General features: G+C 35.5%; 5 protein-coding genes and 1 long non-coding RNA gene across 8 annotated transcripts; 2 read left to right on the top strand and 4 right to left on the bottom strand.

The window, feature by feature from the left end:
- Positions 1-9,041: 9,041 nt before the first annotated feature.
- On the bottom strand, positions 9,042-9,611 carry LOC149925350 (uncharacterized). The gene is made up of 3 exons (XR_016476825.1): positions 9,536-9,611; positions 9,343-9,471; positions 9,042-9,272 (listed from the first exon to the last, which is right to left on the bottom strand). It is a non-coding gene; the product is annotated as an uncharacterized LOC149925350 (long non-coding RNA).
- Positions 9,612-12,689: 3,078 nt separating this feature from the next.
- On the top strand, positions 12,690-53,602 carry Wdr33 (WD repeat domain 33). Its single transcript, XM_090159645.1, has 15 exons — positions 12,690-12,834; positions 15,872-16,122; positions 17,437-17,505; positions 24,278-24,382; positions 24,839-24,934; positions 40,177-40,328; positions 41,816-41,913; positions 41,995-42,276; positions 42,678-42,756; positions 43,594-43,704; positions 44,772-44,866; positions 45,169-45,240; positions 50,159-50,605; positions 51,412-51,672; positions 52,501-53,602. Exons 2-15 carry the CDS (start codon positions 15,889-15,891, stop codon positions 53,571-53,573), a joined length of 3,174 nt encoding a protein of 1,057 aa, XP_090015771.1. The 5' UTR covers positions 12,690-12,834; positions 15,872-15,888; the 3' UTR covers positions 53,574-53,602.
- A 5,142-nt stretch (positions 53,603-58,744) lies between these two features.
- LOC149925348 (sorting nexin-13-like) lies at positions 58,745-84,370 on the bottom strand. 2 transcript variants are annotated; one of them, XM_090159906.1, is made up of 20 exons: positions 84,021-84,370; positions 82,945-83,054; positions 81,369-81,588; positions 80,340-80,580; positions 80,116-80,247; positions 78,770-78,858; positions 78,333-78,416; positions 77,751-77,892; positions 77,553-77,668; positions 77,374-77,473; positions 75,922-75,977; positions 75,492-75,668; positions 75,205-75,430; positions 70,042-70,076; positions 69,416-69,593; positions 69,209-69,354; positions 68,911-69,132; positions 60,697-60,912; positions 59,837-60,164; positions 58,745-59,444 (listed from the first exon to the last, which is right to left on the bottom strand). In XM_090159906.1, the coding sequence occupies exons 2-20, from the start codon at positions 83,052-83,054 to the stop codon at positions 59,110-59,112; spliced, it is 3,153 nt and encodes a 1,050-aa protein (XP_090016032.1). In that variant the 5' UTR covers positions 84,021-84,370; the 3' UTR covers positions 58,745-59,109. The 2 variants fall into 2 exon arrangements, with proteins under 2 accessions (XP_090016032.1, XP_090016031.1); XM_090159905.1 differs by having other exon boundaries at positions 84,085-84,370.
- A 72,158-nt stretch (positions 84,371-156,528) lies between these two features.
- Epac (Exchange protein directly activated by cAMP) lies at positions 156,529-270,006 on the top strand. Its single transcript, XM_090159646.1, has 25 exons — positions 156,529-156,695; positions 163,036-163,178; positions 171,352-171,560; positions 228,862-229,008; positions 241,601-241,724; positions 242,882-243,156; positions 243,686-243,944; positions 246,849-247,095; positions 248,053-248,198; positions 252,271-252,347; positions 255,391-255,458; positions 259,066-259,144; positions 259,217-259,362; positions 260,123-260,208; positions 261,755-261,833; positions 261,922-262,066; positions 262,564-262,813; positions 263,735-263,881; positions 264,093-264,190; positions 264,254-264,379; positions 265,098-265,276; positions 265,857-266,009; positions 268,041-268,182; positions 268,249-268,303; positions 268,377-270,006. Exons 1-25 carry the CDS (start codon positions 156,652-156,654, stop codon positions 268,508-268,510), a joined length of 3,558 nt encoding a protein of 1,185 aa, XP_090015772.1. The 5' UTR covers positions 156,529-156,651; the 3' UTR covers positions 268,511-270,006.
- On the bottom strand, positions 213,993-218,639 carry LOC149925347 (P-selectin-like). Of its 2 annotated transcripts, XM_090159647.1 has the most exons (8): positions 218,505-218,635; positions 218,381-218,425; positions 217,857-218,042; positions 217,421-217,618; positions 216,948-217,136; positions 216,477-216,674; positions 214,858-215,049; positions 213,993-214,299 (listed from the first exon to the last, which is right to left on the bottom strand). In XM_090159647.1, exons 1-8 carry the CDS (start codon positions 218,551-218,553, stop codon positions 214,097-214,099), a joined length of 1,260 nt encoding a protein of 419 aa, XP_090015773.1. In that variant the 5' UTR covers positions 218,554-218,635; the 3' UTR covers positions 213,993-214,096. The 2 variants fall into 2 exon arrangements, with proteins under 2 accessions (XP_090015773.1, XP_090015774.1); XM_090159648.1 differs by lacking the exon at positions 214,858-215,049 and having other exon boundaries at positions 218,505-218,639.
- A 1,269-nt stretch (positions 270,007-271,275) lies between the features above and the next one.
- On the bottom strand, positions 271,276-272,892 carry LOC149925345 (uncharacterized). Its single transcript, XM_090161732.1, has 2 exons — positions 272,791-272,892; positions 271,276-271,593 (listed from the first exon to the last, which is right to left on the bottom strand). Exons 1-2 carry the CDS (start codon positions 272,890-272,892, stop codon positions 271,276-271,278), a joined length of 420 nt encoding a protein of 139 aa, XP_090017858.1.
- Between the last annotated feature and the right edge of the window lie 15,466 nt (positions 272,893-288,358).

Genomic DNA, 288,358 nt, shown 5'->3' with positions numbered 1-288,358 from the left:
TTTGTTTTGTTTATCGGTTTGAATATATTATATTTAATAAATAATTATAGATATTTAAATTTATAAGTAAAAACGTTGATTTGTCGATTTTATAAAATATATGTTTAGTTTCGACTTTCGGTTTGAATATTTTATATTTCGTTCTGTTGGAGTCCAGCGATATCCAGATAAAAAGCAGAAAACGTCTTTTACTGCTTTCCCCCTTTTTTTTCTGGCAGATTGACGGTGGTAAAAAATTCATATCTTTCTAAATAAAAAATTTCGGTTAAAACTTTTTGCATTATTGTAATCCTTAACCAATAATATACCAAAAACTATAAACAAAAGCAAATAAAACAAAAGGACCTATTGTTAAAAATATCGCAAATGGCAAGCAATTGGGTAATATAAGGGGAAAAATTGATTAGTTAAATATAAATAATTTTGAAATCTCAATCCAGCCGACGAATCCAGCACACTTCCAACTGAGCTAGCGAATGAATGTTTTATCTCTGCCGATCCACGGCCCCCTGCACGCGCTCACGCTGCTCGCGACGATAGCGGCCCCGGCGATCGACTGAAAATTGCGAAAGTGAAATTAGTTAACTTTTTTCCTACATCGACCTTTGGCGCTGACGTAACAACTAAGAAATGGCTGGAGTATATGGCGAAAACGTTCCAATTTTTAGAGTTTCATTAATTATTACTAATTGTGTAATTTTAGGGTTATAATTTATTTCCGTAATCTTTAAATTACTTATTAATAAATAAGTAAAATACGTTTGGATATTTTTTAAATCAAAATACGCGCCGAGAAAACCAGACAAAGAAGACGCTGTCGACGTTAATAATGTAAACAAAAGAACTAGTCATGTGTCCGCTTATCAGCTGTTGTTTTTCGATTTTATTCTTACAGTTCTTTGATAGTAAGTTGTTTTAATATTTACAAAGTTAACTTCAATTTAAGTAAATAAGTAGTAAATGTAATGCAGATTATAAAACTAGAATATTATTTTTACAGTTAACAAAGTCAGACAATGTTGAAGATTGCTGAAAATCTATGTATGAGACATGTAAGCATTCTAAATCACAGACTCACTAGTCTCACTCACAGTTCACAATATGGTTTAGGTCTAAATGTAGAGATTCCCATTTTTTTTACCATAATTTAAGTTAAAATTGGTTTTTGTTAATTGCTTTTAAGAATCTCGATAACTTAGTAGTCCCACGCTCACATTAAAGTAATCAGCTTTTTTCAAGTAAAATTCATCAAGATTCAATTAAAATTACTGGATGATGTAGGAACATGCTGGATGATGTAGGAACATGCTGGATGATGTAGGAACATGCTGGATGATGTAGGAACATGCTGGATGATGTAGGAACATGCTGGATGATGTAGGAACATGCTGGATGATGTAGGAACATGCTGGATGATGTAGGAACATGCTGGATGATGTAGGAACATGCTGGATGATGTAGGAACATGCTGGATGATGTAGGAACATGCTGGATGATGTAGGAATATGCTGGATGAGGTTGAAATATGCTGGATGATGTGGATAAACATTCTTTTCGTTTCTGATGGTAGTTATATTCGAATTTGAGACCTAATCGTATATTGGCTCATATGTAATGCCACCAATTAAGTAATAGGTAGTGACGTACATCTGGTTCCAAATCCTACGATTACGCATTAGCCTCACAACAGACTATCATTAACTGAAGTTCCTTAAAATGCAAACCACAAACCAATCTTCCATGTGAAGTGTATGCTTCGTTGACTACAAAATCATTCCTAGAGATGCTCTTAATCCACAGTTTGCATAAATTTTCATCAGCGGGTAACTGATGAAATGACACTTTGGTCTTCTTAAAAGTAGATGAACACAATGGAACAGAACAATGCTGGTATTTTTTAAATGGGTAATTTGGAGGGGCAGGTCACTTCCTTGATTAACGACGCACCTCTCAAAAGATTAAATCGTTATTATTTTGATTAAATTCAATTTAATCACGATTATGTTGATTAAATCATGTTTAATTAATTAATATAATCTTTAAATCTATTTAATCATGATTAAATGATTAAATCTGATATAAATGATTGAATCTGATATAAATGATTGAATCTGATATAAATGATTAAATCTGATATAAATTATTAAATCTGATATAAATGATTAAATCTGATTGAAACAATTAAATCTGATTGAAACGATTAAATCGTGATTAGTATGATTAAATCGCGATTAGAAATTAGAACGAGAATCAGAATGATTATATTGGTGATTGGAATGATTATAATTGTGCGTGATTTTATCGAGCTTATTAGAATAATTTACTAAGTGATTAGAATTATTATTTCGTATTTACCGCGCTCGATAAAATCTCGATTCGACCGATTATATTGATTAAATCGTGATTAAAATGTTTAAATCATGATTAAGTTTAAATCGTGATTAAAATGTTTAAATCATGATTAAGTTTAAATCGTGATTAAAATGATTAAATCTAATTAAAATGTTTAAATCTGATTAAAATGATTAAATCCTGATTAAAAAGATTAGATCCTGATTAGAATGATTAAATCTCGTTTAAAGCGTGGTTAGATTTTCTAATCTTGATTAATTTTTGTTGAAGAAATAAAAAACAATGAAGATATTTTGTAACAAAGTCATTCAACAGTACTAGTCCGTTCTTACTAGTCAGTTTTCTGTTGTACTACCATCGTTTCATTAATTGCTATGTATATATATATTTTAACCAAGTCGAAAATAAACCGTTCATTACTTGTAGCTGATGTCACTGGATTTATTTCGGTATCTGCGCTCTGCTCCGTGTTGCTGTTGAAAACTTCAACAATTTTTTTAATTTTAATTACGCTGATTTAATCACGATTACCTTGATTTAATAATTTTACTATGATTAAGACGCACCCAAAATGGAAGTGACCTGCCCCTCCCGGTAATTTTCACTTATTAAAAAAACAGGATGTAACGCAGCCAGGGTAATGGCATTTGAGCAAATATTAATGTTTTATCTTATGCAAATTATAAAGAACAAAGTTTGGTGAATATGACAAAAATTATGAGCAGTTATCATAATTATAGTCTTAAATAACTACAAAATACAGTTTTTAATAACTTGAAAACTCATTGCCAATACAAAACTTAAACCATTTATGGTTAGGCTTAGCAATAAAATGTTACCACTCAAAATATTGAAATATTTATTAAAAAAATTTTTTTGAAATGAAAACTTACATACTTAAAAAGTGTAATTACTAATTGTTTGTTACAAACTTCTCCAAATTCAATAAAACAGTTGGAAAAAAACTTCACTAATGCAAATTCATCGCCATTGAAACGTATGTTAAACTTCCCGCCTCTTTGATAGATTCCGGTTGTTACACCAGCGTTCCAAGCGACGGAAAATCGCTGTCGCGAAAATACATGGGGAGGAAATTCTTTGCCGGGGCCGCTATCGTCGCGAGCAGCGTGAGCGCGTGCAGGGGGCCGTGGCCGATCACACCGGCGCTAAGCCCACGGCGCAGATGCGTGACCAATTATATATAATTTTCAATTAACTATATCTCCTTAAGTATTTATTTCCGACAAATAATTTTAACGGCAATAGACTCCTTGCGAAAAATAAAATATTATAGCACAATCAAAACAAATATATAGGAGAGGGACCTATTCTTCAAAATAGCCCAAATGGCGAGTGTAACTACGCCGCCATTTTAACCATATACGATCAGAGACTACTCAATAATCGGTCAGAGCCCTCTGAACCTATTAGGCCCGCACAAAAACTCCATTGTCCCCCGATGAGCTTCCCCCTTTTCACCGCTTGGCGTAAATAGGAATATGGTCGAATGAAGAAAAAGCTTTCTCCCGGCTGATAGATGGCGCCGACGTTAACGAAAAAAAGGGGGCAGCAGCGTTCGTCCTGGGGGCCTATTCTGTAAATATTCAAAATCCAATTTTCGATCGAAAACTACATTTCGAACTTCGAGATCTCGACGAATGGTATTCGGTAAAGATTTCGAATAAGCATAAATCAATGCAAATTGTCGAAGTAGATCTCGACACGGTAAACATTCGAACGGGAATTCAATTTCGATACCCTATACCATGTCGAGATCGACTTCGACAATTTGCATTGATTTATGCTTATTCGAAGTCTTTACCGAATACCATTCGTCGAGATCTCGAAGTTCGAAATCTAGTTTTTGATCGAAAATTGGATTTCGAATATTTACAGAATAGGCCCCATGGAATCGAGATCGAATTCCCATTCGAATTTTTACAGAATCGCCCCCCTGACCAGGAGTATGTCTCGGCTTCTTTCTGGCTAGCCCACCTACCAGTTACAATGCTCCTTTCTTCGAAGAAGAACTCTATGGCGTTCTCTCCGGTCTACACAACACTTCCCCAGGGGTGGACAATGTATCTAATTTGATCATAAAAAACTCTACTCCGGCCTATCGCGTGGCACTCTTGGCCCTCTACAACCGCCTCTGGGCTGAAGGGGTGATGCCTTCGAGGTGGAAACATGCTATCTTACACCAGATCTTGAAGCCGGGGAAATCCGCTACGGACGCTACCTCTTACAGGGACATTGCTCTTCTCCCAAATCTGGGGAAAATCTACGAGAAACTGGTACTTGGTCGGTTAGTCTGGTATCTAGAGCTCAACAAGGTGCTCCCTCCGGAACAATCGGGTTTCCGAAAAGGTCGTCGTGCCACTGACAATGCGATTCGTCTCGCTTCTGCGACCAGCTGCGCTCTGGCCTCCAATAAGGATTGAATAGCGGTGTTCCTGGATCTCAAAGACGCATCCGGAACGTCCACCATCGCGCGCTCCTCTTCAAATTCCAAAGTTTTGGCCTGGTGGGCAACCTGCTGCGGTAGGGGGCTGTTCACAAATTACGTAACGTGGTAGGGGGGAGGGTTTTTTTTGCGAGCGTTACGAATTTTTACGTGGGGGGAGGGAGGGTTCACTAAAATGTTACGTAACACATCTTATTTTTAATATCGTAAAATAAAATTTTCATCACTTTCAGAAACAGCCGCAATTATTAAAAACATTAGCATTTTCATTGGTTTACTCACGTTTAAAAGAATTTCATACCCATGGGTATGAAGTGTTGCATAAAAATACAGTTGTAATTTCAAATGTAAATTACAAACAATAAAATTTAGCACCTGATCTTATTGTACTTTATTATAATCATATTAGCTGTTACGTACTATAATAATTTAAGGGGGGGTTCGATATTTGTTACGTAATTTAAGAAGAGGGGTCTTTCCATTTGTTACTCTTTGTTACGAGGGGGAGGGGGGTGTCCAAAAAGTGGTTTTTCTGCGTTACGTAATTTGTGAACAGCCCCTAGGTTGAAAACTTCTTGGCGGGTCGCACTTCTCAAGTTCGCGTCAACGTTGAATTTTCGGCCACTTTCCCGGTTCAGAGAGGACTTCTTCAGGGCAGCGCCATTAGCCCTATCCTGTTCAGTGTCATGCTGGATGGGATTCCTCCGCTCTGCCCCAAGGCGGTCGATCACGGGGAGCACGCGGATGAAATCGCCGTCTGGATCAGCGGCTTTGACGGGGGGAATCTTTTCAGGACTATGCAAGTCGCTCTTGACAGGATCACCGACTACGGCGCAAACTGGGGACTAAACTTTCAACCTCTCAAGTGCAATTTTATGACCTTCTCTCGCGACACCGACTTTCCGGCGGCCCTCACTCTCACACTGGGCCATCAGCCGCTCACTAAGGTATCCACCTACAGGTACCTAGGTGGTCTTTTCGATGACCGTCTCTCTTGGATTCCCCATATCGAGGACCTTTCCTCCTCTTCGATGAAGAGACTAAACCTCCTGCGAGTGGTTTCGGGTACCCAGTGGGGTGTAGGTCGTAAGGTTTTGCGGCTTCTGTATACACACCTGATATGCTCCAGACTGGATTACTCTAGTCCCCTTTACGCGTCGGCGCCCGCTCGTGCCCTCAAGAAACTAGATAAAATTCAAAATGCGGCCCTTCGAGTCATCCTCGGGACTCCACCGTCTTCTCCTATCAGTTTAATGGAGGCCGAAGCGGCAATTCCGCCCTTAAGCAACAGGAGAGACGATATCGATCTAATCACCCTTGCTCCATGTGGGGCGGTGGACACTCTGGACTTCTACCGTACTCTCCTGCGCCGGGACCTTGCTTCCTTGGCGATTTTGGAGCATCGCTTCCCAAAGAACAGGCTGCCTTTTCTACTTAGAGCTTGGCGCCTGGCTCAGGCCTGCAATCTTGATTGGCTTTTCCACGTTACTAGTCGACACCTCGTCACTGCGGCGACCCCACCATGGACCCCTCCGTCGGCGACCATCATCTCGCGTTGGCTCACCAGTCCTAAGGATGACAATACCTCTGAGCAGTTACGGGAACTGTTTTTCGCAACTCTTGAACCTCACGCGAAGGACGCGATGGTTATCTACACGGACGATTCGGCTTCCCCGATTCAGGGGTCGCGGGTGCTGCCTTCGCAATTCCCTCCCTCAACGTTGGTGCGGTTAATTTAGTGGAATCCAGTCATCCTATTAATCGGGTTGAGCTATTTGCCATCCAGATGGCTCTCTCCTACGCGTCCACACATCTGCGTTCACTGGTAGTTGTCTGTTCCAACTCTAAAAGCGCACTCACCCAACTGCTAAGTCGGTCTATGGATCCGGTGGCCATCTGTATCCAGGAGCTTTGCGATAAGTACCCGTATCTGGTTTCTCTAATCTGGTGTCCAGCACACGTGGGAGTTCCCGGAATTCTCGCCTCGGTCACTGGGCTCCAGCGCCCTTCTAGAGTGGACTTCCTCCTCCCGTCTACTCTTGTAGAAATAAAGAGTGCGTGTTGTCGGGCTCTCTCAGCTGAGTGGAGTAGGGACTGGCAGACCAGTAATGTAGTGCGGCCTCTTCGTGAGGCTAAACCCTTTCCCGGCTCTAGTGCTATACTTAACTTGAAACTCTCGCGCAAGGACGATACCCTTCTCTCGCGATTAGGTTGTGGTCGCCTTCCCACAAACGCGACCCTACACCGGTTCAACCTCAGTGTGATGGCCGCTTGCACTCACTGCGGAGCTATCGATGATGCGTACCACATCTTATTCACCTGCCCCTATCACACTCGGCGTCACCCAGCGCTGGTTTCGCACTTTGCATACATAGTCACACAAATGCCAGCTCACTTGTGTTGCCCTTTAAATGGCCGACTCTTTAAAGCGACTTATGTTTAATTAAAGTTGAAGAATGGCTCAAAATTGCGTAATTAAATCATGTAAGAGTAAATACACAAAAGAAAACATCTTTTCACAGGTTAGTGTTAGAAATAGTTTTCTTTTTACCATAATTTCCAATCGCTAAGAACGCACTAGAAAACGCGTTTCTTTCAAATCATAAAAAGCTAGTTTTTTTAAATAAAAAATGAAGAATGGTTAATTAAATATTTTAGGAGTAATTACTCAAACAAAACATATCTTTTCACAGGTTACTGTTAGAAATAGTTGTTTTACCCGCAATGATTATGAGGGAAACCGGTGCACAGTAATTGTTTATCGCGAATATCTACGTTAGTAACATACGAGCAATCGTTGTGTCGTATTCGCGGTTTTAACGTTGTACCCGAAACGCGTCTTACAATTTGGCGCCTTCTTCATGTAACCGCGTTTAAAATTTACCACCCAGCTAACTCTTCTTATTTAAGCAATAAATCTCTTGAAAATGAAGCTATTGTGAAGATTGTGTGAGATAAAATGATGGGAAAGTCGGAATAATGGGTCACTTCAATTTAAGTTCATATTTACTGCCGTAAGGATTAGATTCACAAGATCAGTATCAATGCTTTGAAAAGAAACCACGACACTGATAAGACTGTTCGACATGTAGAACGCGAGCGAATCAAGCGTATAATAAATTATATTTAATATTTAAATTAGTATATACATTGTGTATTATTTCAACGCTAAATTTAGACCTCAGAGCCAGCAAGAATAAACTTGGTTAATACCTTATATAATCCTTTAGCAAAGACAGTTTCTCTAAACAAAAGTACATCTAATTTTAACAGAAGCCAACTGAAAACCTACTATAAACTAAGTGTTATAAATAGTTAGGCCTATGCGACCAAGGTAAAATTCCCAAACAAACAGAGAAGAAAAATATGAGCTAGCTAGGTAACATATAATTGCGTAACATTAGCCACGGCAGTCCATTAGCTTACAAGAGTGACCGAATTAGATAGCAAAGGCTAAGCCTTACTAGCCCTAAATACCGTATACTATTTTTTTAATAATAAAGATAAGTTACAACAATTATTCAAAAGATCATCTATCATCTCGTAAAATAACAAAGAAATGCTGTATTTACCTTTCGAAAAATATGAATCCGAAAACCACATCTTGCTTTGTACTTACAGCTAAAACCGTTAAAGAAAGTGGAAAAGACGTACCACTTATGAATCAACAACACCTGTAAAAGGTTATTTGCACCAGTGCCTACGTTATTCACATAGTAGACCTGATCACTAGTTAAAATAAGATTCGTGCGCGGTGTAGATGGTGTTACCAGAGAGTGTAAAGATTATGAGAGGCGTCTCTCTTTCAAAAAAGCGTACTAACTTTTTTTTCCCAAAAATGTCCACTACTACCGTAAGAGCGATGGCGCCACCAGTGGCGCCGTTCTCACAGCGCGTGCGTTTCGATGTTAGGTTTAAAAGAGATGCAAAAACTTTCCAGATTTTTAATGCTAGTTTTACAAGGTTTTTAAATAATTTAGTGGGTCTGGGGTATATTCTTTTGTTTTAAGTTGTAAAATATTGAAAACAAGAAATCCTTGTTCATCTTTTTTTAAGTTTCCAAAGGAAAAAGACTGGTAAATTCGCATTTTCATTAGATAGGCTTATTGGCATATTAACTTAATATAAAGTTTAGTTTTTTTTTGTGGCTGAAAAATGTATATAATGATGGGCTTACAAATAAAACTACGGAATATTTACACGTTAACCATATAATTTGCGCAAATAATTTCATTGATGCCAGTTTCATGAATATTAGAACTAAAAATAGGCTCACACCATCCGCTGTGCCAACAATTTTCAGTCTTAATGACTCTACACCATTGGAAATTTCAGAAAATGGTAATTTCAATTCAAGCCTTGCTACTCCTCTGGGAAGATCTAAAGGATAAAACCAAAATTAAGTTTTTATTAACGGACAGGATTAGCCAAGATTTTGTAGATAATTTTCTTGGATCTATAACACAGAAAGGAGGCAACCGCAAGTCCGTGATCATCCCAATCCAAAACAATTTCGAGCTGCATACAGGGCGGCCTCTGTGAATAATCTCTTGAAACCACCGGATTCTAATTTTGAAAATCTTGTAGTCTCGCAAAGCCAGGGGCAATGTTCCGATGAAGACTTAGAATTTTGTAATTCTATTGGAAGTCCAAACCTGATAAAACAAAATGTTCTTAGTTTACATTTCAGGATATCTAATTCACCGCTGCTACTCAAACCTTCAATGCTCTTCTTGCATAAGTCAACTCAAAAAAGACAATCCAATTGTTGACCCAACAAATCTGCTCTTTTACTTTAAAGCTCTCAAAACAGCAAAGAATTCTTCTATCAGCTGCTCAGCAGCCTCATCGTACCAACTGATAGTTTCTTCAAATTTGTAACGGAGACAAATGAATTAAGTATTTGACACCAGTTTTAAGCTTTTATCGCACATGACAAATATTAAAGGACGTTTGGAGAGATTCATCATTCAATGAATTGACAAGAAATATTTTAAAGCTAATGAAGATTCTCCATGTGCAACTGCATACCAAAACATGATATCTTTTTTCATAGAATTCTGCATACATAGTTCCCTTAAAAAACAAGATCTCAACCATGAATACACGAAAACCCAGAAAAGATTAGATAGGAAACTGTTAAAAATACAACATTAATCTCATTTTACCAACTTCAATGTTTCCTTGTATTTTTTAATTTATAACGCTCGGTTCTCGTTAAGCCTCGGCCATTTCATAAAATTTCTAATGAATTTCCTTGGTTAATCAAACAAATAATTCTTTTAGTATCAAAATATTATAAATAGTCCGCTTTCTTGTACTTACGTTTCTTTATTTTTCATGGAATTGAATTTTATTAATTTTAAATTAGCATAATTCAACTATGTTTAACAGCCATGACTGATGAAAAACTTTCCGGATGTTTACAAAATTTAAAAATTTTCCAGTAGCGACATCGTGTGTCGGATAGTATCGTAACCTCTTCTATGGGCGCGCGCTCTCAAAATCTTGTACGAAATTTTAACGTTACGGGAATAGGAAGAGACGCCTCTCATAATCTTTACACTCTCTGGTGTTACTGTCGTTTTAGCCAAGAATCTAATCGGTGGTCTGTCAGCCATTCGATTAAGCGTTCTAGTTTGTTATCCGATTTCTATGGGTAATTCCACCCCTAGTTACTGGTGCACTACTCGAGTTACTTTGATTTATAAAGGGAAAGGTAAAGATATCACTGATTTGGCCTCTTATCGTCCCATCACCGTATAACTTGTACGCTATGATTCTCAAGGATAGGTTAGGTGGGTATCTTGAATCTCACGGGCTTCTCAGCGAAGCTCAATGTGGTTTTAGGACTGACCGTAGAATTGCCGACAATCCCTTTGTGCTCACTACTTTAATTGTACTGTCTCGAAAGACTGGGCGTGGTCTTTATCTCGCATTTATGGACTCTAAAAGCGCTTACGATAGTGTCAATCGAGACAAACTATGGGTTAATCTTTGGGGTAAAGGTGTACCAGAGCCCTTTATAGGTCAACTTTCCGCTTTATACTGTAACTGCCGACTGCCGGTACCAATTTAACCTCGCTGGTTTCACTACTCTCCCCGTTCCGAGCAAGGTGGGCCTCCGTCACGGTTGTCCGCTGTCGGCATTGCTGTTCGTTGTCTATATCGATTAATTGGCAAATAATATTGAAGCTTTAACTTCGGGGCATCTCTTCCAAGTCGGTCTGGACCATAGAAATCTCATAAGTAACTAGAATGCTGCCGTGTAACTGTCAAATGGACCAAACGCCGTGGCAAACGATAGCCAGATCTCAGCCAATCAGAGCTCAAAGAGTGGTTCTGCCAAGAATTAAAAGTCACCAGAGAGAATGACGTCACCTACGGCCTCTCATTGGCTGAAGGTCCAAAACGAACTGGCGACAAGCTCGCGTGGGTGGCAGCATTCTAGTTACCTATGAGATTTCTATGGTCTGGACCGCCTAGAATCTTACGGATTTCATGTCTGTTCTATGCCGATGACGTTGTCCTTCTGGTTAACATTGCAACTTATTTACAACGCCTTTTGGATGTTTGCGCTACTTTCGCTGCAAGGCAGGGGTTGACTTATTGCTTAGAGAAATCTAATAGAATGATTTTTGAAAGTTCACAGTCTAGTACTTACGCCGGCGACTCGTTTGCTCTGGGAGGTAAACCCATGTCGGTCGTCAAAAACTATACTTATCTCGGTATTTTTATTTCAAATCAGGCGGATTACCTTCATGGTATTTAAAACTTATGAAGACTAAGGCAAATAAACTGAGGTGGGCAGTCACCAATATGGCATCACACTCCTATAGCCAATATGCCGTCGGCCGTACGTTGTGGAAAGCTGTGGCGGTTCCCGCCTTCACTTATGGGAACGTGGTGGTCTGCTACTCTAAGTCTACAGCTGACTGTCTTGATCGCAATCAACGTGATGTTGGGAAAGCGCTGCTTCACACTGGAACTTTTGCGGACACCCCAGCGAACATCCGAGCTGTAAAGCTGCCATTTTGAAAATACTGCGATTCCCAGCTGAAAATGACGTCATAACTACAACAAAACGCGTTTCGACCTTTTATGGTGTTTATTAAACAATTACAATAGCTTATAGCTATTACAATAGCTTATTAAACGATTACAATAGCTTATTAAACGATTACAATAGCTTATTGAACAGTTACAATACCTTTTAAAAATAATCTTTTTACATTAATTTACTTTTGTCTAATAAATCACTGTAACTTCGAGACGCGTTTAGTTCGATAAGCCTAATTCTCCGTTTAAAATTTTGCATCAATTTCGCGCGAAACAACGTCGCCTGAAAGTAAGATCCACGTAACTTAATACACAAATCAGAATGATATACGTGAATTTTGCTTTCAGGCTTTAATGATTCCCACAGCTAGAGATAGATGGCAACATCGTCGAGTGATAAAGTTTCAGATTTGAAGCTAAATTTTTGTCCCACGACTACCAGATTTCCCTTGTACCAGAGAGCGTATGCTCTCTGCTTGTTCCTCTATTTATTCCCAACACAATGAATCCGCCTCCCACCCTATCCTTTTTTCCCGCAAAACGCTTTGAAAAATAGTCTATTCGGGCGGGAAAATCGTTCATCTGGCAACTCTGACCGCAGAGCACATATAATGGTAAAGGAGTTAAAGGACGGAGTAATATATAAAAATTGGCCTAGTGTTTAAAAAACCTTAGCATATTTCTAGCCCAATAAGAAAATAAAGTTGGCTTATTTCTAGCCTACAAGCCATGAAATTGTCGTCTGGTAAAAAATGTGTTGTGAAAATAGGCAGTGGTACAGTGAAACAGTGTTAAACCTATTTCACTTTTTTGGCCTTAAATCTAAATTTGAGCTATTAGTATTTCAAATTGTGTAGGTCTTTGTGAAGTCTATCATAAAGCTTTTAACGTTTGAATATGTTTAGTTAAAGTTGGCCTTCAAATTTAATATAATAGTTACTGTCAAATCACATAATAAGGTACATACATAATATTTTTTGCAACATCACTCTGTTACTTCATTACCTACAAACGAAAACCACGTATATTTTCGAGATAAATTTTCCTTAAATTTCAGTAATTGGTACCTTTTGTGGAATTGAATGTTAATTATCCTTACATGAGATGAAATTAATATTTAACAATGTTAATAAAAATGTAAGACTTGGTTTTTACGAAATCTGTTACATTTACATTTTTTTTTGTCTATTCTAACGAAATTAAATTGCGTCTGATTACAAATTTCACCACTTGTACAAATTGCGTAGTTTTGGTTTGTGGATGACAACTTACCAAATGAAGAAGTAATTATTTGTAAGAAATTATCCAAATTCATGTACGTTTCCACTGGGATTTGCTGAAGGGACCAAGTTGCGCTTGAGATTACAATACTAGAAAAAATACTTTTTAACAGTAGTTTTCTTGAGAGTTTTCTAGAATATCACCCCTCCTAGCTGTTGTAATGCTTGGCATGGTGTAGTAGATCAGGTCCAACAGAGTTAGTAAAGTTTGAAAATTGAATGTTTTTATAATGGTATTGAGGTTTAAATACCCCAGGAACTTTTGGGCCCTTGCAGCTAAAATATAAACTTTAGTTGGACAGTCCTGTGCATGAATTATTTTAAAGTAAAACTGAAACACCACATTGACAGTCTGTGCGTCAAAACAGCCATTGCATTATAAATAAAACTGATTTTCAGAGTACAATTTTATTTTAAAGAAAAAGTATTTTAAGAAAAGAGCACTGTAACATATTGTTCTTCAGAAAATTAGCTAAAAGTACTTTCCAAAAATGACTTCTAGTGCTTGTCAAAGTGATATTCATCTGAGTCTTACCCACCCCGATTATACTGGATTTAAATGGATAGTTTTATTTAAAACAGCATCTTGGTGTAACTGGCGCCAGTTACGTTATGAACAAGTGAAATTTTGTGTTAGTTTGCCACAACTGATTTGCTTAAAATATGATTTCATAACCTATAACCCACTGTAACTGTTAAAGATTCTGTGTTAGGCCTTGGGTGGTCTGTATTGTTTTGTTGAAATCTGATGCCTTCTTATAAAATGGCCCGTATGATAAGCAGTTTTTATTTGAGTTTGTTTATATCTGACGTATTCAAGTATAGCAATCAGAATTTCCTTTTTGTAAAAATTTAAGTAAAATTCAAGCATCAGACATTTATATAGACCCAACAACTGAACTACCTCCTAACATAAAAGTCTGGACTAAAAAAAACCATTGGCTGTGAATTTGTAGAATTTTGTTCATGTTGACCAATGTTTCCGCTATGGTTACTGTTTCCTGACTTGAAATAGTCTGTTATAAATTTTGTTCATTATTTACATTTAATTTCAGTTATGTTTAATTTGAAAATATGCCGATATTGTCATAACCATAACTAAATTTATTAATAAGCAGTATTTATTGTTAGTGCTTTAGCCCATATAACTTAATAATGGTTAATTCTGCCGTGATCTCTATGGTTTACTTTTGAGGAGTCCGAATGTTAATAAATTCCATACACTATCGAGAAAAATTATTTTAGGAATCAGTAAATAAACTTGAATATCAAAAAATCTGGAGCATATGAGTTTCAAAATCTCGAAGTCAGCCTAAAAACTCAGTAACAACATAAAAATTGTACTCTAGAAGCTCTGATTTGTGAATTAACTTTGAGATTCCAAATCCTGCAAAATTTTGTTACTTTTTTCCCCTTACAGAAAAAAACCTTGTTTTTCCGAAGTGTACACTATTTTTACTGTTGAAAATATCAGAAATTTCAATAAGTGTTTATTGATCCTTCAAATATACTGACACTGACAATCTCCCAGCTATCATTACCTAGCACTCGTTGAGAGTTCTTAGTTCTTAGCTGTGTAATGATTTATATGGTCATTGGTGAAACAGACTCTCATGTTTAAAAAATAATGTCAGAAAGTGTTATACTTTGTTTATTATGTTACCTATGGTTTATTTATTTTCTAATGTTAATTAAATGGAAATTATAAATAGCTTTCAAAGTGGAAACTTTGGAAGCTATCAAAATAAACAGTTTTTTGAGGGGGTGCTGAGAGATCTCTGAATAACGGTTGCACTGTTTGCACCACCCTAGGGGGGCCGCTGAATACATATTGAAAAATCCTTAAAAATAATTGCATTTCTACAATAAATTTAAAAAAATGAAAAGTTCTTTGCTCCTAAATCTTTTTAAAAGGAGTATTAATTATTTTAAAAGTGAGAGTAATAATTTTGTTTCCAATTGCTATTTCTCGTTCGTGATGCTTTCTTTGGGCTGCTACGAAACTGCTCTTAACTTTAGCTCAGCTCATGTAAATTTGATTTATTGTACAAAATCCCCTCTTAAATATGACCCCAATGTAGCTTAGTTTTTCGTTTTCAGTAGGTATACTGGGACTAGTTTCAATGTCAGTAGGTATGCTTGCACTTGTTACGATGCGAGTAGGTGGGTCTTTTATATACTTTTAGGATGATATTATGGGGTTTGGGGGGCGACCCCAGCACAAGAGCAAAACGAATGTGCGTAGCCCTTAGGAGCCAACATTTAATTAAATTTGGGATGATTTTGTTCCTTACTTGAGGTGGTTGGATTTAGTCTTAGGAGTGCACAGTACTGGGATTATGCCCTAGATCCAAACTATGCACCCCATTTCTAACCTAAAAGGCACTTACGTTTTGCACTTGAAAGCAATGTTAAATTATGCACCTCCAACCTAAATCCATTTCAGTGGGTGCAAGTGTGCATGCCCCCCTAAATATGCCCTTGAATCAGTGTAAATTGGAAAGAAACACATTTAATTAACCTGAAGCGACTGAGCACTATGTAAATCATCCGCTTCAAAGTTTTTTAGCTAATGCAACAAAGTAACTCATTCACAATTTTGCATCAGAGCATTTAGTATTTAATTAGAGTACACTGACAAAATTCAATTCCCTGAATAAGAAATAATTTATTCCTATTGCAAAAACCAATAAAATTTTTATTTTTATTTAATTAGGTGGCAATTAAGTCATCATGCAAACAGTAGTTACCGTTCCAACTGTTCCTTCTCCTCAACGACCATTCTTCCAAAACAAATTTTCACCAGGTGGATTCCAAAAAACACCAGGGTTTTTCCAGAACAATCAACAGTTCAACAGGCAACAAGCAAATGCTGCGCAAGCCATTGAGTTTGACGGAAAAAGGTTAAGAAAAGCAGTAGCTAGGAAAACTGTTGATTATAATGCATCAATCGTCAAATATCTTGAAGTAAATTTTATCTTTTATCAAAAAAAATACCAAACTACAATCATAATTTTGGGTAGATTATTTGCTTGAAAGAATAAAACTTGCCCCCAAAAACAGCTACTTAAAGGGAATAGAACCTCCAACCCGTTCTTTATGGAAGACCCCATCAATTTCCTTTAATCCCTTCACAATCAGCGATTATCAGTGCCGCATGTATGAAAAGCCACGGGAGGCAGCGGACAATATTGGAACCCTCGGAGGGCGACAGAAATACCAGAGGTTATATTCCCTTTAAGAACATGGAAACTGCTGAGTCGCAATTGTAGATGGGAAAAAGTATTTCCCATTACTGATTGCACAGTTACTTTTCCTCATAACTAAAATGGGTAATATTTGTGGTCTCATCTCTGAATTGTGTATGTCAGACTGGGCACACATAGCTCTTCCGAACCGTTTTTATGGCAAATTTGGAACTTCCAACTCTCTCAATTATCCCCCTTTATACATCATTTTAATTTTTGACAACATAATTTTAGATGATTTTGTCAGACTCTAACCCTTTTGACAAAATTTGATCAGCAGTCCCAATAAAAGCTTGCGAGGTTAATGGTAAGTGTAGGGAGCTTTTGGCTCGTGTGGCTTGAAGGGCTTTTCACCACCATCCAGAGGCGTACCGATAGGGGGCAGAGGTTTAGGTTGAACCAGGCGCCACTCTAGAGGTCTTCTGGAGTGGCGGCAAAAGGCACAAAATTATTCCAGCTATATACGTTGTTTATATTCAAATGTTCCTTAGATGCCTTTGACGTTTCGAATTAATGTGAGTGTAGAATTTAGTTCTTAACGTGCTTAATGACAGAACGCTGTTGAAGGACGAACTCATCTGGATTTTGTTGGGAATCTAATCAGTATATAACTCTCAGTAGAACAGAACCAACGACGTAATGTGTAAGGGATAAATGAATATTTATTCAATATTTATGTTATTAATGACATACATCTGGGAAGCCATATCAAAATCTTGATCCAGGCGCCACAGCCTCTCAGTATGCCACTGCCACCATCCTACACAATTTAACCCGGCTACCAGTAATTGGCTTCAAATGTCACTATTTGACTTAGGGCTGTGTGGTTCCTTGGTATTACTTAGCTTAGCTGATTATTGTTGTTATTATTATTATTATAATGTTTCTAATTGGCTTATGTTTCCTTGTCAGGATCCCAAAATAAGTTTGTATAATAAAGTTGCACCCTCAATTTTTTAAATTTTTAATACCATTAATGTACACAAAATAAATAAATTTATTATATTTATAGTTATATGTTTGAAATTTTTAGACAAGAACGTGGCAGAGGGACTACAGAGACAGAAGAGCTCTACAACCAGATGTTGGTTACTCTTCTGAAGTAAGTTGTAATTTTCTTAATTTAGAAGTGTAAGTAGTAGAAGATCATCCCTTTCAGTGTTCCAAGATTGGAAAAAACCCTTTTGACTAATGGTATGGAAAATAGTGGATTTTTCTAGCCTGGCCAATGTGGCAAATAGTGAACAATATATTTTTTAATGAAAATATCTATAAAAATTGTATATCAGCAAGAATGTATTTATTTATACTCAGTGAGAATTGAGCATTCTTAAAACCAACTTAATTCATACCACAACACTCTACCATATCATGTATTTTTAATTTATTTGAAAATATTTTGCATAATCTATCCAAAAACAAAATTGTAGGACTAACTTTCATAGCGTTTGACTGTGTTAATCATGATTTACTAATTAGAGAACTAAGAGATTGTGGCATGTCAAACCTAGCAATTAAGTGGTTCGAGTCGTATTCCCTTACCAAAAAATAAGTGGTCTAAGAACTATTTAAGTTGGTTTTAAGTTTGTATTTGAGACAAATACCAACTAAAAACCTACTTAAAAACAACTTTAACCCAACTAAAAACTTACTTAAAATGTTACTTAATAAAGACCACTTAAAGCCAACTTAAAACTTACTTAAAATGTTACTTAATAAAGACCACTTAAAACCAACTTAAAAAATAATATGTAATTTTCTGACCACTAAATACCAACTTAAAGAAAAAGGCATTTTCCCACCAACTTAAAACCAACTTATTACCAACTTAACTAGTTTACTGAAATATGCTGACCACTTAAAACCAACTTAATATCAACTTAAATGTGAATACCAACTAAAAACCAACTAATTTTTTGGTAAGGGACACAATAGAACTCAAATCGTAAGCTTACATAATGTAAATTCTGAACGCTTACCAAAACAAAGATGGATTTTAGTTGGTATACACATTTTAGTTGACGTTAAGTTGGTTTTAAGTAGGCTCAAGTGGTCAGAATATTTCAATAAACTAGTGAAGGGGTAATAAGTTGTTATTAAGTTGATGGGAAAATCCTTTTTTCTTTAAGTTGGTATTTAGTTGGTTTTTAGTGGTCAGAAAATTACATATTTGTAAGTTGGTTTTAAGTAGTTTTTAAGTTGGTATTTAGTTGGTTTTAAGTTGGTATTGGTTCCAAATACCAACTTAAAGTATTTCCTAGACCGCTTATTTTTTGGTAAGGGTGTGGACGATGATGTCTTATTGTCTGCATCCAACAACATTGACCCCCTTACCGAAAAACATATCCTAAAAATCGAAAAAAGTTGTTTGAACGTGCATCCATAAATCTTTAAAAAATTGCCTTCAAAAGTTGTTAATATACAACCTAAATTTGCGCAACAGTTGCGTGACGGTTTCCCAATTGGCGCCCAACAGTTGAGTGAATTTAGGTTGTGTAAAAATTGTTTTCAAAAGTGCAGATATAAACAAAATAAAATTGCTCACAATTGCCCAAAAGTTGCCCAACCATTGTGCCTATAAATTGACAAAATGTATCCCAACCACTAGTTGCTTTTAAATTGGCCGCTAGTAACTCAACCAATAGTCGCTTTTAAATTGTCGTAAAATAGTTAAAAGATGAACCATAGTAAATAACTTATTGATTTAAGAACTAACCCTTACCAAAAAATAAGTTGGATTTTAGTTGGTATTTAGTTGGTATTCACATTTAAGTTGATATTAAGTTGGTTTTAAGTGGTCAGCATATTTCAGTTAACTAGTTAAGTTGGTAATAAGTTGGTTTTAAGTTGGTGGGAAAATGCCTTTTTCTTTAAGTTGGTATTTAGTTGGTTTTTAGTGGTCAGAAAATTACATATTATTTTTTAAGTTGGCTTTAAATGGTCTTTATTAAGTAACATTTTAAGTAAGTTTTAAGTTGGCTTTAAATGGTCTTTATTAAGTAACATTTTAAGTAAGTTTTTAGTTGGTTTTTAGTTGGTGTTAAGTTGTTTTTAAGTAGGTTTTTAGTTGGTATTTAGTTGGTATTTGTCTCAAATACAAACTTAAAACCAACTTAAATAGTTCTTAGACCATTTATTTTTTGGTAAGGGTACCACTGGTTACCCTATGTGAACTAGGAAATTAAGCATCAAATTTAAGATTCCAAAATATCTTTAGTGGTGTTGAATGGCGGTTAAATCAAACACAGTTGAAATTACCCTTACCAAAAAATAAGTTGGTTTTTAGTTGGTATTTAGTAGGTTTTCACATTTAAGTTGGTTTTAAGTAGGTTCAAGTTGCCAGCATATTTTAATAAACTATTTAAAGAGGTAATAAGTTGTTTTTAAGTTGTTTTTAAGTTGGCTGGAAAATACTCATTTTTTGAAGTTGGTTTTTAGTGGTCAGATAATTACTTATAATTTTTAAGTAGGTTATAAGGTGGCTTTATTAAGAGGTCTTTTTAAGTAAGTTTTAAGTTGGTTTTAAGTGGTCTTTATTAAGAAAGCTTTTAGTTGGTTTTAAGTTGGTGTAAAGTGGTTTTTAAGTAGGTTTTTAGTTGGTATTTAGTTGGCATTTGTTCCAAATACCAACTTAAAACCAACTTAAAAAGTTACAAGACCACTTATTTTTTGGTAAGGGTAGTTACCCTTACCAAAAAATAAGTTGGTTTTTAGTTGGTATTTAGTTGGTATTCACATTTAAGTTGATATTAAGTTGGTTTTAAGTGGTCAGCATATTTCAGTAAACTAGTTAATTTGGTAATAAGTTGGTTTTAAGTTGGTGGGAAAATGCCTTTTTCTTTAAGTTGGTATTTAGTTGGTTTTTAGTGGTCAGAAAATTGCATATTATTTTTTAAGTTGGTTTTAAGTTGGCTTTAAGTGGACTTTATTAAGTAACATTTAAGTAAGTTTTAAGTTGGCTTTAAGTGGTCTTTATTAAGTAACATTTTAAGTAAGTTTTTAGTTGGTTTTAAGTAGGTTTTTAGTTGGTATTTAGTTGGTATTTGTCTCAAATACAAACTTAAAACCAACTTAAATATTTCTTAGACCACTTATTTTTTGGTAAGGGAAAATAAATATAATAACACCACACTTATTTTTCTGAAAAAAATGATTCCTTAAATAGAAATATTTTCGCTTTTAAAATTTTATTTTTGGAGTAGTACTTGATTTAACAGCAATGTCATATTTAGAATGCAGTGGAATGAACTTTCAACTTTGCTTTTAATGAATATGCTTGTAGTAGCAGTTGAATTTGCACTGAAGCCTGATGTTTAGTAATAGAATTTTTTTAGAAAATCTGTGCCACTATCTTTAGCTGTTTGGTCCAAATTTCTACTGGCAATGTTTATAGTTTTAGCTTTATCGCACTTCTTTCGGCTAAAATTAACAACATCATGGTTATTGAAGACGTTTTATGTGTATATAGATTTATAAAAGGGTTAACTTACTTCGAAATTGTCGAGTTCATTATCACAATACCAAGGATAATAAAACATTGTCAGCACACAGCTCCAGTACTCTTGTAGACTAAGATTAATACTATAAACTGCATTTGTTTTGACCTAGGCTTAGCCAACAAGGTCAAAATATGGGCATTAATTGATCTTCATCGTACTATAAGAGAGGGATTTCTACAAAAATTATATTAATTATTATGTAATAATAGAAAAGTAAAATAATCGACTGACTTACTTTTAATTATATTTGGTAATCAGATAAGACGTGAAGCTCTCTAACTCGAACATTGCCATAGGTTTTTAAAAAAAATATCCCTAACTCCCCAAGTAAATGACGTTTTCGTGATGTGCCGGGACCCATCTCTAACAAGTTGGGCAACCATAAAAAATTTATAGAAAGAACTAGGCTCTGTTAAGTTAGCCCCCCCTGCAACCCGAAATTTTATCAGAGACCTATATTCTATTTGCACCCACCTTGCACCCACCTTGCACCACCTTGCACCACCTTGCACCACCAAAATAAAAGCAACTCCAACGACATGTCAGTAACGACTGTCTTGTGCGGAATCCCACCTTATATCAGCCACACATTTAGCCAGTAAGATATGACGTCAGAGTTGTGTGATTCTGATAGCATTTGTACCACTGGGTACTGTTTATTTGTACGTGTATCTCTGACCACTCCCTGATACAAAATTGCCGACGATTCTACATCTTAATTGCACATCGAAGTCAATTACTGGCTCATTTTGTATTTCTCCATAAAAATTCGACTTGCAAATTGTGCAATGCCCAAATATTATACCATATATTTCAGCTGACCGGCTTAATTTCGCTCGTTTAAAGGAGATTAAACATGGCAATTTTGTATCATTAGTAAAATGTCGATGAATGACATGGGTCCAACTACCTTTCTTAAAAACTAAGTAAGGCCTACTTGGTTGTTTCGTAATTTTCGGCTCGTTTTTCTTATAGGTAACATCTGTTGGTGACATTTTTTTGTATTCTTCTGAAGTAATCGTCAAGTTAAATTCCATTCTTTCTTCATTTGATTTAGAACTTTGCGAGCCGCTTAAGGTATTAAATGAATCCGAATGATTTGCAGATTCTTCATCAGCGCATTTAATATCGCTACTCTTGTGTGATTCAGTGTCATCTGTCTTCTCGGTTTCAGCTTTCTTGTCATCAATTCCCAAGTTCTCCAAAATGTTATTGTAGTTTTTTCGGACGTACGTATAAAGAGCATTGGCGCTCATAGACCCTTCTAACGCCATTGACATATCCTTCCATACAGACCGCGATTTTCCAGGAAACTTATCACTACTGAGAACTTCATCTGCATGTGCAATTATTACTCTCGTTATATTCTTGGTCTCCTCTTTACTCTTTTTCTTAAACACCATTTTACCGACTGGCCTTAACCCATCTCTAACAAGTTGGGCAAGCATAAAAAATTTATAGAAAGAACTATTGTCTTGGGCAACTTTTAGGTAATTTGGGGGCCATTTTCAAAACTCGTTTTGTGTCACCCAGAGTAGTCCTTTTGCGTAGTTCCAAATACCAACTTAAAGTATTTCCTAGATCACTTATTTTTTGGTAAGGGACACGCTCATGTCAATATAACCTCATAACCTTGTACTAAATCATAAGGAATCCAGTATTATGGATAAAAGTTTAAAATTTCGTGGCAATCGCCTATGGAACTCTTAACCAAGCATAATTAAACAAATTAATTATCTGCCGCAGTTCAAAAAGGCAATAAAGTATCACATTCAAAATTTAACTTAGAACTATAATGTCATAATACGACGGAATTTTTTTACTTTAGTTTTAATTTTAATTTTATATCATTTAATGCCGAACTCCAGTATAAACCAGATCTTTATAAGATCTGTTTATGATCTGAACTGGAATATCCAATAAAAGCTTTTTATTATTATCATTATTATTATTATTATTAAATTAGAAAGTAATGAATTCTACAACCATTCGTTCCCTGTTCCGTAGCACTGGAAACCATTAAAGTACTTTCTCTAGTGTCTTCTTTCTATGGGTGCTTGCCCCCCCCCCCTGGCCAGGGAGAACATAGACCCAACCCTTACCAAAAAATAAGTTGTCTAAAAACTACTTAAACTTGGTTTTAGGTTGGTATTTAGTTGGTATTTGATACAAATACCAACTAAATACTAACTTAAAACCTACTTAAAAACCATTTAATACCAACTAGAAGTAGACTTAAAACCAACTCTGATTTTGCTTAATGGGGCAACTTAAAGCCAACTTAGAGGCAACTTGAAACCAACTTAAAAGTAATATGTTATTTTCTGACTAAAAACCAACTAATTACCAACTTAAAAAAATAAATATTTTCCAGCCAACTTAAAACCAACTTATTACCCCTTTAAATAGTTTCTTGAAATATGCTGGCAACTTGAACCTACTTGAAACCAACTTAGTATCAACTAAAATGTGTAAACCAACTTAATATCAACTAAAAACCAACTTATTTTTGGTAAGGGATTTCTTCTTAATCATCCCCGGAATAAATGAAATCGCAATATTGGTATCACTTTTCCACATTTATTTCTCGCCGTTGCTTAACCTACTGCACTCCAAAAGGCAAAGAGTGTTTTTTGGAAAGTATATATGTCAACAATTTCTCATTTCCACCAAATAATTGAGCCACAAATGGGTTCCTTGGGAACCAGTGATAAAAAGAATACAAAAACAAGATGTACATAGCTGTTAACACTTAACCCCAAATATTTAGTGATGGGCTAAAATGATATCCTAATTAATCGGCTTGTGCCTAGATTACTAATTTTACCCGATGTCCAATATTTTTAAACGAATTTCCTCATAAACAAGGCAGATAGCACCGCTAACCTTGATTGACCTTTAGCTCTGCTAATTTGGCTACCACAGGTCAGAAATTATTTCATATGCTTACCCCATGCGTCCCTTAAGCTATGTTATTGTGTAGGTTTGATATTGATATCAGTAATAATCAGTCAAATAATCATCTCCACCTTCAGTTAAATTACAATATCAACCAACACTACATATTTTAAAATAATGTGTACAATATAGTTTTTCAAAATTAATCCTTTAGTTTTGTAAAGGGAGTATGAATTTCCATATTTGTGGTGGATCTACGAATTTATCATTTTTTCCACCAGGTTTATTAGAAGCTAGTGGTGATTGGTGCTTATTACGTTAAAAAAAAGGTAGTGTGGGATTTAGCAAATGAATTTACTATTTAGTTTCTACTTCCTTCAAGAAAAAAATATTTAAAATTTTTGTCATTTGTTATCAAAAGTTTTAATTTTTTTGTAACCAAAAGATAAGGAATAAAAAATCAACATCTACTTTTAGTTGATGCCACCTATGAGCTACCTCGAAAACCCGGTTAATGCTATAACAACCAAGTTTGTACGTACATCAACAAACAAGATGAGGTGTCCAATATTTTGTGTTGTGGTAAGTTGGTTTTTAGTCAATTAACTTGTTAATAGTTACTTTTGCAACTCCATATCTTAAAAAATATCCCTGAAAGTTGAATTAGAACTTCACTTTGTTGGCTTAACATTTTTCTGCAGACTTTTTGGCTTAGGGCTGAACTAATAGTAATGTGCATCTTTTGTTCTTATAACTTTTCGAAATCAGAAGTTCATGGGTTAGCATCCTGGTTCTGGACAATCCTATTATAACAAAAACCCAATTATAATTAGGGAAACCGAAAACTAACACTTTTATACACATTTAATTTACGGATATATAATTATAATATAATCATGTGTTAGTCAAAAATATAAAGGTAATTTAACTTTTATAAAGAAAATATGACCAAGCAGGATGGATTGTAAGGTTTAGAAATCGATTGCCGCACCAAGTTTCCTATATTTTGAAAATCATAGACTATAAACTACTTTTTAGTGGACACCAGAAGGCCGGCGGCTAATAACTGGTGCTTCAAGTGGGGAATTTACCCTCTGGAATGGCCTCACATTCAACTTTGAAACCATACTTCAAGTAAGTGCCTATTTAATAGAAAGCTTTCACCTTTTAAAATAGATTTGGGTTTTTGTGAATGAATAATCTTAAAATAGAAGAAACTTTTCTTGATTTTTTATGCTACGATTCGTTCAACAATGACATAATGTAACCCGTCATAACCATGGGGTCCTGACTGTTATTAGGATTTATTATGTAACCGATCTAAGGCCAGCAAACCTAGGTTCAAAATAGGAAAAATAAAAGAGCTCAAAACACATCTTATCATCGAACATCCACTTTCAAACGCAAAATAACAACAAAATATAACATGAAGTTTCAAGAGATGAGGATTTCTTAATAATATTTATGATATTTATTTAAGTTCATTAAAAGTGTAAGGAAATCTATCTCACCAAAGAATGAAGGGCCATGTTGACTAGACAAAAACCCAGGAGTATAACTCTGTGGTCAATGAGGACTAAAATGACGGACTGGTCAGAAATGAACTGAATTAGAGTGTTGCCTAGAAGTAAGGACAAGGTTTTTAGTCGAGTGGGACCTAGCTACTCCCGGCTGGTCTACCTTGATGTTCTGCTTCCTTCTCCCTTTCTACTCTGTATATATATCAGCCCTAGTGACCCGAACGCCCTCTATTTAAAAGTGATGACGTAATGTCAACGGCCAATCATGCTTTGGTGAGATAGATAAGATAGAAATCGTAGGATGTAGGAGTAGGAGTGTCTAGTTGTCAGTGGGTAAATCTCTTTACCCTCTATGCCTAAAAATTAATAAACGAGGGAATCCCCTCCGTTACAATTATCCTGATTGATAAAATAATTGAACACCCACATACAGAGTTCATATACAAATAAATTTAATTAAACACTTACAGCGATATGATTCTGATCCATTAGAAACAAAAGATAATTCGATGTCTCTCTAAGTCATTTTCAACAAAAATAAGAGAAAGGACCTTACAATTTTAAAGTTTTACATTCACCCACACGACCACAGTTGTTCCTTTTCTACCCGAAAAATTCGCGTGTTCTCTTTTATCCTGAGTACCGAACAAAAAACCCAAAACTTATGGACGATGGTCTGACGGTTTTTTGAATGGGAAGTGACGTCAGCAGCAAAAGCTCCCGATTGGGACCTATTGGGTGACCAGTGGGGGCTTTCACGGATGTCCCTTACCCTATTGCCTAAGTCTGCAACACGAATCTTCTGTCCGTCGCAATAGCTCGTATGATTCCAGCCTGATGTGAAGTATCTGTCTCGTCAACACCCAGTTCACCTTGTAATATTAGGAGCACTGCATTTTAACATCTTCTATCTACAGTGCTGACACCCAAATGTTCTATTTATCAATATGTGGATGACAGCTACATATAGCTTGCGATTTGATCTGTGAATGACCGTTCGACCTTGCAAAAGAGATTTGAAGTGTTCATCTTACGTTACTTACTATGGCAATCAAGCTTGTTGACTTTGTGGCCTCATTCGAAGAACTAGATTTAAGTGCTCATCCAGCACGCTTTTTCGTTTGATGTGCCTGCCAGCTCTTGACTTTGATTCTCCTGTTTGGAATCACCTACCTCAAGAAGGATACTGCATCGTTGGATCTCATACTGCTTATCTTTTCTCGATTCTTCCTTAAATCTCCTCGGCCCAATTCACCTGGTCACATTCCTTATGAAAAGCGCCTTGAAACACCCCATCTCTGGCCGCTAGGTGTTGGAATAGGTGTTTATGACATGATAAAGCTCTTAAAATTAGTCAAGTCTACGACTTTTTATCTTGGTGTGCTTATGACCTTGAATTCCAGGTGGACCATCCCTACTTACCATGAGAAATTTGCTAGATGCTTGGCTCTGGATAACAAACACAGCACCCCACACAAGGAGAACGTAACCTGTCAAAAGTCTTGCATTTCCTTGTGTACAGTTTTCATTGGTTAGACGCTTTTGCGCCTGCTGCCATTGGAAGGGGAAAATTCTGAAATTGTCTCCCCCCCCGCCCGTAAAACGTTCAGCTTAAAGGTATGTCCAATGAAATTTGTACACAACACTGGGTTAGCATGTTTAAAGGCTAGCTGCGTTCTCGTTGGGTTTGTTGCTCCTAGCTGGAACAGTTTTCCCGATGACATCCGTGAAAATGCCACTCAGCTATCATTTCCTCAATTTCATTTGCTGGTTATGGAATTGTTATTTGCTCGTTGGATCAGTCAAAATTCTTAGTTTAGTTAATTTATATTTTTTTTTTAAATTTTATTTGATGTTTACTTAATTTTAACTTATTTGTTTATCACTGTTTATGTATCGATTATGTATCGTCTTGGTAACCACCCTGTAAAATGCGTTGCCTCCATGGTTGCCTGCAATGTTTTTTGCAAAATAAGTATTAATATTGTCGCTGTAAGGTTTCTGTATACAGGGTCTTTTTTTTTGCTCGGAAAAGTGTTTTTTTTTCAAAAACTATTTATAGTACCGATTTCAAATTTGGAAGGTCAATTCTCTATACCGGGGGACATCAGTTTGAGAAATTTGAGCGTTTTCGGTAATGTTTTTCAAAAATTTTGAAAAATTATTTTTCGACCACTAGGTGCGAGATAAAAAATTTCTATTATAAAGTTGTAGACCGTCATCGAAAACCCTTAAAAATTGTTCACTCGACGAAAAACAACTTATTTATCAGTGAAAATTCGAGCTTGAAAAATTTACAAGTTGGTGAAGCCAAATTACGATTGTTTGAAACGATAATTGAAAAGGGAACAAGTCTAATACAAACGTAGTAGAGTTTTCACACTTGAAAAAATGTACACGTTTGGTTTTTAAATGCAGATATTTTATTCACATAAATTTTTACAAAACATTTTCAATAATATCACCATTGGCTGCAACACAGGTTTGTGCGCGGACAATTAAGTTCTCAAACGCTTTCTCTACCATTTCTGGTGTGACGTCTCGGCAAGCACTGATTATTCGTCTAATGAGTTCCTCCCTAGTTTCAATGGGCGTGGCGTATACCTTTGCTTTAACGAATCCCCAGAGAAAATAATCCAGCGGTGTTAGGTCAGGTGACCTTGCTGCCCAATGCACTGGACCATTTCTCCCTATCCACCTTTCAGGAAACTCGTTGTTGAGGTGCTCAGTTACTTGCCGGGAAAAATGCGGAGGGGCGCCATCTTGCTGAAACCACAACTGACGTCTTTCAGCCAATGGAAGGTCGTCGATTGCGTCACTCAGTTCGTTCTGTAGAAAATGTAAATACCTTTGGCCGTTGAGGTTCGTCGGCAGGAAAAAGGGACCAATCAAACGGTTTCCAACAAGTCCAACCCAAACATTGACCCGTTCAAATTGAACCTGGTGATGATATTCAAAACCCCAATGTGGGTTGATGTCAGACCAAAGATGGCTGTTTTGATGATTAAAGGGCCCATCTCTAGAAAATGACGCTTCGTCGGAGAACAAAACATGGCGCAAAAATTGTCTATCTTCTTGGACAGCATTTAGTAACCAGTTGCTAAATTCATAACGTCTTTGATGGTCTCCGTCAATTAGTCCTTGGTGGAGCGTAGCTCTGTATGGGTGATAGCGATTCTTACGCGCAACTGTGACGAGGATATGCCACAAAGTACGCGAGTACATTGTTCTCGAAGTCTAAATCCGGTTGCTCAATCCGCGAAACCTAGGTTGCAAGTTACCAAATTGATACAAATCGTGAATTGCTCGTCTTACTGTATTTACAGATGGTGCTCCATTTGGATGTCTTTCTGCGAAGATTTCAGTCACTCTTCAAAAGTTTTGCGCTGCTTCTCCATAGTAAATGGCAACTATCTCGGTACGCTCAGCTACTGAATAACGAGGCATTGTTCGAAATATTATCAAACACTGATAATAATCTCCCAAAGTTTTCCTTTAAATACCCAATGCATGTTTAGGATTGACCTATAGCCTCGTGTTTTTTAAATCCGGTCGTTTTTTTAACCAAAGTTTCAACTGGATTAGGTAATTCGGTTTCAATTATCGTTTCAAACAATCGTAATTTGGCTTCACCAACTTGTAAATTTTTCAAGCTCGAATTTTCACTGATAAATAAATTGTTTTTCGTCGAGTGAACAATTTTTAAGGGTTTTCGATGACGGCCTACAACTTTATAATAGAAATTTTTTATCTCGCACCTAGTGGTCGAAAAATAATTTTTCAAAATTGGTGAAAAACATTACCGAAAACGCTCAAATTTCTCAAACTGATGTCCCCCGGTATAGAGAATTGACCTTCCAAATTTGAAATCGGTACTATAAATAGTTTTTGAAAAAAAACTTTTCCGAGCAAAAAAAAAGACCCTGTATACAGGGTGTTAACTAAAAAACGATACAGAGCCAATTACTCAAAATGTGTTCTATGTTAGAATTTTAAATTTGCAGGTTACATAGAGGGTGCAGGGGCCAAATCTCAATGAAATTTTCAATGACCTTGAACCAGGTCTTCAAGGTAATTTAAATTTTATCTCGAGAACCATTAGAATTAGAAGAATGTTTCCAATTTGAAATGTGTTCTACGTTTAAATTTAAGTCTAAATAACTTTGACCTGATCTAATATGACCATTGGGAAGCCGAGCAATGTTAGACCAAAAACCATAAGGTTGTGTGGTATTCTAATAAAGACACGACATTTAAGGGCTTATAAATGGAAAACTTCCAGATCTAATGGATCAAAATTGTTGTGACACTCTAAACGAGTTCGTAATTTGTAACTTATGATGACCTTGAAACATTAGTTCAAGGTCATTCAATTTATTTCAATTACTTCTTTAGTTTTTGTGTTTAACACATTTAAACTAAAAAAAAATTAATAAAAATACTTGGTACATCTTAAATCAATTAATTAACGTTTATTTGGGAGTTTTATTGGTTTATTTACCTCGGGTAAAAGGTAATTTGACTTAAAAAACCTTGCGGGGAATTTCTCTTTTTGTACGGTAGATGTAGATTTGCCATAAATGAAGTCCTAAAAAATATATGTTCTTTGGTGTGACGTCATAAAGAACGTCGTCTGTTAAATCATGTTTCGGAAAGTTAACAACTCACTCTCTATTTTGGCACGGTTCAGTTGAGATACTAAATTGTTATGTAGTTTTATTTTAGTTATGTTGAGTATATGTTCTTTATTGAGAGGTGGTATTATAACATTTCTTATTGGAACCATTCTCCTAATCCTAATGGTTATCGAGATAAATTTTGAATGACCTTGAACTAATGTTTCAAGGTCATCATTAGTTACCAATTTCAAACTCCCCACTCAGTTTAGAGTGTCACGATCTGGTAGTTTTCGATTTATAAGCCCTTAAATGTCGTGTCTTGATTAGATACCACACACGACCTTATGGTTTTTGGTCTAACATTTCTCGGCTTCCCATTGGTCAAATTAGATTGGGTCAAAGCTGATTAGACTTAAAATTAAACGTAGAACACATATCTAATTGGAACTATTCTTCTAATCCTAACGGTTCTTGAGATAAAATTTGAATGACCTTGAAGACCTGGTTCAAGGTCATTGAAATTTTCATTGTCATTTGTCCCCCTGCACCCTCGATGTAACCTGCAAATTTCAAATTCTTACATAAAACACATTTTGAGTAATTGGCTCTGTATCCTTTTTTAGTTAACACCCTGTATATATTATTTCATAAGCTACCCAAGGCAGACTAATCCACTCGTTCTATTATCTACAGTAGTAGCAGGAAACATGGCCTTATTAGTGGTGGTAAGTTTTTGTTTGTTCCCAGCAAGCTCAGTAACTTAGATCAGTTACAATATTACCACCTTTTTCTTCCCACTAGTATTTTAAATAGTGACAGTCAGGGTTGGTTTTTGTTTTACAATTTAAAGGGTCATCAAAGAGGTCTCGCACATCTTAAACACCTTTGTGTTTTTCAACTTACAACATCCTAAGAAAAATAATAAAATGGAGAGAAACGTGTGGTTTTAAAATTATTACTTTATTGGTGTGTTAAGAACCTACAATAAATACAACACCCTCATAGTGCAAGCCTTCTGTTTGTATTGCCTGTGAATTTTTATATCCTATAAATACACAATCCTTTTGACAGAATGGATACAAATTCATATTCTTAATCTTTAACACAAACATTTGGTTGTGCTTTGAACGAGCAGCACCTATATAAAAAGTATATCTTATATTTGAGTTAGAAGACTGCAGTTTTCGTAATATTTCTTTCCTCAAAGCAAAATCAAAGCAAATCCTGTTACGTGGAGTTTTCTTTCTGCCAACGATGTCTTATAAAATATTAAGACATTTTCACAACTCTATGTTAACAATTAAGTCAATTATGAACGCAAAGAAAGTATATTTACAAAATCATGTCTGTCTCGCGGAACGCGGCGGAAGCTTGACCGAGAAGGCCAAAGTCAAGATGTCTAGATTATTTACTAATTGCCATTAAATCCCCCACAATTGGTAGCAGAGCGTGGTTAGATCATTTAGAGAAAGTAATTAGAATGTATAGTTTGAATTGGCAATTAATGTAGTGACCTAGGCTTAGCTGAGTGTATAATAGAACCAGACAATAGAACTAGATTGAAGAAAGAATTAGTTACAAAAGATGGATAAACGGAATATAACTATAGGAACATCTTTTTCATTTAATAAGTTAAATGATGAAAATTATGTGAACTGGAAGTTCAACATGAAAATGGCCTTGTTAGATTTTTAAACAGATGTAGACCTTGGGGAAGAGGCTGATGCTAAAGTTAAAGAAAGATATGAAACTAGAAAACAGAGCATTGTCAAAATTGTCATTGGGTGTTGATAACCAACACAAGAACTTAGTGTGGCTGTGGAGGTTTGGACCGCACTTCAAGAGCTATATGAGCCAAAGTCAAGGGCTCAGATAGCATCCTTACGTAATGCATTTCTAAGTTTGAAATATAATCCACCTGAGAGTATGTCTGGATTTTTAGGGAGAGTTAGTGCTGCGGCTGAACAATTAGAATTAGCTGGTCAAACATTAGCCCCAGATGAGATAGCATACCAGATGATTTGTAGACTACCAGAACAATATGAGAACACCATTCAAAGAGCATATCAACTAGAAGATGTAGAATTTACTCCAGACAAAGTTTAAGCTCTACTTGTAGCTGAATACAAAAGTCAGAAACTAGTACAAAAGGATGAAGAGAAGACAGATAAACAGGGCGGATTTGCATCTTTACAATACAGACAGACTGGTCAACAGAGAAATAGATTTACACAGCAAAGACGTGGGACTTCCAGTGAGCGGCGAGGAAGTAAACATGCAAGTACACATCAAATTTTTGAATGTTATAAATGTGAAAAAACTGGACATATAGCAAAACATTGTCAAGAAAATATTTAAATAGACGCTAGACAAAGAGATAAAAGAGGAAATAGACAGGATCGCAATCAGAACAAACCAGCGGGGAAAGGTTACTCTAGGGGTTGGGACAATAACAGTTTTTATGGGAATGATATCAACATCAGATAGAGATTCCTGGATTTTTGATTGTGGTGCTACTCACCATTTCTGTCATAAAAGAGAATGGTTCGTTGAATATCGAGAAATAGACGTACCGATTGATATTGCTCAAGGAGAAGCAAAGGCTCTTGGAACCAGAGTTGCTAATATGATAGTCAATACACCATATGAAGAAGAATTAATACATTTGACAGATGTATTCTACGTTCCAAATTACAACAGGAATTTATTATCAGCAAGAAGATTCGATAATAATGGTTGTAAGATCATAATAGTTAATTGATGAAGTTTCATCATTTAGCAGCAAGTGCGATTGATGGCCAAAGACAATATGGTACTGGTAAAAAACTGGTTTATTTAAAACAACATATTTAACTTAGAATACATTATGCACACAACATGATTAGAGCGTAGTGTTAGAGTGGTAGAGTGGTGATTAATTGAATCAGAGCGAGCTATATATACATGGTTTAAAAAACATGCGTTATCAGTTAATAAAGGTTTCGTTAAAAACGCATAGGAAAAACCAGGCGAGAAACATTAAAAAGTCTACAATAGTTTTTTCCAACATTAATGGATCTGTTAAAGTGTATGGAGTTGATCAGAAATTAGTTTTATCATCAACATTGGCTGGAAATAATTTATGTTGTTGATGCATATATTCCAAGTACTGATAGACACACAGAGAACCTAGATTAAAGCCTAGATGTAACACAAGTTTAACTATTGATACTGCTAGATGGCATCAAAGATTGGGGCACCCTTCAGTGAAACAAATGAAAGGATTACAGAGTAAAGAGATGGTTTATGGCTTACCAGAATTTAAAGGCGACATAGATCATTGTTTACCATGTAAAGTGGCAAAATCAACTAAGACCGCTTCAAAAGCTATACCAGATATATCCACAAAACAACCTCTAGAGCTTGTTCACAGTGACATTTGGGTTCCCGCACCCGTTACATCTTTAGGAGGTTCAAAGTATTTTATCAGTTTCATAGATGACTACACTTGGAAAACTACAGTTTACGTCATGAAGAATAAAAGTGTAGCTTATGAGAGGTATTAAGATTATAAAGTCATGGCTGAAAGGCAAACTGGATTGAAACTGAAGAAACTTTGCACCAACAATGGTTTGGAATATTGTGCCAAATATTTTGAGGAAGGTTGTAGAAAGGATGGAGTGACATTGCAAAGAACTAACACATAATGCCCACAGAAGAATGGAATTGCTGAGAGATTCAACCGGACAGCATTATAAGGAATTAGAGCATTAATGGTAGATGCCAGATTACCACATTACATGTGGGGAGAAGTATTACACACACTGGTATATCTATCTATCTATCAAACAGATTACCTCATTCAAAATTACCAGATGTGACACCAGAGGGACGATGGAGAAAAACTACGCCATCTTAAATGTTAAGGATGTGTGGCTTTTGCTTTTGTACCACAACCACCTAGTAACAAATTTGAAAGAAGAGCGAAGATGGGCATCATGGTGGGCTATGCTGTAGCAACGAAAGGGTATCGCATATGGTTTCCCGTGGAAAGAAAAGTTGTGGAAACTAAACATGTTTCTTTCAATGAGAGCAAATTAGGTTATTAAGAGAAACAAGAGAAGAGATTTATGAACCAGTAAAAGAAATATGGTCAGAAGAAATTGAAGATGATTTGTTGTCGCAAGAAAGTAATTCAGGAGAATCAGAAACCTCATCACAAGAGGAGAGTAGTAGCGATGATGATGTTAGAGAAGAATTATCACCACCACTAACACCGCCTCAACCTGTTGTTCCACGTTGGAGACTGGAAGGAAAAGCTAGCAAGACAGGCACAGAATTGATGTTTAGGGTAATTCCACGTCAAATCGCCCGATTTTGGAAAACGTTCCCCACGGCACCATAACCAATTTTGATTAAAATTTACAGGTTATTAACATATATAATTTTAGTGGGAAAACTAAATTTTTAGCTCTTAATTCCTTGTAGTTTTTAAAATATGATTTTTTAAAAAAAGCATGTGCAAGGAACGACAATTTTCTTTAATCGAAAAAGCCATATTTAGGTCTAAATAACTCGAGAACAAATAAAGACAGTCCCGTGAAGTTAAACACGGGTAAAACATATGTGATCGAGAGTCCTCGTGTGAAGTTTGAGCCAAAACAAATAAACAGGTAATTAATTATAAAATTTTGAAAATGGAGATTTTCGCTCAATTTTAGTTTCGCGAGGTAAATTCCACGGTATGCGTTTCCAAAACTATTGATTAGACATAAGATATTGGATTATTTATGGGGTAAAACATACCCAATTAACACGAAAATACCAATAAAAAATATCTTAAAAGTGTAGTTTCTGGGTTATAGTTGCGTGAATCGACCCGTTTTTGTGAAAAATTAGAATACATGGTACTGTTTCAAGCGAAATTACGGTATGGCGCCAAATGATACTCATGTGAAACGTAATATAATTTAAAAGCTAATATTCCAAGCTACAATACGGATAAATAAAAAAGTTGAGTATGGAAGAGCGCCAACTTTAAAATTAAGATTGAATTTTACGAAACTTTGGCGCTTTCTTTTCGACAATTGTGTAAGTGAGGTTTACTATACCTACCTGTTGATGACGCCACGAGTCAAAACTTCAGTTTCATTGTTCAAGACGCTTTACAAGGTCACCACTGAACCAATACACAGGCAACCCTACATCCATTCGTCGTGTATTATAAACCCTTATTATCAGAAGAGACGCTTGAACATTATAGCTAATTAATTTCGGATTGTCTCGCACACAACTCCAATACAGTGCATTCATTTTTGACCAAAATGATTGCTGATATCATGCGAAAACTTCCCACCACCATTGACAAACTAATTTACTTCAGTGATGGAGCCGGCAGTCGGTACAAAAATTTTAAAAATCTCGCCAATTTATGCTCCCACGAAAATGATTTTAAGATTAAAGCGGAATGGCACTTTTTCGCCAACTCACATGGCAAAAGTCCCCGCGATGGACTTGATGGCACTGTGAAAAGACTTGTGGCCAAAGCGAGTTTGCAGGCTGCCAAGACTTCCCTAATACAAAAACCAGAAGAGATGTATACGTGGTGTATACAAAATATTAAAAACATAGATTTTTGGATACATCGCTAAAAGAGACGTTGAAATCACGTCGAAAAATATTCGCTAAACGAGAGATATGTCGGGATAAAAACAATCGCTGGAACTCGATCACACCACGCTTACATTCCTGAAAATGAAAACGAACTTAATTGAAAGAGAGTATCAGATGATCAATTCTCGACGAAAGTGATTTTATTCCAACCAAATAATATGGAAGGTTTAGTTTGGGAAGAGCGCATGCCAGGTACATTTATTACGTGTACATACGATGAAGAATGGTACGTAGGAAATATTGTAGAACGACGCGAAGAGGAGAAAGACGTCTCCGTTAGCTTTCTTCGTAGACAACATTTAAAGCTCTATTGGCCCAGGAGAGAAGACCTATGTTGGGTACCTTTGCGGAATATTATTTCCGATGGAAAAACATACTCAGCACTTTAGATTGGAAAACAATTACATTTTTGTCAAAAATTAATAAGTATTTGTTTTGTTTGAGCAATTAAATGAACAGTTAAATGCCTTAAGATCAATTTTCATTTTAGAGATAATTATTTTTCTAGCCTAATTCCCACTTAACGACTTTTCGATATTTTCGCGACGAATTTAGTTTTCGCCGTATAGCTTGGCTCTATAGTAAATTTTATTCGCGACCTTCAATTCGTCTCACGAAAATCAAATTTCGCGCTAAGTGGGAATCAGTCTTAATACTCACTTTTTTAATTTACCATATTGTAGATTATAATATATAATATATAAGCTTTCAAAATATAATATGTATAATTTAATTATCATTTGGCGCTGTAATAAATTTCGCTGGAAACTAGCGTACATTGATGTTTTTCAGCCCAGGAAATAAGCCCCCGCGTATAAGTAACTTTGTGGTTCATAAGTTGCCTTAACCCAAGAGAAGCGAGAGATATTCTACTCGTCGGCTATCACAGCAGAGGTACACCAAGAAAAGGAGTGGCGTCTTCAACAGGTAGGTATAGTAAACCTCACTTACACGATTGTCGAAGAGAAAGCGTCAAAGTTTCGTAAAATTCAATCTTAATTTTAAAGTTGGCGCTCTTCCATACTCAACTTTTTTATTTATCCGTATTGTAGCTTGGAATATTAGCTTTTAAATTATATTACGTTTCACATGAGTATCATTTGGCGCCATACCGTAATTTCGCTTGAAACAGTACCATGTATTCTAATTTTTCACAAAAACGGGTCGATTCACGCAACTATAACCCAGAAACTACACTTTTAAGATATTTTTTATTGGTATTTTCGTGTTAATTGGGTATGTTTTACCCCATAAATAATCCAATATCTTATGTCTAATCAATAGTTTTGGAAACGCATACCGTGGAATTTACCTCGCGAAACTAAAATTGAGCGAAAATCTCCATTTTCAAAATTTTATAATTAATTACCTGTTTATTTGTTTTGGCTCAAACTTCACACGAGGACTCTCGATCACATATGTTTTACCCGTGTTTAACTTCACGGGACTGTCTTTATTTGTTCTCGAGTTATTTAGACCTAAATATGGCTTTTTCGATTAAAGAAAATTGTCGTTCCTTGCACATGCTTTTTTTAAAAAATCATATTTTAAAAACTACAAGGAATTAAGAGCTAAAAATTTAGTTTTCCCACTAAAATTATATATGTTAATAACCTGTAAATTTTAATCAAAATTGGTTATGGTGCCGTGGGGAACGTTTTCCAAAATCGGGCGATTTGACGTGGAATTACCCTAAACATCAATTCTGTGCCTGTCTTGCTAGCTTTTCCTTCCAGTCTCCAACGTGGAACAACAGGTTGAGGCGGTGTTAGTGGTGGTGATAATTCTTCTCTAACATCATCATCGCTACTACTCTCCTCTTGTGATGAGGTTTCTGATTCTCCTGAATTACTTTCTTGCGACAACAAATCATCTTCAATTTCTTCTGACCATATTTCTTTTACTGGTTCATAAATCTCTTCTCTTGTTTCTCTTAATAACCTAATTTGCTCTCATTGAAAGAAACATGTTTAGTTTCCACAACTTTTCTTTCCACGGGAAACCATATGCGATACCCTTTCGTTGCTACAGCATAGCCCACCATGATGCCCATCTTCGCTCTTCTTTCAAAAAATCATATTTTAAAAACTACAAGGAATTAAGAGCTAAAAATTTAGTTTTCCCACTAAAATTATATATGTTAATAACCTGTAAATTTTAATCAAAATTGGTTATGGTGCCGTGGGGAACTTTTTCCAAAATCGGGCGATTTGACGTGGAATTACCCTTTATCATTATGACACCATTACGAATCAGAAAATAAGATCTGAACCTGAAATGTAGCGCTATTTAACCGATAGAGGTGAACAGTATAACCCAAGTGATTTCAATTTCAATGCAACTAGCCAACTAGCTACTAAAGGACACCAGAAGAATGGAACAGGGAATATTGAAGCCAGATGTGTAGAAATACCTTCAACATATGAAGAAGCTATTGAAAGTCTAGATACTGAGAAATGGCGAGATGCTATGAAAACTGAGATAAAAACCATTCAAGATGAAGAAGTTTACGAGGTTATTCCAAATCCAACTAAAAAGAAACTTATTGGAACTAAATGGGTTTACGATGTGAAAAAGAATGCTAATGGAGAAATCAGTAGATTTAAAGCAAGATTAGTTGCTCAAGGATTTTCTCAAATTCCTGGAAGAGACTTTAACCAGATCTATGCACCTGTAGGTAATTTTACACTGATTCGAGTTTGCATATTGCTATTAGTGACTTGTTTCGGATGGCATAATTGTCACATGGATGTAAAAGGTTTTGTCCAAGCAGGAAAGGACCAAGAAGGGGAATATGTTTGGAAATTAAAGAAAGCTCTTTACGGATTGAAACAGAGCGGAAAACAGTGGTTTTCTGAACTAACACTTGGATATAAAAGAATTTTAGGATGCAATTGTATCTATAGATATGGAATAACAGGATTGTTGATTGTATAGGTTGACGATATTATAATCTTTGCGTTAACCAAAAAGGTTTTAGAAAAACCGAAAAACCAATTACAAAAGAAATTTGAAATGACCGATTTAGGAAGGTTAAGCTATTTCTTGGGAAATTGAATTTGAATTTCCTGAAAAAGGAAAAGCTACGTAAAGAAACTTCAAGAGCAATACATAATTACCAAAGAGACGAAGAAAGATACCCCATAACCTGTTGGTAAAGCGTTATCAAATAGAGATTGCACACCAGAGCAGAATAACGATTATCCGTATAGACAACTAATTGGAAGTTTATTGTACCTGTCACAGCGTACAAGACCAGACATAGCGTTTGTTGTGACAAGTTTAGCTAGTTATTCTTCGCATCCTGGGCCAAAACATCGGAATTATTTACTGCAAGTTCTACAATGTGTGCCAAACTTTTGATTATGGTCTACATTATAATGGACTGAATGGGATTAATCTAAATGTGTTTTCTGATGCCTCTTGGGGATCAGATTTGGATGATCGCAAATCAACAACTGGATTTGTGATTAATTTAGGTGACAATCCTATATGCTGGAGATCAGTGAAACAGAAGAACATTGCACTATGATCAATGGAATCCGAATACATTGCATTAGCTGAAACATCGGACCAACGTTGTTGAAGAACTATTGGAATTTGTGAAATTAGATGAGAAATTTAAATTACCGATTATTTACTGTGATAACCAGGCGGCAATACAATTTTCTTTGAATAACATAGAAAATAATAGATCAAAGCATGCTCTGATTAAATATCATTTTGTTAGAGAGTGTATCGACAACAGTATTTTTGAAATTAGACATGTGAATACGAATAACAATATTGCTGACATTTTTACTAAGATTCTGCCTAAAAGAAAATTTCAAGAATTTTGTGCTATGTTAAAATTGACATATCAACTAGAGTAAATTAGGGATCGGGAATTTACATAAATAATTTTTGTATATTGGCTTCACCTATGTCAAAGTAAGGGGGAGTTTAGGTTATTATAAATGTCATCTGCTAAACATAACAGACAATATAGCAGACGAATTTCGTCTACAAACCAAAACTAAATTCTATTTTGGTCTTCATTAAACTTAATTATATTTCATTTCAAGATGTCTAGATTATTTACTAATTGCCATTAAATCCCCCACACTCCTTCCCGGAGCGAGGAAAGTTTTTGGCGACACCATACGCTCGAGGTATCATTATAAGTTCAGGGAGTATAAAAAATGTTAGTCTGGCGCGATTTTATCTCTTAGATATATTATCCTGTAGACATACGTTCTAAAACGCCTCACTCGGCGGCGTGGAAGTGGAGGAAATTTAAAATTATTATTACGTATTTTCAACCCCCTCTCCCACTCCCTCTTTTTACTTCGTGACAAGCTCTCATTAAACAATATACCGTACTGATTCACTTTTGGGTCTTATGTCGCTTTTGGTATGCACAGGTTGGAAACGAGAGATTTTTCCAACTTCTTGGCGAAGCAGATTTTGCGCTTTGTTTCTGAGACAGGGCTTTTTCAGGTCTAAAAGGCTGCATAATGAGCCTCTGGTTAAAGTCGCTACGATACTTAATAAAACAATTTTTGATTTGATTTGAATATATTGACATTAATATTTTTATTCGCAGGCTCACGATTCACCTGTTCGATGTATGGTTTGGAGCCACAATGATATTTGGATGGTAACAGGCGATCATTCTGGTTATGTCAAATATTGGCAAAGCAACATGAATAACGTAAAAATGTTCCAAGCCCACAAGGAACCTTTAAGGGGTTTAAGGTAAGTACTAAACTCTCCAATGGGGTATAAATTTTACGTAAGCCAATTTATTTTAGATTTCATATGAACTCTGAACCACTCCTTCTGCGTAGAGTTTGCCAGTTCTCTCCCCGCTGGTTAAAGGGGTTTAATTTCCCCTTCCCATAAATAGTTAAGGTAGGGAGCTGTTCACTTGCGTGGCATGAATGGCTTGCCACCACTCTCCTTAGCATTCTAAACCAGCCACCTGTTTTTGGCATTAAAAGTCGCTAGATGGTGCCTTATTGGGTATTAGCCTAGCTGATTATTATATTTGGTGTTTGAAAATTGGTTAAATTATGGCCGGGTTTTTCTTATTTTACAGGCCATCCAAGGATAATGTATGGCTGGGTTTTTCTTATTTTCCAGGCCATCCAAGGATAATGAGATTGGACATTTCTAATGTTTTTATTGGCTAATATATGGGGACTTTGCTAGTATTGGAATTTTCAAGATAAAAAACCGGACCAAATACGTCCAATTATTTTTAATTTGAAATACAATTTGGTATTTGATCAGTTAACTGGCCTGGTTTTTTTCATTCAAAAATATTCAACGAAACTAATCTATTTGATAGTTGTGGCTACAAAACATTTGATATTTGATTTGATCTGCAAAAATTGATATTTTCGTAATATTTAAAGAACAAAATCAGGAAATGTTAAGTGCAATAAATTAATTTAATTTTAAGAGGTTTATTTAGAAATAAAATTAATTATTTTGTGACAAGAGTTAGTCCCAGAAAAAATATATATCTACCTACAACATAGCACCAACTCTTAAAAATCTTTAAATATGAAAGTTTTCCTCGAAGAGCAAATACTAATAGCATTTTATTCTGAATCAATTGTTTTTGTTTGTGAGAACCCAAAATTATAATCATGATACTGGTTTTTATTGGATTTTTTAAATTTCAGTGTATAATATTAAATTACAGATTTGAAGTGGAATAACTTGATTACGGAATACTCATAAGTTTTAAAACACATTTAATATTTAGTAATAAAATTAAAAATTAAACCAAAGAGCCGTGATGTTAAAACAAAACATCTATAGCGGCAACGACATCACGGCTCTTTTGTTTAATTTTTAATTTTATTATTAAACATTAAATGTGTTTTAAAACTCATGAGTATTCCGTAATCAAGTTATTCCACTTCAAATTATACTACCATGACAAAAATCAGCCTCTCTATTAAATTACAGAGTCTGAAACAAATCTGTAGACTAGTGTGGTTTTGAAACATGTAGTTACTTTACTTAGAGGTCATGCCACAAGAAATGATAAATAAATAAAATAAATAAATAGCTTTAATCATTACTTTAATATCTAAGATTCTTTTGCTGTTGATGTAGTTATAACATTATTTGGTAGTTAGAAAAGATGCCGCCATTATAATGCTATACACCCTTGAAAAGCAAAATTCTATAATTGCCATAGCTGTATGAATGAATATATTTATTTACAGTTTCTGTCCCACTGATACAAAATTTGTCACTTGCTCTGATGATGGCACAGTAAGAATTTGGGATTTCTTAAGATGCCACGAAGAAAAAATATTAAGAGGTACAAATCATAAATTTGTGATTCAGATTGATTAAAACTTTGTTGTTAGGTTTCTCATCTTTAATTGTTTTAATAATTTAGGTCATGGTGCAGATGTAAAATGTGTTTCATGGCATCCACAGAAGGCACTCATTGTCTCGGGTAGCAAAGACAGTCAGCAACCAATTAAATTATGGGACCCCAAATCAGGCCAAAGTTTAGCCACATTGCATGCCCATAAAAGTACAGTTATGGAAGTCAAGTGGAATCAAAATGGTACATGGATGCTTACTGCATCGAGAGATCATCTCTTGAAACTCTTTGACATTCGTAATATGAGCCAAGAAGTTCAAACATTTAGGGGTCACAAGAAAGAAGCTTGCAGTAAGTTTCAAGCATACAAATGTTCATGTAATGATATTTTCCCACAATATTTGTTGTCCTTGCCTGATATAGCCCAAAGCAATGTGATTCATCACGTATTATCATAAATGTTTTGAAAATTTGCTAAAAAGATTCATAAATAGTTAAGATGTAAAGCCAAGAAAACATTGTTTTTAACCTAATTCAGTTTGTCGAGAGTTTATGGGTAATAAAGACAGCTATGCTTTTTTTTAAGTGAAGCTCTCATCTCTAAGGTCATTTCACTGTCACACTGAAAGAGAGGGTCCTCTCTTCTATTCATTTAACCAATCTAATGTTAAATTATCATCCATCTCATTGTTTTTGGTTTTTTAAAGCATGATCAGATTGATCACATTACTGTACTTGTTTTTCATTTACAGGTATTTCTTGGCATCCTATCCATGAGTCCATGTTCGTAAGCGGAGGTTCTGATGGCTCTGTCATGTTTTGGGTTGTAGGGTAAATTTTTGAATTTTGCTACATTTCTCAAATTCTTAAATCTTACTGGGCGTTGAATAGTATGAAACTCTATTTTTCGGGGTATAATAGTTATTTGGATATACCCAATTGAATATTTGGTTTCTCAAATTAAATTGAAGTTAGATTATTGGAAAATATTTGTTTTCCCCAAAAAATATCCACTGATTGTTGAGTTTCAAGCCATCAAATGTGATAGATATATAGTGACGTATGGTGTGATACTGATCACTCAGCGTATCAGATCTCTGATTGGCTAAATTATTGAACCTCAGTATATTTTTTAATTACCTAAATCTGCACACTAAAACTAAATTAAAACTGTAAAGCCAAATATGCCAGGTATTTGTAATATTATTTGGTATTTTATCAGTTAACTGACCCTGCATTTTCATAAAAAAGTATTTGACATTTTAAATATTTGATTTGGTATTTGGCATATAGAAAACAAATATTTGATATCCGATTCGATTCCTAAAAAATAGTGTTAGCACATATACCTCAATTTTTTTTTAATCTTAATGGCCTTTCCAATTAGGATTGAAATACCTTGCCCTGGGTATCAGCCTGTGTTTTATTTATTATAATCATTAGAACCAGCCTGATTTTATTATTTTGAGCCCTAGAATCGAATAGCCATCAAATAATGTTGATTAGATTAGAGGCTTTGAAAACATTTAATCAGGTGTTTCCCAAGGCCCCTAGTATAGTACTTGTTATCAATGGTATAAAATGAAGTATAATAATTCAGGCAGATTTTGAAAATTAAATTTTTTTTTAGTTTATATACTTACACTGTCTTTTACATCTTCCATATAGGGCTGATAAGGAAGTTGGCAGCATGGACCAAGCTCATGAGTCTTGCGTTTGGTCTCTTGGATGGCATCCACTTGGTCACATTTTATGCACAGGTTCAAATGATCATACCAGGTAAGTGAATTTTAAATTAATTAAATTTTATTGTTAATTTTTACTAGGGGTAAGCTGGCCGATTAACATTGCAAAATTTCATAAGAATTAGTTAAGCTTAGGTTAATTAGTAATTAGAACCTTAAGTAAAATTATTTGAAACCAAATTATATTTGAACACTTAAAAAGATTTTTTTCCTCTGCTGATCAGTGGTAGCAAAAGTGTATCTATGGTTTGCTTCAAAGCTATTTTCCACTAAAATTGAATTTTAATAACTAACATTGATATTGAAGCTCATGTGTTGATTAGACAGTCTTTTTAATGAAAACGTTAATACCACTTCAATTACTTAAACCTTACTTATTTTTTGAAAAAATTGTTGGTAAGTTTCTCAATTATTGTCAAGAAAAAGAACAATTTAAAACAAGACCCCGATTGATGGTGGTCATAGACAGTTTAAGACTCACTGAAATGTGTAAATGAGAACAATTTTTGACACCTGGTTCTAAGATCAATGAGAGAGTACAGGTCTGAATCTGTCTATTGTTTCAATTTAAACTTCAGTCAGACCTAGGTATTACCATAAGTTAATAATATACTAGCTCCCTATAAGTAAGAATCCTACATAGGCTGTGCGTTAACAGCCATTTCTCGCAAGATGTAAAAGCTTGTTAAGCCTAATACAACCTGTTGTGAAGAGAAGCTTTAAACTACGAATATTTTACAACAAAACCTGTTCATATTGAAATGAATAAAATATTCTTCTAAAATGTTTCGTTTAAAATTAAAACAAGCCTCTATGTGCTAACTTCGCGCTTTTGTTCGTCTCGTATGCATAGAGATAGCTGTTTCCTTTATCGACCGAAGTTGAAGAAACTAAAGAGATAGGGCCAAAAGTCGCCGTAGGGAGTCACGTATACCGATTCTGATTTTTTATGGGAAAAATTGTTTTTAAAGTTAGATCTATGGCAGATTCTAACTTTTAAGGAGATAGAATACTATAAACTTATGGTAATACGGCTTGCTTCTGTAAAATTGATACTTCCTTAAATCTTTTTTCATTTAGAATTATGGTTTTTCATTACAGTAAATTCTGGACGAGAAATAGACCAGGTGATCGAATGCGTGACAAATACAATCTTAACACTCTTCCTAGGGGACAGGATGAAACAGCGGAATATGGTAATACTTAATATCTTACATCAAAATGTAATTTGGCTCTTCTAAATGCGAAATATTTCAGTAGTCACCCAATTACTAGAGAATATTGGACAATATATTTTTATTGAAAAAATATATAATTATTATATTTCATTAATCTATTTAAAAAATTGTTCATCTCTGGACTTCCAAAAGTATTTAAGTTTACTTTATTTCGTAAATTTGCGAAACAAAGATAAGTCTTCTAAAATCTTTGGCTGTTCCCAGATATATCAGAAAAAAAAAGATGTTACTACATATAGGTGTAATGTGGTTTATTTTAGATGAGCCTACTACTGGTGGTACAATTCCTGGAATGGGATTAGATGTGTTTGGAGATGGTGGTGAAAATGGAGGTATGTACACGTACTAATTTAATGATTTTAAGTACTAGGTGTAATATCCTTTATAAGCTTATTAACCGATTACTATTTGAATTTTAAACTTCGAAATTCACATTGACGTGTTTGAAACAATAAAATATTAACACGCCCTTAAGGCGAGAGGAGTTTTCTTAAAACGGAAAATTAATTTTAGAACCGTTATCGAGACCAGACACAATAAAAGTTTTCTGTTATTCATTTTATTTTCTTTCCAACCTACTACTATTTGAAGACTTAACAATGGCAACGGAGATGGGATTACTTATTAATAGTCCAGTATTAAATTCAAATTCAAAGTATTTTATTTTTATTACTCTAAAGCTCGCTGAAAATTCATATTTCTACAATCATTCAATAAGGTATGATGACTTCATTACCGACTTTTCCTCCATTTCTGATTTCGGAATCTCGCGAAAACATCGGACCCTGGTGGGAAAAGTGGATTCGCAAATTTGAAATCTTGCTAGATGCTCTCAACGTTACTGATCCTCCTCGTAAACGATCTTTACTCTTGCACTATGGCAGTGATGAAATTCAGGATTTACACGCCACATTGCCCCTTTCCGCTCCTCAGCCTGCTGCCCAGGGAGTCGCTGCGCCCGACGAATATCACACGCTTCTACAAACTCTCAACAATCAACTCCTTCCGCGTTGAAATCCAAATTTCGAGGTAATAAACTTTCACGATGCAACTCAATATGAAGCCGAAACCATCGATGAATATCAAACTCGCCTACGAGAACTCTCTTTAACCTGCGATTTTGTAAAGCCAGACCAAGAGATATTACGACATTTAATACACACGTGTCTTTCTAAAGCACTACGCCGTAAAGGTCTTCGCAATTACGCTAGACGAATTTTTAACATTGGCCAAGTCCTATGAAGAATCAGAGAAGCAGGTAAGTTTAATTGATATGAAAATGAAACAATCTTCTGTCATGGATCTCAATGCTGTCACTAACCACTCGAATTCGGCAACAGCAACCTCTACTGCACACGCGATATTACCAGCCACTAACCCTCCACCTGTTCAGCAAACATACACCGGCCAAACCTACCAAATCAATCCACGATTCCCATCCTTTCAACGGACACAAAATCATACTTTCAATCCAATGCCCCTAGGTATGCAAACCCACAAATGTATCAACGCTATCCAACTAACTCACGAATACACGTGCCGAATCAACCACTTTCCTGTTTTAACTGCGGTGGCCCGTTTCCTCATTCAATGGGTCGTGCTCAATGTCCAGCGAGGGAAGCTGTGTGTACTTATTGTGGAAAACTAGGACATTTTCGACAAGTTTGTAATTCGTTGCCACGACGACAAACCTCAGCTAAAACAGCAAAGTGCGTCCTCGTGTGGCGACACTCGTCCCCATGGCAAACATCGACCAATACAATTACGACTCCAATGACCCTTACATTGTTGAAGAGCTGCCCGTTGACGAACCTTCATTCATCGGTGTATTATTAGACAAGTTTACGAAATCACCCTACTTGCAACTAACAAAGCCCTTTTCCATCAATGGGGTACCATTTACCGCTCTCCTCGACTCCGGAGCGTGCGTCAATATACTGGATTACACTACATATTCTACACTACAACCTCAGCCTGAATTACAACCATCGACCATACAGGTGTATCCGTTTGCTTCGACAACTCCTTTATCGTTTCTTGGAAAATTTCAATGTCAGCTATCTCACAACGATATCAACATCACCGCAACATTTCACGTATTGATCGCTTTTAACATTGTCGGTGCCCCTACTCTTCACCATCTTGGACTATTGAAAGGCATCGCCACAGTATTCTCAACTACAAAACCCACAAATGACACGAGCAACTACCAGCTTATTTTAAAGAATTTTCCAGCCATCTTCAACGGCATCGGAAAATTGAAAGATGTTCAAATTCACCTTTACACTGATCATTCGATGCCTCCTGTAGCAATCAAACACCATCGTATTCCTTTTCATCTTCGTGAAAAAGTGAAAATGGAGTTGAATCACCTAATTGAAATCGATATTATTGAGCCCGCACTCGGACCAACTTTGTGGCTTTCCCCTCCCGTCATTATCCCTAAACCAAATGATCAAGTACGCATTTGCGTTGACATGCGTGAACCCAACAAAGCCATCAAACGGGTATGCCACCCTGGTCCAACAACCCCTGATATTATTAACGCCATGAGCGGTATGACTGTATTTACTAAACTCGACCTAAATCGGGAATACCACCAACTCGAAATCGATGACGAATCGAGGGATATCACCACCTTCAGCACCCATCTAGGGCTTTACCGCTACAAACGATTAATCTTCGGAGTTAATTCCGCATCGGAAGTATTTCAAAAAGCTATTGAAAACGTCCTTTCAAACGTACAAAACACTGTCAACACCTCTTAATAGGCGGAAAAGACAACCAAGATCACGATCGCAATCTATAGGTCATCTTACAAAGAATTTCAGATTCTGGCTTGACACTCAACGAAACTAAATGTGAATTTGCTAAGTCCGAGATTACATTTTTTGGATTAGTTTTCTCAAAAGATGGTATAAGACCCGATCCCAAGAAAGTCGAAGCTATCGCCATGCTACCACCACCGAAAAACATTCAAGAGCTCCGAAACTTCCTGGGTTTAACAAACTACTGCGCCCGTTTCATTCCCAATTACGGGACGATCACGGAACCTCTACGTAATTGTAGACGCTTCTCCGGTTGGATTAGCCGCCATGATTATTCAAACTGATAAAAATGGTAATGACACCGTAATTGAATTCGCCAGTCGAGCTCTCACCCCAACAGACCAGCGCTACTCTCAAATTGAGAGAGAAGCACTAGGTATTACCTTTGGGTGCGAAAAATTTCATATTTACCTTGCTGGATCAAATTTCAAGGTCATAACTGAGCACAAACCACTCGTCCCTATCTTCAACAATCCTCGTTCTCCCGCATTAAGCTTTAAAGGTGGATTTTACGCCTCCAACAATACACGTTCTCTGTAATATATCACCCGGGAAAAACTAATCCCATGGATTACATGTCTCGTCATCCAATTGAAAACTGTCGATTCTATCTCATCGCTCGGTGCTAAAACCCTATTCGAAGTCCAAACGGAAACAACCAGAGATCAATTATTTCGTGTCATTTCTGAAGCTCTAACTAACAACACCCTGTGGGATACATACACACCCGACGAATCTGACTTACGACAATGGAACGTCTACAAACTCCAAAGAAATTCAATTTCTGAAGAAGACCACATAATTTTCCGAGAAAACCAAATTATCCTACCAGAATCTCTCGTGGATCGTGCCATTGCCATAGCGCATGAAGGACATCCCGGTATAGTCCGTACAAAACAAACGCTGAGAGACAAGGTGTGGTTTCCTCACCTTAACGAAAGAGTCAAGTCAGTAATCGATACTTGCATCCCGTGTTCAGCGAACACTCCCAACAAACAGTATCAACCACTCTCCATGTCCCCTCTACCAAAACATCCATGGCATTCGGTTTCAATAGACTTCTTCGGACCCACACCTACAGGAGTACACGTACTTGTAATCGCAGACTCATATAGCCGCTACCCAATAACATACAATCAAAAATCCACTGCAGCCACCCCAACAATTCAAACTTTGAAACACATTTTTTCCATGTTTGGAGTTCCTCTAACAATCAAAAGTGACCACGTTCCTGCTTTCAACAGCAGAGACTTTTCACAGTTCGCCAAAGAATTTGGTTTCGAACATCAAAAGATCACTCCCCGATGGCCACAAGACAATGGGCTCATAGAGCGCCAGATGCCCATTCTTGGTAAAGTAATTCGGACTGCGATCGTTGACCAACAATCGTCGACTACAGTTCTATCAAATAATCTACAAAACTACCGCGCAACAACTCATCCCACTACTGGTCATTCACCAGCGACCTTATTTTTCAATCGACCAATAAACACTCGGTTGCCGGCAATCATTCCCATTTCCCCATTCGATTCGACAACGAGAGAAAGAGGCACTCAACAGAAAGCAACGATGAAAGAACACGCTTACAATATACACCATTCACACCACCACACTCTCAAACCTGGAGGCACTATTCTCCCTAAAATTATCGGAAAAACAAAGTTTCAATCATACTATGACATCAACCCTTGGACTGTTACAAAGGCCAATGGTTCAAACATAACTATTCAAAGTGCTCAAGGGAACCAATTAAACCGAAACAGCTCGATGCTAAAACCAGTTAAAGCATATTTATCGCGTTATTCTTTCGGCTACAAAGACATTTACCAAAACATGTACGACCGAGATTTTGTACAGAAACCTACACTGATCCCTCAAACAACTACTAATCTCGCAACGCCACAATCCAGCACCAACCATACGGAACAAAATAAAGTTAACCAACCAAGACCAGAGAATGTGACCACATCACACCCTCACCAACGATATCACTACCCCAAAAACAAATAACAACCTATAACAGCAAATCGTCGTGGAAGATCACCAAAACGATCTCAACCTGTACGAAGAACCCGTAACAACTCAACTTCATCAAAAATGGTTGCCAATTCTACACAAATGCAGCGGCAATCCACACGCAAAGTACAACCACCAAAAAAATATACTCCATACTAGTTTATAATGTTTTCATAATTTAAAAAGAAAATTCTTAAAGGGGGGAGATGTAATAACCTTTATAAGCTTATTAACCGAATACTATTTGAATTTTAAACTTCAAAATTCATGTTCACGTGTTTGAAACAATAAAATATTAAGACGTGCTTAAGACGGGAGGAGTTTTCTTAAAACGTAAAATTAATACTACTATTTGAAGACTTTACACTAGGCATATACAATTTAAGATTTAATTGTTTTCTTTCAGATGACATAGACTTTGCTCCAGCAATACCAGGTTTAGATTTTGGATCAGAGGAAGCAATTAAAAATGGAACTGCAAATGTGAATGTAAACACCACAACAACACATCAGAGCCGAAAAGTTCCATTTTCCAAACCAATTCCACGTCAGTTTCAACAACAGTGGATGGAAAATAAGCAGCCCCTACTACTTGCGCCACCACCAAACTCTGCAAATGATGCAAATCAATCGCAAAATCAAGGAGGAAACCAGCCGATGCTTCAAGCACCTTCCATGGGTGCCCTTCTTCCTGGTGGACCTGTGCAAGTACCACCAGTTGCAACGCAAATGGGAACTATGGTACCACCAAATGTACCAATGGCTCCTAGTATGTCAGTGCCTATGATTTCTAACATACAAGGACCAATGCTACCCAACATGCAATCGAATCCAGATAATCAAATGATGATGGGTATGTTTTTATTCTATAAATCACATAACATTGTGATGAAACAATTTTTTTAACATTTTTGTGTATCCTCCAAACTGAAATCATAGTTAAGGCACTGCCTCTTGATTTTATTTTAAGGCAAGTTGAGTACTCACTCATGACAAATTTTCTAACTAATTTTTCGTTTAAAGTCGATAGAAAGTAAAATGATTAATCATTTCAACATCCATTAATTTTTTCCATGTAATATAAATTTAAAAAAATGTAGGTGATATATAAGTTAAAAATCTTTTACTAAAATTGATTTATTTTTAATCAGGGGGGTTGAAGGGGTTTTTCTTTTAAGTGAGATTTTAAGGTGGGTGGTGGAGTGGGTAAAATTTTTGCTTCACAGCAAGAAGAACCTGGTTTGATGCCGGCTTGTGGCACTAGTTGAGAATTCAGAACCACTCCTGCGTTGAGTAAAAGGGTTTTCCTCAAGTGCTTCGATTTATCCTTTCCATAATAACTTTAAGAGGTTAACAGTAATAGAAAATGTAGGGAGCTGTTCACTTGTGTGGAATGAAAGGCTTTCCACCACCCTCCTACACATTGTAACGCAACAATGGTTCCACCTGAATTAAAGGCATTAAAATTTTCTAGATGACTTGCATGGGCCTAGCTTATTAATATTATTTTTGATATTGTTAGCTTAGCCTAGAATTCTCAGCTCTTAACTACAAAGTGAGAGCGTCTATCTTTTAAATTGAAAAAATAATATAAATTGCACCATTTGCCTATAACTTTTAACATTTTGAAGGATTTTTTCTGAAAAAGGGTTTTTGCAGGTGACATGGTAAACAGAGGCGGGGTTCTACAAACTCATTCCATGGGAGATTTTCAAGCAAACAATCAACTAAATACAAATTTCCCAATGAATCCAATGCTTCAACAAAATGTACAGATGCAAGGTGGTGGTCAATTTGGTCCAGTCCCTAATATGTTTATGCAAGGAAGGCCACAACTCGATCTACAGTCGAACAACGAAGTTTTTGGCCCTAGAGGAGGTCAAATGCTTCAAAGGCCTCCACTATTAGGATCTAGGCCAAGTATGTTTCTCCAGATTTCTTTCTTAGTTGTAAATCCCAAAAAAGTTTGGTCGGCAATTCCTGTTGGTGAAGATGATGCCCTATACGCTACAAAAAATTGAGTTATGTAAAACCATTAAAAAAGTTGTTACTTAGCAGAAACAAATTTACAGAAATTGTCTATTACCTTAGTTAACTTTTATGATAGAAATAAATTAGTTATGTTCAAATTAAATTGAAAAACCATTGAATCAAAAACTAACTTCAGAACCCCTTTAGAAAGATTCAATGCCATGTTTAAAATAACAAACATCAGAGTTTCTCCATACTTTATAGAATAGCAGCTCTTAAGGTAGGGTTTGCAACGAACACAGTTGTTATAAAAGCAATGCAAGAATTTTTACTAAGTATAAAACAGTGGCGTAGATAGACCTTTTCCCACTTGAGGGGTACCAGTTTTCCACCATTTCAATATACACCAGATTTCAGTTTCTCTCTCTCCTCTACCTATTTCTAGGAATAGCTCATATGAAAATTGCCCCCCCCCCCTGCTGCTATGTCTGATTTAAAATGATAAATTTTAAGCCTGGTGTGATTTGGAATTTGAACCTACGACCTCTTAATTAGTGTGTAAAAAAGCATTACCACAGTTATTTAGTTTCACAGTAGAACTTTATTGTTAATTGATTTGACTAAGCTTTCATACCCCATTCCTAATGTGTTATTATAACTTCTGCCAGGAAGGACATGGAGATAATGAAATTTGGTCTCAATTTAATATGTTAATATTACACTAGACTTCTGATCAAATGCATTTTCTTGACATAACCCTATTTTAATCTAATTTAGGTCAAATGCCTGGAGATTCGGAAAATGCTTCACTGATTGAACGCAGTAGTGGAAATATGTCAACCAATAATGCTTCTCTCAGTGAAAATAGGAGTAACAGTGGACAGATGGTTGCAAAACCAACTGACGATCGTGATTGGAAAAAGTTCCCTGATTTTGATGATAGAAGTTTAAGCGGGAAAGAAACGGACTTTAGAAACAGCTCTAAAGATATGACGCAAACGACATCTGCTTCTAACATTCCTCCTTTTAACTTTGTTCCTCATCAAAATCAAGCTTTTCATCAACAGCCTCACCAAAACATGTTACAAAATGACCAAAGATTTGGTGGTAGAGATGATTTAGAAGATAGGTTAAGTAACCAATCAAATTTTAATCGAAATATGAACATGCAAGGTAGAGGTGGACTTTCAAACACATTACATTCTCAAAATGCACAAAATTTTCATCAATCTCAGAACAATCAATTTGGCGCGAACTCATTCCAAGATAATGATTCGAGATTTATGGGTGCTCGTATGGGTGGCCCTGATAATTCACGAATGGGGCTGTTTGATAATTCCCGAATGGGCGGGCCAGACAATTCCCGAATAGGTGGAGCTGATAATTCGAGAATGGGTGGACCCGACAATTCGAGGATGGGAGGCCCTGATAACTCGCGAATGGGTAGTTCTGATTTTAATCGTATGGGGGGGCCTGGTATTAATCACATGGGTCAGGATATGTCTAGAATGGGTGGTCAAGATATGTCCCGTATGGCTGGTCCTGATAACATGCATGGTTCTGGAAATGATTATGACGGTCATTCAGATAATATGAGGAAAAGACAGTGGGATGATGGACCTGGTGACATCGGTGGTCAAATGGGAAATATGTCCCAAGGTGGTCCGCATTGGAATCAGCAACAAGGTTTCCAAAATCGAGGTGGTGGCTTAAGAGGAGGCCCCCAAAGAGGCTTTATGAGAGGTGGTCGTGGTATGGGTAACCAAAGGGGTGGTCAAGGAAATCGTCCCTTCAGAGGAAATTTTAGAGGAAATAGAGGTGGTAACATGAGAAATAATTCGAACTTTTGATTTGTATTCATTAAATTATTATGCAAACATTTGTTTTTCTTTTATGCTTATATTTACTGTAGTTTTCATCTGAAATAGTATGTGTAGTATCAAAATTTGATAAGACTTCATAAAGAGGTCTAATGTTCCACAGTCTCGTAAGGGAGTGAAATGAGAAAATACCAAAACTTACATGTTGGAACCACCTTGTTTTATAAAAAAAAATTTAATTTATCACTTTTAAAACTTTTTTTGTATGTAACAAAATAGTTAAACATTTTATAATAACCAAAAAATATGTTTTATAAAACTTGATAAAAAAATTACCAATCTGAGCTCAAACCAGGGCAAGAATGGTATTCGGATTAAAATTAAGTGTAAGCTTCCACTAACGTACTATGAAGATAGTACGCTGAAGCTCTAATTTTTCACATCTGGTTTCTAGTACACACACAAACTATAGGAGGCTACTTTGGTGTCAAATTTTAAGTATACAAAATCATAACCTTTCACTGTTTTCTATTTATATTAAGTCTTTAAGATTGATAAAGATTTACTTTTATAATAAATGCAAAATATGAAGAATCTTTTATAGTGCCTAACTACTACTTCTTTAGGTGAAATTTCACTTAATTTCAGTACCCCTTTACAGTATTTTGCCTACGCCCTGAAATAATAAAGCAGTAAAAATCCCACTTCCCAGTGCCAGTTCAGGACTTTTTCTATGAAGTCTTATCAGCATTTGTGCAGTGCACCCTTGTAAATCACTGGTGTGTTTCAAACATTAGCACATACTAAAATTGCATTTATTGACCTATAATGTGTGTTGATTATAGTAGAGAACTTATCTGTCTCCAACTACTCCTGAGGTTAAGAGAGACAGTAATATTACTTTGGCAGAGAAAAGGATTATGCATTGATTTACATTTAGGTTTACAAAATAGGTTAGTTTAAAATGCATTTAGCAGTGGAATTAGTAAACAGGAAGATTTCAGGTTTTAAAATTAAACCTATATTCATTAAGTTTTTTTTGGATTCCAACATTTCAAGAGCATTGCCTCAATAGTACTTCTTAAGACAAATGCCAACTGAAAAGCAGATTTTCTGCCTGGAAGTCTGTTCTAGAAGCTTAGGTTTTACTAAAACTTACCAGTTTGTCTGTAAGCTAGCCCAAACGCCAAACTGAGTTTTTAAACTAACAGTGAAACAGAAATATGATTAGGAAGTTTAATGTGCATTTTTATTCTGCCTAATTGTTTATCAACAAGGTTACGTTATGTAGCACTTTTTATAAGAGGGATTAATTAATTAAGCTAGATTGGTTCGTTAGTTTAGGGTTACTTAATTATAATGGTAAAAGTGCTGACATTACTTAGTCATAAAAGATTAAGACGGATATTATGAATCTAATGCATTTTAATTAATAAGGTATTAGTGAAATAGAACTTAAAGGTTACAAAACAAAGTTTGAGATGGCGAACTAGGCCGTACTTTTACTGTCCTTGAAATACTGCGTAAACATAAGGCACGAGGGGGTGAACTCGTTGCTGGCAACCGAGAGCATCTCAAAACTTGCCTTCCTTCAGTAAGAGAGAGAAGACTCCTCCTTTCGGGACACGTGTTCCCTTTTATAACCGGTGGTCAACTAGGACCTATGGGGTAAAGTTTGTCATCCCATGTTTGGAAAGTTCTCGCCGGATATTGGCATTAGTTCATGTGTACGTGCAATAGGAAATGAGACCAGAGCAGTATTTCGTGTGAGCAAGAGCCATGGCGAATATAATAAAAGCCTTAAAAGAGGGCATTCATAAATGGTAGTAATAATAATAATAATCAGCAAGGCTAATACCCAAGGCACCACCAATGGCTTAATTCATCAAGCGACTTTTAAAGCCATTACTTCAGGAGGCTGGGTGACAATGCGTAGGAGGGTGGTGGCTAGCCCTTCACGCCACGCGAGCCAACAGCTCCCTACACTAACTATTACCGTTAACCTCAATAAGTTTTTATGGAAGGGGAAACCGAAGAGCTTGGGGGAAAACCCCTTAAACCAGTGGGGAGAGAACTTGCAAACTCAACGCAGAAGGAGTTGTTCTGAGTTTTTACCCAGTGCCACAAGCGGGGATTGAACCCGGCTCCTCTTGCGAAAGTGCTAACCGCTCTGCCACCCCACCTGGTATAGTTTGTAATGTTAATAAACGTTACTCAGAATTAATAGATGTCTGGGCCACTAACTTACAAAAATAAACGACAATTATGACCATCAAGAGCAAGTTTGTTCCACATCTCAAGGAAGACAAAATTGAATACATAGAAAAAGCTAAGTGAAAGAAATTTCGTCAAGCTTTTTTGGTCCAGGATAATAAAGAAAGCACAAGAAATGGAGAAAGATTACACCATGAAGGTAAAGGATATTGAAGAAGGTGATGAGGTACTTTCATTCATAACTTTTGTTTTCTTTGGCAATTGAACACCACCTAGAACCAACATAGAAACAAAATTTGGAGCCAAGTTGGGGAGCAAGTTTAGTTTTAAAATAATTCCTTTACACAAAAAATTGAGGACCGTGGCTAAGAAAAGGAGGTTTCTGTTAAGCCCCAAAAATTGGGCATAGCTTTAATAGTATTAAATTTGCTATTTTATCTGATACTCCACTTTGAGAATTTATTCTGACCCCTTATACAAATTTTGGCTGTGCTACCCCTTACCAAAAAATAAGTTGGTTTTTAGTTGGTATTCACATTTAAGTTGGTTTTAAGTGGTCAGCATATTTCAGTAAACTAGTTAAGTTGGTAATAAGTTGGTTTTAAGTTGGTGGGAAAATGCCTTTTTCTTTAAGTTGGTATTTAGTTGGTTTTTAGTGGTCAGAAAATTACATATTATTTTTTAAGTTGGCTTTAAGTGGTCTTTATTAAGTAACATTTTAAGTAAGTTTTTAGTTGGTGTTAAGTTGTTTTTAAGTAGGTTTTTAGTTGGTATTTGTCTCAAATACAAACTTAAAACCAACTTAAATAGTTCTTAGACCACTTATTTTTTGGTAAGGGACTGGAGAAAGAAATTATGTTAAATAAATGTTTGAGGTCATCCTTTATACAGAAGTTAACCAGTTGGCATTCTCAGTACCCTTACCAAAAAATAAGTGGTCTTGTAACTTTTTAAGTTGGTATTTGGAACAAATGCCAACTATAAACCTACTTAAAACTTTACACCAACTTAAAACCAACTAAAAGCTTTCTTAATAAAGACCACTTAAAACCAACTTAAAACTTACTTAAAAAGACCTCTTAATAAAGACCACTAAAAGCCAACTTATAACCTACTTAAAAATTATAAGTAATTATCTGACCACTAAAAACCAACTTGAAAAATGAGTATTTTCCAGCCAACTTAAAAACAACTTAAAAACAACTTATTACCTCTTTAAATAGTTTATTAAAATATGCTGGCAACTTGAACCTACTTAAAACCAACTTAAATGTGAAAACCAACTTAAAACCAACTTATTTTTTGGTAAGGGTAGTGCACACCATGATAATGTTTTGGCACCACTTCTCTTTCTTATATTCATTTGTGACATATAGTGTTGTCGTCTGAAACCCTGCGACGTCACCATTGTAATTTTCCTATTGATAAAAAATGGTAACTGTCATGGTGGCCACTATTAACACTACAGCTGTGACGTTACAAGTTTTCAAAATCCTATCAGACGACAACACTATAGAATGAGCAAAGTAAGACCCTTTTAAGTCTTATCTCTTTGATATCTTACACCATCAGAAAAGTATTTAGTTTGAAAGATGGAATTTGGTTTCCAGTGGTGTATTGGTAAAACCTTAGATGTTTGAATTCTTAATGGGTTTTCACAGGCGTCTGGGATAACAAGGTGCCAGCTCAATTAAAAAAAAACAACTTTTCGTCCTTCTAATAACAATAAAATTTTATTTATTTTGAAATAAGAGTAAGCTGCCTAACTATAGTGAGTTGCAGGCTAAGAAAGACAAAATATATAGTACAATCGGAGCAAAGATGCCTCAGACCGTTTCCGGTCATTCCACGGCGCGAAATTTGAATTTGGCCATTTTACGGTCAAATTCGAATTTTGCTCTTTTTGTCGTCTTTTGGCGCCATCTAGAGACCGAAATTGGAATCTTTATTTTTTAATTTCATAATTGTGGTGGCGAGCAAATTTAAAAGATAAGGCATTCCTATCATTCTTAAATTTAAAATAGTATGTTTAATTATTTAATTTTGTAAGTTTATTTCTACGTCTCGGCAGTTTCTTTTAAAATAGTTACCACGCTTTCTTGGGGGTAACGTTGTCTTAATGAGCTATAGACGTTTAAAATTATATTTTTCTCTTTACTTGTTAACAATAAACCTTTATCATGCTTTTTATAGTAACCTCTTGGGCTATTTAAAATATTTGGAGCTTCAATTATCGAATTTTCTTTTGCTGCATTCAGTAATTAAACTTATGACAACATGAAATTAAAAAATAGATTCCAATTTCGGTTCCTAGATGGCGCCAAAAAAATTATGAAACTCACGAAATTTGAAATTGACCGTAAAGTGGTCAAATTTAAATTACGCGCGGTTGACTGGCCGGAACTGGTCTGAGGTATCCTTGCGCCGAATGTACTATATATTTTGTCTTTCTTAGCCTGCAACTGATTATAGTATAGCAAATCAGGATCTTGCTGGCTGGCTGCAATAGGTTCCGATTGCTTTTCCTAGCAATCCTGCCACATAGGTACTTACTCATTTGCTATATTAGACAAAATTTCCACGTCACTTTTTTGGCTTTTATTGTAATAGAGCGAAATATTGCTAAGTAAGGAATACTCTTCATTCAGTGATTGTTGTATGTAACTCAGTCTAAATTCAAATCTGGACCTTATTTCTAATGTGCTTGGAAACAGTGGGAAGGTGTAAAGTAATTAATAAAAGAATGTAATACCTTTAAGCTAATTTGATTTCCAGTTATAACCGATGAAATCTGGTTTAAGCAGTTTTATATTCATGGTAAAAATGAATAAATTTGTCTCTATACATGCATAACCATAGTATAGGAACTGTGATGGTTATCACTGTGCTCCTTCAAATGAAGGCTTTGTGAAGTAGTCAGTCTGAAATGATTGCTTATTTCAACAAAGTGTAAAAGTAAATTTATTTACCTTACATTGAAAGCTAATTTATGGATAAATTATGTAACTGCCAATAATATAGAAATGTTTGTATTCAGACAATACAGCTTTGGCTACATATACTGGTACATTTATAATTGAAACAGTTTTGAACAATATATTATTTAGTTGGAAATTCTAATAGGACATTTGTTAATCCTACTAAAATTTTAAAATACTATACATTAAATATGAAGATTCTTTTTATGTACATTTGTTTTAAATCAAGGTGTCTATAAAATAATTACAGTACCATTTTACAAAACTGGTATAATTTTTAAAAGGTCATGGTTTTCTACGCAACTTTTCTCGTTTTGAAACGAAGTTTGGCCACTTTACAAATGAAAAGTTATATAATAATTAATACATTGCTATCATCTTCGATATGCCTTTGAGGTGCTATCAGTCCCTGGTTGAGTGGCATCGCCTTGACTGGAAACACTTTTATTACTACTGCCAGGCCTACTATCACTAGAGTTAGAACTGCCACTCCTAGGTTTCAAAACTGTATCAGAAGATGTATGAGGAGATACTGAATGAAGTCGTCGGAAAAGCTCTGGTAAATAGTTCTCTGGAAACAACATTTCCAATATTCCTTCCATTAGAACCAAAATGAGACGCTTATTTAAATCACGTTGCTGGAACATTTCAAAAATAGAAAGAACTCCTTTCCTTGTTGTTTCACTTCCAATCACATGTTTTAATTCGTCTGAAAAAAATTAAAATAAATCTTCCCCAACTTTGTTGTGTGGCATTTATGAACATTGGTAAAATTATTAGTTATTGCTTGATAAATAAAAATCTGACAGAAGTCCTAAAAAAAATTAGGCAGAGCTCAATTCAATTAACTAGAAATATTACAATTTATCTTTCTTAATTGATAATATCCTAAAACATAAAATCGGAGATTACAAGTGGCAGGGCATTGAGAGGTGTGAAATGCTGTTCATGGACAAAAATTGCTCGGAGGGGAGTAATAGCCAAAGCCATAGTGGCATAGTGTGTGAACAAATTGAAATAATTTACTATATTTGAGATGGGGAATATTTGTCAAACCATCCTGTGCCTGGCCACTCACCCTTTAATTAATAAGACTCATACCAGGTATTGATGAGAGTAAAATTATTTTGGCAGCCACTCGAGTCCTCATTCTAGTGTGATTGTCTCTCTCGGGTGGTGGAAGTGCTAATGAACCATTAGGCCAAAAACTTTGACGAAATGATTTCACGTATTCTGAAAACTGTTCAGCAGACGTCAGCCAGCCAACGTAGTCCAAAATTTTTCTATTAATTGTGTCACCATATGTTGCTTTTATGATTTGTCTTAAAAGAACAACAATTCTCCGTCTGAACCATTGGTCTTTGCTCTTCAGATCAAAAACTTCGTCCATCAATAATAATACAATACGCAATGGAATATTATCATCACCCTGCATAAAAATTATAATCATTATTTAAAAAAAGTCAAAAACAATTAAAATTTTAAGCTCAAATTAGAATATGGAAATGAACTTTGTTACTTTATAAAAATATAGTATAAAATTTATTGCTGTGATCATGGACACTGACATCAAAGACTCGTTAGATTTGAAATGTTGTGATGCACTGCTCAGTATACATCATCAAAGTAGCAAATTCATTTATATAAATATTCATAAACCAAACCTTTTATTCCATATTCGTCTACCATGACAAAAATTAGTTCCAACTATTCATATGGAAACTAGCTTTTTCAGTTTATATAGAGCCATGTAGTGGCCAACGTGAAAAGTTCATATATTGCAGAATTTTAATCTGCTTAGCAAGCGATAAGGCATCTGCTTAGCAGATGTGGTTCTATATAAACTGAAAAAGCTAATTAGAGGATTTATAAAATGTCTGAGGAAACAAGACATTAAATGTACATCAAATGGTGTTGAAATTTGTGGGACACAAAATTAAAAAGATAGCTATCAAACTTACTTCAATATCTAAACCAGCAGCTACTTTTTCACTTCCTATCGAAAAACCAGCAGGGTTGAGCCCTCCGGGCAAAATTTTGGAAACTGTGGGTCCCCCTCCACCTAATACCTTGAATAAGCCATCTTTGATTCCATCGAAGAAAACATCAGGCATAGTTTTCACTCGTTCACCAACTGACTTCATGGAATGTTTCAATGGACTAACTAATGTCCCCATCTATAAATAAAAAAATTTCTTGTCAGATTAACAATGGAACAGAATTTCAGGCAATTGCTTAAAGCAAGTGGCGGCTTGAATTGAAGTAACTCTTTTTTCACTAGATGTTGCTAATGTCGCAATCAAAAAGGCAGTACTTATAGGTATCCCTCACGTTGGTTGATTAGATTGGTTGTAAATTTGTCAATAACAGCAATTATAAACTATTTTTACATGGGTTATAAACAGGGTGTTACGGATAAGAGTACCGAAACTTTCTATATGCATTGTATGGGTCTCTATGAGTAAAAAATGTCTAATAAACATGGGTCCTAAAGTGCTTCGTTTTAGAAATATGGGCTCCCAAAAAACTACCCCAAAAACCCGGACACAGCCTTAAATCTGGCAGACAATATTCTTCCTTGAACCAAATTGTTTTCATTAAACTATCAATTGTTTTTTATCCGTGAGGCGAGAAACTTTAATAACAAGTGGCAAAAGTTCATTATTGAGTTTGAAGACAAAGCCATTTTAATTTAGTGATGCGATTTTAAGCAGCGGCCTCATGTAATTTTGCTTTTTTTTGGTGGAGAATGTAGCACTTGACGCGTAGATTACGAAAATTTTTATTGGCAGCAAATGATTATTTTTTAATTAACTTAATTTTAAAAAAGTTATTTTAGGGGATTACCGTTTTTTTGGCGGAGAATGTAGCACTTGACGCGTAGATTACGAAAATTTTTATTGGCAGCAAATGATTATTTTTTAATTAACTTAATTTTAAAAAAGTTATTTTAGGGGATTACCGTTTTTTTGGCGGAGAATGTACCGCTTGACGCGTAGATTACGAAGTTATTTTTTTGGGCCACAAATGATAATTTTTTTTATTAACTTAATTTTAAAAAAGTAGTCATTTAAGTTGATTAGTAACGTTTTTCAAAAAAATAGTTCCGTCGTGTATCCGCCGACACCACTTTTTAGGCGCGCACCAGCCTCATTCTGAGCATTGACGGTGGGCCTTCTGTAATCGTACCTAGTGGTATCGTAATTAGTGAAATCATATCAACTTAAATAGTAACAAAAATGAGAACAGGTTTGCTTCCAAAACACGTAAAAGATGTTACTAAATTCCCCGTATTGGCGCCTGACGGCACCGTGCACTCGCTTCGCTCAAACGCTGGGGGCGCGCAGCGCCTCCCCAACCCCATACTAAAAAAAGCGATGGGCCATCTATAACGCGACCTAGAGGACAGTACCAAGCCTTACGCATAAAGTATATACTTTTAATATCAACCAGAAAAAAGCATTGGTGGCCCAAAAATACAAAACACCTAGAAAATGAACAAAACCTGTAATTGATTTTATTAAGTACGGGAATATCACGTGGACATTATTAGGACACCGAAACTGTGGTGTCGGCGAACACACGATGGAAATAAGTACAACGAAACACGTGAAAATGGCCAAAAATGAGAAATTTTTAAAATTACATTAAAAAATTAAATAATCATTTGCGGCCAAAATAAAAAATACCCTCGGCATCTACGTGACAAGGTCTATCAGGCGCAACCAAAATTAATATAAAATAATCATTTGCGGCCAAAATAAAAAATACCCTCGGCATCTACGTGACAAGGTCTATCAGGCGCAACCAAAATTAATATAAAATTCAATGAAAATGATAAATTTTTAAAATTAAAAAATTAAATAATCATTTGCGGCCAAAATAAAAAATACCCTCAGCATCTACGTGACAAGGTCTATCAGGCGCAACCAAAATTAATATAAAATTCAATGAGGCCGCAGTAGTTCACTTCACCCGAATTTTTAACTAAAAAATCTTAAATGGTCAACATACAACGGTATCATGTCGGTACGCCGCTGGTTTTATGACGACGGCTTTTGCGCCGATGCGTTTACGCCAATGGGTCTTGGCTGTTGGTTGGTACGTCGTTGACATTGCATTGTAAGGAACTAATTTTTCAGCATCAACGGTTATTTAAGGCGACTGGTGCTTACTTTAAATCAGGTGGCTGTGTTACAATAGGTTGTTTGTTTTGGCCTGTTCTGGGTTTTTGAGCAGGTTCAAAAGTGTAGCCCTATGACGTCATTTTACTCCAATTCTATCTTTACGAAAAAAACGAGTTGGAGTAAGAAGGGAGTAGTTAGAGGTTAAAGGTTATATATTTGTTTTGTTTTTAAGATGGCAGCCGGTGGTGAGATCATCAATATAGGACTCATTTTTCTTATTTATTTAATAATAATAATAATCAGCTATGCTAATACCCAAGACACCACCTTAGGTCTAAGTCATCAACCAACTTAACGTAACTTTGTGAGTAAATATTAATAAATAGGTTGATTATGAAGTATTTTGGTTTTCCTTGCCTACGTAAAAATTAGTTCCTTACAAGATCAACAAGACATTCAATATGCTTACACATACCTTATTTTGTCTTGAAAAAATAATTTTTGGCCTAAAAAGTTGAAACGCAAAATAACGCCTAGTATTTGAGTTTGAATTTTCGCCGCCATCTTAAGGTGTATCGCCGGCGTCCGCAGCACTTTAGTAAGCGATTTGCGAACTATCCTAACTTTTAAAATCGTGCAATTTAGGGTTAGGTCTCGTAAAACTGGAACCGCGTACGTGCAAAACAAATCTTTCGCGTCTTCAGCAGCGCGCGCTTTTATTTGGTTTTTCTGTCTCACCAATTTCTCCCCTTGTGTCGCGCTTTTATTTTATTAAAAATTAACCACTTAATATTTTTTATGCGGTTTTCGTCATAAATATTAGTTTTTGTTGAAAATAGTAATTTCTTAATTGATTAATCATTCCTTGCTATGACCTCACAATCATTAACCCTAGGGTGGCGCCATCTAGTGGCGACATTATCACATTAAAGATGACTAATGTTTTTTATTACTAATGAGTTAGTTGTCAAGGAGAACTTGAGCTGACAGGGTGTGATGAATTAGCTTCCCCAAATACATTAACTAGAACATAGGCCTTTGTGGTCTTGTAAATATGTATAGTAATTTTAACTTTAACCTTAACGAAATACAATAATAAATCAGGTTTGATTTATTCACCTACTTTCCAACATGGTAGCAGAGCGTGGTTAAAAGGCAAAGAAGATTAAAGGAAAGTAGATGGAATATTTTTGTTTTTGGAATTTTGCCACTAAGGCCAAGGCTTAAAAATAGACGAAAAATCCAATATGGCGGAGGGCAGACATGAGTCATCTTTGGCAACTAGTTTCACTTTTGACAAGCTTAATGATGAGAATTATAGTCAGTGGAAGGCTGATATGAAGATGGTGTTATGGGGAATTATAGATGGATCAGACATTGAACCAACTGGTGAAGGTGTTAAACCAGAAGAGAAGGCAAGATACATAGATAGGAAACAGAGAGCCCTTTCTAGAATTTATTTAGCTGTTGATAATCAACATAAGAAAATTATTGGCAATTGTGACACTGCCAAAGAAGCTTGGGATATCTTATCTGATACCCACAAACCCAAGTCAAGGGCACGCATTGCGGCGTTGTGGTCAGAATTTCTTAGTTTGAAATATAGCCCTCCAGAATCAATGTCTGCCTACATAGCCAGAGTCATTAGTACTGCCGACCAACTGGAAAAGGCTGGAAAGAAATTAGGCAATGATGAAATTGCATATCAACTAATTCACAGGTTACCACCCCAGTACGAAAATACTGTAGTACGAGCATATGCATTGGACGATAAAGAATTCACACCAACTACTATTAATCTCAGAATATGAGAGACAGAAACAGGTCGCTTTGGAAGAGCCTGTTGAGTTACATAATCATTCTAGTTTCTCATCAAGAGCAAGATCTAATAGAAGAAATTTTAAAAGAGGTCCATCCCAACAGAGGGGACCTGAATGTTTTACTTGTCGTAGAATGGGTCATATTTCTCGTGAATGCCCAGTTAACCGTGAGGGAATAACTTGCTCAAATTGTAACGGACGGGGACATAAGGCACAAGATTGCCGATTTGATCAAAGAAGTAATGCTAACCGTAGAGTTTATACCCAACAGACACGAGGTTGTGATACCCGGAATAGAAGAATAGTAGCCCAATCTTTTTATGCATCTGCAACATGTATGGTGGCAATCAGCGAGAGAGACACCTTTGCATATGATTCCGCAGCAACGCACAATTTCTGCAACAGGAAAGAATGGTTCTATAACTATACGGAAATGGATTCACCAATTGACATTGCGCAGGGAACTGCAAAAGCTGTCGGAACAGGAGATATTGCAATAATGGTGAAATGTCACGGCACTGAGAATTTAGTTTACCTAAGGAATGTTATATATGTACCAAAGTATACCAGAAATCTACTGTCTGCAAGGAAAGTAGATGAGTCGGGTTTTTCAGCAGTCATTGAGAAAAAGCGTATAACCGTATATGATAAACAAGATAAAGAATATATGACAGCACACTTATCAGATAGTAACCTGTATATCCTGGATGGCTACGTGGTAACTGACCTGGAAGAAATCCCACCACTGGAAGAAAAGAGAAGTTTTATAAGTAATGCAGGTGAGACAGAGTTGTGGCATCAGCGCCTTGGACATCCGAACATCCAAAGAATTAGATTATCAAAAGCTACCAAAGCAACATCAAAAGAAGTAGCGGAGATAACAACTAGCCAAACCTTACAGCTTGTACATAGCGATGTGTGGGGACCAGCTCCTGTAGAATCTCAAAGGGGTGCACGCTATTATGTAAGCTTTGTTGATGACTATTCCCGGAAAGTTAAAGTTTATACGATGTATAACAAGAATGAAGTTTTCAAAAAGTTCAAGATATATCAAGCGTGGGCGGAAAGACAAACCGGCAATAAGTTGAAAAGGCTTCGAACCGACAATGGGATGGAGTTTTGTGCTCATGTTTTTGAAAGCCATTGCGTAGCTGATGGAATCCAGCTTGAAAGAACCAATACGTACACTCCATCAATGAATGGTGTAGCCGAGCGGATGAACAGAACCCTAATAGAAGGAGTAAGAACCCTACTCAAAGATGCAAAATTACCACAGAACCTATGGGGAGAAGCAGTAGTATGCCAAGCATACCTAACAAATAGACTGCCGCATTCAAAGATAGATAGAATAGTTCCCGAAGAACGCTGGTCACATAGGAAACCATCAGTTCGCCATTTAAAGAGGTATGGATGTTTGTCATTTGCATACATTCCGAAACCACATAGAAGTGAAGTGGAAAGATGGGTGTTATGGTTGGATATGCGTTACGTACAAAAGGTTTTCGCATTTGGTATCCGAATGAACGCAGAGTTATTGAACTGAAACATGTTCGCTTTGATGAATCGAAGCTGGGACTTGAAACTATAACAGAGACTGAAGATCAAGTATTCCAAGTCAATGAGAGCTGGCCAGAAATATATGTCAAAAATGGAAATAAATTAACCCACTCCGAAGTAGAGATAAATAAGCAAGAGAACACTAACGGACACCAAACAATCCCAAGCATGAAAGAGTCAAACATCTCTGACTCGGGCAGTAATGTTAGTGAAGACGAAGAGGAGAGTGGACAAGTGACATTTGAATTACCAAAACCTTCTAAAAGGGTGAACATGCAAGACTGGACACGAACTGAAAAAACAAGGACAACGGGAGATCGCACGGATGTTTATTATAAAAAAGGAAATATCACCCTTCGATCCCGCAATGATGTTGTCAAACACTATGAGGGTAGTGACGAAATATACGACCCAACTCTATTCGATTTCAGACCAACAAACAGGAAGACAACTGACAAGATGGAGTGTCATTGTCTAGAAATACCAAATTCGTATGAAGAGGCCATGAAAAGTACAGAGAGTCACAAATGGGAAGAAGCGATGCAAATGGAATATGACATGATAAAGGAAAGAGAAGTTTGGAATCTAGTACAAAAACCCAAGGATAGAAAAATCATAGGAAGTAAATGGATATATGCCATTAAATGCAAAGCAGATGGTACTATTGCACGTTTCAAAGCCCGATTGGTAGCCCAAGGGTTCACTCAATAATTTGGTCAAGATTTCACCCACACCTATGCACCAGTAGTAAATTTCACGCTAATTCGATTACTCCTACTTTTATTTGCCGTCACATTGGGCTGGAGCCATAGACATCTAGATGTAAAAGGGGCCTATCTCTATGGTACCCTAGAAGAGGACATATTTATTGCACAACCGAAGGGATTTGAAGTTCCAGGGAAAAACAACTATGTCTGGCATTTACGCAAGGCAATATATGGACTGAAACAGAGTGGGAGGCGATGGTTTACGGAGCTCGATTCTACATTACTCAAACTGGGACTACAGAGACTCAAATGGTGTAATTGTATATACACTCTTGGCGTAAATGGCATCGTGATAGTCTATGTTGATGACATTATTATCTTGGCCAGAAATTTAACCACAATGGAGGAAATAATACAGATGTTAAGTACCAATTTTGAAATAACCGATTTAGGAGAACTAAGGTATTTCCTTGGTATGGAAAAATGAAAATACACCAAGGAGCATACATTAAGAAAATTGCCAAAGAATACAACATAGAATCAGATCTGAGTATGAAAATTCCATTATCACCAGGTGTATCATTGACGAAAAGAGACTGTACACCAGGCGGAAATCTTGAAACTCCTTATCGAAAGATTATTGGCATATTGTCGTACATATCTCAACGTACACAACCAGATATTGCATTCATTGTTGGAACTTTAGCCAGGTTTTCATCAGCACCTGGACAGAAGCACTATAGCTACGCCATGCGCGTATTGCAGTATGTCTGCTCCACCATGGATTATGGACTTAATTATCACGCCGTAAATAACGATTGCTGTCGACTTGAAGCTCACTCTGATGCTTCATTCGCATCTGATGAAGATGACCGGAAATCCACCAGCGGCCTACTAATTCATATACTGGGTAATCCAGTGTGCTGGAGGTCAGCAAAACAAGAGACTGTTGCGTTGGCCAGCATGGAATCTGAATATATTGCACTTGCGGAAACCGCAAAGGAACTTATATGGTTACAGAACATTTTGAGTGAAATTAACCCACTGTTTAATCATACTAAAGACTTTCAGAACCCATTGTTAGTGCGATAATCAATCTGCGATATGTTTCTCTGAAAATCGCATTGAAAATAATAGAACTAAACACATTGATATTAAACACCATTTTGTAAGAGATAGTTTAGAAAAGAATTTATTTAATTTAGAGTTTGTACCCACTAACGATAACCTTGCCGATATGTTTACGAAATTACTACCCCAAAGAAAGGTCATTGATATTTGTATGAAAATTAGATTAATTTAAACCTGTATTGAATTAACAAATTACGGGGGAGTGTTGAAAATAGTAATTTCTTAATTGATTAATCATTCCTTGCTATGACCTCACAATCATTAACCCTAGGGTGGCGCCATCTAGTGGCGACATTATCACATTAAAGATGACTAATGTTTTTTATTACTAATGAGTTAGTTGTCAAGGAGAACTTGAGCTGACAGGGTGTGATGAATTAGCTTCCCCAAATACATTAACTAGAACATAGGCCTTTGTGGTCTTGTAAATATGTATAGTAATTTTAACTTTAACCTTAACGAAATACAAAAATAAATCAGTTTATGTAAATCAGGTTTGATTTATTCACCTACTTTCCAACAGTTTTTAACGGGCTATAGGGCTATCTAACTGGTTAAAGCTTGACCGTTCCCCTTTAGTCTCGCACTGCCATCGGCGGAGGTGCGTCAGCGTAAATGTTGGTAGGCGTAGTTGCGCATCGGCCTAAAATCCTTCAGTGTCAGCACACTTCGACGTAAACATTCGTCAGCGTATTGACCGTAGCCCTAGGTGCAGTGATGTAAATGGTGTCGGCGTAAAGACGTTGAACCATATACAACGCTCCTATTTCTTACACCGATTGCCCTTTTTCTCTTAGGTTTTGAGGTTCAATAAAATGGGAAATAGATCTTACTGCTTTAGAAAACTGTCGCCTCTGCCTTGTATCATACATTCCTGGTTCCAAGAAATGGAAAATGGTAGCTTGTAGTCCTTTATGACTGGACAACGTGTGATGAGACAACAGGGTTTGCAGGTACGTATTAAGAAGATGAGTTCTCTTTTCAAGAAATTGTCGACTTAAATTGTTGAAAGTTTTTTTGCCAGGAAATTGTAATATAGTTGAAAGACTAGGAAACTAATTGCGAACAATTTAAACAAAATCAGTCAGTTTGAAAGCAATACAGTTAATAATCCACTGCTTAAAAACCTACTTTTTCCATTAGTGAAAGATGGAATGAATGGAAGTCTGAGTATCTCCTAACAATACACCATTTTTCAGAACCCCCAGTGGAAATTCTTTGAATTACTACTGATATTGCGTACACAGCATACTGACTACCACTATTGTGCAAAATTCCTGTATAAAAATAAAAATTATGCTTAAAGGGTAGATAAATGATTTATTACTAAATGCATACCTGTATTATAAATATTGGCTGTAATAATAAAATCCTCATGGTTTAGTTCTTCAATGGCTTGAGCAGTTTCAATGTCAGACAACTTTTCACCACTACCAATAGATCCACCATCGTCATCTGGTTCAGAGGAACTTAAACTCAAGTTATCAAACTGACTTAACGATCCATCATCAGAAGGCTATAGAGGCGAGATATTTCAAACAATATATAGCATAATTACTGGTATATTTGACTTTTAGCTAGTTACACAATTTGTTGTCTGCCAACCAAAACCATATAATTTGAGATATGCACTTTGGTACAAAAGGTCATATTCATAATCAACACCTCAAATTAAATATAAACTTTTTAAAAATTAATCAGTTGCAACATTTCAATGTTAATGTAATTATATGCCACGGGTTTCGCAACAAACATACCTTCAATTTTTATTATTTATAAATATTAACCTACTCCCATGTAAGGGAAAATAACACTCAACTTCAAAAGAGTTTCAAATTACGGAACTGTCAATTTTTGCAAAATGGGTTCTTGGTTTTATTTTGCAGGCAACAAATTATGGTTCAGATAGCGTAAAATGACTGGCAGATTGTTTTAATTTTTATTATAAACTTCAGGCAACTTACATTTTTTACACCAGATTTTGATCCAAAAGACAATTCTAAATAAAAAAGCAGTAGAGTAATTCCAGGTCCAAACCACTCAAGTCCAAACCACTCAAGTTTTCAATTTTGATGAAATTTGGCAAAGGGGTGTGGTTAAGTATAAATTGAACCCCTGTAAAGGGAAAATGGCCAAAAAGAAAATTTGGGGTAGTTATGAGACAAACAAAAATTTGGCTACTTTTCCGAAATCTGTTGCACTTAATCCAATAAATGGCTATAACTTTGGTTCTATTAATGATAGAGACGTGTTCTTTGAGTCATTTTAAAGGGAAAGACCACAGTATCGCGTTTCAAATCAATTTTGAAAACAAAGTGTTTTGAAATTTTTTTTAGAAATTTCAAATTTTAAAATCGGTCGCTCGTTGATACCCAAAATACCTTATTTTTAAAAAATTATTTTTTTATTTAAATTGACTTACCTGGTGCTGATACATACTGTGTATAATTATTTTCTTGTATATTTGACCTTTGATGAAGTTACGCGCAATTTACTAAACCCCCACCACTACCAATTTTGACCATTTTGAAATGCTGAGATTTTCGTGAAAATTGTCCGAATTAATTTTCTTTTTTAATTTTTATAGACTTTTCTCTTGGTAATTTATGATGTATAAAAATGTTGATTTTATTATTTAGTTAGATTTGTCCATTTACATAATATGACATATATTAATTTAGTTTCGCCACACCAGGTGTCACCACATACTGAAGCCAACTACATGTGCATCGTCTGTTTACAAGTCTGCTGCCAAGAGTTTTCTGATTAGAGGTAGAAATCGTTTAAGCCACAATGACTACTACAAAATGCTATTGTGGTGAATTGAATAGTGAAAACGGTTTTAAAGAAACAGAATTGCATGAAGTGAAATATTACGCACCCAAAGATTTTACACTAGAAGAAGTTTTCCTGATTAACATCAGAAGTGGAGAAAAAACTTGGCCAAATATTTGCCAACTTCATGTAAATTCGTATTTGCACTATTACGTACAAAGGCAAGTTTTATGTTGCAATCCACAGAAGAAACACAAAAGAAAAATTAAGGAGAATTTGAGATTGGTAACGTTGGATCTTTACTTCAAATCAAAACATCTTCAACTGGAAAAAACCTTCTGCCTGGGTTGAAACTATCCACAAACTGCATGACATTGATTTCTAATATGACACTGGAAGCTGGCACAGAATTTACAGATTCTGTAACTTCAAGTTCGACTGCGGATTCTCAAGAAATACTTTCTACTCAGGATGACATTGTAATAGAAGAAGGCGATTGTGAATCAATTTTCAGTTCACCGCAAACTCCAACAATCCTTTCCAAAGTTAATGAGTCGTTAAGTTTAATTGGAGAATCTCCCGTAAAGAGGCAAAACCTTTTAAAACAGACGACCTACCCTTCGAAGAAACTGAAATCTATTGAAGCTGTGTACAAAAAGGCGTTCAATGAGGCAAGAAAAAGCGTTTCAGGTGAAAACGTAGATGAATATCAAAAAGACCCGACACAAAACGACTTTCAGGAAATGATTCAGCAACTAAAATACAAATTTCAGTTATCGGAAAAACAAAGTGACAAGATGCAAGTACTCTCAGTTTTACCAAAATCGCGTAGTGCCAATAATATTCAACAAGAATTCGGAGCCAGTAATTATATGATACGGCGTTGCAAGAAGATGGTAGAAGAAAAGGGCGTCTTAAGTTCACCAAATCCTAAACCAGGAAAAAGCCTCCCTCCTGATGTAGCAGCTATTGTCCAAACATTTTATGAAAATGAAGAATGCAGTGGTAGAACTTTACCAGGAATTAAAGATTTCAAAAGTGTAAAAGAATTTGGCCAAAACGTTCACAAACAGAAAAGGTTGATTTTATGTAATTTAAGAGAGCTTTTTCAGATGTTTAAATTTGCTGAGCTTCGGCCAAAGAACTGCATATTGGCTGGTTCGTCAGGTACCCACTCAACCTGCGTTTGCAGGTATCATGAGAATGTAAAGCTGATGATAGAAGGTTTCAAGTTTGCCAGTTAAAAACTTACAAAGACTGCCTTGAAAACATTGTTTGTGTCGAACCAACGGAAGAGTGCTTTATGAAAGAATGCGAAGAGTGCCCTGGTTTCACTGACCTCAGAGAGATTATAGAAAAAGTTATAGAAGAACGTAACATTGATACTGTTACCTATAGGCAGTGGGTGAACGTTGATAGAAGTACCCTTGAAGTAATCCAAAAAAATTCGTCCGACTTTGTGGATGAGTTCTTCGAAAATTTCTTCCATTGGGTATCAGACCAAGCCACTCTTCACCCCTCTGTCGTCTATCACAAAGTTCACCCTGAAAGCCCGTTAATGCACGTAAACTACGTAGTAATCTCCGATTGCCTGAAACACAATGCCTCAACGGTGCACCTGTTCCTAATGAAGTTAATTTCGTTTTTGAAACAAGTTGTTCCAGGTTTACAGAGTGTGGTTTATTTTTCAGACGGTGCTCCTTCTCAATACAAAATTTTTAAAAACATTAACAATTTATGCCACCACGAAGATGACACAGGCGGAATATCTGCCGAATGGCATTTCTTTGCTACTTCTCACGGCTTGGGAGGCTGTGTAAAGAGATCAGCAACTATAGACAGCTTAAACAAGGCCATAATTTTAAGTCCAAAACAACTATTCTCGTGGGCCAAAGCTAAGTGGGCAACAAAAGATGAACCACCGAGTTGCCGTAAAGCGAGAAAACAAATGGTGGTTTTCTGCATCCTCATGGGCCAGCTAGATGTTTTCGTTATCCAAGTAAAGAAGATACAGGACGGCTCTCTTGTAGTGATGTTTTGGCAATAGTGAATCCTACATCCAGAACTGGTATATTATGGAAGTTAACAGAGGAGGATTCGAAGCGTGTCTCAGAAATGTTTAAATGAATATTTAAACGAGTAATTGACTACCTTAAAGGGCGCCTACATAAAACTTCGGTTTACTCTGTCTTTCACTGAAAGTAGGCTGACTGCATGGCACACGTCAGCCAAATTCCAGTGAAAGACAGAGTAAACCAAAGCTTTATGTAGTCGGCCTTTAACAAGTTGTAGTTTTGAAAAGTTTTTTGAAACTTAAGCTATTGCTGTTCTATTGTATTAAATATACATGTACCTATTTTCTATTAAAGTTAACTATCTCGACATTTTTTATAATAAAGGTAAGTAAAATTACCAAGATAAAAGTATAAAAATTACAAAAAACTATAAAGCAATTTTGATTAAGACAAATAACAATCTGAAATTAAAAAAAATAGTTAAAATGGTCAAAATAGGTAGTGGTGGGGGTTTAGTAAATTGCGCGTAACTTCGTCAAAGGTCCAATATACTATAAAATAATTATACACAGTATGTATCAGCACCAGGTAAGTCAATTTAAATAAAAAAATAATTTTTTAAAAATAAGGTATTTTGGGTATCAACGAGCGACCGATTTTAAAATTTGAAATTTCTAAAAAAAAATTCGAAACACTTTGTTTTCAAAATTGATTGGAAACGCGATACTGTGGTCTTTCCCTTTAAAATGACTCAAAGAACACGTCTCTATCATTAATAGAACCAAAGTTATAGCCATTTATTGGATTAAGTGCAACAGATTTCGGAAAAGTAGCCAAATTTTTGTTTGTCTCATAACTACCCCAAATTTTCTTTTTGGCCAATTTCCCTTTACAGGGGTTCAATTTATACTTAACCACACCCCTTTGCCAAATTTCATCAAAATTGGAAACTTAACTGGTTTGGACCTGGTTGATTTGACCTGGAATTACTCATTACCGAATGTTCATTTTATGCACAAAAAGACAATGAAAAAAGCCGTACCAGGAAACTATGCATGTACACACTTAGAATAGTCACTCCAAGAATGTATTTATTTATACTTAAGGAGAATGACTATGTTGAAACAATCCATGGGCATCATGGTCTAGTTTTTACCCTGCATGAATATGGGGAAGGGAAAACATCACCGGCATGTACTTTAATCAAGTCAGAAGATGAAAGTTTTAGAGGACAAATGATATAGCAGGCTTATTTAATATTTGTAAGAGGAAGGAGCTCACTTTTTGAGCATGAAGAGGATTGACGGCAATGCTAAGTTTTAATAAATATATTCTGGGACATTCCAAATGTATGAATACGTTACTGGTAATACTGGTAAGATGGTGTGGGGATTCTTACATATTAAAGCAAATATTTTGGCAAAATTGAACTACAGCGGCCTCGTGTATTTTTTGTTTTTTTTTGGGCGGAGAATGTAGCACTTGACGCGTAGATTACGAAGAAATTTTTTTAATTAACTTAATTTTAAAAAAGTTGTAATTTTAGGGGATTAGTAACGTTTTTCTAAAAAATAGTTCCGTCGTGTATCCGCCGACACCACTTTTTAGGCGCGCACCAGCCCCATTCTGAGCATTGACGGTGGGCCTTCTGTAATCGTACCTAGTGCCATCGTAATTAGTGAAATCGTATCAACTTAAATAGTAACAAAAATGAGAACAGGTTTGAAGCATACTTTAAAATTCCACGTATTACGCCTGACGGAGTCGCGCAATCCCTTCGCTCAAGCGCTGGGGGCGTGCGGCGTCTCCCCAAGCACTTACTAAAAAAAGCGATGGGCCATCTATAACGCGACCTAGAGGACAGTACCAAGCCTTACGCATCAAGTATTTAATTTTAAATTATCAACAACAACCAAAAACGTGAAAAGGCCCAAAAAAGTGCAAGCTTTCCAATTAAATTAAAACCTGAAATAAGCGTTTGTGGCCCAAAAATACAAAACATCTAGAAAATGAAAGAAAAATTTTAATTGATTTTATAAACTACCGGAATATCACGTGGAAATTATTAGGACACCGAAACTGTGGTGTCAGCGAACACACGACGAAAATAAGTAGAACGAACCACTTGAAAATGACCAAAAATGTGAAATTTTTTAAATTAAATTAAAAAATTAAATAATCATTTGCGGCCAATATAAAAAAAATCCTCTGCATCTACGTGACAAGGTCTATCAGGCGCAACAAAAATGAATATAAAATTCAATGACGCCGCTGTAGTTCACTTCACCCAATATGGCTATTAGGAATAAATTAAAAATGACAAAAAATTAACAATACCATCTTCATCAGATTTCCCTCCTGGATCTTTGAGCAACTCTAATTCTGCGAGAAGTTTCACATATCCTGGACTTCGACGGAATGCACCCAAGTATTGGTCCTCCTGCATCATTTCATAAACTCTTGCTTGTGCTTCTTCAAACCAAGTTTCATTTGGTTTTTCATTCTTCAGTCTTTGCATCAATTTCTTTAGAAGGGTATCATCAAGTTTCACTCGTAAGGATGCCTAAATTATTTTGATTTTCAATCATTCTCATTTCATACTTCTATGTTTTCAGTTAAAATACTTTATCCGAAAGGAAAAGTTCAAATATGTGCTGAGCAGCATCCCTTAGGCCCTCTAAATCCACTGATGGGCATATGTATGGAGTTGAAGAGGTAGATGAGCTCTGGTTTTCAGTTGATTTGGTTATTCTTGCCAAATGGGCTGATGATAGCTGTTGCTCAGCTGAAACTTTATAACCCTACCAATATGATTAAAAAAACATGAACCAGCCGCTCTATGGGTAAAATATTATAATATGAAACGAATCCAAAACCAGAGTATAATCTATTCAGTTTCAAATAATCTATGTTAGGTATCGCAACAATACACTTTCAATTGTATAAAATATACATACATTTAAGTATTACGAATGGTGGTTTCAAAACACTGATATTTGTTAGGGTAATTACCACTGGTTTTACGTCACATTTTATGCTTCAAAAAAACATTACCTCTATTGCATGGTAAAAGAAAACCAACCCTTGAGCATTTTTACTGGTCATGAATTCTGTAATACACAAATATGGTTTTTTATGTATTTTAATGCATTAATTTACATTGGTGACTATTTACTGATGTATACTGAAATTCAGGGAAGATGAGTGGTTACTAGGCATGTGCGAGTACTCAATTTCGTTCGAGTACTCGATCGAGCTTCGAGCCGACTTTCGAGTACTCGAAACTATTAGGCACTGCTCACGACCTTTTAAAAATGGCGGGAAATGCTACTAAAAAATTCCCTTTGGTCCCGCCTTAAGATCTCGTATTGGGTGAGGTAAAAGTTCTGGTGGTTTCTGATTGGTCACTGATTTTAAATGTAAAGTCGTAGTGGTTTCTGATTGGTCACTGATTTTAAATGTAGAAAACGAAACCAAAACTATAACTTATATAACAAAGGGTGCCCTAGCTGTTTATTGTTAGTTGTTTGCCGATTCATCATTCCTTTTTTTTCTTGTTATAATCCCTTGTATGGCCAGTTCTTAATTTAGACTTTACAAATATGGCTTCAAATAAACGTATAAGCTCTGGCGGTAAATATTATTTTAATGAAGAAATAGTAGATCCTAGTGATAAAGCTAACCCTAATTATTCGAGTACTCGAAACCCCTTTTTAAGCTAAGCCTAATTATTCGAGTACTCGAAACCACTTTTTAAGCTAAGCCTAATTATTCGAGTACTCGAAACCACTTTTTAAGTGAAATTTTTCATACTCGACTCGAAACCCAAAAATTAAGGCTCGCACATGCCTAGTGGTTACCCAAGGATGTTAAAAATGTTAGTGCATCACTAAAAGCTTTCAAACCAGTGGGCATTTCTGAACAAAAAATATTTATTACCAGCTTCAAAGGGAAAAAATATTTTGATCAGTTTACATTTACACTATTTAACGATATAGCAATTTTATCGTTTCGTGTCTAAATTACTGATTTTACCCGAAACCAATATTTCCCGGTATTTTAAAACCAATATTATCAAAAACCAGGCAGATGGCGCCCCTAACCTTGACCTTTGTCTTTGCTAATTTATTGGAAAAAAATTGGTAAAAATTGGTTAGATATCGGTATTGGTAAATTCTCTAAATCAGCCAACACTAGTTTACATGAGTCTAGTCATGGATGTATTAACAAGCAGGCAAACAAGACCTATACTTCCTGTTAGTGACCAAGAACCAAGAGAGAAGCAATCCTCCTAATCCTAGGACAATTGTGTTGCAACACTTAATAAAATACTTTTAACCCAGGTCTAAGTACAGCCGAGATTAGGTCAGTTAGTAAATATATAATACTATCCTTACAAATGATAATTTTGTTTATAACACTAAAAATTGCCAAGTGTAATATACCTTACATTATTATTATTAGAAAAATAACGAAAACTGTTTTTGTAATTGAATACATACAAACCTATGAAATAATGTAGAGCAATATTGTTTGTTAATACAACATCAAATGGAAGCATAAATAGTCTTGTCCCAGGCTCAGTCAATTTCTTCCAATCTATTTCCTAGAAAACAAACCAAAGCTATATGAGATACACAAATGTTACAATAAAATTTTACATGACAATAAGAAATTTTTCTTACGGAAGGTATTCCAATGGAATCAGTGTCTAGATTGCCTTCTTGCAGTCTCCTCAGCCGAGCGTCTACAGCTTTTTTAACGTATATCAAACTGCTAAGTTGTTGCTTAATTTCTGCATCTAGTTGTTTAGGAATTATACGCTTTTTACATTGAGATTTATATTTATGATATAGTTATAGTACTTTCAAAAAAATGCTTACCAAAGTCACCACCTGTATCTTTGGACCTCAGCACTGCTATTTCATGGCATACTTTTTCTTTAACAGCCTGAAGTTCATCCAAAGAATCAGTAGTTCTCAAAACCAATAAAAAAGCTTCGGGTGTTGGTAAACTGTCCTTGCACTATAAGTGGGGGTGTCAAAATTAGTCGAATCTTGATGAAAAGAAACCAAATGGAGGGAGTGATCTATGGAGAGCCCTAATTTTTGGAACATTTTGAAATAGTTGTCAAAGGGACAGGTGATTAAAAGAAGTAAAAAGTTCACGGAGGATGGTGGAGTATTTCGGAAAGTGAATAAAATAATATATTTTTATAATTAAAATATATTAAAAATATAAAACCATTTTTTGGAAAGGAACCTTAATTTTGTTGGTAGGACTTATAGCTTTGGATTGATCAAATTACAATGTTCAAGTGCAGAGAGGATATCAGATCATTGTTAAAAGTATTTTCAGCTTACTTTTTGAGCATGAAGGGGTACAATTCAATGTTTTTTATTAGTTAGTTATTACCAACATTATTACTTCAAGATGTTCTAAACATTACAAAATGTAATACATACCAGCCACACAATTATTTGGTTTATGTAATCAGGATCCGTGAACATAGTTATCATTGGCAACAATACACAATTGACTAGAATTTCCTTAAAAAGAAATTGGATATTAATTATCATAAACAAAGGTTTTTATATAATTTTTTTTTAACTTTGCTCATATAGTAAAATACATTTTATATAAAGCTGAGGAAAAAATATAATTTATAACACCAAAACACACAGCATGCCTCCTCCAAATGACCTATTGCAGCAAAATTAATTGAAAAAACTAATTTGGAAACCTAATTATTTTGTATTATCTAAAATGCACTCAAAATTTTGCAAATCTATCAAGTCTTAAAATACTTCACTTACCTATTACCCTTGTTTTGTTTTAAATATTCATGTACCCAATTTCTAAATACTTCCTTTAAAAATATATGTATAAAGAGATAACTTACTCTGATAAAAAAACGTAATGCTTTATTATTAAAATCTTCAGGTGGAAGCACCAAGTAGAGGAGAACTTGGGTCAAATCTTGAAGATATGCTACAAAATGTTTTGACATTAAAAAACTATAGTTTTTAGGATATCTTCTAAAACTACAACTATAATCCCTACACATTAAAAAGCAATGCAAGTGGTTGGATACAATGAGATGTGAAATATTAATGGTGGAAGTAATTTTCCAAAACCACCAAAATATCCCCACTTCATAATTGTGCCAGGGGAGGGGGGGATAAATGGGCAAAGCTGCCTGTAACTGGATTCGCTTCAGCAACCATTTTTTCCACCGCCCTGTTCCTGACCACTTGTCTAGCTCTTAAAACATGATTGAACGTGGAAGAGTTAGGATAACCAAAAAAATTACCATATCTCTGTGAAATGTTTCTAAAATCTTAAAAATTCCTTAACACAGGATCGAAAATAGTGCTTTCAATCTGTTAGGGAGTATCTGTTTTTAATCCTCATACTCTAGTTTTATACAATTAACTATTTTCTTATCTGATCATATAAAATCTGAGCTAAAAAATAATAACACCACTGTTACACAATAAGACGTTTATTTAAAACGCTACAGCTGTAGCGTTTTAAATAAGCGTCTAATTGTGTAACAGTGGTGTGATAATTTTTTTAATTTAGTACTATGCACAAGTTAGCCAGTAAATAGTTTAATATAGATAAAATCTGTCTTATCTGATTTTCTTAACTGATCTGCTTTATAAAGAACTATATGTTGCTTTATTTGTAAATAATAAAATTATTTAGATAAAGGTTTTTCTATTTTAGGAAAAAGCGACTTTTTAAAAAGCCTTTTAAAATGTTTACTTTGATATCTCATATAAGAAACATTATGAATTTGGCTTAAGAAAGAGGATGAATGTTTTTTATCTGTTAATTAAGAGTACTGTAAACCATCTAACAGTTATCGTCAGATGGTGTAAGAAATAGGATAATAGAATTTTGGTGCAGTTGAAAAAATCTCGGTGATATCAGATAGAAAAACAAATAACCTCACGCAGCAGGAAGCACTAGTCCAAGTCTTCACACAAGGGATTTATACGAAAGGTATAAAAGGTTAACTTGCATAGGACCTATTTATGCAATAAGTATTGTTATTGGAGTACGGCAGCGTCCAGTTTGAATAAACCATTTCAGAAATCTTATTTAATTTAGTTACACTGACAGTTAATTAGTACATTTGACGTCTACAATAGCTCAAATATATAGACCAATATAATAAACTAAACTTCATATGCTTACTAAAAATGCAGCCACATATGCAAATGCTTAGTATGTTCTTACTATTAAAATGAGTTGATGATGTACACACAAGATCTCTGCAAAGATTACGCTCCATAGCTGTTTCCAATTGAAAAAAATTGCTTATTAAAGTTGACTTAGGAACCGGACTATTGCTTTCATCAGTTGCTGGCACTAAAAAAAGATGATTAAATTAGCTAGCATAAAAGAAAGAACATACGTCGTCCCATGTGGAATTTAATGAGCAGTATAAGTGAAATACGAACCTGAACACAGTTTTTCCTCTTTCAGTTTGGATTGAGCTTTACGAAACAGCCTTAAATGTGAGGCAAAGTCATCGACTAACCGAGTAGTTGCATAATGCACCCACTCTACTTCTTTGGAACGATTAGAGCACGTTATAATAACTTGTTGCACTGTTTCTCTGATGTAAAAAGGGAAGTCTTCATTTCCCGAAAGTTGATGATACCACATATATATATAATCACGAAATGCGTAAAATAAAACCTATAAGAAACACATTCATCATTAAAATATGAAATTAAATTAATGATGAGCTTTATAATAGCCCTATTCAAGAATATCGAAAGACATTGTTTAAGGGTGTAGTCACAGTAGGCCAAAAAACAATCTTTTAGCAGATTTTTATTATGAAAAGTATATAAAAATATTTCTTATCTTTAAGTTTGGTAATTTATTAAAGTTTAATTTCAAAAATGTTAGAAAATGAATTATTTTAATACAAAAATTGCAAAAAATCTGTAGCAAATGGTGATCTAGTACCTTAATTTTTTTAGATCAAATTATCTACAAGAAAGCTGCTCACTATCTAATTTTTTTTTAATAATGTAGATTCAAAGTTTAATAAAAGAAAGCTTGCAAAACTACAGAATTATGATACAGCAGTAAGGTACATTAGCTTTAAAATAAGTATTTCCAAATAACAAATTGATAATAAATTTTGTTATTAACTATGCAAGAGTTCGGTGAAATTTCCCAATTTTCATACATCCTATAACTCTCTAAAGCATTGTTTAAATACACTTGCTTTACACAAGCTAATTTTGGGACAGGCACAGATAAATTAAACAACGAATACGGGGCAAGCGGCTCTGCAAATGACAAATCAAGTCTGGTACTGCCTCTATGTAGGTTTTATATTCATGTATATGAATACATTCATGGTCCTAAAATAACTTATTTTAGCAACCAAAAAGTTATATGAAGTGCAAAAAAAAACTAGAACACTATCAAGCAAAAGAAAATTAATATACCATAATACTGTTTTTACTAACCTCTTGCAATGGCTCATCAATTATGATAGCACCAGTTAACCTCTTGTCATGTTTGTGCATTTTCATGACTGCATTTAATGGAATATTGGCATACGAAAATCTAGATCGAGATGTTGGTTGTGATCTAGGAAAGACTAGATCGCACATAGAGGAAGACAGGTAAGATTGCATGTTTGCATTTATGTACTTTTTCCTGCGACAGTACATAGATATTAGAACCCTGGAAAATATAGGATTGAAAATATATTACTTCATAAAATAATTGTTAAATCTAGCTATTCCCGAATAGGAAATGTCTATCCATGCAGAACAAAAGAAGCTTTTTACTTACAACTATCACAAGAAAAAAGGAATTTTATTAGGAACTCAAATAAATCCAAACCCAACTATCAAGTAAGTAAATTATTTCAGGGCACAAACAGGTCAAAAGGTACTTTTCCAACATAAGGTATTTAGAGCTAGCCTACAAATTGCACACAGATAAATGCTAATTATACTAAAAGGAATATACCAAAAGGAAAAAAGTCCACTTTGTGTATATAATACATTTATTTATAATTAAAATTTAATTAAAAATATGACGACTAGTTTCGCCAACCCTAATTAGACTGATCAAGAATTTATTTATACTTAAGCTGGGTTTTCATGGAAGCTAATAGCGTGAAAACAATTTGTCAAAATACACACTAACACTGTAGCCAACATGGTCAGTGGTAGTCATTTTGTTCAGTAGGCCAAATAGCCAGGCCCTTATCTTAGTAGACCTAACTCCCAAGGGCACCAGTGGTGGCGACAGTGTGGGGCTCATATAAAATGAGAGGTCATAGAGGGATTGCGGGTAGAACAGCAGTGGTTAGTACTCAGCCATTGGGAGACTGGTTGTAAAAAATTTGTAATTTGTAAACAAATAAAGAAAATGTAACACAAGAAAAACGAAATCGAAGAGATTCATAAGAGAGAAGCCAATTATTTGGAATCGTCAATTGAAAGAGCATCGCAACTTTATATGTTTAAATTTTTATGCAAACACGGTAAAATGTAGAGGTCACTGGGAACGCAACAAGCTACAAATCCATGACTATGAAAACAGAAAACGAGTTGGTGGCGGCTTCAGCGCGAAAATTTAAAAACGAAATAAGACTTTGTTTAAAAGCTACAAGCTACCATGAAAAACTGGCTTTAGGAAGAATGCTATATTATAACGATCTGCGTCTGAAGACATCAGATTTAAGGAACCAATGAGATACCAGACTTTTAAATTTTTTAGGGGAACTAAGCTTACTTTTGGAACATGAACGGGATTCAGAGCAACGCTAAGAATCATCTCAACATAATCATTCTCCCTAAGTATAAATAAACACATTCTTGGTCTAATACAAGTTATTACAATATCTATCATAAGAGTATACTGGATTTAGAGAAAATTAAGAATTTTTCATTTGCAGTAATTAGTAAAATTACTTTTTCTAAATTTTTATCAAAATCTGTAATTTATGTAGTTTGGATTTACGACAATTGATTTAACATGATAACTGTTTAAAATTGTGGTTGCTTTGTTCAAGTTGAACAATCTTACCCAGAAACACATGCCAAAATTGACAAGATAGACACCACACAAGCTTTCAATCCAAACGTCAGGATGAAAAGAAATATGGCAATAAATAGCCACCTCCAAATATAAATCATCTGAAACATAAGATATAGTTGACTATAAAAGACTCTGGACAAATAAGATTTATATCATAGTGTTTAAAATTTTAGTACTAGTATTTGCAACTCTCATTAAAATAAAAAACAAGTCTAAATGTTTTCCTACAGCTAATAACTAACTCTCAAAAAAATCTAGTTCTGGTCTATTTTGGATTCTTAGTAGCCAGGCTTTTACACCTCCCAAGAATTCTGAAATAGCGCATTGTTAGTTATTTTTTAGTTCCCACAATGACGTTGACAGAGTTTATCCGCCTAGTTTAAGATTTTGTAAATTACTTCTAATAGTCAACTTTAAAACAAAAATCTTAAATTAATCATTTAAAATTTGAATTTTTGTTCAATTTATTATTTAGAAAAATAGGTTAGAAACAGACTTGTTTGGATATTTTGTACTACGACAGGACTCAAAATCAGTTTTAAGGACTTTAGGATTTGAACAAGTCTATTTTTCTAGGACTCAAGACGAAGTTCAACTTTCAAATACTAGAGATTTAGAGAAAAATAGTGACTCAGACAACCCTGATTGTTAAGTGTACTTACTTAGAAGTGTATTTCTTATCTGAGTATGGTCATAAACGCTTGGTAGTCAATATTCAAGCTGTCATTATGTATTACATTTGGGCCAGAGACAAGTGTACCTCTGCCTCAGCTGAAGTTATGAGTGGGGAATTTATCCATACCAACTTGGGTTTTTTGTGACATTTTTTAAGAATTGTACCTGATAATCTTGCATTATTTTGCCACTGATCTCTACACGAATCTGCACTGCACTGTCTCAGACTTAATTTTAGTTTACAAGGGTTGAAGTGTAGAGGTTTTTGATGAGAGTAAGAAGTAACCAGATGGGAGAAAAAGTATAGTACTCCCTCTTCTCTTTATTAAATTTGGGAGAGTACAAATGATAATTCTTACACAAAAAAGGAACATATAAAAAGTGCAAACTTAAGTAGAAGTCCCAACTGCAAAAGGGGTGAAGGAGGACTCATGATCAAGGTTTATTGCTTACCATTAAACGTAGTTATGATAGCTGCAACCAGTTAACGTTGGACAAATCAAACTATAAAGGTATTATCATATATCCGTGCATATAATAAAGATCAAAGTTAGGCCTAAGCCCGTCTTTTGCACGAACAATCTCATAACAGTCGGTTTTATTAAATAAAGTGGGTATTTGCTTATTCAGTGATATAATATCTGAAAAAATACTTTAACCAAAAGCTGTCAGTTTCCCTTTTTTACTTTTATGTTTCTACATTATATTTCATTTGGGTTCCCATTACCCGAGATGTCCACAACACTTAATAATCTCCAAAATCGTCTGCTTACAGTGAGTGCCATAGAGATAGAAAATAAGTAGAGGCCGAGACAGGGGAAAAAAGAGCTGCTTTCTGTTATGTAAATTTCACCCCCCCCCCCCCGTGGCATGCGTTATAGGGAAGAAGCACGTAGCACGTAAATAAGTACAGTATTGTTATTACTAGCGTAAATGTTTTAGTTTAATAGTATCATATGTAACATAGTTATTCATAAGTGTGCCTCTATTTAACATCTCTGTATTAAAAATTTAAATGAGACCTTGTTTCAAAGCCACCAAAGAAAATACAAAACTAACGTCGCGTAAATCTTGTTTTAACTTCCTTCCCTCGCCGCCAGAAATACTTTTGATGACGATAAAACCGCCATCGACTGGGAAGTGACGACAATTACGTCATATCTTTGCAACAAGGTCTCATTGTGAAAAAGTTCTTTCTGGCACACTTATGATTAAATAAGTTACATATGATAGTATGTAACCAAAGTTACCTCTTTCTTGTTTTGGAAACAAGTGGTTCCTATTTTAATAAAATACATTCTATTAAACATGTATTTTTTTAAATGTGTTTAACAGTTTAAGTTCTAGCGGTCTATTAAAAGGCTGGCGCTATTTCTGAGGGGGGGGCAATTTTTCCCCTTAGGCGCCGCCGCCGCCGATTATTTTCTGCAAATCGGCGCGCCACGCCGCCGCCGAACTAATTATCGTTCCCGCCGCCGCCGTTGAAAATTGGTTCAGCGCTATGCTCTACACGTAACTATATACACAAGTCTTAAGACGTTACGTGGATTTTGCAATGACATCGTAGATCCCAGCTGGTTGCCACAAAGGGAGTTTAGTTTCTTAGATGGCCGTTTTTGGCGCCACGTATTTCTTCCCTATAACGCATAGCTCGTGAAGGGGGATAGCAGCGCGGAACAAACGCTCAGATTTCATTGGGCCTCTACTTATTTTCTATCTCTATGGTGAGTGCAGCCCGGTGTGCAGCCATCAAATTATCAATCCAGTTCAAGGATTGCCGTGCTATAAATAAGTAATAAGATTTTTCCCCCATAACAAAAGTATGTTTATTTAACAATTATTGATTAAAGTGGTTTTTATACATATTTATACTGACCACAATACACATATATGTTTGTGAAAACAAGTAGTCTTCTAACGAAGCACTCGATCCCGATTCTCAGCACTAACTTGTAAGTATTCTACAGAACGAGGCTCGTCGGAAACTTCGTGAAGTAGACGACCTATCGCAGGCACCAGAGACAAACGATCGCCATTACAGGTGTGTGGTACACAGATGCGAGCGCCCCACCGAAAACCGACTGCGATACGAAAAGGGTCATCGTTTAGGAGAGTGCCTATTGAAGGTAGAGCATTCACCAAACAGATTCTTTAGACGACACTGCCAAAAGTCGCACTTTTTCCCGATCAGTAGTAGCGAGGTCACTCAAGAAAGTAACGGTTTTTATCGGTGAGAGGACTTTCCTAAACGCGCTGGTGATACTGCTGATCAAGTGGAGGTAACGGTGAGTCGGCGAGTCGTTCCCAGTGATGAAGGCCTCGAGAAAATAGTAGTCATGCGAGAGATACATAAAGTCAGGAAGAATATCGACACTCAAGACTGAAGGCGGGAAGAGCGATGAGCGATCCTGGAAGCGTGACGTACTCCAAGGCCACCCTTAGCAAGGGGAAGCGCTTCATCTATCAACAAGTTGGTTACCGCCTGTAAGGATGTACGAAGAGTTGGACCGAAACTCACTGGATGTTCTCCGACATAGTTTTTAAAGCTTAAATTTTGACGGCTAATAACGCCGAGATGGCTTCTTCGGGCTTGGAGAGCGGCGCACCTGATTGGACGAAATTGGAGCGGTTGTAAATTCTAATACCAGGAGCGGCGGAGTCAAACATATATTGAAAAAAGCCGTCGTCAAAATCACCTGGATTCAAGATGAGTTGCTCGCATATAGATGGGTTTAATTCGAGACCTATGCATAAGTAGGATTAAATTATAATATAATTTTAGTTATATGAATATTAATTCTTATTTAAAATCTTTATATAACTATAGGTTTCCCTTATCTAAACCTACAATCAATGGATAATTGTAGTAAATCTCGAAAACTGGACACTTTCAAATAGAGCATAGCGCCGAACCAATTTTCAACGGCGGCGGCGGGAACGATAATTAGTTCGGCGGCGGCGTGGCGCGCCGATTTGCAGAAAATAATCGGCGGCGTTGAAAAAAATTGGCGGCGGCGGCGCCTAAGGGGAAAAAATTCCCCCCCCTCAGAAATAGCGCCAGCCTTTTAATAGACCGCTAGAACTAAAACTGTTAAACACATTTAAAAAAATACATGTTTAATAGAATGTATTTTATTAAAATAGGAACCACTTGTTTCCAAAACAAGAAAGAGGTAACTTTGGTTACATACTATCATATGTAACTTATTTAATCATAAGTGTGCCAGAAAGAACTTTTTCACAATGAGACCTTGTTGCAAAGATATGACGTCATCAAAAGTATTTCTGGCGGCGAGGGAAGGAAGTTAAAACAAGATTTACGCGACGTTAGTTTTGTATTTTCTTTGGTGGCTTTGAAACAAGGTCTCATTTAAATTTTTAATACAGAGATGTTAAATAGAGGCACACTTATGAATAACTATGTTACATATGATACTATTAAACTAAAACATTTACGCTAGTAATAACAATACTGTACTTATTTACTACCATTTCACTAGTATTATTATCTATACACTCTTTTAGAAACGTTTACTGGGCGCCGCCATTATCGTACAGACAATCAACGAGCCAGCCCTTTACCGCCGAAATTTCATCCCCCCAAAACCGGTTTTTTCATCACCCTCCCCGTAGACTGTATGGTAATGGCGGTCGATTGGGAAGGCGCGTTTAAGTCTATTATCACAAATTATTTTATCTTTGTATCAAAGGAATTTTAAAAATATAATAGAACAGTTATTGCTGAATGCAGCTGATTCCTTTCTGTACTTATTACAAAATACGAGTCAAGGCAACTCCAAAGCCGTTTTCGTTTCTCTCTCTCCAGATCTTTTGGAAATTATTAATTATTTCCAATTTTATAACGCGAGTACGGTGCACCCAACAGCCTATAAATCGTAGCACTACCAATAGAAAAATCTATGTAGTTCGAATTTTGATCTCAAAACGCAATTATTATACTTTAATAATGGAAATTAATTCGGCGGCGAAATAAACATGTTTCGGGGGCGGCGGCGGCGGCGCTGCCGAAATTAAATTTATCAGCGGCGGCGTTTCGGCGTTATCTAAATAATCGGCGGCGGCGCCGTTCGATCGGCGGCGCTATCCTCTACTTCCTGGCCCCGCCAAGAGGAGATTCACGAGGGTGAGGGACTTCTTTTCCGAGGGAACCGTCTCAAAATTCCACCAGTCATCCGCCACGAAGTTATTTGACAGCTTCATGCAGGCTTAGCTAAGGCGAAATTACATGACTACTGGCCGCAAATGTCAGAAGACATAGCGAACTTCATCAGGGCTTGCCATCACCCTCTCTTTCATGGGAGACTGTAGCGGCAGACCTGTTTCATGTAAACAATAAGAAACTTATTTTATTGGTGGACTATTTTTCTAAGTTTATAGAGGCGCAAGAGCTACGTTCCATGACTGCTGAAACAGTCATAGACTTTCTTAACCTCCATTTTTGCCGGTATGGCACTCCGCAGAGACTAATATCTGACAATAGGTCTTATAAATTTAAAGATTTCTTACAGAAATGGGGCATCCATCATGTGACTAGGTAGTCCCTACTACCCACAGTATAATGGCATGGTAGAACACTCTGTCGGGCGATAAAGAACTTTTTGATCAAAGAGAAAAAGGAGGGTCGAGATCTTCATTATGTTTTAATCGAATATAGAACGACACCAGTTGGGAACCTGCCGACGCCAACACAGATGTTGATGGGACGTTATATATGGACACAAATATGACAACGACGGCGACATTTCAACCCCAGTATCCAATTCGCCACATTCATGATGCCCTTCGTGGAAGGCAGAAAGCTATGGTCCAAGCCCAGCAGACTGCGCGGCATCCTTTACTAGCTACGTTTAAACCGGGAGATCCAGGCGATTTTCAAAATGTACACAGACTGGTTGCCAGCGATTGTCTCTCATAGCGTAGCACCCCATTCATATGTTATATAGACTCCCGGTGGCCATCTTCTTCGCAGAACCAGCTTTCACCTACGTCCGCGGGTGACCAAACCCAAACATACTCCCAGTGCCCATACGGAAAATCATGTCTTACAGGCACCACCAATCTTCTCTAATAACTCTTCATACCAGATCTTAGATCGGGTAGAATCTCCTTTGCCCTACGTCGGCGGATGGTACGATACAATCTGGAACCTGTTCACCCCCTTGACCTACCAGCCATATTCCACGAACATCAGTCACGGACTCCCCAACGATCCCTTCAGCAAACACAGCCTTCCAACACAGACTCATCTTAATTAACTGGACATTCGCATCGCAACCCAATCCGCTGAATGTAGCCGTACCAAATCAGGATACCAACAAAGTATACCACCATCTCCTTTTCCTGCAACACGACCTCCGTTCCCACCACAACTAAAATAACCCGTCCTTACCACCCGCTCTGGACCAACCATTAAGAGGCCGATCAAATTTAACATTTAAACAAAAAGTTGTAGTATTATGTAAATATCCCTTAAAAAAATTATATATGTTGAGTTCATAACTCATTATTATCGGTCCTTGGACTGATAAGAAATGACCTTATGTCAGCTGATAAGAGATAAGAAGTTGTATATAAATCCTCGCTCTATAACAAAGCGGCCGGGTGTCAGAACCATGTGAATACGTATAATAAACGGATGCTGTTTCTTAACAAAGTCTTTGCGTACTAATTAATACATCATTACCCATCATAAATACTGCTTTTCAATTGAAATGCGCCTACGAATTTTTTAATTTAAAAGAAATCCGATTATCCGAGCCAGATTTACAGTAAACCAGGGTACACGAAATTAAATATGCGTTTTAGTATTGGCTGAACTCGTTTTTCTTACGTCGTGAACCCGGGTTTTCTGTATATTTCTAAAATGTGTTAAAATTCTATTGGGACCGTATTCTTCTTTCTTTAAAGGGGAACGGCCAAGCTTTTTCAAATGGGGCCTTATTTCCGTATCAAAATATTAACAAGACGTTCAATATACTGACACGTACCTTTTTTTGTCTTGAAAAATATCTTTTGGATAGCTTTTGTCCCAAAAGTTGAAACGAAAAATAACGTCAAGTGTTTGGGTTTGAATTTTTGCCGCCATCTTAGGGGCTGCCGCCAGCGCCCCTAACCCCGTATGAGCGATTTGCGAACTAGCGTAACTTTTGAAATCGCTCAGTTTAGGCTTAGGTATCTCGGAAAGCGCCGCGCGCGTGCAAATTAAAAAAAAACTAAAATCTACAGCAGCGCGAGCTTTTTTTTATCAATTTTAATCGAGCCGGGAGTATCTCACCGGTTTCTCACCAGGTGTCGCGGCGGACGCGCGCTTTTCGATTTCCCGAAATTTCTTTATTTTATTAAAAATTAACCACTCAATATTTTTGATGCGGTTTTCGCCATAAATTTTAGTTTTTAATGGGATATAGGGCTATTTAACTGGTTAAAGCTTGACCGTTCCCCTTTAACTATTAGGTGTTTACAGGGAATTAGCAAACAACAGTGTAATGTTTTAAAATATAAATATCATAAAATAAACGTAAAGCAACAAGAAAGCTTTGCCTTTATGGTTTGTTTGTAGCAGCAGGGAGTTAGTTCCATGCGGAAAGTGATCTGTAGGAAAATTAATGTTTCTTGTGAATGTGTTATATCGAGGGATAAAAAGTTTTTTAGGATGCCCATGGGTGGTCTGAAGAGTGGGGAGTGATTTCGACAATGTTGTAGATTTCCTCAAGATCATTGTGAGTATGTCTCTGTTTTACCATGGCCAACTTTGATCACATGCTGCTCGCGCTATAGGGGACAAATCATTTTGATAAGCTGCCGTGTAAACTAGAGTGACAAAGAACTCCCGCTAGGGGCGCTCAACTCATACAAATTAATAAATTTTCCATTTATATGCAACTACTATACAGTAAATTGTAAATATTATTAAATTAACATATTTTACTGAAATTGCAATGCAAAAGTTAATTGTCGTATATTTTCAATAACGGCAGAAGGACGCGTTTAGAGGACGAAAGGCTTTTATGACTCTTTATACCTCTAATGAACATATTTCGAAAGACTGCCTCGAAATTTTAGACGCCCTTTTAGTTTACCCAGAAAACCAACGCTCTACTAGCTAGTGTGCCATGCGGTAGTTCTCCTCTTCTTGATTTAATCAAGTGTTGTGAAGACTTGAATAAGAAAAATGGTTATGAGAAATTCCCAAGTTTTATTGTATTGCACTGAGTTTATACATTAGTTTATAATCGTCAGGAAACTATAGAGGTATACACTTGGAATGTCTAAGGTTACATTGGGACGGTGATACGAAAGCGCGGGGATTAACTACGTCAAGTGTAAGACGTAACACGACATTTCAAATTCATTGGCGCGAGGTTTGTCGTCATGGTAACAAATAGGCAATCTTCCGCGCAAAAAAGGCTTATAAAACAATGGATTTAAAAACCTCAAATTGTTATCATACTTAATATTTTGAAGTAATTATAACGTTCTTCGCGAAAGAAGTGTAGTGATACCTAATTTCAGGTATTTGTATAGTTATAAAAGAGATAATCAGGTAAGCTAATAATATAATAACCATGACTAGGCTTAATGACGAGTTTCCGTCGAATTAGGGTAGCGAGGCGCGAGAGTTTTTCTCGTGAGATTTCCCGCTTTAAGACACGCCCGTTTCTACGAGCTTCATCACGGCCGTAAAAATCTTCCTTAGACATTCCAAGTGTATACCTGTATAGTTTCCTGATATCGTCCAAATGGACCGTAAGATCAGATAAACATGAGATAAGATAACTAATTTACAAATTTACATTTACTTAATTAACGCCATCTACATATACTACAGCATCTTTTCTTTTTTTAAACATTAATTTTTTATGGTTTCTTAATAATATGCCCTGAACGTGTTGTGGTAGTAGAGCTTCGCGATGTCGTTGAAAACGGTGGTCAGGAAATTATGAAGGAGGAATTTGCTGGAGCAGAGGTGAGATCGTGTCTTTGCCATTCGATTGTTAATTGTTGGATATGGATTTTCACGGTTGTAGTATTAGTGCTATGTGAACTCCTATTGTGATGCGGTTGGATGGGCAAATGACTTTGTGCAACAGTATGAAGATCATGCTGGAAGGGTGTTGGTGCCAAAGTCAGAGGAAAGTACAGCACAGTTATGACGTTATATCTCGGGGAAAACTGAGAATATTGCAGTAGTAAAGTCATATTAGTTGGATTGTGGTAATTAGCTTGAACTTGAGGTTGAGGCATAGGCTGGGTTTCTGTTTGGCGGTGCTGTTTACTTGCAGTGAACCCTATCGTACCTTCGGGACAATCTTCGTAAGAACTCGTGGTAGGACAATAAGTATTAAATGTCAGTATACCAATATCTTGTGATTCTGTGTAGAAAGTTCAGGTAGACGGGGACGTAATTGAAATCTCATCCTACGCTAAAGCTGGACATTCGTAGTTTGCACTTGATATGAATGTGTCTCGGTTGCGGTAGAGATAATGATCTCCGGTCGCCAGTCCCTGTGGCTATGAAAGTAGTAGACTAGATCTCCTAGGCTGAATGTAGGTTAAGAAGGGTGACGCTTCCCTCGTTGTGTAATGACCATGGCTCGTAGAGTATCTCTAATTTTCTGAAATGGGTATTGCCGCTGTAGTTAAGATGTTTTTGTGGTATTATGGGTACGCAACTGGCGTCCCATTAACATTGGAGCCGGTGTAGGTAGATTTCCAAAAAGAGTGTTCCTGTGCTCCATTAGTACATATTGCAGGTCGTGCCCTTACTTGCGTCCTTTAGTCAACAGGTTTTTTATAGTCTACAGTGTCCTTTCGGCCATAACATTAGAAGGAGGATAATATGGGCTGTTTGTAATGTGGTAAACTCCCCAAGTCCGCAGGAACTAATTAAAGTGGTATGAGGTAAAAGGTGGTCCGTTGTCCGAAATCAGTCGTTGATGAGCACCGTATCGTGCAAAGTGTGGTTTAAGAAAATTTATTACAGGTGCCGCCGTGGTATTACGTCTCTCTTGTACTTCAACCAATTTTGAGAAGTAATTTCAGGGCACAAAAAATGTCTCAAGAAATCTTAAGAAATGTTTTTACGGTAATCTTTGGAATTTCTTAAGAAATAGCCTTGGGAAATATGGGAAATATTGACCCCCTTTTCCCAAGAAAGTTCTTAATAATCTTAGATAAAAATTAATGATACTAAATAATGATTATAATTTTGAATTTGTTTTTGCGGGAGTGGTAAAATATTTTACAATCTAGTTCGATTTGATGGAACCTTATTAAATATTTAAACCTAATAAAATGTTTTATTATTTATGGAACAAGATCTGGTTACATTAATTTGCGAAGGTCATTTTTTCCTATGTCTCAAAAAGTTTAATATTGTGCCCTTGTCTTTCGTAAACTAGTGATATAATTAAAATTAAATTCTTCCAAAACTTTCCTTTATTTATGCCAAGAGTTCTAAAGACTACTATTCCAAGTAAAACCAAATTTTTCTCTAAAATTCCCTTAATTTTTCTTACTTTTTCCTCAGACCATTTTTCCCAATATTTCCCTAAAAGTTGTCTCTCAAAATTTCCATTTGATTTTCTTCTGAAATCTTGAGCAATATTTTCCCAATACATTCCAAAGCAATTTCTCTCAAAACTTCCCTTTAACTTTCCAAAGAGATCTTGAGTTAATATTTAAAAACGTTCAAACCCCCAAAGACTACTTAGAGCTCCCTAGGATTTAATTTTTTTGTAAGGCTCGGTCGAGGGTCACTGCCACTCTCTGGTTCACTTTAAAAAATTCCTCATTTCCCACCCTGTAAAGGGGTTCACTACAGTAGCGCCACCAGGAGGTTTTCGCCAGTAGGCACGTCATAATTTGGAGGCCCCATCTAACTTAATTTTTTCCTTGCAATCACATATCATTATACGATACTAAGTACTTCTGGTTTTAAGTGTTATGATATATATGGAAATAAAATATTGCGTCACATAAGTACCACCCGCCCCCCCCCCCTCATTTTTACCTCCTTTCAAAATATAATGTCTTCATTCTTTATACTCTTATTGGCAAGAGTAAAATAACATTTTTTAGATTATAATTTTCTTAATCAAAAAACGATATTCTACGGTTAGATGTTTTTCCACACTCGTCGACCACTAACAGGGTTTTCTTTTATGCAGTTAGATAGGTCGCGATTAAACGAAAGTATGGCCAGATTTGAAAGTCTGTCCTCGCCCATTGTTGTCCGTAGACGCGTTTCAATTCTGTTGAGAGTACTAAAACTTCTTTCTGAAATTGTATTTGCCACGGGAATGCACAGAACAGTTTTATAGTACTTGAATAAATCGGGAAAGCCATCTTCCAACGTTATTAAATACAGAAAGCAGTCGGTAATGTAATTGGATGTAATCAAATTTCTGGCTATTCCGATCTGCCCTTTTAAAGAATTATATCAAAATTGAACAGCTTGTATGTTTTACAATGAGATATAACGTCATTTTCGTCAAGGAAGGTTTGCGACTGAGGATCAGACGCGATTATTCCTTTGAAAAGGCTAGTGTTTTCAAAAAAATCTAGATTTCATTTCTGAGATAAAAATATCAATTAACTCGTAGTAGGTAGATATCATCTTATCGATTAAGGTTTTGGCCTCATTTCTCGACTCCCGGTCGGGCACGTAATGACACTATGATTTAACCACTTGTTAGGAATTATTTTCCGTTTTCGTAAACTTTAAGGTTTGCTGTTGCGATCAGGCACGGCGATAAGGGCGTATTCTGCCATCTTTGAAGCTTCTTCACAAATAGCAACCGCTTCCGTGAAAATGACTTTTGGACTTTGCAAATTTTCCGAAAGCGAATTGGTAGCACCTAATACTTCATCTAGAGCCACAATCAAAATCAAGTTGCTTAAGTTTTGTTGTTGAGAAATATACCCACAACTTTCAGCAGCCTACTCAGATTTCCCGTTTTCAACCAAACTCTAATTCTATTTCTAAAATAATGGAGGCCCTTTTTTTTGCTCCACCACCTTGTGTTGTAGCTTTGTGGCATTTTAAGAACGACGTCATAATCCAGATCTTTCTGGGAGTTCTCAAAATAATACACATCTAATAATTGAATTGCTTTGAAAGTTGTAGATGGCTTGAACTAAACCTATAGTAGCAATTCCCGAACTGGCAATATGTTGGAGCAACAGTCAACCAAAACTAAATTTAAACGGTGAGCTAAGACTATTTTACTCTTTATTCAGTAAAATCAGAAATACATGAACCGAAATTATCAGCGAACAAAATTTTCTCGGGCGGCATTTTCCCCGTGTGACAGGGGAGGGTTAAATAGGGAGGCCTTGTTAATTTTCCGCCTCCCGCGACTACAGAAAAAATTTCGAATGCACCACGGGTAACTAGACCGCCATCTAGTGAGGCTAAGATAAATTATTTCATCGAAGAAAATCGTGAGCAACGTGGTCTGCAAACCTAGGCTTAGCCGTGTTTTGTTTTTGATAGAGGTCAGTGGAACTGTGGAACGCGGTAGCTGCAGCTAAAAGTAAATAAATTTAAACCTTTTTAATAATACAAATATTTATTGTTTATAATTCTTAACGTAGTCAAGTTAGTCTAGTTTTTATTAGTCGTTAACTGGGCTTCATTAATGAATAACAATTAAATGATTACGATGAGATTTGTTTGAGCTATTCTTTCCTTGGACGTTTCTTCTAATAGTGACAGCCTTTCTTCCACTGACACGTGATGCAGCATATTTCATTTATTTGTTTTTCGAGAAAGTTTCGCTCGGCCGTCGCCAGGTAGCGTATTCAAACCTTCGCCGCGGAGGTGGGGAGATTCTCTTTTCGAGGAGGGGAAGGTAGCACGCGGCCACTGAGGTGGGGGAAAACGGGGAACTTGCCTCCCGTGTTAGAGGAATAGGACGCTGATAATTTCGGTTCATGTATTTCTGGTAAAATTTGCTTATAATTTATCGGATTGATTTGTTTTGTCGATATAAAATTTAAAACGTTAAAACCACTGACCAGATAAACCAAGATTAGATCTCAATGAAGATTTTCGTGAATTGAGACTATTAGCCTTTAAAAAGGCTGTTTTTTTTGTGATTTTCACTAAATACAAACTGAAACTTTTTACTTTACTATTTAGCTATTTGTTATTTGTTTATATTTTAAGCAAGCTCATTAAGGCCTGTTTAAACCTCGAGGAGGTAATATGAGCTTGACTATTGACATATAGCGGCCAATTTTTGAGATTCTTATCTCAAACAGTCAAAAATACAATCCCGCCTACTCAGCCTCCCCCCTAAAATTGCAGGTGTCAAACTACCACGTTCATTATATTTGTATTTGTTCAGCTAAATGGGGAAATCGGGCAATTTGGCACCAAACCAGTTCTAGTCTCTTCTTGGAATATAATTTTGAGAAATATTTTATACAATGGAAAAGTATACTAGAGTTCGAGATGACCTTTAGCATGTTTAGAAAAACACTCTAAACACACAGTAAACCTTCCTTTTCTTAAAAAAAAACACGTTATTTTCCAAAAAAAAATAAGACCCAGGCTTTAAATAGGCACATTATTAACAAATTTTGAAGGCCCTATTGGAAAGTTTTTTGAAATTTTGTGCCTATTGCTGGTGACGCTACTGGTTCACTATACAGGGTATTTCAAAAGGTTATGCAAATAGTTTAAGGAGTTGTAGGGGTGAATTGAGAAGTTTGCCTGTTTTTTCCCCAATTTTCCTGCAATGAGTTAAAAGAGCGCCAGAGAGCTTCAAAGTGTGGCCTACTAGCCCCTGGAAGTAGGCTGCAACAAGCGCAAAACCAAGCAGCAGGGAAATGCGAACATTAAGGTTTGGGTTCGTATGATAGGTAAGAAAGGACTTTGTAAACAAATCGAGGTAACCAGCGTAAAAAGGTAACTTAAACATTATTTAAAGTTCCTGCCCGAGAATACGCCGAGCTAATTCGCTCGGTAATACGAATACGATTTAACTTTAGCCTCGTTCAAAAAGTTTTCGAAGATCTTCAAATCGTGTGAGCCTAGTTAAATCGCTTCAAACCGTTTCAAACACTATAAAACCGTTTTAGGGCTGTAAGTGTGACCGAGGTTTATGACTGTGACTCCTTAAATCAATTTAAGATTCCGTGATTCGCACGAGATTCCGTGATTCATCGATTCGAGTAGGATTCCAAGATTTCGATTATTCGTATATTTCATGTTAGATTCTCGAGATTCTCAAGATTCCTGATTAGATTCTTGAGATACGGAATTAAGGCTCGTACGAGATTCCTGGAAGTGACGGACCCTATCATTAATCAGAGCGCTCTGAAGTACATGATCAATCTACGGTTTTCATTTCGCGGTTATACTTCTGAGCCGGAACATTTTAGAGCTTATGCCTTGACCGGAGTGCCACTTTCACATTTGGATTCCCCAATACTCGACCTTGGTGTCTGGGTCGATCCCTCCTTGACCTTTGGGAACCACACTACCAGAATCGTTAAACGAATCAACTCCATTAAGGGCCTAACACGACGAAACTTCTTCTTTCGCTCGCCACGCCTTATTCGTACTCTATAAAATGCCCTAGTGTTCCCACATATTAACTACGCCTCTGGGATTTGGAGTTCACCTTCCTTCTGTGACCAAGCCAACCTTTCGAAGGCCGACAAACGTTATACAAAACTTACCAGAGGTATTGACAACCTAACCCCTGACGACCGCAACAACCACCTCAAGCTTGAACCGCCCCTTCTCCGCCATGCCGTGAACGATCCTGTCCAAGTTTGGAACATATGGTCAGGCAAATCAGCCATCAGCCCCTCAACCATATTTCAGTTTGACTCTCATTGTGCTAAAATTATCAAACCTCGCGTCAAAACGAAACTTCGACAGTACCACTTTTCCTTCTGCTGGATCTCTAACTGGAATTATCTCCCTAGAAAAACATTTGATTGTACTACGCGCCAGACATTTTGACAACACGCTCGGCAACATCTCCTATCAACCCTTCACTAATTCTTAATTGTTATTCTTATGTTTTTGCCCTACTCTGATGTTTTTTCTACCCTGTATGACTGTCTACAAGTTTATTTAGCTTAGTAGTCTTTCCTTGTAAATAAATACATAAAGAGCGTTTTAGTATTGTTCCTATATTTCCAATTGTTTCCTATATTTTAACGTCCTTCCTTTTTTTCTCCTATAATTTCCTATAGTACCCTATATTTTAACTCAAAAGTTTCAAAAAATTAAAATAGTTGATATTTTCTTTTTGGTGGTTCTTACTTTTTTTTTCGGTTATTTTGAAGGTTATACCCCTTTAAACAATTTTGACAACCGTTTTCTCTTTTTGTATTATTAATTTACTGTTATTTTTTATCCCATTTTTCTGCCTATATTTCACTGATTAATTTTCTATAATTCCTTTAAAGGATTATAAAATATTCTGTGGTCACCCTGCAAAAGCTGCAATCGCCAAAATTGAAAGTTAATGAAAAGGTAATGTCGACCTCTGCATGCGTGTAAATAAATTATTTTCCAAAATTACAAATCTATAACTATTTGTCTTAAAGTTTGTCTTTTTATTTATTTATTTATTTAATTGTTTGTCATGTTCCTAAAAACTCGAGAACGGTTAGCTCTAGAGCTTTGAAATTTTAACTCAATGTTCAGGGCCTGATTTCCAACTAAACGTGCCTAATTCCAAATACCTGACATGGTTATTAATCTAATTCAATTTTATTTTCTCGACTTTCGAGCATGAGGGGGGGGGGGCGGTGTTCGAGGTGGAGAGGGAGGGAGGGGGCGGGGATGGCGATTGTGGCTCCTCCTATCTCCCGCGCCGACCCTTTGCTTCCCTTATCTCCTTTTAAGTATACGGCTGCAAGCCGTCCCTAGTGTTGATTAGTTCCACGGTGTGAAATTCGTAGAAGGGGAGTTAATGTGAAAAAAGGGACTTCGTAGAAGGGGAGGTTTAGTTGGGATTTTTAAGTAGTTCAGAACTTTTTGCTACACGTGTCACGTTTTTGCTACGCGTGTTGCGTTTTTGCTACAGCGTTTACCTTTCTTAGGTACAAAATAGATTTAATTCATTAAAACTAAGACCCCGGGCGAAGTCGGGTATTTAAAGCTAGTACAATATAAATTATGAAACTTCATTTTAATCAGAAAAATGTCAGTATCTAAAATGACCCTTTACTAAATAAAATAGCATTATCCCATTTTATTCAATAGATAATATGGCTGTTTTTATCGTCGGTTAAATAATTATTAAGTTAATTAGATGGAATCTTTGGTAAAATGGAACAATAGCCCCCGCCACCCCCTTTGCCCCCCTTTCTCGACCCCCCTTAAAGTACTTTTTAAGGAGATTCCAATGGTGCGAAAATTATTACCCGCAAAGCATTATTTAAAAAGTTAATTAAAAAATACCCAAAGACTATAGCTTGGCGGCTGACGGCGCCGCGCACTCGTGTTGGATGAGGTAGGACTGATGACGTGGACGATTCTTTAAATTCCTAGATTTTAATACTTTTTGGATAACGTAGGACTGATGACGAAAAAGAAGAAGACTGAAATGCATAACAGTACTAACTTTTAAGGGTTGGGATTGTTCCCCGTATTTCAACGCATTTAAGGCTTTTTTAATCATACTATGTCATATTATATGTCTTCTGTGTGATGGTGACTTATACAACGTCGAATGTATTCTAAGTATTGGCGCCTGACGGCGCCGCGCACTCACTTCGCTCGAGCGCTGGGGGCGCGCGGCGCCTCCCCAACCCCATACTAAAAAAAGCTATGGGCCATCTATTACGCAACCTAGAGTACAGCACCAAGCCTTACGCATCAAGTATCGTCGACCCGATATTAATACAACTAACCTAATAATATAAATAACCTAACCTATTTTCCCCACCAAAACCCCTAAAATTGGTTGAAATACCGCGAAAATACCGAAAATAGTAAGTTAGTAATGTTTTGCATGTCCACATTTTTCTTTTTCGTCATCAGCCCCACGTTATCCAAAACGCATTAAAATCTAGGAATTTAAAGAATCGTCCTAGGGAAAATTCACTGCAAAAGGCCAATGTAAATACTTCATTATTATACGTATATTGCGTTAAATAACGCTTTAAATCACTCTCCTCGTCGTCAGAATTAACATAATTAGAATATTCCGAACTTGCGGAACTACGCGAAGAGCAAGGTTGGTAAAAATACTGTGTATTATAAGGTTAGCGTATAACGCGGGGTCGGGAATAGAGATATCTGCTGAGAAGAAAACGGGGGGAAAACACGGTTTTTTCCCGGTGTGTGACGTGGCTGGATCCCAGCGAACGATCTACAACGAAAATAAACAGGCGTCGCGAAACCAGAGAGAATTCATATAGGGAGTGGCAGGTGGGGAGGCAAATGTAGCTCCAAAAATCACGTGATCAAAAATTCGGGCCAGGTCGGTTTCCGGTATAATTCCCTCCCTCATGGGCGTGTCAAAATCGTGAGCCGTTGGCGAAAAATTTAAACTTGGAAATGGCTACTCCCTTGAAAGGTAAATTTCTTAATTTTCAAATTTATTAACAATTTACTGTTAATATTGTTTTCACTTATATTATCAATTATTTAGCTGTTGTAAACCATTGTTTAATTCTGACTTTCAAGAAGCTGGGTAGCAAGAAATTTGAATTCAGGTTAGATAAAGATGCTGTTGAGCCTGTTGTAACATTTTTAACAAGCTTGAATGATGGAGATAAAGAAGCTCTTCTGTCTTATCTTCTGAGTAAAGTGCAATATTTAAAATTAAAAGACACCACAAGGGATGCGTTTTTAAAAGAAACGCATCAAATAATCAAAAATGAAAGGAAAAATCTAGGTTTTCTACATCTGTTACAACGAATATACCCAATCTTTAAAAACATTTTGGAGACAATTCAAAAAAAAATTATTAGTCATATCCTAGATTTGCTTTTCCATGAATTAATGGTTAAATTAGAAATAGGGGTTGACAGTTCTCTTCAAAGAGAAAACTCCAAAACTGAAAGAGTTCAAAAGAAATTAGAGCTTCTTGGAAGAGTCAGTCATAGACCACTGTCAGTTATAACCAACACTAGCGCTCAGGAAAACCTGCCAGTCACTAAATATGTAGCTGGCTTCACAGCTTTTTCGTTAGTTAAAAGACAATGCCCACCTGAACTCGGAAAAGCCATCGTTAAAGGGAAGATGCCAAGTGATCAGAACTTCCAAGAGATTGTTGCCAATGACCCAGCAGATGGTTGGACTGCCAAAATATCAAGAGGTGGTCTAGTTTCTGTTACAGACCAATTTTTTGGAATCGTCAAAATGGTAAAATCTATTGCAGATTTAATTTATGTGACTGATATAAAAAAAATACGACACACAAACTTAAAAATTAAGACCATTAAACATGTGGTCCAAAATGACAATATAATGAAAAGATGGACCACTATGTATGGAAAAGCAGATAGTAAAAGGTGGCTGTTAAAACTTCTGGATGTTTTTTTAAATGTCAGGGGGAAATGCCTAGTCAGAGATATATTGGAGCAGTTCCAGTATGAAACTAAAGAAGCCCTCAAAGCTAAAAAAGCCTTACGAAAGAGTCTAAAGGAAAAAGTCCAAGAAAATGAGAAACGAATCTCGCCAAATAAAAAAAGCCCTGGGAAAACTCGAAAATCTTCTCCAAAAAAAGAAAACAAAAATAAATCTACAGGTAAAAGCTGTTTTAGCCAATTTTTACCTTTAAGAAGTATTTCACAATCCCAGGGCCCCAAGAAATTTCCTCCTACAATTCATCTACCTGAAGATATGTCACGCCAGAGTACATTGCACAGCGAAAATCATTCCGACTACAACTTCTTAAATAAGGACCCTGATCGAGACCTTTTTGAGCAATTTATACCTCCAGGAAATTTAAACTGTCAAATGGTAATCCCTCCAACAATTCATGTTTCTAAAGATGAAACAGTAATCTCATGCCCAAGTCTGTTCCACCTAGAAGAAAATTCTGATTATAAGTTCCTAAAAGGGGATCCCGATCTCCAACTTTTTTGTCAATTTCTTCCTACGGAAGTTGCGGATGGGGCCCCAATTAATGTATTAAAGAGTATTTAGTTCCTAACTTGTTAAATATATTAAGAGTAGCTATAATGTGAAATATTACACTACCATGGAATAATGGTTGTGATAAACTATACCATTAGTGCAAAAAAATGTTTTTTATTCCACATAAACAAATTTTGTTGGGAAATGCATTTGTTTAAAAGTAAATTAACATTATTAATACATTTTCAATTTTAAAACTGTGATAATTTGAATTTAATAAATCAAAAATAAATCAACTTATTTTCTTGCCAGAAATTGTAGTGTTGCCATTTAATGCTTCTGTAACAAGTCCAGATAACGCTTTTAGTTTATCCATATTAGCTTCAAAAAGGGTAACTGAAGGATTACAGTTTCGTCCACCCGCACATCGCTGCCTACCAAAATACTGTTCGAGGGGGTCTTGATTCAGGTGATTAGTCAACACATATTTTGCTCCTTTTCTGAGAAGGAATTTAACAATATTGACTGTTGATAAAGCTGTAATTACGGAACAAATTAATAACTAATTTCAGAGCTAAGAAGGAAAATTGCTAGATCCAATAATAGTGCGAAGTATTTCTTGTACTCGGGAAGTTTATCAATGTTTGTTATACGAACCATTTCACTAAATGCGTCTTCATTAAAGCCAGATTTATTTTTTGTGGTATGGTCATGATATAAGGTTCTGGTTGAGGGAAGTTGAATGATTCCTGACTTTCTTAATGCGTCGTAAGAGGATTTGGACTTATTTTTAATATAAGAACACCATTTGAGAAAAAAACCGTCCCACCTCATTCCAAATTTTGATGTTTCCAATGATTTCAATTGTTGTTTGATGAATATGCACATAAAAGATCCTGGTTTTTCTTTTTTAATTTTTTCCTTAAATAGCAACTTTAATCTGGAAACTTCTTTCTTTGAATTCGATGATGTGACCAACTTGGTTTTCATTTTTTTCTTGGTTCTTTGGGATGTATTTACACCCTGTGCTTTCAGCTTAGCCACAGCTTTACTACGCAAACGCAAGGTTCTTAAGCTAGACCGATAGTTCTGGCACGCAACACATCGTGTTTTGTATTTGTCAATTAAACATTCACATCTGTTACTGTATACTGTTTTTAAATTATCACAGTAGTTACTATTAGTTTTATGTTTGTTTGGACATCTCTTTTTATAAAGAGTAACCAGATCTTTGTCATCATTGCCGGGGCATATTTTAAAACTATTTAGCCTTGTTAAAAAGTTAAATACGTCGGTATTGCTTTCAATTTTCAATTCTTTTTCAATTATTGAGTGCAGTATATTTTTACCTAATGCGTTGATAGTAACACAAACACGCTTCCTAACTATTTCATTACGAGTTGGTTCGTTGTCATACAATTCACCAAAAATAGTTACAATGTTATTCAATTCAGTTGGAATGGGTTCACTTAAAAGGAATTCACATGATAAAACGATATGTCTATTTTTATGTTTAGTAAAGGCAACTCCTCTCTCCAAATTTTGCATTGACCAACCATTTGGCGGTGATAATCCTTTAAAATCTAATTTGTTGTCAAATGAATTACCACCAGGTACCTACAAATGAATTATTAATAGTTTAGTTTTAAGTTGGTTGTGAAGTTAATTGCTTTTACATTTCTTTGATCATCCTTTTCTGGCTGGTCTGTCATATGTGTTGATTTTACATTTCTCTGATCATCCTTTTCCAGCTGATCTGTCATATGCGTTGTTTCTTTCTGCTAAGATATATAAATTTTATGTATGCGAAAAGATTTTGGAGCCCATAGATTTTCTTACCTCATTTATTAAATTTTGAAAAGAAAAATTAGGGTCCAAGAAACTAGATAGTGGAATGGGATCTGGATGGGTCTCAGTTGGTCCGCTTAAATCCAAAAAATGTCTCGAACAAATGTACGTGCCACGAGAAACATTAGACATAGTGAAATCCTTTCGTCCACAGGCATTAACCCACCGTTGACATTTATCAGTTTCTTTCTTTGATGAGGGAAACTTGATGAAATGTACTCCCGGAGCTCCATTTACTTGCCTGTTTGTTGAATTTTGTTTGGAAATGCAAGACCCATATTTGCAGGCTATTATTTGTGGCATGATAGCTTTGGCAGCCTGAGGCTCAAACCTAAGCCTTGGACTTGGTACATAAAAACAAAAATTTATTAAAATTACTAAACCATCTAAACTATTATTATTATTAGTATATTTTAGTACAATATTGTTTCAATATTTACCTTTGGTTTTTTAACTTTGTATCTCGTTACTAGAATGGTTTGATTCGATTATTAAATAACAGAAAAAATTACAGCAGTCGTGAAAAGTCTAAACTAGAAAGAAGCGGCAACCAATAGGACTGATAGGACTCGACCAGAGATAATTCCGCTGCAACCAATAGGATTCGACCAGAAATTTTGTTTTTAAATAATTGTCACGTGACCGGAAACCAGAGTGGCCAGAATTCGAGTTTAACCCCTCTTCGACCCCTTTTTTGAGCGACATCCTTTATTGCACTACAGAAGGCAGTACTTTCCACTCCCTATATGAATTCGCTCTGGCGAAACTCAGAAACTCCGCGGTGGGAAGACAGCCGAGCGGGAGAGCTGACTGTAAACATTCCTCTTCGGCCGGCAGCCCGCGTCCGCCTTTTTAAAAAATTCCTTTGTGGATTAAAATTCAGGTAAGCATTAATCGTTTACCCATAAATTAGATCCATTATAGTATTACATTTTTACTAGTGTTAAATGGTATAGTTATATAATAATAGTATTTTTGACTATTTTAAACCATGAATTTTATAGCCGAGGCTTAACTTTTAATATTTTAAAGGCGGTTATTTTGAATTTTGTTAATAAAGGCTTGTCAAGTTGTCATGAACTCAACATAATACAGTAATGCACGGATTAAAATGCTCGGTTCTCGGGTGCAATAATTCCTTAATTGTCACCCGGAAGAAGAATTTGTCATACCATCTATTCCCATCTCAAATAACTATAAGGCAAAAATGGATAACCGCTTGCGGACGTTCCCAAGACAAAATAAATGTGAAATATGCAAGGATTTGCTCAGAACATTTCTATGAAGAAGATTATCCAAGAGATCTGAGAGTAGACTAAACTAAGATGGCGGACAATGCGTCTCGCTCTATTTACGGTGGCGTATTTCTTATATATATTTATATAATTTTCGGTATTTTTTCGATAATTTTCCGACAATTAGTGTTCGGTTATTGTAGGTTGGTAAGGATTTCGCTATTACCAGCTTCTTTCGGTGTTTCGCGATTGCTTGCTTTAGTTAAGTTTCTTTTGTTCGCGCTAAGCCTAGGCGCGTCGTCTATTGTCCCGCGCATTTCACAACTTTCCTGTACACAATATGTCCGACGCCCGATCCGGCCTCCATTTGGACTCTGCTTGCCAGTCTTCCCCGCTTGATGTGGACCCTTGCTCAGCAACATCTCCCAACAACATTGACAATGATTCGTTTACTATTGATATTGATGATGTCCATTACAATAATTCGTACATAATTGGTGTTGATGATTGTGACTCTTTCTCCGTTTCTTTACCACCTTTCGCTACTCAAGCCTCCACAAGTACTGTCTTTGCTTCACTGCCGCTACCAGATTTAAACTCATCTCCCAGTCTCAAGTCTACCGTTCCTTTGAGTCAGCCAGTCCCCGTGATTACTATTACAAAACGTACCTCTTCAAGATTAACAGGGCTTCGATCTCGCCCCTGTCTCTCCAAAGCTACTCCTGTGAGTAAAAGGAAAGTGACGTTCAAACCTAAAGCGAAAACTCACAAATCTCCTAACCACATAAAACATTCTACCTCAATTTGCTCGGTTTGCTCACAAGGTGTCTCAAATACCCACAAGGCCCTTCTTTGCGAGATTTGTGACTCATGGTGTCATACAAACTGTGTTAATGTCTCTGACTCTTTGTACCAAGTACATGTGAACTCTTCGTCCGAAAACTTTATTTTTCTTTGCACGGTTTGTCAACAAACTGGTTCATCAATCATCGCTACAATCTCAAAACTTAATGACAGTTTTACAACCTTGGCTATGAAGCTTTCCACTCTCTCTTCAAAAGTGGATAAATTGACTGATCCATCTTCCTCCTCTGCCATACATTCGACCTTATCAGATCTCTCGTCGCAATCCATCTCTACATTAAATGAACTAAATTGTTTAAAGATTGGACTACATTCTCTTTCTACTAAAGTGGATGCGTTTCCACCAGGCATATCCGACCTGCCTGCAAATATTCAAATTATCAACACGAAGTTTTAATTCCATGATGAGACTTTATCACACCTGCCACCATTTTCTGCCCTGTCCACAGATATTGACACGTTAAAACATGATACTGTTAACCTTAATGCCAGACTGGTGGCTCAAGAATCGAAATCTAATGGAGACTGCTCTCAGATTTTAGACTCAGCCCACAAGCTCTCGGACTTTAGTGAATCTTCAAAGATCTCACGCATTTTTGATGAACATTTACAGATTAACGATCGTAAATTTAATGCGATCATTTTCAATGCCTATGATGATAATAATTTGCAGGAAGATAGGAAATGGATTTTTGGCCTTCTCCAGCCTATGGGTTTTTCTTATTCTGATTGTTCTAGATTACAAATTGACCGCCTGGGTCGCTTCCTCCCAGATGGCTCGAAGCGCAGACCTCTCCGTATCAAGTTTACCAAAGTTACTCATCGTCAGCTATTTGTGAAGAGGGCCTCTGAACTTTGACGGGACCCTACTGTGGGTTTCAGTTCATTCGTTGCTCCGGATCGCACTGAGCAGCAACGTCATTCTCGCCGCAGCTTAATATCTGAGCTTCGAAGCCGCCGCGGAGCGGGTGAACAAAACATTTATATTAAACAGCGTACTATCATGGTTCGTCCGACTCCTGAAGAAACTTCTACCCATACCCACTCTGCTCCTGATGACGCAATATCCCCTGCTAAATCTCCTCATCAATCTTCAGCTACTCCTGAATCTCAATCTAGTGCCTCTCATCTTCAATCGTTTGCTACATCTCATCTGCAACCATTGGATCATTCCCTGACTAACTTATCTTCAGTTCATCCATTACCTAAGGCATTCGCTATCCCACCGGCATTTCCCCCGCCAAAAAACTTTTCAAAAAACTTTTAAAGAACACCTTCCCATCCCCCTGTCGCAATCGCTTCATTTCTACCAACTCGGAACCTACTAACAGTGTTACCCTGCCAAACTGTGATAATCAACTCATTTCTCCGTCAATTAACTGTGATACGGAATTTAATTCATTACCTCTGAACTGTGATATTCGGCTGACTTCTACTGGTACCTGTGTATCTCAAGGTTGTTCCTCGTTAGCTAATTTAAATATAATATTTTTCAATGCCCAATCTCTCTTGGGAAAACTTTCGGAAATGAGGTTATTAGCTCCCTCCTGGGATGCAGACTGTATTTGTGTTGTCGAATCCTGGGCTAATAGTGCGTGTGAAGATGCCCTCCTATCTATTGACGGGTATTCTCTCTGCCGGAAGGACAGACTAAACAAAAACGGTGGTGGTGTTCTTATTTATATCAAGTCTAATATTATTTTTCATGAACTTTCGCTCTCTGACCAATACTCTGAATCAATCTGGGTTACCTTAAAGGGAATATAACCTGCAAAGCAATCTTTACGGAAGACCCCTTCAATTTTTCAAATGTCCCTGTACAGTGGCGCCAAACATTTTTAAAGCCAAAGGCAAGAGCGGCCAGAGCTGCAAGCGTTGGTGTTCCACACCAAATACCTGAGGTTATATTCCCTTTAAAACATTTTAACTCTACTTCCTGGGTCACCCTTGGTTGTTTTTATCGTCCCCCTACTGCTACTTACGAGGACTCAGTCACTTTATTTCAAAATATGGCTAGTCAGTCCTATAATAACCCTGACACTGTGATTGTTGGTGATTTTAATCTCCCTCATATTAAGTGGCCTGATATGACCCTCCTTAAAAAGGCCACAAGGGAGCACAGGCTCCTTTTGGACTGTCTAAACCAAAACTTTTTAACTCAACATGTTACTCGTCCTACCAGGCACAGTCAAGCTAAACTTCGTCGCTCCAAGTCAAATATCTTGGATCTCGTTATAACATCTTCCCTTGTCACCCCAGATGTCTCTCAATTCGCTACTATTGGGGGCAGCGATCATCATTCAATCAGAATTACCTACCCTCTTTTTTCTAATGATGCCTCTGCCCACGGTTTTGTAAAAGACTATGATTATTCCAAAGGTGATTATATCAAGTTAAACTCTCTAATTGCTCAAACAGACTGGACTCGGTTAGAAACATTACCTATTGAGGATGCTTGGAGTTTATTTAAATCAACTTTATTTGACTTAATACACAAATCTATACCTCTCTTCTCTCCGGAGCCGAAGCCTCGTCGTCTCAAGCTTCCTAGAGCAATTAAGAGAGAATTGCGCAAGAAGAGTTCTCTCTGGAGTAAATTGCGCCATTTGTCTCTTGCGGATAACCTCCAAGCTTATAACTCCCTCTTGCCTACCTACAAGGATCAAGTCAAATTGGTTAAAGTTCTCGTTGCTCAAGCACGTTCCCAACATACTCGTAAAAAGTTTGGTCAAATTAAAAAGAATCCAAGGGCTTTTTACCGTTTCGTCAAAAAGGAAATTCGTGTTCCAAAATCCAGGCTGAACATCCAGGTTGATGACAACCAGCTGACTGACTCCGATTACCGCATGGCAAATTGTTTTAATGAAACATTCGCGAAAAACTTTAATTCTTCTGCCCTTGATAATTCTGATCTTCTCGTCAATCCCGATACCTCTATGGAGGACTTCTTCCCCAGTTTTCAAGATATTCGGTCAACCCTAAAAAAACTTGATGTCAAATCATCCTCTGGACCTGATGCAATTCCAAACCGTCTTCTGAGGAATTGCTCTTCAACTATATTTCGTCCCCTTCGGGCTCTGTTTTGTCTCTCGCTTCGCAGTGGCACCCTGCCTGAAGATTGGCGTCTTGGACACATAACCCCTATTTATAAAAACTCCGGTAAAAAGTCAAATGCATCAAACTATAGACCTATTAGTCTTACTTCAACTGTATGCAAGGTCCCACTGTCCCTATCTAGTGGTGTGATGGGGTCACTGGAGCCTGTGGGGGGCTCCATACCCGGCTCTCAAGGTCATGTGATCGGGGCGCTGGGTCACTGGAACCTCATGGGTGTTCAACACTCGTCATTCTGTGACCTACTAAGGAGGGTAGTTTGCAGTGGAAGAGGAAGCCACTCTAGTCCTCAGCTGTGCGAGGGTGGGTCTCGGGCAGCCCATGGTGTCACCTTTTGTTGGGCCGTGATGAGGGCGTTTGTTTGCTATATGTGAGGCGGTCAAAATGGCTGTCTCACTGGCCGAACGTTGTTTCGCAAAGCGCACTTTTGTCCAGGGCTGGTTGTTTAAGGTGGCCGCTGTAGTGCTTAAGGCGGAGCAGCGGGGTACAAATACATATACTTATGTATGCAAGGTCCGGCCCAAAATGGGTGCAATAACTGGTGGCTTTACCGGGGAGTCGGGGTCCGGCTCTTGTAACCCATAAGGGCGGTGGCGCACTGGGAGATGTTAGCTCTGATCAAATGGTCCTATCTCCACCTCCGACTTCGGTCAGGTTTGGGCTGGATACTGAACTTCGGTTCAGGCTAACGGAGAGGGTCCAGGCAAACTGGCCGCCTCGGCGGATTGGGTAGCCTGCTGTGGGTCGGCGAGCCTCCATATGCGGGCACGGCGGTCCTGTTTCCCGGCCTTTTGGGGCCCACCGGGATCTCCGGTGCCAGCTGTGCCGGGTTACTTGGGCTGCTGTGTGCTCGTCGTTCCCCTTTAGGAGCTCTTTCCAAAGGGTTTGGCTCCTTACCTTCATAGGTAGGGTGTCGGCTGGAGTTGCTATAGCATCCATTCTAAATCCCACTGCTGTGTGCGAAGTGGGGATTGGTCCACCCATTGCTGCACCTTCTGCTGGGTTGAGTGGCTTGCGTCAAAGGTGAGACCATCAGTAGTGGGGTTCTGCTACCCATGCTGGATTTGTCACCTGTCCGGGCTTGGGGACGCTGGCGTAGGGCACTATGATGATAGGCCTCCGGTGGTATGGTCTTTGTTACTAGTTACACCGGGCTATAAATTCTGACACACTGTATGCAAGGTCCTTGAAAAATGTATTCGATTGGCCTTAATTAACCACCTTAATCCTTTTCTATCTTCATATCAACATGGATTTTTAAACAACAAATCGACCGTTTCTAACATGCTATCTTGCTTACATTTGTGGCTTGACTCTCTGGAAAGAGGTAAACGGGTGGATGTTATTTACCTTGATGTGGCAAAGGCATTTGATTCAGTCCCACATACTCGCCTGCTGACTAAACTTCAGATGTATGGAGTCCATAACAATTTACTTCCTTGGACTTGTGATTTCCTTGCCAATCGTACTCAAAGAGTGAGAGTGGAAAATTCACTTAGTGGTCCTCTTCCCGTCCTCAGCGGTGTTCCTCAGGGAAGTGTGCTGGGTCCTCTGTTGTTTCTAGTCTATATTAATGACATACCTAATGTAATCCTGTCTCCGCTTCGGCTGTATGCAGATGATCTCAAAATCTTCCGCTCTATCACCTCCTTTGAAGATGTGGAAGCCCTTCAAACTGATCTCAAGAACCTTGAAGAATGGTCTCGTCGTAATGGTTTAAAATTTAACGAAAACAAAACTGTCTTACTTAGTATTGATCGTTCTGCCGTGGATTTAAATAAGCCCTCCCCTTATTACTTGTTTGGTAAAAATGTTGCAAGAGTGGCTAACCATAGAGATCTTGGTATTATCATTACTTCTAATCTTAATTTTCATCAACATATCTCTACCTTATGTTCTCGTGCCAATAGTCTCCTTGCTGTAATTAAGTACAAACTTACAGGTCTCTCTCTAAACAATATTACCTTTTTGTATAATACCTTTGTGCGACCTCTTCTCGAGTCTGCTTCCTGTTTATGGAATCCCTATCATGCCCAGGACATATGGCAACTTGAAAATGTACAAGCTCGAGCTTCCAAAATACCCTTTGCTCTTAATAACTTCAATTGCGTGGACAGGCTTTCGGCTCTTAACTGGCCCCCATTAAAACTTCGCCGTCTCTATCTGGACTTAGTGACCTTATATAAACTGCTCAGCAACCCTCTTACGTGGCTTCTACTATCTCAACGAGGGGGAACACCCGCAAACTCTGTCTACCACATTCCCGCCGTGATTCGTCCAAATTCTCTTTTTTCCGACGTGTCATTATTCCTTGGAATTATCTTCCTGATGAAATTGTGTGTTCGGGCTCTGTTGAATTATTTAAAAAAAAACTTAAAACTTTCATGACTGACAATATCCCCTCGAATTATTGACTATTAATGTTAACCGAATGGTCCCCGTGGGCTGTATGGCTTTTCGCCCTAGCCCTTCCCAAACTCTAGAGAAATAAAAAATGAACCGAATACAAAGAGGCTCTGAATACCCACTGCCATTCCTTCAAAAAAGAACAAGAAATGAAATATAGTATAAAGAAAGTGATAAAGTATTAGTAGCGTGTTATTTAAAGTTTAAATATGTACAAATTTAAAATTGACTAAAGTAACAGGAATGTATAGATTTCTGTTAATGTTAAAATTTTAAATTTAAGGTGTTATATTATAAAATTGGTAATTAAAGTTCTAGTTGATTGTTAATGTAAATTTTGAATATGTATAATTAATATACTTTAAAATACTTAAAAGTAAAAATCTATAATTTTATATAATAAAGGTATCACATTACGTTATATAGTTACTGAATATACAGGGTCTTTTTTTTTGCTCGGAAAAGTGTTTTTTTTCAACAACTATTAATAGTACCGATTTCAAATTTGGAAGGTCAATTCTCTATACCGGGGGACACAGTTTGAGAAATTTGAGCGTTTTCGGTAATGTTTTTCACCAATTTTGAAAAATTATTTTTCGACCACTAGGTGCGAGATAAAAAATTTCTATTATAAAGTTGTAGGCCGTCATCGAAAACCCTTAAAAATTGTTCACTCGACGAAAAACAACTTATTTATCAGTGAAAATTCGAGCTTGAAAAATTTACAAGTTGGTGAAGCCAAATTACGATTGTTTGAAACGATAATTGAAAAGGGAACAAGTCTAATACAAACGTAGTAGAGTTTTCACACTTGAAAAAATGTACACGTTTGGTTTTTAAATGCAGATATTTTATTCACATAAATTTTTACAAAACATTTTCAATAATATCACCATTGGCTGCAACACAGGTTTGTGCGCGGACAATTAAGTTCTCAAACGCTTTCTCTACCATTTCTGGTGTGACCGTCTCGGCAAGCACTGATTATTCGTCTAATGAGTTCCTCCCTAGTTTCAATGGGCGTGGCGTATACCTTTGCTTTAACGAATCCCCAGAGAAAATAATCCAGCGGTGTTAGGTCAGGTGACCTTGCTGGCCAATGCACTGGACCATTTCTCCCTATCCACCTTTCAGGAAACTCGTTGTTGAGGTGCTCAGTTACTTGCCGGGAAAAATGCGGAGGGGCGCCATCTTGCTGAAACCACAACTGACGTCTTTCAGCCAATGGAAAGTCGTCGATTGCGTCACTCAGTTCGTTCTGTAGAAAATGTAAATACCTTTGGCCGTTGAGGTTCGTCGGCAGGAAAAAGGAACCAATCAAACGGTTTCCAACAAGTCCAACCCAAACATTGACCCGTTCAAATTGAACCTGGTGATGATATTCAAAACCCCAATGTGGGTTGATGTCAGACCAAAGATGGCTGTTTTGATGATTAAAGGGCCCATCTCTAGAAAATGACGCTTCGTCGGAGAACAAAACATGGCGCAAAAATTGTCTATCTTCTTGGACAGCATTTAGTAACCAGTTGCTAAATTCATAACGTCTTTGATGGTCTCCGTCAATTAGTCCTTGGTGGAGCGTAGCTCTGTATGGGTGATAGCGATTCTTACGAAGAATTTTCCACACACGATTTGCAGAACAACCCAAATCAGCAGCGGCGTTAGCGCAACTGTGACGAAGATATGCCACAAAGTACGCGAGTACATTGTTCTCGAAGTCTAAATCCGGTTGACCCAATCCGCGAAACCTAGGTTGCAAGTTACCAAATTGATTGAAATCGTGAATTGCTCGTCTTACTGTATTTACAGATGGTGCTCCATTTGGATGTCTTTCTGCGAAGATTTCAGTCACTCTTCTAAGGTTTTGCGCTGCTTCTCCATAGTAAATGGCAACTATCTCGGTACGCTCAGCTACTGAATAACGAGGCATTGTTTGAAATATTATCAAACACTGATAATAATCTCCCAAAGTTTTCCTTTAAATACCCAATGCATGTTTAGGATTGACCTATAGCCTCGTGTTTTTTAAATCCGGTTGTTTTTTTAACCAAAGTTTCAACTGGATTAGGTAATTCGGTTTCAATTATCGTTTCAAACAATCGTAATTTGGCTTCACCAACTTGTAAATTTTTCAAGCTCGAATTTTCACTGATAAATAAATTGTTTTTCGTCGAGTGAACAATTTTTAAGGGTTTTCGATGACGGCCTACAACTTTATAATAGAAATTTTTTATCTCGCACCTAGTGGTCGAAAAATAATTTTTCAAAATTGGTGAAAAACATTACCGAAAACGCTCAAATTTCTCAAACTGATGTCCCCCGGTATAGAGAATTGACCTTCCAAATTTGAAATCGGTACTATAAATAGTTTTTGAAAAAAAACACTTTTCCGAGCAAAAAAAAAGACCCTGTATAAAATATTAAAAGCGTTAATATATTGAAAGGTGTCACTTAACTAGTATTAATAATTTAATTGAAAGGTGTTTTATCATTTTACATGCCTGTGTGATAAATATTTCTGTACTTGAGAACTATTTTTGGATTTAGTCTATATTAAAGTGTTTTTATGAAAATATAAACTTTGGATTATTTAGATGTAAATAAATAAGAGTTCCTATGGCACGCTGTTCAGGACAAAACTCAATAAAAAATAGAGTTTTATTTGTAAATATGGGGGTATTTTTTTAAATATAAAGCTGTTTTTAAAATATAAAGTCATTTTTAAAATATAAAGTCGTTTTTAAAATATAAAGGTGTTTTTTAAAATATAGGGTCTCTGGTTTTGTCCTTTTTCCATTGGTATGCTTAGGAGAAATGATTTAGGGTGTACTCCATTTTTCCTGCATTGTAGGAGAAAGTTGGTTTATTTGCTGTCTCATAATACATAGTTGCAGGAAATAAACATAAAAAACTACCCTTGTAGGCTGTAAGCAGTGGCGTAGTCAGAAATTCGTCAAAGGGGGTCGAGGAGGGGTGACAATTTAGTACAGTCAAACGTAGGCCTAATGGGGGCGGTGACACGGAAACCCCCTTGTCTACGCCACTGCCTGTGAGGTATGTGTTACTATAGTGCGTTTGTACCTTCCAGTGTTACTATAGTGCGTTTGTACCTTCCAGTGTTACTATAGTGCGTTTGTACCTTCCAGTGTTACTATAGTGCGTTTGTACCTTCCAGTGTTACTATAGTGCGTTTGTACCTTCCAGTGTTACTTTAGTGCGTTTGTACCTTCCAGTGTTACTATAGTGCGTTTGTACCTTCCAGTGTTACTATAGTGCGTTTGTACCTTCCAGTGTTACTATAGTGCGTTTGTACCTTCCAGTGTTACTATAGTGCGTTTGTACCTTCCAGTGTTACTATAGTGCGTTTGTACCTTCCAGGTAGGTAGTACATTTCTTAAACTGGCCTCGAATGTCTTAGACGAATTCGCTTTATATTTTGAAAAGTAATTTATATTTCAAAAACGCCTTTATATTTTAAAAACACCTTTATATTTACAAAAAATATATAAATATTTTTGGTTGAATTTAGTCCTGAACGGTGTGCCATAAGTTCCCTTATAGTCCTAAATTCTTATAAAAACGATTGAAGTTTTTAAAATGACAGACATAGTTTATACATGGTTTTGAGATTGTAAGACGCCTCATTATTGTGTCTAGATCGTAGGCGCTTCGAAGAAGGGATCCAACTACGTCACACGCGACTGCGACTAGAGAGCTCTCGATTTTCTGACGGAGAGAGAAACCGAAACGAGGAATAATCACCCCTTGCGCGAAGAGCTATGGGCCATCTATTACGCAACCTAGAGTACAGCACTAAGCCTGACGCATCAAGTATCGTCAACCCGATATTAATACAACTAACCTAATAATATAAATAACCTAACCTATTTTCCCCACCAAAACCCCTAAAATTCGTTGAAATACCGCGAAAATACCGAAAATAGTAAGTTAGTAATGTTTTGCATGTCCACATTTTTCTTTTTCGTCATCAGCCCCACGTTATCCAAAACGCATTAAAATCTAGGAATTTAAAGAATCGTCCTAGGGAAAATTCACTGCAAAAGGCCAATGTAAATACTTCATTATTATCAGTGCCGGATTAAGTATCTTGGGGGCCTCTAGGCACTAGGCTATCGGGGGCCCCTTTAATACAAGTAGAGGACTCAGGGATGGAGTAAGAGGGTAGCTAAGCAAACCAACTTTTTCTAGAGTTGACACAATGACCATTTTGAAAATGGGAAATGGTTTTTTTCCATGGGCGCCCGCAGAGGTGGGCAAACGGGGAAATTGCTCCACCACCCCTTTCTTTAGAGTGATCCAGTTACTTGAAATGTGTGTTACATCAATTTCGGGAAACTTATATCCCTATTCCTACTAAGCTTTAGCTATAGCTCGTTCATTTATCGGATCGTTGTATGTGTAAAGGTTGTATATTTCATCGGGCGAGTTCGCTATATGACTTGAAATAATTTCTGCCGGCGTCCATGCTCTCAGTAGCGTAGGGGGTGGACTTGCCCCTTGGTCCACCCATCTGGCTATGCCACTGCATGCTCCTCTCTATTTGAACTTTGTTTCAACCCAAAAACCAACCTTTTTCTATTTGACTACGCAAAACCCTAACTTTTCGGCCAACCCCTCTAAGACGAAGCACTTAATTACATACGTTCCTGAATTCCATAAGTGACAATTCACAACGTAACTTAAACCAAAAAATAAATAAAAATGCCATAGCACCATGAATATATCTAGCTAGATATATTCATGATAGCACCCACTTAGTGCTCGGCATTTTCGACCGTTATCCGTTTAATTTGCGGATATTTGTAGTTAATCGCCAAATATTTTAGTTTTAATCGTATTTTTATCGTAATGCTAATGGAATGGTTATTTTTTTTTAAATAATTTCATTACAATTTGATTACAAAAGATAATCGTTAAAGATATTATTCGGTTTTTTTTTATTGAAATATTAACCGTTTCGTTTGGAGAATAGATAATTATTTTAGAAACTAATTTCATTAGAATTTAATTGAAAAAAAAATAATTGTTAAAGATATTACTCGGTTTTTATCCCAATATTTACCGTTTGTTTAAAGAACAAATGATTGTTTAAAAAAAAAATTCAATACAATTAATTTTGGAAAAATAATCGTTAAGCATATAATGTGTTTTTTTTTAATCGCAAAAATTTACCACTTCGCTTATCGAACAGATAATGGTTTTTATAAATAATTTAATTACTGTTTGTTTGAAAAATTAAATTTATAAACAAATATTACGGTATTTTATCTTTAGGTTTATGGATTAGATAATTGGCTTTATAAATAATTTTATTCCTATTTGATTTTGGAAAAAAATGTAAAATTAGTACTGTCAAAATAGCATTTGTCTCGGACATAATTTGCGATAAGTAACTTTCAGAGTAAGTGTGTAGCCAATTAAGTCCTAATTTTGAGGGAATAGGTTTTCCGCGATAGGATGAGATTATAATGTCTAAAAATGGCCGCTATTTTGTCTGTTTTCGTGTTTCTCAGAATTTATCTTCAGCGGTTGGTGATATAATTTTTATGATTAAAATCAGAGTTGTACATCAAGCCATTTCCTATCGAATGGTATAGCGTGTTATAGTGCAACAGCGCCATCTATTGAAAAACATTTTAAAACTACTGCGCAATTAATAAAACCGCCTATTATTCGACTATTGCTCCACAATGGCTCGGTAAAGCTCTTTTTTTAATTGGTTTATGTTATAAACCTTTCAATTTCAAATCGAATGGTATATAGAATGTTATAGCAAAACAGCGCCATCTAGCGGCGAAATAATTATAATCCAACCAAATTTGAGATAAAATTTTTCAGAAGCAAATGGCATACACATGTAACAATATTTAATTTGTTCATGAAACATTTATATATATAGTTTAATAATATTTGTTACCATGAGTCCCTAAATTTGCGGTTTACCATACAGTTCAACATAAAACATTCACCCTGTATAAAAATTCGCACCAGAAAGTGTAAAAAAATCACAGCGCGACATTAAACATTCATCTTGTATAAAAATTCGTACCAAAAAGTCTCGAACATAATAAAGCATTCACCCTGTACCTAAATTTGCGGTAGGAAGTACTCATTATAGAATACAGTCTGACATTAAACATTCACCCTGTATAAAATATCACATTAGAGAGTCCCCAACAGAGTTATAATCACAAACAAATAAAACATTCACCCTGTGCAAAAAATCATGGTCTTATCGGACCGTTCAATTGCAAGAAAAAATTCATTCCAATGCCGTGCTGAATCACCCTGGACATTTGGGTAATGTAACAAAATGTAAGAAACAAGTTCGCCAAGAAGGTGATAATATTATTTCATTTCCCGGCTCTCAATCAAGCATAGATCAGCTTTCTAATATACAAAAGAGAGCGACCGCGCTCGCAAGCCCCAGCCTTACCTACGGCATTGGCGATCTTTGAAGCCCAGAGCCCCCCCCCCCGACCTATGATATCAAGTTTAACAGTGTTAAATTGGTTTCTTTTAAATTTAATTTCACAACACTCTAATATAGTACCAACGTTTTGCTTTTACTATAAAATGTTTTTAAATTAATGACCGCGACCTTCTGAATGCCAGAAGCCCACGCTGTGTAATCCCCACGCCCAAGCCGCGAAGAAAAATTTCGTATGCATGTATATATTTTTTCTATTTAATATATTTTTTGTATTTAATGTAACCTAAGTATATATTTTTATATTTAACACTATTTAATTTAACCTATTTACGTATTTTTTCTTCATTAAATTAACTTGAGCTTCAATGTTAATGCATTTTATTATTAGAAATTTGGCTTATCATTACCGGCTGGCCAGTGGCCACGGGTGACTTGTAAAGATTTACTAATAATATTATATGGTTATTAAATTTTCGCGGTCAGTTGATAATATTATATGGTATTTAAATTTTCGCGGTCATATCAATACCAAAAATATTATATGGTTTTTAAATTTTCGCCGTCAAGATAGTATTAGATTTTCCGAGCTAGACGATGGCGTAGATAGTAAAGGCGAGACTTTTTAAAGCTGTTAAGCGGATGGTTGTGAGTTCGAATCTCGGTGAAGACGGTTTTTTAAAAATGGGCTTTTCTGGTTTAATCAGGTAGGGGACCCTCCCTTGTGGTACCCCCTTTCCCTTCCTGCCCCAAATCGATCCTACTGGGAGCGGTGGTGGCGTGACCCTATCCAATATTTCTTTGCCACATATGTGAGGCAATGAAATAAAATTTTCCTTAGCCTAATGGGAGCGCTTTTACAACCAGCGTGTATATCAAAACAAAAATTTAAATACACGTGAGTAAAAGAATTAGCGAAAACATGTTAAAAAAATAAGTCAATTATCACCTATTTGAAACCTCTTAAAGCTATCTGGTTTCGCTTCTGGGATGCGGGAAATTTGAATTGCGTCCCATTAAAATGTACAAATGACCAACTTCTTCTTCATCGATTTTAAACTTTTTAACGATAGACGCTAGAGTTTGATATACCCGATAGATTGACGTTTCGTTAGATTTTGTATCGCAAACGACCCGAGAGTAATAAAGCGCAAAGAAATGGAGGGGGGGGGGGGGGGTTCCCACTAAAATTGGTAAATGACCAATTTCTTGGCGCTCGATTTCAAAATAATTAACAATGGCGACGAGGGTTTTCTATACCCAATCGATTGACGTATCGTTTGAATTTGTATCGCAATATCGCAAACGATTCACGAGCAATCGAACGAACGGCGGCGGTAGCGGCGGCCTACACTGTACGTGAAACTAATACACTACAATCTCTATATACATAGGGATTGTGTGTAAAAACCATGAACCTTGAATAAATTAGGAGGGAGCTCAATTTTGGTAGGGTGGTAATATATGACTAGTTAAGCAAAACCAGAAAAGTCCCCATGATTCCGAACGCCACTTCCCCTTTCACGCCCCCCCCCCTCAAGTAAGGAAATCGCTAGAACTGATACTGTTGTATATCTCGGAGTAGCGTTTAGCTCCAACTCAGATCATCTCGTTCGACAATAAGATGAAGTGCGTAAGAAGGCGTTCAAATTGACGGGTGCGATTAAACATCAAGTAGTACAACCGCTACGAAGTTACCGCACATTAGGGAAAGCGGTAGCTGTCCCGGGTCTTAGATATGCAAATGAAGTACTTTGCTTTTCGGCGGAATTGAATCTAGGACTTGAAAAGTCCCAGTTTTCGTTTTGAAAATTAGCCGTTGGAGGAAACTTTTTGTTGTCGCGTGTGTCCATTAAGGGAGAGCTTGGTTGGTCCTTGTTTGTTGAACGTAAAGCAACCAGTAAACTCCTCTTCCTTGGTCGACTGAACTTCATGTCGGGTGATCGTGTCTGTTAAAAGGTGTACGAATACCGACGAATCATGGGCTTCAGACTAACTTTCTTCTCTCTAATGGGTAGTAGTAAAGTAGGAAACGTGAAGACTAATTTGTAAATTGATAAAAGGTGCTAAAAATTAATATGGTTAATAAATGAACTAGTACGAAATTGAAGAAAGAACGCCCTGGAGATTTGTAAAAAAGAGGTAGAGTGCGCCCTGTCTAAACGGAAAAACCTTTTAAAAAAGCACCGGGGTGGCGCCTTGGACCGCCCTGGCCCGACTACAACAATAAGAAAACATTTTCTATGATACCTTGTTGCACGAAAGTGACGTAAATGACGTCACTTTTTCCAGTGACGAAATTTACGTAATGTGTTCGCGAAGCGGGGCGGCGCAGCGTCTGCGGCGGAAGCATTACACAGGCTAAAAAGGGTAGTAGAACGGAATTCGCGAGTCCTACGTTTCTGTGGTCTATTTAGAACAAGCTCTTATCGATGATTTTCTATGGAAAAGGCTCCTATTGGCAAACTTAGGGTAATTATGCCACTTATGGTCGAACTAAAATGAAATGATCTTAGAAATCGCGGTTCTAAAACGTAACTTTCTCAATCGATTTCTTGTTCTAAGTAAATAGTGTTGTCAGAGTCAGTGGCCCCGAAACGAATGGTTGTATGTCCATTTTTTTTTCATTGTGTGCCTACGCTACTGGTCAGAGTTCTACTTTATAAATCTAGCGACTCATTGTGAACGTTTACCCTAATTTTAAATTATAACAATAACGGTTTTGAGTTCCATATATAATTTTTATTTCATTCTAGATTATCTTCACAGTGTTATTTTTTCCAAATACCCTTTTTAAATGAAATTTCATACACAGTGTTTAATTTTTACCGTCATCTTTCCACCAAAGTTTCAAACACATCATTGCAGAGATGGTTTCTGGTTGCAGGCTTGCCCTTTTTGATGTTACGAGATCCGATCCAGCAGAAAATATTCTTTCTGCAGGAACCGACGTCGCTGGTATAGCGAGGTAATCCCTCGCCATTTGGCAACGGATGGATAATTTACTTCATTTACCTGAAATATATGTAGGATAAATTTAAATATGTGTCATATCAAATTTTGGTTTTACGAGTAGGTCAAAGGGCAATAAAGTAAAACGGAATAAACCTTAAAATCGCGCGTAATCACGCATACACTTAAAGTTCAAAAGGTCAATGGCTCTCGTGAGCATAGTTCTACAAACTTATCTCTAATCCGAGTCTAAGACGATTGCCATTTCGGGTGAAAACTTTTTCCATTTATCTAAAGGCATAACCATGGGTGACTCGCCCTGACCTCACAGTAAATTGGAGCGAATCATAGAAGTTGAAATAAAGTTAATCGTATTTATAATTGGATACAGTTTGGTCGTGGGCAAGTAGAGTAAATAAGATTCGGAGATATTCATTTCGTAATTGTGAATCGACCACATTGGCGCAGTAACGTTTAATGAAAAAGGTGTAAAAATTCCTTCTACCGTTTCTTCTGGAGCAAAATCTATTGTATAATGCAATTTTTCTTAAAATAACAATCATTCTACCCCTTTTTGTTCCCAAGTACAAAATGATGTGAATTTAGTGAAATAAACCCAATTACCGATGACTTTTCGAACCGAGTTATGAACTACGCGGAAGATAAAGGTCAATTAATCGAGCACAGGCGCCAATAAAATCATCGCGAAATACCTATGCTACGCAATTGACTGCATTGACTTAATTCCCCTTTGAAATTACGGTTTAGTTGTATACTGACTTTCCACCATTCTAATACATTAGTTTTCGGTGGCTGTAGATCATCTTTGAAATATTTCAGGAGCTCGGAACCTCGGGCCAACTTAGTCGGTCGTTTAGGATAGAAAGCGAATATTCCCTAAAGGTCTTCGACAGTAGAATTTTGAGTCGCAGAGGACGAATTACTTTCATACAATGTGTTGAACACGTTCAAAATTATCGACTTAATAGATTTAACCATAGGTTTCCCATAGTGTTTTTGAACGAAGTTGGGTCAAGAGCTATATAAATAATATTTTAGAGATTTTATTTAGACTTTACGCTTAGGGAATATTTTAACTATAGTCCGTGAGCCAGGTGAAACCTCGATCACCCAACTTCGGACGAAACAAAAAAAATTTTGTACATAGTGAATCAGGAACCAGGAACCGTTTTCTGGCGCCCTCTAACGCCCAGCTATTAAAAATGGTGCCTCATTAAAGCAAATCTTGAAACTGTCGTTTCTCGGCCGCCTGTTATCGCAGAGCAGCCCACCGTGCCTTAAATAATACATTTGCGGGTAAGAGAAACCGAAGATATCGAGGAAAAACTTTTAAAATCCCTATTGAAAGATAGTAAGCAACGTATCATAAATGTTATTTGAAATTTAGTATAAGAACCATATAGCTAATGTAAAATATGGATAAATATAGGTAGAGAAAAAAACGATTTGACATATATGATGATTTAGGTTAATGAAAATACACTAAAATATACGTACCAATCGCGATCCAAAAAGCTTCAATATTTGAAGTTTCTTGATAGTTCTTCAACTTTTCACTCGCACTAGTGCAGGCATCGTCGAAAACAGTGTCATGAGGACCTTTACTAAACTTATCGATAAGCCAGTAATAAGCCGGCATTACCATGGAAATGGTAGGATATTTTGCAGAGGATATTAAATTTGTTGCAAGATGAAACTCCTATAAAAAGGTAATGTACGTTAAAGAAATATTATAGACTTTTGGTAGATAGCATGCTAAATACCTTCAAAACAGACGTTAGTCCGTTCAATGTTTGCCATTCAGCTTCTATCAACACAAACTTTTTTAATTCCTTGTCAGTTTGCGTGATTGAGTCTAAAGACTAAACACTTAAGCTATTAGTTAATCTCAACAGTGGTATAGTGGGCTAATAGACTAATTTGGTGGCCACAAATCTACACCCTATCTACCTATTACATAAGCATTTAGCTTTATTTTGGTGAGAGGTTTTCAAAAATATACATTTGGAGCCGATAGTGCCACCTGGTGGCCACTTCATCTATAAGTCTGTTACTTGATATATCATTAACCTACTATAATTCTATTTTAAAACGGTAGGTTGGAAACATAAAATATTCGGTTATTCAACCAGCTTTAACCCTTAAAGGGAACGGTCAAGCTTTAGCCAGTTAGATAACCCTATATCCCATTAAAAACTAAAATTTATGGCGATAACCGCATCAAAACATATTAAGTGGTTAATTTTTAATAAAATAAAGAAATTTCGGGAAATCGAAAATCGCTGCGACACCTGGTGAGAAACCGGTGAGACACTCTGCTTTATTAAAATTGAATAAAAAACGCGCACTGCTATAGATGCAAAGTTTAATTTTTATTTTTTTTCTTTACTTTGCACGAGCGTCACTTCCCAGTTATAAGAGACCTAAGCCTAAATTGAAGAAATTTGAAAAGTTCGGCTAGGTCGCAAATCGTTCACTGTTATCGTACGGTGGGGGCGTATTGGCGCTGGCGACAGACCCTAAGATGGCGGCGAAAATTCAAACCAAAATACTAGGCTTTATTTTGCGTTTCAACTTTCAAAACTATTTTTTTCAAGACAAAATATTAGTATATTGAACGTCTTGTTGATCTTTCTTTAAAAGCTTAGCTGTCCCCCTTTAATATTCAAAATAGCAGGCTAAAGCGCAGTTAAACTCAAACAATTATCAGCACAGTCATTTCGACAAGTTTTATATCCGTAGCTAGTGGAGATTTTAAAAAACAAGTAATTTACTGACGTATAACGTACGTAAAAAGCATCGGGATCACTTATAACGTTAAGTTACACATTTATAAATGAACAAGATGGCACAGCCACAATAGTAGCCTCTTAATTTTACCATAAGCGTAAGGGGCCGTTCATAAATTACGTCACGCATGAGGGGTATTCGCCAAATTGTGATGTTTGGTGATAGTAGGGGTGTACAACGATGATTATTAAACTAACAGATGTTTTTGCTAGATCCGTCAATGCGTTCGAACATAAGTTTATAATATTTTACATAAGTATTAAGTATGTCTCTTTGGGAAATATTTTATTTTTATTTTTGGAGCCTCTGCTAGACCGAGTAGACGATCTCAGCAGACGAAAATCCAGTAGTTCGGTGAGCTTCTCGAGTTGGCCTTTAGAGTGCTCTATGGTAACCTAAATGGTCAATTAACTTTTCTGAAATAATCTCACCACAACAAAATCAAATGCGTTATAGGTTGATATGCTGTAAATATTTGTCACAAATTTAATCTCCAAGCACACTTCGAGTGGGCTTGAATGTAACCTGCTTTAAATAAATAGCTCTCTCAAGCATCGCGTATGTAGAGTTCCACCTTGTTTTTACATCGAGTATCACTTTCAGATCTTTCAGATTGAATGCAACGTTTAGTTCTGATAATTTATTTTCCCGCTGAGTTGAAAGTCGAATTTTAGTTACGATAGTCCTGATCTGAAATAACCAAGCAATTTTAACTTCTAAAAAGTAATGTTTATTCTAATTTGATAGGGTGCACTAAGCTTACTCAAAAATCCACACGCTACAGTCAAACATTAGTATCACCCGAATACTTAATACTTAAGATTATATTGTAAATCCTTTTTTTAAATGGCGTACCTTTGCAACTGCATTACCGACGTTGTTATCAGTACAAGTATCTTCGTCAGTTTGTAGGTACTCATCTTCTGTGTCATGTTTCGGTTGCGACTTGAGGCGTTTTAGTAATTCTTGCACCACCAAGTTCAACACGTGTGCAAAACAACGGATACGAGTTTGGGAACTGTACCGTGTTCCGTTCTCCCTACTCGTTTGTTCTAACTCCTGACTAAATGTTTCATTATTGGAGGCGTTGTCCATAGTTACAGCTAAAACCTGATAATGTTGGTTATTAAAATAGTTAAAATCATTTACCTTTTCGAATTATAAAAACCAACCTTTAAGTCAAACTTTTGTGCTAACGACGTAAAAGAATCACAAATATGTTTTCCAGTGTGACGCACTGGGAAGTGAATAAAGCCCATAAGCATGTTTTTTAGCTCCCAACTTTCGTCGATCCAGTGCCCAGTGACACCCAAAAATGGTATTCTATTATTCGACGTCCACCCGTCAATAGTAATTGAAACTTGCCCGGGAATATACTAAGCAATTTATGATTGATTATTAAACATTGTTGCGAAATACTAACAAGTGTAAAGGGACTGTTCACAATTAGGTAACTAAGGCTCTTGTAACTCGGCCGTGGTAGCTGTTTTGTAACCCTTTCTAATCATAAGGTCAATATTTCGAGCTGCCCGAGCTGCCCTTAATCTTCGGGGACCCGTCCGCGCCCCAGGCTCTGCGAACCCATTATTGACGCCAACTCTAATTAGCGAATGTGAGTTTAAATAATATAATTAAAAATTTAGATTCCGTTTTAAAAATAAGTTTTGTCGTTAACGACCCTTCCCTCAACTCTTAATAACACTTACACAAACCCCCTCCATTGCTTTTTGCAATTTGTGAACTGCCCCAAACAATATTTCAACCTACATTGCAAATTTCTAACACTTTCTGAGCTTCAGTTTCGTAGCAACTCAAAAGGCTAGTTTTCAAAACTTTGGCAGATTGTGGAACGCTTTCGGCTATAGTACAGTTTGTTGGATTCATAGCGCGTAGAAGGGCTTGGAATTTAGGGTTTTCCACAACTGTGAATGGCTGATCGGTTTCCGCCACCCAACGCCTTAAGCAGTCGTTGGCCTGTTCTACGAGAGACAGGCTTTGCTGTTTAAAGAACGTTTAGTTATTTAGGAACCTTTCTATCAAAACACCTCGGCTTTCCCATGGCACAATAAAATATCCAACATTTAAAAAAATGATAAGATTTCGATTACATAGGTTGTCAGTCACAGCCAGGAAAATAAAGGACCTAAAAGTTAATTAGAACGATAATTACAAACTTCAAAATCTACAAAAATATAACCAAATCTCAAAATGAACCTAGTGTTGGGTATTTCACTTCGCCATGGGACAGCCGACCTTTGTTACTTATTCACTTAACGTTACCTTAGCATTAGTAATCACCTCTGGGTGTTTAGTTTCAAGGTGATACCTTAAATTGCTGGTTCCCAGATGTTTTGGGTGACCTTGAATTTTGTATCTTCCCCTAATTACAATACAGTATGATTTATGGACTATCATAAGACTATCATAAAGGTATCTATCGATATCTTATTTCTTGTTTAGTACTCAGCTCGATTACTTAGGATTAAAATTCAACATTAAATTAAAATAAAATCGAACCTTCGCATCGAAGCAACTTATTATCAGTAATAGATTTGATATGTAAAATCAGCACTACAAGCCTAAGTCAACTTTGGACATTTTAATGTCGGTTACAGTGAACGCAAGGATGCGAGCACTTATTTGTGGGTTTTTAATTTGGCTGATTTCAAAAGCGAAACTTGTATGGCCTATTCAATGGGTCTCAACGAGTTAATATGGTCTAAAGAATAAATTCGAACCCTTTCGGTACGGCCCTGTTAAGGGTAGGCGAGACAGGCTAAAGGATTTGTTTGTTTTCAATTCAAGGGGCCCCCGAGAGGATCTTTTGGTATAAATTGAGGGACATTACTGAATAGTCTACACCTAAAACTCTCCCGGCGCCGACCCGGGTCACCACAACAGGCCTAAGGAATATTGCGACTTCTTTGGTCTTAACCATTGACCGGATTATTATACGTAGTAAGATGGTAATACGGAAAAAACCCTACAAAAGGCATAATGCTCGTTAAATAAAATAACCTTATAGTACGGGTAAACGAGACCCAAAAATTGCTCTCCAGAGTCTCCACTCTCCAGCGGCAAAATTCGTCCCAACTTGCAATTTGGACTAAAAATTTCATTTTGGTGTCTACTTAGAGGATCCGATGAGTCCTTAGGGGCAAGAGGGGGGGGGGGCGGGGGAATGAGACCAACCGCGAGTCTGTACGATGAATCGTTTCCTAGTTATAACAAACCACGTTTGTGAGTCAGCACCGTACCTTGGGTAGGGCGAGCGGGGCAGCGGCCCAGGGTACCAAAGGTTTAGGGGCGCAAAATCTAAGATTTTCACTTTAAATTAATATTGAAAAAGTTTACTTAAAATTAAATATTTCACTAAAACTCGAAAACAGTAAAACCAATATAAATACATCTGTATTGGTATTATCCGAGGGGCTAACCACTCTTAGAAAGTCTTACACCGGATTACGCTTAGATTAGCACTGCCAAAGGCAGGGACTTCAAAGATTACGCGTAATCCCATTAGTACAGTCAAAGGTACGGCTCTGTACACCGATTACCCGGAGTTTTCAGCCCCTCGGTATTATCCAAAATGAAACAATCCAAAATTTTACGTAAAAGATCTGGGGGCGCCTTTTTGGTTTTTTGCAAAGGGCGCCATTTCTGCTAGGTACGGCTCTCTTGTGAGTGTTAGCGCCCCGGGGTGGCTTACATTTGACTGGGCGGTAGAATATACTACAGAAACGATACCCAAATCGACCCGATTGTTAAATTTACCATTGTGGGATTTTTTCATTTTAGAAAATAAACACGTAATTCTGTACCAAATCATTCATAACTCGGAAACGGTTTGTCCGTTGGACCTGTCGATGATCTTACTCGACTCAACGTGGCATTAACATCGGAAACAACACGGTCCGATTCGTTGAACGAAAATTCCGTGGGCAACTGCCCCTTCTAAAACTATGTAGTCCACCCAGCATTGCTCATCGGATCCTCAAAGAAGACACGAAAATAGATTTTTCAGGCCACATTGCAAGTTGGGATGACTTTTGCGCTGAGCTACCCCATTTTAAAACCCGTAATATAAATAAAATAAGGATTACATACGTTTCGCAATATTTGCAAATAGCCATGTTTTCGTTAACTTGAAAATGTTGCCACACAACGCTTCGGTAAATTCTTCTCTTATTGACGGTTTCCGATTCCGGTAAGTCACTTGCACCTTCCGCCATTATATTTATACGAGGAAAATACCGCTATCTTTATACAACGTAACGCTTCGTCCGAAAGAATAGTTTTCCCCGTGATTACTTAAGTGCAAAAGTGTTTAATTACCCGCTTTAAACCTCTGAAACCGATTATGTCTAAAACGAATTGTATTATCTCAGAAATTATTATTTTACAAAACCATCGAATTATTTGAGTAACATAAAAAACTCTATTGGTAATATTTGTTAGGGAGTAAAGTTCGTTTGTTATCCGATAATTAAACAGAAATAATTTTTACCTCTCCGAGGGGACAAAGTCCCCTAGGAGGGGTTATACAACCACCGTGTCTGTCTGTGGGTCTGTGGGTCTGTGGGTCTGTCAGGCCTGCGAACGCGTTCGCATTTTCGTGCAAAGTGTAATCACTGCGTACGCAGTTTCTCAAAGGGTTGGCAAAACCACCGTGTGACGGTGAGCGTTAACGGATGCATTTGCGGTTTGGTTTGGATGGTGTTTTTTCGCTCACCGTCGTGACGGTTTGGTGTATTACGTTTTTGTAATGTTTATGCGTAGGTTGTGAGTGTTGAATTTGTTGTGTTTGTGTTCTGATGGTTGTGCATTTTGAGTCTGTTGTGATTATATGGGCGTTTTCTCTCCAACTTCTTCTTAATGACTTTGGGACGGACCGAGTGCTGAGTCTAATGCTACCTCTCAACGTCCAATGGCAGGGTTTCCACCAGTTGTACACGGTATTCGTCTTAGTATCAATTGCGATCGCATCGGGCGGGATTTGAACCCGAGACCTCCTGATTGACATGCGGACGTTCTACCACAGAACCACCGACACTTGTTACGCCTTATTGAAAATTAGACATTCAGCTTTATCGGAAGCGTATTTAATAGAGTACGAAATTTTGGTTTAATTGAAATAGAATTGAAATTGAAATTATTGCATCGAAGAAATTCTAATTTAGCGTTTCTCTATTGATTAAAAACAAATGCGCCACCCAGGTTTCGAACCCAGACCATTCGGCTTGGCAGTCGAGCGCTCTACCACAGAACCACCGATAGCTGCTTAAATTCACTGAAATTAAGACAGGCATCGTAAGCATAATAGGTAATAAAGTCTTTTTTTATTAATGAATTTATGAAGGCCTAATCTGGTTTTTTTTAAAGGTTAAATCTTGTTTTAGCGCAGTCAGCCGAGATTAGAGGGTTAAAGGGTAGACCCTGTGGGTGGTCCACTTTGTTAGTTTTTTTTGTTATTTATTTACGGGTATTCTTAACGACCTATATATAGTTGTGTTAATTCAAAGCTGATAATTTAACGTTTATTGCTTTAAGAGCTGGCGGTTAGTCAAGTGGTTCTCTGTGCTTTGTTGATGGTAACGTTTTTGCTTCTTGTAAATATATTTGGTGTGGATATTTAGATATCTACGATTTCTAACGCAGTCAATGATTTCCTGGGTGTGCGAGTCATTATATGATATTGGAAATTGGACGGCATTGGTCTTTTTCATGCGGTATGTGTCACAACGTCAACTGGAAGTTGAAATAAAATGAGCGTTAAAGATGCGGCAAGTATTTCGTAAGCGAGAAAAATACAAATACCATCTGTAGATGTTTCTTTCATTAAAATTTGCTTAGTATTATATTCAACTGATAAACATGTACTGTAAAAAGGGTTAAATTCAATTGTGCATTGTTTTAGTGAATCTAACTCGCTGTTGTAACTACTTAATTTATAATATTCTGAATAAATTAAACTCGATTGTTTCGGCTCAATTATTTAAATTAAAATTAAAATTTTATACCGGGCAGGGTTTGAACCGAGAATACGTTTTTCGTAAATAACTCTGAATTGCGGAGATATCTTTGGGGGTCGTGTCGAGAAATTAATACCACTAGGGACCATACTTCCGAGGAGAGGTATATTTTGGCTTGCCAACTTGTTATTTTTTTCTGCTAGCGTGTTAACCGTAACACATCACTCGAATGATTGGATAATTACGATTAAATTGTCGACTCTTTCCCGTGTTTATTTTAAAAGCTCGTCAGCGGTGATTTATTTGATTTCTTCCGTTAAGAATATATAAGAGCTAGCTCCACCGCTTATGTCTGATAAGAAAGTTTTACCTCTCCGAGGGGACAAAGTCCCCTAGGAGGGGTTATACAATCACCGTGTCTGTCTGTGGGTCTGTCTGTCAGGCCTGCGAACGCGTTCGCATTTTCGGGGCAAAGGGTAATCACTGCGTACTCAGTTTCTCGAGACCTCTGCGTTCGCATTTTCTCGAAGGGTTGGCAAAACCACCGTGTGACGGTGAGCGTTAACGGATTCATTTGCGGTTTGGTTTGGATGGTGTTTTTTCGCTCACCGTCGTGACGGTTGGTGTGTTACGTTTTTGTAATGTTTATGCATAGGTTGTGAGTGTTGAGTTTGTGTTCTGATGGTTGTGCATTTTGAGTCTGTTGTGTTTGTATTGGCGTTTTCTCTCCAACTTCTTCTTAATGACTTTGGAACGGACCGAGTGCTGAGTGTAATGCTACCTCTCAACGTCCAATGGCAGGGTTTCCACCAGTTGTACACGGTATTCGTCTTAGTATCAATTTGCGATCGCATCGGGCGGGATTTGTACCCGAGACCTCCTGCTTGACAGGCGGACTTTCTACCACAGAACCACCGACACTCGTTACGCTTTATTGAAAATTAGACCTTCAGCTTTATCGGAAGCGTATTTAATATTACGAAATTTTGGTTTAATTGAAATAGAATTGAAATTGAAATTTTTGCATCGAAGAAATTCTAATTTAGCGTTTCTCTATTGATTAAAAACAAATGCGCCACCCAGGTTTCGAACCCAGGCCATTCGGCTTCGCAGTCGAGCGCTCTACCACAGAACCACCGATGGCTGCTTAGGTGCACTGAAATTAAGACACGCATCGTAAGCATAATAGGTAATAAAGTCTTTTTTTATTAATGAATTTATGAAGGCCTAATCTGGTTTTTTTTAAAGGTTAAATCTTGTTTTAGCGCAGTCAGCCGAGATAAGAGGGTTAAAGGGTAGACCCTGTGGGTGATCCACTTTGTTACTTTTTGTTATTTATTTACGGGTATTGTTAACGACCTATATATAGTTGTGTTAATTCAAAGCTGATAATTTAACGTTTATTGCTTTAAGAGCTGGCGGTTAGTCAAGTGGTTCTCTGTGCTTTGTTGATGGTAAGGTTTTTGCTTCTTGTAAATATATTTGGTGTGGATATTTGGATATCTACGATTTCTAACGCAGTCAATGATTTCCTGGGTGTGCGAGTCATTATATGATATTGGAAATTGGACGGCATTGGTCTTTTTCATGCGGTATGTGTCACAACGTCAACTGGAAGTCTACATGTACGAGTGTTGAAATAAAATGAGCGTTAAAGATGCGGCAAGTATTTCGTAAGCGAGAAAAATACAAATACCATCTGTAGATATTTCTTTCATTAAAATTTGCTTAGTATTATATTCAACTGATAAACATGTACTGTAAAAAGGGTTAAATTCAATTGTGCATTGTTTTAGTAAGTCTAACTCGCTGTTGTAACTACTTAATTTATAATATTCTGAATAAATTAAACTCGATTGTTTCGTCTCAATTATTTAAATTAAAATTAAAATTTTATACCGGGCAGGGTTTGAACCGAGAATACGTTTTTCGTAAATAACTCTGAATTGCGGAGATATCTTTGGGGGTCGTGTCGAGAAATTAATACCACTAGGGACCATTCTTCCGAGGATGGGTATATTTTGGCTTGCCAACTTGTTTATAGTTGAAATTAATATTTGATATAAAACAAGACTCTAAAGACGATCGAATTTTTTGACTAGGATTAAATAACCCCTAATGGTTAAAGTTGGATAGAAAGGAGGTTCGTTTTTCTTGATAATTAAACAGTAATAATTCCCAATTTTGTTTTGTTCAAACACGACAATAGTAGCAAATAAAAAAGTACAATTTCTTTAACGAAAAAACTTTAATGGATAAAATTGGTAAATTTATCCATACTGAAGTGTGCTATTAAATAATAAATCAATCCGCAATGGAGTGTATTTGCTAGTGGATAACCATTACCCGATCGCCGAGCCCTACACCCACTTAAAGGAAGTAATAACTGGACCATGATTATCCAAATTATAGTTAGACTATTCATATTTGTTTAATGCTGGGAAAATGTTGTCAATTCAAATCCTAACGATGTTTATATAAAAAACTATGCTGGGGCCCAACCAAAATGAACAAGGGTGGGGCAACCCCCTCTATGCTGAGCGGCCTGACACGGAGTCACAGAGTGGACAAGAGATTGGTTATGCAAGGTTACAAGGTAGTCGTTTTGGTACGAATCTACCTCTATAGATCACCGTAAAACGAAATAGAGGCTCCGCGGCAGTGGAGGACTGGGTCTAAAAATGTGGACTGCCAGGGGTCAAAGGGGGCCCACCCAAAACCAGAGGCGTAGACAGGGGGAGACACCCTCCGAAAAAGGAACATTCTCCCCTGAAATATTGTTTTATGTTAATAATTTTTTCGCTTTAATTATGTTTACTCAATTGTGTGCGAACTACGCTACTGCCGAAAACTAGAAGGATAAATGCCATAATATTTTTAATTAAATAAAGGAATACCACTGGGCATGCCTCAGGCTGGAATCAAACCAGCGACCTGTGGGTTGCGGTCCCAACGCCTCTTCCTTTTGGACTACTAAGCCCACAAATTAGGTGTTCCCTGGTCTCGCGTAAAATATATCCCGATTTTTTATTAAGCCATAGCATTTTATATATCACCTAGTTGTAACAGTTCCTTTCAATTGGAATACTCTTTGAAACGAAATGTTTTAACTATATAATGTTTTTAATAATTACAGATAACATATTAAAGGCAATATACAGTCGATACTAAATGTAAACATAATTATACAGATTGTTATTTTTAGTTTATATTTTAGACAAATGCCGAAATTTTACTTACTAACCGGTTGTTTAAAAGCATGTTTCATGTTTCACTATATTTTGAGTAATCGTTGGAATACACTAGATGACTGTGCGAATCTGTCAATAATTGCTTCTACATCCAATTCATCTAACAATTCCTTTTCAATTAAGCAATAATTTTAATACGTCGATGTTCGAAGCAAAAGAAAGCAATTCCAACATAACTTCATCTTTGCTGATTCTTGGAGAAAGCTTAACACCATCCAAGGCGTCATCTTCTATACCCTTCTCTGTAATATTTTTAAAATTTGCTGTGTCCATGCAAGATAAATCTTTATACAACATTTTGTGTTGTAAAAAACGTGAATCTAGTGACTGGACAATGCGGTCCATTATTAGGTTAAACACATTTACTCTTAAATCAGCGGGACCCTGCCAAATATAAGACGTAACTTAGTACTGTTCAACTACGTAGTTTCTTTCGTTGGGTACTTGGGCTTAGCCAAACTTTTAAAAATGGTTAAAATTGTTTTGAAAATGAATCCACGCTGAACCGCCAGCGCCTCGGCACCCCGACGATGTCATTGGAACTATTTTTTTTATAAATAAAATATTAATTTATTCAGTAAAAATATAATTTAATATTGAAAGTTTTGGAATTTCTATTATATTTGAAGCTACTATAATGTTGACATAATGTTGAAGGTTTAAGGTGTCCCACTGACCAAATTTATCATGGGGCCCACCTGCCATCAGTTAGGCCCAGTCTATGGCCAGTCCGCCACTGCTACGCGGTACCTTATCTCGACTTACTCGAATTCGTTTTTTAGTGTTTTTCGGAATAGTATTTCATATTTCATTTATATTATAAATATTAAAAAAAGAATCAATATAGTTTCAAAGTTATTGATTGTTTTCATTTTGAAAAAACATGCCGTAAAACTGTTATTAAATTTAAATAAGCTTAATGTTTTTTTTTCAAATAACTTATTCTTTGAACTAGCGTATTGACGTGGGATCTTTCGGGGCCCGCTGACCCTCGGGGGCCCCTAGGCACGTGCCTAGTGTGCCTAATTCTTAATCCGGCACTGATTATTATACGTATATTGCGTTAAATAACGCTTTAAATCACTCTCCTCGTCGCCAGAATTAACAGAATTAGAATATTCCAAACTTGCGGAACTACGCGAAGACCCGGTATCGGACATGGTTAGTGAAAAATGAAAACGGTTTGGGAAATGTTTCTTTCCTACCTATATAGTAGCCCGCCGTCATTTTAATCCTTTAACAAAAGCTTTGTTTCTTGTTTCTACTACAGCAGCATATTTCGAAAATATTGTGGTCCTACTGGCGCCATCAGCATATTTCGCGAATATTGCAGTCCTACTGGCTCCATTACCACTCCCAATAAATAAAGAAAGGCTGATATTCGACCGGGAAAAAACGGCGCGACGGCGAGCTCTCTTCGCCGCGGAGTGAATTCTACGCCCCGAACCGTTCGGTTCGTACATCTTTAAATTAGAATATCTTTAAAATTAATTATTTGCGGCTTATAATTTTTGCACCATTAGATTCCCCTTAATAAGTACGTTGGTTTGGTGCAACTAAAAAGTGGAAACTAGATGGCGGGGCTATTGTTCAAAATAGCCGAATCTTTCAGTACACACTGGTAACATAAACTAGTTTAGTATTTTAAATGAAAGAAGTAGGTCAATAGAGATAATTAACTAAATGAAATAAATTGCACTAAATTAAAGATATTTTATTTTAGTTTCCACGACAATTTGCTTCTAAGGTAGCAGACAAAAGTGGAAAGGTAACTGACCGACTCTCTAACGGAGCTACGAGCTACGTCCTAATTTTCTGGGGTCTCTGTTCTCAATATCCCAATCAATTAGGTGAAAACAGAAATCCATAACTCTACTTGGAATGCTTATCCTGCCGACCTGCCGTATCGCGTATGGTAAGATCACTCTGACGGCTTTGACCCCGCCTAAAAGAAAAAAAAAATCCCCTTTGCACGCGCTACCCTCTCACATAGTTGTTTGTTAAGTTACGTCAAAAAAACCGTCAGCCACATTCAGACGAAAATCTTGCGCGATAAGCATTTCAAGTAGAGGTATGGATTCCTGGTGAAAACTATTCGTAAGTCCGAAACCGTTCAAAGAACTGATTCGAACCAAGCATTGACGTCACCAAAACGAACAGTTCAGAACTTGTTGTACGAATAGTCTGAAATTCCATCCTGAAAGCACGTATTAACTAGTTTAAAAAACTATTGCAGACGAAGTTAAGAGAGCTCAGCCTTGGATTCTTGATGGTACATGCTTTTGAGTAAGTACTGCTCGGACAGTCCCGCACGATCCGAGAAACGGTTTTCGACAGTTCGAGCGGTTCGGGACTGGCGAATAGTTTTCACGTGATAGCGATCCGTGAATAGTCCACGGGAGTCGAAATTTTATCTGCTAGGATGGCGGTAGGATATTACCAACGATTGAAGGATGGTGGCGGTAGGATAGTACCAATGATTGTAGGATGGTGGTAAGATAGTACCAACGATTGTAGGATGGCGGTAGGATAGTACTAACGATTGTAGGATGGCGGTAGGATAGTACTAACGATTGAAGGATGGCGGTAGGATAGTACCAACGATTTAAGGATGGCGGTAGGATAGTACCAACGATTGAAGGATGGTGGTAGGATAGTACCAAAGATAGAAGGATCGCGGTAGGATAGTAAAAACGATTGTAGGATGGCGGTAGGATAGTACCAACGATTGTAGGATGGCGGTAGAAAACCGTAGAATAGTACTAACGATTGAAGGATGGCGGTAGGGTAGTACCAACGATTGTAGGATGGCGGTAGAATAGTACTAAAGATTGTAGGATGGCAGTATGATAGTACCAACGATTGTAGGATGGCGGTAGAATAGTACTAAAGATTGTAGGATGGCAGTAGGATAGTACCAATGATTGTAGGATGGTGGTAGGATAGGACTGCGGGAGATTGTTACTTAATTCCCTACCATCACTCACTACCTACTTAAATTTTAAAAATCAAATTTATACAAGCGACTGGAAGGGAAACTTATGATACTTACGAAATGGACTAACAAGAATGATTTCTAGTAAATGACGAAACATTCTAGATATTAATTTACTTGTTTCGGAGTAAATTGCATGGCAACATGCTCAAAAATGTCCTTTTGTCGTAACTTATAATTGGGATATTTATACACTTCGTTGACGCCCAAAATATTATGAAGTCCACGCAATTGCTGCAAGGGAACTGGGCGCTGTGTGTAACTGTCAAGTAACAACGGTGTGGAATCTCCACAGTCAGCTTGAGATTAAAGCTTATGGAAAAAAAAACTCGTTCATGATGAAATCTGACGCTTATTTTGGCGAAATAATGACGAAATATTAAATGAAGTTGGGAACATAAAATTGAGTGTATAAATACGAACTTCGTTGTTGAATGTATTTAATTTGAAATTTGAGATCTGGTGTTTATCACCATCAACGTAACCTAGTAACTGTAAAAATTCCTCTAACAAAAATATATAAACTACTAGCGTACTACTTTGTTATGTGGAATTGGGTACGATATGCGGATTGTTTTTCCGGCCGGTATTTGTCGGTTAAAAATTTTTTAAAAAGTCTCTGGCGTTAGTTATACCCAAAGTGTCGTAATTCTGCGTTAGAAAAATGTTTTCAAAAGGTGGCGTTAGTAGTCGAAGGTAACGTTGAGAGGACGCTTGTTGGGGATAACAGCTGTCTTGGTGAGGTATTTATTTGTCTATAATTGCACCCCTCCAAACTTCTCAAACGCTGCCTCTTAGTAGCAGAACAAAACGAAACACAGATATAAAGAATTTGGATAAGTGTAGGACATTCCGTGGGGTGGCGGAGTGGTTAGCACTTTCGCCTCGCAGCAAGAGGAGCCGGGTTCGATCCCAGCTTGTGGCACTGGGTGAAAACTCGGAACAATTCCTTCTGCGTTGAGTTTGAAAGTTCTCTCCCCACTGGTTGAAGGGGTTTTCCCCGAGTTCTTCGGTTTCCCCTTCCATAAAAACTTGTCTAGGTTAACGGTAATAGTTAGTGTAGGGAGCTGTTGGCTCGATCTCGTGGCATGCAGGGCTTGCCACCACCCTCCTACGCATTGTAACCCGGCCACCTGAATTAAGGGCTTAAAAAGTCGCATGATGACTTAGGCCTAAGGTGGTGCTTTGGGTATTAGCCTAGCTGATTATTATTATTATTATTATTACATAATCACCGAAATGAAAGAAAACCCTTTTTACATATCTCCTTTGATTTTAAGAGGATTTAAACGTAGTCTACATAGACGATACGTTATACTGACTTACCAGGACAAGTGGATGGTTATAAATACCAGTGAACACGCGCTTAGGTCTAAAATTTCAAAATATGTACCTTCAGGAACGAAGCCTGTGTATCTACAGTTTGTTTTATAGTCGTCAATTTTATGTCCCCATTTAGAGATATTTAATTATTTCGTCGTAGTAAGCGTCAGTTTTCATTAGGAAAGCGGCTTAATTTTTAATAAGCTTTTCTCTCAAACATAAACTAGCTAGCGGAGATTCCTCGCCATCGCGCTTACTTGGAAGTTACACACAGAGCCAGGTTTGGTTGTGGGGTCTGTCGGAACTTCAAAATCAGGTCAATGATGTCTATTCGGGACTGAAACGAGTCTAGGTGGCGTAACGCCTATTATATAAACTATCACTGCGCTCCCTTTGGTTCGCTATTGAAACCTAGATATGCAGCGGCTAAAGCAGACGCTATTAGTTTTTCCTCATCGTTATTGGTAAATTTTACTTTATAAATAATGATACTTGCCTTTTAATATAATTTTTGCATCGTTTGCTTATATTTTGATAAGTTTATTTAGGAAAAAACGTACTTATGACTTTTTAATTTGTTTGTAACCAAATATTGTAAATTTACTACGAATTAACAACAATAAACTTGAAACTTGAAACTTGATAGATCATCGGAAAAGCTAGAGCCGTTACGCCACCTAGACTCGTTTCTTTCGCGACGCCAACCCAAACAACCGAAAATAACCTAATAATCCAGGATTTTCAAAGGTGTAGTCTATTTTTTATTAAATGGGCTTACTTTTAGCTTTTTTCCCCCCAAATTTAGCAGAAGATAAATGGCTTGTTTTGGTTCCCCGCAAATAAACTTGAGGAGCTGCTTTCGAAGCTCCTTAAAACTTATTTCTGGGCCCCAAGTAAATAAATATGCTATTAGAGCCGCCACTGACCACCGATTGTCCTTAATAAAACGTAATTAACCCGCAAAGAATTAGTGCGTCAATACTTTTGGGCAATTATGGGTGAATCCAATTTAGAGACGTTTCGGTGGCACTGAATGTTTTTAGCAAGCGCCGAAAACTCTTCTTTCTATCCCTCTATCGGGGAAAATAGGCGTAACAGTGACTGCGCACATGCGAAGGTGATACAAGTAACGGTAATTGTTTTCAAACAGTAAACACAAACAGGGCCGTGCTTAGAGGTCTCGCGGCCCCGAGCGAAATGCATGGGCGAAACTGAGTGTAGCGGCCCTCCGGCATATACATCCCTATGGTAAAATTTTAGCGGCCCTGGGCGACCGCCCTGCTCGCCGTCCCCTAAGCACGGCCCTGAACACAAATACTGTTTTGTAAACATGGCCGCTCCTTGTCATACCTCTCGAGTGGGGAGAGAGATCGGAAGATGGGAACCTTAAATGTCCCTGTACTAATTGGTCCAAGGTTGAGCCGATCCGCGGGCGTTAAAGTCTAGTTTTCTCCCGGAGACACAAGAGGCTGAGGTGACGAAAAACGTCACCCACGATTATTTCAATAGGGTCGAATTATGTCAGTCTTAGCGAACCAATGAGATGACGGATTGATTTGATTGCCTTTTAAAGGGAGGTTCATACTGGCTGACCGTGAGGTGAATCGCGAGAAACGATAAAAATCGTATCAGCCTAGTTATTCTTCGTACGTAGCAATAAATACATAATCGATTACATTAATTTATAAAAAAAACTTATTCGAGACTGGATTGTCAAACGGTAATTGATAATATATAATGATTATGTCTTTCTATTTGCTAATACTTTTTATTTACAAAAGTTGATGGGTAAAGTGACCTTTCTCTCTCTCTTTGTCTTTAAAATTGTATTCCCCACAAACAAGCTCGCTTACGTGGGGAATTTATAATTTATATGTAATCAAATAATTGATAAATAAACGAAACTGAACTGAACTGAACTGAACGGAACTTAACTGAACATTAATTGAAGAAAGTTTCACTCGCAGAATCAAAATAACGGCGCGGCTCTCGCCAACGATCATAAAACCATTTTTGCGTCGGCGGCGCGTGCGCTCGCTTTTACGTATCGATCGGCAAAGAAATTATAAGGGCTGGAAACCTTGTTTTTTTTTCGGCATCCTCTCCGTTCCCCCGTCTAGAAGGTAGGACCTTAGCCCTTACTCGGGAGAGCGAGACGCACGTGCGGATCGCGGTGCAGTTCGCATTGGCCAACAAACGCGTCCGAGGAACGAGGGCTGAAGGTGCGCGTCGTCCCTGGAACAAGGTAAAAAGAGCGCGATCGGGATGAATGGCCGTTCCAGCCGCGGGCTGAGGTCCGGCGCGCTCTTCGCCGTTGCCATAGTGAGTTGGCGCGACTGAGTTCCCATAAATGTTTCTCTCTTCGCGTTGAATCCCCGGGAGTCGCCAGGTGCTTGGGCGCGGGGCCTTCCAAGTGGAAACTAATAAATAGAGGCCTGGAGCCGCTCCGAGCGGGGTCGAGGTTCGTTTCGCGAACGCGGAAGCAGACTGCACACGCTGTCTCGAGACGAGGCGCGCGCGTGCTAATTGTCCGTTCGCGAGAAATGCACGCTCCAACGATCGAGCGCTATTATTTGTTTAAGCGACGACGTTTTCCGAGAGGTAAACACCTCATTTACCATTCCACTCGAAAGATGCCGGCGTAAGTGTAAACGCTCGAAGATCAACCACTTCGGCCTAATTTCATTAATTTCCAGATTATTTGCCGCGTTTCTCCGAAGGATATATTAAATCTTTTCGCTATGAATTGAAATGGCACCCTTTTAATTCTCGTGTATTTCTGTCGCGAATATCGGTAACGAAAAGAAGAAAAATTTACTTCCGAGAATGGGCTCCGAGGATTCAATTTGAAATACCGCGTTGCAAAAATTTACAGTTAAAATGCTTCGTACAAAAATATACCAGTTGTGAGAAACATTTACTAGTAAGCATTAATTAGTCAATTATGGAACTTAAAAACGCTAGTGTTAATTAATTTTAGCTACCGTCAGGAATGAATTATTTTTAGCGCGATAGAGAATGATTATAATATCGATTGGGATAGCGCCGGTCAACGGAATCGTTTTAGTCGAAATTGAATAACGTAAATAATTATGATTTACACCTCGCGAAATATAAGGGTGTGAGAAAACGATGTACTTTTTGTCGTCTGTCACCCAACTTTTTACCGTTAAAGATGACAATTTTTGGCTTTTCTACGACAGTTTTTTCCTAAAAAAATCGAAGTGAGACTGATTAGGGCGGAAAAGACGTCGCGCGGGATTCCCCGCTAAAACGCTAGTCACGCTACGTAAGTATCGACGGATATAAAAATCAATGTTCACCAAAAACCTTTTTCCTTCTTGTATAAAGGATCTTTCGCGAAAAAGCCGGAGACAGAGAAAGAAAAAAAACGGGATTTCTCTCTCTTACCTCTTTCGACGAAAAATTCCATAATAGAAAATAGTGGGTGGCTTTGAGAGAGACAGACGGAACAAGCGCCCGCCGCCTATTCACATTCCCTTTCGAGATATTTCCGCCGTTAAAAGTAGTCCGCCCTTCCATTGTTACGGACAGCGAAAGAAAAAGACTCGAATTTTGGATCTAAGTAAAGAGATCGCGTTCCATTTTTTCACTCCCTGTGACCTTCTATACCAGCAACTGCAGACCCGTATTATTTCACTTTGCCCCTCGAGTATTTCTGGTACAAGGCGAAGAACGAAATTGAAAAACTACGACGACGTGATTTGGTGCCGCGCCGGCAAGATATTAAACGTTTTCGGAATTATTGCTGGCGCGCCGAGTGCAGCGAGCGGCCGCGGTTTGCAATTTACGTTTCGACGACGAGGGAGTGTTGCCAGTAAGCAGGATTAACTAGTTCCAAGTACCCGTCTTCCTAAATAACTGCAGCGGCGAGAGGGAAAAGCCGAGGCTCCCTATTGCGCGGGAAAAGTGGACGTTATCGGGCTCTGATCGAAGAATAGGAGGAGTACCACGGAGGAGGCAGCTGAAGCGACAGAGATTGCGAAACAGTCAGAGAAAAATTCGCGACTGATTCGAAGGTGAGTTGCTCTATGTATGCGCCACACTTCATTTGTTTATTGTTATATCGTAAGTCTAAAATTACTTTCCTTTGGTGTGTCCATAAGTATATAATAAGTGGGTCAGTTTCCTATTTTCCGAGTGTTAAATTTTTATTGAGAGCCATTTATATAATGACCACCCATTTTTGCCGGGGAAATAACTGACACTTATAAAAATTAATTGTAGACTTATGTGGCGCAAGCTGAAATTATTAGTGAGAGCTGTGTTGAGTAACGTCAAATTAGCCTTTTCAGTTTGCATAGAGCCACGTAGAGACCAACGCATGATGCTCCTAAACTGCTGGATTTTTAACTGGTAAGCAGTAGATTTAATAGTAGCTTAGCAGAAGAAAATACAGTAGTTTATGAGATTCTCTCGTTGGCCGGTACGTGGCGCAATTTAAATCTTAAAGGCCGATTGACATCATTACTGCGAATATAAGCGCCTCTAGCGAGAAAAATACCCAACTGAAAAACGCATTATCACGCGCTGGTCGAAGGAATCGGAACGAGCTCCTGACCCTCTGCACGCACCAACCTAGCACCCGGGTTATAGCGTTAACTATAAACACGACGCAAAGAGCACGTCATGGGCCTAATAACGAATTCTGAAGTCTAGCCTACCAAAAATTGTATGGTCATTTTACAAATGGCTCCCAGTAAAATTTTAAAATGCGCCAAAAAGGGAGCTGTTGCGAGACTGCGAAAATGAAATTCTCCTTTCAGAGCTTTACAATTTCCCTTTTAGGACCAAAAGTTCCTTATTTGTCCGAAACCCTTTAAAACAAACATATTTACGATATGAAAAGAGACTTAAAACGGTTTTAAGTCTCTTTTCATTTAGTTTTTCACAATGTGCTTCTCTTCACTTATATTTACGATACACATTACATAAGTGGCTATGGGAAAAGTGGTATTCATCGTTTTCGAAATAGTTGTCCCTGTAGGACCCTAGTTTATAAAATATAACGCCATCTACATTATCGATATCGAACTTAATTCATCTCTAATAATGATTGGTTTTTCATTTTGAAGTTAAATTATTTAGAAAAGGCTTAACATTACAAAGCAAGGTAGCAGGGTTGCCAATTCAAGAAAATTCGACAGAAACCTTACGACAGCGTGATATTATTATTGTATTGTCAAGACTTTTTTTAATAGCGTCGCTTTAAAATCATTTCCACCTCGAATTTCTCTACATTTCGCAAATTTTAGGTCTTATTTCCTTAAAAAAAATTTGGGTTAAAATTTCTATGGATGTAGGAAATTTTCATCTATCTGGCATTACTGCAACGTTAAAATAAATGAAATTTATTTGCTTTTTCTACCAAAGGCCGACTCGAGCTCCGACGTCATTCCGGTGGAGTGGTTTTAAAATATTTAGCTTTTGAGTTGCAGTAGAACTCGCGACTATGGAATTAAATTTCTAAACCAAACTAAATAAAACGTCTCGCATTCAAATGATTTAGCGAGTAAGACATAAATTCGTAAGGAAAACCAAATTTTTTAAATATAATATTTACATATGATTGAAATATTTGAAATTATTTTCAAATGAAACGTTCTACTTAGATTAACAGTAGATTGATCTCATCAGCTCAACGTAACTTGGCTAGAATTTAGCATAAGTAACTTAACAATAATAGCGGTGCTATATTCCCTATATAATCCTAGATTTTAAAACCTATCCTATGTTATGCTGTAAAATCTTGAAATATCATTTAAAATATGTTTCCGAAATACTTGCTGTCCTGTATAGTCCTTTAAATTGAAAAAGTTCCTATTTATCCAATAAGAAATTTAAATTATTGTCTTGGCTTGTCGTACGAATATGATTTTTCTTATTACTACGCACTAACCAATTAGAAAATTTAGTAATCTTTGTCTGTTTCATTTTTTCAATTAGTTTTCAAATTCAGTCAATCTCAATATTCTTGAAAAAATTAAATTTCTTTAATTTTAAAAATTGTTATATCCTACCCTAACGAACTCGCTACCAAGTTGCGAAGAAATGCTGTAGAAAAGTTTTAACAAAATAACCGTAGTTATTTATGATATTATGAACTACGATTATAATTGAACATAAAAACTTTTACTAATCGTAATTGCAAATAATTGAATTTCGGCAATTTATTTTGGTTAATAACCTATGGGATATTGAATTCTGAGGAAAATCAATGATTCGGCAGCGCTAAAATTGCCTGACCCAAAAGTTCCTCAGCTATAGCAGCCTACCACTCGAAGATGGGTCATTATAAATGTAGTTCTCTGGTCGGAGACGTTGTAGAAATTCCGGGAATTAAAGCTGTAAACTCCGCTAATGAAAGTTGATTATTTATTTCGTGTGCACAAAATGGTACAATATAGCGGAATTTATAAATCCGAATTTCGATGGTGACGTTGAAGTGACGTTTCACTATGATAGCCAATAGTTCTTTTTATAAACTAACGTGGCCTTCTTGTTGAAATGTAGCTCTTACGTCACAGTCTCTTACTTTCACAAGCGTACTAGCGCGAGCTACAGTCGCGAGGAATATAGGTTTTTTTAGCGCGCGTGAAAATCGCTCGTGCGCAAAATATACTAATTAAGCTGTGTCTTGTGACGTAAGAGCAACATTTTAACAAGTTGGGCAAGACCACTTTTTATTTTATAAAATCAACTATAGACGCTAGCATAAACTTTATTTATGTCTTATTCAACTTCTTAAAAAGTTCCACGCGCTATTTAATATTTTAGCGCAAATGGGCTCGAGCGATTTCGCTCGTGCCCTGAAAAAAAAATGCGCGAGCCTTTTACGCTAAAATAATAAAGAGCGCGTGGAACATCTTTACAAGTTGAACAAGACACGAATAGGTGTTTCTATAAAATAAATCAATAAAAAATAAAATGTATGAAATGTTTTTCCCCGCGTCACGAGCTTAAGCTTTTTAGTGCTTCATTGGTACGCGTGTTTCGCACGTCGACTTCAAATACCAAAATCTTTATTGACTCGAGCGCACGCTCTCTATCTTCAATAACTATAGCTAGTGACGTAGAAAAAACATTTACACGTGACCTCCCGTATTTTATAGAAACTGAACTCCTACATATCTCATGACGAAAGCGATACATTAAAACAAGTTCGGCAAGCGTAATGACTTAATAGAAAGGCTTATTCGTGGGGCGCTTGCCCACCGAATCCTTATAATTAGAGTTTATTTTTTATTTAATCAAGTTAAATTAAAATAAATATTCTTAGGTTTTAATTTGGCAATACGGAGAGTATAATAATAATTAAAAAAAATTGGACATTCCAAGTTGTATATTTCTCCCGTTAGGGGGAGCCAAATTCAACGCCGTCCAGTCCCACCAAACGTGAAATTCTTCAATACTTTCAATAAATGTGGCATAAGATACTTCAAATGAAAGCTAATTAATTGTAGAACGTTAAATGTGTATTAAAAAATTATAACATATTTAAGGATTCAACACATTTTGAATATATAATTTTTACATAAGCCAGTCATTTTTTGATTATATAATATAAGATAAATATGGAAATCGTTTACATATCTTCGTCACTTATGTCACTTATATAACTTCCGACATTATAATTTCAAAATATGCTCCAAACAAACACATTTCTGTGCAACTTAGACGCCGTGTTTGCTAGGCGTACTTGCAAGGAGGCTTGCATCAACCACGGGTACAATTACATTTGATGTACTTCCTCAGGAGCGCGGGGCGAATCGCAGAGTACTGGTTCAAATACACCGTTTTCCAAGTTCCACCCGTAATCTGTAGCTGGCGGCAAATCTGGTTTCGGAAGATAGTCTCTATACCACTCCATACACTATAAATGGGCCGTCCGAATAGCTGGCGCTCCCATGGTTGCTGGAAGTGTCTCTGGCCTTGAGAATACGCTGCCATGTTAGGGTATAAAAGCAGGCAAATAAGTCTGCTATACCTCACAATGTAAAGGTACTGTCACTCGCAAAAACTTAATTTTTAAATCAGGCAATTTGAGCATTTTCGAAGTAATGAGGGCTAGATATAAGCATTTTTAGCATTTTTTATAAATGGTTTTAACCGTTTTAACGGTGTTGGTCCATTTGATCGAAAAATATGTGATCGACAGTCGATCATTATACGTTGCAATTTATCGAAATTCCATTTGATCGAATCCCATTTGTCATTTGTTTCATAAGATCGAACCTTCAAATGATCGAATACTATTTGATCGAATTCAAAAGTATTTATAGTACCAGTTGGTATGTTTTTATTTTACCGAATGTCAATATGAAGTGCAGAAGGAATAATGATGGAATAATTCATTGCTTAAGTGCAGAAGGAATAATGATGGAATAATTCATTGCTTTAACTGTATTAAGCCACAAAGATTAAGAGATTTTTACTTTATACACTATATGATGGAATTTTTTATGACATCGACGATTACGGCCCGTTGTTTTTGATATATATAAATAGGGTCAGGTTAGGTTAGGTTAGGTTAGGTTGATGTACGCGCGCCTTCGGCGCGTATGCACCGTTGTATACGAGGGGTCTGACCACGTTCACGGCCCTTCTATTGCCAAATTACTGAATCTCATTCTGACTAGATGTTGCCTTTTCGATTTACTCCCAAAAACTAGTAGCTTTTCCCTACAGTAGCTTTCGATCAAATTTCGTTCGATCAAATGCCATTCGATCAAATGCAATCCGATCAAATGGAAATTCGATCAAATGGGACCCGTTCGATCATTTGGGAATCGATAAAATAGACTCAAACCGTTTTAACCGTACTGGATTTTTAAATTAAAGTTTTGCCAGAACGACGAGAAGATGAAAAAGCTTTGCCTTATCGTCGCTGCGGTTCAATATTCCATCAGCGTTGAATAAAGCTCACGGAATGACAATCAAGCCAACTGCACACATAAGAACTAAATTCTAATTTTATACACGGTTCGCTTGCTCGTGCGCGAACTTGGTTTTTGAAACGACACATGCGTGCGCGCTCGAAATTCGCTTGCGATCTTTATGTGTGCATCCAGCTCGTGACAATTATCCGGGGTTTTGCACCAATGTATCGTTATTTTTCTGTTTGCAAAAATGCAATTTTTCTTATTTAGCATGTTTCGCAAATTAAATCAACAATCCCAGGCGAAAAAGCCACCGGAACGTTTTCTGGCGTGACGGCTGTGTATACAAATATGCAAAACGAATTGGGGATATTCGCCAAAAACAATTGGCGAATGTACCAAATTAGTGCGAGGAAGATCTTTGACAGTGGTTTAAGCTGGCCTTTATCCCTTAATTAGCAGTGTGAACTTTCATAACCGGTGGTAAAAACAGACCATAAGCCTATATATTTTTAAGGCATATATAATATATGATTTGTTTACTTAGCAATAATTTTCTAAAGTGTATGGAGATCTTACTCTAACTATTTTATGTAATTATTAGTTATAATATGGTAATTCGACATTGTTCTACGGGTGTTAAGCTTTCATTTTATACGTTACTCGCCATATTTATCGCAAATATTGAGATTTCCACTTTGGGTGGGCGGGGTTGAATTTGGCTCCCCTAGTGAAAAAATATACAATGTGGGGAGCCCTATTTTTGTGGATTAAAGCCTAAAAAATTTTTTTTTACTTAAATTTCATTAATTAATAAAATAAACTCTAATTATAATTATTCCATCGAAATTCGGATTCAGCTCATTTTTCTGAGAGAAACATAACAGACTAATATGCCGGTTTTCAACTATATTACAAATATTAGACTTTGCTTGAAAGCTCGTGAACGAAATTTAACGTGAAAAAATTACATAAAATGACTAGCTTTATTTATCTGTTTAACATTACTTAAATGCCAACTTATTATCTGAGGAATTGACAACAACAAGTTGATCGTTGAACACCCAAAACGAACAACTCAAATGTAAGGTGTAATTGTAGATTGCAATTTGTAGGGTAATAGGTTTATCCGTTATTCCGAAAAGCGCGGAGCAACGCCAGACCGGAAGTCGGATACCGAAATCAAAACTGTCGCGCCACGAGTGAGTATTGATGGAAGCTTGACCTTCACTGCTATTTCAATACTCCCCTTGTGCTTAATCAGCGAAGTCTTGGACGCATTAGGTGGATACTTTTCGCTCGTTCTGGGATTTCGGAGTAGAGTCAGAAGAGTAACCCTTTGCCGTCATTTTGCTCCGATTCTGTGGTGGCGAATAGTTAGAGTCGGGGTAAAAACGTTTTCCCAAAATGTCGGTCTGTGACCAATTTAGAAGATAAATTCTGGATAAACAGACGGTTTTATCAGTTTACTATCTTTACACCTCCTTTCCAGGGGGTAGACGTTCTTGAATCGGTCGAAGGGTACGCGAACAACAACTATATAAAATATAGAACCTTTAAACCTTTCCAAAAGTGCCGGTTTTAACCAACTGGAGGCCCTGTGCCAGGAGACATTTGAGTTCCCAAATTAATGGAGCGGCTGGAGCCCAAGGGGATTTTGAAGCCCTGCACAAGTACATTTAGTACAATGGTAAATCCAGCACTGCTTTCCACAGTTATTCAGTTTCTATTAGAAAAGCTTGAGCTGAAACTAATTGTAAAAGCGGAGAGACGGGTGTTGCATCAACTACCTCGAATGTAAGACTGGCTAGACGCCTCTCACTCGGGAAATAGACTTACCAGAAAATGGATTTAAGAAAACCGGATTACATTCTCGCACTGAACTTCGAAGTTAGTCTAGTTCCAGTTAAATTTACGAAGTTGCCTGGTTTAACCGGGTAGCCCAGGGGTCCGACATTTGTACAAATCCCGTACACTTGAAATCTTGAAATACACTGGAAAGTTCCAAAATCTGGGCAAAAATCAGTTCCAAAATCTCGAAATCAGCCTAAAAACCAGAAATCTACGAGACAATCGTGCTCTGAAATTTCAAAATCAGTTTCTGATTTCTGAATTTACTTTGAGATTCAAAATCCATATACGCAAAATTTGCAAATGTCCGACCCCTCGGTCGTAACAGACAATCTCTAGCTAGTAATCCACTCCCGTTTCTTTGGAGCCATCAAAACTACTACAGTCATCCTTGGACATTCCTATAGTTTCTGCGTATATAATAACGAAATTCGTCCAATCTTCCAGCTGAAGAAATAAAAATGAATAGAAGTTGTATTTTAAATTGTTAATTTTATTTTTATTTTTATTATTTTATACTTCATATACTGTCACCTACGTTTATAAAATGGAACTAGATGCTTTGAATTCGTCTGCTTGTTTCAATATGATCTTCTTCGGTAACTTGACTGAAATTAAGGATTTTGAGAATGGATAGACTGGACAAAGCATTTTGCTAACGGACTATTTATTTATGCAAGCTATTATAACGTGTTACGATATTTATTTGAGAAGCTATCAGAAATGTATGAATAGATAATAATTATTCAGCAGACCGCACTTTCCCGATTCACGGCGCTCTGTCGTTAAGTTCCCCAACCAATGACGTGAAAATATTACAATAAACATTTTGACCTGGGTCAAGGGGAGGATTTTTAAATATCCGAAGTCTTACCAGATGGCGCCAATTGTCTGAAACGTAGAAATGTTAAAAATTTTCGTGATTCATTTGATACCGAATCTTTTCCGAGTTGAACTTTTGTATATAGTTTTTACAGAAGACGTTGCCTAAAATTTTTTTTTTGAAAAATGTACACAAGATTTCCGATTTCCAAATATTTATCATATCTATGAATATTTCTGAAACATGGTCGAGATTTCTCAAATACGGTCGGAAATATTTATCAAATACGATCGGAAATATTTGTCTAATACGCTCGGAAATATTTGTCTAATACGCTCGGAAATATTTGTCTAATACGCTCGGAAATATTTGTCTAATTCGTTCGGAAATATTTGTCTAATACGTTCGGAAATATTTGTCTAATACGTTCGGAAATATTTGTCTAATACGTTCGGAAATATTTATCTAATACGTTCGGAAATATTTATCTAATACGTTCGAAAATATTTATCTAATACGCTCGGAAATATTTCGCAAATAGGTTCGGAAATATTTATCAAATAGGTTCGGAAATATTTATCAAATAGGTTCGGAAATATTTCTCTAATACGCCCGGAAATATTTGTAATTTATCGAGATTTGCAATATTTCTGTGGGTTTTCTATATATTTCTAGCATTTCTCAAATATATTCGAGAAATAATTATTTCTTATCTCATAAACCAGTAAATATTTAAATTGGCACCATCTAGTATATATTAAAAAAAACGTCGAAATCGAATTCCCCAAAGGTCTTCACTCGAAATGTTCGTTTCCCTGGAAGCACTTTGTGAATCAGTCTATTTTATTCGATATAATGGAATGAGCGTGAAATGTGGTGCCATCAACGAAAGCATTTATTCGGAATAACTTGAATAAGCAAAGCGTATTTATCGAAGGAAGGAAGGGGGGGGGGGGGGAGCGGCTGAATTTTACGACGAATCCTTCGGTACACAAACATCGTCGTACCCAGACGCGATTGAATCAGCGTTTTTACGGGGCCGCGAATGCTTCGGCGTCCGAGCTGGTTTGACCCCTGCGGCGGAAGAGCGCATATACGTTTGAAAGGAATTCGAACTCGAGGCTTAACGCGAAACAGCGCTACCTTTCGGATCAAGTAAAAATATGCTCGCGCAAGTAGTGAAGACGTTTCGAACGCTTCCTTTAATTACGATTGGAGCACGGTGAACTAGTTCTCACCACGTATGTTTGAAGGGTTGCACCCTAACAGCCAAAACGTACCAAGTGAAAAATCACGTTTTTAACACAACGTTACTTTAATACAATTAACCCTTTCGAACCACGTAAAACCAAAAATATATTTATATTTATATTTATGTTGAGTCATATAGGCCACCCTGGATGTATATTAGATTCACTTATTTAAACGTAATCAAATTATAAACATGTGAATTTTCTACGTAATCAAATTATAATCATGGGATATTTATACGTAATCAAATTATAATCATGCGATATTTAAACTTAATAAAATTTTGATCATGTTATATTCAAACGTAATCAAATTATAATCATGTGATATTCAAAAGTTATCCAATTATAATATTGTTATATTCAAACGTAATCAAATTATAATCATGTGATATTCAAACGTAATCAAATTATAATCATGTGATATACAAACGTAATCAAATTATAATCATGTGATATTCAAACGTAATTAAATTATAATCATGTGATATTCAAACGTAATCAAATTATAATCAACGTTAATCACTTGTTAGAAATGGGAATCAATTATTTGAATTAAAGTAATCGTTTGTTTTTTTTAAGGAAATCAAAAATGAGTAGTATTCATCAATAATAACTGGTAATCGGTATTTCAAACGTAATAAAATTATAATCAACGGTATACATAAAATTGAATACCGTAATCAGTATGCAACGATATTCCAGAGTAATCAGGGAATCAAAAATAATCATCGGTATTCAAGAGAAATCACAGGAAATCAAAAATAATCATCGGTATTCCATAGAAATCACAGGAAATAAATATTAATCATCGGTATTCACCGGTAGTCTAGAGAAAAATAACGTAATAGCGTAGAAATAAAGGTAATCACCATAATCATAGTATTCATTTTGGGATCAGTAGACATCATGGGGAATCAATGGAATAATTTAGCAATCAAATGTTTAATTGGTTTCTTATTGAGTAGCCCCTCGGGCTAAAGATCAATTCGTACGTCAATTTGCAGGATGTTGAGGTCCCTTAAAAAAAGATAATATACATACAAGTAGATTTAACATAAAATCTTGATGTTTGGTTTTGCGTGTTACGTCGTAAACTCGTAACATTACCGTAAGTGAGTAGGCCTAACATATCCCGAGATGCAATTTTAATTCCTCTTTGCTTTAACTAAGACCTCGAATCGCATTTCAAAATATCTGAAAATGTCCAAAATGGGACATACCGCGTTAGTGCGTTAAGTAAGTAAAGCCGCGAGGGAGCGCGCTGCCGACGGATCGATGGATTCTAACTCCAGAAATCATCGTTAAGAATGAGGCTACTTTGGGAAGCGAGATGAGAACCTGACCGGCGAAAGGACGACTTCGCTAATGTTATCCCGCAAATAGTGCCTCTTTAATAAGAGACGACTTAAAATTGGATACTTTTCCCGCCGTACCTGACAGTCTATCCTTCGAATATTTCACCGCGATGCTCGACATATAATACTTTTTATACCTTACTTTATAGACGATTGGCTGAACGTGCAAGCTACTCTTTATATAGTCCTTGTAAGGGCTAGTTATTATGGTAAGATCGTCGACGTGAAAAACTAGCGTTAGGCCTAACGGATATTTTTGCGTCAATGTGAAAAATTATTTTAGGCCTAACTGAGTTTTTTCGACAACTCTCACCTTCGCGCCGTTTTTGCATTTTGAAAAATTAAAACTAGCAATAAGGCAGAGTTGTGTTTATAAAGTCACGGCCAACTTTGACACTCGTGCAATAGCAGCCAACCCATTCGCCGAAATTCCATGAACAAGGATTTTCCCGCTATAAACCACGCTATTAACTATCGGCGTTCAGCGCCACGCTCGTTTTTATATTGGCTTCAATGCATAAACTATTATAAAAATAATTTTCCGTTAGGGGCGCTCAACGCCGATAGATATTTTTGTTCGTAGGTTAACATAGAAACTTCAACGAATGGGTTGGCCGCTATTGCGCGAGTGTAAAAGTTGGTCGTGATAAAGTGAATGTCCAACCTAGTTGACTTGGTATGGATTGAAAATTTATTGTAGTTGGTATGTTTGGTTAGAAAGGTCAATCTGGTAACCGACCAACCGGAAATATTTAATTCAGCGATATATTTTGTTTTGTACAAATAGAGGACTTCATATAAAACCTTATTTTTTCGAAACTTAATAATACACCTTTTTATATTAGGATTTTCCTTCCCCCGTCTCGTGCTGGGGAAAATTAGACCATATAATCTAAGTTCATTTTTTACTTAAATATTATTTTGATTTTGACATATCCAAATCGGAAGTTCAGTCAATATCTTTGTGATATTTTTAGCCAATTAAAATTTGATTAAGCTAACAAAAGCTGAAATCGTGACTGATATCAAGCCTTATATTGAACTCGGATTTTGAAAATCACTTATGAACTCCTGTACCCACGCGCGACAGACAGATGTGGTTTTCATTCTGTGCTTATCGGTTTTCTGGGGAGCAAATAGACCTTTATAAAGGGTAAAATTTGACTTTTCTTATCGACATTTCATTATCTCGCTTGCCCGTTTTGATTTGGTTTCCAGGGTGACCACACTTATATATCATTTTTTCTATAACCTCCTATAATTACCATATTTTCCTCTTTTGGGGGAATTTCTCATAATTTACCCTTTGCATTCAAACCCATTTGTATTAGTATTGGCTAAACAAGTTTTTCATTTCGTCGTGTACCCGGGGTTACCAAATATTTTAAAAATTTCACTGTGTTAGGAATCTATATACGCTTCAATTCTGAAAGCTTTCTGATTGACCGTTTTGTAACGAAGCTTTTACGCACGTGACCTCAGAAAAACCCTTATTTTTTCTATACATATTTTAAGTTTATATAGGGGTAATTTCGTCACACCGTAGGTTTGGTGAAGTTAGGTTGCATTCGATAAATGATTACTGCAAAAAAATTCACTTATTAAACTTAACGGCACATTCGGTTGAATGGGATTCGGTCGAATCGAGGGGTAATTCACTTCGATGATTAAGTTTGCACCCTTGATCGATTGAATCATGATTAAGATGATTAAATGGATTAAATCAAGATTTAATCGAGTTAGTGATTGAGCTGATTAAATCACGACTAAGCTGATTAAATCACGATTAAGCTGATTAAATTACGATTAAGACGATTAAATCACGAATAAACCGATTAAATCACGATTAAGCTGAAAAATTAAAAAATAAACATATTCTAAAAATCAGATCGTGAATAAATTGATTTGATCACGATTAAGTCGATTAAATCACGATTAAGCTGAGTAGATAGTGATTAAAGAGATTAATTTGTGATTAAATCAAGATTTAAAAGACAAAATGAAAATTAAAAAGATTAAATCAAGATTAAAAGATTAAATCAAGATTAAAAGATTAAATCAAGATTAAAAGATTAAATCAAGATTAAAAGATTAAAGCAAGATTAAAAGATTAAAGCAAGATTAAAAGATTAAATCAAGATTAAAAGATTAAATCGTGATTAAATCGGTTTGAAAATTTATCGCGATTAACACGATTTAATACATTTAATCGGATTTTATCCGATTAAGTATGCACCCGAAAGTGGAGTGATCTGCCCCTCAGGTCGAATGGGACTAAAATTCGTTTAGTACAAAATGATTTCGTATACCTAAACCAAGTACAAAGTTATTTCGTATGCCCTACTCAGCCATTCTTGTACACAATGATATCGCATACCTTAAAGGGAATATAACCTCAGGTATTTGGTGTGGAACACCAACGCTTGCAGCTCTGGCCGCTCTTGCCTTTGGCTTTAAAAATGTTTGGCGCCACTGTACAGGGACATTTGAAAAATTGAAGGGGTCTTCCGTAAAGATTGCTTTGCAGGTTATATTCCCTTTAACGTAGTACCAAATTATTTTCTATAAATATAAGTAGTATAAAATTATTTTATATAACTATACGTAGTACAAAGTTATTTTCTATACCTATACGTATTACAAAATTATTTTCTATACCTATACGTAGAATAAAATTATTTTCTAAACCTATACGTAGTACAAAATTATAATTATTTGGTACACCTAACTAAAGTACATAATTATTGATAAGTGTTAAAATTCTGTTCCATGGTTAGTTTACAAATTAATATTTTAATTTACTTAATTATTTCGTACGCCTATTTTTTGTAAAAAAATATTTTGTATTACAAATTGAAATAATAATGATAAATGCAGAAGCACTCTTTTTTCATTAATATTTTAATTATTATTTCGTAAACCTATTTTTTTTAATTATTTTGTACACCTTAATTTCAAAATGATTTCGTATACCCAAAAATAGTAAAAATGAGTAACGATTGGCGATATAGTAGAAAAACTAGGTTATCGGACTTAAGCTGTTTTGGCTTTCAGCCAGCGTTGATACGTAGCAAATTATATTACGGCATCGACTCGGTGCTTAATGTACAAGCCCGCTTTAGGGACGCCAGTATTCCAAGTGTACAATAAGTCATTTTCTCGCGCCGAGCCGACCCCTTTGAGGCGACGGAATTGGCTCTGGCCCAAGTGAGAGCGCCTCTATCGACAGTTTCAGTAACCCAGCTCGCCATCACCGAAAGCGACCTGTCATTTCTGTCATTCTTTGCGAAACGCGTTGGATGGCAACAGACGACTTCTGTGTTCTGTTATAAAAAACTTTTCGGTCATTTGCATATTAAAATCAGAACTGCGCACCAGAGTTGTCTGATTTGAATCAATTTCAATCAAGTAAACTTTTTAATAAAATCATTAATTTAAATCACATGTTATACTTCAATGCATTTATGAAATTGTACAAAATTAGGTTCTGTAGCAATGTCATTTCAGACCAAACGAAATTGATTTTTTTCTAAATAGTAATTAAATTTAATTAGGATTAATTGGAAATTTAGTGTATATTACCGCTTCACTTAAATCATTAATCAAAAAAATAAGAAAAGGAAATTAATATAGAAAAGACAATTATAATCATTAAAAAGCAATTAAAATAAAGAAGGCAATTAAAATCAATAAAAATCCAATTTAAATCAAATAAATCGATATTTTTTTAGTTTAAAAAAATCAACCGTAAATTTTAAGAAAAAGTTAGGGAAAAACCGGGAATTTAAATTAATTTTGAACATTTTATGAAGGTAAGATTACTATAGTGATAGATTTTGTGATCGTTATTTAGTTCCTTAAACTTTAGGCTTATTTTTAAAGTTGTAACCTCAGCATCGCAATAAAAAGTGTTTCAGTTAAAACATAACCGGAGAGTCGACTTTATACAAATATATAAGTAGTAGTTAATTCATTAACTTCTAATAAATGTAAAATATTAGGTAAAAAATGTCTAATTCTGACCTTAAAAATATCAGTTAAAACAGGGAATTTGAATATGAAAATAATGTGGCAACCCTGAATTATTGGATTATCACGGATTGCGATTAAAATCGTCTGCTAGCGTTTTTAATTTCAGTGAATTTTACATATATGAAAGTTGAAAACTTGAGTTTGCAAATATCGATAAAAGTCGTCTGCTAGCGCGTATACTATCGTACCGGCTTTCTGGCTTTTAACCGTGTCTCGTTTCCGCTAGGGGCGTTCGAAACAAACTTGTTTTCGTCGTTAGGTTGTTTGATCCATGATGTATAGCGTCTGTAGCCTTTACGTCGTTCGAAAAGTGTTTAATGGAAGCTGTACAAACAGCGGGGTGGTCTGGGTTAAAAACGGGTATTTTCCCGACTTATCAAGCTATTATTTGTCATCGGAGGGGCATTCGAACGCTCTTCGATACACTGTCTCATCTTCGCGTAGAAGAGAGCGTAATGGTCTCCCAGGGCGCGCTGACGTCGTTGTCATGGTAACGACGCTCTCCGTAGATTAGAGATGGCGGGGAAGCGGAAAAGCCAGGCGCCCCCCTTTACCCGTACTGCAGAGCGACCTTTAACATTACGGAAGACTACACCCTGCCAGCCTCGTCCGCAGGGAATGGTCTCGTCGTCAGCCCTCGTTATCAGCCCGTGAGACGATGAAAGGAGGCGCTGGACACGATCCCTTTTACGGACAGCTCTTTTCGGCAGCACCCTTCCGGGAAACGAACCCCTCGAAATAAAAGGAAAAACATTTAGAAACTGACGAACAATTTACTTTTAGCGTAAAAATGGGTTTTCCTCGAACGCTTTTTTATGTTTCTTTAGTTCTCTGACTTTTATTATCCTTTTAAGGAGAAATCGAGCTACCCCCCCCCCACCAGATTTATTGTACCCTCACGTTTTGAAAAGCGAACCACCACCTTATAGTTTTAAAGTAACGAATAAATATTATGAAACACAATATCTCTGGCGAATAGGTCACGTTACCTTTCTACCAATCGTAAATATGAATTATTCAACGCGATTTAAGAAACCGTTTTTTCGCTTCCGTAGATGTAAGAAATGCAATTTTTAAAGTTTTTTTTATTCCGACTAGCGGAAGTTAATAAATAAAAGTAGCTAGAAGTAACTGAAGACTATATAACCATTTCATCCTTACTTATCCAAACAGCTAGAAAACTTGTTTTAGAAACAAGAGTTTATTTACAAATACAATCCACTTTAGAATTCGTTGAATTTCATTTGGTTCTAAACGATTCCTATTTACGTTTCATTTCAGTAAACAGAACGGGCATTTTTGAGGATCAGTTTGCTTCGAATGTAAAACTGTGATACACTTGGAGAGTGACGCATGACGGGCGGCCAGCGTGACTTGCAGCAACGGTGGTCTTCGGAGAGTTCCAATCGGGAGTTGTTCCGCAGGAGACAGCGGCGTCGCAAAGCGCAGAGGAGAAGAAAGAGTCGCAAGTGGAAACCATTCTTATCGACACAGCAGTTCAGATGATCATCATGGTGTCAGAGTGGGTCAGCTGCATGGATAAGAGGTCAGATATTGACGTTTGACTATGATTATAATTAGCGTCGCTAGGACCTTCGTAGAGAAGCTATAGCCACCCAAACTCAAAATTAGCTATCCCCAAACTTGGCGTCGCTAGTACCTTTTGGAGGAAGCTATAGCCACCCAAATTCAAAATTAGCTCCACCAAAATTGGCGTCGCTAGTATCTTTTGGAGGAAGCTTTAGCGACCCAAATTCAATAATAGCTCACCCCAAAATTGAGGTTGCTAGGACCTTAAAATTGGGGAAGGGTATAGAAACCCAATTTCAAAATTAGCTCCCCCAAAATTGCCGTCGCTAGGACCTTTCGGAGGAGGCTATAGCAACCCAATTTCATAATTAGCTTCCCCAAAATTGGACGTCGCTGGGACCGTTTGGGGCAGGCTTTAGCAACCCAATATTAAAACTAGCTCCCCTTTAAATTCACGTCGCTAAGCACTTCTGTAGGAGGCTATAGCAATCAAATTTCAAAGTTAGCACCCCCAAAAATGAGCGTTGCATGGACCGTTTGGAGGAGGCTATAGCAACCCAATTTCAAAATTAGCTCCCCCAAAAATTGGCGTCGCTAGGCCCTTTTGGGGGAGGCTATAGCAACCCAATTTCAAAATTAGCTCCCCCAAAAATTGGCGTCGCTAGGCCCTTTGGGGGAGGCTATAGCAACCCAATTTAAAAATTTTGCGTCGCTAGGCCCTTTTGGAGGAAGCTAAAGCAACCCAATTTCAAAATTAGCTCCCAAAAAATTGGTGACACTAGGACTTTCTGGAGGAGGCTATAGCAACTAAATTTCAAAATTAGCTCCCCCAAAAATTGGCGTCGCTAGGCACTTTTCGAGGAGGCTATTGCAACTCAATTTCAAAATTTGCTCCCCCCAAAATTGGCGTCGCTAGCCGTTGGGGCCGTTGAAAGGGGGCATCAAACGATAGCTTACGTTCTGCTGAATCGGAAGATACCGAAGCGTTTCGAGCTGGAATAATCTAAGTAAAGAGACCTATTTTCTGTTGTTACCAAATTGCGTGTTCTCAGCCTATCAGAAATATGAAAAGCTACGACAGACAACATCATACTCTCTACTGGTGTTTTACCCGATAGCAATCTTATTCGTGCACAGTTCAGTTTTTAAATTCCTTGTGGAGATGGGCGCTTGAGGAGAATGCAAATGAAATCCTCCTAAAAATTTTAGATTATCTATTAGGCCATGAGGAATTTTGAATCTTTTATGACGTCATTACATGAGCTGAAAATCAGCCAGACGCTGTTAATTTTTTAACGGTTTTGTACTTAATTAAACCAAATATATTATTTATTTATTTTTGATTTAACTAATTATATTCTATAAAAACCTTTAAATTAAGTATGTTAATATGATCATAAATTTATATAGCTTCGCTTATTATAAACTTATGGTAAAAGAATATATTTTGGAAATATTCGACTCAACATGGATAGTCTCTCTTAATATACATTTTTGTTACTAACGTGAAATGATACTTGGTTCAGGGTTAACTAGAGTTGTAAGTCGGACAATTACCGAGGGCTTTTTCCCGTAAAGGTTTCCGTAAAAAAGGTTTTCCTTCTATGATTAGCCTAATATTGTTCGCAATTTTAAATTTCGCGAAATTTTCGCCTCATTTTTTCGAATCAAAAAGTAAGGCTAAACCTCTAGACTAGTCAAGTATAAAAACCCTTAAAAAGTAATTATTGTTTGCATTTTTTATTTTTCCGATGTGCAGAAAATTTTCCGAATTTAATTTTTCCACAAAATGAACAACTATATGCTTAACTATTTAATACGGATCTGTCCCTTTAAAGGGAGTATTGAACACAAACGCGACGTATTGTTTTGACGTAATTAGCGCCAGTCATCCCTATCTTCTCTTAAACTTCGTGGCAGAAATGTTACACTCACTTGCAAGTTAAGAAAATCAAAATATCTAGTACATTTGGCGGAAAGATACTTGGACGATTTTCCGGTAAATCGGTGGCGGAAATTTTGTATTTCGCCTATTTTCTGTTGAATAGACGTTTAAATAAAATCTGTTCAGCGATTTGCCAAGAAGTAGTAATATGGTTGTTTAATGTTTTAATATAGTAGGGCTCGTTCAATTTCGTACGCGCCTCCTCAAAGAATAAAAAAGCACGCGCGCTATAAACTTTAGCCTTACAAATAAAACTAACAAACATGTGACTATTTTATTCAGTGTCTCGCGCGCATGAGCGTGGGGAGGGGGGTTACAAAGAGAGCGGCATTATTGAAGCATCTATTCCCAAATGTTCCTGTGCGTGGTATATTAATCCATTTTAGAAATGTCTATTGCGTAAATACAAAAGTAATCAATAAATATTTATTGTAAATTATTATTTTTAAGCTTCATTATAGCGTATTTTTAGTATTATGCTCCTAAACAATTATCAAATGTTTATGTACGTCAACGTGGTAATCTCGCCATTACCTGTTTCATAGTTACTCTTAACCAGTGTGGCCAAGTAAGGTGGTTTCCTCCTATTTCTAGGAGAAAGTTAGGAACGTTGGAGAAAAAACAGGAGGTAGACTCTAATAGGAGGTTTCGATAGTTTGAAGCAAAAATTCAATAAGAGGTCGGTAAATTTTTACGTCGGAGACAGTCACACTCTTTGACCACCGTACAAAACCTGTTTTATAATGCGAAAAAGTTGTTCTTGTGTAATTCTGTCATTGGTTAATATATGGTCAACAACCCCAAGAGAGAAGAGGCTCTTTCTCTCCTCGAATTAGGCAAAACGTGGTCTCTGCGCCATAGCTGCACGGGCTCGTCTCAATTTTGAGCCAATTTGTGAGTTTGAGACCGAGTCCTTAAATTTTCGAGTTAATTTTTGAGCCCGAGACGAGTCCCTTTTAAAATTCATTAAATCACAAGCCTCGGCTGAGACCATTCGAAAAAAAACGTAGACCATTTTGAGCACGAGCCGAGACCAAGAAATATATTGTCTAATAGACATGATGAAAGTTGGGGGGGCCGAAAATTAACATTTTTACCTGGCAACTCAGCATTTGGACGTAACATCCGTTTCCTTACTTCCGCCTGTATATTTCAATGGCGGTCACGTGGTTCAAAACGTCACAAACAGGATGTTCCGTGCAGAGGTCTCACTTAATCCTCGTCTGCGGCCCCTCTTTTGTTATGGGTCTATTTATGAGCTGAGACGAGACCCTTAATGGTTTTGAGGCGAGACTGAGTCCGAATCCGAAAAATACCGTTAGAGTTCTTATTGATACGATCCCTAGACGAGCCCAAGTGAATAAGTATGAGCTTGAGACCCGAGGAGCTAACCACTTCTTTAAATTGTGTGCACCGATTACGCCGGATTACGCTGCCAAAGGCAGGGACTTCAAAGATTACGCGTAATCCCATTAGTACAGTCAAAGGTACGGCTCTGTACACCGATTACGCGGAGTGATCAGCCCCTCGTTGAGACCGGTCTTGGGTTATTTCACTTCTCGAAATTCTATTTGTTCAGAGGACGAAATCATCAATAATCGTCCACCCCTAAAAATAATTGACTGAACCAAATTCTACTGGCTGTTAAATTGAATGACGCGAGTCATGCGACCTTTGAACCCCCGTAACCCACGTTTATTTTTGGAAAGGTCGTTTTTAACCGCAAATTTAGCGATTTTTCGAAGTTCAAAACGCTGCTGCCGTTTTTATCATTTAAGCGGCAGCTTAGTCCTGTATTTGGTAAGTTCAATTATTTTTCTAAACTACAGCAGTAGTTACAAAAATTTAACCGTATAATGTTAGCGGCAGATGTAATTTTACGTTATAAAGCATAAAGTTAATTTAGTTAGTTTCTTAATTTGGAGGAAGAGGGTTATGTATTTATGAGATAACCCAGGGTACACGAAGGAAAACAAAAGGCGAATGGACGAAACTACAGCAATGGTTAAAATGCCGTAAGACACAAGTTAATGGCTTAAAGCTTGCAATTTCATTTAACTGATTTAAATAAAGCAGCATTCATACCGTTTTCAATTGGTAATTTTGAATGAGGTATTCGGGGTTAAGAAATAATTGTTTAAACCACAAATTGGAAAATAATTATGGTAAGCTGTCCATTTTATTGGAGGATGCGTGTTAAAAAGCATGAACAGGTACATAAAATCCCCTTTACTCATAAAATCACTACAAAAACATGCAGCTATTTATTTTGTACCGAGTCATTATATTTTTTGTTCTGTGCCATAATATTTGTGTTGAGTCGAGGACTCACAACGAGTGAGCCCCCAAATATTTATTCCGAGCCCTAGTCTGAGACGAGTCCTAAATGAATTGTATAGGTAAGAAGAGCCCGAGACGAGCCTAAATTTGTTAACTTAAAAAAATTGAGCTCGAGACGAGACGAAGAAAAAAATGAAAAACAAATGAGACCGAGGTGAATCCACATGAAAAATAAAGCTTAACACGAGTCCGAGACGAGCCGTTTCAAACCGTGTCGTTTTACCTGAGTCTGAGCTGAGCCTGTACAATACGAGCACTTAAATGTTTGGGTAAAAATTTTGAGATGAGCCAGAGTCCAACTCGGGCCATGCATCTATGCTCTGCGCATGCTCAAATACCAACCAATCAGGTATTCCCTCCCTAGCTAGCGTCCAGTTTGAAAGTAGTAGTGACGGTTAAAAATTCCACTATAAGTATTAGCCTAGGAGGAAATAGGAATTTTTTTTTATACATGGCCACACTGCTCTGGACTCGCCAAACGATTTTTTTTAGGTATGCATCAATTGTAGTACTAAAAATAAATTATTACAACTGTTATTAATTCTTATATATGTTAATTAATTATCACTTTGAAATATAACGCGATAGTGGGTATTTGCTGAAATTATGTAACGGGCGCCGGTATACTTAGAAATTCGATCCCAGCTTGTGGCACTGGGTGAAAACTCGGAACAACTCCTTCTGCGTCGAGTTTGCAAGTTCTCTCCCCACTGGTTTAAGGGGTTTTCCACCAAGCTCTTCGGTTTCCTACTAAGCTCTTCGGTTTCCCCTTCCATAAAAACTTGTTGAGGTTAACGGTAATAGTTTGTGTAGGGAGCTGTGGCCACAGCTCGCGTGGCATGAAGGGCTGGCCACCACCCTCCTACACATTGTAACCCGGCCACCTGAATTAATGGCTTCAAAAGTCGCTTGGTGACTTAGGCCTAAGGTGGTGCTTTGGGTATTAGGTATTAGCCTACAGCTGATTAAAAAATTCAACCGTAAACAGGCCAAATTCGAAATTCCCACCGCCGATTTACCGGAAATACGTGCTGGGATCTTTCCGCAAAATGTACTAGATATTTTGCTTTTCTTAACTTACAACTGACAATTGTGGGTATAGGATGATAAAATTGGCGAACAAGTAGATTAAGTCCATTATGAAAAGGGATAATAAAGCTAAACCCTAAACGAATTTGAAGAAATTTAAAAGCTTACTAGTAGCTCGTACAGATAAGTCTTCGAGCGAACAAAAAGACGCGAAACTCGGACCAAATAGATCTTCGAGTAAAAAATTAAATTAAATAAAATAGGTAGAAATTCCAACGGTAGACCGGTTTCGTCCTATTTGGGACTCGTCAGTACCGTGCGGGAAATCTAGCTGGCGACTATAACACCGAATAGAGAAACTAAGCCTAAATATTAAAAATTTCAAAACGAGTTGCATAGCAACGGAAAGCCGAATAGGGTGAGAGTGGTAGAGATTAGTATATACGCAATGTTAAGTTAAAATTAAGGAACCACCAATTGTGGGTATAGCCATAAGTAACATAATAACAATAAGTATGACAATTAACGAGATTTACAACCAAACTGATTTTCATAGTTATTGCGTAATCAAGATGTTTTCTCAGCACAGAGCCCTCTAGTGTCTAAAATATGCCAGACTTCCGCTAAGCCGAAATATGTGGTTTCCGATAGATAGGATTAGGCTAAAATAATAAAAATTAAAAAATATTTTCTCGGCGCCACGAGCTCTGTTTTTTTTTATCACGCATGATTCGTACGCGGGCTTCAAAACAAAGCCAAAGCCCCTCGCGACTCCAGAACGTGCTCTCCGATATTAGGCTTAAATTTTTATCAAAAAGTAGTCATCCAAAACGGTAAGTCGCGAGTCCAAGTCACAGCTTGAAGAAAGTATCAGTTCCGAAAAAATGTTCGGTTAGAAAATTAGCATTAAAGCAATAGGAAGTGTCATATTTATGGTTATTATGTTGCTTATGGTATAGCTGATCTAGCGTAACAATGGAACTTCTCGATAAATGTCGTATTTGATTTGTAGCTAACGCGATTGGTGTTTGTGTCGTTGCAGGCCTTCGGAACGGTCGGAGACAGACTTGGAGATAATCCAGGACCGTCTTCGGCACATCAAAGCGTTCGAGCGCCTCCACCCGTCGCTCTTGCAGCAGATCTGCTACTACGGATACTACGAAGACCTGGAAAGAGGCGTCACGTGTAAGTAACTAGGTGTGCATCTATTTTCACGCACCTTTTCTCCGTAAAACCATTATCTTTCACTACACTTTAGGTTTATACATTTAATTGGTTGTTTTCCTACTTTTTCCTATTTTTGGGGAATGTTTTTTGTTTTCCAAGTTGCGACAAACAAGGAGACATCTCGGGGGTTAAGTAGACCTTCATGCACCTTGAAAGCTACTAAAGGGAAAAGTTTCAATGGCCATTCGTTTTGCCTTGACAACCAAAAATGTTGTCCTATAAAATACTTTATTTTCAAAAATGTCCTATAACATCCTATATTTTTATTAAAATTCCCAAAAAGTCCTATAAAATCCTATAATTTTGATATTTTGCCCATTTCAAATCCCGCCACTAAGTTAAATTGCTAGATTAAAGGCCCAAACACACATACGATTTCGCCTGCGAATTTTCGCGCCATGACTTCCATTCTATTTAAGTCACGCGACGCGACGCGATTTGCCAGCGAAATTTCGCGCGCGAAGGCTATGTGTGCATCCGCCTTTAGAAGTGAAGAGAAGCTAGATTTAGCTATAGGATAAATTCCTATACAAAGTCATTCTAGTCTGTATTTTTTGCTTTTGTTAATATGGTTAGCGACTAGTATATTTTTATAATAAAATGGTTAAATAGTTTATATTTTTTAAGTGAAAATCAAATATTTATTTCACTAAATATAGATTTTGTTTTTAAATGTACAAAGTTAGTAAATGAAATGGCGTATATAGTCCTGAGTCATTCCAGGTCAAATCAACCAGGTCCATACCCCTCAAGTAACCGATTTTGATGAAATTTGGTGAACAGGTGTAGTTATGCATAAAACCAACACCTGTAAAGCAGAAATGCCGAAAAGGTTTTTTGAGGGGAGTTACAGGACGAAATGTATTTTGGCGGTTTTCCAAATGCCAGTTGCGCTTTAGCTATAAAATCACTATAACTTCAAATTGAAAAGTGATATAAATATGCCTAATGGCTTATTTTCAAGGTAATTAATCAATTAATGCCCCAGATTATTATTTTCAACAAATTTGAAAATTTGAAAACAAATTGAAATTTGAAATTTGGAAGTCACCTATTCGTGGATACCCAAAATAGCTATATTTAGAAAAATTATTTTTTGGCTTTTATTGCCTTATTTGATCACATTACGTAATCTGTAAAAATATTTTCTTGTGTTTTCCAGTTTTAACGAAGTTACAATCAATTTACCTTACCCCCGCGCCTCAACCAATTTTATTTTTTTTTGGCGGGGATTTTAAAATTTTATTTTTTTTCCTTGTGAACAACCAAATTTCCTCGTATTTTTTAAAACTTATTATCAGTTCCCGCAAGGTGTACTCCTGCTATATAAACACTTAAATATAATTGTTTCATTATTTGTGAAATTAAGGGCAAAGTTTACTCCACCGCACCATATTTTGTTTGTTGGTTTCTAATAGCTTATCAACAACAGACTTGTATAGTACTGAGAAATCAATTTTATGATTAAATAATTTACAAAGTCTTAGCACTTATAGTTAGTGCTTTTTCAGCTTTTTTAGTTTCCGCAGCTGTTAGCTTCCATAATCTACCCGTTTTTGTAGTAGGGTTTGCAATAACCAGGACATCTCTACGGAGAAGCCGTCCTCGGTCTTCTTCATTAGAGTAACGATATGAAGCAGCTGGTCCATGAGGGTGAAGAAAGCATAATTCTAGCTCTTGATGGACATCGATTTTCTCTGAAATTAATGCCAGCCACCATTTGCCGTCTCGTTTCGCAACAATGAACCCACGAATATCTGACCAAGGTAAAATGTGACTTTCAGATTCTATTTGGACTATAACTGTCGTAGATTTAGTTGAGGATGACATTATTTTGGTTTGTACTTCACTTTTTTTTATCGGTACAACTGAATGAATAGATCTAATTCCTTTAATCCGATGAGCATTTTCGAAACGAACTTTTAAAGTGCTTTCCATTTCGTCTATTTCATTTTGTCTCACAAATTCAAAAGATATTTTGTCAAGTCCTTCTTCATTTGAATGCCACTTTGCTTTGGCCCATGTGAAAAGTTGCTCTGGATTTAGAATAATGGTGTTGTTTAGACTAGCCATGGCTGCGAGTCTTTTCACACACCCTCCAAGGCCATCACAAGGGCCTTTGCCGTGGGAAGTTGCAAAAAAAATGCCATTCAGCGGTTATTCCATTTGTGTCCTCTTCATGGTAGCTTAAGTTTGTTACATTCTTGAAATTTTTATATTGGGAAGGAGCACCATCTGAGAAGTAAACAACTCCCCGCAAACCAGTTAAAGCTTTTTTTCAAAAACTCAAATAGTTTCATTAAAAACACGTGAACAGTTGTAGCATCATGCTTTACGCTATCAGATATTACAACATAGTTAACATGGTTTAATGGTCCTCCGATGTGTTCTCTGTAATAGCAAACAAATGGATGGAGAGTGGCTTGATCCGATGCCCAGTGAAAAGACTGAATTGCGTCTTGCGCTATAAACGTATAATTTTCAGAAAAGTCGCCGATGATGAGGGCATAGCCTGGAACTAGGGACGCTTTTCTCTGTTGTAAATACAGCGATTGCTCTGTTGTAATATGATCATGCGTTAAAAGCTCTTCTAAATTTCAAGAAGTTCATCCACAAATTCTAAATAATTTTTTTATAACTTCAAGAGTGCTTCTATCCACGTTGATCCATTGTCTCAAGGTGACAGTGTCGATACTTTCCTCATCAATTATATTTTCGATGTAGTTTCTGAGTTCGTAAAAATCCTGGGCATTCCTCACATTCTTTCAGAAAACAGTCTTCTGTCGGATTGACACAGACAACGCTCTTCAGACAATCTTTATAACTTTTCAAATGCCAGCTACGGTCTTTCGTCAGTTCCCCTAACCTAACACCTTTACTTCACATTTTGATGATACTTGCATACGCAAGTAGAATGAGTACCAGAGGATCCAGCGAGTAAGCAGTTTTTTGGTCTTAATTCGGCAAACTTAGAACAGGATATTGGTATTTCACTGTGCATTGACTTAAACATTTGATGTAGTTCCTTTAAATTGCACAAAATGAGTCTTTTCTGTTTGTGTACTCTTTGGTCAAATTCACGGATGCTTTTAAAATCCTTCTTGCCTGGAAGAGTTCGGCCACTGCATTCCTCATTTTCAAGGAAATTTCTCACACTATCCACCGTATTCTGATCCAGATTTTTCCCAGGTTTGGGGTTGGGTGTACTCAAGATTCCTTTTTCTTCCACAAGCAGGAGTACACCTTGGGGGAACTGATAATAAGTTTTAAAAAATACGAGGAAATTTGGTTGTTCACAAGGAAAAAAATAAAATTTGAAAAATCACCGCAAAAAAAAAAAAATTGGTTGAGGTGCGGGGGTAAGGTAAATTGATTGTAACTTCGTTAAAACTGGAAAACACAAGAAAATATTTTTATAGATTACGTAATGTGATCAAATAAGGCAATACAAGTCAAAAAATATTTTTTCTAAATATAGCTATTTTGGGTATCCACGAATAGGTGACTTCCAAATTTCAAATTTCAATTTGTTTTCAAATTTTCAAATTTTTTGAAAATAATAATCTGGGGCATTAATTGATTAATTATCTTGAAAATAAGCCATTAGGCATATTTATATCACGTTTCAAACTGAAGTTATAGTGATTTTATAGCTAAAGCGCAACTGGCATTTGGAAAACCGCCAAAATACATTTCGTCCTGTAACTCCCCTCAAAAAACCTTTTCGGCATTTCTGCTTTACAGGGGTTGGTTTTATGCATAACTACACCTGTTCACCAAATTTCATCAAAATCGGTTACTTGAGGGGTATGGACCTGGTCGATTTGACCTGGAATGACTCTCCTATAAAACCCATTAATTTTGAAAAATAAAAACTATAAAGTCCTATATTTTTAGAAATATAATCTTTTTTCCCCATAAAATAATTTAAGAATTGAGTGGGGACCCTGCTATCATAATTCTGAGGAAGTATGAAATCTCCTATACTCCTATTGTTTTGCTTTCGATGCAGTGGCGACATCTACCGTTGTGTATTGTAGTCGTAGCGTAAGCTTTTTCCTGCCTGAACATTTTTTTAGAAAAAATATCTAGTGAATTCTCAAAATTAAATCTTAAAAATAATGTTATCACAAAAAGAATGCTTTAAAGAACTTTAAAAAAAATTTAACCGATAGATTGCACCACTATAATAGTATTTTCGTTGGACGTCATCTTCCGTGTCATAAATGAAATCATTTATTGGCCCATGATGAATGTATTGGATAATGACTATTAGGACGATTTGTAGCGTTTCTGCCAATCGTAGATCCCCCTCAGACCAGTGATGGGCATTTATAAAAATTTTGTGATAACTCTCACTAGCTCCACCTCATTCCCATTTCTAAAATTTTAAACTCACACTCATCTCCTCTAACCACCATAAACTAACTTTTTATCTTATCTCCTCTCATCGAATTTCGTTAATTAATCTCACCTCGCTCACACTCCCGCTAGTTTTGTTGAAAAATCTGATCTCATCTCACGCTCTTTTCTGTTTATGGAAGTCATAAAATATCTCCTTTCAATCTCCTCTCTCTGAAATGCATACTTTGTGAAACTCCTCTCACGATCCTCTCCTTTTGAAGTTTTGCGCATCTCACCTCCTCTCAGATTCTCAGACTGTTCTCACAGGGGTAGAACAACGACCATCACTGGCCGGTGGCCACGTTAGATTTACTGTCTTTAACTTCAATATAGCCTTCAAACGTCAGAATATTATGTTATTGTACGTTTGGGCTTTTTTATTGGCCAAAGTTACATCATTATTTCCAAGAAGGTCATGTTTTTATATTTCCTTTGTTTTGGTTTTCTTACATCTAAACTCAAACTCACCTCCTCTCACCACCGCAAACTAACTTTTTATCTGATCTCCTCTCATCGCATTTCTCTAATTTAACAAACCTCACTCACACTCCAAATACATTCTTTGAAAAATCTTATTTCCACTCACTCAAATTCATGGCTTGGAAACTCATCAAACTCCTCTCAATTGGAAGGTTAGAGCATCTCACCTCCTCTCAAATGTTCTCACTGATCTCACGGTGAGAGGAGAGTGCCCATCACCACCTCAGACTCTAAGTATGTTCCTTTCATTAAACATCAAACACATCGACACGGATTCTCATCGGTTCCCGAAAAGTGACGTCTTCCGATGCGTTTGAAATACACGAGGGTTAAGTTTAGAGTTGTAAGTCGAAAAATTTCCCTCTCGGAAAAGTTTTCGGAAAATGTTCCATAGTTTTCCGAAAAAGAGAAAAAACAAAAGGTTAGTCTAATTTTGTTCGCAAATTTAAATTTCGCGGCATTTTCGGCTCATTTTTTCAAACCGAAAAGTAAAACTAAACCTCTAGACTAGTCTAGAATAAAAACCGTTTAATTTTATCGGAAAATTAACAACTCTAGTTCATTATTCATTAACCTACCTTCGCGAAGAGGGGGTCACTGGTCCATGATGCCCGCGGATTGCCAAAAAAATGGCATTCTTCCAAAGAATAAATACATACATTCTTCGCTGTACTTAAAATAAGAAGTATTAAGTGTCAGAAACGTATTTAAGATAGCAGTGACATCATTAATGTAAAATGTGTTTTATGGGGTATCTATTTTGTACAAGTGTCGTGCTTACACTTTATTAGGAAGAATGACTATGTTCAGAGTCCCTTGAGATGAATTTTGAGCGTTGCTACCCATCACCCTCACGCTCATTGGTTCTCCAAAACTGACGTCATTCTCTCTGAGTTGAAATAAATACGTTCATAGAAAAAATATGGCTGATAAAAAGTGAACTCCCTAGGTAGTGTAGTATTCCCTTTTTATTTCGTGACCCCCTATATGGGGGGGGGGGCAAGAAATTTTGATTTAACCTATAAAAAAGTTCTGCGGAGAAAACGGAGAAAGATAAAATGCTAATAATCAGGTTAGCTGGTAGTGCTCGTAAAGGCTCGAGGAAGGTGAATTTTCTGCTTGAAATTGTAGCGAGTTCGACAAAGTAACCTCTCTAAATGAAAAGGTGCGGATAAAAAGAAAAAGGGAAACAGTTACCTAGTAGTAGTGACAAAGTCACACTTACAGGTTCAAATAACGCAGACCAGTATCGGTTAACTTGAATTTCCCCTTCCTGCTGCCGTCGGAAGGGGAAAATTCGTAAATTGTCTTCCCCCTTTTCGTAAAATGTTCAGCGTTAAGGCTCGTCCAAGGAAATGTGTACGCAACACTGCGATAGCGTGTTTAAAGGCCTGGTGTGGCACTTTCTTATCGAAGCCGTGTATGTCCAGAAGTAATAAATAAGTGCGATACTTTCTTATCGAAGCCATGTTTGGCCAGAAGTAATAAATAAGTGCGGTACTTTCTTATCGAAGCCATGTTTGGCCAGAAGTAATAAGTTAGTGTGGCACTTACTTATTGAAGCCGTGTATGGCCAGAAGTAATACATAAGTGTGGCACTTACTTATCGAAGCCGTGTATGGTCAGAAGTAATACATAAGTGTGGCACTTACTTATCGAAGCCGTGTTTGGTCAGAAGTAATACATAAGTGTGGCACTTACTTATCGAAGCCTTGTATGGTCAGAAGTAATACATAAGTGTGGCACTTACTTATCGAAGCCGTGTATGGTCAGAAGTAATACATAAGTGTGGCACTTACTTATCGAAGCCGTGTATGGCCAGAAGTAATACATAAGTGTGGCACTTACTTATCGAAGCCGTGTATGGTCAGAAGTAATACATAAGTGTGGCACTTACTTATCGAAGCCGTGTATGGTCAGAAGTAATACATAAGTGTGGCACTTACTTATCGAAGCCGTGTATGGTCAGAAGTAATACATAAGTGTGGCACTTACTTATCGAAGCCGTGTATGGCCAGAAGTAATACATAAGTGTGGCACTTACTTATCGAAGCCGTGTATGGTCAGAAATAATACATAAGTGTGGCACTTACTTATCGAAGCCGTGTATGGTCAGAAGTAATACATAAGTGTGGCACTTACTTATCGAAGCCGTGTATGGTCAGAAGTAATACATAAGTGTTGAACTTTTTTTTATCGAAGTCGAGTATGGCCAGAAGTAATATATCACTCAAATTTTAGGTTTATTACCAATTCATAATTTCTGCTACCTGCTTAAATGGAATACGGGCACGAAATAATATTATCGCCTTCTTGGCGAACTTGTTACTTCTTAAGGGAGAAAACTACAGTGGCCAATGTCTACTTTCGCGCTATTTCAAGCTGAACTCTTTTAATTTTGTATTATAACTTATAAAATTAATATTTAAGTGTAGAACAGCCTCTTGTTTAGTGACTAAAATACCTTTAAAAGTAATTAAGTTATTACGTTTTAATTCGGACCCCCGAAGCTAAACAAGTTAGGTAAGTGCCCAAACTACCCTTTAGTTAGGACCTTATATCTCGTTAACTATTAATATTAGAATTATCAAAATGATTTTAAGCACTAGAGGAAGGTTCAGCCTAATAAGAAAAATATAATTCAATTATGTAATTGTTAAAACAGAAACGTTCAGCTTGAACGAAAAAGAGGCTTTTACTGTATTCTTCCCCCTTAAGGCGGAGTAATACAATGAAGTCACTTCATTGGAAACGGACTGTGTTTAAACTAAAACATCGCATGCTAACACGCGCTACGACTTGCTTTAACGTAACTAACGCCCATCACCCCCTCGCTACTGTTAAATCTGGTGGAATGAATTATAATAAGAATAATAATCACCGAAGTCATATCTAGCGACTTTTATTGCCTTTTTGTTCAGGTGACCGGGTTAAATTGCATAGGAGGGTGGTGGAAAGCCCTTCATGCCACGAGAGCCAACAGCTCCCTACACTTACTATTACCGCAAACCTCAACAAGTTCTTATGGAACGGGAAACCGAAGGGCTTCCCATCACCCCCCTACGCATTGTAACCCAGCCACCTGATTTAAAGTCATTAAAAGTCGCTAGTTGCCTTGGGCATAAAAGCTTATCTGATTATTATTGTTATTATTATTCATCCTAGATGGATGTAATTATGTGTATTTTACGCACATTTTTGGTATATTTTCGGAAGTGACTGATACGAGTTATTCGTGTATTTCAAGTATTTCGGCAAGGTGACCACGGAGCCAATTGGTACGCCGTGTTAACCGGATCCCTAGACGTGCAAGTGTTCGCTGCCCAACACCAGCAAAGACCAACCGTCATCGCCGCGGTGACCACCACCAACACTTGTGGATCAGGTCCTCCTCCAAACGCGCCCCCATCTTCCGACCAAAAGTCCAAAATCATCAAGCCCAATCAAACGCACGTTGTAAGTAGTTGACATTTTATTTTATACTTGAAATACTGACATTTGACGGATTAAACCGCTAATCGAAAACTTGTACGAGTGCAAATTGTAGACGATTATAAAGCTACGTGTACACTTACTTGTTAGCTACAAGTCTCACCTACACGTTTTCGTGAGGTGGCTTAAACCTGTCTAATATATTCAAAGGATCACGGAATTGTTTGAATTTCGGAAATATGGCTTGAAAAAAGGCGTGTGAGGTGTTCAAATGATTTTGTGCTTCTTAAACTGTGTTATTTTACGTTAGTTGCTAAGTTGCCGGGGTATAAAAATGGGCCAACCTTGAAGATGGTGATCTCAACTTTTATATTTGAATTTTAGACAACACTATTGTCTAACTCACAATTTTAGAGAGTAATCGTGAGGGCAATAACCTTATTTCAAATCCAGGGTTAGCTGATTAAAATCAGTTATTTAAATTGAGATTTAAATCAAATAAAACTAAATATCAACAATACAATGTTTGTTACAAAATGATGAATTTCTTTGATCCATCATTTGAGGGTCTACTTTTGTGCGAAGAAATTTCTACTTCAAATTGCTTTTACTTTCATATAAATGACTGACTTACTGTGTTTGAAGCATTGTTTAAAATGCTATATTTTGCTGTAAACTATGGAAAGCCTTGCAAAAATATCAAAGAAATTGAGTTTTAAACCCAGGTTTGAAGGAAACAATATGCTGTTCGCAGGAAACTTTGTTTATTATTATTTGAAATTCAAAACATTTTCAAATGCGACAAGTTTCATTGACAAAAGTGTAGAGCATACTCAAAAACGTCAAAATAAAGTTCGTAGAACAAATGTATATTTTGATACAACCTAAATTACACTTTAAAAAATAATATTTTGGTTTGAAAGTTGAGGGAGAATATATTGTGTTATCAACGCTGTCCAATATTTTCCCAACTATGTCGGCGAAATTGGAAACAAATGTTTTAATAGGTTTCTAAAATTGACGTTTTTGCCAACTAACCATAATTATCACAATTTTATGTGCCAGGCATTGGAACTTCCAAACCCATTCTCTAAAAACTACATTTTTTAAACTGTTAAAATCTCATAAACTCTTCCGAAATTTTCAATTTAAAGCATACCCTATTCACGGAATATAATCCGTAGCTTGAGTTATCTTTCGAGAGCAGTTCTCTGAGAGAATCGGGCTTGAAATTGGGAAGTTGCTCCGTGAGGGAGCGGTTTATTTCTTGGTCGCTGTTGCCCCGAGGTCAGGGACGGCGAAACTATAAAGTCGAGGGGGGCTGAAAAGATGGTAGTCACGTGATTTTGTGGAGAACCGCAACGCCATCTATTCTAAGAATTACGAACTATTATTAATTTTATTTGGCTAATGGCGGTTTAAATTTTGATCAATTCCTCAAAATTATCAAATTATTATGATTAATTAAAACATCTTGTAATAGAAAAGTGGAAGTTAATTAGCTGTCTGCAGTATCTGGAAGGAATAATTTTTTCTTTACCGTCGCACGGCCAACTATAAACACGAGTTACCGAATCGAAGTTGGCTGTGATATCGTAGTCACGTGATTTTGTTTTCCCATTTCAGCAAGTTGGTTAAGACCAAATTTACTTTATAGTTTCGCCTAAAAGCGATTTTTATGAAAATCATATTTGCGGTCGGTAAGAAGAGTTGCAAATTATTAATTATAATTATTATAATAATCATCATCATCATTACTCCGTCAGAATGCCCACTATTTGGAATTTATTAAATATTTGAATTTGAATTTCAAAATTGAAGGATTTTATAGAAAATGAATTTAATAGATTTTAGGATTAAATATTACGTATCGCATATAGTTTGTTTAATTCTTTGGGAAATATAATTAAACCTCGCTGTGCCTTTATTTGAAATGTAGAATAAATTTGCCTTCCCCAGAACTACTTCTAATCATTGAAAACAGTTTCGTAACAAGTCAAAGAAAAACATCATTAGACCAAAATTTAAAAATAAAACGTTTTTAAATTAGTGCCATCTGTTATAAATAAAAGCATGAAACTCAACCCTCTATGGCTTCGCTCTAAATGTTTGTTTCTTGACAGCACTTACCTATTGCAAATAAAGCGCGGATCGAACGCCCAACGGAGTCTTTGAGATAATGTTGGTTTGTGGCTTTGGGAAACCGACAAAACTACCAAAGCTTAAAAATTATTTAAAATTCCATTTAATTAAATGTTACGATAATTCATATTCGAAAGTGTCTCAATAGCGGAGAGTAAAAATACAGATTAGTAACACGCCCCTTGTTTCCAATTATTAACGTACTGAAGAATCGTGCTTTCTTCAGCCTTTTAACTGGAGATTTTCTTTCGGGTGAAACTATTACATTTTACGTCTTTGTAGTAGTTGGTTGTAAATCGTCTTCCAACGAACGTTAATTCGTTTTATAGGTCTTATCATCAAGCTACTTTTGAAGCCTTTAAATCAGGCGGCCGGGTTACAATGCGTAGGAGGGTGTTGGAAAACCATTCATGTCTTTTACCCATGCATGCCACTTACTATTACCGTTAACCACAACACGTTTTTATTTTATTTTTTTTAGCTAGGCTAATACCCAAGTCACCACTTTAGGCCTAAGTCATCAAGCGACTTTTAAAGCCATTAATTCAGGTGGCCGGGTTACAATGCGTAGGAATGTGGTGGCAAGTCCTTCATGCCACGCGAGCCAACAGCTCCCTACACTAACTATTACCGTTAACCTCTACAAGTTTTTATGGAAAGGGAAAACCGAAGAACGTGTGGAAAAGTCCTACTTGCAAACTCAACCCGAAATGAAATTATTGAAGTTTTCACGCAGTGCCACAAACTGGGATCAAACCCGGCTCTACGCACTGTAAAGCGAAATTGCTAATCACTTAACCATTTTAGCCTTGACAACGTTTCTCTAAGGGGATAGGGGCATTTTCCCTCTGTGAATAGCTCTCGTTAAATTATATTCTAAAGGGAAAAAATGTTATATACTTATGACTATATTTTATGGTTTAAACTTACAACGAACCAATTTAAATGGACTGTAAGAATTGTCATGCAAAGTTCGCGTTACTCTCTAATGGTACGATTGTCAAATAAAGGATAACACTTAGAAATCACTATAAGTTATGGGATATATTTAATATGAAGTTGTACTAGCCAAAAACTTACCCAAGGTTAGGATGGGTTAGGTTGTATTAACACGCGACAAGGTAGAAAAGTCCATAATGAAAAGAGGGCAAAAAAGCTATAAACCCTAAACAAATTTAAACAAATTGAGAAACATACGAGCTACTCGTACCAATAGGTTGTCGAACACAAAATAAAGACGCGAAACTCGGACCAAATAGATCTTCGAGTCAAAAACGAATTGAAAATAACATAAAATAGGCAGAATTTAAAACGGTTGACCTGTTTCGCCCTATTTGGGGCTTATCAGTATCGTGCAGGGGAGCTGGCTTGCGAATAACATACCGAAAAGAGAAACTAAGCCTAATCATTAAAAATTTCAAAACTCGTTGCGTAGCAACGGAAAGTCGAATAGGGGGATAGTGGTGGAGAATAAAATATACGAATACCTAAGTTAATAAGAACCATCTATGAACTGCAATGCAAACATGGTCAGAGTAACTCATTAGTTTTTAATTTCTTTAAATTTGCCCCTTCTTATAATCTAGGAGCAACAAACACACAAGGAGAACGCAACCCGTCATAAGTCGTGCATTTTCTTGCGTACAGTTTTCATTGGTTAGACGCTTTAGCGCCTGCTGCCGTCGGAAGGGGAAAATTGTCTCCCCCTGCCCGTAAAACGTTCAGCGTAAAGGCTCGTCCAATGAAATTTGTACACAACATTGCCTTAGTGTGTTTAAAGACTAGCTGCGTTCTCCTGGTGTTTCAATTCAATTCAATTCAATACAATTTTATTAAAATAATTTTGTTTTACATGGTTTGTTGCTCCTAGCTTATAATGGACTTTTCTACCTTTTTGCGTGTTTTTCCACTCTTTGCATTGCATTCTACAGATGGTTCTTATTAACTTTGGATGGGTTAGGTGGAATTTGGATGGGTTAGGTGGAATTTGGTTGGGTTAGGTGGAATTGGGTTGTGTTTAATTAAGTTAGGCTGATTAAGGTTGGTTAGGTTAGGTAACTATAATACTATGAAATTGCCGTCGCGTGCCCTACTATAGCAGCTGCCTAAAATATAGTTATGATAAACTATACTAAAATTTATAAATAATAATTTTAACTACCAATTTCGGTTATATTATTAATTTTCCGTAATTTGGAGTGAAGCAGGTACAGTTTATTCGATTAAAAATCTGACAACTCTTTAAATTTCAAATTTTCCATTCCATTTATATTTTTGACTTCAGTGGGGTTTACAGCGATTCGGGATGAAACCACCGAAACGTGATATATTATGGCTGGAACTTTAGTAACGTAAAGAACTATTTTATTATTTATTAAACTAGCTTTTTATAGGTGTATAGACAAAGATGACCTCTCTATAAAACTAGAACAAAACTAGGATCTAGCGTTAGCTATCGCGTCACACTGTGGTTTTTAGATTTTTCAAAAAGAGAAAAATAAAAACGAATTATTTTATTTAAATCGGATGCTTATTTTTCTTGGCAATTTCATTAATAATGTAAATTAAAATTTGACAGTATTTAACTTATTATTATAATTTACAGACTTACATAAGTTTTTACCAGAAGTTTATGAATTAAGTATCACTTATATTTTAGTATAAAGGCGACTCTCAGGTTATGTTTCAACTGAAACACTTTTTGTCTCAACGCTGAAATTACAACGTTTAAAAATAAACAAAACGTTTAAGGAACGTAAAATGTTAAAAGATAATTTTCAAGTCCCTGATTTTTCCCCGATTATTTTATTTTAAGCTCATTTTAAAATTTCTTATCCAGTGGCTCGTTGATTTTCGTTTATATAAATCGGATTTTTATTGATTTTTTAACGTTTAACGCCTTTTTTCTTGATAAATTAATTTAATATGTATAATTTTACATATATTTTCAATGTGTTCCTATAACTTCTTGTAATTACACTATTTTCCTATTTTTTCCTATATTTGTGGTTTTCGGGCTTCACCTGTTGCAATTATGTCTTTTGATATCAAAATCTGAAAAAGAAATAATTTTACAAATATTATAAATCTTCGCCAGCTCAATTAATTATTAAACCAAATTCCCTTTTATACCAATATTTTCCTGTAATTTTAATGGCATTTTTTCATATATTTACTTGATATTTACCTTTATTTTGCAATTAAAAACCGATAAATCAACTACAAATTTGCTGATTTTTCGATAAGATATTTTCGAGTTTTCCGTGGTCACCTTGCAACATCTACAACTTGTTTCATTTCGTAACAAGACAGGTAATCTGCCCCTACTTTATAAAATACCTCTTGGCTAATTCTAACGCGATAGAGACTTTTCCCCCGTTTATTCGAGATTGTGAAGCCAAATTTATGCGGTCTTACACCCTTCGGCGTTTCGTTGATCCCATTTTGTGAAAAGACCCTCCTACAAATTGAATACAGATTTCTCTTTCACGTGGTGCGCCTAGTTGCAGAAAATACAAAATTGTCGGTAGGGTTACCCGCCAATTTAGCTAAAGTTACCAGATAAGCAATTTGGAACTTTTAAATAGTTATCGATTTATTCGACAGATGGGGGTATTTCGTGCAAAACGTATCCATTCATTTCTGCTTTAAAAATTAATTTATATAACACCTCAATGTAAACATTTCAAAAATGCAAAGAAACCAATAATATTCAAAATTTAGTACCTAGTAATTATTTTTTTGGTGGTATTAAATATTTATTTTGAAAACAGGTATTTTATTTTAAATGCTAAATACTTTCACCAAAAGTAATTATTTTATTTTATTTTCATTACTTTTACCAAGAGTATTTAGATTGAATTAATTTATCAAGAGTATTTAGAATTTTATTTGAAATACCTTTTCCAAGAGTATTTAAAATTTTATTTGAAATACCTTTTCCAAGAGTATTTAGAATTTTATTTGAAATATCTTTTCCAAGAGTATTTAGAATTTTATTTGAAATAATTTCTTAAAGAGTATTTAGAATTTTATTTGAAATACCTTTTCCAAGAGTATTTAGAATTTTATTTGAAATACCTTTTCCAAGAGTATTTAGAATTTTATTTGAAATACCTTTTCCAAGAGTATTTAGAATTTTATTTTAAATACCTTTTCCAAGAGTATGTTGAATTTTATTTTAAATACCTTTTCCAAGAGTATTTAGTAATTTATATCAAGAGTATTAAGTATATTATTTAAATTGCCTTTTCCAAGATAATTTAGTAATTTATTTCAAATACCTTTTTCTAGAGTATTTAGTAATTTATTTAAAATATTTTTCCAGAGTATTTAGTAATTTATTTAAAATATTTTTCCAAGGGTATTTAGTAATTTATTTAAAATACCTTTTCTAAGCGTATTTAATAATTTATTTCGAATACTTTTCTAAGTGTATTTAATAATTTATTTCGAATACTTTTCTAAGAGTATTTAGTAATTTATATCAAGAGTATTTAGTAATTTATATCAAGAGTATTTAGTAATTTATATCAAGAGTATTTAGTAATTTATATCAAGAGTATTTAGTAATTTATATCAAGAGTATTTAGTAATTTATATCAAGAGTATTTAGTAATTTATATCAAGAGTATTTAGTAATTTATATCAAGAGTATTTAGTAATTTATATCAAGAGTATTTAGTAATTTATATCAAGAGTATTTAGTAATTTATATCAAGAGTATTTAGTAATTTATATCAAGAGTATTTAGTAATTTATATCAAGAGTATTTAGTAATTTATATCAAGAGTATTTAGTAATTTATATCAAGAGTATTTAGTAATTTATATCAAGAGTATTTAGTAATTTATATCAAGAGTATTTAGTAATTTATATCAAGAGTATTTAGTAATTTATATCAAGAGTATTTAGTAATTTATATCAAGAGTATTTAGTAATTTATATCAAGAGTATTTAGTAATTTATATCAAGAGTATTTAGCAATTTATATCAAGAGTATTTAGCAATTTATATCAAGAGTATTTAGCAATTTATATCAAGAGTATTTAGCAATTTATATCAAGAGTATTTAGCAATTTATATCAAGAGTATTTAGCAATTTATATCAAGAGTATTTAGCAATTTATATCAAGAGTATTTAGCAATTTATATCAAGAGTATTTAGCAATTTATATCAAGAGTATTTAGCAATTTATATCAAGAGTATTAAGTCTATTATTTCAAATACCATTCCAAGAGCATTTAGTAATTGGTATCAAGAGTATATTATTTCAATCACCTTTTCCAAGAGTATTAAGTAGTTTATTTAAAATACGTTTTCAAAGAGTATTAGGTATTATATTTTGAACGCTTTTGCCACGAACAATTTAACGTTTCATTTTAAATGAAGTATTTAATTTTACGTGAAATAAAAGTAAAAATAAAGAGTCGTTAAACCCGGCGCTCGAAAACGAGCAGAGAGAGCGCGTAGAATTGTAGTTTATAAACAACAACTCGACGTCTACATTACTACACGTGTTGATAAGTGTCGTTTAACTCCTGTATTTTACAAAACCCGGTCGCTTTAACAGTAAATAAACAAATTTATGTATATTATTTTCCGCGTACTTTCATTAAGTCCGGTTTCCACCGCGATTTAAGCACGGGTGAAAGAAACGCTGAAATCCCCGTGATTGTGGGAGCAGCTGTCTGCGTGAATACGCGGATAACGATGACGTCTTCAACGTGACATCGGCGGATATAAGCGTTGAAGGTTATTGCGCGTCGTCTACGCGGTTTGATATGATAGCGCCTGAATAAAAGAAAGCTCTTATGGCGCTGAGAGAGAATGAGTTTATGCTTTTAAATATACAAGATAATGTCTCTTCTGGAAACGGGAGGTTTTGGTAGTGGACCAGCGGGGGGGAAGAGTCACTTTCGGTGGATCGTAAAAAAAACTGGGTCTTCGACTCCTCCGTCATATTTTCAGGCCAGTCTTTCGCGAAACAGCTGTGGATTAAATCGGAATGAAACTTTCGGGGAGGTTTCGTCGTTATCTCCGTCAAGTTCCGCTAGGCGGCTCTGGCAGCGCGCGGTAAAAGTTCAATCGAGTATAACGGAAAAGTTTCCACTTTTAATATAAGCGAAAGAAACCGTTTGTTTCGGCGCGTGTGACGGTCGAGTTTTCGCTGGCGTTTTTTTGTTGTTATCGGCTTCGTGAGTCTTTCAGGATTTTGGTTTTTGGGAAAATGATTAAGAGAAAGGATGCGTGGTTTTAAAGTCGTTGTGACGCTGACAAAATTATATTACTCACTTCCTACCGCGCAAATCTCGTACGGATTATCCCCGACACCGAATTGAATACGGCAGTTGTTCAAAGTCGCGATTTTTTTCCGTTTCGCGCGCGTACCAGAGTCGAATCAAACTCGATTCGTCATTGACGGCGCCTTTAAATTACCCGTAAAAATAATCGTACGTATTTTTAAAGTTGGAGAAGCGAACAGGGTTTGACAACGATGGAAATTTGTCGCCGCTAGTATTCGCGCGGATATTGGTTTTTGTCGCGTGTCGCGATGTCTTGTCCCGGTGACCCGAGTCGACCTTTGGTGGTCAGAGCGGCTAAGGCGATCTGCGGGGCCAGGGCCCACTGTTCCCGCAAAAAGAACCGCAGCTACACTTTGCATCTGAAACCGGTGGCGCACAAAAAATCTCAAATGGTGAGCTTTCATTTGTTTACATACATCTTCGGTTAGTTGATTTTCAAACTTAGTGCAGATTTTCATTTTATTTTATTTTTCTCGCCAAGAGTGTTGAGTAGTTTATGTAAAGTACCTTTTCCAAGAGTGTTGAGTAGTTTATGTAAAGTACCTTTTCCAAGAGTGTTGAGTAGTTTATGTAAAGTACCTTTTCCAAGAGTGTTGAGTAGTTTATGTAAAGTACCTTTTCCAAGAGTGTTGAGTAGTTTATGTAAAGTACCTTTTCCAAGAGTGTTGAGTAGTTTATGTAAAGTACCTTTTCCAAGAGTGTTGAGTAGTTTATGTAAAGTACCTTTTCGAAGAGTGTTGAGTAGTTTATGTAAAGTACCTTTTCCAAGAGTGTTGAGTAGTTTATGTAAAGTACCTTTTCCAAGAGTGTTGAGTAGTTTATGTAAAGTACCTTTTCCAAGAGTGTTGAGTAGTTTATGTAAAGTACCTTTTCCAAGAGTGTTGAGTAGTTTATGTAAAGTACCTTTTCCAAGAGTGTTGAGTAGTTTATGTAAAGTACCTTTTCCAAGAGTGTTGAGTAGTTTATGTAAAGTACCTTTTCCAAGAGTGTTGAGTAGTTTATGTAAAGTACCTTTTCCAAGAGTGTTGAGTAGTTTATGTAAAGTACCTTTTCCAAGAGTGTTGAGTAGTTTATGTAAAGTACCTTTTCCAAGAGTGTTGAGTAGTTTATGTAAAGTACCTTTTCCAAGAGTGTTGAGTAGTTTATGTAAAGTACCTTTTCCAAGTGTGTTGAGTAGTTTATGTAAAGTACCTTTTCCAAGAGTATTAAGTGATTTGTTTCAAATTTATTTTTCCAAGAGTGATTTGATTTAAATACTTTTGAAAGGTATATAGTGATTTATTTTAATTTCCTTTCTCCGAAAGTATTAACCTTTCCTTTTTAATGTTTTTGATGAGTTATTTTGTACTTTATTTTAAATAGTTTTCCATGACACATTTAGCATTTTATTTAAAAAATTTCCGCCTAGAGTATTTAGTATCTTATTTCAAATACGTTTTTCCAAGAGTATTGGCCGTTTTTAAAAATATTTTTTAAGAGTATTTAGCATTTGGTTTCAAATACTAAAGAGCATTTAGTATTTTATTTTAAATACTTTTGAAAAAGGATTTAACATTATATTTCAAATACCTTTTCCAAGAGTATATATAAATTTTTAAAATATTTTTGAAGAGTATTTTGCATTTTATTTCAAATGATTTTCCAAAGAGTATTTAGCATTTTATTTTAAATAGTTTCTCAAGAGTATTTTATTATAACTGAAAGCGGTCGTGGTCACACTACCACAAGTGTGACCTTTTTACCTCGTTTACAGAGCGTGAAATGAGAAAACACTGCTAATCCGGCTCGTTAGAACACGAATATTTCTGTATGAAAATTCCCTTTTACCTTGAAATTTAAATTGAACGATAAAAAGCTGATAATGGTCGATAACCGAAATGTTTTTGTTCATTAGCTGGAGCGTAATCCAAGTATTATCGTACTGTTATTTCAGCGGCGAAAACCTTTTTAATGAAAGGGTTTCTAGATTATCATGCTCAGTTGCTGACGAGACTTATGCACTTAGAATGCTGATGCACGTCGGTGGGCCTTTGATATGTTTTCGATAGGAAGGAAGCCAATAGTTTGTTGGGTTGTCTGATTTAAATCAATTTGATTTAAAACGCGATTTAAACCATGGGTGTTTTTAAACAATGATTGATTTAAATCAGCAATTATACTTCAATTGATTTATGAAAATGTACAAAAATAGGTTCTTCTATAACAGTGTTTCCCAAACTGTGTACCGCGTCAGGGTTTCGGGGGTTCAGCGACACTATTTGGGGGGAAAATATGAAGTGCTAATAACCCATAGGGCTAAAATTTGTAGCACGTAAAACGTAAGATGTTTATTTATGCTTTATTTCAATGCTATTTATTTGTTGTAGTTAGACGGCGAGCACAAACTATCTTATATATAAATTATCTAAATTTGTATTCCTTATTTCGCAAGTCCTGCTGCACCATTTTATTAAAAAATTAAATCCGGGGCTTTTTTGCTATTAAAAAAAACAAAACTCAGATTTATTTTCAATTACATTACTGATACGCTCAAATTATTAATCTATTTGTCAAGAAAAGAAAATAAAAAAATATATATATAAATATATATATATAATAATTGTTTTGAAAAATAACGTTATTTAAATACAATCTAATTAAGTTTTAAATCGGACCCCAGATTTATTTCGGATTCCTCAAATTGGTTCAGAGTAGTGTTGTAAGTCGTAAAATATTCCGTATTTTTCCGAAAAAAAAAAGTTTTCATTCCATGATTAGTCTAATATATTGTTTGCAAATTTAAATAAAGCGGCATTTTCGCCTCATTTTTTCTAATCTAAAAGTAAAACTAAGCCTCTAGACTAGTTTAAACTGATTAACAATGTAACACTATAATGTGTTTTAGTATGTTTACTGATATTAGACATTTTACATCGATAAAAAGTTAAAAACATTAAAAACCCTTAAAAAGTAATTTATGGTACAATTTTTTATTTTTCCGATTTGCAAAAAATTTTCCGGGAAATTTTCTGGAAACTTTTCCGCATTTTATTTTTCCGGAAAATTAGCAACACTAGTTCAGAGTTTAGTTTCGAGAGAATTCAAATTTAATCGGTATACCTTAAATTTTTTCACCTAAATTGGATTTATGTATCGTGTGTAAAGTAGTAAACTATTTGAACTTTGGATGGCGTACGTCCGGAGTCAATTCCGAAATCCGAGTTAGCTCTCCGTATCCTAATCAATACACGCACGTCTTGCGAAATGGAATAACGGGGATCGGCATTGTTTATGAGAAAATTCACCTGCAGATATCGCCTGGATATTCCGAAATCGAACCTTGGCGCGTTATTAAAGAGGTTAAGTCTCCGACGTTAGGAACGGGAAACGTTTGTTGGCTTTCGCGGCGCTTGCCACGCGTTCGAAGGTTTCCTTATCTGGAAGCCTCTTGCGTATCGCTATCTAATAGCAAACTGCAAAAGTCAAGCGAGTCAAAAAGAACCTAATTTGAGAAATTAGACTTTTAGTGTTATATCTATTATAAATGAAATGTACTAAAAATAAAGTTAAAACGACGCAAAAAATAACTAATTAGTCGTTCTAATGTAAAAGCCCTCGACGATTCCTATTTCTAATTTCTTTCAAAAGTCACGTATCTCGACTCGTTCGAGTTTGGCTCTCGTGTAACTTTATATTAATCATCCGGTTTTTCGAAATTCAATTGATTAGAGAAATTAAGCACGATGTCGAATACGCGTAGGGATAACGTGTACGACCTATGAACATAGTGTTCATTCTGGAGAGGTTTTTATGTGCTGGCTTAACCGCTGTTATTAAGAAAATTCGTGTTATTTTATGCCAGGGTTGATAATAATGTTATGGAAAAAGTTGGCGTTTAAAAGGGCTCGTTGACATGAATTCGACACCAACGAACTTGACGCTGTCGTATTTAAATTTAAATCGATTTATTTGAATTCAATAAGATTTTCTTGATTTTAATTGATTTTATTTATTTTTGAACGTATTAATTAATCTTAATTTAATTATAATATAGTTTGCTCTGAATTGACATTGTTACAGATACTACTTGGATACCATAAATATATTAAAGTATAATAGGTTATTTAAATTCGTATTTGATTTAAAAAAGCATGATTTAAATTACTGATTTAAGTAATGAACAATTATTGAATCGGAATTTAAGATCAAATACATTTTATTTAGTATTTATTGCCACCAACGTAACCTCGTAATGATTCTGCCAACCTTCTAGTTCTCAGCAACTTAAGTAAAGGTTTTCACTAAATAGGCGAAGTTTAATTTAATTTTTTTATTTACGTAATTTCCCACAAATCTACAATTCGGTTTTAAGTTTGTTTGTATTTAATTCGTAAATTGTTGGAAATTTCGTTATTAAACTTTTAAATCAGTTGTTAATAATAATCCGCTAGACCAATACCCAAGGCACCACCGTATGCCGAAGTCATCTAGCGACTTTTTAAGCCATTCATTCAGGTGGCCGGTATAAATGTCGTAGGAGGCTGGTGGAAAGCCTTCATGTGAGATGTGACTCGAGCCAATAGCTCCCTACACAAGTTTATTTATTAAAACCACTGATATTGATTATTGACGTTTTAAAATGAAAATTTTATTGGTTTTTAATGATTTTTAAATAAATGTCATGATTATACTTACGCAATAATTTGTGATATAGTTTTTTAATTTGTGGTTATTTAATTATCTTTCGTGAAGAAAAAGTGAAAGTGCAACCAAAATGAGGGCTTGAGGCCAGTCTGGTGACGTGGGAAAGAAAATTAAGTGACTAAATCGATAATTGAAAGCCCCGTTATCCACATTATCTAACTAGGTTTTCGGAACTCTCCACGATATATTTCAGGACGCTTAAGAAACGGCATTGACAAACGACAAATATATGTTGTACGTAATTTAGGTTCGTCTAGCCAAGGAGGGAAATTACAAGGGCATAGTCGATAATCCACCACGAAATAATAAAACAAAAAATTTTAAAGGGACACTTTTTTCATAACAGTTTGGGCCACCACAAATTTCACAAAATTGTTGAAAATATGGAAACAATGGAATATTGCGTGTAAAAAGCTAAAAACCACTAGTTTGATTGAAATTCCAAAATATTTATTTTAGAATACTAACAAAAAAGTACAATTTGCAATGTCTTAAATCAGTCTCCCTGAGATATAATTTTTGTGATTTTTATCAATAAAAATATGTTGTTCCATATTTGCCGCAGTGTCCCAGACTGTTAAAATCCACCATTTTCCATACTATTTTCCACCTGGAGTTTTCTATCTCGAAACACTGAAAATAAGTGTCTGAGTACGGGCTCTGCTGAGTAACATAAACATCTGCAAACAAAGTACGTCATCCGACATACATGCTTCAGCCATTTGTGCCCGTACTTTTTTTGGACGAACAGGAGTGACCATTACCTTGCCTAGAGGTGGTGACCATTAAACAACCGATAGGAATTATGAATTAAAAATATCTTTAGTCAGTTAAAATATTTCTCATTTGAATTTATTTACTACCGAATTGAGATCAGGACCCCGAGAATGGGCCCGGGCCCAGGTAAAATACAAGTTCCGGGTCCCTAGAGAGCCGTTACTACTGGAGATAGCTAGTTTGTTTCCGGAGAGAAACCCGGGACAAGTATATTTCGTTGTTCAAACACGAGCCCCCTAGGTTGCACGGTTCCCCTAGGTTGCACGGGTCCACTAGGTTGCACGGCCCCCCTAGGTTGCACGGCCCACCTAGTTTTGCACGACCCCCGAGTTTTGCACGACCCCCTAGGTTTGCACGACCCCCTAGGTTTGCTCGACCCCCTAGGTTTGCACGTCCCCCTAGGTTTGCACGTCCCCCTAGGTTTGCACGTCCCCCTAGGTTTGCACGCCCCCCTAGGTTTGCACGTCCCCCTAGGTTTGCACGTCCCCCTAGGTTTGCACGTCCCCCTAGGTTTGCACGTCCCCCTAGGTTTGCACGTCCCCCTAGGCTGCTCGGGCCCGAAGGTTGCACGGGACCCCTAGGCTGCACGGGCCCCGAGAAGTTGTACCGGCTTCCCCCTCTCTTGTCGGGCCTGATTAAGATGACCTGACGAAGGTAACAGAAATTTTGTTGAATTTACAATTTCGCGCATACGTATTAATAGCTTTGCCCAAAGGCTACCACTGGGGCTTACCTACACTTTCGAGAATTCAGTATTTATAAAATAAAGCCCCTAAAATGGTACCGTAACATATTCTAGATTTCCCAATGTATGGAAACGTGTTTCCGATTGCCCTGACCGCTATAGTGTCGTCAATACTCTACTCTGTTTCTACTCTACCACAAAACACCGCAAACTTTATCGATATTAATTAAATTAATACGCCCATATTTCAATATTATATTATTTAAGAAATAAGTAAAATATTCTTTGATTAAGTTAGATTTAGATCGAGAAAAAGAAGCCCATAGCATTAAAAGGGAAAAAGTTTTGAAACTACAAATTTAATTAAACATTTATTTCCTACACATTTAATAAAGAAACAAAATATATTAAGTATTTAAATTGAGTCAAATTGATTTAATTTAATATAATTTTTATCAAGTTGATTTAAATTATTTTTAAATTATAAATTTTTTAATAATTTAATAATAATGTATTTATAATTATGAAATTTAATATGGCAGTAAGTACATTTAATAGTGAATTAAAGAATAATGTAATACATAAAAGTAATAATTAGTAAAATAAATAATGTCATAATGAATAAAATTAATAATAATGCATAAAATTATTAATAAAGTAATAATTAATAAAATAAATAACGTCATAATGCATAAAATTAGCAATAAATAATAAATTTGAATAATTGCAAATTTTGTTTTAACGCACGTTTCTTTGTAAATCTTCAAAATCTTTTTGGACGTTACTGTGGCCTTCGAGATTGTTTGAAAACAATGAACCGTAAAAAGAATTAGAAAAGTTTCGAGTTGTAGTTGCATCACGAAGGACTACTTGTATAATAGAAGAAAAAAGCTTTTCAATTATACAAGGGAACTATCGGGATTGTGAAAAAAAGCGCGTGAAAAAAGGATTTACAATCTTGCGTAACGCACGATTTCCAAATAAAACGTGTTTAAACTGTTTATCATATGAACCTAATTACGGAAAAGCTAAAAGAACTTGTAGGAGGCAGGCAACTACCTTGTTTATTAATTTTCAGGTTGTGTTCTACAATTTATCGGTATTATGAACGATTTTTGTGTAAAAGTGCGTGATTTATTTTATATTTCAAAATAACAAATCCGTATTAAGTCTGAAAGTTTCCTAATTACGTTTTTAGCCTCCCAGGGCCCTAATCTAAAAGTAATAATCTTTTAATTTAATGAATTTATGAATTTAGGTATAGCCTTCAGCTTGAATATATTTATTAGGTGTAATTAATAAGTGATTAAAAGCAATGAGTTATTCAGTAAGACAGTCATTAAGCAGTCTATCATAAATCACGAATTTCTCGCGATTGATTGCGACTCGTCAGATTTCCGTAATTAATGGAAGGTTGCGCTAGTTGTAGGCCTGTATTGTTGAGCTGAATCCGGAATTTGACGTATATACTATAAATATATGAGAAAATTTTACTGTGTAACCTTCCGCCATCTTGGATTTCAAAATGTTATCTGTAAAAGAAACACTTTTTACTATTAAAGCTTTTGACTAAATATTAACGGTATATGAATTTTAAGGTGTTAAAACGCACTACCTATTTTTTTGTTAACGTCGGCCATATTGAATTTCGCCCTAAAACTGAAAATTCGTGTTAAATTATCTTTTCTTACTAATATTAGCTGAATTAATTAATTGCTTTCATAAACTTCAAGATAAAATCCGAAACTCGATCATCCACCATTTTGAATCCTATATGGCGACCAATTCATTGAGTAAGAGGTGCATTTTACACTTTTTCCTGAAACTCCATTGACGCTAATGTGAAAATTTCAGCTCAATTTAAAGTTAGTTAAAGCCTTTAAACACAATCCATTTTGGAGAAATAATTAGGTATCTCGAAGCCAATATGGCGGATATTTTACCTTAGATAAAAATCATTAGATAAATCCTAATTCCTATACCAATTTAACTGGCGCTTCGAAACTTTGAAATTGTAAATTTCGAACCATACTCTGCCTAAAAGGAAGGAGATTCATAAACCAGTTAAAAGCAGAATTTAAAAGGGAAAGCTTTGTATATTTAAACCTTGACCGAAAATAATTTGAACCAAATGATTGTTTCCTCAAACAGTGGGAACCGTTCCAAATGGCAATCGAGACATCCTTGATATGTATACGTATTACAAGAGCGCGTAGTTGTTTAGGTTTTTCTGTTTAGCGCATAATTTAGGTGTTGCAAAAAATGGGTTAGCACCCGCATTACAAATAGGGCAGGCATCTGTTGCGGGGTGACGTCATATCAAGCTAATTAGTGTCGGCGGTAGCAGCTAGCTCCTTTATCTTGACGTCCCCCCCCTAATACCCCCTTCACTACCTCGCCTCAAAGTGATAGCGACATAAATCCACCCCCCCCCCCCCCCCGGTTTGAGCTATTCATGGCCAAGCCATGCCTACTTATCAACGAATCAACCCGATCGCAAATTAGACCTTTGGTTGAAACCAGACGCCATTTTGTAAAATGGCGGATAACAATTATATTACTTATTGTAACTGCAATAGTTTTGTTAGTTGGTTGCAACAGAGCAAATTAGACCTTAGAAAATTGCGGTTAAAAGTTACAGTCCTTAAGCAATAACTGCAATCGTTTTTCTATATTTGGCTGAAATGTTTTTTGTTGGTTGGTTGCATCCCGCTTTAGACCTTTTATTGAAACCCGACGCCACCTTAGAAAATGGTGGGTACTATAGTTTTTAGTTAATTTAATGAAAACTTGTTTTGGTGATTAAACAAATATAGTAGACAGGTTAAGCCACCTCTCGAAAACGTGTACCGGACGTATAATAACTTTATTCTGTGCAAGATACACTCGTAAAAGCTACCTCATTCACCGGACGCCATTTTAGAAAATGGCTGACCCAAAATTTGTGTTATGAGGTAGGGTTAGAGCTCGGGCTTGGGAAAAGAAATATCCGTTTTATTGGTTTTTATCCATAACCGAATATTATCCGGAAAAAACTTAATTTTTGCATATTAAATCGTTTTATAACCGGGAATAATATTCATAAATAAGCAGTTAACCGAAATTTTTATGATTAATCGAAATTTTGGCAGTTAATTTATCTGTTCGCCGAGCTCTAGGTAGGGCTGAGCTGATGCGCTCTCAATTCGACGGCTTAGGATTACGATTATTTAGTTTCGCTAAATGGATGTCTACCAAGGTTGGGGATAGTCGTAGACATTCGTGTAAACGTCATTTTCATGTGTTGCTTATCTCCATTCCTAAAATACTTGGGTGTACCTGAAGTCGTAGGTTAACAGGAGAAAGATAATAATAAAAATATTAATAATAATCAGCTAGGCTAATACCCAAGGCACCACCTTAGGCCCAAATCATCTAGCGACTTACAATGCCTTTAAACAGGTGGCCGGGTTACAATGCGTAGGAGCCATTAGCTCCCTACACTAACTATTTCCGTTAACCTCAACAAGTTTAATGGAAGGGGAAACCGAAGAACTTGGTGGAAAACCCCTTAAACCAACGTAGAAGGAGTGGTTCCGAGTTTCGAACCCGGCTCCTCTTGCTGCGAGGTGAAAGTGCTAACCACTCCTCCACCCCACGATCTAACCAGAAATCTCTTTCAAACAAATTAAGCTTAAATTAGAAAAAAATCAAATGAAAATTATGTAAGTTTCAAGCTGAACAGGCAAACCTAACGATGATAAAGGTAAAAATTCCAATCCTTATTTATAAACCATGAAAATGTTTTCAAAAATCACTATAACATCGCTCTATTTTGTACCTGCTGAGATACATGTTTCAAGCAATATAGAAAGACAAATATTTCTCTTCATTGTTTATTTCCAAGAATTTATTTATATATTATTATTCGAGTCACGTCGTAGGATGTCAGTTTTAGGGAACCAATGGCTGATTTGATTATTTAAGGACAAATCCGTTATTAAACAAACGAGAAAATGGCGAAAATCATGGTCGATAAGAACAAGGCCTTACTTATTAATTTTTGTTGTAAGCTACCTGAAAAGCAAACAACGATCTTTCCGGAAAAGGAAGATGCATATGAAATAGCATTAGCTCCGGATATCCGGCATCCGCGCCGCTTGACGCGATACAGCCATCGTACATTACTACAGCAAGGCCAAGCGTTCGGTCGAAACGCATCATTGTCAAACAATAGAGAGGGGAATGCTTGTACGTGTAACAATTAGAAATCGGAAACGAAACGTTTTCAAGTCTTTAGAATACACTCTATAATGCACCGGATATTATATGAGAAAATACATCTCAAAATGTACTGGCGGATTAATTATACTATAATTAATTTAGCTAATTAATTAATATTATTTAATAAATAATAATAGTTTATTAAAAAGAATATAACCTCAAGTCGTTTTTTATGTTTTTTATGCTTTTTTATGTAAGCAATTTTGGCGGGAAGTCACTAAACAGCGCCAAAAATATCTAAAGTCATAGGAGGGAGCAGGAAATGATCGAAGTTTGGTGTTCCACACCTAAAACCTGAGGTTATATTCCCTTTTATAACAATAAATTAATATTAGTAATTATTTATTATTATGAATTAAAAATTATTTATTTATTAATAAACAAGGTTGGCTGATTTAAATCTTGATTTTTTTTTTAAAAATTGACAAAAATATGTTTAAAAAAATTAAAATCCACCTGATGAAACCAAAATATCAAATAGTACTTAAATTTAATAATTTTTTATATAATTCAACGTAAGCTAACTGATAAATGTAAAATAACCATTAATTATACAGGAAAAATCAATAAAATAAAATAAAACGAAAAACAAAGCCCCTAAAATGATACCGTAACATGTTCTAGATTTCCCAATGAATTGAAAGGTGTTTCCGATTTCTCTGATCTCTATAGTGTCATCAATAAATTAGCAGCTGTTTCTACTCTACCACAAAACACCACAAATTTTATCTATATTAATTAAATGAATACGCCCATGATATATATTTGACATATTGTAACTATGTTTTTTAAGAAATAAGTAAAATATTTTTGAATAAGTTAGATTTAGATCGAGAATATTGCTTAGAACATGGAAATTTGATTAAATATTTATTTCATACACATTTAAAGGGAATATAACTGGCAAAGCAATCTTTATGGAAGACCTCTTCAATTTTCCAAATTAGCCTGTACAGTGCCGCCAAGATTTCTAAAGCCAAAGGCAAGAGCGACCAGAGCTGCAAACGATAATGTTCCACACCAAATACCCGAGGTGATATTCCCTTTAATAAATAAACCAAATATATGAAATATTTCATGATAAAGGAGATCTACAAATTTGCGTTGGATATTATCGATCTTAATAATAAATAATTACTGCACTACGTTACCATACATGGCTTCGTATCGAATTTGGCTGATGTATAATAAAATTAAATGTTGTTTGTATTTTATATTTTGCAAAGTTTTGCAGGCACTAACTGCGTTTTAGAAGCACAGGTTTTTTTAAATGATTGCTAAAATTTTAGTGCTATTTTCCCCAGTGATTTTTTAATAATAATTAATACCAATAATTTAATATAAGTAATTAATTAACATTATTGACCAATAAATATTGATAGTAAATGAGTAATAGTAAATTAATTAATAGTAGTAAATTCATCTTAATATAAATGAATTTAATTTTATTTTATTTAAGTTATTTGAAAGAAATTTTACCGAATAAAAACCAAATTACGGAAATTACTCGCCATGGCAAATAATAAACTATGGAATAATAATAATTATTTGTTTCATTTTTCTATATTCCGCATTTACAATATTTTTTCAAAAGGTGGCCCTAGTAGTCGATGGTTTCTTTGAAAAGACGCGCTTGGCCGTTTTGAACCGGTTAAGCGTCTGTTTGGCAGTTCAATGGCTTCTCGCGTTGGTCGCTAGGTGAAATGGCTAGTTAAAATTATTAGGCAAAATTTTTACCTTAATTTTTCCAAGCGGCAAAAATACGAAATGTCGTTTAAATGCTCAATTTTTATTGACAAGGCAGTCACGCTTTATTTTCTCAGTTGGACAAGGTGGACAAATATTATTCCCGGAAAATGTTGAAACTGTCATTTTCAACAATGTTTTTCTAAACCGAGTTAGCTAGCAAACGGGAAAAACGTTGAAAATCATCTTGGGTTTGTAGAGTATGAATGTCAAAAGAACACGATTTTGAAAAAATGAGGGTAAAATAGGCATTATTATTTTCTTGTACTTCACTTTTTATTAGCTATAATCAAGAGTAGTGTGGGGGGGGGGGGGCGCTTATCTCATTTTGAGATAAAAGACAGCAAATCCGAAACGAGAGAAGCAGTGACGTAAATAATGACCTCGCAGACCACGTATTTCGGGCATATCTATTTATGCCATTTATTCACAGCAGACTCCAGCCGATTTTCTAAATAGCGTTTCGGAAAAGTAGTGCGGGTGAAATAATTCATATTTCTAAAACTGTTGCATCGAGATTATATGCTTTTAAATAGTAACATTTCCCTACGCAGTATAATTTTTACATTTGATATCGTAAAATTTTGAGCCGTGATACAATTTACACATCCGCGATTTACCGGCGAAGATACGCGTTTCATTTTAAAGGTAATAGAAACTAAATCAGAAATTTCGTCTGCTAACACGCGCTAAGATATGTTATAACGTAATTAGCGTCAAACGCCCCTTAGCATCAGATAAACCTGGTGGGAAAAATGTGAAGTTCCTTGATAGGCCACAAACATGGAACCCGGCCACTTGATGACTTGGTTCTAAGGTGGGGCCTTGGGTATTAGCTTAGCTGATTATTATTATGAACTCGGTTGAAGAGGTAAAAAAGACCCAATGTTGCTAGAGACGCTAATATAGGTGTGCTCGCGCAGCCCTTTTTAAAGCCTTCAAATAAGAGACGAGATGAAAGTGACAGGTCTGACGACGACGTCACTAAAACATTCGATTAGCGCCTCAGGCGTAATAAAGAATTCTAAAAAATATATCAAAAATACATTGCTTGGGTACGGCAAATGTCAGAGCAAATATAGTCCGAGGACATAAAACAACTTCTTAAAATCGTGACGTCGTTGACAGACCCTTGAAACATAAAGGCAAACAAATTTACCATTTCAAATCAAGCGTGAGCCCCCGTTGAAAAAGACCAACAACGTTTGGGGAAACTAAAATATATTTATTTATTAAGTTAAACCGATACGCGGTACTTCGGCCGATAGGCCTTCAAGGCGAAGGTACAAGTTAAGACTAACTAACGGAATGTTTTAAAAATAAAAACACGTGACAATAAAAACGCGAAAATGAGCACCCGACACACAAAAATAAACCTACTAAAAAGTACTGTCAAAAAGGAGGATGTTCACACTAAGTTTGATGTAAAATAAGGGGAACGGGGATAAACTGAAGGGGGAAGGCAAATACCAACAAGGGGGAGGCAATGCTTTCAAACAAAACTCCATTATTGTTATTTTTATTATTAATGATCTAAATGGTAACTTATATCCTAAGAGGTATATAATCCAACCAGCGAGAGCGGTTGAAAATGACTAAATCGACTTGTTGAGCGACAACGATCACCAGCATTAAACTAATGAGCGAGTACCGAGGTTAAATTTCGTCGACACCGCATCTTATTGGATTTGTCGTTCGGAAGTCGTGTTGTGGGAAACGCCCGGCTGGTGGCGCTGGCATACAAAACAAAAACAGCAGACGGGAAATGGAGGCCGCCCTCGTAAGGCGTTCTTTCGGTTTTTGTTCCCTTCTTGAATGCCGTAAAAACGAGCCATCAGTTCGCTTATATCATTGTGGTTCCCGCTACTTACGATATCCCTTTTAAAAAGCTAGGAGCAACAAACACAGGGAGAACGCAGCTAGCCTTTAAACACGCTAACGCAGTGTTGCCTTCAAATTTCATTGGACGAGCCTTTACGCTGAAGGTTTTACGGAAAGGGGGAAGACCATTTCCCAATTTTCCCCTTCAACCGGCAACAGGCGCTAAAGTGTTTAACCAATGAAAACTGTACACAATAAAATCCACGGCTTTTGACGGGTTGCGTTCCGCTTGTGTGGGGTGCTGTGTTTGTTGCTCCTAGGTAGAAAGGATCTATTATGTCCAAAAAGAGGGGAGGAAGCCTACATCCCTCGCTTATAAATATCGACAAATCAAACTTGAAAGGTCCCCTTCCGACATGGGAACAGAATCACCCGCAGCGACGCGTTTCCGCGGCAGATATTTCGCTGCCAAACGAAGAGAATAAATTTGTCGTCAACAAAACCGCCAAATATATTCTGAATATATTGAAAAGGGCATTAGTTCGCTCGCTATATTATCTTGTAGCGAATCCGTAATGAGAAGATGTCCCGGCGAATATCTTTACAAAAATACACGGTTTGTACGCCATATGCGGCGGGTGTGAATGGACCATATGTTTATGTGACAATATCCCACATTTATTTAAAACCACCAAAACCCAAAAGCCGACCTAACCCTAGACCTAACCTAATCTAACCGATTTGGGTGCCGATACTAACAAAGTCATCGATCATAACATTAGTGTATATAATTAAATCATTGTAAAAGACGGTAGAGATAAGGGAGTGCGTATGCCGATAAGGGGCACCTGCGGGCGGGGGAAACGGGCCCCTATAGGGGCCCCCTTTTGCGGCAATATTCGGCGGGGTCAAAAGGTTAGCTGATTTACGAGGTCAATAGGTTATCTGCCCCTATGGACACGATGCAAACAGCCGTTAAATAGGTGTGAAACGGACCCCCTATAGGGGCCCCATTTTGCGTACATTTTCGGCGGGGTCAAAAGGTTAGGTCAATAGGTTAGATGATTTACGATAGGTTATCTGCCCCTATTCCGCAGGTGGTGTGGACTGACACGATGTTATGCAAACAGCCGGCCAGTCATAGTTAATAGCTGGAGGCACCCCATTTTAGGTCAAAAGGTTAGCTGATTTACGATGTTATAACCCATAAAACCCAGGTGTTAACCCATTTTAGGTCAATAGGTTATCTGCCCCTATGGCGGTGACACGATGTTATGCAAACAGCCTACCCGTCATAGTTAATGTCGGGCACAATTCGAGTTGGTTTTCGCCGACAAACACTTTCGGGCCCCTAAGCGTACCGTAAAATAGCGGGCGGTCATCGGTAAAAGTGTTTTGGGAAAAAAAGAGAAGAGTGTATACAAATTATAAGGTTTTATTATTGCTCCCAATCGCTAGAAATTGGCTTTTTTTTTCCCATTCACTATAAATCGCAGCAGTTTGCCAGAATTAGTTTTATCTCTCCGAAATAATTAATGTACCCAAAATTGGACCGCCAGTTTATTATTCTTTTTAGGGGGATCTCTATGGGCGTTTAACATTACAATAAAGCTAAAAGGTCCAGTTTGGGGTACATTTGGTCCGAAATGGGGTACATAGGGGCGAAAATGGTGACTTTGGTCGTTTTTAGGGTACATTTGGTCCATTTGGGTCCATTTTTGGGTACATCCGAATTGCAATTGGAAAAACGAAGAGCCGTAATTTGTTCCACCCATCCCTAAACTCCTTAAATTTATTGCTATAATTTATTTATCGCTGGCGAACCCTAGAATATAATTAATAAGGACAAGTTATTTAAATTTAATTTAGAACTTTTGTTTACATGATTACGACTAATCCGATATGATATATAATCCGTTTAAATCGTAATTTATCTATATAATTGTAATTAATTCGACATTTTAAAGGGTTGAAACGAACTACCTTCTGCAACTTGTATAAATAATTTAATTAAAAGTTCTAACTCACGTATTTGTAGTGTCTAGCCGCAGTATCGTCTGACATACGAGGGACAGCGACTTACCACCCCACCACACCCCACAGTCGCATTCGAATCTTCTTTAACTAAGAACTCTCTGCATAATTAATTTTTATAAAGTAAAAAAATAACCTTATTAATAGTTAATTAATAAGATATATAAATAATTATGCTTTATATGCTTTACGTAATGTGTTTACTTCTATATTAAGCTATTTTAAATACCATTATTGGGCTCAAGTACATACCATAAATATAATATAGCAAATTTGAGGGTGTGTATTGACAATATAAATACCAAAACAGTAAAAAAAAAATAACCTTGTTTAGCGTTTTTCGATTAGAAATTTATTATCAATGATCGTTATATAGTGATATACCATTTCTTATCTTGATAAGTTTACAGATAGAGGTAACCATTGTTACGTTACAATGCGGTTTTTGTTATGGAACCAATGACAATAAGCTTTAAAATTTGCTTATCTTTGAAAAAAGTCTCTTATTTCCAAGAACTATCTTATCGTGTGTAGATGCTCTAGAATTTTTAAAGAGGAAGTGGCTGTGCGATATAATATTATTTTGGCGTATTTCAATAGGTTTTTCTATAAAATGTTCAACGGCCGGTCTCCGTCACGCAACACCAACTTCACTAATAAAAGTTGGCAGTACTTTTTTATTTCCTCTTGGCCATCGAAATCTCATATGTATCTAGAATGCTGCCGCCTACGGCCGAGCTTGTCGCCAGTTCGTTTTGAGCCTTCAGCCAATGAGAGGCCGTAGAGTGGTTCCACCAAGGAGGATAATAATTCTCCTTGGTAAATATAATAAAATAGAAACTTACTTTTTTTTCTCTTTGACGGTACAAAGGGATACAATATTTCCATCAACGCGACTTCCCACCCCACCACACCCCACAGTCGCATTCGAATCTTCTTTAACTAAGAACTCTCTGCATAATTAATTTTTATAAAGTAAAAAAATAACCTTATTAATAGTTAATTAATAAGCTATATAAATAATTATGCTTTATATGCTTTACGTAATGTGTTTACTTCTATATTAAGCTATTTTAAATACCATTATTGTCTCAAGTACATACCATAAATATAATATAGCAAATTTGAGTGTGTGTATTGACAATATAAATACCAAAACAGTAAAAAAAAATAACCTTGTTTAGCGTTTTACGATTAGAAATTTATTATCAATGATCGTTATATAGTGATATACCATTTCTTATCTTGATAAGTTTACAGATAGATGTAACCATTATTACGTTACAATGCGGTTTTTATTATGGAACCAATGACAATAAGCTTTAAAATTTGCTTATCTTTGAAAAAAGTCTCTTATTTCCAAGAACTTGTATAATTATCTAGAATGTACTAGAGCTATTAGATATTTTGGATGAAAGGCGATCTAAAATTTATGCTTGTTTACTTAATTATTTCATTTAACCTCATTTTGGGTATGATCACTCTAGTACAAACATTGATCATAATCGATATCCTGAAACAATCATCAAATTGATAATATTATATTTTTAATGATTAATTAATCGCTTGTTTTATTTTTTATTACCTTAAGACATTTTATCGTTATTTAATAAATTAATTGTACATTATTTATCGTTATTTAGTTTTTCGTTGAGCAAAGTTTTTTGTCTATGATTATTTGATAAAAAACGTCTCTTATTCACAAGAACTTGTATATTTATCGAGAATGTACTAGCGCTATTAGATATTTTGGAGGAAAGGCGATCTAAAATTTATGTCTATTTACTTAATTATTCCATTTCACTCTAGCCTTAACCCAACCAGTGTTTATTCTTTATATTTAAATAAACCATATGATGTTTTTTATATTGACAAAATTCCGATTAAACAGAAGCGAAGATATAAGAAAAGGTTTTTATTGGAATATCCATTTCAGAAGACCAACGTCAGTGAATGAATTGGGCTAAATTTGGAATGATGTAATGAATAAGGGAATTATACATAACATAAAACTGAATTGTTGGAAGATTCAGGGTTATATCAAATGAAGGTGCTGAATAAGTAAACGTTATCTGAAACACTTAACTTGGAAGAAAATCAAAATAGGGCTGATATTATTTCTACCCTCAGAACCCACATTTTATACTTTATATACGGAGATCCCTCAAAAATCGAGAACAGTTTATGAATAGACTCGGTTCGAGTAAAACGTATGTGTTTGTCTTCTTCGAATATAATCCAAATGGGTCGAAACAAATATATTCAGTGTCCAAGTTGCGAGAAACGAATACGTGGCTATAGATTAAGAACCCATAAATGTAAACGTACATCGTGTACAACATGCAATAAATCGTTTAAATCACAACTGAGTCGGCATATTAGACGGTGCAGTCTAAGCCCTCACAAAGTAAACTTGGGTAAAGTAGAAGCGGAAATTGATAAACAACGAGTCCGCGCAGAAGCCGTTGCTCGATCGGGACTACCATCGCATCTTTTTGGAAATTTGACAAGTGCTTGGGTGGAACAAATGAAAACCCCTAAACGAATAAACAAAGATATAGAACTTAGACCATGGCAGAAAAGTTTATTGGAACATTTAATTCTCTCAGACAGAAAAATAATATTTGTAATAGGAAAAGATGGAAATGAAGGAAAATCGTGGATGTTAAATTACTTGAAATCCCGTAAGCCCGACTTTGTACATTGTCAGCAAGTGACAGTTTCGGGGAGTGAAATGCTTTTTCAATTGAAAAAAGTTTGCTCTGGTGTGAACCACTTTTTCTTTAACACCTTGAGAAGTATAAAAATATGCGACGAACACTTGGCAGTATTTGAAAGTTTAAAAGATGGTGAAATTGTTAGTACGAAATATAATTGTGTGAGTATAAATATTAGTACTCCAAATGTAGTTTGTGTTTTTGGAAATTATATGCCTGAATCTTACGGTTTAAGTTCTGATAGAATTGTACGATTTTATATAAAAAATAATTATTTATGTAAAAATTAATTATGAAATATGTATAGTAGAAATGTTAATATAAAATTTGCATAATTGAGGACGTGTGAATATAAAAATAGTAAACTTAAGGTTGTTTGTGTTTAATTCCCGATTTTTTTGGTATATGTTCATATTATAGCCGTCCTCAGGTTATCTATATAAAAACAAATGGTTGTACAAAAAAATGAAAAGAAAGAATAATAAAATTGTTGATTTAAACCAGAAAAGGTATGTCGGTCAAATGTTTGAGTTTTCTTAAATTTATTTCATATACATTTCTACATGTTTTTATTTCACTGTAATAAAGTCTCTAACACTTATGAATAGATAATTGTATAATTGATTTACAAGTTATTAGAGTTAGAAATTTAGTCTTAGCAATTGTTTTTTCACGCTTTATTTAAGTCAAGCAATAACATTTTTAAAAATGAAAGCTGTTAAACGAAATAAAATAAGCATTTCTGAACTTTTTATATTAATTATGTTTTATTATTTATAACGATATGGATTTCAATACATTTGAAGAAGCGAGTAAACTCAGCTTATCAGACTTGGGCAAAGTGGTTTTTAATTGATGGTGTTATATAATAAAATATACTTCAGCTTTTGAATAAGATTTTTTTCTATCCAACCGATATCCTTTATATAAAAGCTGAAGTAATTTATCCATTCAATTCAACAAGCATTAAAAAACCCGGTTCAAGTCAGAATAGCTGTGCAAAGTACTAATAACGTAGAAAATGTTTTTGGGGGTTCCATTGACCTGATGAAAAATTTTCATAAGATAAAGTTACTGGACTGATGGAAGCTTCAGTGTTTTCAGAGCGAAGTCTTAATTGCATATTCTAAGTTTTTTTAAAAACAAGTTTATTTCTAAAAATGAAAAGGACATGTTTTATCGGGGGCAAACTTTTTCCGTGTGAATGGAGAAATGATAATTAAAGAGTTAGCTATTTACGATACGGAAACGGAGAAGCATAACGTCTGGACCTTTAAACCACCATATCCATATTCCAGTCTTACGGAAGACGATAAATGGCATTGTAGATGGTTGTATTGGAACATTTGTGATCTCCGTTGGGACGACGGACAGGAAGACTACAACAGCCTAGGAGCCATCGCGAATTATATAAAAGAACAAGGGTTAAAGTTTTTTTTTGGAAAGGTTTAGTAAAGGCCAAAGTTTTATCGGATTTCATAGGAGTTAACGTCAAGAACGTCGAGGATTTAGACTGTCCTACCATTCTTTGTATAAGTGCTCCTAAACATTGTCATTTTCACCGTGACCCTAATAATTTCGCCGTTGTGAAATCTCACAAAATCGCTGTGTGGTACCGAAAAATCGTGTGTAAGAAAATATAAGTCGTTTTAAGATTATTTTTGCTACTTTTTCATCACATTGGTTTTACGTTATGTCTGTTTTCTAAAATTACGTTTCTTAAATAGCGTAACGTATTAAAGTTGAATAAAGAGTTTTTCATTTTATTTTAATTTTAGTGTTTTTATAATATCTTTCTGACTACATGTGTATTGTTTAACTTCTTTCATTTTTAAAAATGAAATTGCTTGATTTAAATAAAGCGTGAAAATTATTAGTTTCGAAATGATATTTACAAATCTTATCCAATCTAAAGTCCATCGTTCGGGTATTAGTAAGTATTTCATACAAACTAACTTAATTCAGTATTTTTAGAAGTGAAGAGAAAACACATTGTGAAAAACCAAATGAAAAGAGACTTTAAACGGTTTTAAAAATCTTAATATATATATTTAAAAAATCCAACGTTTCGGCAGTGTAGCATATGAAAGTATTAAGTTTCAAAAAGTGCATTTAAATTGAAGTGAGGCCTGTTTTGGGATTCCCCTTGTTCCTCCTTCTTTCATCTCAGCATGTTTCCCCTTTTATCATGGTTTCTCTCCAAAAAATAGCCAAAAATCTTAAATCAGTAGGTCTCGATCCTATTTATCTCCCACCGCCCAAATTGGCAGCTTTATTATGTAATAACAAAGAACCAACAAGGCCATCATTTATAAAATCTCCCGTGTTTGTGGTGATTATTACATGGGGGGGCAATGCCGTAGCCCATTTCATCAAAGGCGTAAAGAGCCCCAAAATTATAAACAACCCGTACAATAATTCTCCCCCTTAGCGAACACCTTCGTGTTTTTGGTGCCATAATGCTAGATGGGACTCAATAGACATACTAGCTCAACCCAAAATTACATAAAACTCATTTCAATGTACGCGAATCCATCGAAATTTAAAAAAATAAATCTGCGCAATGTTTAAACCGTGACGATGGTTCCCTTTAACGTAGGCACGTTTTCTCCACTTTTTAAAACGTGTTTATGGTCCTCACCCTCTCACACACACACACACACAACAAACCAATTCATCCTCTCGCAGAATCCACCATTCCGACATAAAAGCCTCGAGCGCGAACGAAGATATCGAGCCCATATAACACTTCGACGGGGGTCGACTCGCCTTTGAGAAAAAACGCTCGCGGCTAAAGAACAGTAGCCCCCACTATATGTATGCATAAATATTTTTTCGTCCCAAAGTTTTACCATCGTACTGTCAGACTTGTAAAAATCCCATGAAGAAGGAGGAACAGTTCCTCCGAAACGTTCGATTTTTTAAATAAATATATTGTGAATTTTAAAAACGGTTAAAGTCTCTTTTCACTAAGTATTTTTAAATATTTGAATATCGGAATTGTATTTCGTTGCGTTAAAAGTAGAGTTTAGATGTATAGTCGTTTTAAGAAATACTCGTGATATAGGTTCAAGTGCCAAGCATATTTAAGTACTACAATGATATTAAAATAAAGTTTAAAAATATTTCCATTCTACGTTACTTTAACAACGAATATTCTATGACGTCAAAACACACAAATCCATGTTTCAAAGTCAAATTAACCGCGCAAAACACTTAAATCTATGTTTTCATTTGATTTTTAAATTAACCGCGACGCGCCCCCAGACCGCGCCCCCCGAGAAATCCGCGCCCCAGACCGCGTCCCCCCAGGGGAAATCAGCGCACGCGCCCAAGACGGCGAGGTGGGGAGGGTAGCATGTCTTATGGGAAACCAAAGTCATTTTAAAATTTGTTTCAGCTTCAATTTTAAATATATATAATTAAACAAAATAAAAGAAAGAAAGAAATAAAAAATATAAAAAACATAGTTTGAAATTATGGTCGTTGTCGGAATTCGCGAACATATAGGGTCTTTTATCTAAGCGCGATTCCACCTTTGAGGTTGGGGATGGTTAACTTTTATTCAATAGATAATGCTCTCAAAATTATTCGTAAAACGTTTTGATCAAGTAATTTATATTTCTGTATTATCCGATTACGCGCGTCGCTCAGGTTATGACTTTTTACGCGTTCTATCTGTTTGTATTTGGATTTTTTAGCCATTTCTATCTGGGTTGAAAAGGAACGAGTGGGCTCGAAAAAGCTTCCCCAATATTCTTTTTAATAAAAGTTTATTTTAAACCATGAAGTATCTGTCTCTATAGTATATTAATTACTATTTACTAGTTTAAATTAACCATGGTTAAATATTGCGTTTAGTCATTACTTACTATTATCATTAAACTACGTTAGTCAAAACTTACTATTAGCGTTTAGCTACTTTAGTCATTACATATTATTATCTTAAACCTCCACGACTTATTATCGAAAGGGGAAAACCGATGAGCTCCGGGAAGTATTTGCGTCGACGTCGCCGGTATGTCCTTTTTGCCCTAGCGGAAACCAACTTTTAAAAGCTTTAACAATTTAACGGTATACGTTTTCGACAATAAGGCAAGTTCGTATTAACTTACGATGGACGACGTTACCTTTTTTGGTATGAACGAATCTTTTCTCTGTCACACAGGAAAAATAAATTCCGTTTTAATACTTTATTGAAACAGGTCTGCTCGTAACTTCAAACAAAAACTAACTCGGCTTGGAATTATTCACAAAAACAGGATACTAAAATATTCAGTGGATTAATTAGCGAGACAATCTAACTAATCTGAAGTTTCAAGTAATGAAAGTGCCCTATGTGTAGTTACAAATGTTTTTATGACGGTTAGATTTATTTATTTATTTATTTAAGAGACATACCTACGAAGCCGGTACGACTTACATGTAGTCATCACGATATGTGGTTTAGCTGATTGATTGAATGATTAGCGCGATATTTTGCAGCGATGTTAATGTAACTGCAAGGCGTTAACCGACGCCTTGTGAAATACCTTGTTTATATACATTATACAGAGATGCTAATATATTAATGGTAAGTTGCGAAAATCACAGTGCGCGTAAAACTCAGACATTATATAGTGACTAGTAAAACAATATAGCATAGTGAACAAGTCGGCCTGAACACAATATGTTGATATACGAAGCCCTCCCCACCTCGCCGTCTTGGGCGCGTGCGCTGATTTCCCCTGGGGGGACGCGGTCTGGGGCGCGGATTTCTCGGGGGGCGCGGTCTGGGGGCGCGTCGCGGTTAATTTAAAAATCAAATGAAAACATAGATTTAAGTGTTTTGCGCGGTTAATTTGACTTTGAAACATGGATTTGTGTGTTTTGACGTCATAGAATATTCGTTGTTAAAGTAACGTAGAATGGAAATATTTTTAAACTTTATTTTAATATCATTGTAGTACTTAAATATGCTTGGCACTTGAACCTATATCACGAGTATTTCTTAAAACGACTATACATCTAAACTCTACTTTTAACGCAACGAAATACAATTCCGATATTCAAATATTTAAAAATACTTAGTGAAAAGAGACTTTAACCGTTTTTAAAATTCACAATATATTTATTTAAAAAATCGAACGTTTCGGAGGAACTGTTCCTCCTTCTTCATGGGATTTTTACAAGTCTGACAGTACGATGGTAAAACTTTGGGACGAAAAAATATTTATGCATACATATAGTGGGGGCTACTGTTCTTTAGCCGCGAGCGTTTTTTCTCAAAGGCGAGTCGACCCCCGTCGAAGTGTTATATGGGCTCGATATCTTCGTTCGCGCTCGAGGCTTTTATGTCGGAATGGTGGATTCTGCGAGAGGATGAATTGGTTTGTTGTGTGTGTGTGTGTGTGAGAGGGTGAGGACCATAAACACGTTTTAAAAAGTGGAGAAAACGTGCCTACGTTAAAGGGAACCATCGTCACGGTTTAAACATTGCGCAGATTTATTTTTTTAAATTTCGATGGATTCGCGTACATTGAAATGAGTTTTATGTAATTTTGGGTTGAGCTAGTATGTCTATTGAGTCCCATCTAGCATTATGGCACCAAAAACACGAAGGTGTTCGCTAAGGGGGAGAATTATTGTACGGGTTGTTTATAATTTTGGGGCTCTTTACGCCTTTGATGAAATGGGCTACGGCATTGCCCCCCCATGTAATAATCACCACAAACACGGGAGATTTTATAAATGATGGCCTTGTTGGTTCTTTGTTATTACATAATAAAGCTGACAATTTGGGCGGTGGGAGATAAATAGGATCGAGACCTACTGATTTAAGATTTTTGGCTATTTTTTGGAGAGAAACCATGATAAAAGGGGAAACATGCTGAGATGAAAGAAGGAGGAACAAGGGGAATCCCAAAACAGGCCTCACTTCAATTTAAATGCACTTTTTGAAACTTAATACTTTCATATGCTACACTGCCGAAACGTTGGATTTTTTAAATATATATATTAAGATTTTTAAAACCGTTTAAAGTCTCTTTTCATTTGGTTTTTCACAATGTGTTTTCTCTTCACTTCTAAAAATACTGAATTAAGTTAGTTTGTATGAAATACTTACTAATACCCGAACGATGGACTTTAGATTGGATAAGATTTGTAAATATCATTTCGAAACTAATAATTTTCACGCTTTATTTAAATCAAGCAATTTCATTTTTAAAAATGAAAGAAGTTAAACAATACACATGTAGTCAGAAAGATATTATAAAAACACTAAAATTAAAATAAAATGAAAAACTCTTTATTCAACTTTAATACGTTACGCTATTTAAGAAACGTAATTTTAGAAAACAGACATAACGTAAAACCAATGTGATGAAAAAGTAGCAAAAATAATCTTAAAACGACTTATATTTTCTTACACACGATTTTTCGGTACCACACAGCGATTTTGTGAGATTTCACAACGGCGAAATTATTAGGGTCACGGTGAAAATGACAATGTTTAGGAGCACTTATACAAAGAATGGTAGGACAGTCTAAATCCTCGACGTTCTTGACGTTAACTCCTATGAAATCCGATAAAACTTTGGCCTTTACTAAACCTTTCCAAAAAAAAACTTTAACCCTTGTTCTTTTATATAATTCGCGATGGCTCCTAGGCTGTTGTAGTCTTCCTGTCCGTCGTCCCAACGGAGATCACAAATGTTCCAATACAACCATCTACAATGCCATTTATCGTCTTCCGTAAGACTGGAATATGGATATGGTGGTTTAAAGGTCCAGACGTTATGCTTCTCCGTTTCCGTATCGTAAATAGCTAACTCTTTAATTATCATTTCTCCATTCACACGGAAAAAGTTTGCCCCCGATAAAACATGTCCTTTTCATTTTTAGAAATAAACTTGTTTTTAAAAAAACTTAGAATATGCAATTAAGACTTCGCTCTGAAAACACTGAAGCTTCCATCAGTCCAGTAACTTTATCTTATGAAAATTTTTCATCAGGTCAATGGAACCCCCAAAAACATTTTCTACGTTATTAGTACTTTGCACAGCTATTCTGACTTGAACCGGGTTTTTTAATGCTTGTTGAATTGAATGGATAAATTACTTCAGCTTTTATATAAAGGATATCGGTTGGATAGAAAAAAATCTTATTCAAAAGCTGAAGTATATTTTATTATATAACACCATCAATTAAAAACCACTTTGCCCAAGTCTGATAAGCTGAGTTTACTCGCTTCTTCAAATGTATTGAAATCCATATCGTTATAAATAATAAAACATAATTAATATAAAAAGTTCAGAAATGCTTATTTTATTTCGTTTAACAGCTTTCATTTTTAAAAATGTTATTGCTTGACTTAAATAAAGCGTGAAAAAACAATTGCTAAGACTAAATTTCTAACTCTAATAACTTGTAAATCAATTATACAATTATCTATTCATAAGTGTTAGAGACTTTATTACAGTGAAATAAAAACATGTAGAAATGTATATGAAATAAATTTAAGAAAACTCAAACATTTGACCGACATACCTTTTCTGGTTTAAATCAACAATTTTATTATTCTTTCTTTTCATTTTTTTGTACAACCATTTGTTTTTATATAGATAACCTGAGGACGGCTATAATATGAACATATACCAAAAAAATCGGGAATTAAACACAAACAACCTTAAGTTTACTATTTTTATATTCACACGTCCTCAATTATGCAAATTTTATATTAACATTTCTACTATACATATTTCATAATTAATTTTTACATAAATAATTATTTTTTATATAAAATCGTACAATTCTATCAGAACTTAAACCGTAAGATTCAGGCATATAATTTCCAAAAACACAAACTACATTTGGAGTACTAATATTTATACTCACACAATTATATTTCGTACTAACAATTTCACCATCTTTTAAACTTTCAAATACTGCCAAGTGTTCGTCGCATATTTTTATACTTCTCAAGGTGTTAAAGAAAAAGTGGTTCACACCAGAGCAAACTTTTTTCAATTGAAAAAGCATTTCACTCCCCGAAACTGTCACTTGCTGACAATGTACAAAGTCGGGCTTACGGGATTTCAAGTAATTTAACATCCACGATTTTCCTTCATTTCCATCTTTTCCTATTACAAATATTATTTTTCTGTCTGAGAGAATTAAATGTTCCAATAAACTTTTCTGCCATGGTCTAAGTTCTATATCTTTGTTTATTCGTTTAGGGGTTTTCATTTGTTCCACCCAAGCACTTGTCAAATTTCCAAAAAGATGCGATGGTAGTCCCGATCGAGCAACGGCTTCTGCGCGGACTCGTTGTTTATCAATTTCCGCTTCTACTTTACCCAAGTTTACTTTGTGAGGGCTTAGACTGCACCGTCTAATATGCCGACTCAGTTGTGATTTAAACGATTTATTGCATGTTGTACACGATGTACGTTTACATTTATGGGTTCTTAATCTATAGCCACGTATTCGTTTCTCGCAACTTGGACACTGAATATATTTGTTTCGACCCATTTGGATTATATTCGAAGAAGACAAACACATACGTTTTACTCGAACCGAGTCTATTCATAAACTGTTCTCGATTTTTGAGGGATCTCCGTATATAAAGTATAAAATGTGGGTTCTGAGGGTAGAAATAATATCAGCCCTATTTTGATTTTCTTCCAAGTTAAGTGTTTCAGATAACGTTTACTTATTCAGCACCTTCATTTGATATAACCCTGAATCTTCCAACAATTCAGTTTTATGTTATGTATAATTCCCTTATTCATTACATCATTCCAAATTTAGCCCAATTCATTCACTGACGTTGGTCTTCTGAAATGGATATTCCAATAAAAACCTTTTCTTATATCTTCGCTTCTGTTTAATCGGAATTTTGTCAATATAAAAAACATCATATGGTTTATTTAAATATAAAGAATAAACACTGGTTGGGTTAAGGCTAGAGTGAAATGGAATAATTAAGTAAATAGACATAAATTTTAGATCGCCTTTCCTCCAAAATATCTAATAGCGCTAGTACATTCTCGATAAATATACAAGTTCTTGTGAATAAGAGACGTTTTTTATCAAATAATCATAGACAAAAAACTTTGCTCAACGAAAAACTAAATAACGATAAATAATGTACAATTAATTTATTAAATAACGATAAAATGTCTTAAGGTAATAAAAAATAAAACAAACGATTAATTAATCATTAAAAATATAATATTATCAATTTGATGATTGTTTCAGGATATCGATTATGATCAATGTTTGTACTAGAGTGATCATACCCAAAATGAGGTTAAATGAAATAATTAAGTAAACAAGCATAAATTTTAGATCGCCTTTCATCCAAAATATCTAATAGCTCTAGTACATTCTAGATAATTATACAAGTTCTTGGAAATAAGAGACTTTTTTCAAAGATAAGCAAATTTTAAAGCTTATTGTCATTGGTTCCATAATAAAAACCGCATTGTAACGTAATAATGGTTACATCTATCTGTAAACTTATCAAGATAAGAAATGGTATATCACTATATAACGATCATTGATAATAAATTTCTAATCGTAAAACGCTAAACAAGGTTATTTTTTTTTACTGTTTTGGTATTTATATTGTCAATACACACACTCAAATTTGCTATATTATATTTATGGTATGTACTTGAGACAATAATGGTATTTAAAATAGCTTAATATAGAAGTAAACACATTACGTAAAGCATATAAAGCATAATTATTTATATAGCTTATTAATTAACTATTAATAAGGTTATTTTTTTACTTTATAAAAATTAATTATGCAGAGAGTTCTTAGTTAAAGAAGATTCGAATGCGACTGTGGGGTGTGGTGGGGTGGGAAGTCGCGTTGATGGAAATATTGTATCCCTTTGTACCGTCAAAGAGAAAAAAAAGTAAGTTTCTATTTTATTATATTTACCAAGGAGAATTATTATCCTCCTTGGTGGAACCACTCTACGGCCTCTCATTGGCTGAAGGCTCAAAACGAACTGGCGACAAGCTCGGCCGTAGGCGGCAGCATTCTAGATACATATGAGATTTCGATGGCCAAGAGGAAATAAAAAAGTACTGCCAACTTTTATTAGTGAAGTTGGTGTTGCGTGACGGAGACCGGCCGTTGAACATTTTATAGAAAAACCTATTGAAATACGCCAAAATAATATTATATCGCACAGCCACTTCCTCTTTAAAAATTCTAGAGCATCTACACACGATAAGATAGTTCTTGGAAATAAGAGACTTTTTTCAAAGATAAGCAAATTTTAAAGCTTATTGTCATTGGTTCCATAACAAAAACCGCATTGTAACGTAACAATGGTTACCTCTATCTGTAAACTTATCAAGATAAGAAATGGTATATCACTATATAACGATCATTGATAATAAATTTCTAATCGAAAAACGCTAAACAAGGTTATTTTTTTTTTACTGTTTTGGTATTTATATTGTCAATACACACCCTCAAATTTGCTATATTATATTTATGGTATGTACTTGAGCCCAATAATGGTATTTAAAATAGCTTAATATAGAAGTAAACACATTACGTAAAGCATATAAAGCATAATTATTTATATATCTTATTAATTAACTATTAATAAGGTTATTTTTTTACTTTATAAAAATTAATTATGCAGAGAGTTCTTAGTTAAAGAAGATTCGAATGCGACTGTGGGGTGTGGTGGGGTGGTAAGTCGCTGTCCCTCGTATGTCAGACGATACTGCGGCTAGACACTACAAATACGTGAGTTAGAACTTTTAATTAAATTATTTATACAAGTTGCAGAAGGTAGTTCGTTTCAACCCTTTAAAATGTCGAATTAATTACAATTATATAGATAAATTACGATTTAAACGGATTATATATCATATCGGATTAGTCGTAATCATGTAAACAAAAGTTCTAAATTAAATTTAAATAACTTGTCCTTATTAATTATATTCTAGGGTTCGCCAGCGATAAATAAATTATAGCAATAAATTTAAGGAGTTTAGGGATGGGTGGAACAAATTACGGCTCTTCGTTTTTCCAATTGCAATTCGGATGTACCCAAAAATGGACCCAAATGGACCAAATGTACCCTAAAAACGACCAAAGTCACCATTTTCGCCCCTATGTACCCCATTTCGGACCAAATGTACCCCAAACTGGACCTTTTAGCTTTATTGTAATGTTAAACGCCCATAGAGATCCCCCTAAAAAGAATAATAAACTGGCGGTCCAATTTTGGGTACATTAATTATTTCGGAGAGATAAAACTAATTCTGGCAAACTGCTGCGATTTATAGTGAATGGGAAAAAAAAGCCAATTTCTAGCGATTGGGAGCAATAATAAAACCTTATAATTTGTATACACTCTTCTCTTTTTTTCCCAAAACACTTTTACCGATGACCGCCCGCTATTTTACGGTACGCTTAGGGGCCCGAAAGTGTTTGTCGGCGAAAACCAACTCGAATTGTGCCCGACATTAACTATGACGGGTAGGCTGTTTGCATAACATCGTGTCACCGCCATAGGGGCAGATAACCTATTGACCTAAAATGGGTTAACACCTGGGTTTTATGGGTTATAACATCGTAAATCAGCTAACCTTTTGACCTAAAATGGGGTGCCTCCAGCTATTAACTATGACTGGCCGGCTGTTTGCATAACATCGTGTCAGTCCACACCACCTGCGGAATAGGGGCAGATAACCTATCGTAAATCATCTAACCTATTGACCTAACCTTTTGACCCCGCCGAAAATGTACGCAAAATGGGGCCCCTATAGGGGGTCCGTTTCACACCTATTTAACGGCTGTTTGTATCGTGTCCATAGGGGCAGATAACCTATTGACCTCGTAAATCAGCTAACCTTTTGACCCCGCCGAATATTGCCGCAAAAGGGGGCCCCTATAGGGGCCCGTTTCCCCCGCCCGCAGGTGCCCCTTATCGGCATACGCACTCCCTTATCTCTCTGACGGTTCAGTGCACTGTCAACCGATTTTATTATCATTTTTCATTAAAGGAAGTTTGCAAGAGCATATCTGAATATGTCTCTTTTCATTTTACGTGAGTCATATTTTCTATCACAAATCGAATAGTTAGTTAATCAAGAATCTTGTTATTTTTAAGTTTTAACTGAATTGTTTTGACTTCTACCGCTATAGGCTGATATATCGCTGCATCAAAATACCGGCCTTTTAGCAATGGTCCAGGGTAACAGTTAATTTTGGTAAATCACGGAACAATTGATGTTTTCCTATTTTTGAAATTTACTAAAATTGTTTACACACAATCCCCAAGAGATGTGTGGGTACGTAGCCGCCGCCACCCCCGGAGTTCGGCATAACTCCCCAGCCGTTTGAACTTCAATCGTCAGCAAATATGGGTGCCCTGGAAAAATGTACATATAAAAATTGTAGAAAAAAAAAGTTAAAATGTACATTGAAAAAATTTACACAAAAAGGGAAAAATGAACCATTAAAAATTGTACACAAAAAAGTTAAAATGCACATTGACAAATGTACACAAAAAGGGAAAAATTAGCAATTAAAAATTGTACACAAAAAAGTTAAAATGTACATTGAAAAAATGTACAGAAAAAGGGAAAAATGTACAATGAAAAAATTTACAATGAAAAACCCAATGATGCGGCTTTCTTGTAGGTCATTTTCAATAAAATTTCGAAAGTTAGACATTTTGATCTATATTGCGTACATTTAACCTAGGAAAATATTCTTGGAAATCTTTTCTTTTGTACACTTTTTCTCTAATCCAAATATGAAATCCTCGGTTCCCCATAAAAAAATTGAAGAAGTTGATCATTGGCTAATTTTTGGTTATTATTTTGCGATTTTCGACTTTCTGGCCAATTTGCGGGACCCCATACAGCCCGCATGAGGCGTGTTCTGCTTTTTTAATTTGCTACTAATTGCTTATGATAATACATGCGCCATCTATCTCCAAAAATTGGAATCTTCAATGAAAAGATATACAGTCAACAGTGAGGTGTTGCTGTATCAATTTGGGCGCCCTGGGGTCTATTTTTTGGGCATAAGCTGCATCTCGCACCGTAAGCGATAGAAAGTAAAGTGATACATCAATCGATTAGATATATCATGCCCTCACGGTCACTGTCTTAATTATGGGCACTATGGGGGTCAGATTTTGGGCTTAAGCTATTCCTCGCACTGTGAGGGATGGAAAGGGAATGATGCATCAATGAGTAGGTGATCTCGTGCCCTTGCAGTCGCTGACTCAATTTTGGGCACTAAGGGGCCCGGAAATCGGGCATTGGTGGTTCCTCTTCCTCGCAATACCTGAAAAGAAAATAAACTACGCATCAGTAGCCAGGGTTTAAAAAAACCCAGTGGGTTTTTTAGGGTTTATTGGGTGTTTAAGGGTTTTATTGGGTTTTTTATTTTAAAAATATTAAATATGTTATGTTTATTAAATTATTATTGTTTATTAAATATATTATCATTATTAAATATATTATCATTATTAAATATATTATTGTTTATGAAATATATTATGTTTATTAAATTATTATTGTTTATTAATTTTATTATGTTTATTAAATTATTATTGTTTATTAAATTATTATTGTTTATTAATTACATTATGTTTATTAAATATATTGTTTATTAAATATATTGTTTATTAATTACATTATGTTTATTAAATATATTGTTTCTTGAAAATATATTATATTTTCAAGAAACAATTTAATTTTACAATTTTACATGTGAAAAGGCAATGAAACTTGTGAAAGTCTATAGATATTTCTGAAACTGAAAGATGAAATGTAGGACGTTATAAGAGACAGGCCGAAGACTTGCGAAATTATTCAATTAAACTATTTATTTATAAATATCAAGGGCCAGATACATCTTAATTATATATAACTAATGAATATATTTATTAATTTCTTTAATTAAAGACGTAAATAAACCTTGTTTCCACCAAATATGCTTGGCGGATTTAAAACAGTTTGATTTAAGTAAGTAACTTAAATCGTGATTTAAATCAAATTATTTTTTAAATAACAGATTTTAATTAAATGTTTTGTAATTTATTTAAATCACCCATTCAATCAAAGTCAACGTGCTTATGAATATGTACAAAAGTAGTTTCTGAAGCATTGTCGATTCAGAGCAAACTAATTTACAAATCGTATTTAAATTTAATTCGCATTATTTAAAATTTAGTTTACAAAAGTTAATTCAAATTAATTGAAATTTTAGTTAACAAATGTTAATTCAAATTAATTGATATTTTAGTTAACAAATGTTAATTCAGATTAATTGAAATTTTAGATTACAAATGTTAATTAAGAATAATTTATATTTGACTAAATTAAATTAAATTTAAACTTGAGTTGACTAAATTAAATTTAAACTTGAGTTGTTTAAATTAAATTTAATCTTTAGTTGACTTAATTAAATTTAAACTTGAGTTGACTAAATTAAATTCAAACTTTAGTTGACTAAATTAAACTAAATTTAATTTAAATTTTAGTTGACTAAATTAAGTATTATTTAATTTAAACTTTATTTGATAAAATTGAGTTCAGACTTTAAACTTTAATTGATAAAATTTAATTCCGAATTATTTAAACTTTAATTGATAAAATTTAATTCCGAATTATTTAAACTTTAATTGATTAAATTTAATTCCGAATAATTTAAACTTTAATTGATAAAATTTAATTTAGAATAATTTAAACTTTAATTGATAAAATTTAATTTAGAATAATTTAAACTTTAGTTAATAATAATTATAATAATAATAATCAGCTAGGTTAATACCCAAGGCAGCACCTTAGGCCTAAGTCATCAAGCGACTTTTGAAGCCTTTATTCAGGTGGCCGGGTTACAATGCGTAGGAGGGTGGTGGCAAGCCCTGCATGCCACGCGAGCCAACAGCTCCCTACACTAACTATTACCGTTAACCTCAACAAGTTTTTATGGAAGGGGAAACCGAAGAGTTCGAGGGAAAACCCCTTAAACCAGTGGGGAAAGAACTTGCAAACTCAGCGCAAAAGGAGTTGTTCCGAGTTTCCACCCAGTGCCACAAGCTGGGATCGAACCCGGCTCCTCTTGCTGCGAGGCGAAAGTGCTAACCACCCCACCACCCCACCACCCCACCACCCCACCACCCCACCACCCCACCACCGCACTCCACCCCCACCACCCCACTCCACCCCCACCCCCGCCCCCGCCCCTTAACATTACCTCTGCAAAATATCATTAAATTTGTCAAGGAAGCCATAAAATCATTAAACATAAAAATTAAAATTTAATTGAAATAAAAAGCGATAAATTAATTGCGAAAGAAGTACAAAACAGTGCGACCAAAACGCATTTAGAAAAGTCGACGGACTCAGAATTTGTAATAGGGCGGGTTTTTGTAACAGGTAGGAGCCACGTCCGTAAATTTCCCGTTGGCCTGGCACGTGCGGATCTGTATTCCGCGTAGAAAGTAACCCGGATTGCAAACGTATTTACATTGTCCACCGATGAAATACTGGCAATTTTGAAGAACACCGTTCGGGGGTCTAAGCAACTTTTGACATACCTGGTCGCCTGAAAAGGAAAAATATTAGCGAAAATTAGCAGTAGGTACCGCGTGATGGGTTGTCCACACGAAAGAGTTGTGATGCCACAACTGAATGAGCACTAATTCTATTCAACTCAGTTTGTCAGGCATTTGTTAAGCATTACCATTACGGTGATAGATAGGCCCAGTCATCTGGATACAAAATTGCGACTAATCTTTAAACCAGATTATTAAAAAATCATGTTTTTTTCTGTACAATGAAAAGTGACCGAGAGTAACTCAATTTTCGTGATCTCCTAGATTAAAGTTTATGCCCTTAATGTTATTTCGCACGTTATGATAATTTATTTTCGATTGAACTAAAATAATAAATAATAAATTTAATTCTAAGAAATATTTTCTTAGATATTCCAAAGAATTACTAGTAATTTTCTTCGCAATTATAATTTATAATTATTTAATATTTTCGTTGCTGCTACGATAGTGGAAACTGATTTTGTGTAAAACGGGAAAGCACGCGAGGGGCTTACTACTTGGGATCTGGCATTTATTTTGACTTTTGAAGTACTCTCGAATGCTCTTACGGTTTTGGGTACAAAATCTTTCTTTTGATGGAGCTGGTTCCCATTGGCCACCGCTTCCGCATCTATATATGGTCGTGGCGGGACTGAAGCCTTTATTGCAAGTAATCGTACAGGTCTCGCTTGGCTTACCCGCGGCGCACGAACCCTGAACATTTCCATTGGCGGGAGATTTCAGCGGTGGACAACTATTTTCTGCATTAATATTGAATAATGATATAATTAGACAGTGCAAATCCCGTACACTCTAGAGAAAAATGATTTTAGAAATCTTAAAATCAACTTCAAAATTCCTGGTCGAAAATCCGCTCCAAAATCTCTCAGTCGGCCTATACCAGAAATCTGCACGTAAACCATAAGTGTCTGAAATCTCAAAATAAGTTTCTGATTTCTGAAATCATTTTGAGATGCAAAATGTCAAAGTGTTCGACACTCTGGTGCGAAGACTAGCTTCATTTAAATGCTCGAAATATCAGGGTTGGCAAGAACCAGCCAGATTGGTGTAATCTGGGTTTAACCACCAAAAAATCCATGCTTAAAACCACTTTTTTTTATTAAAAAATATTGAGAAATGAATAAGAAAAATTGAAAATTTTAAATACTATTTATTTCAAATTAAAAATGCAAAATATAATATTCTGCATTTTTTTCATAAAACGAAACTAAAACTTAACCTTCACTTTTTGTCGTCTGCTACGTCGTCTTACGAAGTAGTGAAGGCTAGAAGCAATTGGGGGATTTTAAAATTCATTTTGCACGTGAAAATACGTCGCCATGTTAGGGTATAAAAGCAGGTAAATTAGCTTGCTATACCTCACAATGTAAAGGGTACGGTCACACACAAAAACGTAATTTTGAAATCGGTCAATTTGAGCATTTTCGAATTAATCAGGGCTAGATATAAGCAATTTGAGTGGTTTTAACCGGATACAACAGGTTTTAACCATACTGGATTGTTTTCCTTGTTAAAAAAGAGGGGAATACAACGATATTTAAAAGTGCACAAGATAATGGTTTTATTTTAAAAACAATTTAAAATTTATACCCGACTAGTTTCGGCCGCATTATCGCTCCGTCATCAGGGGGTTTGACCCGTTTATCGTTACATCTCTTAGACTAATAAAAAAAAAATCGAGACTTCAGCCCTAGCGGCACATATTTGTAAATCGAACCACAACATTAAGCCTGAATCTGGAAATTTTTTAAAATCCTGTAAAAATCAATTAGAACTAAATATTTACGAATCTTACTATATTAAAAAATCAGTAGATAAAAATTATTGTTTAAATCGAGACTTAGGACCGGGAGTTGACTATGTAAAAAACTGGAAAAAACGTTTATTCTAAAAAATGACAGTAGCCGAACTTATAAACAAGAGATGTAACGATAAACGGGTCAAACCCCCTGATGACGGAGCGATAATGCGGCCGAAACTAGTCGGGTATAAATTTTAAATTGTTTTTAAAATAAAACCATTTTCTTGTGCACTTTTACACATCGTTGTTTTCCCCTCTTTTTTAACAAGTAATTTTGTGAAAGTCGCTAATAAAAACAACTAAATAACTGGGTTGTTTTATTTTTAAAAAAGCCGTTTTTTTTCCACCCCTGCGAAATATACTTACCGTTTTGAGTACATGAAACGTTCTTTGGTGGAGCTGGTTCCCATTGACCATCTCTTCCGCAAGTATAAACTGAAGTTTTCGGACTGAAGCCTTTTTTGCAAGTAATTGTACAGGTATTGCCTGTTTCCCTCGCCGCGCATGAACCCTGCACATTTCCATTGGCGGGAGATTTCAGCGGTGGACAACTAGCTCTTTTCTCTATTTCAACAATGAAATCATTACGCCGTGCCAAACTAAGACTGTATTTATTTCATGTTGAAATGATCGGCGAGCATCAAGGTCGAATTTGCAACTGACGCGAAAGGGAGGACGCGGAAATGTCACCAGCGTGCGCTGCAATGCCATTGGAAGACGTCATTCATTGATTCATTTAAAGGGAAGGACCTTACTGCTCGAGCATCATCTCAATATAGTCATAATTACCAATAAAAACATTCTTGGCCAAATTGATTGCTAAAATTAGGTACTTACGATCGGGCTTGCAAACAATTTTTATCGGATTTGGGTTCCACGTTCCTCGACGTCCGCAATTAAAAACCGATTTATCCGGACTGAAGCCTTTATTGCAAGTAATCGTACAGGTCTCGCTTGGCTTACCCGCGGCACACGAACCCTGCACATTTCCACTGGCGGGAGCTTCAAGTGCTGGACAACTATTTTCTGCATTAATATTTAATAATGATATAAATAGACAGTGCAAAACCCGTACACTCTAGAGAAAAATGATTTTAGAAATCTTAAAATCAACTTCAAAATTCCTGGTCGAAAATCCGCTCTAAAATCTCTCAGTCGGCCTATACCAGAAATCTGCACATAAACCATAAGTGTCTGAAATCTCAAAATCAGTTTCTGACTTATGAAATCACTTCGAGATGCAAAAGGTGAAAGTGTTCGACAACTTATTGCGAAGACTAGCTTCATTTAAAAGCTCTAAATATACTTACCGTTTTGAGTACATGAAACGTTATTTGGTGGAGCTGGTTCCCATCGACCATCTCTTCCGCAAGTATAAACTGAAGTTTCCGGACTGAAGCCTTTGTTGCAAGTAATTGTACAGATCTTGCCTGTTTCCCCCGCCGCGCACGAACCCTGCACATTTCCATTGGCGGGAGATTTCAGCGGTGGACAACTAGCTCTTTTCTCTATTTCAACAATGAAATCATTACGCAGTGCCAAACCAAGACTGTATTTATTTAATGTTGAAATGATCGGTGGGCAACCGACGCGAAATGGAGGGCACGGAAATGTCACCGGCGTGCGCTACAATGGCTTGATTCATTTAGAGGGATGGAGCTTACTGCTCGAGCATCATCTCAATATAGTCATAATTACCAATAAAAACATTCTTGGCCAAAATGAGTGCTAAAATTAAGTACTTACGATCGGGCTTGCAAACAATTTTAATCGGATTTGGGTTCCACGTTCCTCGACGTCCGCAATTAAAAACCGATTTATCCGGACCGAATCCTTGGTCGCAAATAATTTCGCAGACCATCGATGGTCTCGCTTTCCAACATGAACCTTGGACAGTGCCGTCAGCTGGAGCCACTAATTTTGGACATCTTCCTAGGGCAGGAAAAATGAGAAGAAAACGATTAGGCTTTTAAGAAGAGCGGCCAAAAGTAGTACCTGAATCGAGTTGTCAGTGCCGGCCCGAGGCAAGATTTAGGATGGAGCGAGATACGATTATGCCCCCCCCCCCGTGCTTACCCCTAATATAAAAATATTTTTCCCTCAATTTTTCTTTACCACTGAGGCGCCCCTGAGACTTGGCGTTCGTTCGCCCAATGGCAGGGCCCAGCCTTGCGTGTTGGTACGATAATTAAAAGCTTTGATCATGATTGGAGAATTCACCGATTGTCTTTAATATTTGCAATTATTTTGGGTAAGTCGCATTGGCTTACTTCGTTGAGACTTTGAAGCTCGTAGTTGCGTCAAGGCGAATATAGCTAATATAAAATGAATACATATTAAAGAAATGGTTTTTCATATATACAGTACATGGTAACGGTTACACCTATAACATACCCAGAAACAAAAATAATTTCCAACTCAGTTCTTTAGAGATCTTAATCATGATATCTCACCTAATGTCAAAAAGGACCTCGAACGTACAGCTCTCCTTTTTCACCGACCCAACGTGAAAGTTCAATTGTTCGTAGTTCGTTGATGGTATATTTTACGAAACAATAAATATATTATTGTAAAGCCCTAAATCATGTACTCTTTTATTGCTCAAACCAATATAGTTTACGATTCTTGATAATTGAAAGCCACAACTTATAGTTGTATTCTTTGTAGAGTGTACGGGAAAAGGTGATTTTTTATTTTTCAAAACCTTTTTATTTTATTTTGAAGAACTAAAATATTTACAAATATGACCATTTAAATATATTAAAATATTAATGGTTTTTCCTTTTGAAATTTCCACTTATTGTTTTTGCAATTATTAAGGCTGGACTATTTTAAAATATTATTCCTATTTTGGGGCGGTTTCTGAATGGTTTTTTGACCCATAACTGCTTTTTAAAACATTTTTTGGAGGTGACACAGTGTTTGAAACCTTTGAAGTTACGCTGTCTTACAAATCTCAGATTAAGAAATGATTTGTATAATTTTAGAGGTTACGCGTTTCTTTTTTAAAATCGATTGTTTTGACACTTTTAGGGATGTACCAAAATTTTTTCATTTTGGTGATTACCTTGCTTTGAATTTTTGAACTGAAATGGAAATTCTAATCAAATTTTCAAATGTACCTTTGATAATGTTTGCCGCTAAAATAGATCGTTCGAATACTAACTTAATTTAGTGTAAGGCAGGGCTCCCAGCGAACCTATAATACCTATATTTACCTATAATTCTGAAATGGTCCTATAAAAACCTATAATTCCTTTTTTATCCTATATTTCCTATATTTTTAACATTTTGTTGAAAATTCCACTAAGACAATTTGAAAAAATTTCGGATTGCTTACGTTTTTTTCTCGAAACTCCCGCCTCTATAAATTTGTGCCAAAGGTTTTATATGAAAGTGGTAGATTATCTGATCAAAAACTCTCAAATCTCCAAAAATATGTTTAAAAATTTACAATTTCTAAAACAGAGTGAAACCAAGTGAAACCAAGAAGCATTTTAGCTTAGAGAGATTGTAAGAGTGGCAAACTACTACAATTGGAAGGGTTAAAAATTGACGAATCTCAGCGGATCGACCACTTTTGGCGTGAGGTAGAAAGAATTGAAACAAGTATGGGACACATAAAATAAATTTTAAAAGTGGTCCAGGTTGCTTTATGTATTTAAGTTTAAGTATCCGTGAATTTGGATCCTATGAAAACCTATATATTGAGAATTTTAAACTTATATTTAACCTATAATTTAGGGATTACAAACCTATAATACCTTTAATTTTTAGAGGGTATTGGCTGGGAGCCCTGTGTAAGGTAATAGTTCGGTAGCTCCTTCGTACGTCCTCACAGTTTTAATTTTTTGGACACGCTTGGCAAACTCCGCGCTGTCAGTATGAAGGACGCGGAATAAATTAAATTGGGGATCGCGTAATGGAAGATATAAAAAGTGTTTCATATAATATCCGGAGTCGCTTCAAAGTCATTACGTCGCTAAAAAGGATGTTTTAAATTATATCGCTGGGCTTCGTTGTTAATTTCTCGCGGAGTTTGAACTCCGCGTAAGCAGACGAGGTTCCCTTAATCGGCTTAATTTCGCGACAGACACGACCTTCATGCCGACACAAACCCGCCGACGAGAGAAACGCGGGACGATTTTACTACGGACCCAAAACGGGAACTTTAGCCGGAGCTATGGCAATATATGACGAGCAACTAAATCCGCAATAATTGATTTGTTACAAATTTCAGATCAGATCTGAGCGCAAAATAATCCACTCCTTCTTTAGGGCTAAGCGAGAGGTTATTCACTTAAGTAATCAATTGCAAAACGTCCGAGGAATCTATTTTTTGAATTGAGTAATCATTTTCTATTTGAGGAAATCGAAAATAAGTAGTATTCACTAGTAGTAAATATAATTCATCAGTAATAGCTAGCAATCATTATAATTCATCAGTAATCACTGATAATAACAATCGTTTAATATTCAAACGTAATCAAATTATAATCAAAGGTATTTACTTGTTAAAAAGTAATCCTTTTTTTGGGGAAATCAAAAATCTGTAGTAATCCCCAGAAATCACGGTAATCGGTGGTATTCTAGAGAAATCAGGATAAATCTAAACAAATTATGGTAATTATAGTAATAATTCTGGGAACAATAGAAATCATGGAGAATCGACGTATTTATGTAGTAATGGGTAATCAAGTGTAAAATATTGTTCTTAGTGAGTAACCCACTCAAAACGATTACTGCATAAAATATCAGATTCCTATTAAAGACTAATCGCTTCCGAATATTTAGACTATTTTACGCTGTATTCTCGTTAAATGGAGAATAATTTCACATCTTCCAAATATATAGTTCATTTATATTTATTTTATAATTTTTCCTAAACTTCGATTGTCTGTCTTCCTATAACTTCCAATAACTTCCAATCATTTGTTAATTTTATTATATTTTTCTATTTTTCGTACTTCACGCTTCGCTTTCAATATAGCCAACCTAAAGCATTAATTTCATTTGCATTTATGGCTGGCTAGTGTTTTAAAATGAAAATGCAATATTGCTTTCAAACATTTATCTAGTCACAAAGTCTGTGAGGGTTTCGTATTAAATGTAATATTATTATTAAACCAAAGTTGATTTAAAAGCATTTGTTTTATCTTCGTTAAAATTATTTCTATAATTTCCTATAAATGCACCTGAGAGTTCCTATAATTTCCCATAAAATGACTATAAATTTCCTATTTTTCCTTTATAAAATGGAGGGTTTCCTGTGGTCAACTTCCCTGTGGCTATCAATATTTTAGTTTAAACTGCTACAGTACCTGGAAAATCTAGAATAACTCAGGTAAATCAGGGAATTTCACAAAATGTCTTTTAAAAATTCTTAAAAAGTCGGGGAATTTAATTTTGGTTGCAAAAGAATTTTCTTTAGTAAATTATAGATTAAAAATGAAAAAATTTCGTTGACAAATATTAAGGTAATTTGAATCTAACAAATTTTGACAACCCTGCTAAAAGCAAAAATTGAAGCCCATAACTGGAATTTGATTTAAAGACTGCAATAGTGAATGGTACTTTTGCAGCTTTAATCCGGGGAGGCTGAACAAAAAGTCGATTTAAGGGGAAAATAACCTCTGGTATTTCTGTCGCCCTGCCGTAAAAGCACCTATAGCTTTTGACATTTTCGGTGCTGCTTAGTGGTTGGTTTCTTAGGTAAATCCATAAAATTGCTGGGTTCGTAAGTAAAGAAAGCTTTGATGGTTTATATTCCTTTTAACCTGAAATTCGGTGTATTTCAAAATAGACCTAAAAAGTCAAGGGAAGGTCAGGGAATTCAAGAATTTGTAGAAAGCAAGGGAATATAAATTGGTCTGGAACATTTTATAAAAGTAGCATAAAAAACCTAAGGCTGCAAACGTATTTTTTTGTTAAAACTTAACGTGAAGAATCACTTTAATACTGAAATACAAACTGTGGTAAATTCATTAACTACTAATAGAAGTGGAGTATAAAAGTAAAACTTTATCATTATGACCTTGAAAAGGTCAGGGAAAATCTTTCAAAATGGTCAGCGATAAATCAGGTAATTTGAATCTAAATATATCACGACTACCAATATTACTGGTGACCAACATTTTGCCCATGTACCAGCGTTACCAAGTCCTAAAAATCAAATTATCGTACCATGACAAAGAGTTATCGATTTCATTACAATTGGCGGTAAATTTTGAATTTTGTCGTAGTATTGACGTAAAATTTGAGGAATCAAACTTTTTTAATAACGATTAAATAATAATAATCAGCTAGGCTAATACCCAAGGCACCACCTTAGGCTTAAGTCATTAAGCGACTTTTAAAGCCATTAATTCAGGTGGCCGGGTTACAATGCGTAGGAGTGTTGTGGAAAGCCCTTCACGCCACGCGATTCAACAGCTCCCTTCACTAACTATTACCTTTAAGTTTTGGTGGAAGGGGAAACCGAAGAGCTGGAGGGAAAACTCCTTCAACCAGTGGGGAGAGAACTTGCAAACTCAACGCGGAAGGAGTTGTTCCGAGTGTTCACCGAGGCCAAAGTGCTAACCACTCCGCCTATTTGAAACAAAAATCTAATGTTAAAAAGGTGTTGAATTCGAGGGGCAACTCACTCCAATAGGACACCCTCGTATGATTAAATCATGATTAGATAAGATTAAAATTAAATCGTTATCTTTGGCTGTACAAAGATATAAAACGATTAATTCGTGATTATTAGTATACCCTCGGTTGAATTATCGAAAATAGCCTGCTATGGGTGTTTCAAAAGGTTATGCAAAAAATTGAAGGAGTTGTTGGGGGTGAGTTTAGAAGAATACCTGTTTTTCCCCATTTTCCTACCATGAGTTAAAAGAGCGCCAGACAGCTTCAAAGTGTGGCCTACTAGCCCCTGGAAGTAAACCGCAACAAGCGCAAAACCAAGCAGCTGGGACTTTAAATACTATTTAAGTTTACTTTGTTACGCTGGTTACCTCGATTGGTTTACAAAGTCCTTTTTTTACCTATCACATAAACCCAAACCTTAATGTTCGCATTTCCGTGCTGCTTGGTTTTGAACTTGTTGCAGCCTACTTCCAGGGGCAAGTAGGCCACACTTTGAAGTTCTCTGGAAAATGGGAATAAACAGGCATATTTCTCAACTCACCCCTACAACACCTTAAAATTTTTCCATAACCTTTTGAAACACCCTGTATAAATACACCGTAGATATAATGGTAAGGTTCAATAATTATCGTACGTCTGGCAACGCTGTCATGTACGCACCTCCGAAGTTTGAATTTGTCTAGCCCGGACTTGTTTTCGTTTCACGCGCGTGCCTTCCTTTGTCAAAGATAATTAAAATAATAATGAGAGGAGAGAGAGGTGGATCGATACAACTTATTCGGCGGTCGAGCGAAGGGGTCGGGGTGGGGGGAAATGTCGTTCACGTCATTCAAAGGAGCTTCCAGAGATAACACGCGTTATATAATATTCAATTTAGTTTCTTTCGTTTTCACTGCAGCGCTGAACCGGATCGATTCCGAGATAAATTTGGATCCCCGACAGATAAGATTAGAATATTACACTGGAAAATATAGGTAGACAACCATATATTTCCTTATGGGCGGTTTTTATTATTGTTACTATTATCAGAATTATATTATGTAGCCGTCCTTTTAAATGAAAAATATCTAATGCGATCGGGGGAGGCAAATAAACGCGAATAAAAGAGGGTACGCGATAATTTGTTGCTCACGTTATCGGGAATTTTTCGATTACCCTTTTCATTTCAGAGAAGCTCACTAGCCGCTCGATTTTCATCTGCTAAGCAGACGTCTTGTGCTTTCAAATAAAGAATCGTCTGCTTTGGAAATGATTAAAAGTGATAATTAATCAGATAATTTAATTTAAATTACGCACATTTAATATGTATACACTAGAATTAAAAGATTTAGCCGCCTGGCATTCGTTGAAAAAAAAGGTCCGCGATATGGCCAGTTTTGAAAACGCAATGAGAAATTGAGGTGATTGATGTTTTATACAAATAGGGAAATTACAGACATTTAGCGCTTTTACCGAAACGCGTACTGAGAACGCATTTAGCGGGTACATTTCGGGACAAGCACGATTTTATTATGATATTTTTGTTGTGTCAGGTTCATTGTTCATGGTCTAATTAAAAATTATTTAAGATAATTAATAAATTTAAAAACTCCTGCTATAAGGGAGGTATTTACTTCGACTTAGCTGAAGATGGCGCAACACAACACTAGGGGGCTTACCAGTAGCGCCATCTTCTGCTTAGTCGGTGTAGAAATCTTGTTCTTTATCTATTTTGTTCTGCATATAATATCTACTCATGTATATTGTCTACTTATGATATTTTATATTATGTTATGTTATGCTATATGTTATATTTTATATTATGTTATGTTATATGCTATTTTATGTTATGTTATATTATGTTATTTTATATGTCATTTTATGTTATGTTATATAATATACTATTTTATGTTATGTTATATGCTATTTTATATTATGTTATACTATGATATGTTATATTATATTATTATTATATTATATATATATTATATATATATTATATTATATTATATTATATTATATTATATTATATTATATTATATTAAAATAATATTATATTAAAATAATAACATTGCTTGGAAGATTCCCTGATAAATTGTATAGAATGGCATAACTCACTGCAAACGTTTACTGCTCGGAAATACTACAGCATCTGATTTTTCTAACCGACTCATTAACTGAAACCCGAAGCATTTTTTCACTTGACTTAAAACGGATGAAAACATTCTTTGTAGAATATAAATTATATAAAGTAATCGAGACCAACCCTAGAGGGACAGAGCGGAAAAATCCACAACCCTTCATTACTATAATGACTAATTAACGCTTGGAGAAAAAAGTATAGAATTTAATGACCTGAATAACATCAGAGACCTTTACGAATAGCTGTTTGTTTGTGTTTATACTATATTACAAACATCTCAGGCATCAAGTTTCTATAAACAATGTTGTGTTTGTTACCCACGCGACTCCACTTACAACGTAAGAAAATACAATTTTCGAAATTTAGCTCTAGTAACCTCTTAATTAAATGCTACTAATTGCAATTTAATTCGTAGCAGTTTTTGAATTTAATTAAAATATTCCCAACGCATGAGGGGGATAATCCCTAATTATAAATAAATACATTGTTGATGACAATTTTAATGGAACTTTCTAACAAAACACTGATTCCAAAAACTCTGGCAAAAATTATGTAATCAGAGGAAGCAAAGAGCTAATTTATCCGTAATTCGTAGCTTTCAAGGTGTGTATTTTCAGCAACCGCTGCCGGTAAACAACGGATCAGAAAATGGATTTAAGATATCCCGATTTGTTTCTTGTAGTATATATAATATTCTTCGCGAATCTTGTCTAGTTACGCATTCATTCTGTATTTAGATAGTTAAAGAAGAGTTATGTGGGACCTTCTTTTCGATCCAAGGCTTAATCTCGAATCGTCGTACTACCTCACGAGTGAAAATCTTGGCTGTAAACCCTGCCCGTTTCTATCATCGAGGGCTTCGAGGCCACAGCCCAGCCCAGTCTTAGACGTTCCAAGTGTAAACATTTATGATTTCCTATTTGACACAATTAACCTCTCTATTAGCGTATGACTTTATAAAAGGAAAATCTTGGTTTGCATAGGGTTGTTGAATATTTATATATTTTTTTAAAATAGATTTAAATTTGATTTTTATAAATTTTTTGATTTTATTAATTTTTTAATGTTTTATTTCTGTTTTTCTTGACAATTTCATTAACAATTTGAGTACATCGGTAATGTAAACTACAACTCAAATCAATCTAAATAAATTAAAATTTTAATTAAAAATTAAATTTAACTGAATTTGCCCTGATTTGGCATTGCTAAAGAATCTACGTTCGTAAATTTTTCATAAATACTTTGAAGCAAATTTTAATGATTTAATTGTGAGCTCATGTTTTGCCAGAGCTGCCAAAACATAATGAAGTTCTTCTTTGTTTTCCTGCTTGAAACTTTCTAGCCGGCAGGTGTACTTTGACGTCCACGCGCCCTCGTGGCATAGAAAGCTTCGATTTCCGCCTAACAGTCGCTTCAAAACTTAGTCTTAGAAAAATAAAATAGGAAATACCCTTCGGACTTTTTCGTTGCGCTATGTTATTTGAGCGTCTTGAAAATATGCAGATTCTTTGCATCATTCTTTATCTAGTTTATTTCCTAAATTGAATGGGCGGTCTTTCATTTGGGAAATTGTTACAAAGATGTATAATGTGTGTCATTATTAATTTATTAAGATGGTTATTCATTTAGGTTTTAAAAGGGCTAACAATTTTATTCAATTGAAAAGATAGCTTTGTTTAAGCAATGTTTTTATATGGTTCTGGCTTATAATTATCCGCTAGTTATATTATAAATTTGGTATAAAAACATAATTTGAATACTTAAATATAAACTAAAATATATTCATTCACTATTGATAGAGGTAAAATGTAAAGTTAAAACTTGTCTCATTATGACCTTAAAAAGGTTAGCGAAAATCTAAAAAAATTATCTGGGGAAATGAATTTGAAAATATTGCGGCTTGATTTATTATAAAATGATCAGAGATAACTTGGTCAAAATTTAATATTCAGTGTATTTCAAATTTATTTAAATCTAGAAACGTTAATATAAATGAATTATAATTGTAATTATATTTCATTGTTAGTTGATAATTTTTAAATAAAGTATAAATAACATAACACATTGTTTATTAGAGTAAGAAGCGGACAACTTTTTACCGTGGCAGAGTTCACGTTTTGATAAAACCCCTTGAACATGAATGGGGAAATTAAGGGGAATTAAAAAAAACAATACTACTTTTTCGAAAAAGAAATATTCCCTTGTCACAATATAATAAGAAACTATAAAAATAAATAATAAACTGTAAAACAAATTATAAACTATAAAAAAAAAATAATTAACTATAAAAAATAAATAATAATCTGAAAAAATAAATAATATAACTATAAAAAATAAATAATAAACTATATAAAATAAATAATAAACTATAAAAAATAAATAATAACTATAAAAAATAAATAATAACTATAAAAAATAAATAACTATAAAAAATAAATAACTATAAAAATAAATAACTATAAAAAATAAATAATAAACTGTAAAAAATAAATAACAAACTGTAAAAAATAAATAACTATAAAAATTAAATAATAAACTATAAAAATAAATTAAACTTAAAAATAAATGATAAACTATAAAAAGTAAGTTGATAATTTTTAAATAAAGTATAAATAACATAACACATTGTTTATTAGAGTAAGAAGCGGACAACTTTTTACCGTGGCAGAGTTCACGTTTTGATAAAACCCCTTGAACATGAATGGGGAAATTAAGGGGAATTAAAAAAAACAATACTACTTTTTCGAAAAAGAAATATTCCCTTGTCACAATATAATAAGAAACTATAAAAATAAATAATAAACTGTAAAACAAATTATAAACTATAAAAAAAAAAATAATTAACTATAAAAAAAAATAATTAACTATAAAAAATTAACTATAATCTGAAAAAATAAATAATATAACTATAAAAAATAAATAATAAACTATATAAAATAAATAATAAACTATAAAAAATAAATAATAACTATAAAAAATAAATAATAACTATAAAAAATAAATAACTATAAAAAATAAATAACTATAAAAATAAATAACTATAAAAAATAAATAATAAACTGTAAAAAATAAATAACAAACTGTAAAAAATAAATAACTATAAAAATTAAATAATAAACTATAAAAATAAATTAAACTTAAAAATAAATGATAAACTATAAAAAGTAAATTATAAACTATAAAAATAAATTATAAACTATAAAAATAAATTATAAACTATAAAAATAAATTATAAACTATAAAAATAAATGATAAACTATAAAAAATAAATGATAAACTATAAAAATAAATGATAAACTATAAAAATAAATGATAAACTATAAAAATAAATGATAAACTATAAAAAGTAAATCATATACTATAAAAAGTAAATGATATACTATAAATTATAAAAAATAAACTTTCGTATTTATTAAATGTGTAAGGAAAACTTATATCTGAGTGTAGACTTTGCGTAATCGTGTACCAACTATACTCTTACAAGATTCACCTACACGTTTTCAAAGGATGGCTTAACCTGTCTACCTTTACTTTCAGAGAGAGAAAAATCATACGTGAAGTATAGTATGAGACAAATCCTCTTTCTGCGTTGAGTTTGCAAGTTCTCTTCCACTGGTTAAAGGGTTTTTCCCCGAGTTCTTCGGTTTCCCCTTTCCATAAAAACTTGTCGAGGTTAACGGTGATAGTTAAGTAGGGATCTGTTACTCGCGTGGCATGAAGGGTTTGCCACCACCCTCCTACGCATTATAACCCGGCCACTTGTTTAAAGGCATTATAAGTCGCTCAAAAAATGGGATAAAACAGGCATACTACAACTCCTTACAATTTTTGCATAACCTTTTAAACACCCTGTATGTGCCGTTACTATTTTGATACTTAAATACTTCGAAACAATTTAAACTTTAATTTTTTTAGGACTTCTTTAAATGACATATCGTGCCAATTTATTATCAATATTTATTAAATTAGTATTCGTTTTTTATGTGATTTCAGGAATCTGTAACGTTATGTACGCTGGGAATAGGCACGGCCTTTGGAGAGAGTGTTTTGGAGAGCGAGCCGCATCAAGCGACTGTCGTCACGAACGAACACTGCGAGCTGCTGCGCATTGAACAAAGGGACTTCCAGCAACTATGGGAGGTAATTCACCATCACCGGCGCGCCCTGCTTTGTGCAGTTTCAATCTAACTGAGCCGTTTGGCGCCATCTATTCTTATATGCCACCACTAGATTTAAGAAATTACAGGTTTAAATTATTCGCTTCTTTGGCGCATTTAGTGTAGGGCAAATAGAGTTAATATTTTTGAAGGGATGCACCGATATATCGGCGAATTTTTCTAATACTGGTATCGGCCAATATCGGCTTAAACGAAGCCGATATTGGCCGATACCGGTATTCGAAAAATATTTGCAGGAAAAACATTTAAAAATAATAAAATTATCGATTAACTACCTAATGATAATATTTTATTGCCACAACCTGACATTTCCCTTTAAAAAGGCAAGTTCTTCAACAATGCTTGGCTTTAGTCTATTTCTTAATTTTTTAAGTAACTTTCCGGTTGTACTAAATAGTCTTTCACTATCAACACTGGATGCAGGTGCCGATAGATAGTACTGTTATGATAGATGACTTAAAATAATATCGGCCGATATTATCGGCCACGTATAGCCGATATATCGACTGTACCCATATCCGTGCATCCTTAATATTTTGTAAGATGACGTCAGAGTTGAACCTAAAGGCTCTGACGAATAATTCGTAAAAGCTTAATTTTGTTGCATAAGCCAACTCAATTGAAAGCAGCAGACGAATTTATATAGCAGAAAACAATTCAAACCAATCAGACATTTTTCTATCTGACTTACACCGATTGCCCCTACTATCGAGCCAGATTAAAAATGTTTATGTAATATAAAATTATATAATTTAATTTTACTTAGAATTCAATAGATGGCGTTTCGTAGTGAACAGCCTTTACTTAGTCGAATATAAATTTTACGCTAAGAATCATATGAGTTCCACAAGTGGTCGTTAGATGGTGCGACGAGATTCCATACATATTCTTTGTCACTAGGAGTAGATAGCGTTTGTGACTAACGTGTTGCAATTCTTTATACGGTAAAGGCAATAAAATGCTCGTGGTATGAATCCTGGGACGCTAAAAATAATCTCAATAGATCTGATTTAAATCAATTTGAATTAATTCAGTGATTTAAAACGCGATTTACATCTTATGATTTAAAAAAACATTTAAATAATTTAAATGCATTTTTGAAAATGTACGATGGAAGTTAATTCACAGCCAATTCAATTATATTAAATTTTTTTAATAATAATTAAATTTAATGTCGATTAATTTAAATTTTAGTTTACATTACCGTTGCCCTTACATTATTAAGGAATTTGTAAATAAATCAGGCATAAAACCTTAGGAAAACTATCAAATTAAAAAATTAATTTCCGATTTAAATCAAATAAATCGATTTAAAAAAATCAACACCCCTTTTTTAAATTCATTTTCCATTTCTCGTAACTAAATTCGCTTTACGTTATTTCGTTACTTCTTTTATTCGGCCTACTGTTCGACAACTTGGCAACGCCTTTGTAGAGCAGCCGTTTAAGCAATAACTTATTGAAATCAAATTGAAAAATCGTTATAACGCCCATACATATTTATTAGCCTTTATTGAAGGGAAAAATATGATAAAAGCCAAGGGGAAAATGGGTCACCACACGTTGTCAAATTACGACTCGTGTTATCCTCTTTTCCTCGCTGTAGTTTTCAGTACGGCGAAACCCTTTTGCATCGAACGAGGGAGCGCCGAAACTACACGAAAAATCAATTAACTAATCACACCGCCCCCTAAATGAAAATCTAAAATTTCTCTTTTTAAAATCACCAAAGCGTATACTATACCACAGCCGGGATAAACATATTGGTCTTTTAAAAGGGCAAAATGCGTTTCTCGCTACTTCCAAAAGCGGGATTAGTATTAGGATAATTATTGCGCCGTGTTATCCATAGCGTCGTTGATTTCCTATTAAATTCGGCGCGTATTTGACGAAAGAAACTCCTCATTGAAAGGGCTCGACGCGTAGGCGCCCGGGGGAGCTGGTCGCCGGTCGAGTTTCCGAATTGACGAGGGTGTTGCTATTCTATTACGATTCCTTTAGAATGTGGGTGTCTGACGAGCACGTGGGTGCCGTGTTTGGATTCGCCAGGATGCTCCCTCAAAAATCGTCCTTTATAGAGAAACATCCCGCGCTATGTAGATCTTTTCGAAATCGAGTTGCTTTGAAAGAGGAAAAAAAGCGGGAAAAATGTTTTGAAAAACATCAAAGGGGAAATTTCGCTCGCTTAAAGTGGAGTGTCGTTCGTGCTATTCCATTTGGTCGGGCTCCTTGGCGGCTCTTCGCCAGAAAACGAAGCGGCTCTCGGATGGCGCGCTCTTCTCTCTCGTCGACGTCAAATTGGAAAAGCGCGCGTCAAAGTTTTCTTTTGTAAAAAGTGGGCCGCTCTCCAAAATAGCGTTTGCGTTGTCCCAGAAATCGAAGCTCCGTCGCTGTTGTTTCTGTATTGAATGTCCATCGCGCCTCCTCTTCTCGGTGAGTTACGCTTCTTATTCCTCAAAAAACGCCATTGTCCGAGTTAGATTGATGTACGGCTTACGCCACGCGCGACGCTAATTGAGGTCGAAAGGTCGTTGAGCTCCGCGGAATGCTGCGATACCAAGACTGCGCGGAGCATTTCACAACTTCCGAGCGTGAATTCCAAGCGTGGCAACTGATGCTTCGCGAAACAGATCTTAAAGAAAAACTATAGAATCTAAATTATCTAAATAAGTTGATTCAAATTTTGTTTCTTCGCCAAGTCAATGTAAAATACGTACAAAGGAGTGTGAACACGTGCGAAGTATGTTCTTTAAGAAGATTTATGAGGTATTTCTTACGCTCGCGTCTTTTACTAAACCTAACGATTTACGGATATTTGGGTCTTTCTGGGCTTACCAAAAACCGAAATCAGCAGTGGCGTAACTAAGATCTCAGGGGATAGCCCGCAAAAAACTCCTTTTGGAGACCCGTCTTATCCTAAAGACCATTTTTCCCGACGTTAATTACGCCACTGAACTGAATTTTTGTAGCGTATCCTTCAAAATTAATAGACAGTAAATCTTTTCAAAAATCACGGCTTTTATTTTTCTGATATGACAGGTATATGAGTAATTTTGCACCAATGATTCCAATGAAATCTAGACAAGAAAAGCTGTAAAATGTACTGGTGTTTTACAACTTCTGACGCAGGATTTTAAGATAGTGACGCGCATCAGGGAAAGCGCTTTATTCGCGATCAGTCAGTGGCAAAAATGGATACCAAGGCTACAAATGCTTGAAGATGTTTTTGACCATTGGCATTATGTTGCCTATTATTTTTTACAAGGTATTTATCATTTTAAGAGTTGAAATGTCACCTGTCACTCCCCAAGGGGTACTATATCTCCTTTCGCTGTTAATTACACCCGTAAAACTAATTTTCCTCTAGTGCTTAAAATAATTATATAATCAAAAATATATTTATTTGTATTGGAGGTAAACCATTGTGACAAAACCGTTGAAGTTGATTGGGGAAAAATAAGCTGTATATATTTAAATAATTGGAAATTTTAAATTAAGACAATGGTGTAATAGATTTTAAATTTAATACGTAAGAATGTTTACTTTTTTATTATTTTTATTATTTTTTTTCACGTTGGTTAAATTATAAGAAGGTCAATGTTTGTATATGTACAGGGTGTCCGGAATTGCTCGGACTGGACATTTTTATCAAAAACTACAAAAGTTAAAGTTGCGAAATTTTTAGGGTATTACTTTTAGTATTTACATACACATTTTCAGAAAAATCGGAAAATATTTTCACGTTTTTCAAAAATTTAGTTTTTGGCAGGAAAACCTTCAAAAAAAGTTGTAGAGAATTATCGAAAATGTACAATAAAGTTGGAGATACGAGGAAATGAAAAAAGAGTTTTGTAGGTAAATGTCAGAAATGGCTTAAATGGTTCATATTTTTTAAATTAAAAGGATATTTTTATTCATCCAAAGTGAGGTTCTATGATTCCTCCGTTAACCGCGATACAAGTTTCGGCACGAGTGAGAAGTAAATCTTCGATGTTCGCAACAGGCGTCTCGTAAATTCGTAACCTGATGAAACCCCATAAGAAAAGTCCATCGGCATTATGTCTATAGACCTTGGAGGCCATTGATCGGGACCGTTTCGACCAAGCCAACGCTATGGGAACTCGTTCTTCAGGTTGATGGGGTGGCGCTCCGTCATGATGTTGCTACCTAGTCGTCTGTAAGTGGCTAGTAAAACATCGTCTAACGCACCTGCTACTTTGTTCTGCTAAAGCTCCAAGTAATTTTGTTCATTAAGACGATTTGGAAGAAAAATGGGCCAATAACTCGATCCCCGAGCAAACCTACCCAACCTCAATGAGCATTACGATCGCCATCTCTGTAATACAACTCTACCATAAACGCGCGCTGTTCGCGAGAATAAAGTGGCATGATTGATTAGACTCAAAATCGTTCGAAAATTGTTTTAAAACGGAAAGATACAAAAGCGAAAGAAATGTTTTATTAGTAGGCCTAATAATAAAATTAAAATTGAGACCTCAACTAATAGGCCTCAATTAATTTTTGGATGAATGATTTAAGCCATTTCTGACATTTACGTACAAAACTCTGAAAACTATTGCCTCCTATGACAAACTTGTTTCTATTTCATCACCTCGTATCACCGTTAAAAATTGGTACATTTTCGATATTTCTTTACAACTTTCTCGTTGAAGTTTTTCATCTAGCATTTTCCCACCAAAAACTAAAATCTTGAAAAACGTTAAACTACTTTCCGATTTTTCTGAAAATGCGAATTAAGCTTTCCCATATTAAGAGTAATACCCAAAAAATTTCACAACTCTCACTTTAGTCGTTGCTGCCAGTCAGTGCAATTCCGGAAAGCCGATATAATTGTGCATTTTCTTTTTTGTGCACGGTTCGAAAGCTCTCAAGAATTTGAAATAAAATTTAGTAAACCATGAAATAGCAGTTCTTATATGAACAGATTTTAAACAATGGTAAATAAAGAAACATTTACGAGAATAGACAATTTAAGCTAGCTCTACGAAAGGTGTATGGTGCTTCTACGGCAGCGCCGCTTGTAGCGCCGTAGTGTCAAGTATAGGAAAGATTTCTATCCAAGTACTAAACACGTGCCCTGTCGTCAAAGCTTACAATTTTATTTCCATTTTGACTAGGCATTATTAAGTTTATGATCTATTTAAACCTTCACACAAACTATATATGCAAAAACATTAAAGCGAACTTTCTATTTAAATAAATTAAATCATTACCCTTTCATTTTTATTCGAATACAATTATTACTGAACAATCTATACCCTATTAAAATTCCAAAAGCCTCACTTCTATTAAAAACAGCGGAGCAGACGACTCAATGCGGGTCATCTGACATTTTTACGCACGTGTTTTGTATTTGGATAGAAATATTTCGCGATTCTCTCGGCAGGAGCGCTGACAGGCGATGCAAATTGGGGAACCGGAGATTTGACTTAGGTTTCGAGTCCAGTAATTATTCGGCCATGGTGTCTGCGGAACGTCTCCACATAGCCATACTCCGAAAGTAGAAATAAATCCGTTCTTAATTAAATAAGAAAACGTACCAAAACCACCAGTCTTGTCTTCGTGACTTCATTCGCGACCTAAAACTATCGCTACGCCCCCTTTGGTTTGCCATTGAAACCTAGATAGGTAGCGGCTAAAGCAGACGCTATTAGTTTTTCCTCATCGTTATTCGTAAATTTGACTTTATAAATAATGATACTTGCATTTTAATATTATGTCTGCATCGTTTGATCATATTTTTATAAGTTTATTTATGAAAAATGTTCTTATGACTTTTTAATTTGTCGGTAGCAGACGTTAGTTCATAGGCGCTACCTCGGAGAAGCTAGCCACCTAGACTCATTTCAGTCGCGAATATAATTATAATATACTGTAATGCATACAGCATTTGACAACCAGATGGCGCTAGCCGAAAACTAAACGATTTTAACCTCAGGTATATAAATCAATAAGAATTAAAATCGTACTTCAAAACCTTAAAATCAGTTTTTGTATTTGTGAAATGACAAGTTTTGGACAATCATCAAAACTGTCTTAAACACTAGAATTTTTACGTTAGAAAAATATATTGCGGGTGTAAATGCAGTGCTCCCAACGATACTATAAGTCCTATATTTTCCTATAGTTCTGGAATAGTCCTATAAAATTCTATAATTCCATTTGGTTAGCCTATATATCCTATATTACTACCATATTCGGCTAAATTCCAATTGATAAAATTTTAAAAGATTAACACACCGACAAGGAATAAATTTAATTTTGTAATTTTTCTCGTAAAGCGAAAATTTCGAAAAAAAATTACTCCATTTAAATACACGCTATAACACGCCCATATTTCATTTATTAAACCTAATAAAACTTCTTAAATTGCCAATTTAATCCTATAATTATCCAATAATGAAAAAAATATCCTCTAAATACTTTATATTTTTGAGCAGTATTGACTGGGACTCTGGGGACCCTGTAAATGTGAAGCCAAGATTCCAAAATCTATATCGCTATAATTCGCTTTAGAAAATCACCGTAAATCACTGAACCGTAGTGTTAAATCACTGGAAACTCCAGACCTTTTCTTTTCGAAATCAGTACACACTCGTACAAAATGTAAGAATGGCTTATATTGAAAGACGTTTTGCTGTAACTGAAAAGCTTATTTTATAGTACGGGTGTCCCATGGAGAAACCCTCTTTACAGGTTTAACTCATACGGGAATTTTTTGGCCTGGTTGAAATTGTTCCCGTTGGTGTATCATTCCCGAATGTACTGGAATTTTCTACTTACTCGAAATTTTCGATATTGGCTTTTACTAGGTTTTCATTAATGGTTATTTTACACTTAATTTACGGTATGGGTTGTTGTGCTTTTTTGTTGTTTTTTTTTAGATTTTATGCCGGTTTTTCATTATAAATTTATAAATAATGTCATGTAAATTAAAATTAATCTTCAATAAATTTAAATATTTAAATTAAAAATTTGCTCTGAATTGACATTTTCATAAATACATTGAAATATCATAGGTGATTTAAATCAATGATTTAAAAAAATAATTTATTGATTTCAATCAGACATTTCGGATTCCTAGAAAGAGGTCTGGGGCTCGATTCTGAGGCTATCGTTAAGCTAGCGACAAAAATTCTGGCGATAGGCGAAACGAAAATCTGTAAGCGACAATTTCTTAACGTTAATGAAATTGGTATTCTAAGACGTGTCTCGTTACGGCAGTGTTATGAGAGAGACGCTAACGACAGAAATTTTTAGTCACGTTTTTTCACTCTAGCTAGAGCCAATAGCGGCGCGTCGTTTTATCAGTTGTTTCGTTCATCCTTCATAGCAGCAGACAGTACTAATGTTTTATTCTACAGAGGTTAGGCTTAAGCTGTAAGCCTTGGTTCCACTAGCGCGCGCGACGCGACGACGCGTTTCTCGGCTTTGACACAAACATAAGGTAAACCAAGCTTTAGATGTAGAAGAAGAAGAACAAGTGTTTATTGTGAATAATAAATGAATAACTTGAGTTAATAAACGTACAAAAAATTCCTAGTTGAGTATTTGGTAAATATTTTCATCTTACTTCACCAAAATTCATTGGAACCGATGCTTTTAAAAACATAATCAATTGGTAAAAGTAACTGTTTGTTGTTATTACACCCGAGGGGAATAATTTATTAGTGTTATAATTTACTTAACTATGGTATTTTTAGATATATTAATCTAGTAAGTTAATAATAGTTTTTAATATTCATCACTGGTATTGCCAGTGTATTGGTTTCTGATAAACTCACCAAGCCTATCACAATTAGTATACGTGAGTTCTTTTTTACCGTAAATAAACGCTTAAATCTATACTCATCATATTCAAATGCTTGAGCTCGATATCGTATTACTTTTTGATGTTATAAATTACGATTATTTTAAATTTCCTGTACTAAATCTTAAATTTTATGTCTCAAAAATATGGCCATCTTTAAAAAAAATTGTCGCTCGTGGCTCTTTTTTTTTTGTCGACAATTTTAGGTTTCTTCTGACGACAATTTTCTTAACGAGAGCCTTAGAATTGCATTTTTTCTCGCTAGCGACAATTTTCAAAGTTAACGAGGATTTTCTCCCGTTAACTTCCTTACCGATAATCTCAGAATCGAGCCCCTGGTCCGCCAAATGCTGCTCCGATCGTTAAGAATTAACGACCAAAAATATCGTTATCTCCATTGAAAATCTGTATTAGGTCGCGGAAATTTGTTATCGTTAACTGCCAGAGTTGAATCTGAATTCTATTCGTGTATATAACCAGACGTTTATAATTAAATTGTACATAAGAACGCAAGTACCCTTCCGCGTGTTCACACCTTGCAGAGCGCCATTTCTAGAATGACCGCACATTTTTGGTAGACTTTGTATCAAGTCTTTTTGAAGTTGCGTGTTTTACTGGCTAGAGGCGCTTATCTTTTTGGTTGAGGTCAATTCTACGTCATTACATATATAGCTAACGGTAATACTTCCGACACCCTGACACGCTTGTGGAACAAATAATTATATACTTATGGTATCACTTTAAAGCTTGTTATTGCTATGACAGAGTTGCCACGCGTCAGGGAAAACAGGGAAAAGTTAGGGAATTAAAAAATGGCCCCAAAAAGTCAGGGAAAGGTCAGGGAATTTAAAGAATTTGTAAAAGGTCAGGGAATTAGATTTTCTCTTGACACTTTTTGAAAGTTAATTTTACTTTAGATATATGAAAAATTCTTTGATTCTCATTTATTTCCTTGAAAGTTTGGCTAATATTTTCAACATTGCAATAACCATTTTACTGAAATATAAGTCCATTTAAATTTATTGATTTCTGATAAAAAATAAATATAAAATAAATATTTTGACCTTAAAAAGTCAGAGAAAATCTCTTAAAATGGTCAGGGAAAACAGGTAATAGTCAGGGAATTTTAATATGAAAATTTTGTGGCAACCCTGTATGAACTATTTTTGCATCTCTTATTTCATATTTTATGATTTATTGACTGCGATTAACTGTAAAAGGCTAATTTCCAACCGGAACTTATAAGAATAAAAACATTTTAATTTAATATCTTCATTTGTAACTTATTTCCGTGTTTAAATGATTCGTGAAAATTTTCTATTGAGTCACTATAAACAAATTGAACTATTTAGGCTCAAAATTGTTCGAAATTTGCTTAACGTACTTAAGTATGAACTAAATGAGGAACACACGATACGCCTTTTTTATAACGTAACTAGCGCCAATCATCCCTAGCTTTTGTTAAACCTGGTGGCGGAAATGTTAAATTCGTTAATCCAACATAAACAAGGAAGTTCACACTCCCTTTAAGAATGCAATGTTAGTGGCGTTGAACGTTTTGCACCACAAACGACGTAATTTTAGTTTCATTTGCTTTAAATATAATTCGTGACGAAAATTTAGAGGGAAAATTGTGGGTGCGTATGGTGACCCCTAAATCGAACGTGACCAATTACCATAAGAGTTAACCCTGACACAGAAATTTGACCGAGCGAAAACCAATTTAAAAATAGAACGTAATGGAATAAAACTCTCGTAATGGAAAAAAGCTGTATCGTTATCTGAAAGCGAAAACCATGTACCGCGAATTACACGGTTTTGGATTATTTAAATTGTATGATTAATTTTTACACAGTTGTGGAAACGGCAGTCTTTCATGGCAAATATTCGCGAATGGACGGACTGTCTGTAAAGCACGCGTCTTCATTACACCCTACTCTTTGAAATATTGCAATCAATATTTTTCGAACATACAAAAAGGTACGTGGATTTTGCTTTCAGGGGATGTTACGGGAAAAAGTACTGTTCCACACTATAATGTAAAAAGGTATCAACTGTCTTTTCCACGTTTTATTTGTCGTGAAAGATTTCTTTATAATCAAAAGTTGATAATCTTCCCCATCGGTGGTATGAAAATGCCCGCCATGTTAAAATTTTCGAACCAGAGAGTTTCGCCATATACAATAAAATTACAGCTCTGTAAATAGGATTAGCATAGTATCCATAGTATCAAAGCTGGACCTTTATTTCGCTTCAGCTGTGATTTGTTATCATACGGACTGAATATTTTTACTATAGAAAATACGATTGTACCTAGGGAAAACTGAAAATTAAAACTTTTGAAACTTTTAATGTACAAAAATATATTTCCAGTTATATTTTTATCCCCAAAAATGTTTTGAAGAACTTTAAAAATTGAAGAGCAACTGTACCTGAGGGAATTCTTATATACTTCTGATATAGTACATTACATTTAAATATTTAATCGCGTCTGCCATCGAAATTCAAAGAACTTCCATCTGGAAAAATATCAACCACCGAAATCATGAAACGTTTCGAGATTCGATAGCTCGCTTAAGCTGCATATTTGTTGAACTGTAATATTCAAAGGATAACCTTTAATAAACGATTGATTTCGAACGAAAAATATTATTCAAATGCCATTAAATAGTAAAAGATTTTTGGCCAAAATTTTCTATAAGCTTTTTGATAAACTATGTAAATAATAACAAGTTGGCAAGCCAAAATATACCTCGCCTCGGAAAAGTGTCTGATTTTCAATGAAGCTTAATACTAATTCCAAGAAACTGCGAACGCAGTGATTACACTTTGCCTCGAAAATGCGTACGCGTTCGCAGCCCAGACAGACAGACCCACAGACAGACACGGTGATTGTAAAACCTCTCCTAGGGGACATAGTCCTTTACGAGAGGTAAAAATCGATTACGTATTTGCCAATTTCGTTTAATCCGTTTTTTTTTAATTTTCTGGGTTTAGACGATGCCTGAACATCACAGACTAATTTTCCGTCAACGGCGCGCGCTTCGTTTGAGATATCGGGTTGGTTTTTTTGAAAGAGCTCATTGTTAAAGCATGAGGAGGATTTGGAACAACGCATAAAATACTCTCAACATTATGATTCTTTCTAAGTGGAAATAAATCCATTTTTAAAATATTTTTTTACCGTTTCTGCTTATTCCACATTTTAAATTTTTGATTATAGTTTTTAAACAAAACCTCACTTAAAATAGTGTAAAACGTTTAAATTGGCACTATTAGCGTTAAAATTGTATCAATAATATTTTTCTTTCTAAAAGTTTGTTTCCCCGTAAGCTTTTTCGAAATGGTCTAATAAATCGATATCTTCGAAATCGGAGTAGGAAAAATAAGTCGAATAAATCGATATCTTCGAAATCGGAGTAGGAAAAATAAGTCGAACTCGGAACGTAGAAATCGTAGTTGCGTAGTTTTCGCATTTCACTGCCGGTGGTCTGTTTTTATCGGGTCTCGTGAAAATGGAAAGCTCTTTCCGAGTGAGCGATCAACGTAAAAACCCACTTCGGCGCTGATGCCTGTTTTGGGAGGAAAATCAAGACGCCCTTTTTACGTAGCGGGCGTGCAGAATGCGCTTAAAACCCACCTTGTATTTGCTTGTTTTAGAAAGATCAATCGAAACGGAATGTCTTAGTCTAATAAACGTTAAGTGACTCTTAAGTGCCCGCGAAGATTCGGTGCAGAATTCTCAAATTATCGTTTCTGTTTCGACGGATTTGGTGTTTTATTATTTCGGTTCCGTCGTGTGTTCTAAATAACTATGAATTTTAATAATAATAATTAGCTAGGCTACTACAAAAGGTTAAATTTCGAGCTTTTTTTTAAGATAATCTATAGTTAACAATGTTTGACTGTATTCTATGCGGGAGTATTTAGTTTTTATCTTTAATATTAATTAATAAAAGGTGATTAGTTCTCACTTAATTAACTAGCAAAATTAGTTTCGTGTGAGTAGGTTTCATAATTTATTTATTTATATATTTATTTATTTATTTATTTATTTATTTATTTATTTATTTAATTATTTAATTAATTATTTATTTATTTATTTATTTATTTATTTAATTATTTAATTATTTAATTATTTATTTTATTATTTATTAATTTATTATTTTTACCTGAACAAGTGGTGATCAGGCATTTTTTTCTAAGACGCTAAAAATTAACTATTATGTGTACGCAACTTAACAGTAAAATTACCATCTAACTTGCGCGGATAAGTCTGGCAAATACATTCCATATTGTAGTCAAATAAATATTCCCATATTAATAAAGAATTAGATTGGTATTTAAGTGAAAACCATTTATGAAATTCATTATTGTAGCCCAAGTAGAGCTCGGGAAACGGTTAAATTAACTTCCTAAATTTCAATTAATCTTAAAAAATTCGATTAACTGTTTATTTATTGATATTATTCGCGACTATTATAGATTTTATGTGCAACAAATAAGTTTTTATTCGGATAATTTTCGGATATGGATATAAAATAAATGAACGGAAAATTTCTTATCCGAACGCCGAGCCTTAAGTCCAAGAAATGTTTGAATGTTTAAGAATTATGCTGTTATGTTAATGCTTCGGTATTATGTGGAACTACCTAGTTTATATTTTTTCCAGTTTGCGCTATAAAATATAATATTTGAACCCAATGAAATTTGGTTTATTGCAGAGGAATCGTCACTTGATGGAAGATATCATATCTCCTTTGAGTCATGTTCGAACGTCTTCCGCCAACACTAACACCAACAATATTCCTCCCACATTTGTCGAACTCAGTTCCGCAGGACTCACGAGTAAGTAATCTAAAATCATTTTTTCAAATTAGATAAAATTAATTTGATTAAAATAGGCGTAATTTTATATTTATTTTGTTTTAAATCCACTGAAATATAAAATAGACTATTTAATGTAAAATAAAATTTAATGTAATGTTTTATTTTAACTTTGCAAGTTATCTGATTTTAATCAACTTAATGTAAATTGGTGATTTATATCAAGTGGTATTTAAATAGTTTATTTAAATCACCAATGAAAACAGAGGAAACACATGGGTATTTACTAAAGATTTAAAAAAAATAGCTTTCGACCTGTAGGTCCTTTGTTAATTTTAATTTTTCTGTTAGTTTGACCACGGCCAACTTTGATATCGCGCTATAGCTGCCAACCCATCCGCCGAAATTCCGTGAGCCAGCTATAACAAGCGTGGCGCTGAACTCTAAAAATAATATACCGCTAGGGGCGCTCAACTCATACAGATATCTTTGCTTGTAGGTTACAATAGAAACTTCAACGAATGGGTTGGCCGTGGTTTGACAAAGACCTACGGGTCGAAAGCTCAATTATTTTAAAATCTTTAATAAATATCCATGATGTGTTTCCTCGGAGTAAATTGTTTTTAAATTAAAAATAGCAAACATTTCAGAAATACGTCTTATTAGACAGATTACGAAGCACAAACTCTCTATTTAAGTTGAAGGAGATTATGCAGATAATAATTTTATTTAAGTAAATGTATTTTTCTTCGAGATTTCTTTAATCGAGCAATACCAATGAGCATTTTTACCTTGTCCAGAGCTAGGAGCAACAAACACAAGGAGAACGCAGCTAGCCTTTAAACACGCTTACGCAATGTTGTGTACAAATTTCATTAGACGAACCTTTATGCTGAACGTTTTACGGAAAGGGGGAAGACAATTTCTGAATTTTCCCCTTCCGACGGCACCAGGTGCTAAAGCGTCAAACCAATGAAAAATATACGCAAGAAAATTCGTGACTTTTGACGGGTTGCTTTCTCCTTTTGTGTGTTGCTGTGTTTGTTACTCCTAGGTCCCGAGTGTCTTAGAAAAATGACCAAAATCAGATCACCCCTAGGCTAGCTAACAGCTAGTGACAATACATTTAATAAAAAGATGCCTGATTTTTAACTTCCATATATCTTTGTCTTTGAAAGGTAACGGGTCGCTGTCCTTGCACAGACGTAGCGTAGGTGGCATTCCCCAAGCTCCGCATCATCAACTTCATCAGATCGCCAACGCCAATCCATCTGGAAGTGAACCAAACATGTCCCCTCACCGGAGCAGTTCCTTGCCTCACTCGGCGCTTCCGCCGTCGGTGGCCATGCTGGACAAAAGGATTGAGCTGCTCGTGGCCGCGGGGGGTCCTCGAGCAGTTCACAGGCTGCAGCAAAATCAGCTCGCCCTCAAACAACCTCGGATTGAATTACAAGTAAGAAGTGAATGCTATGGATTCGATCTTTTCTCGGTAGTGTATTATTAGCAGTGTTGAAACAACATCCATTCCAATCACATTTCCCTTACAATGGAGGGGCTGGCCACTCTGGGTAATCAGGGTACTCGCTTTCCGTAAAGAGTACGTTATCTCGCCGTAATCCGCGTAGTTCGGGTAATGATACAGCGCGTACTCTTAGCGTAATCTCGGTGTACAGGCAAACAGCCTCTCTGTTTAAATACTACTTTTCCAACCATATACCATTCGTTTTCGAGTGCTTTAACATTGACCAATATATCGCCTGTTTTAACACTGACCAATATATCGCCTGTTTTAACACTGAACAATATATCGCCTGTTTTAACACTGACCAATGTATCGCCTGTTTTAACACTGACCAATATATCGCCTGTTTTAACACTGACCAATATATCGCCTGTTTTAACACTGACAAATATATCGCCTGTTTTAACACTGACAAATATATCAGCTGTTGTAACCCTGACCTGTGTTAAACGTATTATAGGTTGAACCGTCTGAGCAAGCAGCCAGAGCTGGTTGGGTGCTGCGGACCCTCATGTTAGCGAACAACCCTCAACTGATTCGCGACCGCAAATACCACGTCAAGATGTTCAAACGATGTATGGTGGGCAGTGAAATGGTCGACTGGCTGTTGGCCCTCGGCGGCTCCAGTGGCAACGGCTCCTCCCGGGTCAGAGTCCACTCCAGAGCTCAAGCCATCGGAATGTGGCAATCTTTACTGGAAGAGGGGGTCATCATTCACGGTAAGAGCAAGGATAATAATCATCAGCTAGGCTAATGCCCAAGGCACCACCTTAGGCCTAAGTCATCAAGCGACTTTTAAAGCCATGAATTCAGGTGTAGGAGGGTGGTGGCAAGCCCTTCATGCCACGCGAGCCAACAGCTCCCTACACTTACTATCACCTTTAACCTCAAGAAGGTTTTAAGGAAGGGGAAACCGAACAGCTCGTGAGAAAACCCCTTAAACCTGTGGGGAGAGAACTTGCAAACTCAGCCGAGGGTCTTCTAAATGTTTCCGAGGATCATACGTGGTTATTCGAAACATTAATATTGCGTTAACTTGAATATTGAAACTTTATTTTCCTGCGAATCCTCCTTGGATTCTATTAGGGTTTTTTTTTATAATCTTTGAGTTTTCAGTTTTCTTCTGACAAATGTGTTTTTAATAGATAAATAAAATACCCTTGGTCGAGCTCTAAATAAATCTATATTAGCTTTTGTATTCTTTTTATATAGTTGAAACTTAACAAACGTCGTAATTAGTTTAATGATTTAAAAAAGAAGAACAAAGACTGGCATCTAATTTCATTTTGATTCTACAGAGTGACCACACCTTCTATATTTTATAATTTTTCCTATATTTTCAATGTCTTCCTATAATTACACTATTTTCCTATTTTTAATGAATTCTTGGGTACATCGCTTCGCGCATGCGCAGTTGCTCTAACGCCTGCATTTCTCGATTAAGGTCCAGTTATCAGATTCGCTGGCTAGCCAAAAAAGCCAATACTTAAGTCTACCAAGTTCGACATTCATTTTATAAATGCATAATATGAATTATTTTACATATTGCTGCTTTTAATTTTTCATACCGCAAATATGGCACGATGGTGACGCGCAAAATCCTGGTTCGGCCTATTTTCCACCAGCGCGCATAACTTTGGCGGGTACAAAGGTTTTTACGCGCGTCATAGTGTATTTTTCTTAACACGCGTTTAGACGTTTGTACGTCCGAAAGTTGAGTGACGCACCGTTACAGGCATTAGTGGAAACCTAGGCTTAGGTCTTTTCGAGGCGACGCAAAAAATCTCCGTAAAGCTTGTTTTCCACTAGCGCGCGTCATAATGTTATTTTCTTTACGCGCGTAAAAACGTTTGAACGTTTCAAAGCTGAGAAACGCGTCGTTGCGCGCGCCAGTGGAAAACAAGCTTTAGGCCTAAAGCCCCATTTTCATGCTCGCTGGTAGCGGATAAAAATCGTCAAAATTCGCTTCCGCCACTCGCAAGCGTGAAAATAAAGCTAAAATATCTGTTTGAAACAGATCGACGCGGAAAATGGAAAAAGTGTATAGCTGAAGCGGATTTTGTCGATTTTTACCCGCTACCAGCGAGCATGAAAATGGGGCTTTAAGCTTGTTTTCACGTACCAACTTTCAGTGCAAGTGGAAACTAAGCATAACTGAAATTTTAGCGTTTATAATTTTTTTTAAACCAACTCTTGCAAGGACCATTTGAATATCCCGCCTCTATGTAATTATTTCCTTAGTGAATTGCTGATTAGGTTTTATTGAAGTGTCTATAGCGCTTATTAGCAAAAGAATTAGCACGCAGAAGATAGGAATTTACGCAACACTTATGTGATAAATTAATTATAAACTTATGGTAGCACCATAATAACAACGTTCTTTTAAAAGGATTATGATCTAAATAGAAAAATCAACTGATAACCCGCACTATGAGGGGGTTTTAAAGTAACTAACGCTGCCCTAGCTTCTGTTAAACCTAACTCGTTGATCAACCATAAGTTCGAAAGTTAAGTGCTGAGTCGAGTGCTGAGTAGATCTAATGATATCATTTGCACCTCTTTCTTGGAGGATAAAATAAGTGGACAGGAAATCTGTAATCCGATTTTGCTGTTTTATGATTCACAAATTCCAATAATTATCCTTCAAACCAGAAAGTATTCAATTTCCAGTTGGTTAGTTTTACTTGGTTGCAACCTTAGAAAAGTAAAAATTCTTTAAGAGAACTACTTTGCTCGTAAGATATCGTAGTCTGAATTTAAATTAATGATAATTAAATTAAATTACTTATTTTCGGTATTTTCCTTTTTATTTACATTTAAATTCGATCGTACCGGGCCCATAAAAAGAACGTTTGTTTGGCCCATTCTGCTGAATTTTTCCTCCTACCGCGGTTTGGTGGGAAATTTGTACCCAACGTCAAGCTTACGTAGGTACATATTTAATATTTATGGGCGAGATGAATACTTATCTCACAAGAGATATTTTATTAACTTCTAGAATCACGTATTTTCTTATCTGGTTAAAATTTTACAGCCTTGAGATAAAGGCTCTAGCAACGAAATTTAGGCGGTCAAAATAAGTATTTTAATTCAAGAGTATTAAAATTATTCCTCTACTTTTTCAAATTTGTTTTTGCGCGAAGGAGAGCTACGTCAATCGTTTCTAATTACTTCCTTAAGTCCATAGAACATTGCTTTGATAAACGCCGCTGCGTTGATTCTAATCCTTACATCTAAGAAGAATTTCCCTCCGCCTCTCTTATACTTGAACTCATATTGCCGTATTCAAAATTATAATAAAATAAACTAATCTTAAAGAAAGGCATGCCTTCTAAATTCTTATCTAATTAATTTCCACGGTCTTTTATTTGTTTGGGTTAAAAATTAGTGATGTTAATCGCACTTTTGAAGATGGGATGAATTTTATTGAGGATATTTGACGGTATCTGTATTGTTGAGGACGCTGGTGGATTTAATTTCTTGTTCCATGATGTGTTCAAGACACTGAAGGATCGATAAGACAAATACCATTCCGTGTCCTCAACCGTACAAGTACCATTCCGGGTACTCAAGAACCAATTGATATTTATCTCAGTAAAATATTTTTTATATTTGGTAAATAGTTTTGGGAGATCACCAGTTTAAAGACAAGTATCTGTTTTACCGTTTCCGGCGTGACGACGTGGCCATTGGTGGTGACCCGACCACACCTCCGCCGACCTCTACTGTCGCACCGGCGCAATCCGGAAACTCCATTCCGCCACCAACCGCCGAGGAAAGACAACGAGCCGATGTGGAACTGCAGGACATCCTGGCGTCTCTCGTACAGATGGCCCCTGACGCAGTTTTCCGAATGATCCTTAGAAAGCCGTAAGTACTTGGCTTTCTGAAATCCACACCTTGAACTCCATGCTTGAATATTGATTTCAGACCGATAAAATCCATGCATCGGTTTCATATCGGCTTAATAGACCGATAAAATCCCTGCATCGGTTTCATATCGGCTTAAGACCGATAAAATCCCTGCATCGGTTTCATATCGGCTTAATAGACCGATAGAATCCCTGAATCGGTTTAATATGGGAAAATCGCAGCATAGTTTAATATTGGAAAATCACCGTATAAGTGTAATATAGGTTAAATTAAAACATCAGTTTCATATCGAAAAATCGCAGTATAGGTTTAATATCGGTTAAATCACAACATCAGTTTCATAACGAAAAATCCTATCATCCGTTTTATATCGTTAAAATAAAAAGAGAGGTTTGAAATTGTGTAAATCACAATATAATATAGGTTGAAATATCAGTATATCTTTCTATTATTAAAAACTTGATATCGGTTAAATATCATTATTGGTTTAATTTCAGGCAAATCGTAATTCCGTTGAAATATTGGTAAAGTTCCAATATTAGTTAAAAGATTGGCATCTTTTTGATATCGGTTGATAGATTGGCATCGTTTTAATATCGGTTGATAGATTGGCATCGTTTTAATATCGGTTGATCGATTGACATCGTTTTAATATCGGTTGAAAGAATGGCATCGTTTTAATATCGGTTGATAGATTATCATCGTTTTAATATCGGTTGATAGTTTGACATCGTTTTAATATCGGTTGAAAGATTAGCAACGTTTTAATATCAGTTGAAGTATTGACAAACTTAATATATCGGTTGAGAGATTGGTATCGTTTTAATATCGATTAAATGCCATTAGCTAGTAAATATTGTTTACTGCCTCGGCTACTGCTTATCCGAACATTCAAAATATTATCCAGTATATTAATTAACTCATGATAGAACGAATGCAATTTTTCCAATTTAGGCCCGTTGACCGGACGGTGGAAGATTTGGAGATAATCTACGAGGAACTGCTTCATATCAAAGCGTTGTCGCATCTTTCGAACAGTGTCAAAAGGGAACTCGCGGGAGTTCTGGTTTTCGAGTCTCATCCCAAAGCGGGAACAGTTCGTAAGTTTCAGTTCTGTTTTTTGTTTAGCTGTAGAATCATGAAATGTGATAGAATTGCTAAAATCCAGGGTTGGAAAAAAAACCCCAAAAAAACCGTTTTTTTTCTCTGGTTTAAACAAGGTTTTTGGTTTAAATCAGTTTTTTTTAAACACTGCTTTATTTTACTTTTAATTTATTTTTCGTTTTTTTTTAACCGTGCATACATATTACCCAGCGCGGCGAGCATTTTTACGAACCTTGCATATTACCAATCAACTAAAAATTAATATGAGTATTATTACAAGTCTCACGTGACCAGAAGTTTTAGTTTTGGTTTTGTTTTTTACAAGTCTCACCAGAATGAAGTTTTAGTTTTGGTTTCGTTTTTTACAAGTCTCACCAGAATGAAGTTTTAGTTTTGGTTTCGGTTTTTACAAGCCTCACCAGAAAGAAGTTTTAGTTTTAGTTTCATTTTGGTTTTTGTATAAATGCAGGGTGACCAGGAAAATGCCTCGAAATTTTTATAGACAAAGTAGGAAATTTTCAAGCGAGTTAAAGGAAAATATACGAAAAGCCATAAACAAAAATAAGGATTTTGATAAAAAAAACAGTAGATAAAATAAAGTGAAATTTAAGATGAAGAAGGGTACTCGACGACGGAATGCTTTCGCGTTATATACTACATGAGAAATCCTAATGCATTTATAGGAAGGTATTGAAAATATAGGAAAGGTGGTCACCTTGTAAATGTTTTAGAATTGTAATCATTTCGGTAAGAAAATGTGCAAACCTTTTGGAATAATTTTTAGTTAATAAAAAAAAACCCTTGGTTTTTATAAAAAAAATCACTTGTTTTAAACCATGATTTAAACCATGGTTTAATCTAGCCAACCATTGTTTAATCTAGCCAACCATGGTTTAATCTAGCCAACCATGGTTTAATCTAGCAAACCATGGTTAAATCAACCTTACACGTAGAGTAGATTTTAATTTAGAAATGTTAAATATTTTCCGCGTTACATTAGGTAAAAAATACTTGGTTTTTAAAAAATACTAGTAACCACCAGAAATAGTTTTAAATCTCATGTCCAGAATTATCCATCACCGCAAATGTGTCTTTCACGCTATACGTCCATCAGGTATAATTTGGAAATGTTTATATCGTTAAAAGGAAAGTTAATAAAACCAGAAGTATATAATATATGTTTCGAAAGAAGTAACGGACAGAGTATACTTCCGCGGTTTCGCACCCTTTCCGCGTGAGAAGAAGAGAGCTTCTTCCGCATGACTAGTGGATACTTTTTTCGAAATTAATATATGATATACTGGTCGCTATATACTTCTGCTGGTCGCTATATACTTTTGATGTTTGCTATATACTTCTGCACTGGCTGCAATCGACACGGGTTATTTCTGGGTCACGCTGAACAATTAAATGGCGTGAGATTAGCCAACCATTTCATTCAAATTTGAAATCGCCAAAGCCGGGAAGAGGTGCATTTTAAATTTGGGCTAAAAAGCAGATGGTCTGCCGTCAACCGCGAAGAAAAGTAATGGAAATGTTTCCCGCAGTCTAGCTAGTAGACAGATTTAGCTTTTGCAAATTTCAAATGATCATTACTCTCCGGGAAATGGTTTTCTCTCTCTTTCTACAATAGGCCGCGCTCTGAATTTGCTATTCAGAGCGCGTTCCGATAAAACGTCAAACTTGGAAACAAACTTTGTTGAATTCGTTCGACTGGACTTGCAGTCTAGCCTTTTTTATTGATCACGAAATCAATACGGCTGCGGAAATACACCGCGCAAAAAAGTAACTCTATTCTAAGGGTGAGCGAACAAGTACATCCTATTTTCGCTTTCATTTCGCCGTTTCCAGAGCGTATATTTAGATTTGTAGGCGTCTTTTTTGGTCGGTCGCGTTCGGCTCTGTCTAGCTGATAACGCGGTGTCACTGGCAGTTTGAAGATTACACGCTGACATTTTCAATCGTGGGTATATTTATTATTTAAAAAAGTTTTCTTTTTACTCAACGACATCCTTACGTAATAAATTTCAAAGCGAATATGACGTGGACGTCCGGATTTGTAGGATGCAGTTGCGGAACGGCCCGTTGGCCCTTAAGGGATTTCTAAAGGACGGAACATCGAAATGCTTTCAGCGATGACCGCGGAATGCCTCGAAATAGGATACCATTTCTGTACACTTTTCATGGGAACACAGTACTATAGGGTTCTTTTACCGGCTTTGTTGTAAACTGTCGAAATGGCGACCCCGATTCGGACTAGCTTCTCAATACGTGATACTTGTTCGCTGTCAGTTCTGGCAAATGAGATTCTCCAGGATTTGTTTGTTGTTTTTATCCAGTAATTCGGTTGAAATTGAAGATTTTCGAGTGACTCTTTCCCGTTGAGCTTTATTCAAACTTAAAATCAGAAGTATATAATGATTCTTTTACGAGATAATTATCCTTTTTTAATGATCTTTGAATGAATCGCGATATTTTTCGAAATACGATTCGCGATAAAATATACATTTCATGGTGAGTTTCTGTAGTTTAATTCGGTTTAATCTCTACATTTTATATTTTTAATGGGAACAGTTCTGGCGGTAAATGCTTAACCCTGATTCTTCAGGGTTGCCACGGTACCTGGAAAACCTGGAATTCATGGACAAGTCAGGGAAATTTAATAGTTGGTCTAAAATCAGGAAAATGTTAGGAAAAATAATTTCAGTGGAAAATAAGAAACTTTTACAAAAATATAGGTTAAAAATACAAAATCTTGGCGCAAAATAAGTCAGGGAAAATCTCCGGAGATGGTCAGGGAAAACCTGGAAAAGTCAGGGAATTTGATTGTGAAAAACCCTGTTTGCCAGAAATATCACTTAAAATTAAAATTTGTTAATGCAACCGAAAACGTAGTTAAAAATAATCAGTATATACTAACAAAAAATATAATATAAAACAAAGTCGGATTTAATTACTAAAATAGGCAAATGTCCCACTTCCGGGACCCGATCTTACAAATGTTAGTAATGCTGGTGAGGACTTGCAATTGATTGACTTATCATGTGTCTTTGTACCTCTTGCGTAACGCGATAAATCGTGCGAACACCGGCGTACACCATACATGAAACAAATACACACAAATCCTCTACGATTGTGTGTAAAAAACGTTGAAATTGCAGCGGTATCTTGCGAAGGTCACTCAACTTGGGGATGTAGTCCGATGTACAAATATTTTTAAGCGCGTAAAGAAAATTACATTATGACGAGTGCTAGTGGAAACCAAGCTTAATTGATTGTTTGACGCTAAACTATTTCACGTTAAAACAAAATTAGACATCGCATGTATTCATATTTCAACGTCGACCTTAATATCTTTTATAATAATATTAATAATAATAATAATAATAATAATAATAATAATAATAATAATAATAATAATAATAATAATCAGCTAGGCTAATACCCAAGTCACCGACCACCTTAGGCTTCAGTCATCAAGCGACGTTTAAAGTCATTAATTCAGGTGGCCGGGTTACAATGCGTAGGAAGGTGGTGGCAAGCCCTTCATGTTACGTTAGCCAACAGCTCCCTACACTTTTACCGTTAAGTTTTTATCGAAGGGAACTCGGTGGAAAACCCCTTTAAAAATTACGAGAGAACTTACAAACTCAACGCGGAAGGAGTGGTTCGGAGTTTTCACCCAGTGCCACAAGCTGGGGTCGAACCCGGCTCCGCTTGCTGCGAGGTGAAAATGCTAACCACTCCGTCACCCCACATGTATTTATTTGCAATATATCTTATATTATATTCAAAATGCATTGTCCGATTTAAATGTTGTGCGTCCTTCCGATTAATACCAGCCGGTACGTTTTCGTCCATGTATAGTGCTAAACACATCAGTAATACCTTTACAAATCAGTGTACGTCGAGCAGACATTCACTAGTCACAGCTTGCTGTGTATTATACACTTACTTCGTGAATAAATTGTATATTAAAAACAAAAAATTCGGTATCAAATCGTTTCGCGTCGGTTTTCTATATGCTTGAACTGTAAAATAATTAGTTTTCTGTTTTAACAATCCTAGTGTTCAACCAAGGTGACGAAGGGAAATCTTGGTACATAATTTTAAGAGGGTCCGTCGACGTTGTAATCTACGGGAAGGTAAGGACATTATCCTTCTCTTATTTACCATTAGCGTTGCCTACGTTATTATAAAGGTCCGTGCACAGGTAATTTCTTCAATTCATTTGTGGCATTTTATTTCGACAATTCTGGCCCAGATACGGCAAGGTTTGAAGAGACCCCGAGAAAAATATGGCGTTGCATAGGGCAAATGGTTGCATTATAACGTATTTGACTTGTAGTTTAGTTTTCTTAGCTTCTTTAAAGGAATTTAATTTCCAGAATTTAGGAAAAAGAGCCAAGCTATGAGGACACATGTTTCACGGGAGGACATATTTCATGAAATTAAATGGATTTAATATAAATTGTTTTGTCTCAATTCAGAAGGAGAAAGGTTATCGTGAACTATTTGAGGGTCCAACGCATTTTTCAGGTTTATCTTCCATCATTCCCCATTTCTGTTTTATTAGTACTTGTAATCTGCCGCGGTAAAAGTAGTTCGCTTCCTTTTGAGACTTTGTTAGAGCGAATATAAACTTGTTTTACGATGTTATTTCTATTCTAATTAATACAAATCAAAACGGGATAATTGGATTACCTAAACCGGTCTTAAATATATCCTAGAATTCTCGAGAAGAAATGGTTTGACATGAATAATATTATACAGGGTGCTACGATGAGTCAAAGCCAGATAACCTTAGAATGGGATAAATAATAATATTTTTACTGGAATTTAGACACATGATTTTCTAGACATTTTCGCAGTAGTCTTATAAAATCGAATTTTCGTTTCCAAATGTTTTCTTCTACAGGAAATATGTCATGAACATTTCAACTTTAATAATCAAAACAGTTTTTGACTAAAAAAACTCTGTTTTGTTTATTTGGACATAAGTCCTTATTTTGGAGCTTTTATTTATCGGTTTCTGATATATATACAGGGTGTCTCAATTTGCTTGATCAGGCCATTTTTCTCAAAATTTATTTATGCTAGGGTTCTGAAATTTTCAGGGTTTATTTGTTAGGTATGGAAGGCTTTGGTTACTAAATTTCAGAAAAATCGAACGATTTTGTGCCGTTTTGGAAAATTTATTTTTTCACCGGTAGGTGTCACGCAAAATGTTTCAATAGAAAAGTTGTAGGGCATAGTCGAAAGTGTAAAAATAATTTTGGTTCGGTTGAAAAAGACCTATTTTTCACTGAGTTAGGAGGTCGGGGAAAAAACTAGTTGTACTAGCAGGCAATAGCCTTTAACGTAAACAATCGTACATAATCACAACACACATGTACATTTATTTTAGGGCACTTATGCTTTCAGCTATGTAGTTAATAATCAGATCTGCAAAAAGTTATTGTTAAAGAAAATTATTACGTTCAACACCTAATTAGACAAAGTAGACAAAGACCACGTCTTCCATTTTGACGTGGTTACGAGTAAGATCATCAAACAAAGATTTGTTGACCAAAAATTACGCTTATTTTTCTTTTGTTGTTTTTTAACGTGAAATATCAATTGTCCGAGTAGTATTTAAAGCGTTTACATTTCAAAGTTAAAACATTATCTCAGCTTGGTCGATTGTTGTCCAGTATGCCTCTTTACACTCGAGATCAGCGCGCTCATATGCTAGAATTATTTTACGGAGAAGGTCGTCGTAATGCTACTCTAGTAAGTCAGTTATTTAGACGAAGATTTCCCAATTGCAGACAAAGTCATACGACGGTTCTTAGAGTGGTCCGCGACTTCGACAACTGGGGTAATATCAATCCGAGGTTTCGTGGTCGTGGTCTCCAGGACATCGACATGGAAAACACCATACTTGCCTACTTCGTCGCCTATCCTCGAGCGAGCGTCAGGACTGCCAGCTTTGACTTAGGGTTCGATCGAAACTACGTTTTGCCTCATGGCTGACGCACACCAGGATTTTCACGATCAACTACTGATGTCCGACGAATGTTCATTCGGAAGAGATGGGCCTTTCAACCGTCATAACCAACATATGTGGGACTACGAGAATCCACACTGGGGATTTCCTCACCGCCACCAAGTGCAGTTTCGCTTAAATGTGTGGGCTGGTCTGTTAGGTGACAGAATTATTGGCCCGTTCTTCCTGCCAAATCGTCTGAACGGTCAAAACTACTTGGAGTTCCTTCAAAATGAAATATCCAACGTGTTGGACGACATTCCTCTGGCCGAGTACAGACGCATCTGGTTCCAGCAAGATGGGGCGCCCCCTCACCAATATCGTGACGTGGTTGCATATCTAAACGACGAGTTTCCTGGAAGATGGATCGGAAGAACTGGTCCTGTTCGTTGGCCTGCAAGATCCCCTGATCTAACACCACTCGACTTTTTTCTTTGGGGATTCGCAAAGGACTACGTATACCAAACACCTGTGACGAGCATTGAAGATTTACGACAAAGAATCATCGAAGCATGTCGCCGGGTGACTCCAGAAATGGTTCGGGGAGCATTTCGCATTATGCAACATCGTGCATATTTGTGCATTGCATCAGAAGGTGGCATTTTTGAAAACATTTTGTAAAAGTCATTAAAAAACATTTGTCACGTGGGCTAATTATTATTTGTTTATTTTTCGAAATCTTATAACTGAAATGCATGTTACCTACAATTCGTTAAAGGCTATTGCCTGCTAGTACAACTTGTTTTTCCCACGACCTCCAAACTCAGTTAAAAATAGGTCTTTTTCAACCGAACCAAAATTATTTTTACACTTTCGACTATGCCCTACAACTTTTCTATTGAAACATTTTGCGTGACACCTACCGGTGAAAAAATAAATTTTCCAATACGGCACAAAATCGTTCGATTTTTCTGAAATTTAGTAACCAAAGCCTTCCATACCTAACAAATAAACCCTGAAAATTTTCAGAACCCTAGCATAAATACATTTTGAGAAAAATGGCCTGATCGAGCAAATTGAGACACCCTGTATAAAGTTCTTCAATATAATCTTTGTACGACCTTGAATGTTAAGTTCAAGGTCATTAGAATTTTAATTTGCCAATTTAAAAAACTATTTTGAATTATTATTAATAGTTTACAAATCGTTGTATTTTGCAGGGTGTCGTCTGCAGTTTACATGACGGTGACGATTTCGGAAAATTAGCTCTAGTCAACGATGCACCGAGGTATAATAGCATTTTAATTTGCATTTCCGAAATAACACTTTAATAAGAATTGCGTGCATTTTACGAAGTAATTCTTCTGTAGTATAGACTTTGTTTCGCAGCATTGTCCGCCCTCCCTCAACTAGAAGTGATTGAAGTTGGTTAATTTGGAAAATTACTCCCATGTCCATACAATCATCCAATAATCATCTAAATATGTAGATATGTCACGTTATTATTCCATTTATAATATTTATAGGTATGTTCCCATTTAACCCAATTTTACCTTCTCCCAAAGTTATCAGTTCTCCCAAAAACATGGTGCCCCATTTGTCCCAATTTCATTTCTCCGAACCGGAGTTCATTTAACCCAAAAATATGTATTCCCATTTTTCCCAACGATCAAGTTTTCCAAAAAAATTGATTCCCATTACTCCCAACGATCAATATTCCCAAAAATATGGATTCCCCTTTCTCCCAATCATTATTTTCCAAATTTATGGTAATTGCGCGGTTTTAGATCTCATCGGTACGAGTCGATATGTCGAAAAAAATACAGCGTAACATTTTGACGGCATTATATTTTTTGACGACATTGTCTAATAAAATAGGAAGGGGCCCATATGTGAATTGACTTGGCGTTAGGTTAGGTTAGGTTAGATTAGGTTAGGTTAGGTTTACCATATTCATATGGGCAAAATTTGATGTACTTGCATATTAAAATAAAACTTAGATTAATGTTTATACCAAGTGTAATTTTGGGACAAATGGGATTTGGGATAACTATTTTGGGACAAATGGGATTGGGACGAATAGGATTGGGAGAAATGGGAATTGGGAGAAATGGGATTGGGAGAAATTGGAATTGGGAGAACTATTTTGGGCGAAATGGGGGTAAACCTATTTATAAATACAAAATATTGATCTTCTGGTTGGTGAGTAAACAATTATTCCCGCGATCAATCTTATTCCAGCTCTATTATAGTTTTTTTTACTCGCGTGTCCTGTACGGAATTGTGGTCTGGGGAAATACATGTAACAACAATATCAAAAGAATACAAGTACTACAAAAACGTACTTTGAGAAATATCTATAACAAGGAATGGCTTTCTCATACCAGACCACTCTTCCAACAGAGTAAACTACTTAACATCACACAAATTTATAAATTTGTATGTTTGAATTTTATTTACAAAAGTGTAAAATCCGAGCCAGGTACTCTCTTTAAAATGAACTCTACTAAAAAAATTACAAGAGCAAATACTATGATAGCAACGCCATTTTGTAAAACAACAAAAAATTAACTTCTATATTTTACGCCGGCGTACAATTACTCAACTTACATTATTATAAAATTGCAAACTTAAAAACGGTAATGGAAGTTAAAAACACTTTTAAAAGAATAGTTCTTGAGACTGAGTAGACCCAACTCCTAATTTGTACTTTTTTCAGTTTTAACTTAGTTTTATTTATTGTATGTACGGTTCCTTTTTAAATTGCTTTATTTTGAATTGTTTTATTTTACATTGTTACTTTGTTATTTAATATTGTAGTAGTTAGACCAAAACTGTATTATTTAATATTGTAAGAGGGCTATAAGTCGCAAGTTGATTTGGCCCTCTAACCAAAAATACTAAAAACTTAAAAAATAAAATATATTTGAATTTGAATTTGAATTTTGAGTTTGAAAAACATCAAATTAAATGCTACTTTTCTTATTGTACCATTTTTACTGGCTACAAATTAAACGGTACTTTTCTTATCGTACCATTTATACTGGCTACAAATTAAATACGAATTAAATTGTACTTTTCGTATTGTACCATTTATACTAAATACAAATTAAATTGTACTTTTCTTATTGTACCATTTATACTGGCTACAATTTCTATGGCACTTTTCTTATTGTACCATTTATACTGGCTACAATTTAAATGGCACTTTTCTTATTGTACCATTATACTGGCTACAATTTAAATGGCACTTTTCTTATTGTACCATTTATACTGGCTACAATTTAAATGGTACTTTTCTCATTGTACCATTTGTACTGGCTAGAAATGTAAATGGTACTTTTCTTATTTTACCCTTTATACTGGCTACTTATAAAACAACCCTAACAACAGTGTTACCGATCATGGTTTGTACAAAAAGGCGGATCCCTTATTTTAGCTCGAAACAAGGTCTATGTCTCTTTCGAAAACAGCAAAAAATCAATTTCGCTTACCTGGTTTTGGTACTAAGGCAGCGATTTGCGGTGGAAGATTAAGTCAATTGGGCGGGCGATTATTTTCAGAATGCGTCAATTAGTTGTGCGCGACATTTTGGCGTACGAAAACTTGGTGGACGATAATTTGGATAATGCGACAGTTGAGTGGATGATAAAACGGTGAATAAGACCATTAGGTGAACTAGAATTTGCATTTTGGCAGACGAAAATCCCGCAGATAATTGAACGCGAGACAATAGTTTATTTTTGATTTTCTACTCAGTAACTTCAGGAAATATCCAGGTGAAAAATAGCTGATAGTGGACAATATAATTTTATTGAAAAAAATCACTTAAATATCGTTGTCATTTCTCCAACCTAGTATTATATATCTGAGAGACGGTTTCAGAATAAATACATAAAATTTAAAATTCTACTTTTTCGCCATATTTTTGTCGTATTGTGACAAATAACAGCCATAAAATAATTAATTTGAAAATATCAATCAAACAAGTGGTATTAAGCTTTTTACACGCAATATTCCTCTATAAGTTCGTACCTAGAAAATAAAAATTAAATATAATCGACTATTGACCAGCTTTTGGGCATTTATGGAAAAAGTGGCTTTTTGGTCACACTAAGGATTTTTAAACTGTGCAAATATGAACGCTTGCATTCAAAATTGAAAAAAAAAGCGTTCAAAAGCCTTTTTTTCTCCAACTCCTTTTTGTGATCCATTCAACCCCTACCAAAGCATTCAAATTTGAACAAAAAACAAGTTTGGCCATCGAGAGTTGAAAATATACAATGCGCGCGCATGCAAAGACAGTTGCCTCGTTCTAAGGTCATAAAGGGCGCTGTATGGTTCATAATAAGCGTATTTATGTCTAGTCAACTTGTAGATAGACGTGAGTCGAAATGGACGTAAAGTTTTCGGGCGGAAATATTCAAATATGAATGTTTTAGCCACATTATATAAACAATTCAATAATGAATACTTCACCTTTCAATTGTGAACGAAAATTCTACTTTCAGTTCAAATTTGAATGATAAAGCATGTTTCCACCTAGGAGCAACAAACACAGTACCCAACACAAGAAGAACGCAACCCGTCAAAAGTCGCACATTTTCTTGCGTACATTTTTAATTGGTTTGACGCTTTAGCGCCTGCTGCCGACGGAAGGGGAAAATTCGGAAATTGTCTTCCCCCTTTCCGTAAAACGTTCAGCTTAAAGGCTCGTCCAATGAAATTTGTACACAACACTGCGTAAGCGTGTTTAAATGCTAGTTACGTTCTCCTGGTGTTTGTTGCTTCTAGCTGCCACAGTGTCGGCCACGTGAACGCTAAAGCGTTCAATTTTGAGTGTAAAGTTTTTAGAGTGTAATCAATATTATTAATTTCAACTTTCGCGTTTTTAGGGCAGCCACAATAGTCACGAGGGAAGATGGCTGCCACCTACTCAGGGTGGACAAAGACGACTTCAATAGAATTCTCAGGGTATGACATTCCTCTCCGTATTTCTCAAGTCGAAATCTTTCTAATAAAAAACGCGGATATATTTTGGTGTAGGACGTAGAGGCAAACACAGTTCGGTTAAAAGAACACGGCCAAGATGTCCTCCTACTCCAGAAAATTCCCACCGACAACCGCATCGCCGCAACTAGTCTTACTCAAGGAAGCAGCCCGGCACACCGAGCAGCTCATTCTCACTATAAGTAAGTCGACGATACTCTACTCAGGGACAGTGATTAGGTTGAGAGGATCACCGGACATCACGACTACGGGGGAAGGAAAAACTGCACCGGCGTACGCTTCAATCGCGTCGTAAGACGTCAGTTTTAGGGAACCCATGAGATACCGGGCTGGTTAAGGGGATGGTGCTTACTACCTTAGCGTGATAGTGATTGGGAAAAACGCTCAAAATAATCTCAACGTAGTCATTTTCCTTAAGTATAAATATAGAGTTTCTTGCGCGTATAAATAACAGTGAAATTTTGGCAGCGAAAACGTTTTTATATCACCTGGAATTGTAGATATTTTTCCAGCTACTATTAAGTTCTTAAAAATTCCCATAAATGCAGTCGAGTTACAGCTTAGCAGGAAGTTAACCTTCTGCAAATCTCAGCAAATAACATAAAAATGGCTCTTAGTAAAAATTAAAAACGCGCAAGATAGGTAACTGGCACACTTACGTTAACGTAATTGTAACACATTTTGAGTTATTTTGAACTAGCATCTCACCGGTTTTAGATTCGAGTTGTTTGAAATTTTAACAAGGTCTATTTTTAAATATATAAGCTTGATTGAGTACATCAAAAAAATATTGCCTATTTAGCCGAGATAATCGGCATATACTATAGAAATACGCGAAATATCGACCAGCCTTGTCTGATGAGAGTAGGAGCATTTAGATATAGCTTTGTTCTGTTCCCCAAGTATTCTTTGAAGTAAATTTAACCATTTTTTTCTATTAAGATATATGGTAATGGCAGGTACACCCCAAAAGATGTTGGAACATTTACTTGAAACGAGAATTGACACTAGAAGTGATGACATTACAGGTATATGCTCTTAATTATCTCTAATTTAGCTGCATTAGGTACATGGGCCTAGTTTTAAGCGAATGACACCTTCAGGGTTGCCTGATTTAAATCAAGTAATTTAAAAAATCAAATAAAAAAGATTTAAATCAAGTAATTTAAAAAATCAAATAAAAAAGATTTAAATCAAGTAATTTAAAAAATCAAATAAAAAAGATTCAAATCAAGTAATTTAAAAAATCAAATAAAAAAGATTTAAATCAAGTAATTTAAAAAATCAAATAAAAAAGATTTAAATCAAGTAATTTAAAAAATCAAATAAAAAGATTTAAATCAAGTAATTTAAAAGATCATTGATTTAAATCAAGTAATTTAAAAAATCAAATAAAAAGATTTAAATCAAGTAATTTAAAAAATCAAATAAAAAGATTTAAATCAAGTAATTTAAAATATCATTGATTTAAATCAAGTAATTTAAAAGATCATTGATTTAAATCAAGTAATTTAAAAGATCATTGATTTAAATCAAGTAATTTAAAAGATCATTGATTTAAATCAAGTAATTTAAAAGATCATTGATTTAAATCAAGTAATTTAAAAGATCATTGATTTGAATCAAGTAATTTAAAAGATCATTGATTTGAATCAAGAATTTTAAAAACCTTATGGATTTAAAAATCAAGTAATTTAAAAGATTATTGAGTTAAATCAAGTAATCTAAAAATCATTGATTTAAATCAAGTAATTTTAAAATCATTGATTTAAATCAAGTAATTTTAAAACCTTATTGATGTAAGTCAAGTAATTTAAAAGCCACATGGATTTAAGTAAATTAATTTAAAAACCGCATTGATTTAAGTCAAGTAATTTAAAAACCTCATTGATTTTAACCAAGTAATTTAAAAACCTCATTGGTTTTAACCAAGTAATTTTAAAACCTCATGGATTTAAATCAGCTATTATGCTTCAATGTATTTCTAAAAAAGAAAAGGTAGGCTCTCTAGAAATGTCAATTCAGTGCAAACTAAATTAAATTTAGTTTTAAAAAGTAAGTAAATTTAACTAAAATTAATTTGAATTTTACTTTACATTACCGTTCCACCCAAATTATTAATAAATTGGTCAAAAAGAGGCTTAAAACGTAAAAAATCTATAAAATCAAAAATAAATTAAATGAAAAAATGAACAATCCTGATTGGCTTATTATAAAATTTTAAAATTTATTTCCATATTGAGAGTACCGTCCTAAATATTTATTGCACTACTGAATCGATTGTAGTTGAAGTTTAAGAAAGAACGTATTCAGGTGAACAGAGAATATGTGGGTGTTCGCCGCGTGATTGCCGGTGAAAGACCTCGCCCCTCCTCCCTTCGTCGAATGATCTTTCACCCTTTCTGTTGATAGGGGGAAATCGTTCTTGTAGAAATAGAGGCTCTCTGTCCGTGTAGGCCACATATTGCCTGTTCACCTTAGAAATGTTTTGGTGAAAAATATTTTGTCCTATTACTTTTTAAATTTCATGATACATGTAATTCAACGTTTTACATAAATGTTATATACGAACAGATACATTCCTAGAAGATTTTCTCATGACGCATGTGATATTTATGCCAAGCCATCAGTTATGTCCGGAGCTCATGAAACAATATCCTTCTATTTTAATACATAAGATATCATTTTTACTTCCTACCGTTGAATTTAAAAATAAATTTATCTTTAACGTGAATATTCACTTACCGAATTGACGCTTCGAACTGCCGCCAAGAAATCGAATTTGTGATAGCCAGCAAACGTCGAGTGGTTCACTTTGTCCGAGTATGGGCCCATCTGATCAGGGAAGCTTTCTTCGAAGATTCCATCGTCTTGAACTTTTTAGAGGTTAGTTAATCGGTATATTAAACAAAGATTCGGCCACGTGACAAAAACCGGTCCTTTCTTGCGTCATTGTAGTGCAAGTCGAGGCGCGAGATAACTGTAGGTGTAGGAAACATTTTATTAGGTGCATACTACGATAAGAGTTTTCCTCCAGAGTTCACAGCTAATTATTTAGCAGAATCCTAGTCTTCTAACTAGGCTCGAAGGAATGCACGCGTCAGAAATCAAACAAAAGGATTTGAAGATCCAATAGACGTGAAATTCGTGGTTCCTTTAAAGGGACTGTGAAATTCGATATTTATGGTGAATCAACGAATTTCACATAATTGCCACCAGGTTTAACTGAAGCTAGTTACGTTAATGTCTTAGCGTGTTTTAGTAATAATAATAATAATCAGCTAGGCTAATACCCAAGGCACCACCTTAGGCCCGAGTATGAGATATACAAAATCAAACTGTCCGAGGTCTTTTGATAAAGTTATAATGACATTAAACGACAGGAACTGCTGTCTGGCGTGAAAGAAGACTCAAGGCGCTACAGTGGCTACTTGGGCGAAGAATTGAAAGTGATGACGCGAATCGTGGATGTGGCCAGGAACATGGCCGCCGAGAGAGACTCGGCAGTGCCGCAAAAGTGGAAAGTGTCTCCGTCTGGGCAAATAATTCGCCTCAGTACCGGAAGCTCGCAGGACGAGGAAAGAGCTAGACCGGAAATCACCGGAAACAGACCCATCAAGCCAACAGACGAAAGTAAAAACCTTTCTTTTCACGACTTTGAAACAGTTAATATTTCCTATCCTAATGTCTTTAGATATTAATTCATTTTTGGAAGTCGTATATAATAAATATCTGATGAGAGAAGTATTGGTTTGAAACATGCACCTTTGTAGGCTCAACCGCTGACTTTTTAATTTCTACATTTTACATCGTTGGTGGTGTTCACATTCCCTTACCAACTGCATTGATCCTTCGAAGGCACATGTTTCATTTTAATAGCCTAGATTAGTGCTTCCAACTGCCAACTTATCAGATATCTATATCTGAAAACAATCAGTTACTCAGATTACGTTAAACTTACATATTTACTCTTATCTCGATGCCTGTGAGTAGAGCCTAGCGCCGCCGATCCAACGCCGCCGTTGCCGATAATTTATTATCTGGCGCCGAACCGCCACCGCCGATTCATTTATTTTTCAGCGCTCCCGTAAATATTGATCTCGCCTAACATTTTGTTTTTCCTTCAAAAACATTTTATAATTTTTTACCAAAATTTTCAAAAAGGGGGGAGAAACTCTAGCCCCTTTGTGCCGCCGCCGAAAAAATTCAACGCCACCAAAGATTTTTGGAAAATTGGCGCGCCGTTCCGACGTCGGGTAATTTTCGCGAAACACGGCCTTCGACCTAAATCTAATCGGTGCTATGCTCTACCTGTGAAACATCTGAAATTTGGGCAAAATCTGTCGGTTTAAAACAAATTGGATTAGTTTCGCGATTAAATTATCTGCATAATCTGATAGCTGATACATCGTAATAATTTCCATGGATCAACCTAAATGGTTGTTTCTTTCGCTTTAATGCAGTCTCCCTAACATTTAGTATTTGCATGTCTTTATATGCAAATTGGGTTTGGTTAATTATTCACTTAAAACCGTTAATGTATTCGTATTTTAGTTGTATTTCGAGTTCATTGCGCTGATCACACTTACACCACGTTGAAAGCCACCATCGGCGCCACGGCGGAGACAGTCAAAAGAATTGCCGCTGAGAAACTGGGGTTGAAGGACGACCTGGTTCTAGTCGAAGTCAAGTCTTCCGGAGGTAAGCCTCAATGTCCTAATTCAAACCAGAAGTGTATCATTGTTTCGTATAAGTTTTGGGTAGGATATCAATTCTACGTCACCCCACATTGCTACCAGTAATCATTTCAACTAACTTACACACTTTTGGCAAATAATTATAGACTTATGGTAAAATTAAGCTTGTAAACTGTCGCTTACTTATTTGAATTTCAATCATTTTTGGTATTTAGAGCGGTTTACTTGTAAGGACTCCGAAGTCAGTGTTCCAACTGGACTGACAGTGAACGGCAGACTGTTTATCACTCCTATTGACCACATAGATGCTCTGGTATTTCGAATATTATACGTATATGCTTTAATCGAATCAAGACATATTCCGAACTTGTTTCAGACTCCTCTACCAGAGCAAGAAGGCCCGCAAGAAGGTACAGGTGCCATTTTGGAATCTCTGGCGTCTCATGACATCGCCTATCACATGACGAAATACGAATGGGATTTGTTCAATGCCGTCCACGAGGTAAACACGACCAGCTAAAACGTTTCAGTTGACCAATTATGACATAGTACAACTAGGCCCAAACATCTAGCGAAAATGAAATATTGAATTTAATGCTTCCAATGGCCAATTGATCATGTTATTCAGGTCGTACTTTCAGATAGCTGTTGGTAATCAGTTTCTTATTATCCTCAACCCTGAAATCTGATTTTAAATAATTTAAAATTGTATCTGATTCATAATCTCAAATAACCGATTTTAACGGTTCTGCTATAACTTAACTCATCAGATTCCGTTAGCTGAAAAGGTATCTGACTTATACGTTTAGTAGATATATAATCTTCTGGAAAGCAAATAAAATAACATTTATAAATAAAAATTTTGTGAGGAATTGAATCGAGGGATATGTAAAATTGATAACTGCTAGGTATTTGCAATCTGATCTGCTAAAATCTTAGCACTGATCTGATCTCTCGTAATTATTAACTTAGTTCAGATAACGTAACTTATCTGACAATCGGTTCTAAGAAGTATTTAAAATTGTCAATACTGCCTTTAAAACTAGCTATGGAAAGCGATTCGACAATGTTAGTCTTGTATGCTTGTGTTTTTCTCCTAAAAAAGGGTACACTAAATAGTAAACATGGCATTCGTTAAGCTCCAATTACATTTTTCATCGTCGTGTTCCCTGCTTGATCCGTCTCCTTATATTAACGCTTTTTTGAACGAACATTTTCAGTACGAGTTAATATATCAAGTATTCGGGCGTCACCAGTTTCGGCGCATCATGGCCAACTTGGATGTGTTTTTGCGACGTTTCAACGAGGTCCAGTTCTGGGTGGTCACGGAAATGTGCTTGGCTACCTCGCTCAATCGAAGGGTTACGCTACTCAGGAAGTTCATTAAAATTGCCGCGCTGTGAGTCGCGTATTTCAAAATTAAAAAAACTTAAAAGCAAGTGTCGGCTCCATCTTAGGCTCTATAATAGCCTTGGAAACAAGGTGCTTCAATGGCTAATTACATATGGTGCCATTGTTGCTGAATAGCTCGCTCAAATGTCGTGCTAACAAATATTACAAAAGGTTTTGAAACTGAAAATATGTTATAGGTTAAAGTACCCTTTATTTTATTAATTATTATACTCAACAACGATTTTCTAGTGACTTTATTATTTTGAATGTTCTGTACTTTAGTACCCATTGTTACCAATAGATGGCAGATGAGTCGCTTTTCGCTTCACTTTCGTGAGGACCAACACTTGCTTTACCCAAGAATGTATTTATTTGTACTATGCCTATGACGAGACGATTTTTAGTGTTCACAAGATTGAAGAGGATACCTGTGACGTTTTTCCTTCCCCCTTCTAGTCCCGGGGGGGGGGGAATCCGACCATGATTCCCGCGTATCGTCTCAACACAGTCATTCTCCCTAAATATAAATAAATACGTTCTCGCTTTAACGTAAGGCAATGTTTCTAAGTTGTTTTATCTTTTCGCAGGTGTCGTGAATATCAGAATATGAACAGTTTTTTCGCGATAGTGATGGGTCTGAGCAACGTAGCCGTGAGCCGCCTCAGTCAAACATGGGAGAGACTGCCGGGAAAACTCAAGAGAGCTTTCGCTGAATTCGAAACACTCATAGATCCCTCCAGGTACGTTTGTACACGCCATGAATCTGTTCATTTCAACCATATCGAAATGCATTAGGTAGTCTGGTTCTACAATCACTCTTATCAACTTTTTGTTTATGCTTTAAGGTATTTTAATCATTTCATTTATTAAGCAGTAGACGGTTTGAACAACTCATGAAAATGACGTTCACGCGCACGTCTACAAAACCATTCCCTGTTTAGTTTAGGAGATGTTAAGTTAAAAGGAACCACCTATGGACTGCATTGCAAAGGATGATATAATTAGCGAATAAGTAGATTAGTCCATTAAGAATAGTGATAAAAAAGCTAAAACTCAAACTTACAATTAGCTCGTACCTTCGAGCAAACAAAAAGACGCGAAACTCGGACCAAATAGATCTTCGAGTGGAAAATTAAATTAAATAAAATAGCCAGAAATTCCAACGGTAGACCGGTTTCGTCCTATTTAGTATGAGTTATTTGAATTTTTTTTTTAATTTCTTCAAATTTGTTTAGGGTTTAGCTTTTTTATCCCTTTTCATTATGGACTAATCTACTTATTCGCTAATTGTATCATCCTTAGTTTAGGAGACATCGTTACAAACCAAAGACAATATAGAACGGATTGTAAATATCATTCTGGGAGAACACAGTTTCAATCTAAAAACTAATTTACGCAAGCATAAGAAAAATAATATAACGCCATAGTGTATAGCCGTTTATGGAGTCATCTATTAGAGATACAAAGTACTACATTATTATAATTTTCTAAAATATTTAAAAATGTTATAATTTAATCTATGAAGATCTAATAGAAACTGACGTGACATTTAAAATTAATTGAATGTAAGTTAAATATTTTTGTGAGTTTTATATATACTACAAATATAACTTTAGGTGACATTTGGATTACCCTTAAATATTAACCTTTGGGTTGTCTGATGCGATTGTTTCCGAATACAGCTGACCCGATATATTGGTTGAAAAACGTTGCAACCAACTCTTGAAGTGGAAAAGTTTGCCATAATTCTTGACTTCGTTTTTACTACCGACTAGTTTATATTTTGAAACACATTTTACATTCAACTAAACTAGAATGAACGCGGCCATATTTCTTTTCTACTGAGCGCGGAAGGGGCCACCAATTTTCCCGTGGAAGAGGGGCCCCCTTACCGGGAAGTGTGGGGGTGTGGAATAAAAATCTATTTATTATTAAAATGTATTATAAGCCGACCAGCCGCTATGGCCAGTCCGGGTCTGGCTGTTTTTATTATATCAATGACGTTGTCTAACTTATAGGGTTATATTATATTTCTTATGACGCAAGGACGAACCTGGGACTGCAGCTTATACTCCTGTGTTAAGCTGTTATACCGACGCTCCGCCCCATAGCAGGTGCCATCTTGACTTAAGGTCTAGAGCGCCATCTCTTGAAAGGAATTCCAGACAATTAGTTAGAAATTGGGAAAGTTTGGTATTTGTGAAACTTTCCATAAGAAATACTTTCATTTGCTGTCCAAAGATGGCGGTAACCGAATCTTACAAAAAAAAACTACATGGAAATTAAAACTTAACTGGTTCCAAGTGATCTCTTACCTTATGTTAGGACGTGAGGCCTTTCGATTTAAATATTAGTTAATTTCGCGAATTTGACTTTTCGGTGACTATAGTGTCAAAGCTTAAACCTATTTTCACTTGGAATGAGCTGAACTCGCGCGAATGTTCTACGCCATGTAAATTGCAACGTAGCGACATCTGTTGCAATTCTTCCGAAGCTAAAATTGGTTTAAAAATCCACCCTTGACCACGGCACAACCTATCCTGCAATGACGAAAGTAAATGTCAGTGGAAAAACGTGTGAAAATTATGGTCGAAAATATCATTGACTTTTACACGTAACCCGCCAACCAACGTGAGAGAAACAAAACAAGGTGGTCCCAACCACGAGTCTGACTCCCTTTATCGATTTTATCCAAAAGACTCCACTCCGACTAGGCCTTTCTTGATGAACTCTTGATGATGTTTACTTAGTTTGTTTCTTTGAATTTGCAGAAACCACCGCCGTTATAGACTAGCCGTTGCTAAAATGTCCTCACCAATTATACCATTCATGCCTCTATTGTTGAAAGATATGACGTTTTCCCACGAAGGGAACAAGACGTACTTGGAAGGACTCGTCAATTTTGAAAAAATGGTACTCTTCGCCGTCGCGAATCATTATAAGGGTCATTTACTAATCTAATGTTCTATGAATTTGAAGCACATGATCGCGCAAACGTTGAGAACGCTAAGTCACTGTCGAAGTCAACCATTAGGTAATTTTAGTTTAAATATATATTAGGCTTTAGTATTTAGCTTCCGTAGAAACAACGCCGTTAATTTGGTTAGTTCCAGAACCACCAACTTCCGGGCCATCGAGCAAAACGTTCCAAGTGAAGGAGTACATCAAGAATATCAGAGTAATCGACAACCAACGCCGACTCACCCAACTTTCACACGCGTTGGAGCCAAGAAGGACGTGAAAGAAGCGTCCTAACGAATAAGCCACGTATTCTGGTAAATCAGGCTGTTCCACGAGTCAAGGATATGTATGACAACGACTATCTTTCGTCGAAACGTTTACTTTAATATTAAAGAAAGGTCACAAGTTCACTACCAAATGAGGTGGTCAAGACGGAACCGATTTAAGAATCGTCAGATGTCAGCAAAATTATGTCCACAAGCTCTACTATAAAGACGCGTTCCTCTGCCGTTGTAGTAAAACTTCATCCTATATATATACATGTATATATAGTAACGAGATAGTGCCAGAGGTGATCAAACTGTTCCCTTTATTCTATCGTTTACATTATCGTTGTGTAACAAATCCTGCGTTTACACCATCGTTAAAATTAATACAAGAAGTAATTCGTCAAGACTACCAATTTGTGTAGAGTTGTGTTTTAGGAAATTTGAACTTTAATTTCAGTGTTTACTATTTTAAATTTTATTGTGTTACATATTAAATAGATACTATGTAGATGTATCGTTCCAATTATATTATCTATACTTCAAAAATGAGAACCCATTTATGTACCAAAGGACGTAAAATACATTAAATAATACAAAACCACTGATGAAATAAAAGTTAATTCATTAACTGAAAGTGACGACCAGAGCCTTCGCGTAACTGAGAATGTATGTTTGGACAACGTGTTGTACTACTTCCACAACCAAACCACGCCCTCGGCTTAGCTTACGCCCTTAGTAAAATCAATAAAAACTGAGTAATTAAATCTAAATAAATAATGAATAACGTACTGATTTAAAGGTCGCCAGAATCGTTTGAGAATTTCGGTTAGAATTCCATCAGACAAACCTTTCCGCTTTCCTAAACAGGTGATTCGGTAGCCCCACCTTCATAATGCAACCGATGATTCTGTGGCCCTTTAAATCAAGTAATATGTAATTTATATATATATTTTTTAGGCCACGCCCAACGTAAAATAGGAGAACATGGCATAAATAATTATAATTTTGTACATTCTCAGCTACGTAAATGGTTTCTTGCTAAAAAAAATTAACACCACCGCTCACAAATCGTATTTGAATAATATCGAAAATTTTCACCTATAAATAAACCACTGAAACTCTAAAAAATCACTGTTTAAAACTTGCAGGGGAATATAAAAATAATAAGGCAATATTAAAAATAATAGATGTAGCGCAATTTCTTACATATCAAAAGACCTCTTTGTAAAAAAAATGCCTTCGTAATTTTAATTTTATAGAACCACCGTTTTCTCGCCGGGTGCTATACTCTCAAATAAGTATGAAAACTCTTGTCATTCATACATTTCACACTTTCGCCTCTGGCTCTCTGCTGAAACATACCCAAGTAATTGGTGTAAAAAATATATAGTTCTGTAATTTATTATAAAATGTTTTACGCTACTAGATGTTTTAAATATTAAATGATATTATTTAAAAAGTAAATTTGTACGTACTCCAAAACTTGGAAGCTAAAATTCTTTTCCTATAGTGATAAAAATATTTTATCAAGTGTGATTCTGAAGTCTTTTCTTATTTCGTAGTGTACATTTGGGGATGGCTTAGCCGTGTACAAAATATGGGGTATTTGAATTAATATAGTATTTATTTTTTATTGATTTAGGATTAATAAATTAATAAGATAGCTTATTATTAGTTATACCATAAATAACAATAATAATACGTCATGGTTTTGTTCTCAACACTGAACGTCCTAGTGTCTAAATATACCCATGGTGGAATACACTACTACCAAGGACAATAATAGACGACTCAGTTCCTTTGAGATTTAGAGCTCGACGAGTGTCAATATCCAAAAACGGGTTCGTCAGAATATGAGCATTGGAACAGTTGGAAGTGTCATGCTTGTTGTTATTATGTTACTTATGATATTATTAATATAGAATAATTTATATTAAAATAAGAAAGCTCAAATGTTGCTGCGCGAGTAACAAGAATACGAAAGTTCTTTCTGTACTTACAAAGAAAAATTAATATCTGAATTGACCAAGAAAATTAAGCCCTTTCTGTTCAATTGCTATTTTATTTGCTTATTTAAAGACAAAGTCACAATGAAAATGATGACGGTGTAGATAGATACTGTATCTTGCCATGTAACTTTAATTTATTCAAACAGCAAATTGTTACATTCCCGTTAAAGTTTTTAATCCATATTAGTGACAACAATATAAGTATTTTCTCTATGGAAAATAGTTTATTTTCTTCTGGGAAAATAGTTTATTTTCTTTTTGGAAAATAGTTTATTTTCTTTTTGGAAAATAGTTTATTTTCTACTGGGAAAATAGTTTATTTTCTCTTGGGAAAATAGTTTATTATATCTTGGGAAAATAGTTCAGTTTCTCTTGGGGAAAATAGTTCAGTTTCTCAAGGGAAAATAGATCATTTTCTATTTACGTCAATTACGTAAATATTGCAGGGATGAGGGGTAGGGGTCTCTCAATTGTTACGTAGTATAACATAGTTTTATCAAGATAATTTTTATTTATGCATAGGCTGAGACTACTATCGGTGGTGCTCCCAATCCACCTCATGCAGAAAAAAAAATGAAATCAGCTTTTCACCTAATAATCTTCCGCCGCTTTCAACATAATTTCTTAACGCTTTGACCTAATAATCTTCCGCCACTTTCAACATAATTTCTTAACGCTTTTGACCTAATAATCTTCCATTCCTTTTGAGCTAAATTTCTTCCGTCGCTTTAGATGTAATATAATCTGGCCGCTTTTGAGTTAATAACTTAATAATCTTCAACTGCTTTGGAATAAGCGGCGTTGTAGTAGAGGACCCAATAGAAAAGACTGAATGTGAACATAACGAAAGGAAACAAGATTCTGGAGGCGCGGTCGTATATATTGTCCTTGGGAATCGTCCGCTGTTCTCTCTCCTTCTTAACCTTGGGTTTCTTGGATTTAGCTGAGTTTGGTCGAAAGAGAAACCTCCGAATATTTCGACATCGCACGGTCGTGGGCGAGGATAGACTTTGCACCTCAGCCCAGGCCGGGTACACTCCGCTCTTTCGCGGTTCGTCCTTGGCTGGCTCTTTGCTTTTGGCAACCTGCAAAAGACGATGACGTCATTGTTGAGATATATTTCAAGGAATGTAATTCGCCGAGCTAGTTAGGAGTACTAGTAACCTCAATATAATTTTCGTGTGTTTCATCCTGATTTTAAATACTTTCACAAATATACGTTAATAATGAACAGAGAGTTATTCCTGTTGCATTAGACGCTATTCAAAGTTACCGCCGTCCAACAGGCCACTGCGCCTCATACCGAAACCCGCCGCTGAACAGCTGGAAACCAATGGCCCCTGAACCGAAGCCCAGTTTCTGGCTCCCACCTGACCGACGTTGGAGGGGGAGAGACGCTTTGACCATTTGGGCTAACATCTCCCAGTGCGCCACCGCCCTTATGGGCTACAAGAGCTGGACGTCGACTCCCCGGTAAAGCCACCAGTTATTGCACACCGTGACCCATTAAGGGCTACCATGGTTAAAACCACCATTTTGAAATTAAATAAGCGGTTTTTTCGTTGGGTAAGATCGAAGTTAAGTATATTTTCGCATCGGCTGATAAACGTACCTCGCGAAGTCCCGTATTAAAATTGTTTCGATTCCTTCTGCGTTGAGTTTGCAAGGTCTCTCCCCACTGGTTTAAGGAGTTTTCCCTCGAGTTCTTCGGTTTCCCCTTCGATTAAACTTGTCGAGGTTAACGGTAATAGTTAGTGTAGGGAGCTGTTGGCTCGTTCGCGTGGCATGCAGGGCTTGCCACCACCCTCCTACGCATTGTAACCCGGCCACCTGGATTATTGGCTTTAAAAGTCGCTTGATGACTTAGGCCTTAGGTCACTGGTGCCTTGGGTATTAGCCTAGCTGATTATTATTATTATTATATCATAGATACTCGCTCAGCCCAATATTTGTGTCAAGATAAACTTAATAAACATTCATATAACAAAATGTAATTTATTGCTCCATTAATGTACTTTCAGCAAACGAGGTAAACGAACCATGCCTAAGAATGCTGAATATCCAAAGCTTTAAAATGAAATACTGATTCTTAATATTGTTCGATAAATATGTCTATTTGGGAAATATTATTCGGAGATCATCGATACGCTTTCGGTGGCCCTGAAGATTTTCATATCGATTGACCTATCGTTAACCCTTCTAGGCATAACCATTTGAGAGAAGAATTCGACTGTATACGTGAAATGGAGTACGTTTTAAACAATGATTCAATTAATATTTACCGCAGCTTTCATCCTAACGTGTGAGCTGGCCAACGTGAACTCAATGAGGGACAGAAACACCATGATGAGACAACCCAGGAGCCAAACGTCCATAGCTGTCATGTAGTCGAGAACTGGCAGTCCACTGCGAGCCTGGACTATCTGAGTTGATAGGGTGAGAATAGCTGTCACGCCCAAGGTGACCCTTCCTGGTACCGCGTTGACGTCTAGCCAGAACGAGACCATGGACAAGCAGACTACCAGGAAACTGGGTGTGTATATATTGAACAGGCTAGCGCTCAGTGACCGCTGGAACAGGAAATTCGCGAACAGAAATTCTGTCACAACGTTCGCGTCTATGAAAGAGTATTAGAGAAATTAGTTACTACATCAAAGCACTTTCGCCTCGCAGCAAGAGGAGCCGGGTTCGATCCCAGCTTGTGGTACTGGGTGAAAACTTGGAACACCTCCGTCTGCGTTGAGTTTACAAGTTCTCTCCCCACTGGTTTAAGGGGTTTTCCACCGAGCACTTCTGTTTCCCCTTCCATAAAAACTTGTTGAGGTTAACGGTAATAGTTAGTGTAGGGAGCTGTTGGCTCGCGTGGCATTAAGGATTTGCCATTACCCTCCTACACATTGTAACCCGGCCGCCTGAATTAATGGCTTTAAAAGTTGCTTAATTGTTGACTTAGGCCTATGGTGGTGCCATGGGCATTAGCTTAACTGATTATTATTATTATTATTTTAAATTTTGTGGTGTTTTAAAAAAAAACATTTATTACAACTCTCATATGTAACATAATCATTCATAAATATACCTTTGGATTCCAATAAGACCTTGTTTCACACGTTGAGAAGAAAAACAGGGTTTCAATACCAAAATACTTTTAGAGCATGATTATGTTACATATTCTTCTTTTATTAAACAATTTCATATTTGACCTTCAGCTAGTCTTTCATAAAACCTAAATATCCAATTTGATAATATTAATGTATTGTTTAGGTTGAATGCTTAATGAATGTTATTTTCGACCTACTATTTTGATTTTTGGTACTAATTTGGAATCCGCAAATATTTTTCCCAAGCAGACATTTACATAATTAACGGGAAAAATCTTTGTCTATGAGAGCTTCTAATTTTTGTGTAGTCAGAACTAATATTATCATTTCTTATGTGTTACAGAAATTAAATATTTATGCTTGAAAACATCGTGATGGTAAACTTAATATCTAAATTATATTTGGCATGATCCTCTAGATTTAGGAAATGCGTATTTCTTGACACAAGCATAATCAATATTTACAGCTATTAAAAGCAAACACGCAACACTTACGTTGATTAACTTTTTCTATTTTGGTCTGATTGAGTGGTATAACCGCAAAGTTCATGGGCGCGTCTTCGAGCGTAAATTTCGAGAACTCTTTGGACCAGCCCAGCAGAACGTGATCTGTTCTGGAGTGATCTAAATTAAATTTGTTATTAAATAGGTGTAAATCTATCCAACCTAAATATAACTGTTTACGTACGTAGTGATATTTGAAGAGCACATTTCTGGGAATCCATCGGATATAAATGAAAGCGCATTGGACAGGCCGCCGTTACTTTGTATCTTATAAAAAATTAATATCTAATAAATTACATTAACTCAATTACAGAAGTGACTTGATTACCAGAAGTGTAACATTTCTTGGAACCCGGCTGGATTATTTTAAATATCGTTTTTTTTAATTGATAGTGCAATATTAACCGAAGTAACATGGTACCGTCTATTTTAATCTTCAAACTACACGAGAAACTCTAAAATCCTTGAAGAACTCTTGATTTCTTAGTGTAAATCTTAAGCTTGAGTCCGTAAAATACTAGGTCGATGTAACACAAATTTAACATTTTAGCCAGTTACGAAATTTACGTATTCACGGCATCGGGCTCAAAAATTACCACCTGTATTACTACGATGTAAAATGAGAAGAGATATTAATTATTTATAAAGCCTTTTGTCCATGTAATCATTTTTGAAACTCGCTAAATGACATTTTCCGCCAATAAAGGTACATGTTTAATGTGAAATGAATACTTATCTCGAGAGAAATGCTCTTTTAGTAGCCGCCGGAAACTAAGTAGGTAGCGTATCAGGTGACGCTATGAGCGTTAGGCAGCCAGTAATACTTTTAAGGTACTAGGAAACTAAATATGAAACTCTTGGTATGTTGCCGCGGAAAGAAAATGAAGGACACACATTCGGAAAATAAACTTAACGGAAAATGAATTTAAGAAACCCCTCTGAGATCTCACTCTGAATATATTGGGAATTTTGATTTTCACAGAAATTAAAGTGAACGCGATAGCGCAATCAAAAATGTCCATTGTAAGCCATTTTTATTCCAATAATTATAGGAACGTCATAATGTTCCTTAGACATTCAGGATAAGTGGTTATCGATTGATAATTTATTTTTTATAATTACGCAGGAATTAATATAATTAGAAGTTTTCATTTATATCAAGGAATACCTCTGCGTATTGTTCCATATATGATTTTTCTCAGTCACTCTGGTATGGAACAATACGCAGAGGTATTCCTTGATATAAATGAAAACTTCTAATTATAAGTGGTTATCATTTTCAAAAAGGTGACCGGGTTTGATCCTAGCTTGTGGCACTGGGTGAACAACTCCTGCGCGGAGTTTGCAAGTTCTCTCGCTCTCTGTTAAAGGAGGTTTGATCCGAGTACTTCGGTTTCCTCTTTACATATAAACGTGCAGAGGTTATACACTCTTAAAAAGGTTGGGTTGTTTTCAACCCAAAATGGGTTAAAATTCAGCCCAAACCTGGGTCCGTATTTACCCAGCACAAAATTTGGGTTGCTTAGACTCAACCCATTAAAGGTTAAAAATTCAACTTGATTTTGGGTTGAAAACTACCCCGCCTTGGGTTGAAAACTACCCCGCCTTGGGTTGAAAACTATCCAGCCTTGGTTTGAAAACTATCCCGCCTTGGGTTGAAAACTATCCCGCCTTGGGTTGAAAACTATCCCGCCTTGGGTTGAATTTTAATCGCGTGATTGGCCGTGCAGCTAGGTAGGTAAATTTTAGACCTGAAAAATTTCGTCGGCCTATATAAGACCAAATTAATGTTGCTCTTAGATATGAATCATATAAAGGATCCATGGAGAAATTACAGAAATACAATTTAAAGGTAATAACTGTCTTGAGCTTTCGACCCGCAGGTCTTTGTCAAATTTCACTGAAAGGAAACCAATTTTCTTATATACAGGGTGTCCATTTTTATTCGAAAAAGTGATTTTGCTCAATAACTGTTGTAGTTAGAATTTTGAAATTTTTTTGTGTGAATTGTCAGTACCGGGGGTCATCGTTGTACATAATGTTTATCGATTTTAAAATAATATTTTAAAATTTTGAAAAAAAAATTTTGATGTATTGGAGCTCGTCAAATTTTGTACATGAGAAAAATGTAGAGCGACGTCGAAAACATAAGAATAAAGTTTGGTCGTTGAAAACAATCATTTTTCACGAAATTACACGCGTTTGAAAATTGACTTAACGGGTAAACAAAATAATTGGAAAAATCAAAAACTAGAATCTTTTGGATGCAATGGAAGTCGTAAGACAATATTATTGTTAGACTGAACTAAATATAATTTTTATTTATTTAAATTAAATTTGATGATAAATAACCGAAAGTCCAAAAACAATATCCCCGGAATTAGATACGTGATATCTTGAAGGTTCCCCGAGTATTTACTGAACGAAAATGTTCTATGGTAATATAGCATTTAAATGAGAGTTAGAAATTTAGAATCTTGCATTAAATAAATAAAAATAATATTAAGTTAATTCTAAAAATAATTTTGTCTTACGACTTCCACTGCATCCAAAAGATTCTAGTTTTTGATTTTTCCAATTATTTTGTTTACCCGTTAAGTCAATTTTGAAACGCGTGTAATTTAGTGAAAAATGATTGTGTTTTCAACGACCAAACGTTATTCTTATGTTTTCGACGTCGCTCTACATTTTTCTCATTGGCAAAATTTGACGAGCTCCAATACATCAAAATATATTTTTCCAAAATTTTAAAATATTATTTTAAAATCGATAAACAATATGTACAACAATTATTTTATAACTTCAACGGTTATTGATAAAAATTACTTTTTCGATTAAAAATGGACACCCTGTATATATAGTTTCGTAAAAAACCTACAAAGTTATCAATTGTTAAAAATAAAAATAATTTTTTTTAACGATTGATAACTTTGTAGATTTTTTACGATACGATATATATAAGAAAATTGGTTTCGTTCAAGTTAGTTAGACAAAAACTTACGGGTCGAAAACTCAAAACAGTTTTTACCTTGATAAATAATAATCCATGTGTGTACTCCATTTAAATTATACTCCTACAATTTCTCCATGAAACAACCTTCATACCTAAGAGGGACATTTTTCTCAAAATCTATACTTTCTAGAAATTTCAAATGTTCAGTATGTACGATCTCGGGGGAGATCGTAATTTTTTGTAAATTTCAGAAATATCATGAAATTTTTCACGACTTTAGAAGTGTTAGGTTTTGAACGCTACGTGGTAGTACCAGCGTGATTGTTTTTCATAACCAATTATTTCAGTGATGAAATGTCCGATTTCCACCAGATCAATTCCATTAACGGTTTTCGAGTATGCTCTACAACTTGCTTATTAAAACTTTTCGTCTACGACTTAGCGTTCAAAAACTAACATTTCTAAAACCGTGAAAAATTTCCCGATTTTTCTGAAATTTACAAATATAACGATCTCCCCCAAGAGAGTACATACTGAAAATTTCTATGTCCGTTTCGTTGTATTATTTTTATGCATTTGTTTTATATTTTCAACACATTTTATTTTTAATTATTATAGTAACAAAATATGTACTTTTCAACAAATATGAGAACCGGTAGGAATAAGATAACCATTGTTGAAAATTTTGAAACTAAATGAGAGTTGAAAAGTTTCTATATGGATTTCTACACAAATTTTTAACCTAATTTTGTCAGTACCGGGGGTCATTGTTGTACATAATGTTTATCGATTTTAAAATAATATTTTAAAATTTTGAAAAAAAAATTTTGATGTATTGGAGCTCGTCAAATTTTGTACATGAGAAAAATGTAGAGCGACGTCGAAAACATAAGAATAAAGTTTGGTCGTTGAAAACAATCATTTTTCACGAAATTACACGCGTTTGAAAATTGACTTAACGGGTAAACAAAATAATTGGAAAAATCAAAAACTAGAATCTTTTGGATGCAATGGAAGTCGTAAGACAATATTATTGTTAGACTGAACTAAATATAATTTTTATTTATTTAAATTAAATTTGATGATAAATAACCGAAAGTCCAAAAACAATATCCCCGGAATTAGATACGTGATATCTTGAAGGTTCCCCGAGTATTTACTGAACGAAAATGTTCTATGGTAATATAGCATTTAAATGAGAGTTAGAAATTTAGAATCTTGCATTAAATAAATAAAAATAATATTAAGTTAATTCTAAAAATAATTTTGTCTTACGACTTCCACTGCATCCAAAAGATTCTAGTTTTTGATTTTTCCAATTATTTTGTTTACCCGTTAAGTCAATTTTGAAACGCGTGTAATTTAGTGAAAAATGATTGTGTTTTCAACGACCAAACGTTATTCTTATGTTTTCGACGTCGCTCTACATTTTTCTCATTGGCAAAATTTGACGAGCTCCAATACATCAAAATATATTTTTCCAAAATTTTAAAATATTATTTTAAAATCGATAAACAATATGTACAACAATTATTTTATAACTTCAACGGTTATTGATAAAAATTACTTTTTCGATTAAAAATGGACACCCTGTATATATAGTTTCGTAAAAAACCTACAAAGTTATCAATTGTTAAAAATAAAAATAATTTTTTTTAACGATTGATAACTTTGTAGATTTTTTACGATACGATATATATAAGAAAATTGGTTTCGTTCAAGTTAGTTAGACAAAAACTTACGGGTCGAAAACTCAAAACAGTTTTTACCTTGATAAATAATAATCCATGTGTGTACTCCATTTAAATTATACTCCTACAATTTCTCCATGAAACAACCTTCATACCTAAGAGGGACATTTTTCTCAAAATCTATACTTTCTAGAAATTTCAAATGTTCAGTATGTACGATCTCGGGGGAGATCGTAATTTTTTGTAAATTTCAGAAATATCATGAAATTTTTCACGACTTTAGAAGTGTTAGGTTTTGAACGCTACGTGGTAGTACCAGCGTGATTGTTTTTCATAACCAATTATTTCAGTGATGAAATGTCCGATTTCCACCAGATCAATTCCATTAACGGTTTTCGAGTATGCTCTACAACTTGCTTATTAAAACTTTTCGTCTACGACTTAGCGTTCAAAAACTAACATTTCTAAAACCGTGAAAAATTTCCCGATTTTTCTGAAATTTACAAATATAACGATCTCCCCCAAGAGAGTACATACTGAAAATTTCTATGTCCGTTTCGTTGTATTATTTTTATGCATTTGTTTTATATTTTCAACACATTTTATTTTTAATTATTATAGTAACAAAATATGTACTTTTCAACAAATATGAGAACCGGTAGGAATAAGATAACCATTGTTGAAAATTTTGAAACTAAATGAGAGTTGAAAAGTTTCTATATGGATTTCTACACAAATTTTTAACCTAATTTTGTCCGTACCGGGGGTCATTGTTGTACATAATGTTTATCGATTTTAAAATAATATTTTAAAATTTTGAAAAAAAAATTTTGATGTATTGGAGCTCGTCAAATTTTGTACATGAGAAAAATGTAGAGCGACGTCGAAAACATAAGAATAAAGTTTGGTCGTTGAAAACAATCATTTTTCACGAAATTACACGCGTTTGAAAATTGACTTAACGGGTAAACAAAATAATTGGAAAAATCAAAAACTAGAATCTTTTGGATGCAATGGAAGTCGTAAGACAATATTATTGTTAGACTGAACTAAATATAATTTTTATTTATTTAAATTAAATTTGATGATAAATAACCGAAAGTCCAAAAACAATATCCCCGGAATTAGATACGTGATATCTTGAAGGTTCCCCGAGTATTTACTGAACGAAAATGTTCTATGGTAATATAGCATTTAAATGAGAGTTAGAAATTTAGAATCTTGCATTAAATAAATAAAAATAATATTAAGTTAATTCTAAAAATAATTTTGTCTTACGACTTCCACTGCATCCAAAAGATTCTAGTTTTTGATTTTTCCAATTATTTTGTTTACCCGTTAAGTCAATTTTGAAACGCGTGTAATTTAGTGAAAAATGATTGTGTTTTCAACGACCAAACGTTATTCTTATGTTTTCGACGTCGCTCTACATTTTTCTCATTGGCAAAATTTGACGAGCTCCAATACATCAAAATATATTTTTCCAAAATTTTAAAATATTATTTTAAAATCGATAAACAATATGTACAACAATTATTTTATAACTTCAACGGTTATTGATAAAAATTAGTTTTGCGATTAAAAATGGACACCCTGTATATATAGTTTCGTAAAAAACCTACAAAGTTATCAATTGTTAAAAATAAAAATAATTTTTTTTAACGATTGATAACTTTGTAGATTTTTTACGATACGATATATATAAGAAAATTGGTTTCGTTCAAGTTAGTTAGACAAAAACTTACGGGTCGAAAACTCAAAACAGTTTTTACCTTGATAAATAATAATCCATGTGTGTACTCCATTTAAATTATACTCCTACAATTTCTCCATGAAACAACCTTCATACCTAAGAGGGACATTTTTCTCAAAATCTATACTTTCTAGAAATTTCAAATGTTCAGTATGTACGATCTCGGGGGAGATCGTAATTTTTTGTAAATTTCAGAAATATCATGAAATTTTTCACGACTTTAGAAGTGTTAGGTTTTGAACGCTACGTGGTAGTACCAGCGTGATTGTTTTTCATAACCAATTATTTCAGTGATGAAATGTCCGATTTCCACCAGATCAATTCCATTAACGGTTTTTGAGTATGCTCTACAACTTGCTTATTAAAACTTTTCGTCTACGACTTAGCGTTCAAAAACTAACATTTCTAAAACCGTGAAAAATTTCCCGATTTTTCTGAAATTTACAAATATAACGATCTCCCCCAAGAGAGTACATACTGAAAATTTCTATGTCCGTTTCGTTGTATTATTTTTATGCATTTGTTTTATATTTTCAACACATTTTATTTTTAATTATTATAGTAACAAAATATGTACTTTTCAACAAATATGAGAACCGGTAGGAATAAGATAACCATTGTTGAAAATTTTGAAACTAAATGAGAGTTGAAAAGTTTCTATATGGATTTCTACACAAATTTTTAACCTAATTTTGTCAGTACCGGGGGTCATTGTTGTACATAATGTTTATCGATTTTAAAATAATATTTTAAAATTTTGAAAAAAAAATTTTGATGTATTGGAGCTCGTCAAATTTTGTACATGAGAAAAATGTAGAGCGACGTCGAAAACATAAGAATAAAGTTTGGTCGTTGAAAACAATCATTTTTCACGAAATTACACGCGTTTGAAAATTGACTTAACGGGTAAACAAAATAATTGGAAAAATCAAAAACTAGAATCTTTTGGATGCAATGGAAGTCGTAAGACAATATTATTGTTAGACTGAACTAAATATAATTTTTATTTATTTAAATTAAATTTGATGATAAATAACCGAAAGTCCAAAAACAATATCCCCGGAATTAGATACGTGATATCTTGAAGGTTCCCCGAGTATTTACTGAACGAAAATGTTCTATGGTAATATAGCATTTAAATGAGAGTTAGAAATTTAGAATCTTGCATTAAATAAATAAAAATAATATTAAGTTAATTCCAAAAATAATTTTGTCTTACGACTTCCACTGCATCCAAAAGATTCTAGTTTTTGATTTTTCCAATTATTTTGTTTACCCGTTAAGTCAATTTTGAAACGCGTGTAATTTAGTGAAAAATGATTGTGTTTTCAACGACCAAACGTTATTCTTATGTTTTCGACGTCGCTCTACATTTTTCTCATTGGCAAAATTTGACGAGCTCCAATACATCAAAATATATTTTTCCAAAATTTTAAAATATTATTTTAAAATCGATAAACAATATGTACAACAATTATTTTATAACTTCAACGGTTATTGATAAAAATTACTTTTTCGATTAAAAATGGACACCCTGTATATATAGTTTCGTAAAAAACCTACAAAGTTATCAATTGTTAAAAATAAAAATAATTTTTTTTAACGATTGATAACTTTGTAGATTTTTTACGATACGATATATATAAGAAAATTGGTTTCGTTCAAGTTAGTTAGACAAAAACTTACGGGTCGAAAACTCAAAACAGTTTTTACCTTGATAAATAATAATCCATGTGTGTACTCCATTTAAATTATACTCCTACAATTTCTCCATGAAACAACCTTCATACCTAAGAGGGACATTTTTCTCAAAATCTATACTTTCTAGAAATTTCAAATGTTCAGTATGTACGATCTCGGGGGAGATCGTAATTTTTTGTAAATTTCAGAAATATCATGAAATTTTTCACGACTTTAGAAGTGTTAGGTTTTGAACGCTACGTGGTAGTACCAGCGTGATTGTTTTTCATAACCAATTATTTCAGTGATGAAATGTCCGATTTCCACCAGATCAATTCCATTAACGGTTTTCGAGTATGCTCTACAACTTGCTTATTAAAACTTTTCGTCTACGACTTAGCGTTCAAAAACTAACATTTCTAAAACCGTGAAAAATTTCCCGATTTTTCTGAAATTTACAAATATAACGATCTCCCCCAAGAGAGTACATACTGAAAATTTCTATGTCCGTTTCGTTGTATTATTTTTATGCATTTGTTTTATATTTTCAACACATTTTATTTTTAATTATTATAGTAACAAAATATGTACTTTTCAACAAATATGAGAACCGGTAGGAATAAGATAACCATTGTTGAAAATTTTGAAACTAAATGAGAGTTGAAAAGTTTCTATATGGATTTCTACACAAATTTTTAACCTAATTTTGTCAGTACCGGGGGTCATTGTTGTACATAATGTTTATCGATTTTAAAATAATATTTTAAAATTTTGAAAAAAAAATTTTGATGTATTGGAGCTCGTCAAATTTTGTACATGAGAAAAATGTAGAGCGACGTCGAAAACATAAGAATAAAGTTTGGTCGTTGAAAACAATCATTTTTCACGAAATTACACGCGTTTGAAAATTGACTTAACGGGTAAACAAAATAATTGGAAAAATCAAAAACTAGAATCTTTTGGATGCAATGGAAGTCGTAAGACAATATTATTGTTAGACTGAACTAAATATAATTTTTATTTATTTAAATTAAATTTGATGATAAATAACCGAAAGTCCAAAAACAATATCCCCGGAATTAGATACGTGATATCTTGAAGGTTCCCCGAGTATTTACTGAACGAAAATGTTCTATGGTAATATAGCATTTAAATGAGAGTTAGAAATTTAGAATCTTGCATTAAATAAATAAAAATAATATTAAGTTAATTCTAAAAATAATTTTGTCTTACGACTTCCACTGCATCCAAAAGATTCTAGTTTTTGATTTTTCCAATTATTTTGTTTACCCGTTAAGTCAATTTTGAAACGCGTGTAATTTAGTGAAAAATGATTGTGTTTTCAACGACCAAACGTTATTCTTATGTTTTCGACGTCGCTCTACATTTTTCTCATTGGCAAAATTTGACGAGCTCCAATACATCAAAATATATTTTTCCAAAATTTTAAAATATTATTTTAAAATCGATAAACAATATGTACAACAATTATTTTCTAACTTCAACGGTTATTGATAAAAATTACTTTTTCGATTAAAAATGGACACCCTGTATATATAGTTTCGTAAAAAACCTACAAAGTTATCAATTGTTAAAAATAAAAATAATTTTTTTTAACGATTGATAACTTTGTAGATTTTTTACGATACGATATATATAAGAAAATTGGTTTCGTTCAAGTTAGTTAGACAAAAACTTACGGGTCGAAAACTCAAAACAGTTTTTACCTTGATAAATAATAATCCATGTGTGTACTCCATTTAAATTATACTCCTACAATTTCTCCATGAAACAACCTTCATACCTAAGAGGGACATTTTTCTCAAAATCTATACTTTCTAGAAATTTCAAATGTTCAGTATGTACGATCTCGGGGGAGATCGTAATTTTTTGTAAATTTCAGAAATATCATGAAATTTTTCACGACTTTAGAAGTGTTAGGTTTTGAACGCTACGTGGTAGTACCAGCGTGATTGTTTTTCATAACCAATTATTTCAGTGATGAAATGTCCGATTTCCACCAGATCAATTCCATTAACGGTTTTCGAGTATGCTCTACAACTTGCTTATTAAAACTTTTCGTCTACGACTTAGCGTTCAAAAACTAACATTTCTAAAACCGTGAAAAATTTCCCGATTTTTCTGAAATTTACAAATATAACGATCTCCCCCAAGAGAGTACATACTGAAAATTTCTATGTCCGTTTCGTTGTATTATTTTTATGCATTTGTTTTATATTTTCAACACATTTTATTTTTAATTATTATAGTAACAAAATATGTACTTTTCAACAAATATGAGAACCGGTAGGAATAAGATAACCATTGTTGAAAATTTTGAAACTAAATGAGAGTTGAAAAGTTTCTATATGGATTTCTACACAAATTTTTAACCTAATTTTGTCAGTACCGGGCGTCATTGTTGTACATAATGTTTATCGATTTTAAAATAATATTTTAAAATTTTGAAAAAAAAATTTTGATGTATTGGAGCTCGTCAAATTTTGTACATGAGAAAAATGTAGAGCGACGTCGAAAACATAAGAATAAAGTTTGGTCGTTGAAAACAATCATTTTTCACGAAATTACACGCGTTTGAAAATTGACTTAACGGGTAAACAAAATAATTGGAAAAATCAAAAACTAGAATCTTTTGGATGCAATGGAAGTCGTAAGACAATATTATTGTTAGACTGAACTAAATATAATTTTTATTTATTTAAATTAAATTTGATGATAAATAACCGAAAGTCCAAAAACAATATCCCCGGAATTAGATACGTGATATCTTGAAGGTTCCCCGAGTATTTACTGAACGAAAATGTTCTATGGTAATATAGCATTTAAATGAGAGTTAGAAATTTAGAATCTTGCATTAAATAAATAAAAATAATATTAAGTTAATTCTAAAAATAATTTTGTCTTACGACTTCCACTGCATCCAAAAGATTCTAGTTTTTGATTTTTCCAATTATTTTGTTTACCCGTTAAGTCAATTTTGAAACGCGTGTAATTTAGTGAAAAATGATTGTGTTTTCAACGACCAAACGTTATTCTTATGTTTTCGACGTCGCTCTACATTTTTCTCATTGGCAAAATTTGACGAGCTCCAATACATCAAAATATATTTTTCCAAAATTTTAAAATATTATTTTAAAATCGATAAACAATATGTACAACAATTATTTTCTAACTTCAACGGTTATTGATAAAAATTACTTTTTCGATTAAAAATGGACACCCTGTATATATAGTTTCGTAAAAAACCTACAAAGTTATCAATTGTTAAAAATAAAAATAATTTTTTTTAACGATTGATAACTTTGTAGATTTTTTACGATACGATATATATAAGAAAATTGGTTTCGTTCAAGTTAGTTAGACAAAAACTTACGGGTCGAAAACTCAAAACAGTTTTTACCTTGATAAATAATAATCCATGTGTGTACTCCATTTAAATTATACTCCTACAATTTCTCCATGAAACAACCTTCATACCTAAGAGGGACATTTTTCTCAAAATCTATACTTTCTAGAAATTTCAAATGTTCAGTATGTACGATCTCGGGGGAGATCGTAATTTTTTGTAAATTTCAGAAATATCATGAAATTTTTCACGACTTTAGAAGTGTTAGGTTTTGAACGCTACGTGGTAGTACCAGCGTGATTGTTTTTCATAACCAATTATTTCAGTGATGAAATGTCCGATTTCCACCAGATCAATTCCATTAACGGTTTTCGAGTATGCTCTACAACTTGCTTATTAAAACTTTTCGTCTACGACTTAGCGTTCAAAAACTAACATTTCTAAAACCGTGAAAAATTTCCCGATTTTTCTGAAATTTACAAATATAACGATCTCCCCCAAGAGAGTACATACTGAAAATTTCTATGTCCGTTTCGTTGTATTATTTTTATGCATTTGTTTTATATTTTCAACACATTTTATTTTTAATTATTATAGTAACAAAATATGTACTTTTCAACAAATATGAGAACCGGTAGGAATAAGATAACCATTGTTGAAAATTTTGAAACTAAATGAGAGTTGAAAAGTTTCTATATGGATTTCTACACAAATTTTTAACCTAATTTTGTCAGTACCGGGCGTCATTGTTGTACATAATGTTTATCGATTTTAAAATAATATTTTAAAATTTTGAAAAAAAAATTTTGATGTATTGGAGCTCGTCAAATTTTGTACATGAGAAAAATGTAGAGCGACGTCGAAAACATAAGAATAAAGTTTGGTCGTTGAAAACAATCATTTTTCACGAAATTACACGCGTTTGAAAATTGACTTAACGGGTAAACAAAATAATTGGAAAAATCAAAAACTAGAATCTTTTGGATGCAATGGAAGTCGTAAGACAATATTATTGTTAGACTGAACTAAATATAATTTTTATTTATTTAAATTAAATTTGATGATAAATAACCGAAAGTCCAAAAACAATATCCCCGGAATTAGATACGTGATATCTTGAAGGTTCCCCGAGTATTTACTGAACGAAAATGTTCTATGGTAATATAGCATTTAAATGAGAGTTAGAAATTTAGAATCTTGCATTAAATAAATAAAAATAATATTAAGTTAATTCTAAAAATAATTTTGTCTTACGACTTCCACTGCATCCAAAAGATTCTAGTTTTTGATTTTTCCAATTATTTTGTTTACCCGTTAAGTCAATTTTGAAACGCGTGTAATTTAGTGAAAAATGATTGTGTTTTCAACGACCAAACGTTATTCTTATGTTTTCGACGTCGCTCTACATTTTTCTCATTGGCAAAATTTGACGAGCTCCAATACATCAAAATATATTTTTCCAAAATTTTAAAATATTATTTTAAAATCGATAAACAATATGTACAACAATTATTTTCTAACTTCAACGGTTATTGATAAAAATTACTTTTTCGATTAAAAATGGACACCCTGTATATATAGTTTCGTAAAAAACCTACAAAGTTATCAATTGTTAAAAATAAAAATAATTTTTTTTAACGATTGATAACTTTGTAGATTTTTTACGATACGATATATATAAGAAAATTGGTTTCGTTCAAGTTAGTTAGACAAAAACTTACGGGTCGAAAACTCAAAACAGTTTTTACCTTGATAAATAATAATCCATGTGTGTACTCCATTTAAATTATACTCCTACAATTTCTCCATGAAACAACCTTCATACCTAAGAGGGACATTTTTCTCAAAATCTATACTTTCTAGAAATTTCAAATGTTCAGTATGTACGATCTCGGGGGAGATCGTAATTTTTTGTAAATTTCAGAAATATCATGAAATTTTTCACGACTTTAGAAGTGTTAGGTTTTGAACGCTACGTGGTAGTACCAGCGTGATTGTTTTTCATAACCAATTATTTCAGTGATGAAATGTCCGATTTCCACCAGATCAATTCCATTAACGGTTTTCGAGTATGCTCTACAACTTGCTTATTAAAACTTTTCGTCTACGACTTAGCGTTCAAAAACTAACATTTCTAAAACCGTGAAAAATTTCCCGATTTTTCTGAAATTTACAAATATAACGATCTCCCCCAAGAGAGTACATACTGAAAATTTCTATGTCCGTTTCGTTGTATTATTTTTATGCATTTGTTTTATATTTTCAACACATTTTATTTTTAATTATTATAGTAACAAAATATGTACTTTTCAACAAATATGAGAACCGGTAGGAATAAGATAACCATTGTTGAAAATTTTGAAACTAAATGAGAGTTGAAAAGTTTCTATATGGATTTCTACACAAATTTTTAACCTAATTTTGTCAGTACCGGGCGTCATTGTTGTACATAATGTTTATCGATTTTAAAATAATATTTTAAAATTTTGAAAAAAAAATTTTGATGTATTGGAGCTCGTCAAATTTTGTACATGAGAAAAATGTAGAGCGACGTCGAAAACATAAGAATAAAGTTTGGTCGTTGAAAACAATCATTTTTCACGAAATTACACGCGTTTGAAAATTGACTTAACGGGTAAACAAAATAATTGGAAAAATCAAAAACTAGAATCTTTTGGATGCAATGGAAGTCGTAAGACAATATTATTGTTAGACTGAACTAAATATAATTTTTATTTATTTAAATTAAATTTGATGATAAATAACCGAAAGTCCAAAAACAATATCCCCGGAATTAGATAC

The sequence above is a fragment of the Leiobunum rupestre genome, chromosome 10, assembly GCF_980474605.1.
Source record: "Leiobunum rupestre chromosome 10, qqLeiRupe1.1.hap1, whole genome shotgun sequence".
NCBI classification, from domain to species: domain Eukaryota; kingdom Metazoa; phylum Arthropoda; class Arachnida; order Opiliones; family Sclerosomatidae; genus Leiobunum; species Leiobunum rupestre.
Note: the sequence above shows the minus strand (reverse complement) of the source record. Positions and strands in the feature narration are given on the sequence as shown.

Excerpts from the sequence above, each read along its gene's own strand:
- LOC149925345 (XM_090161732.1), bottom strand. The coding sequence starts at position 272,892 with ATGACAGCTATGGACGTTTGGCTCCTGGGTTGTCTCATCATGGTGTTT. Across the intron at positions 271,594-272,790 it reads ACGTTAGGATGAAAGCTGCG|GTTGCCAAAAGCAAAGAGCC; the intron begins GTAAATATTAAT and ends CGTCTTTTGCAG.
- Epac (XM_090159646.1), top strand. The coding sequence starts at position 156,652 with ATGATCATCATGGTGTCAGAGTGGGTCAGCTGCATGGATAAGAG. Across the intron at positions 260,209-261,754 it reads TAGAAGTGATGACATTACAG|ATACATTCCTAGAAGATTTT; the intron begins GTATATGCTCTT and ends ATATACGAACAG. Across the intron at positions 262,067-262,563 it reads TCGTCTTGAACTTTTTAGAG|GAACTGCTGTCTGGCGTGAA; the intron begins GTTAGTTAATCG and ends ATTAAACGACAG.
- LOC149925347 (XM_090159647.1), bottom strand. The coding sequence starts at position 218,553 with ATGATTAAGATCTCTAAAGAACTGAGTTGGAAATTATTTTTGTTTCTG. Across the intron at positions 218,043-218,380 it reads AGCTTCAAAGTCTCAACGAA|GAAGATGTCCAAAATTAGTG; the intron begins GTAAGCCAATGC and ends TTCCTGCCCTAG. Across the intron at positions 215,050-216,476 it reads CGTTTCATGTACTCAAAACG|AAAATAGTTGTCCACCGCTG; the intron begins GTAAGTATATTT and ends ATATTAATGCAG.
- LOC149925348 (XM_090159905.1), bottom strand. Across the intron at positions 80,581-81,368 it reads TTGATGAGCCATTGCAAGAG|GTTTTATTTTACGCATTTCG; the intron begins GTTAGTAAAAAC and ends TGTTTCTTATAG. Across the intron at positions 60,913-68,910 it reads GGCGACAGTTTTCTAAAGCA|ATGGGGACATTAGTTAGTCC; the intron begins GTAAGATCTATT and ends TTTTATTTATAG.
- Wdr33 (XM_090159645.1), top strand. The coding sequence starts at position 15,889 with ATGCAAACAGTAGTTACCGTTCCAACTGTTCCTTCTCCTCAACGACCA. Across the intron at positions 42,757-43,593 it reads GTCATGTTTTGGGTTGTAGG|GGCTGATAAGGAAGTTGGCA; the intron begins GTAAATTTTTGA and ends TCTTCCATATAG. Across the intron at positions 44,867-45,168 it reads GGATGAAACAGCGGAATATG|ATGAGCCTACTACTGGTGGT; the intron begins GTAATACTTAAT and ends GGTTTATTTTAG.